General features: G+C 49.4%; 3 protein-coding genes and 1 non-coding gene across 15 annotated transcripts; 1 reads left to right on the plus strand and 3 right to left on the minus strand.

Moving 5' to 3' along the window:
* Positions 1 to 3,964: 3,964 nt before the first annotated feature.
* On the minus strand, positions 3,965 to 4,037 carry TRNAW-CCA (transfer RNA tryptophan (anticodon CCA)). Its single transcript has one exon. It is a non-coding gene; the product is annotated as a tRNA-Trp (tRNA).
* Positions 4,038 to 10,689: 6,652 nt separating this feature from the next.
* On the plus strand, positions 10,690 to 62,594 carry DGLUCY (D-glutamate cyclase). Its single transcript, XM_059915242.1, is given in 14 exon segments — positions 10,690 to 10,792; positions 15,601 to 15,754; positions 17,637 to 17,799; positions 20,319 to 20,469; positions 21,610 to 21,651; positions 21,654 to 21,731; positions 24,373 to 24,576; positions 28,193 to 28,453; positions 33,536 to 33,635; positions 36,772 to 36,920; positions 39,961 to 40,080; positions 55,663 to 55,814; positions 62,446 to 62,518; positions 62,521 to 62,594. Coding segments are annotated over 14 exon segments (1,824 nt in total).
* A 4,236-nt stretch (positions 62,595 to 66,830) lies between these two features.
* GPR68 (G protein-coupled receptor 68) lies at positions 66,831 to 95,705 on the minus strand. 6 transcript variants are annotated; one of them, XM_059914829.1, is made up of 4 exons: positions 95,337 to 95,705; positions 87,580 to 87,693; positions 72,440 to 72,463; positions 66,831 to 71,151 (listed from the first exon to the last, which is right to left on the minus strand). In XM_059914829.1, exon 4 carries the CDS (start codon positions 71,051 to 71,053, stop codon positions 69,938 to 69,940), a length of 1,116 nt encoding a protein of 371 aa, XP_059770812.1. In that variant the 5' UTR covers positions 71,054 to 71,151; positions 72,440 to 72,463; positions 87,580 to 87,693; positions 95,337 to 95,705; the 3' UTR covers positions 66,831 to 69,937. The 6 variants fall into 6 exon arrangements, 5 of the variants coding, with proteins under 5 accessions (XP_059770812.1, XP_059770811.1, XP_059770813.1 ...); XM_059914828.1 differs by lacking the exon at positions 72,440 to 72,463; XR_009500983.1 differs by lacking the exons at positions 66,831 to 71,151; positions 72,440 to 72,463 and adding an exon at positions 81,798 to 82,821.
* Positions 95,706 to 99,692: 3,987 nt separating this feature from the next.
* CCDC88C (coiled-coil domain containing 88C) lies at positions 99,693 to 224,063 on the minus strand. Of its 7 annotated transcripts, XM_059914834.1 has the most exons (30): positions 223,844 to 224,063; positions 222,998 to 223,098; positions 216,109 to 216,217; positions 172,423 to 172,492; positions 159,800 to 159,858; positions 158,936 to 159,019; positions 156,405 to 156,545; positions 155,830 to 156,014; positions 155,057 to 155,138; positions 154,543 to 154,701; positions 147,511 to 147,657; positions 146,720 to 146,864; positions 143,436 to 143,620; positions 138,764 to 138,901; positions 136,237 to 137,259; positions 133,814 to 133,941; positions 132,609 to 132,750; positions 132,009 to 132,197; positions 130,697 to 130,858; positions 128,980 to 129,257; positions 125,596 to 125,739; positions 123,593 to 123,779; positions 121,645 to 121,790; positions 119,129 to 119,218; positions 117,543 to 117,781; positions 112,434 to 112,622; positions 108,715 to 108,783; positions 106,423 to 106,491; positions 105,330 to 105,619; positions 99,693 to 101,962 (listed from the first exon to the last, which is right to left on the minus strand). In XM_059914834.1, the coding sequence occupies exons 1-30, from the start codon at positions 223,901 to 223,903 to the stop codon at positions 100,958 to 100,960; spliced, it is 6,015 nt and encodes a 2,004-aa protein (XP_059770817.1). In that variant the 5' UTR covers positions 223,904 to 224,063; the 3' UTR covers positions 99,693 to 100,957. The 7 variants fall into 7 exon arrangements, 6 of the variants coding, with proteins under 6 accessions (XP_059770817.1, XP_059770819.1, XP_059770818.1 ...); XM_059914838.1 differs by lacking the exon at positions 99,693 to 101,962 and having other exon boundaries at positions 105,461 to 105,619; positions 106,389 to 106,491; XM_059914839.1 differs by lacking the exons at positions 99,693 to 101,962; positions 105,330 to 105,619 and adding an exon at positions 106,058 to 106,293.
* Positions 224,064 to 259,314: the final 35,251 nt, after the last annotated feature.

The following is a 259,314-nucleotide window of genomic DNA, read 5'->3' on the forward strand; positions in this document are numbered from 1 at the left end:
TGGCAGGTGACTGAGTTGGAATTTGAACTCTGTTCAAGTTCTGTTTGACTCCAGAGACTGGATTAAGTGCTCTGCTGTGAAGGGTGGCCTTGAACTTAGGGAAAACCTTCAGTGAAGCTGTTTGGCCTTGTGGATCCCTCCCCAAAGAGAATGTCATGTGCTCCCAGGAGAGCATCTGATCCACTTTGTTGGAATAAACACAGATCCTTTCTTGGCTCACCTGTGTACACTGATGTCACCATCCCTCTCCCCTACTCCCCACTTCTTCCCCCCTCCCCCCAATACCTGAACAAGCCCCAGAGGAGTCACTTCCTGTGCGGGCTCCCTCCACCCCAGGAATTTTCTATCTGCAGCAAGTAGAGTGCAGACTTCCCGGAGCCTCGGGACGTATCACCCCCAAGATGATGCTGATGCTGATAGTAAGCCTTTTATTTTTTAAGGCCAACTACAACAAAAACACGGAAACTGGGAATGAGCAAGGTCCACGTGAGCAATCACAAGGTATAACAACAGCTGCGGGAGAAGGTGACTGCAGGGAAGTGGATTGCCCCCCTTTTCCTTATGTTCTGTTTTTAGCCTGTGTTTTTCAGAGCAAGTAGGTGCCATGGTGATAGGTGCCATAGAAATAGATGGAGCACACCGCCCCGCGTGGGGCTGCCGAGCCCGCCGTTCCCATGGAAATGCACCGAGCGCTGGGAGGAGCCCAGGATTCTGCTGCGTTCTGGCTGCAGTCCACGGCAGGCCCCTGAAGGGCCCGGCTCCAGTCAACCACGTGACACTGCTCTAGGATGGCCCCTTGAGGCTTCCAACTTTCTCACCAAGTTTGTCCAAGGTCCCAGATAGCGCACGCTCCCTCCGAGGGCACCCATGGGAGCTTCTCTCTGAGTCATACCAGAGACTGTCTTATGGAGCTTTGGCTTTGCCCATCCGGGCCAATAGTGGCCTCTAACACTGCCAGCGTTCCTGTCCCCACTGTTGGGAACACCCTGTCCCCATCCTGACTAGATGTGGAACTGTCACTGTTTTTATGCAATGGTAATAAAGAGCTTTTACCACTGGGATTGAGTCCCAGACATTTGGTAACCAGGAATACTCATAAAATGAAATCTCAGAGGATCTCAACCTGAAAGCAGAGCAGGGAAGGGCATAATCAATCACGTCTGAGGTTGTGCTTTCAGTTTGTGAACCCTCAGACCGTGCAGACTCAGGCCCAGTCTCACAACTGTTTCCGGATGCAGCTTTAAGGCACTGAAAGACCCTTTGAAACAACTGCTTGAGCTGTCCCATAGCATTTATATAACCATCTCAGCATCGCTGTCTGTAGATGTATGTAAATGATCCTGTTGGAACTTAGCTTGTTTTTATCTGGATTTAGACCAATTACACGTCTTCTGAAATATAACCCATGTGTACACACGCCCTTTAAACCTAACTGCCTTATATTAGGCCTGGCATAAGAGGGTTAAGTTTAAAGGACATATGTTATAATATCTGTTCCATCATATTTACTTCTGCAATGGGGCTCTATTACATATACTTGTTTCCATACATTTATACTATCAGGTGGCATACATCCTTCAGGGCAGCGCAAGTACAGTTCTGGACTAAAGTATAGTTCTGAGACCAGCAATTCTAAGCATTGACCAATTGAAGTTAATTTTACTCTCAATTAAAGAAACACATACACACATACCCTTAAAGGAATTTTTTTTTTAATTAATAATCCATACCACCATCAACTCATGAATTATTGCCCAGGTAGTTACAGATTGTGAAAATCATAGCATTGGAAGGTGCTAAAGTAATGTCTATCCTGGCATATCTGGCATTTGACATGAAGACACTGAGCCCCAAAGAGTCGAGGTGCTTTGCTGTTTAGCTCAGCATATCTTCTGTGTATGCAGGCGGTGTGTCAGGTCATTGCCACACGGCCAGCCCTTTCCCAGCAGTGGAAATGCATGGAGTCTCCCACCCCTCCAACTAGCAAGTGGTGCTCACAGTGACCTTGAAGTAGGCCTGTAGGTCACGCCATTGGTGGAGCTGCGCAGTAGAAGGGTAACCAGACATTAAAGCAACTTCCTGGTTTGTCCCTAGGACTCATCCGTGAAACCATGTCTCTCCACATTTACTGTTCGTAGCATCATACACGTAACCTGCGTCTGGGTTCTGTATATCATGTTTTGTGGTTACAGGAATTTGGTGTGACCGAGCGTTGCAGGGCCTCTGAATTAAATAAGCAAACACGTGTGCTCTAGTTTTACAGGCGAAGCAAACTATGAAACAGAAGGGCTTGCCTTTCTTGCCCATAGCGCTCTCATACCTTGGAGTTTTGCCACTTGGTTGGATTGCTTTATTTGGCCTAGTAACTAAAAGCAGATTTGCTTTGAAGAGCAAGGCTCTCAAATCTTCTATAACTCTCTAAGAATGGACATTCACAGTCATGTTTGGCAGACAGAGTTTTCCCAGATTTTCACAGAGTCATAAAGTTAATGTTTGGCCATGTGAAGCATAAACAAAGAAACCTTCCTTTCCTAGATAAGCTCCTTTCCATGGAGTTGGAACAGGAAGCCTGAGTTAGAGAATAGTTGATATTTAATTCAAGAGACACACAAACCCTTGTGTCACTTTTCCCAACAATTTGAACGTAAACATTTAATGTGAATGCACCTTAACAATCACAGTTTCCTTTTCTAATTTTAATTTAAAATTTTTATTGTGGGAAAATATGTACAACACAAAATTTACCATCTTAACCCGTTTTAAGTGTACGGTTCAGTGGCATTGAATACACACACATTGTTGTGCAACCATCACCCCCATCCACCTCCAGATCTTTTTCTTCATCCTTATCTTAAAATCTGTCCCCATTAAGCACTAACTCCCCATTCCCCCACTGCCCCCAGCCCTTGGCAACCATTGTTCTATTAATATTTTCTGTCTCTATGAGCTTGGCTATTCTAGTACCTCATATAAATAGAATCAGATGGTATTTGTCCTTTTGTGGCTGACTTATTTCACTTAGCATAATGTCCTCAAAGTTCATCCATGTTGTCACATGTGACAGAATTTCCTTCCTTTTAAAGGCTAAATAATATTCCATTGTTTGTATATACCACATTTTGTTTATCTACCATTTAACTTTTCTATAGTTTATTTCTCATCATTTTAAAATTTTGAAACAATCACAAAGTGACAGAAAAATTGCAAGGGCGGTACCAAAAAAAAAAAACACCTCTTTTTTTCTTGAACTCTTTGAGAATAAGATGCCCTGATCCTCATCATTTTGCCATACTTTCCTGTGTTTTTCTATAAACAGAGACACTTTCCTACCTCACCACAGTGCAACCACCAACACCGGGAAGCTGACACAGATTCATAGCCTCCATGGAATCCCCAGACTCTGTCCAGGGTTTGCCAATCATTGCAGTAGCGTCCTTTATCACAGAAGGACCAGCTCAGAATCACTCTCGCGTGCACGGATGTCTGTTTGTCTCCTGCAGGCTAGAAGAGCTCCTCAGTCTCTCCTGGACTTTTATGACCTTGACACTTTTGAAGATCACAGACTTTGTAGAATGTCTGCCTAAGGTTTCCTCATGGTCAGATTCAGGTGATGCATCTCTGGCAGAAACATCACAGCAGTGACACTGCGTTCTTCTTGCACCCCACCAAGGGGTTCACCATTGTGATTTGTTTCTATACTAATGATGTGCACTTTGAGCCCATGATTAAGGTGGTGTCTACCAGGTTTCACCAGTATAAAGTTAGTCTTTTCCTCCTTTGTGATTAATAGGTATTTTATGGGGAGGTACTTTATTTATTTATTTATTTATTTATTTATTTATTTATTTATTTATTTAGACTGCACTGGGTCTTAGTTGCGGCACACGGGATCTTCATTGCAGCATGCAGGATCTTTTAGTTGCGGCGTGTAGACTTTTAGTTCCAGCATGCATGAGGGATCTAGTTCCCCGGCCAGGGATCGAACCTGGGCCTCCTGCATTGGGAGCAAGGAGTCTTACCCACTGGACCACCAGGGAAGTCCCTGGGGAGGTACTTTGAAACTAGGTAAATATCCCATGCCTCATCAACTTTAATTGTTTTTTATATCCGTATAGACTTATGGATTCCTGTATTAGTGAGTTATACTCCATTCCCATCATTATTTAAAGCACACTTTGGCCCCAGTTTGACCAGTGAGAGCCCCTTCAATCTGTGTCCTTTCTGTATGGGCCCATCATTCTTTGAGAACATCCATGTGCTTTCTGGCATGACAAGATGTTCAAGGCTTATCTTCTGTTCTTGCCCCAGTTCTGGAAATCAACCTCTTCTCCAAGGAGTCTTAATTCATTTTAATGGAAAGTGGTATTTAGAATCCAAGATCTGGGCAGTGGATGTGCTCATTCCTATTGAGATGTTGCTGCTCCCAGGCAGGGCTAAGGAATATATGTTTCTCTGCAAACACACACATACACAGATACACTCCTTACCCTCTGATACCATTTGCCAGGCTGCCACTCCCCAACACTCTGAAGAATCCCCCCTTACCCTGATCAGGCTGTGACACCACAGGCCAGGCCACCCTCTGTGGGGATGTCCTCCTCATTACTTGGCTCTGACCCCCACCTTGGGCCTTCATGGCTTCCTGCCCTCCATCCCCGCCATGGACTCCTACCTCTCCGCTCCACCTAATGACTTTAGGACCAAATTGTTTAGGAAGAGGAAGCAGAAGGGACCACCACTGACTTTGGTTGAAAGTAGTTGTATTGCTAACAATCCTTTGCATATTGGGAACACTTGTATCTGACCTATTAAATAGACAATTCTAATCATGACTGCCAGCATTTCCCCGATCTTTTGTCTCTGTTATTGTAATGAAAAATCTTTTATGAAATATTTATACAGCCAGGATGCCTTCTTCCTTACAGCAACATCTACTTTGCAAATTCGCAGTTGTATTTAGGCTGCCACCAGCAACTTTCTTGGCAAACATTGAGCAACTCCCACCACAAAAATTAATGAGTGAAGGCAAGGTCTGTACACCTACTTAATTCCATGCTTCCATTATCAAGTTATAGGACTCTGGGGAGGTGATCCAGGGGACAGTACAGAAACCAGAAATGGAGTTTTGTAACACTGTGAACTGCCTTGTAGTGAATAATGAGATCTTCCTGGCTGGACTGTGTACATCAAGGAAATGGGCTGAATCTTCTACTACTTTTTGTGCCCCTCAAGGTCGGGTCCTAAGTACGATCTGTGTACATACATATGTGATGCTCCCCGGGCTTGCTGGCCGACAGAGCTGTGACGGCTTCCTCATGGAAGTGAGGGAGAAAAAGCATGAGTTACAAGATCCGACGGATGCCCTTTGGGCTTTATCCTCCTTGACCTCCGTGATCACAAATTGCTCTGTAAGACACTTGCTTCTTTGGCTGCAGAGCCACATCTCCTGCCTCCCTGGCTGCCTCGTCTTGGTTGCCTTTGTACTGATACATCCTGTCTGCTCTGCCCATCCCCCCCCTCCCCGACAGAGGACATTTATTGGGTGCCTTCCATGTGCCAGGCACTGTTACAGGTGCTGGAGATACTGCAAGGAATAAAACAGACCAAAAGGCCTGTCCTGGCAGAACTGAAGGGAAACAGAAAACCTTCTCCCTTGTGTGTGTATGATCCCATGGTCCCACTTCACAGGAGCAACTTCCGCTGAGCGCTGGCTGGTCCAGCAGGGCACACGAAGGGTTAAGGCAGCCTCTCTCCTGCCAGGTTCTTTTTTGGGAGGGAGGCTTTCTAGACGCTCATCTCTCTGGCCTGGCCTCCTATCTCATCTGCCAGCTTCCTACTTTGCCTGCCCTGCAGTCCGTCGGCTACCTGTAGCCAGAGCCATCTTCATAAAGGGCACATCTTACCAAGTCACTCTACTGCTGAAAACCTTCGTGATTTCCCATTGCTCTGGGGACAAATCCAAATTCCTTCGCGAGCTGGCCTCCGCTTACCCTCCCAGCCCCTGCTCCGGACACCTCCTCCCGTGCAGTGTATACTCCAAGAGCACCGGAAGCTGGTTCCCTGCACGTGCTTGCCTGCCTTCGCTTGTGCTGTGCCCTGGCCTAGAGCACCCTTCCGCCCCACCCTTCTGCTACTCTGACCCCTACTCTTCCTTCTAGACTCAGCCCCCTTTTCTCCTCCACCTGCAGTCCATGTGGCCCAGGAGCGCTCAGCACATGCAGTTATAGTTACCTATTTATTTTTCTGTCTCTCCCTGGGAGACGACACAATGGTAATTATGTGTTTAATGTCTGTCTCTGGGGGATGGTAAACCCTCTGTGTGCGTGGGCTGTGTCTGTCTCATTCCCACTGTTATCTGCAGCACGCTGAGCTGGGCGAGGAGGAATAAACATACACAATGCTTGCACCTTGCTACCTGTGGGCCCGGCCAGGAATTGTTCTAAGAAGCTCACAAGCGTCGCTAGAATCCTCACCGCAACTCAGTGAGGAGCAAACGGTTATTAGCCCCTGTTTACAGGTGAGAAAATAGGCACAGAGCAGTTAATGATTCCCTCTTAAGTGTAGAGGCAGGCTTAGAATCCAGACAGTTTGCCCCAAAGCTGTGCTCTGGACCACAGTGCCTGTTGCATGGATGGGTGGTGGATGGTGCCTGGACCCTGGGCATCGAGCAGGCACTTGGTGAATGACAGCTGTTGTTATTATCACTGTGGTGTTCACTCTCCCAGGCGTCCATGCCTTTCAAATGGGAATAAGATCTGTTTCACTCACCTCCGTATATTCAGCATACCCCACATGGTTGGGGCTAAATAAATACTTCCTGAATGAGTGAAAACCAAGTGACCCAGATCCTCAGAAATATAGGCAATAACTTATTTTATCATAATGACCTGATTCTACCTTCCTAGTATATGTTTAAATTAAATTCCATTTTTTTATTAGGTAATACGTACACGTTGTGCTTTTCAAAGTTGCAGAGAGTCCCTCTTCCACCAGGGCCACCCCGTGGCACAACTCCAGAGGGTGCCATTCACATAAAATAGTGTTGCAGCCCCTGCTCCTGCTCAAGCCCCCACCTGCTCAGTTTCCCTTTCTACAGCCATCACTGATACCAAGCTCTTCTCCATCCTTCCAGAGCAGGTCTCTGTGCATTTGAACTGATCAGTTGTGTGTGTGTTATCCAACACAGAATTCTTCACCTTGCCTTGTTCATTTTACAGCTTTGGGAGATTTTTCATTTGAGGCGTATAGAGTAGGCTTATTCTTTTAATGGTTACATATTATCTACGTATGGTTTAGATGGGTGGTATGGATGTACCATAGTTTAGCTACTCCTCTACTTAACCAGTCCTCCATGTATTTAAGCAGCCTCTATTAGGTTGTTTCTAAATTGTTTCTATTATAAACGGTGCTGCCTCTGTGCTGGCATTATCTCATCCACTTTTGAACACATCTGGATGTTATATTCCCAGAATTGGATTGCTTGGGTAAAGCAGAGGAATGACTTTCTAATGGTAGAATGTCAGTAATCTGTGACAGGCACAGATAAGATATTTTTACACTGAGGCTTTGGGTGTGTTAGATTCTGCTAAGGAATTGATTGTCCGTGGGTCCTCCTCTCTGGCATATTCGATGCTGGGGAATGATATTTGTGGGTTTGATAGTTTGTTATTCTCTAAAGAGAAAAGAGAGACCTCACAGCAGAAAGGTGGCTTCTTGGAGTCTGACCAAGTCTTACTGACTGGATCCCATCTTACCTTACTTCTAGAGTAAGACCTCGCAGGACAACGCAACACCTGGGCCACTCAGCAGTGAGTTCACGGAGGTCCTGAGAAGCCTGAGTTCAGGGATCAGTCCACAAAGAAACATGTTTGAACTCTGGCCCCAGAATCACCTTGTGGGGAAAGGGACAAGGTCTCTGCTGTTCCTGAGGATGTGATTCCTATTAGCACCACAGGATAGATGATGGATGGGTGGGTGGATGGATGGAAGTTTGGATGGATACATAGATACATAGAAAATATCCATAGATAAATAGGTATTGATCAAGCAAGCGTGAACTTAGACTTGCTTTTGAATTTGCTACTTTTGAATTTGTTCTGCTACTTCCTATTTATGGAACTTCTTTGACTTCCCTGAGCCCCAGTTTCCTTGTCTATAGTGGGGATGTCTTCTTTGTGGGGCAGTGGTGAGGAGCCAACGGTTGTAAACCAATGAGGGTGAAGGGCCTAGCACAGTGCCTGGCCCACAGTGGTCTCCCCTATGTGGCTGTAGTTGCTATCATTTATTTTATGACTGACTTGCTCTGGTTGGTATATTGAGGACATTTCTTTGGCAGGAGCCAATGAACATGTACTTCATGCTCTGTTTGGCCCCTGCCTTCAAGGGAACGACCCTGCTGAGTGGGGTTCTCGACCTTCTTTCCCTCCCAGCGTGCACAGCCAGTGACATTCAAATGCCTGGCACGCTCGCCGCATGCATTGCACAGGGCAGGATTTCTAGCTACACTCATCTATCTCCAGGCTAGGGAAGTAACATTATTATAGGAATTACCTAGATCCACTTACATTTATATTAAAACAATAAATAAATAAAGGAAAGAAAAGACAATTACCCTCAGATTTGGGTCTTCTGGCTACAATTTATTTGCAAAACAGCATCCAGCTTGCATCTGCTGCCTTATAGAGCAATAATGGGGAGCGAGGGCCCACAGATACCTGTGGGGTGTCTCATTTCATTGGGTTTGGAGTAAACTCCATTCTCTCCTCCAGATGTGAAGTGAGGTCAGTTATCACACGGGTCTGGCCACTGACCCACATGGTTATGGAATGGTTCTCTCTTCAAACTTAGCTGAATGCCTGGCTGAGGTGCTAAGCCCTCCACAAACCTCAAGGGAACCACAGACATCCAGGACCTTAGCTGGTACCTTGGATGCTTGGCTAAAAGGTCAGGCCTGCCAGGCCCAGCGGGGGCTTGCTCAGTCCAGCAGGCAAGCACAGGCTTGACCTGCCAAAGCAGCTGCTTTAAGCCTCAGTATCTTCAACTGGGGTGTGGAATCCAATCTCACCTGACCCTCCTGGCACCCCTACCCCAGCCCATGGGGACCGACTGTCCTCTCCTCTGTGCCTCCACGGCCCTTTGTTCCTGCAGCTATGAAAGCACCCGCAGTCAGTTTCAAATACACCTCTACCCCTTCCAGGACAGTATCGTTTATATTTTTTGTGTTAGAGATTTTATACAATCTCAAATTCTTCATGAAAATAGCCATGCGGTTTACATGATCTTCTGTCTGGGAGATGAGAGTTGAAAACACACAATGGTGATTTGGAATTCCATTGGGCTCTTCTCTGTAGATAGAAAGAAAATCTGTGGAAAATCAGGCTTGTCCAGAACCTTCACTATGGACACTGCCCTTGAATCCTGCTTTCATCCAGCCTGCAGTCATTCAACAAACATGTATGAACTCCCACTTTTTTTTTTTTTATTTTTTTTTTATTTTTTAGCGGGGGCCACTCTTCATCGCGGTGCGCGGGCCTCTCACTGTCGCGGCCTCTCTTGTTGCGGAGCACAGGCTCAGTAGTTGTGGCTCACGGGCTCAGTTGCTCCGTGGCATGTGGGATCTTCCCAGACCAGGGCTCGAACCTGTGTCCCCTGCATTGGCAGGCAGATTCTCAACCACTGCGCCACCAGGGAAGCCCTGAACTCCCACTTTTGTGTCGGGCACTATGCTAGGCACGTGGTATATTTAGATGAGGAAGACATGGGCTGTGCCTTGGAGGCCAACACAACGTGGCCATCTAGCCCTAGATTTTGCTGACATATTGATGCCTCTCTTTCTAGAGTATAAGAAGTCAATTTATAGGATTACTTTTTGAGCATATTTTCCTAGAGCTTTGAGACTATCTCTATATTTTAAAATTTACAGTTTTTATTCATTCACCAAAAATCCGTGTAAGACACTGTGCCTATAGTAGTGGTGAGAGGAGGGGATATAAAGAAGAAAACATAAAATCTCTACCTTCTAGGTCCTAAATCTAAATAACAGAAGTCATATGTAGACAGAAAATCTAGCCTATTAATTCCTTTGTGAGTTCACGTGGTATGCATTCATTTCTTCACTTACTCATAAGTAGGTTTGGTGTGTGCTATGTGCTTAGGCTGTGGTAAGTGCTCTGGGGGCTGAGGAAGAGCCCTAAGTTATGGACTTACCCTCTAGGCACTTGGGATCTCCCTGGGAGAGAGAAAGGAGGTTCAGGGTCAAGTAGAACATCAGGCTGACTGTAACTCCAGGCCAAAATCAGTGGCTCAAAGAATGCTATGGGGGCAAGGCAGCTCAGCGCCAGCCAGCACGAGCCTGTTGGGTACATCTTGGAGGTAGAAGATTCTGTACCAGTTCTGAGGAATGGAAAGGCCTTCTGGGAGGGAGGCAGGGAGGATATTCCAGGCCAGAGAAAGAGCATAAGCAAAGCTCTTGAAGTGTCAGGAATTTCTCATTAGAAACTGAGACATGAAGGGGATAGGGCTGGGGGAGAACTTGCTCCAAATAACAGCCACCCCAGGACAGGGCCAGGAGCAGCCCTGGGCAGGTTGGGAGGTGATCCTGATGCTGGATCTGCTGCCTTCCAGGGATCTGTGCTTTCTCATCTGTCCCTCTCTGTCCCATAACCCAGATCCTCTGTGGCCCATGCAGGGATGGCCTTCACATGCCACCTGAAGTCCCGCCTTCCCTCTGCTGTGAGGAGCTTGATTCTACAGAAGAAACCAAACATCAGAAACATGTCCAGCATGGCTAGGGGTGAGTGGTGCTAAGATGTTAAAAAAATATTCCCTGGAAATACCAGCCATGTAGGGCCCAGAAACTCCTGAGACTTCTAGCTTCTGCGTGGGAGACGGAAAGTAAGAGCAGAAGGAGATTCTCGCTGGTCACTAATTAACTTCCCAGAAGGAGCTGGCGCCTTGGACCAGACTCAGGTGCGAAGTCTATTACCAACCAGCTCTGCTTGGTCCCCACAGCTCCATAGGGAGAACCGCCAATGACCTCCGATGATAGAAAGGTTTTCCCTTCTGGGAAAAGTGCCCCCATATTACGCTGCATTTTAATCTGCTTTTGATTCAGACCAAGTCTCCCTCCTTGGACTGGTCTTCTTGAACTGGTGGCACCCATCTCCCTACAATGTCCCAGGAGTGACACCCAAGGCTCTAAAAGGTCCTGCAAGAGAAAACAGATATCCAAATTGTGACTGACCTGAATCCCAGCAAAATTTCACAATGAGAGAGACTTTTCTGGTTATGGTGGCGTCACCAGCAGCACAGATTAAAGTACTAAAGCAGGACAATTTTCCTTGTTTGTGGACGTGTCCGGCCTCTGTCGCTATTTGTGGGCCAACAATTATCTAGTCTTGCCTAACAAACCACCCCAAACTTAGTGGTTTAAACCATAATTCTGCCCTGAGGCTGGCCTCCACGGGTGGCTCTTCTGTTCCATGTGGTGTCCGCTGGGCTAGACCACCAAGCTGGCTTCCTCCTCACATGTCTGGAGTGTCCACTGGGATGGCTGAAACCACTGGGGCTAGCCTCTCATTTCTCTCTCTAGGAAGCCCCTCTAGCAGTGGAAGCCAAACTTCTTTACGGAGTAGCTCAGGCCTCCATGGGAGATATTCCAAGAGGACAAGCCCTAATGCACAAGCACATATCAAGCCTCTGCTTGCATCACACCTCCTAATGTCCCGTTAGCACAGCAAGTCATGTGGCCCAGGCCAGCGTCAAGGGGGAGGGGGCTCCCAATGATGTGAATACCGGGAAGTGTGCTTTACAGAGTCAGCAAGTAACAGTGGACCACAACCCTTCGTACACATGATGGACCAGCAAACCCCAGCTCAACCAGATCGACCCTGCTCACTAGAACCTTGGGGGGCCAAGGGAGCAGGTCGCTCCTTGTTGGCTGTTGCCGTGGGCAGACTGTGTGACCTCTCTGAGCCTCATCGATTACTGAAAGTAACCACGGAATCTTCCCCACAGAGCTGATGTACATAAGGTGTGGGACCCACATCAGCTGCTGTCTGTCGTGGATTCTCCACAAGGAAAGCAGCTCATTTTGTGGAACAGCTGGAGCTCTCCAGCTTGGGACTACGTCTTCCAGGGCTTTAGATCAAATTAGGAACATTAAAAGGCTCTTGCTTCTTCTTCTTTTTTTCTCTTGTTATTAAGTTTAAAAAAAAAAAAAAAAAAGGAAAACATTGCTTTTTGGGTAAAAGGACTCAGAGGACTCACTTCATTTCTCTCCACAAAGAAAAAGCTGTCGTGACCTTAGATGGAGCCCGAGAGAGCAGAGCATAAAGTAGCCCCACCTCGTGTGTCCACCGCCCCTCCAAAAAGGCACCCCGGAGCCTTCTATTCCATGTCCTGTTACTAATGGGGACAATGCAGGGACCTTCTATGACCAGCAGTAGAGATGAGCAAAACCAAAACACAGTGCCTTCTGAAGTACATTTAATTAAAAAGGAAACAGAGATGCTTTGTGCACATAATACCTCGTGATTTATGGTCTTAATCCAGTTTGCTCTTGAAACAGGCTTCGGAGGTAAGAAAGGGGTGGGTAGGGGATGGGAGGCCTCTAGGCTGGCCGAATTCCCTTCCCTCACTCCAGATTATTTTTGGAGCATGCTGGGCTTGCTTGAGCCTTGCAGCCAGCTTCCTTGGGCTTTCGGCAGGGCGGGGGGGTGTTCAGTTTGACCTCCTTTGGAAAGTCTGTAGCGTTGGCAGGCTCTGTAGGGTTTGAGGTAATGAGTTCCAGGCAGTTAGAGCAGGAGCCAGTCGCAGACTTTCCCTGCAGAGGGTCCCATCTGCTTCACTACCCCATGCCCAAGGAGGAAGATGCTGGAGGTGGTGGTGGACCCATCCCGGGGAGGCCCGTGCCCGCAGCCCAGTGGTGACCTGAGAGGGACACAGGGGTCATCTGTCTGAGGCTTGAATCCTGGCTGTGCCACATACCAGCTGTGTAACCCTGGGAAAGTCTCTCCATCTCTCTGAGCCTTACTCTCCTCTTGTATAAAATACAGATGATTGATTACACATGTAAATTACTTAGCACAGAGATCCTGGTACATAATAAGCACTCAGAAAATATTAGCTGACAGATATTATTGCAGAAAAGAAATGTCCACTTGTTGATAGAGCATACCTGGCATGTAGGAGATTTGTCACCAAGGTTATTTCTCCAAAAGAGTACATTTTTCTTTGGGACGATCTATTTATTTAAGGAAATAGTCCTTTTTTTTGAAACATAACTTTTCTTGTTTGTTTTTCCTGCAGTTACAGTTTTCCTCCAGATACCTATTTATTGCATAAATTTTAGAATATTGAGGAAAGCACAAAGAAGAAAATTAAAATCACCTACAATCTTGTCAGTGGAGATAGCCGTGATTAACATGAAGATGTGTTTCCTTCTAGTTCTTTCCCTTATCTCCTTTAAAAAGGAGAATATGCTGAACATAATGTTTTGGTACCTAGTAATGTTCCTTTAATGGTACATCCCAAATATCTTCTAATATCCTTAAATATTTCTTCTGTACCATAATTTTATTTTATTTTATTTTATTTTTTTTAAGGTTTTACTCTTTTTTTAAACAATTTTTATTTATTTATTTATTTATGGCTGTGTTGCGTCTTCGTTTCTGTGCGAGGGCTTTCTCTAGTTGCGGCGAGCGGGGGCCACTCTTCATCGCGGTGCGCGGGCCTTTCACTGTCGCGGCCTCTCGTTGAGGAGAACAGGCTCCAGACGCGCAGGCTCAGCAATTGTGGCTCACAGGCCTAGTCGCCCCGCGGCATGTGGGATCTTCCCAGAGCAGGGCTCAAACCTGTATCCCCTGCATTGGCAGGCAGATTCTCAACCACTGCGCCACCAGGGAAGCCCTGTACCATAATTTTAAATGTCTATACAAGATTCACTGAATGAATGTAACTCCAACCCCTACTTCCCAAATACCTGTGTGTTAGGTAATTTACATACAGGAAAGGACTCAAGGAGTTCTCTTTGAGGCAGGTATGATTCCTGCCATCTTATCCATGGGAAAACCAAGCCCAGGGTCACAGCACTGGTCAGAGGCAGAATCAGGATTCAAACTCAGGTTTGTTTACCTCCAAAGCCAAAGGACTTCCCATTCCAGAGGTGGGCGGGTTGCCCCCAGAGGAGATTGTGGCGTGCACGTGGCGGTCTTCCTCTCAAACTCCAGTAAGACTATCTCTTTGGAGGGTAGTCGAGGATTCTGAGCCTGCTCAGTTAAGAACCTGCCCAGACAAAAGAAGTGAACAGTCTCTTTCCCAAAAAGGATACCCAAATGGCCAATAAAGCATACAAAAAGGCACTCATCTGCATTACTCATCAGGGGGATGCAAATTAAAACCACAGTTCGATGCCACTGGAAAGGCTGGAATGAAAAAGGCAGGCAATACCAAGCGTTGAAGAGGATATGGAACAACCAAGAACTCACGCCACTGGTGGGGGTATAAATCGGTACAACCGAGGTAGGCTGGGACCTGGGACCATTTGCTGCAGTGCTGCAATGCTTACACCTGGACAAACATCTCCTTGGGCTACAAAATGCAAAGAAACTAGAAAGACTAAAAATAACTGTGTGCATGTGCAGTGCAAATTCTGGACAAAAGATACAAAAAGACCGAAAAACCCAACTGCCACTTCAGAAGAGCTGGGAGCAAAAGCAGGGTACTGTGCATGCCCCGTGCACTCAACGCCACCAAAAGGGTGGGCGAAACACCTAAGCCACCGCTCCGGCCCAGCCCCTGGACACACCCCTACCCTCAACCCACGTAAGGAACTAGCTTACCCTGCCTCGGGGAGCAAGCAAGGGAACCTGTTACTCATTTTCGTTCCCTCCTGCGGCTGCAGGGGCCCCAATAAAGGGGCCCCAGAATTTCTTGATTGGCCTCTTATCAATTTCTATTGATTGGGGAAGGCCAAGAACCCTGGTCAATATCACAACCACTTTGGAACCTGCTTGGCAGTATCTACTAAAGCTGAGCAATTATATTTCCTACAACCGTAGGTATGTGCCAAACAGAACCGTGCACATGTGTGCCCAAAATGCATGTACTAAAATGTTCACAGAGGCACCATTTGTAATAACCTGACACTGGAAGCGATTCAAATATCCGTCAGCAATAGTTTTAGGTAAATGCATTGTAGTAATGAATATACCACAGAGCAATGAGAATGAACCCACTGTTGGTGAGTGAAGGAAGGTAGACTCAAAAGACACATACTGTATGATTCCGTTCTGGGAAGAACATGTACGAAGAACAGGCAAAAGTAATCTGTGGTGTTAGAAGTCAGGGCAGTGGCTATCCCTGTGGGGGGGTGTGGCGGATGATGACCAGAGGGGGCATAGGGGGTCCTGGGATGCTGGTAACACTCTGTGTCTTGACCTGGATGCCGGTTCCATGGGTGTGTTCATTTCGTGAAAGTTATCAAGCTGTACACGTATGTGCGTTTTTCTGTGTGTATGTTACGCTTCAATAAGAAGTTAAATTAAAAAGGCTCTACAAGAAGGTACTGACTGCATTCTTCCCTTCTCTCACCAAACCCAGGGCTCCAGCCAGCCAGTGTGGTGGTCCGGCCCAGGTCCCTTGCTCCGGCCTTTGAAAAGTTCTGCCAGGTCAACAGTGGCCCTCTGCCGCTGCTGGGCCAAAGTGAGCCAGGCAAGTGGACGTTGCCTGCCCTGGATGCTGTCCCAGGTACCAGGTAAAAAACCTGAGTTTTCAGGGTTAAAGCTTGGGAGTGGCCAGATGCTGCAGCCAGGTGTGTCTGTCACCAGGGACCTCTTTGTCCAGCCTCGGGGACCCCATGGTGCCTGGCACGGAGCCTCACTCGTGACTGTTGCTTTGGAAGGGGCTGCCGTCTTCGCATGTCCACTCCTACCCCTGTCCCCTGCCCCTGCCCTGGGGAAAATCTTTGGGACCACCAAGAAAGCCCAGCCCTGGACAGATCCCACTGGCACTGCCATCCGTCCACTTCATCACCCAAGCTAGAAACCTGACTCCACAGGATTAAGAAGGAAATAAAACCACCTGCAATTACGTCCAGAGACAGACATTGTTAATACTGTCATGAATGTTCTCCCAGACTTTTAAAATACAACATATGGAATAAATGGCCCTACTGATTCTGCTTCCATAGTAGCACTTGGGGAGCCCACATTTCTCCTGCCCTCCTAGCTCAGGCTCACATCTCTCTCCTAAAATCCTGTGACGTCTTAACTGTTCTCCTTGTCCCACTCTTTCCCTCTCCTATTCTCCCACCCCATCCCCATCTTCTCTCCCACTGGAGTGACTTTTTCTACATCTGATCACGTGACTCCCTCGTTTAAAGTTCTTCGGTATAGGGACTTCACTGGTGGCGCAGTGGTTAAGATTTCACGCACCCAATGCAGGGGGCCCGGGTTCGATCCCTGGTCACGGAACTAGATCCCACATGCATGCCGCAACTAAGAAGCCCACATGCCACAACTAAGGAGCTCCTAAGACCCAGCACAACCAAATACATACATACATACATACATAAAATATTTTTTTTTAAAAAAGTTCTTTGGTGCCTTCCTGTGGCTTGTACCTTACTTGATATCAGGCCTGTAGTGACCAGGCCCTGGCTCAGTACCTACCCCCTACGACAGTCCAGTCATACCCAACCGTCTCCTCATAGAAAAAGTTCCCAGGAACATCCTTCTGTTATCATTTGTGGACTCCAGGAGTGGGAGGGTCCTTCAGAGCCCCACCTGGGTCCGAGGTCAACTCCTTTACTAGCCCCTCCCATGCTGCCATCTCAGCGGCTTTTAGGGGCTCGATGCTTCCATGCTGCTCACAGCCTGCTCCCTCTGCCTAGGATGTGCTTTCTTCCCTTTTCCAGCTGGTGAACTCCTATTCAGCCTTTAGGACCCAGCTGCAGCATCTCCCCATTTGTGGGAGAGAATGGATTTCTCCCTTCTCTGAGTCACTCCTCTATCTAGGCAGTTAGCACTCACTGTTCTGTAATGCTAGCATCTGATTTCAGTGGAGTCTCGCCTGCCACTGTAGGATTTCAAGCTTCTTAAAGGCTGGCCGTTATCCTCTCCATCACTATAGCCCATCACCTGGCCTGTGCCTGGCACGGAGGAGCGACTCAGCAAAATGGTTTTGGAGTGAATGAAGAATAGGCTTATAACTAAAGACTTTCAACCCTGTGGAGGAGTTTCTCTAAGAAAGCAGAGAAAGGCCTTTCCACTGCTAGCGCTGAGAGCTTCCTCGTCCCTTTGGTCTGCGGGCCTCGCCTCGATGGCAGAGAGGGCGCCATTGTCTTTTTCTTGCTGGTTTGGCTGGTTTCCGGTTGAGGTTACAGGAAATATAATAGGGTAGAGGCAGGGGCTACAGTATATTCATGCTGATTTGATAGTTTCCAGTCTGGAAAGGATGAAGGATGTTGAAGGATGCCAACAAGGCCCCCCGCCCAAAACTGTGTTCACCACCTTGGTGCTGGTGTCTGCAATTTCAGCCCCAGATGTCCTCTTCTCCCTCCCCAGTCCTTTTTAAAAATGCCTTGTCAGAGTCCATACCGAGTCTGGGGGCCTATGAGCTTTCCCTCGTGTCTCCAGGACAGGCTGTCCCCAGTTCTGGAAGTATGAGTTTGGCACCTGCACGGGCAGCCTGACCTCGCTGGACGAGTCCTCGGAGCAGCTGAAGGACATGGTGGCCTTCCTCCTGGGCAGCAGCTTCTCCCTGGAAGGGGCCTGGGAGAAGGGGGGGACTCCTCAGAAGGTACTCAGCAGGTCATGGGTGCATACAAGGTAGGGACGCAATCCACAGGGGCGGAATGACTTGAGAATGTGGGTCATCTTGTATTTTACTGCAGTGGGGAGAACAATGGTGCAGGAGGCAAGAGACCTAAGCTCTGGCCACTTTCTAGCTGGGCAACCCAGGACAAGCGGTTAACCTCTCTGGGCTTTTTTTCCTTATCTGGAAAATGGGGACCACCAGCCTCTCCCCTGCCCACCTCTGGGACCGCTGTGAGCTCCCAGCATGCCCTTGGGAGTGCGAGTCAAGCCCTTCCGGACAGATCATTGTGCTGTGTAAACCAAACCTGTTTGGAATTTGTCTGGCTCCTTTAACTTCGGGCACCTCAGTGAGATTTTTGAAAAAGCTCCCTGGCAGCGGGGAGAGCGCGCCTGGCTGGGTAAATGCCCAGGGATTTGTGGCAGAGCCTTGGCCAGGCTGTTAGCTGCTAGGTCATGTCTCTGTCAGGAAAGCTGGGTCATGTTCTTGGCCAGAGGCGGCCGCTGGTGGTCACTAATGCAGAGTGTCTGCCTCTCGGGGGACGTGCCCGCCATGGGGCCGCCTCCCTGCTGTGTTTTTGAGGTTTTGTTCCAGCCACTGCTTGTCACGGGGTGGGGAGATGGGGGGAGAGGAGAACCAGATCCCTCATTCCCCTGACCCCTTCTGGACACTTGTGTGAAGTCTGGGAATGTGCTCTGCTGGATGGATGGGCAGCCAGTGTCAACAGCCGGCCCCAGGTTTCTTTACGGAGGATGCAGATTGGAGATTTCGTCTTGGGCCTGAGACATTTATTAAAACCTGCCTGGTTTGGGCTCCTGCCAGAGGGGCCCAGGCTGCCTCTGATGAGAAACAAGGCTGCCCACGGTGCGTGCTGCTTTTCATGTGTGAAACATGTGTCTGAGCGGCTTTCTTGATGGTTGGGAAGGTTGGGTGGCGGGGGAGGGCAGAACCGCAGCTGCTGGCTGGGCCCCTGCAGGGCTGGCCCTGGAACACACCGCTGTTTGTGGCAGGTAGGAGGTGGGAGGGCCTCGCGGCTCATCCTGGCTAGCCTTTCATTTTAGATGCAGAAGCTGAGGCTTGAGAAAGGGACTTGCCTAAATCCCAAAGCCAGGCTGGAACCCAGGACTCCTGGCTCCCATCTGTAAAATGCCCATAGTGGAGGTGTGACAATTACAAGATGCTTTGCACAGAGGTCCCCATTGCTGCCCACAGGAAGTGCTCTGCAGAGCCATGGTCTAACCACACCTCACCATCCCAGTGGTTACCAGATAGCTTTCTGTTTCACACCGATGCCTCTGCCCGTTGGCTGCTGGGAGAAATGGCCAGGCTGCCATCATGGATTCAGTTGGCGGCCTTGAGGGGATGCAGGGAGTCCCCCAGAAGGAGGCGCCTCGGCCTTGAGGAGTGCTGCCGCTCTCTTGTGAGTGTCCCTGGCATGTGCTCCCTCCTCAGTGCTGTTCTTCAGACATCAACCTGGAAGGCACATCAGAGTTTCATCGTGCTGCTGACAGAGTGCTAACAGCACGCCCCTCCGGCAGCTGCCAAGACTGGCCCAGTGGTATAACCTCCTGGCCATGGCCTGAAGCTTTCATAAGCCCCACTACAGGGACCGGAAAACATTCAGGGGGGGAAAAAAAAACCCAACATAAGCAGGGAAAGTCACACAGGTCATCCTGGACAGCTTCTACTGAGGCAGGAGGAGTGGGCAGGGCTCAGTGGGGTCTGTGGACTCATGGGGCAGAGGAGACCCTGGGGCCTTCTTTGAGGTTCCCACTTACTGGGGACCCTCTGCCTCTGATTCTCCTAGAGGTCTTCATTTGTGTTCACGGGCCCCTTGAGGTCTGCGGAGAAAATTCAGAGGGTCCATTAAATTGGGTGGGAAAAAAATTTGCATTTTTATTTTCATAGCCTCGAACTGAAATTGAGTGTTTCCTTCCATTATGATTGTAAAGAAAAAGAAAACAGCACCACGTCAGCAGACCCTGTGATTCGGTGGCTGCCCAAAGAAATCACAGACATGTTCATGTCACACTGCAGTCCTTCCTGACATCTCAGAGATATCCCGTATGTTGATCACTACTTCAAGATTCCAAGGGTAGGTCTGCCATCTTGTTCCTTGCTTGAGTTGCACATGAAGGAGCATACCTATTGCTGTATCGTAATTTTTTCATAATCTGATAACTGCGTTTGCAGCATAATTGGTTTCCTTTGTAATCCTATGCATTTCCTTTTACACAGTTAAAAATACTACTTCTACGCAGGTCCATAGCTGCACCAGACTTCCAAAGGGGTCCAGGGTGAGTACAAAATTAAGATTCTCTGTTTTAGACCAATAATTACCAGCAACCTTCCTCATCTCTATGTCACATAAAAGTAGAAGCTATATTTTTATGATGGCTACTTGGACCTCCTCCTTCATTGAGCTGCTTTGAACTCTTGGTCCTGAGGGCTTTGATCTGTGCTAATTCTATGTTTTAACATTTTTTCACTTGATTTCTCGGCAGACAGAGGTGCCTTGTGCCACCATTGCTGGCTTTTGCTGCCCTCTGGTGGTCACAATGAGTCCCGTTCCCAAGGACAAACTGGAACGGCTGGTGCAGGCGTGTTACTCCTTAGGGGGTGAGCACGGACAGCCGGTTCACATTGACGACCCAGGTCAGTGTCCACTCTCGTTCATGATTCTGACAGCTGCACGTGGACTTCTGCCTGAGAAGACGGGAACTTGCTGTGTTCCTGAGTTCCCCTGACTTGTCCTCCTCTTTCCCAGCGGTCCTGGGGGTTAAGGCCCTGGGACAAGGCCCAGATTCCTGCAGTAGCACTAGGGCTGGGTTTGCAGGTGCCCTTCAGGTTTGAAGGTGATGCCCTTGGCAGAATAGCCAGCCTCATCCATTAGTCCCTGTGAACTTCAAGTGAACCGGGGGTGGGGGAAGCAGGTGGTGGAGGATGTCAGCAGAGCTATTTGTCTTGAAATTTGAAATCATAGTAACCGCTAATCTAGGCTATTGTTCAGTGGCATATTTGGGCAGGGGACGGCTTCCTTCCAAATGTTAACTTGAACCGAAAGCCATTGATCCCCAGTGTATTAACTCAATCTGATGGCAAGTGAGCAGATCCAAGCATGGAAGCTTCCCAGGCCTCTTGGAGGCTCTCAGAGGGCCTGATGAGGGCTTGGGATTGGGTCTTGGGTGAGAGTCAGAGTTCAGCATAATTGAACTCGCTCAGCTGCTTAACAGAATCAGACAAAGCCCAGCCTTCTGTAAAAATGCAATCAGAACTTGTCACCTCCCTCACAGAAGGATGGTCTCAGGACCACCCAAAGCAGAGTGTCGGCAGTTTTATCATTAGTGGGATGAATTGAACCCAATACATCCATCTTTGCTGTCTTCGTGAGCGCTCTGATATCTGGCCAGGGGTAGGGACGATGTTGGTCGTCAGGCAACAGAGTTTCTGTCAAGGTTATGTGACTCAGTCTGTACCAAGATAAACTCAAAATTGCAATCTGTGTGCTGACAGTGTTGGACTAAATGCCCCCTAGTCTCCTCCAGCAATCACACCAAGCATTTAAGATTCCGTGCTCTGAAACTATGCCCCTCAAAATGGATTAGAAGTCAGCAAGCATTCTGGGTTGGTAAAGTCCCGATTCCTGGTCTCCTCCCCGGACTTCTCCAATTTACAGTGGTTCTGTGACTAGAGTTGCTCTTGGAGAAAGAACCATAAACTACTCAACATGTTCCAATCAGATAGTACCAGCCAGTGCAGGACCCAGTGGAATTCACTTTCTTCTTCCATCTGCAGAACCGTTGGGTATCAAGGATCTTTCCAAACCTGACTCCGGGAGCCTGTGGTGTGTCAGCCAGGGCATGTTCCAGTGTTCTGGCCTTCTCAGCTGACCAGTCTCGAAGCTGTCAGCGCCTGCAGTACGTCTGGGCTTAAGGGGGCTGTTACTCTGACCTAGGAGGGAATCGGGTGGGTTTCCAGTTCCTGAATGCATAGGCTTATGGTGCAATGACTTAAGGAATAAAGTCATAAAACACAGGCCTATAGCCCACAGCATAGATCCCTCTGACTGCTTTCTTTTCATCCCAGTGCTGGGTCTCACCAGAGCAGCTTGTCTTTCAGCTCAAATATGTTTTGATTAAATATGTTTCTATCAGTGGAAGGCTCACAGTCCAATCTAACAGAGGCGCCAAAGTTTTGCTTGATATTTTGAGACATCTTGGAGGTCGGTGGGGCTTTGAAAGCAAAGGTGAAGGCAAGCAACTCCATTAAGCAAAGCATTTCACGTGGTATTTGCCAGGTGTTTGAAAGCAATACCATCAGTCCATTATTTTCAAAGGCCGAGGGTGATATTACACTGAAGCGACACACGAGGGCCCCCTAACTAGCACACAGTAAGGTAAGGATGTGACAGACATTAAACATAACTGTTGCAGCCCATTGTTGTAGACAGAGGAAGATTCTAGCCAGGTCAGCCCGGCTTGCACTACAAATAATAGAATTTAGTGCTACTTTCAATTTATTTTTAAAGCATTCATGGGCGCTTAGCTATTAGAATGGCCTCATGATAGGGGAAGATTATCTCTAATATGGTGATAGGGCATAAACACCAAGATCCAGGGGATTCTATTCGTTTATTCACACAAATGTATTGGGAGCCTACTCTGTGCCCAGATCTTAGGAATAAATGCTGCAGGAGACAAGATGCAGTTCTCAGGGAGCTTGTGGTCATTTACAAGTGTGTGTGTGCTCATGTGTGTACACACATCCACACACCCACAGTAAATATCCTCCCGCACGATGGTCTCAGCCCTCTCCTGTCCCCTGCCAGGGAGATGCCCTGCAGAAGAGCTGTCACTGCAGCTGGAATCCCAGCACACGATAGCCCTTCAGTTCTTTTTTTTTAAATTTATTTATTTATTTATTTATTTTTGGCTGTGTTGGGTCTTTGTTTCTGTGTGAGGGCTTTCTCTAGTTGCGGTGAGCGGGGGCCACTCTTCATCGCGGTGCGCGGGCCTCTCACTATCGTGGCCTCTCTTGTTGCGGAGCACAGGCTCCAGACGCGCAGGCTCAGTAGTTGTGGCTCACGGGCCTAGTTGCTCCGCGGCATGTGGGATCTTCCCAGACCAGGGCTCGAACCCGTGTCCCCTGCATTGGCAGGCAGATTCTCAACCACTGCGCCACCAGGGAAGCCCAGCCCTTCAGTTCTGACTTGCGATAGCATATTTGATTGTAAATGACAACAAATGACATCATTGGTCAGGGACCACCTTGAATCTTTCTAATTTATAAAAATCATGCTCAAACTTCAATATTTAAACTTCTATTAGCAATAGATTAATTGCTGCACATCTCACAACAGATGGGCCAAAACCCCATGTCACACTTCGAGCTGACTGTTCTAGTGTGTGATGGCTTCAGAGTGACCGATTTTAGGTTCTGCCCCAAACACAGAAAGACAATTGCATTCATCGAAATCCTTAGTTCTTCCACTTTTTATCACAGCTGAGAGTTAAGTTAGAATGCTTGATGCATCTGTCAGTAGGTTTTCCTTCTGAAGTGTTGGCTGACTTTGGCTTTCTGTTAGATCTGAGAAATTTTAGTTTCCTGTGAAATCCAAGACGTTGTTACTTACTCAATTCATGTCTACATTTATTGAGCACTTATTGTGTGCACTTGTGAGATGGATAAGCAATGGTCCCTCTTCTCTGGGAATATACAGCTGAGTGGGGTTAGAGTACTCAAGGATCCTAATGACACTGAAGAAAGCAGAAGGTCTAAATTAAGTTATAGTGAGGATTAAACACCTAACAGGCCAGGCACAAGGACATGAGAATGGATAAGATACAGCCCCTGGTTCAATAATGCAAACCATCACTTACACCGAGAGCTTACACTGGACCAGGCACTTTGCTAAACACTGTTATGTGCATTTTCCAGTTCACTTCTGACAACAACCAGATGAGGCATTATCATTATTTTACAGTTGAAGAAACAGGTTTAGAGAGGATAAAGTCACCTCTCCTGCTCAAGTGTGTTCACCATGCAAAGGCATGTCTTAATAACTATGCTACAGTGCATCCGTTGCCCAGAATCTAGTGGGGGAGAACAAAATTAGCATAAACCAAAGCAAAATATACGGGACATGAGAAAAATAGAAGCTATGTTCAGAGACAACTATTTGTTAGCACATCTAACAACTGCTGCAAAGTAAAGCAAGATGGCTTGATGCGTTGTAAGGGGTTAGTAAGTACTTTCTGATATCCATGGGATTGCATTGATGGAAACTCCTAGAGCCCCAACTGTAGCTGTGGGTACCTCACTGCTTTGCCCACACTCAACCCATCTTCACTTTCCTAAAAATCAGGGGCCCCCGTTAAAGTGGAACTTGATTTAGTCATAAGCCAGCTTGTTCTGACCTGGTGCCAACAAATGGTTAAGGAGTGCCGTTGGCTAAGTCAAGGCATGGGCGCCATCTTTCCCATTAACGGTGGGCTAGATGGGCATAGACAGGGTTTGATGAAGTGGTCTGGGCTCAGACCCTCCTGTTGTGTGCCTTAGAGATGCCACTGGCTTTCACCAGCGCACCGGGTTGCACAGTTATGACTGACCTGAAGGGTACAGCGGCTCTGGCCAGATGTCTCACCCCTGAGGGAATGCCAGAGGTCCATCACATTTCCCAGGATCCTTTGCACTGCAGCATGGCGTCAGCTTCAGTCGCTCAGAAGATCAGAGAACTGGAGATGATAATTGCCATCGACCCAGGTAAGAAACCGAGCAGTCACACCTCAAGGACCTGGAGAAGTTCATCACTGATGAGTGTTCAGGGGAAAAAGCAACATGCCAACTGTATCTACAGTATGATTTTTTTTTTAATGCTAATACTGTGTATGAATCCGGAAAAGAAGTAAATGCACCAAAATACTAACGGTGATGATCTCTGGATAGCGTGATTGTGGATGATTTTTGTTTCCTTCGTTTTTTCCCCCAAATTTTCAACACTAAACGTATGAGGGAGTTTGGGAGGTGGGCACGTTCCCATCCAGAACTAAATTGGGGTTGAGTAGGGAAGAAAAAGGGAGGAATGGTTCCTAGGTAGTCAACTGCCACCATTTAACCAAAGTCATCCGTCATTCCGTAATAATGTCCCTAATCGTCTTCTTTTGTGCCATTGCCCGGGGTTGGGCGTAGACCAGATTTTGTGCACCGGGCAGCAGAGATAGGAGGGGGGGGGTTGCATTGCTCCTACTTGGAGGCTCCTTGGTGGGGCAGGACCCTGCAGAGACAACCTCACAACAGTTTGCAGCCGACGTGTATATTGTATTTGGCGTCTCAGAAGATAACCCTTCTGTAGTTTGAGAGCCTCTGACTTTCTAGACGTGAGACAGGGCTGGTGGGGTCCAGTAGGGGTCTGCTGGTTCCAGATAGGAGGAGGTTTGCTGAAAGCTGCTTGTCTGTTTGTTAGGTTGTTCGTTCATTCACTCATTCATTCATTCATGCTGCAGAAAACACAGTTTCCTTTACATGCAAACACACAGTAAATTTGGGATATCTGCTCATTACAGATGCACCTTTCAGGACGCACACATACATAGAGTCGTGGCTGTGTATACACAGAGTCTCTGACATAGTTGGTCTCCTTGGTGAATATTTTTTAAAATTCTGCAATACTTTCTGTCTCACAAACATTCTTACCCAGGCTGACGGCTCTCCTGCTTAGTACAAGCGTCATGAGGGAAGATGTATTATTAGCTCTGCCATTAGCTCAGATAAAAAAGTAACTGGGAAGTAAATGTACTGCAGACACAGTGCTCCCGTTGCTTGATCAAAATGATCTGGGAGGTCATCCACAGCAACCCCCTCAGTGCTTGGGTGAACTGTGTGTCAAGGCTTGAAGCATGAGACTTGGGGGGATAGGCAGATTTATGACTGTCCAGAGGTGCCAATATTGTTTATCAAGGAATGTCTTTAACCCTCAAGAACAACAGAGGCTTCTGATTCCCACTGTATTAAATAAGCAGGTATAAGATTGATGGCCATGTATTGAACACCAGTCACTGAGCATAGTAATAGAGCCACTCAGTCATTTTTGAGAGGACGTTGGCTGGCATTTGAGGTGCCTGGAGAAGATGAAGAAATGCAGGTTTATAATGGTAATGTTTGTGCTAATAACATCATCGTAGATGGATGGACTGCTTTCAAGTTGACAAAGGTCTCTCTCCCCTCTTCTCTCTATCGATGCTCACCACATCCTATTAAATGGGTTACATTCCAATTTTTTTCTTTTAAGATGTTGTTATTCTTCTCCCCACTTATCAACAGTAATTCATGTTTATTGTAGAAACATCAGAAAACATGAAAGAGGCAATAAAAATTACCAGGATCGCATCACAGTTAACCATTATTAACAGTTTTATGTTTGCCCTTAAAGTCTTTTTCTTTTTCTTCAGTCTTGAACCTATAAGACTGAATGTGTGTGTGTGTGTATATATATATATATATATATATATATATATATATATATATACACACACACACACGTATATATGTATATTCCAGTTTATATATTGGAATCATACTGTGATACTATTTTGGGACTTGCTTCTTTCCCTTTTAAATATATTGTGAACATCCTTCTATATCATTAAATATCACCACAACATCCTTTATAGTGTTTGCATAGAATTCTATTTTATGAATGTTCTACCATTTTATTAATAGCCTATTATTTGACACCACAAACAATGCTGCAGTGAACATCCTTATGACTACATTTGTGTACATACTCATGATCACTTTATTAGGATAAATTCCTAGAAGTGGATTGCTGGCTCCAGCGGAGTGTACAAATCTAAGGTACAAATCACCCTCCAGACAAATGTTCCCGTTTCCACTCCCACGGGCAGTACATGAGGGGCCCTTGCCTCACAGCCTTCCTCCACCTGGACCACCCCCAGCTCCATGTAGGAAAACTGATGTTCAGAGCAATCAAGGGACGAGGCCAAGGTCACACAGCTGTGATGTGCCAGTGCCTGGACTTGAATGTACGTTTCCAGATGCTGAATCCGGAGCTGTTCCTCCATAACCAGAATCCACACCCTGTGTCCCTCCATATTGTCCAGGTACGTCAAATGCAAGTTGACGCCCCCTGCGTCCCTTAGGCCCCCCTCTCATTTCAGCTGCAGCTGGGGTGGGAGTTCTAAGTCACATCCCCCCCTTCCATGGCACAGATACGCCCTGAGGTGGCCTGAGCATGGACAAAGGCACAATGGTATGTGATGAGAGTCTGGAGGCTGTGCTGCCTTCTGGGACTGGCTTGGCAGCCACGGTGGCGTCTGTAAGATGCAGCTGGTGCCCGGCCCAACCCATCCCCCCCACCCCACCCCCCGGGTTCACTGCAGCTGCAGTGGGCGGTTCCCAGCACATCAGCTTTCCACCTGGGCCTCGGGTCTCTCTGCTTCTCCAGGAGGGCAGGCGCAGCCCAGAAGTGCCGGGGAGTCAACGCCCCGACGGGCAGCCTTCAGCCAGTAGGGGGCAGAGCTGGTGTGTACTGCTCAGTCTCCCTGTCCTCTGGCAGGACAGTCCCCAGGGGCTACCGCTTGGCTTCTTAGGGGATCGCAAGCAGGATTGAGCCGCCATTGCCTTCGGAGTTAACCTGCTCACTCACACATCCTTTCGTGGCTTTTCACTTCCTCCCTCTTCTGGCTTCTTTCCTGGGCTCCCTCTCCACTGAAATACCTGCCCCCAAGCCCTCGTCTTAGGGTCTGCTCTGGGGGAATCTGAGACAGCCCTGTTTCCCTTCCTCCTTCTGTATTCCCTGTGTTGGTTAGCGCTTGCTAAACTGCTCTAACAAATGACCCCCAAGAGGCTTTGCTCAAATACAGCAGAAACGTGTGCCTCTCTCACACAACAGCCCAGGGCGGGTCCTCCAGCGTGAGTGTTCTAGCTCTGCAGGAAGGGGATCTGCTCCCTCGCGGTCACCCAGGGACCCAGCAGCTCCGCATCCTATCATGAGACCCCCAGGGGGCACTGGCTGTCAACATCCCAGTCCCCAGGAAGGGAAGAGCTTGGAGTGGAGCCTGGAGGTGTATGACCAGGCCTGGGGGAGGCCACATCACCACTCCCACTCCCTTTCCACTGCTCTCCGATTGTCACATGGAGAGGACCTGGTCTCGGGGCCACACTTAACTGAAAGAGAGGCTGGTGGGCCCCTTACCCAGTGACCCTTCTTGACTGGACCGGGAGGGGTCTGCCACACCTTCAAATCCATTCCTGAAACAAAAACAAACGAACAAGAAACCAAGCTACTGTCCCCATAAGATGCTACTTGAAACACAGTTATGTGATTTTGTGATTTTACTTTGTTTTTGCATAATTTTAGGCAGCCAGGGGATCGGGCACCTGCTCCGTCCAGGTGAGCTGCTGCGGGCCTCCCTGTCTCTGTCCCACGCCCGCTCCGTGCTCCTCACCACCGGCTTCCCCACGCCTCTCAACCACTAGCCTCCAGAAGAGACGGACGGCCCGCCGGGAGCCGTGGCTCTGGCTGCCTTCCTGCAGGCCTTGAAGAAGCGGGTCTCCGTGGTCGTCGACCAGAGAGCCTTGAATTTGCACAAGAACCTTGTTGACGAGGCTGTACAGTGAGGTGAGCAGTGAGAGGAGGGGGGTCCCTTTACCCAGATGAGCCTTCGTGGGCGGAGGGTGGAGGGAATCAGCGTTTGTGGGACTTCCTCCGGGTGCCCAGGCACAGTGCTACGCACCTGACACGGGGCGTTTCCCTTAACACTCAGAACAACTTTTTGATAGAAACAGCATTATCCCCATTTTATAGATGAAGAAACTGAGGCTCTGAGAGGGCCAGGTGATTTAACCAGGTGGGGATGATGAGCTGGAATTTGAAGCCGGGTCCACCAGGCCCCAAGATCCCACCGGTGCACATGCTTCCCCCCGTGAGAGGCAGGGGTGACCTGCAGAGGACACTGAGCCACCAGGACAGCCCAGGACCCCCGAGTTGGGGGTAGGATGGTCGAGAACAGAGTGGTGGAGAGGCTGAGACAGCTGTGTCCCACAGAGCCCAAATGGGCAGGATGCCCCACGCTTCCCGGGTTCCCGGAACACCCAGATGGGCATCAGGGCCCAGAGTGCTGATCGTGCGAGCCTGGGATGCTGCCGTCAGTGTGTGAGGACCGGCCTAGGGTGCGGGGTGAGCGGCTGCTCCTCATCGCTCCTCGTTCTGCGGGCGTCACTCAGGCATCAGCCGGAAGCCTGGTGACTCTACCACGCTTCCGACTGCCTGTCTCTCTGTGTCCCTCAAAATGCATTCTTCAGAGAAGTACTTTCGTCTTCTTAGCCTCTAAAAAGGGCTTCCCCCTCAGGAAGCCATATCCTAAAGCGCCTGCTACGTTAGAAGTTGTGAAAAGGCTGTGTCTGGACATACAGAATCCATTTCACACGATGTGTATTGAGTACCTAATATGTGCCAGGCGCTATTTAAGGCTCTTGAGATCCATCGGTGAACCAGACCGACAGCCATCCTGCCCTCATGGAGTAATGGAGACGGTAAACAGCAGAGGAGAATAATACGGTGCGTATATAGTGTGTTAGAAGGTGATACGCTGTGGAATAGAGTGGCCCGGGACCAGGGGAACGGGGAGTGATGGGCCAGGGGTGAGGAGGGCGCAGGGGTGGGCTGCTCTCTTAAACAAGAGGGTCAGGGAAGACCTCCTGGACAGGGCGCCATGTGAGCAAGGCTTGAAGCCGGTGCAAGAGTGAGGCCTGGGCTGGCTGCGGGAAGAGTGTCCCTGGCTGTGACAATGGCCGTTAGGCGGAGTGGGGGCCCGGCAGGCTTAAGACAGGGCAGCAGCCAGCTGACCGGCCTGGAGTGGGTAAGGAGAAGAGGAGCCGGATGGACGACAGAAGTCACGGTTAGGTTTTAAAGGATCCCCCGGTAGCCGCAGGGACAAGCGTAGGGACAGGACATGGGCCAGGTTACCGCAGGCGGGAGACGAGGCTGGTGGCCTGTGGCGAGTCCTTCTGTTGTCCCAGTGATTTCAGCCACAGCTGGGGTGGAAGCTCTGAGTCACACAGACGGCCCAGGCCAGTGCTCTGTGGGGAATTCTCCAGAAACCCCTGCGAAACCACGCAGCCTGGAAGTATGGGGACTAATGCCTCCAGGGCCCCCTCAACCCGTGGAGGGTGGGGGCTGCTGCCCTGCCTCCCGTCTTTTGGAGACACGCAGGTCCCGGAGGAACTGAGACCCCCATTGCCTTGAAAATGCACAAACCCTCCTGTTGGCTTTTCCTCCTTCCCGTCCTCACTGCCCCTGTTCCCTCCTGGGATCATCTCCCAAATAAACCACCTGCACCCAAGTCTTTGTCTCAGACTCTGGTTTCAGGGGACCCCAAAGAGACGAATGGTAGAGACGGAGGTTGTGAGAAGCAGCCAGATCTGTCTGTGTTTCGAAGGTAGAGTCGTGACCGCACTAATGTTTGGGGCAGGGCACTGAGAGGATGGAGTTGGCGTGGATTGGGACAGGGGAGACCATGGTGGGGCAGGCCTGACCTTGAACCCTGTTGGTGAGGGTGTAAAATGGGGCGGCCGCTGTGGAAAACAGCATGGCAGTTCCTCAAAAAATTAATGATAGAAAAAACCATATGATTCAGCAACTCCACTTCTGGGCACGTACCCAAAAGAACTGAAAGCAGGGACTCAAACAGACATTTCCACACCCGTTTGCACACCCAGCACCATTGTTCACAGCAGGCAAAAGGTGGGAACAACCCAGGCGTCCATTAACGAATGACTGGATAAACACAGTGTGGTCTATACATACAGTGGAATATTACTCAGCCTTAAAAAGGAAGGACATTCTGACACGTGCTACAACACAGACGGACCCTGAGGACATTATGCTGAGTGAAATAAGCCAGTCACAGAAAGACAAACCTGTAGGACTCCACTTATTTGAGGTAGGTAGAGTAATTAAAATCATAGGGACAAAGGGTAGAATGGTGGTTGCTGGGGACTGGGGTCGGGGGAAGGGGGCGTAAGTGTGTAATGGGTACAGGGTTTCCGTTTGGGAAGATGTAAAAGTTCTGGGGATGGATGGTGGGGATACGGGATACTTGCACAATGATGTGAATGCGCTTAATGCCAGAGAACGGTACTCTTAAAGATGGATAAGATGGTAAATTTTACGTTAGGTGTGTTTTACCACAATTATAATTTGAAAAAATTTATAAGAGTGCAGGTTTGAGCCTGGGTAACTGAAAGTGTGGGTACCTATTAGACGTGCAAGTGGGGAAGACAGCAGGCAATCAGATCTATGAGTCGAGTTCAGGAGAGCCGTCTGGGCTGGAAAGAGAAACTGGAGAACAGTTGGCATATTGATGGCCTCACAGTCAAGACACTGGATGACATCATGGAGGGAATAAGTGGAGACAGAGAGAAGGACCCGGATTGCGCCCTGGGACGCTCCACGCCCAGAGGTCAAGGGGAAGAGCAGGGTCTTTCGTCCAATAAGGATCAGCACTGAGGAAGGAGGAAAACCAAGGACCGTGTTGTCACCGAGGAGAAAGGACAACCAACTGTGCCCACTGCTTCACAGGCCGGCAGTATCTTCCATCTGGCCACTGCCCTGCTGGGTGTTTTGTGCTGCCCACTTTCCCAGAAGTCGCTCTGCCCTCCTGCTCACCTGACCGCTGGCTCCATGCTGGACCTCAGCTCAGAACTGGGTCTTGCCCACACGGTGGCTTGGAATTCGCTGTATTAGATTTTGTAGAACTTTCATTACGTGTGGACGAAGCAAGTAGAAGCAATTTGGCCTTTTAATGACAATGATTTCAGTTCTTTTTATAACTGAAGCCTGGGAAATGTTTAAAGAAGAAAACTCAGTCATTGATTCCCTGTCTTGAAGATAAATTGACAAATTGGTTCTTTATAGCTTAGGTGCAGGGTCTCCTCTTGCCCCGACCTTCCTTGCCCGGGCTTCTTTCTCTCTGTGTGCCCCCACCTTGGGGATATGCTATGTTCCCCACCCTGTGTGGCTCCCTGCTGCCCCATCTTACTAGTATCCTGTATCCTCAATCCAATTTCAAAGAAATAAAGAGCCAGGCTTTACTCAGCACCTGCTTTGTGCCAGGCACCCAGCTTGGTGCTTGGCAAACATCACACCATTGTGTCCACAGCAATCCTGGGATTGCTAATTGCCTGATTAACCCCATTCTGCAGAGGGGGAAACCAAAGCTCAGAGAGGTCCCGTGGCTTGCCCAAGGTCACACAGCCAGGAATTGTTGTTTGGTTCTATTCAACCCCCTTGCGGGGCCAACAGCCTGCCCCTCACAGCACACAGAGGGGCTGGGTCTTTCGACCTGTCGTGACTGCCCCCCATTCCCTGGGGTGTCACGTCACACATAGAATGTGCCTCATGAGTGTCCCTTGATGGACCCACTGCCCTGCCCTTGTCTTTCCCCCTAGGCGGGGGGGTGGAACTGGAGAAGGGGGGTTGGGAGAGCCCCGGTGAGGGCACTTTAGGATCTCTGACAGTGATCTGGCTCCTTGCCCTTAGCTTGACCCATCGACCCACTGGGGTGGCAGCAACAGCTCCCAAAGGGCTTGGGGTGACAACATGGGGGAGCTGGGGTGGGAAGCAGCCGTCTCAAGGCCGTATGGTTTTAACATAGACAAGGTGCTTATTTGGGTTGGCTTTATGTGAGGGGGTGAGGGGCTGATGATGAAGCTTATGGGGGTAACCAAAGCTCCCCCAAGTGCCCCTTGATACTGCTGCTGGGCCACAGAGCAGTCCAGGAGCTCCTGCAGAACCAGCGGGACCGTGAGTACTGGGTCCACCATCCCTGTCCCAGGCCCTCTGTTAGCCGCTGGATGAGACTTCGTCCTGGGCCAGCGAATACGCAAAGATTCTACCTCAAACGGCTATGAGGGCGTTTAGTTCATGGAAACCAAATCAATTTTATTTTATTTTGGGATTTGTGTGTGTGTTCCACATATTCTACAATAATATGTATTATTATAATTAGAAAGTGTGCTATTTTTAAGAGTCAAATTCACTTTGGAAATCACTTGATGCCAGTAATTAACTCAAGGCCCAGACTCTGGGATTTTTCCTCTGTTTTCTTGAACTTCCCAGAAGATAGCCAAGGGGGTGGGGTTGGGGAGCAGATGAGAACTTAAGCTGGGAACTAGTCACGACACCAATCTACCTACTTGGCTTTGCCCAAGTCATTTAACATCTCTGAGCCTCAGTTTTCCTCCTCTGTAAAATGGGGAAATAATGGTTCTTATCACACATAATTGTTGTGAAAATTGAGAGTCTGCATGTCACATGCTTAGCAGAGAGCTGGCTCACTGTCACCACGGGCACTTGACTGTGTCCCCGGCACTCATGATGGCAGCGGGCCAGGATAGGCCTCTGGTCACATGGTACTGCGGGCAACTGTGTGCAGCATATTTGCTCACCCACAAGACTGGTGACACTAGCCCGATTCCACTCCCATGCCGGCCAGCTCTAGGGTTTACTCAGGACTGAAAGTAAACTTCAGTATCCTCTGTGTCTAGGTCTTGGCTTACCTAGCAAAGTATTCTACAGGTAGATGTCATTCAATAATGGTAACTAATGGATACTTTCCAAAGAAGCTTTTGAAAAGCCAAAATGAATTTCCCAAACGCAGCACTAGGGTTGATGGCTCCACCCTTTGCCTTTATTTTCAAGGTGTTCTGAAGAGGCAGATCCCAATATTAACTTACCAAGGCCGATCGGCGGAAGCTGCTCAGGCGTTTCTACGCAGAGATGGGAACACCAAGTCACCCAGGTATGTGTGTCCCATCCCAGTTTAAGTGGGTGACAGTGGAGAAGCCCATGTGCTGTTAACTTTGACAGCAGCATTTCTGCACATCTCAGTTCCCCAGAGAGGACAGAGCCAGGCGTCCAGTGTCCTGATGGGCCAGACTCACCAACGAGGCTAGGGGGTTTCAACGTGTCTGGGGCCTTTGCAGAGGATTTCTGGAAGTAGCAAGTCCCTGAGAGATGGCATGTCTTCCTGACAGAGGGAGAAGATCGGAAAATTATAAAATAAACAAAAACTAGCAGTTTCTCAAACTCGGTTACGACTCATTAAAGAGAAGTGAAATCATTTCAGTGGGGGGTGACCAACATCTTTGGAAAATGAAATAGAAATAGAATTATCATTGTATTTCTTGTATAGTAATGGTAAGTACTCTCTTGTGAAACTGTGTGTGTGTGTGTGTATTTTTCACTGTGTGCTGTGGTCAAACACTTTTGAAAAATACGTCTTAATTATATGTAGGTATGTATTTCAGATCTTGTAACTTTTAAGAGTGTTTTGCGAACTTTTTTGACAACAATCCACAGTAATACATTTTGCATTGCAAACCAGTACACACATACACATAACTAAAACAGAAATTTCAAAAAACAATATTTACTCTTGCTATGTTTAATATACCCTGATATTTTCTATTCTATTCTATCCTATTCTATTCTATTCTATTCTATTCTATCCTATCCTATCCTATCCTATCCTATCCTGTTCTGGTCCACTTTTCAGAAAATGCTGACCTGGCCTAATAAGTTTATTTCACATAAGCAGAAACTAACACACCATTGTAAAGCAATTATACTCCAATAAATATGTTTAAAAAAAATAATGTTTATTTCACAACCACTAACAAGTATCCACTTCAAATATTAAAACACTGCTTTGAGAGACCTGGAGGGCATAGCTGCCTTGCATCTCCCAGCAGAGCCTGGCGCTTACAATGAGGACCCTGAGTCACCAAGGAACAGTTTGATGGGGGATCCGACATGCTATTTAAAGCTGCCAGAACGTGTGTGGCACATATTAGAAATGTTTATTTCTCCAAAAGGTTGGCATATAAACAAAGCTCTGGCAACTCAGGGAGAAACTAGAAAATTCTCTCGGGTGGGACCCCTGATGCCAGATAACACAGGTATTGCTCTGTTCGCTGCGTGGAGGGGGGTGAGCCAGATCTGACTGTGTGGAGAGAGGATTCCGCTGTCTTTGGAGAAGATGCATTAAGTCTTCCCAAGGCGCAGGCCTCCCAGGACTGGATTACTTCCCGCTGTAGCTCAATGGACCCTTATGGCCTAAAGCAATCAATCCACCGTCACAAGGTATGTAATGAGTTCCCCTGGGGGAAAAGTCCGGAGCAGAGGATGTATTCATCTCAACTGGAGCTCTTGTTCTGAACTGCCTTTTCGTCGCCATTGATATACGTCTAGAGGAAATTCAGCGTCAAAGCTCTTTCCACTTCCTGGTTCTGCTTCTCAGAAAAAGTGATTGCCTTTTCCTGCACTGGGCGTGTAGCCTCAGGACCACATTCTAACACCTACTCTGTGGCCTGCCATCCAAGCATACGAGGTGCACCACCTTCTAGCACAACCAAAGGACATGGACAGGCACGAAGATTTTGATTTTTAAAACATGTACAGCAAAAGCATTCAGAGTGAAGGGGTTTTTTTTGATATTGTGGTAAAACATGCATAACATAAATTTTACCATTTTAACCATTTTTTAGTGTGCAGTTCAGTGGTAATAAGGTATATTCACGTAGCTGTGCAACTATCACCACCATCCATCTCTCGTAATTTTTCATCTTCCCAAATGGAACTCTGTCCCCATTAAATAATAACTCCCCATCCCACCGTCTCCCCCGCCCTTGGCAACCACTGTCCTGCTTCCTGTCTCTTAGAATTTGACTATAGTATCCCATATAAGTGAAATCATACAGTGTTTGTCCTTTTGTGACGGGCTTATTTCACTTAGCAAAATACCCTCAAAGTTCACGCATGTTATAAGGTGTCAGAATTTCCCTCCTCTCTAAGGCTGAATAATATTTCCTTGTATGTACAGACCACATTTTGCTTCCTTGTTCATCCATCAATGGACCGGTTGCTTCCACCTTCTGCCTAATATGAATAATGCCGCTATGAACATGGTAGCATAAATACCTCTTTGGAACCCAGCTTTCAATTCTTTTGGGTCTATACCCAGAAGTGGAATTGTTGGATCATATGGTAATCCTATTTTAAAATTTTTGAGTAACTACCGTACAGTTTTCCATAGCAGAGTTAAGATTTCAAAGAACTCCATCTTGGGGGGGATTTAGAGAGATATAAAAGTGCAATTTTCATGTTCTTAAATTAGATTTTCAAAACAGTATTCCTCCTAATCATGATAGCAGCCACAACAAGTAACACTTACCGAGCCCTGAGTAGGTGTGGAGGTCTGTGCTAAGTGTCTCTTGTGCATTTTCTCACTTAAGCCTTTCGACACAGTGTGAGACACGTACTGTTGTTAGGTCATCTGACAGATGCAGAAAATGACAGCTAGAGGGTTTAAGCGACTCGCCCAAGGCCAGCAGCATCAGGACCTGGAACTGTACACAATCTGATTCTGCAACCCACCTTCTTACCACCATCCTATCCATGCCTTTTCTCTATCTCCTGCTGTCTAAAGAAGTTTATCTTGTGTTAGAGTCATTTGTCTTCTATTTCAATTCCTTTTTAGTCTGTTTTGTGTCTGTAAAGCGAACAAGATCCTGGGAGAGGGCAGCAGTGGGCCGGTAGCAGCCAACACTCCACCCACTGGGTGCTGGTGCCCCTCTGGTTAACGGAGACCTGGGCGGGGCACCAGCAGCATCTACCATGGTGACCCTGACCGTTGGCCTTCCTGCTCTCACAGCCTCTGTCTCTAATATGCTGCTAAAGATTCTGATACTGTTTCTTAAAATGATCTGAGAGACCAACCCCCAGCACAGGCTCTGGCACACAGTGGATGTTCAACCAAGTTCTGTAGGAAAGAAGGAAACGAAGATGGAAGGGTCCTTCGCACAAACACAGGAAGGCATGAGCCAGCCAGGCACCTGGCTCTCCGCAAGGACCCTGTGCCCTCACTCCCCTGGCAGGTTTGACCATCTGGTGGCGATCGAGCGCGCGGGAAGGGCTGCCGATGGCAATTACTACAACGCGAGGAAGAGGAACATCAAGCACGTGGTGGACCCCATTGACGATCTTTTCCTTGCAGTGCAGAAGATTCCTGGAATCTCATCACCTGGTAAGCAAGGGGCACTGAGAATGCGACAAGAACACGTCAGCACTAAAAGCCCTTTTTATTGACTGTTGAACACATGACAAAAAGGAGTTATATGGGACCATTGTTTTCCACTTCAGAGATGGTCTTTGTTTATTCTGGTCGGTATAAACAATAACGATGCTGACATTTAGAAATCCAGTGTTCCCACGAGCAGGAAAGGGAAATGACGCTTAACTGAGCGTATTCTATTTGTCCAACTCTAAAACATCAAAACTAATAATAAAATAATGACAATAATAAGATCAGGGCATGGTATATTGTTTTGGTCATACAGGATGAATGTACCATATGTATTCTGTATCATCTTATGAAGTTTATTCAGTTTTAAATATATCTTGAATGTATGATCAGTGTGATATTTTGATTGCTAATAATGTGATCATTCATGTTTGTATAGAAATTTGTGGTATTCAAAGAGGTTTCACAATCATTGTATTGTTTAAGCCTCTCTTAAAACCTGTAGGTAAGGGGCTTCCCTGGTGGCGCAGTGGTTGAGAATCTGCCTGCCAATGCAGAGGACACGGGTTCAAGCCCTGGTCCGGGAAGATCCCACATGCCGCGGAGCAACTAAGCCCGTGCACCACAACTACTGAGCCTGCGCGTCTGGAGCCTGTGCTCCGCAACAAGAGAGGCCATGATAGTGAGAGGCCCGCGCACTGCGATGAAGAGTGGCCCCCGCTTGCCGCAACTAGAGAAAGCCCTCGCACAGAAACGAAGACCCAGCACAGCCAAAAATAATAAATAAATTAATTAAAAAAAAAATACTAAGAAATGTATTTAAAAAAAAAAAAAAAAAAAACCTGTAGGTAAGGCAGGTATAGTTTCCAAAGGTGAGACCTAGGGAGGTATCTCGAGGTTGCCTAGTTAATTAAGAGTAGAGTCCAGACTACCAGGGCCCTACCTACTATGCTTTTTGTGGGCCCGTGTTGCCTTTATGAATTTCTGAAAGGCTTGATGTGACTGGGACGCCAGCATACCTCCCCTGGGGTGGGAACCAGAGCGTGGAGAAATGAAGGCACGTTTGTCGTGTTCCATATTTACTTTTTCTGTCCATTCAAACACTTCAGAGTGTTTCCCAGGCTCATTGGTTGCCTTTGGCTTTGGGGATTGTGATGAGACAATGAAAGCCTTCCTGGCTGAGTAGAAAATTTCCGCAAATCGCCCTGGTCTTTCCCAGAAGAGGCCTTGGGTGTGGTGCCCTCAGTGCGGCTGGCTTCGTGCTTCCTGCCTCTCTGGGCTGGGGAGGCCTCCCAGGATAGAGCGGAAGGGCTTTCTGTGTCCACACGAGCCAGCAGGGTCCAAAGGAGCTGTAGAGCAAACACTCTTCCCCCACTGAATGGACCCCCGATCTGTGCTCTTCCCCCTAACGATGCCCGCAAGATCCCAGAGGAAGCAGGTGGAGCTGGCTGTGCTTTCAAGCTGCCCCCTTGGTGGACCCCTGGACCCTTCTCTTGGCCTCAGGAGCCCGAGCCCCTCCTGTGGCTGCCCAGCCCCCTGCTCAGCAGAGTTACCCCCCAAATCCTCCTTTCCCTCCTCTGCTCCCTCAACACCCCTATTCCTCAGTTCCACAGGCAGCTTGCCTTGTCAGCGAATCACACTCAATTGAGAATTAAGACACCCACGTCCCACCCACTACCCGGGTCCTGCCCCTCTCAGAGACTCTGTAAAGTGAGGTCAAGTCCACAGACGGGACACACCTGAGGAGCGAACAAGATGAACTTCATAAAATGCTAAAGGGCAGAGACAGAAATAGACAAGATACCAATGCTAGGTGTTGTTATTTTCTTTCACTCAGTGGACTGTCATGGATCTAGAAAACCGTTCTGAGAAAAATCCTCAGGGTGAGGACCTAGGGCATCTGGTCATTCACAATCATCCCATTCTTTTGGCCGAGACCAGGTCTCTGATGCCCAAGGTGAGTCAGCTCCAGGCCCCTCTCCACCATCATGCAATGAATGCTTGCCTCTGGTGGAATTCTTCCACATGTTTGTAGAAATAGACACAAAAACATTCATACAACCATTCTGTAGGCTTGAGGGGCCCCGCCCTCTGTCCTTGGGACACTGGGATAATCCCCTTGGTGAATGGTTATCTTGAGGCAGCTGCAACCATCTTCCAGAGGCAGATTCAGCTGACCTCTAGTCTACAGAATCCTCCAGAAACACCTGGACGCAGGACCAAATGGTGTTCCTAGGGCACCACCTCAAAGGGCACAGGCTGCAGGGCTTGTTAGAGTTTTCTTCATCTTGTTCCTGCAAGGGTGGAGTTACCTGGTAATTACTTCTAGCCAATTCACCTATCTTGAACACCATTTATTTCACCAATGAGTTAAATAATTTCTGACATTTGCTTATTCTAACATATTTATTCTAGCATTTATTGTGCTAGAATAATTAACAAACCTTCTGATGCCTAGCAAATTGGCCTTTATTCTGTGGTCTCTTTCAAATGCTAACAGGCCACCCCTGGGGTGTGAATTCCTAATTATGCTGCTTCACATATTAACCAGGAGCCTATCTGGTGTAGATTAAAATTAACTAAAATGACACACATACATTTCACATACTTGAAACAGAAGCCTTTAAATTACAGAATTGACTTTAACAACGTATACCGGTTCCCTTCTGCCAGTGGAATGCTGTATGGTCACAGTAATAAGACTCAGGGCCTTGGGGCCCCTCCCTGAGCAGGAGCTACTGGCAAGGAGAGGAAGTCCTGGGTGTCACCATCTCTCATGGACCTGGTGCCCCATCTGTGACTGGAGAACATGACCCAACAGTGGACAAGGCCACGCTCTGCTGAGTTCCAAACCTTGACTCATTTTTAACTGGAGAAGTTTCTAGAATACCTGAAGAAGTCCAGCATCTCCTGGTAGTGTGAAAATGTATCCAGAGCCAACCCCTTTCCCCACCCTGAGGTACATGTGAAGGGGCTGCTCTGCCCCATAACCGCCCCCCATTTTGCCTGATCCTGTGCCCTGACTCAGTTCCCTTCCCTCCAGGGGTCGGTGACGGAGGCAACGAGCTTGGGATGGGCAAAGTCAAGGAGGCCGTGAAGAGGCACATACGAAATGGGGACATCATTGCCTGTGACGTGGAGACTGACTTTGAGGTCATCGCTGGTGAGTGCTCAGACGGCCAGCCAATCAGGCAAGGCTGCCCGGGGGAGGGACCTGGCTTGGAGCCTGTCCAGCCAGAAACTCATCTCCTCCATGAGTGGAGTCCTGAGGGCACCAGGGTAAGAAGGGGACCTGGTTCTTAACCTCTGGCCTCTCATTCAGTCATTCAACAAACATTTGCTGTGGGCCAGACATTGCTCTGTGTACTGAGGCTGGAGCAGCAAGGGTCCTGCTGCATAGAGTGCCTGCTCTAGTGTTGGGAGATGGACAAGGAGCCCTCACAAAGAAATGCACCAGGTGGTGCTAAACAGTGAGAAGAGCTACAGGTAGATGAGAGAGAGTGACAGGCAGGCCACTTTAGATCAGTGCTCTGAAGAGGGGTCATCTCTGCTTTTATCTGTACCTCCTGTGGGGCGGAAAGGAAGAGAGCAATCTGGCAAACGTTTGGAGGATGCAGGAGGCTTCACGCTCTCCTTTCACTTACCTCTGCCCCAGGCTGCCCTGCCCCTCCCTGCAGCTGCCCTTCCCATCAGGACCAACCCTTCCTGTGTCTGGGTCCTTCCAGGCCCCACCCTTCCTCCCTTGACTTCGTCACAAGTTTCAGGAATTTTGACCGATGCCTGAGAAAGGCCCTCTCCCTTTGCATCTTCGAAGTCAAAAACAGCCGCGGAGATAAGCAGAAACCTCTGAGGGTACCAGTGCCTGGGTAAGAAAACCTGAACTGTAATTGACAAGTTGCTGGAAGCTTCGTGTGGACAAGTCTGAGAGTTAGAAGCTCCAGGGGGACCTAGTCATAGGGGGCTCCCACCCTTCTGTGAGCTTGACCTTCACAGAATCTACCAGGTCCACACTGAATATTAGAGAAAAATCCCCTCATGCTTTAGGTAAGGGAGGGGAAAGTGAGCCATTTTTGAAATACACCAGAGCACCTGTTCTTCTGAACAAGGCCTGCCCTCAGAAGAAACTATTTTACCAGAGCCTAGCCTGCTAGGGTTTTAACAGAGCCTGACTTACCTAGGGGAGGGAAGATACCCAAAAGTAGATAACATGCAATAACAGATGGATAATGTAAGCAGAGAAATGGGAATTCTAATAAAGAATCAAAAAGAAATGCTAGAGATAAAATACACTTGTAACAGAATGAAGAATGCCTTTGACGGGCCCATTAGTATACTAGACACAGCTGAGAAAATCATCTCTGACCTTGATGATATGACAATGGGAACTCCCTAGACTAAAAAGATAAGAGAAAAAAGACTGAAAGGAACAGAAAAGAATATCCCAAGAATTGTGGGATAACTACAGAGCTGTAACCTATTTGTAATGGGAATCCCAGAAGGATGAGAAAGAGAAAAGAAATATTTGAAGCAATATTTGAAGCAATAATGACTGAGAATTTTCTCCCAAATTTATGTCAGACACCAAACAATACATCCAGGAAACTCAGAGAATACCAAGCAGGATAAATGCCAAAAAAACTACACCTAGACATATGTTCAAATTTCAGAAAATCAACAATAAAGAAAGTATCTGGAAAGAAGATGGAGGAAAAAAACTCTTTACCAATAGAGGAGCAAAGATAAGAATTATATCCAACTTCTCCTCAGAAACCACACAAGCAAGAAGAAAGTGGAGTGAAATATTTAAAGTGTTGATAGAGAAAAATCACCAACCTAGAATTATGTATCCTGGAAACTTTTCCTTTATAAGTGAAGGAGAAATAAAGAATTTCTCAGACAAACAAAAATTAGGGGAATTTGTTGCTAGTAAACCTGTCTTATAGGAAATGTTAAAATAAATTCTAGGTCCCTGATCAGGGAGCTAAGATCCCACATGCCTCGAGGCCAAAAAACCAAAACATAAAACAGAAGCAATATTGTAAAAAACTTAATAAAGACTTTGAAAATGGTCCACATCAAAAAAAATCTTTAAAAAGAAATTCTACCCACCTGGTTCACGTCTCTCTCCCTTTTGCCCTAGAAAAGAAAAAAGAAAAAAGAAATTCTAGGGACTTCCTTGGTGGTGCAGTGGATAAGACTCCATGCTCCCAATGCAGGGGGCCTGGGTTCGATCCCTGGTCAGGTAACTAGATCCCACATGCATGCTGCAACTAAGGGTTTGAATGCCACAACTAAGGAGCCCGCCTGCTGCAACTAAGACCTGGTGCAACCAAATAAATAAATATTTATTTATTTATTTAATAAATATTTAAAACAACAAAAAAAGAGAAATTCTACAGAGAGAAGGAAAATTATATTGGTCAGAAACTCGATCTACACAAGAAAGGAAGAGCATTGGAGAATGAATAAATGAAGGCAAAATTAAAATTTTTATTTCTCTTATTCTTAATTGATCTAATGGATAACAGTTTGTTCAAAATAATAATGGCAACAATGTGTTCAATAATATGTGCTTATGTGTATATATGGGTATATATATATATATATATATATATATATATATATATATATATGAAATGAATGACAGCAATGATACAAGTGATGAGAGGGAAGAATTAGGAATATTTTGTTATTATAACATGCTTGAGCTACCTGTGAAGTGCTTATTTGAAAGTGGACCTGGATTCATTGTAAACATATATTGCAAACTCTAGGGCAACCATTAAAAAAAAATTTTTTTTTTAAAGAAGTATTATTGATGTGCTAAGAAAGGAGAGAAAATAGCATCATATAAAGTGTTCAATTAAAACCATGAAAGTCAGAAAAAATGTGAAAGACAAAATAGGAAAAAGAACAAGGGCAACAAATAGAAAATAGCAACAAGTATGGGAGATAGTAATCCAATCATATCAATAATCACCTTAAACATCAGTGGTCTAAATATTCCAATTAAAAGACAGAGATTGTCAGAGTGGATCAAAAAACAAGACACAAATATGGTTGTCTCAAGAAACCCACTTTAAATATAAAGAAATGTATAGATTAACAGTAAAGGTTTGGAGAAAGATATACCATGTTAACACTAGTCAAAAGAAAGTAGGAGTAGCTATATAAGTTTCAGACAGAGCAGACTTCAGAACAGTTCAGGAAAGTTACCAGGGTTAAAGGGGGCATTACATAATGATAAAGGGGTAAATACTCCAAGAGGACATAAAAATTCTTAATGTGCATACTCCTAAAGTATCAGGCAAAAACTGATAGAACTGCAAGGAAGAATAGATGAATCCACTATTATGATTGGAGACTTTAACACAGCTCTATCAGAAATGGACAAATCCAGCAGGCAGAAAATCAGTAAGGGCATAGTTGAACTCAGCAACACCATCAATTAACTGTATATAATGGACATCTTATGGCCTACTTCATCCAACAACAATAGCCTATGCATTCTTCTCGAGCTCACATGGAACATTCACCAAGATAGACTACATTCTGGACCATAAATACCACCTTAACAAATTTTTTTTTCTTTAATTTTTTTTTTTTTAAGTTTAATTTTATTTATTTATTTATTTATTTATTTATGGCTGTGTTGGGTCTTCGTTTCTGTGCGAGGGCTTTCTCCAGTTCTGGCGAGCGGGGGCCACTCTTCATCGCGGTGCGCGAGCCTCCCACCGTTGCAGCCTCTCCCGTTGTGGAGCACAGGCTCCAGACGCGCAGGCTCAGCAATTGTGGCTCACGGGCCTAGTTGCTCCGCGGCATGCGGGATCCTCCCAGACCAGGGCTCGAACCCGTGTCCCCTGCACTGGCAGGCAGATTCTCAACCACTGCGCCACCAGGGAAGCCCCTTTCTTTAATTTTTATTTATTTTATTTTATTTATTTATTTATGGCTGTGTTGGGTCTTCGTTGCTGTGCATGGGCTTTCTCTAGTTGCGGCAAGCGGGGGCCACTCCTCATCGCGGTGCGCGGGCCTCTCACTATCGCGGCCTCTCTTCTTGCGGAGCACAGGCTCCAGACACGCAGGCTCAGTAATTGTGGCTCACAGGCCTAGTTGCTCCGCGGCATGTGGGATCTTCCCAGACCAGGGCTCGAACCCGTGAGCCCTGCATTGGCAGGCAGATTCTCAACCACTGCGCCACCAGGGAAGCCCAACAAATTTTAAAGACTAGAAATCATAACATGTCTGCTATCAGATCACAATGGAATCAAACTAGAAATCAGTAACAGAAAGATAGCTGGAAAAATCCCAAAATACTTGGAGATTAAACAGCACTTCTAAATAACACATGAGTCAAAGAAGAAATCTGAAGAGAAATTTTAAAATATTTTGAACTTGGTGAAAATACAATTTATCAAAATTTGTGGGATGCAGTGAAAGAAAGGAAATTTATTATATCAAATGTGTATATTAAAATCAGTAATCTAAGTGTTCACCTTAGGAAACTAGGAAATGAAGAGAAAATTAAATCCAAAGAAGGAAATAAATAATATCAATTAAAGCAGAAATCAATGAAATTGAAAACAGGAGATCAATAGAGAAAATTAACAAAACCAAAAGCTGGTTCTTTGAAAAGATCAACAAAATTGATAAGCCTCCAGCCAGGCTAACTAAGAAAAAAAGAGAGAAGACACAAATTACTAAAAATAAATGAGGACACATCACTACAGATGCCATGGAAATTAAAAGAGTAATAAAAGAATGCCATGAACAACTCTGTGCCCATAAATTTGATTAAAAATGACATACTTAGGTATAAATCTAACAAAATATGTACAAAATTTAGATGAAGAAACCTGCAGAACTCTGATGAAAGATATCAAAGAAGTAAATAGAAAGATAGTCCATGTTCATGGATTGGAAGACTCAACATTGTTAAGATGTCTGTTCTTCCCAACTTGATCTATAGACACAATGTAATCCAAATCAAAACCCCAGGAAGTTATTTTGTGGATATCAACAAAATGATTCTAAAGTGTATATGGAGAGACAAAAGATCCAGAATAGCCAACACAATTTTGAAGAAGAAAAAGTTGGAGTACTAACACTACCTGGCTTCAAGGCTTACTATAAAGCTACAACAATCATGACAGTGTGGTATTGGCAAAAGAATAGACAAATAAATCAACTGAACAGAATAGAGAGCCCAGAAATAGACCCATACAGATAAAGTCAAATTATCTTTAACAAAGGAACAAAAGTAGTCTTTTCAAAATGTAGTGCTGGAACAACTGGACATACTTCACAAAAGTTCATTCAAAATGGATCACAGACCTAAATGTAAAATTCAAAACTGTAAAACTCCTAGAAGATAACATAGGAGAAAACCTAGACCTTAGGTATGGTGATGCCTTTTTAGATAAAACACCAACACATGATCCGTGAAAGAAAAAATTGATAAGCTGGACTTTATTAAAATTAAAAATTTCTGGAGAGTGGCGAAGATGGCAGAGTAGGAAGACCCTGAGCTCACCTCCTCCCACAGATACACCAAAATTACAACTATTTACAGAGCAACTATCAGTGAGAACGACCTGAAGACTAGCAGAAAAGATCTTCTACAACTACGGATATAAAGAAAGAACCACAATGAGATGGGAAGGGAGGTGAAGATGTGGTATGGTCAAGACCTATACCCAAGTAGGCAACCCACAAATGGGAGGATCATTACAATTACAGAGCTTCTCCCCAAGGATCAAGGGGTCTGAGCCCCACCTCGGGATCCCCAGCCTGGGGATCCTGCACTGGGAAGACCCTATGAATGCTTGGCTTTGAAGGACAATGGGGTTTCTTTCGGGAGAGCCAGAGGGCTGTAGGAAACAGAGACTCTGCTCTTAAAGGGAGCACACAAAATACCACACACTCTGAGACCCAGGGCGGAAGCAGCAATTTGAAAGGAGCCTGGATCAGACCCACTGGCTGATCTTGGAGAGCCCCCCAAACTATACTACAAAGCTACAGTAATCAAAACAGTATGTTACTGGCACAAAATCAGACACATAGATCAATGGAACAGAATAGAGAGCTCAGAAATGAACCCGCACTTATATGGTCCATTAACCTATGACAGAGGAGGCAAGAATATACAATAGGAAAAAGACAGCCTCTTCAATAAATGGTGTTGGGAAAGCTGGACAGCTACATGCAAAACAATCAAACTGGACTACTTTCTCATACCATATACAAAAATAAACTCAAAATGGATTAAAGACTTAAATGGAAGACTTGAAACCAAAAAATTTCTAGGAGAAAACATAGCCAGTACATTCTTTGACATTAGTTTTAGCAATATATTTTTTGCATCTCTCTCCTCAGGCAAGGGAAACAAAAGCAAAAATAAATAAATAGGACTATATCAAACTAAAAATTTTTTACACAGCAAAGAAAACTGTCAACAAAAGGGCACCTACTGAATGGGAGAAGATATTTGTAAATGATATATTTGATAAGGGGTTAATATCCAAAATATACAAAGAACTCACAAGACTCAACATCAAAAAAACAAACAAACAGCATGGTTAAAAAATGGGCAGAGGACCAGAACAGACTTTTTTTTTTTTAAAAGAAGATATACAGATGGCTAACAGGCACATGAAAAGATGCTCAACATCACTAATCATCAGGGAAATGAAAATCAAAACCACAATGAGATATCACCTCACACCTGTCAGAGTGGCTATTATCAAAAGACAACAAACAACAAGTGTTGGCGAGGATGTGGAGAAAAGGGAACCCCGTACACTGTTGGTGGGAATGTAAATTGGTGCAGCCACTATGAAAACAGTATGGAAAAAAATTAAAAATAGACCTACCATACAATCCAGCAATTCCACTCCTGGGTATTTATACAAAGAAAATTAAAACACTAATTAGAAAAGATATGTGCACCCCATCATGTTCATTGCAGCATTATTTTCAATAGTCAAGATATGGAAGCAACCTAAATGCCCATCAATAGATGAATGGATAAAGAAGATGTGGTGTATATATAATGGAATATTACTCAGCCGTAAAAAAGAATGGAATCTTCCCATTTGCAACAACACAGATGGACTTAGAGGGGATTATGCTAAGTGAAATAAGTCAAACAGAGAAGGACAAATACTGTATGATTTCACTTATTTGGGGAATCTAAAAAACAAAACAAATGAACACACATAACTGAACAGAAACAGAGTCATAGATACAGAGAACAAATAGGTGATTGCCAGGGGGTTGGGGAGGAAAGAAATAGCTGAGGGAGATTAAGAAGTACAAACTCCCAGTTACAAAATACATGAGTCATGGGTAGGAAATGTACAGTTTGAGGAATATAGTCAATAATTACGTAATATCTTTGTATGGTGACAGATATTAGCCAGACCTACAGTGGTGATCATTTTGAAACGTATAGAAGTACAGAATCACTATGTTGTATACCAGGAACTAACATAGTGTTGTAGGTCAATTACACTTCAAAAACAAACAAACTGACAGAAGAAAAGATCAGATTTGTAGTTACCAGAGAAAAAGAGTGGGGGGAGGGGGAATTGGATAAAAGTGGTCAAAAGGCACAAAGTCCCAGTTATAAGATAAATAAGCACTAGGGATGTAATGTACAACATGATAAGTATAATGAACACTGCTGTATGTTATAAGTGAAGGTTGTTAAGACAGTAAATCCTGAGTTCTCATCATGAGGAAAACTTGTTTTCTGTTTCTTTAATTTTGTATCTATATGAGATGATTTGAGTTGATGGATGCTCACGAAACTTGTGGTAATCATTTCATGATGTTTGTGAGTCAAATCGCTGTGCTTTACACCTTAAACTTATACAATGCTGTATATCAATTATATCTCAATAAAACTGAAAGAAGGAAATGTAAAACTTCTGCTCTGAAGAAGACAATGTCAAGAGAATGAGAAGACGAGGCATAGACTTGAAGAAAACATTTACAAAAGACGTTTCTGATAAAAGACTGTTACCCAAAATATACAAAGAACTCTTAAAACTCACTACTAATAAAATAAACAGCCCAGTTTAAAAATGGGCAAAAGACCTGAACAGACACCTCACCAAAGAAGACGTACAGATGGCAAGTAAGGCTATGAAAAGATGTTCAACATCTTAAGTCTCAGGTCTCCACCCTGGGTTAGCTTTTCGGCTGAGACACCCAGACAAACCCTACCCCTCAGGCGGGCCGAGCTTGCCTGCTGTCGGCAGGTCTATTATTTACTAGTCCCTTTATCCTGGGGTCTCGGATCTCAGTGGAAGGGAGCCTCTGGGGAATCTCTTTGGAAGTCCTCAGATTTCCTCAAGTTTATCTGCCACCCAGAATGTAGGTTCTCTGTATAACTGATCAAATCTCAAGGGCTTGGCCAACTGCATCACTGATGTGATTTTAGCAGCAGGTGAAGTTCCCCAAAGAGAAAAGGTGATCCCAGGTGGCAGTGGGGAGAGAGAGGCTGTTATCTGGAATGAGAGTTTCAGATGAAAATCTGTGGTTTGGGTCTGAGAGAGATGGAAAGGGGCCCATGCAATTAGGGTTGGGAGCTGCTGGGGCCTGAAAGCAGAGAAGTTTGTCTGCTCCTTCAGCTCAGCAAAGACAAGAAAGATCAAGGGCTCTGGAATCAGTAAGGAGATGGCAGCTCTTATTTCCAAGCTTCGCTGGCCTCACGCAGAAAGTGAGTCTCTCTGAGGATTAGAGGAAGCCTTTTCAAAGTCATCCAGGCTGGCCCTGGGCTGGGTAGTCACGGCAGATTGGCTGTTCTTCTTCCAGGAAGGGCAGTCAAGAGGGGGCAGTAGGCAGGTAGTGGATCTCCCAAGGAGAGTGAATTAGGAGGCACAGAAGCCCTGCTGACTCCATCCTTGGTTCTTGACACCAGGGCTGGTCAGCAACGTGTCAGGCCCAGCCATAGTCAGACAGGTATGATGGAAGTGAGAAGAGAAAAAACCCACGACAGGGTCCACAAGCAAATGGTGCCTTGGCCCTAAAGGTGTATTCTTCTGTGCTATTTGGTGCCTATAGAGATCAAAGTTTGCAGCAGGACATCACAGGGGGCCTCCCAGAACAGGCTCCTGAATATGGGCTCGAGTCTAGTCCCTTTTCCTGGTCTTGGGGACCCTCTCAGCCTCATCTCCCTGATCTCCACTATGTATCCCATGATCTAGCCACGCATGATCTAGCCATGCTTGAATACAGCATACCTTTCACTTTTTTAATTGAAAAGATGATGTAACAATACTATAGACATTCTCAAAAGGTGGTAGTGAAGGGTGACGGAGGACAAAAATACTATCATCTCATCACAGCACAATCAGCATTTTTTTGTTTTGCATGTTGGCTTCTAATTCTTATACTCAGTACAAACCCACTTTTGGCTTCTGACTGACCTAGGGGTGATCTTTAAGCACAAGAAGAAGTGATGCAACACAGCATGATGGAGCTGTTACCTAACCCCTCTGATGGTGGGCTTCCATGCAACGTGAGGGATTCAGGTTAGCCATAAGGGAGAGTTCTGGAATGGCTTCCTAGGGTTATAGCTTGAATGTTCTTCTCTTCTGGTCACTAACAGTGCATAACCCAGATGGTTTAGAGCAATGGTTCTCAGACTTTAACTTGAATCAGAATCACCTGGAGAGCTTATTAAAACTCAGTTTGCTCCCCTATTCCCTTGCTGAGTTTCGATTAAGTAGGTCTAGGCTGGGACCCAAGAATTTGTGTTTCTAACAAGTTCCCAGGTACTACAGGTGCCACTGGTCTTGGGACCATTCTTTGAGTTCTGCTGCTTAGAGGCAGGGTGATGAACCTGTTGGGGAGCAAAATTTGTGACCGCAAAATCTGTCTCCTTGGCATGAGGATTAATTTAGGATGATCTTCAAAAAATTTTGATTGGAGTATAGTTGATTTACAATGTTGTGTTAGTTTCAGGTGCACAGAGGATGATGATTTTTAAAAAACAGAAGACTCGGGAAGTTTTTTTTAGCTCCCCCTTAACTGCATAAAGAATTTAGTTAAAGGACCTGTTCCCAGAATAGAGCTATAACGAGAGGTATCTGCAGAGAATACGGGCTAGGTGTAGTGGGGGCCTTTATTGCTTTTCTAAAGTTAGATTAACAGGAGAAATATTTATGGAGCTAGTTCCTTGGACCCAGAGACTTGTTTTGAAAACTGGCAGAGTACTCTTGATTTGTTGATCCTTTTCCTCCCAAAGATGGTTATTGTTTTTCTTTATCTCTCTATTGTGTTGTTTGTCATAAGAAGGAAATTCCATAGGGTAGGACGCAGGCATAGGTCCTTTAAGCTTGTCCAGGCTGGCCCCGCAGACTGGTGAGTTTGCTAGTCTCACCAGACCACTGTCTATTTAGGCAAACTACGCGCACGGTGAGTTAATATGCATGAGATAAGAGCTACTGCTAAGGAATGTCTTGGAAGTCACAGCTGCACCACTGGTGGGCAAGGGTTGAGGATTTAAGGGCCCTCAGGGCACTCACCACCTCAAGTAGGCACTCGTGAAAGGGTAAGTCGGTCATGGAATGGGTTAGATCAATACTAGGTCACCCACCAACCTCAAGAAAATTTCGATGTCACGAGGTACACTGTAAAATACCTCACAATCCTCAGCCCCACAGTACATCCCTTTTAGGTATTAGTTTGGCTCCAAGAAACCCAAGACTTAGCTTAAAGCTGTTAATGTACATATAAGAAAAAAAAAAAACTGGATGAGTTTTTTCCTTCCATCTTATTATACATCCTGAAGAGCTTGGTTTGCTGACCAGTGAGAAAACTCTCTCTGGTCTCTGCCATCAGAAGGGTACACATACTGGTATGCATTTTGCAGTCAGATACACTGGGATTCTGAGCAGCGGTAGCCAACTGGTCAGAAGCCCAGGTAACAACCCAGGCTTCTGACTGGCGTCTCTTTGTGTGGCCACACCAGCTCTCAGGGGAGTTTGTCATAAAGGGTCCAGTCTATAAGGGGCCTTCGTTGTTCAACCTTTGTTGCTTTATTAGTGATGCAACAAAAGTCTCCGCTTTCTTAGACTATTTTGGGGAGTGAAATTTCTGGATCTTGTTAGGGCTGTGTCCTTTACATTCTTGAGGGATGCCTCTTTCATCCACGGTTAAGGCATAAAAAGACTTATTGGTTTGTGTTGCTATTAAGATACTATTCGTCAATAGCAGGTGATGGATCCTTTGAATCGGAAAAACTTCTAAATTGGTAAATTTTTTAGAGAACTCTCATTGTAAACAGCTGTTTTATTGGCACCTGTGGAAAGACCAAATTAAAAGGTGGAAACAAAAAAATATAATGGCTAACCCTAAGAACTCCCTTAATTAAAAAACAAAACAAAACAAAAAAGATTTGGGAAACCTTATCAAATTTGGTGTCTCAGCTTCCCCTCATGGGTCTTACAGATGCTAATAAAAGCATTCGGTTAATTAACAAGAGAATGGGAAGAAACCAAGGGGAAAGTCAAGGTACTCTTCCCAAAAAGGTAGAACTTGTTAAAGGGTTATTAAGAAGGTAAATAAAGCAAATATTGAAAGTTGCAGAATAAAGAGGATTCAGAAAGAGAAGTCTCACGGAACTTGTCCCAGCAGGATGGAAATCTTCAGATGGCTATTAAGAAATGGGATAAGTAAAATGGACATTGATGGGATTAAAATAAAGGTTTTTTAATACAGCACTATCTAAGATTAGGTGGGCCAAAGGGACGCCCTTTGATCCCCAAAACATTAAAGGGCCCCAAACAAGTCCACTCTACTTACTCCAGTTTGGAGAAATTTTTTAAACTGGAAGGCAAAAATTACAATGAGAAACCTAACCAACAATCACTTGGGGCAAGAATTAGGTCGATTAATTGAGTTAAAGGTTGACAAAAGGACCTGGGTCCCTTGGCTCAACCCCTCATGGCAGACCCAAAGCCTTTTACACAAGAGTGGGGAGATGGCAGGGGGATGGAGAGAAGTTTCTGGAACTCCTTGATGCCAGAACCTTACAAGCTGTGGTACCAAAACCCATTAGTGGAACCCTGACTTGGGCTACAACAAGATTGAGAAAAGTAAAAAGTACAAGAGTTGATAAGATTATAAAAGTCGGAATGTTTGAGTGGGTGTTATATGAAGAGGTTAAACAACGTTGCTGGAATGCTTTATGGGAATGGATGTTATGTCTGGCCAGGAACACTTCTCCTACCCAGTATTGTAAGACTGAGACTTATTGATGGGGTCCTAATGGAGGCTATGGTCAAAGGTATAAGAGTTGATGAAATTGAGGTGAGAGCTTGTAAGAAAATTGCAATGTTTGAATGGGCTTTTTGTAAGGTGGTTATGTCTCTTTTGCCTGATTGTATTGTCGGGGTAGACATTGCGTCTCCCTGGGGAATGTTTCCACTGCTTGGTATTGTAAGACAGGGCACATAAATCCACCCTTTGGGCAATGTTAATTAGACATGCTAATGAGAGTCAGTAGGGTTGCCTGAGCCCACACAATGTGAGATGAAAACTGGGGTGGGGACTGATACTGGGGCCTGATAGGAGCAATGGTGGAGGCTTTTTGCCCCTCGGGTGAATTGGTCTGGGGTTGACTTGAGCACTCATAAAGAGGGCCTTTATTGGATACCTTGTGCAGACTTTTTGAAGGCATGATGCATTGATCTCTGAAGTTCTAAAACATAGAAATCTTTTGATTTCCATTTTAATTGGAAATCTTCTCCCTGATATAAAGAAACAAATTAAAGAAAATACAGTTGGATGAGCAGATCAGCCTTTTGATATCATTTAGGCAGTAGCCCAGTTCTTTGTGGAATTGAAAGCACCTGTCTTTGTTTTGTAAATCTCTACAAAATCAGAAATGTAAGCACAGCCCACAGTCACCTGAGACTGAGCCTGGGGAATCAATCAGTAGAACCTGGGGGGGGAAAAAAGGGAAAAAGCCCTTTTCAAAAGTACAACTGGACTTCCCTGGTGGCACAGTGGTTAAGAATCCGCATGCCAGTGCAGGGGACACGGGTTCGAGCCCTGGTCCGGGAAGATCCCACATGCCGCAGAGCAACTAAGCCTGTGCGCCAAAACTACTGAGCCCGTGAGCCACAACTACTGAGCCCCCACGCCAGAACTACTGAAGCCCGCGCGCTCCAGGGCCCATGCTCCACAACAAGAGAAGCCACCACAATGAGAAGCCTGTGCACCACGACGAAGAGTAGCCTCTGCTTGCCTCAACTAGAGAAAGCCCGCTCACCTCAACTAGAGAAAGCCCGAGCGTAACAACGAAGACCCAACGCAGCCAAAAAAAAAAAAAATTACTAACTGCTGGAAGTGCTCCCTTACCCAAAATCTAATTCACAGCTTCTTTAATTAATATTATTTGTCAAGGACAAATACAAATCTTAAAAGTCTTTTCCACGTATAGTAAAAAGCCTTTGCCATCTGAGTGGATAAACTTAACGTACTGCAACGGATGTTTATGAACTAGTGAGTTTTATATTGTTATACCTGATTCATGACTAAAGTCTTAAAATGAAAGCTATGAGGTCTCTGGTTGTGTCTGTCTGTATATCTATGCATGTATGTTATAGATAGGGTATTTTTCTACCTTCTGATGGTATTGCCGAAAGTAACTTGTAGAAGAACTCTAATTGGCTTAAAAGTAAGCACCTTTGAATTAAATAGTTCTAAATATAACAGACTAACCCAAATATTTTTCGAGTTCACATGATCTAAGATTAACCTTCAGTAAATAAAAGCAAATTTAAAGTTACTGCTTTAATTAAAATAAGCATGTCTTTAGAGTTATCAGCATTAAATATAAAACTTTTATTCTACCTGGGTTTACTAGTCAAATAAGTTCATGTTATGTCTGTTACGAAGTTTATCAGCAAGAAGAATAGCTTGGGATGATAGTTGACTTTAATGTCTCATGAAGTTTTCATGAGTACTCTAAACATAATTGTTGGGAACAAATGATTTAGATAAATATTGATATAAATGGGATAAGACTTAAAAATAACTTTGAAAATCTTTTGGTAATTTAAAACTTTAGAGTTTTTCTAAGTTAAGTTAAATGATGGGAATTCATTGAATGTCTAGATCATTTCCAAATAAGATAAAATACTGAAATATTAATTGCTAAATAAGTCTAAGTTTACCTACTTTTGTCTTCTTATTACAAAAAAAAAAACCTAAAGATGTTTGGGTCTATTATACATTATGAAATGTATTAAAAAAAATACTGGGGGCTTCCCTGGTGGCGCAGTGGTTGAGAATCTGCCTGCCAATGCAGGGGACACGGGTTCGAGCCCTGGTCTGGGAGGATCCCACATGCCGCAGAGCAACTAGGCCCGTGAGCCACAATTACTGAGCCTGCGCGTCTGGAGCCTGTGCTCCGCAGCAAGAGAGGCCGCGATGGTGAGAGGCCCGCGCACCGCGATGAAGAGTGGTCCCCACTTGCCGCAACGAGAGAAAGCCCTCGCACAGAAACAAAGACCCAACACAGCCATAAAAATAAATAAAGAAAGAAAGAAAGAAAGAAGCTTTCATAAAAAAAAAAAAAAAAAAAAATACTGGTATAACAAACAGTTCACAATTGCTTACTTCTTAGTTTTCACTAGAAATTAAGTTTTCTAAGGGTTAAGAATTCTAATTAATATACCATAAAACTAAAACTAAAATAAATAAGGAAAACATCTTCATATGTAAGGAAAATTTTTAAAAGGTATAAGGAATGGGAATGCATTTTGTTAAAGGAAAGGAAAGTAAAAAGTTAAAAAAAAGAGGAAAAGCATAGGACAAAGTTTGAATGTGGAAAAAAAAAAAGGATTTGTAGGTTTATGGAAAAGGAACTCTGAGAAAAGAGTTTTGTGTGTGGTCAGGACTGGCAAAGATTAGAATATATTCAATTGAGTGAATGAATTTTAATATTAAAAGTAAGCTGATAGGGCTTCCCTGGTGGCGCAGTGGTTGAGAATCTGCCTGCCAATGCAGGGGACACGGGTTCGAGCCCTGGTCTGGGAGGATCCCACATGCCGCAGAGCAACTAGGCCCGTGAGCCACAACTACTGAGCCTGCGCGTCTGGAGCCTGTGCTCCGCAACAAGAGAGGCCGCGATAGTGAGAGGCCCGCGCAACGCGATGAAGAGTGGTCCCCGCTTGCCGCAACTGGAGAAAGCCCTCACACAGAAACAAAGACCCAACACAGCCATAAATAAATAAATAAATAAAATTAAAAAAAAAAAAAAAGTAAGCTGATACAAAATTAGAATCTTGTTTTCTCTCTGTATTAAGAAGACAAAAGTCTCCTCTTGATAATTTATAAAATGTTTTTCTTTACCTTTCATTAGTCTGCCTATAAAGAAGGGATTTTATGTTTTATCAAAATAATTTCCTATGTTGTTTTTATTAGGTCTTTGATTACTGGTTTGCTACCAAACCAATGCCCCTAAAATCCTTTTTTCTTTAGCTGAAGATGGTTTTTAAGGTGAGGGCTTCAGCCATTTTGGTGAGTTTCTCTGTTCTCCTGGGTTTCTCCTGTGTATACGTGTTATTAAACTTTTGTTTAACTTTCTCCTGTTAATCTGTCTCATGTCAATTTAATCGTTTGACCAGCCAGAAGAACCTAGAAGAGTAGAGGAAAATTTCTTCCTCCCAGGCAAATGACATGGCTTTTGCGATCCTATGATGGAATCATTTTTTTTTTGTTCCAGGCGTTTCTAACTGGGGAGGTTATGCCTTGGCCTGGGCGCTGTACATCCTGAACTCATGTGAGGTCCACAGACGTTATCTGAGGAAGGCAATTGGGCCCTTCAGAGCACCTGGAGAACAGAACTGGACTCAGGCCCTCCCATCCATCACTAAGGTAACATAGGCCAGCAGGCAACTCTCATGGATGCAACTTTTTCCCCGGATGAGGAGTAGATGCGATATTTCAATCCATAAGCCAGGGGCCAGCACCACTGCTGCGCATCAGAAGCCAGAGGCAGAGCCTGCCTTGAAACAAAGGTCTCCCATCAGGCAACCACTGGACTGGACTTTGACCTACTAGTGACTCTAAATCATTATGGAAGATCTCATATAAATGACCATTTTCCTTCTAATTTGATTTTAGGCAGGTTGCTTAACCTCTCTGAGCCTCATTTTCTTCCTCTGTGAAATAGGGGCAGTCGGCATTCTCAGAAGAACGGAATACCTGACCCATGGTAGGCACTACATAGCGGTAACTGTAGGTGTCCTTAGCATCTCCCTCCAAGGAGTTTACAACCTGGCAAGGGCGCTGAAACCTCCGCTGGCACCGTCAGCCATACTACACGGTGCTAAGGTGTGAGGGCCCGAGGTGGGAAGAGGACCCTGTGGGCTGAAGGCTGGGAGGGATAAACCCAGTGGAAGGGGCGGCATCTGGGCAGGAGGAACGGCAGGAACAGAAGCTGGGAGATGGGGACCAGCTTAGCGCCGGTTTGGGGAGACTGCTCTTGAGGTGGACGGCAGCAAGCCAGGGTGTGATAGGAGCAGAGGAGGGCTTCTGACCCCAGCATCCACAAAGAGGGGGTCCGCAAGTCCTCCGAAAGTTTGCAAAATTGTTTCATACATGGATTTTCCTGGGCAAGAATCCCTGGTTTCATCAGAGTCTCCAAGTAGTCTGGGGCCATTAAGAACCCCTGGCAGAGGGAGGTCACATTAGCCAGATCCAAGCAAACCACGACTCCTGACTGAGGCTTCTACCTGAGAAGTAATAGGGAGCCACGTGAGGGCTTTGAGGGAGGAACCAGGGTCCCACTGGGTGGCTTTTGAGTGAGCTCCTCTGACTGCAGAGCCAACTGTGAAGGGCTGTGTGCAGTTCCAGGCGTTCCCCATAGACCAGTGCAGAGGCAGGACACACACGCACACACACACACACACGTGCACACGCATGGCTGACGTATGTGAACTCACATATACGTGCAGGGAAAACAAAAAGAGAGAAGGCCAGCCAGCCCTCTAAATGCTTCCAGCATTCTGCTCCCGGTCCTGGACCCTGAGCAGCGAGATGGGCCCCTGGAGACTCGGCTGTTCCTACCTCAGGCCTCGGTTCCCGCGGCTCTCGTGACACCGATTCCAGGCTCAAACCCCCTCCCCAGCGGGTGCTCCTCGCAGAGCTGGGACCCGCCCACCCCGGACAGAAGCTGGTGGCGCGTCAACCTCTACCAGGCACCTTCTAGGGGAATTCTCCAGAGTAACTGGATCACGGGAAATTGGGGCCAACGCCCAGACTTTACATCTAAATCCCAGGTCACAGGTGACTTCACCTGTGAGCGGACAGCTTCGCCTGAGGGCAGGCAGGCAGGAGGGTGGGAGGCCTGGGGACACCTGGAGAACAGCAGAGGGAGCTGGGGTGTTTGGCCTGCTGGAGAGAGGATTTTGGGAGGCCTGAGATCTCAACAGCTTCCTGGGGGAGGGGCACAGATACCGTCCTCCGCCGCATGAGAGACAAAAGCAGGCCAGAAGGCAGAGGTTCTGGTTCAATGTGAGGAAGAGCTTGCTCTCCTCAGAGCTACTGCCCAAGCCTGTGAGGAGGGAGCTCTCGGACACAGGGAACGGGTCAGCGTCGGGCAGGGGTTTCTCGAGTTCCGTCAGGCTGACCACAAGGCCATTCCCGGACAGTCCAAATAGTCTCATGCAACTTAAGGCTTCCCCAGTCTTATCCCCCACCAAAGGCATAGATTGGTAAATGAGGAAAAAACAAAACAAAAAAAACCTCCTGGAAATCAGGAACCAGGTCTTTCGTATCTGCTTTCCCAGCAACTAGTGGAGGGAAACCCAGTGCTTGGTAAATCCTTGTTGAATGAATGAGTGTATGAATGAATGAATGAATGCCGTGCTTTATTAAAGCAGTGATTCTTCCAAATTTAGAGGCATCTAAAGGACATTCCAGACAGCAGGAATCACCTCAGGGGCATCTTAAAGCGCACAGTGGGGCCCACCCCAGGGTTCCTGATTCAGTAGGTCTGAGATGGGTTGGAGAATCTGCGTCTCTGACAAGTTCCCAGGCAATGTTTCTGCTGCGGGGACCACATTTGAGACCCTGGACGAGACGGTGGGTTCTCAGCGTCGTGGCAGAGGCTGGCGTGGGGAGATGGGGAGGCGATGCAGGAGACAGGAAGGTTCCTGAGCGTTGAGCCTGGAGACAGCAGCTGAGGTGGGGCCGGTGCAGTTGCAGGTCCCCCAGCCAGCCAGCAGCTGAGGTCCTGGGGCCCCTCGCTTGTGCGAAGCGTCTGCATCCAGAGCCCCTCCCTGCCTCCTTCCTGTCCTTCTTTTACATTGTCTCGCACCCTTTCTGCTCCCTTTTTCCTTCTGCCTCTGTGTCTGTCTCCCTCCTGCACCCGCCCCCATTTCTCCCCGGATTGGTTTGTTATCCCCACTTTACAGAGGAGGGGGCTGAGGCTCTGAGAGGGAAGGCGGCTTGCCCAAAGCCACACAGCGGAGAGGCAGAGCTGAGTCTAGGCTCTCTGACTCCATACTCTGAGCTCTTCCTGATGTGGCTCAGTAGTTTCCTAGTTTCTGGCCATGCCAGGGTGCAGGAGAGGAGGGGAAAGGGGGAGTCGCGCAGCTGAAGTGACATTTTCAGGGGAAATGGTCTGCCCTAAAGGGCCCCAGGGATCCTTCTATGCTTTCTTTACACTTCCTGGATCTGAATTGGAAAAAAACACTCAGAGGGCCGCCTCACACATGATTCCTGACTCATGCAGACACAAAAGACAGAACCAGCCAAACAAGTTCACGCAGCCCCACGCTTACCCTCTGGGGATGGAAATTCTCCTTCCACATTTCCACCCAGTCTTCATAAATATATTAATAATGTACCGCCCTTATAAAGAAAATGAAAGGGAACATCATTAAAACAAAATTACAAACACATTTTTGTATAGCCCCTCCTCTGGGCCAGGCCCAGGCTTGTTCTGGGAGATAGTGAGGGGTAAAGAACCCAGGGTGCACGGGGGAGGTAATTTCAGGAGCTGGGATAGAACTGTGCACACTGCTTGTAGGGACACAGAGAACAGGTGCTTGGCTCGTTCAGAGAGCTCAAGGAAGTCTGCCTGGAAGAGGTGGCACTAAACTGGGTCTTGGAGGGCGAGTAGGATATAAGGAGCCAGGTGAGAAAGGGTGGGAAGGACCTTCCAGACAGCAGGACTCCCAGAAGCGAAGGTGCAGAGACATGAAGCAGTGCGTTGTGCAGGGGATAACTAGAGTCGTCATCCTGGAGTTCAGTGGGTCACTCCATGGGGACGCCTGGGTCATCAAGAGATGCCGGACAGAGCTGTGGCCTGAGTTTTGGTGAAGTTTGGCTGGGTAGGAGCGGAGGAATGTCCCTCATCTCTCTTCTGTGTGTTGCTTATAAGAAGGGCCTCCCATATTCAGGGGATGTGATCATGACTGTAGCAGGAGTGGGCACCAGGTTGAGGAGCCCAGGGAAGGTGGCCACCACCAACCAGGGCACACCCTGCCCACTCTGGCCCTTGGCTGTGCCCCAGGGGTTTTACTTGAGGGCGAAACAAATTGTTGGAGGACATTTCCCAGAGCTTATCAGGAGCCAAGAGCTGATTGATGACACCTTACAGGAGGGACTAAGGATGGATGGATGGACGGATGGATGGACAGACTGCTGGTAGGCTGGCTAGCTGGATGGATGAATGAATAGCCTGATAGATTAATGGATTATGGTTGGATGGATGATACAGAGAGGCAGGAACATGACTTCTGGCCTCATCCTGGCCACCATTCTCTTCCAGCACTTTCACCGCACTCCACTTTCTTTATATTTTTTAAATTGAGGTATAACGAACAGAGTAAAGCACATAAGCTCCAGTGTACAGCGGGTGAGTTTTTACACACGTACACCCCATGCAGCCACCACCAAGACCACGATGCAGAACAGCTCCAACTTCCCAGGAGGCCCCTTTCTCCCACCCCACTCTGAACAGCGGCATCACCTGAAAATCAGCCCATTGTGCTCCAAGCATGAATCAATAGTGACCACCCACACACTCAGCCTCGACACCCAGAAGTCATCCTGGGGCCTCTTTCCGCATCCACAATGAGCTAGGCCCCAGGCCCTGCTGCCTCTGCCCACTTCAGTCCTCTGTCCCTCTCCTCCTGCCCCACTGTCTCAGCCTGGACTGGTGTGGCAGCCCCCAGGCCCTCTGCCTCTGCCCACTTCAGTCCTCTGTCCCTCTCCTCCTGCCCCACTGTCTCAGCCTGGACTGGTGTGGCAGCCCCCAGGCCCTCTGTCTCCAGCCACTCCCTGGTCAGTTCTCCTTCCCGCCCCACCACCTCCTCTTGGTGGGGCCTCCTTGAAGATGGTCTGGTCGTTTAGGGATTCCTGGGAATTTGCAGGCTGTCACCGTTGGCCCAGCTGGTCCCTGTGGCTCTTGGAGGCTGAGTGCCAGCCAGTTCCTAAGCTGTTGACTGATCTCGTGCACCCTGAGGACCCTCAGGGCTCTGCTTGGACCCAGAAGGATGTGAATGGTGGGGGTAGTGTGCTAGGGGGAAATGGCCATGTGGTCCCAGAAGCCTTGTCCCATAAAAAGAGGATATGTCCCAATGGAGAAGAGAAATGGGAGAATAAAGTCCAAACAATTGACGGAACATGCCATTCTGGGTTGGGTACCCTTGGGAAGGGGCTCTTGGACAAAAGGCATGCCTGGAAATGCTCTGGGCCTCCCTCCTACCTAGGGCCCCAGGGAAGAGTGGAAATGCAGCTTCTCAGGCCAGGTGCGAGTAGAGACAGGTCCTAGGTGATACTTGCCAACACTTTCTCCCTTGTTTTGGAAAGTTTTCAGTGAGTGCTCCCCGTAGCCCCCGGCTTGGCTCACTCCTGCTCTTGTCACCTGTGGTCCTAGTTGCCCCTCCTCCAGAAAGTCTTTCTTGAGCCACTTCAATAAATGGGGTTGGGGGCCCCTGCTCTGTGCTGTGATCCCCCATGGACTGTGCCTGCCTGATCAGTCATCTAGAATGTGACGCCCCCGGGAGTGTGGGGGGCAGGTACCATGTCACATTCACCACTGTATCCCTGGTTCAGGTCCTGGCACAAAGCAGGTGCTCAATAAAACTTTGATGGGTGATGGAAAGAATGAGCAAATGCCTGAGCAGGAAGATGAGAACCCTTCTCTGGTCTGTTGTGATCCTCCTGCTCTAGATCCCTTTGTCCCCTTCCTTTGTTTGTAGAGGAGAAGAAGGAGGTTGTGCTTGATTTCTGCCCCTCAGGCACCATCCTCTCTCCTGTGTCTTCAACTAAGACCCACCTTTCTCAGGGGGACCTGAACTGTTCAACAAGGGACAGACACGTTAGTGGCTTAGACAAGTAGTTCTTTGGCACCTTGTTTTTGGAGGGAGATAGAAGGAAGCAAATCAGATCACTTTTTAAAAAAAATCAGCAAGTCAAAGAAGAAAGCTCTGGGCTAAAGACCAGGGGACCCAGCCCTGCCAATAATAATCCACCTCATTTCATGAGCACCTACTGTGTGCCAAGGACCACGCTAGGTGCTTTACTTGCATTTTCTCTTTTTTAAAAAAATTAATTAATTAATTTTGGCTGCGCCATATCTTAGTTGTGGCACGTGGGATCTTTAGTTGCGTCATGCGGACTCTTAGTTGCGGTGTGCAGACTTCTTAGTTGCAACATGTGGACTTCTTAGTTGCGGCATGTGAACTCTTAGTTGCAGCATGCATGCGGGATCTAGTTCTGGGATCGAACCCAGGCCCTCTGCATTGGGAGCGCGGAGCCTTACCCACTGGACCACCAGGGAAGCCCTGCATTTTCTCATTTAATCCTCACAACAACCTTCTAAGGAGGCATTGTTATTATCATCCACCTCCCCATTATACAGATGGGGACACTGAGGCACAGAGAGGTTAACACACCTGCCAGGAAAGACCCAAGTCAGATCTGTCTGATTCTAAACCACTCTGCCTGCTGGGCCCAGGGTGGGGTTGCATTTTCTCCGTGCCTCTGCTCCCTCCAGATTCTCCCACAACCGCACTGGGTAAAGTCTAGAAGGTGACTGCAACAGGGCTAACAGAGGCTAATAGTGAGGAGGAACTCTCAGGAGGAACAGGGGCCTTCCTGGCACAAAGGCCATTGGCAGATAATGCAGAGCTGGGCAGGGCTAGGTTGGCAGAAGTAGCCAAGCTGCCCCTGCAGAAGTGAATCTTTAGTGTCTGTTAAGAAAATGCAGATTTCCATAAAAAACATACTATTTAGTTACATGAAGGAACAGCCCAAACTGTTCAAAGTAGCAGCTCCTGGGGAGTGGATTGGGGAGCCCATGAGGTGTGATGTAGGACACTGTTATTTTTCACTATGAGTCTTCCAGTGGTGTTAGTATTTTTAACCAACATTCCATTTTTTAAAAAGATACTATGTCAAGTCAAACGTTCTTTTTCCACTTATAAATGTATGTATTTCTTTCTTTTTCCTCCCCCTCCACTGCTTCTATCTCTGCCCCATTTCCTTCCAGGAAGAAAAAATGTTGGGCATCCCGGTGCAGCATGGAGTCCGGAGCGGAGTCTCGGGCACCCTAGGCATGGAGGTGGCGGGCTGCCCTTCCATGGCACTCACGCCCAGATGAGCCAGAAGCTGGTAGACATCACCATGGCGCAAGGGTGACCGTGCGCATTACAGGCATGGGGGGGTGCGTACTAGAAGGGTCTAGGGAGGAGTTCCCTGAGGGCCCCGGCTTTCTGCTACCACAGCCTTGCAAATAAACACTGGCCCTGGGTGAGCAACGTGCTCCACACTGGCCTGGGTCACGGCGTGCCCACCTCCTGGGTCGGGGTTGGGGGCGGCGGGTAACGCAGGTGATGTGGACCGAGGAAAACAGTCCTCTGGGGTCCCCAGTTTTGGCTTTTATTCCTAAGTGCCAGGAGGCATTGATTTCAACCTCCTCACCCTGGTTTCTTCAGGCCACCCACGCGGTCTGCTCTGAGAGTCTTCTGACCAATCACTAATGGGGACGCCAGTGAGCAACGAACTTCCAGGCAGACACAGAGGGTCCTGAATAATCCCCCAGGCTAATTAAGAAACAGGAAAATGTACAAATGTGTAGTGTATATTACGAAGCTCTGGGGCTTCACTAAAGGTTTACTCATCACCACCAACAACAAAATATTTATACCTTCGAAATGCTCTCTTTTTCAAACAACATTTTGTTTATTGAGGCAAAAGATTTATCTCCATCACTTCCCCTGTGCCCCTCCCCCTCCCTTACCCCCTTACATCCTGATCCCCCGCCGCAGAGCCTGACACCTCTCCCACCTCCTCCCTATCTGCTCATCCCCCACTCCAGAGCCAGACTCTGCCCTCCTTGCATAGAAGGGCAGCCACATTCCCGGAGCCCGGGGAGTGGGTCAGGACCTTCCAGGGCTTAGATCACTCACAGAGTCCTCTTGGACAGCTCATTGGTTTGCCCTTATCTCCTTCACAACCTCCCACTGTACATTCCCCGACAAAATCCAAAGTGTAATTACCACGTCCCATTACATTCACGTATTGAACCAGTGCAGTATCTTGTGCTGGATCATCTAGATGGGGTAATGTAAGCAGCTTTTGGCAGGAAAGAGCTTTTGTCTTGTCACTTTAGCAAAATTATATTGTAACTAACCTTAAACCAGGCACCCCCTTGCTCTACTCATCTCTGGCCCAAGCACACCTTTCAAATCTTTTGCTCACACAATACCATGCCTAAGCTGTTGGTTCTTTCTGTAGATCAAAGAAGTAAAAATGAAGAATAATTAACAGATGACCAGATCTCTTCTCTAGCTTCCCCTTCAGTAATCTCAAGAACAAACTATGTGAACGAGGTAGCATCTGAAGAAAGATCACAAGGAGTCAGCGAGGCTTTCACGCAGTGGGACATGCCAATGAGTTTGATCCTCTAGCTCAATGATTAACTGAGATTACTTTCCCTTTTCCCTTTAAAAACTTTCAAGGCCAAGCAGAATCTTTGGTGCTGGTTTTGGGGACAGTAGTCCAACTTCTCCCCAGGTTGCAGGCTTCTGATTAATAGCAACGGTTTCCATTTCTACCAACACTTGTCTCTCGAGTATTGATTTTTGAGCAGTGAGCAGCTGGACCTGAGTTCAGAAATAGTGGTCCTGCTTCCCAGCTATGGCCCCAAATGTTTATTGTGCCTGTTTTATTTCCTTAAGCATGTCAAGTTTGATTCTTTTAGGGGCATACGTTGTAAGGCATGGAACACATACTATAGAAATTAAATTGTTCACTCAACAGCAAAACCTAAGTGTGTAGTTCAGTGATCTGGGGTTAACGTCCAATGCTCCCTACACACGGTGCGGTGAAGTCTTTGGCCAGAAGTAGCTGGGGTGGGTGCTGTCCTGACATCCCTTTGTCATTCTGGTGGGGAGTCCCCACCTACATGTCTGTGCTCCTGCTGGTGTGGCATCAGGGCCACTGTAGTGTGCTCACCGTCCTTCTCCATTTGTGACTTCTCACAGATCGCTGAACCCACCTCAGCTCTAAGCCTCACTGACCAGGTCTCCTCCAGTTACAATTTGTGTCCCTGATTTGGGTCTGCAGAGCTCCATGTAATGGGGACCTCTGATTGAGAGTGCATCCTGGCATTGCTGAAATCTTGATGGCTAGAGAGAGCTGAAACATCATCTGCTAAGACTCTCAGGACTTTTCCTACTCATGTTTTGGGGGAATACACACTAATGGGCCTTTGGTTTTGCAGTAGTAATAGCAGAATTCTATTCGGGCGTGGAGGAGTTTGAAGCCTGACTGTGTAATAGGTTATCTTCCCTGTGGGCAGAAGTTTATGGGGAGAGATTTAAGTCATTTGGGAAAGAGGCTAAGACCCGGGTGGAGCCCAAAGAAGGCTGAGAGTACAGGTCCTAGTTCTGGAGCAAAGCATTCAAAGGTCCCCCTGCAGGGAGACACAGGCCTGTGGCCCTGTGGCAGGGGCTAAGGTACAAGAAAGGGCCAGGAGAAGATCCCTTAGCAGGATCCAGCCCAGGGACCACTGGAGCTCTGAGTTCTAGGATCCGGTTTTATGCTTTTCTCTCTACAGTATGATTCCTGCTTAGGCCTTTAGTAAAATTTTGCTCAAGTTCACTCTAGTCTTGGCTGTCCTTTGGAGGAGGCCTGTGTCCACATCTGAGGTGGCATGGTGAGCATGGCTCTGACCTCGAGAAGCTGGTTACAGGGGGACAAGAGGTGACCTACAGGAATAGTGGGGAGGCCCAGGGTGAGAGATGGGCTGGGGTATCCACCAGGATGGATTCCTGAGGCGTGTGAGCATTCCTGGGCATTTCTAGGAATATTGAGAGAGGATCCTGGTAAGCAGTACCTGGGATGCTCTGTGGGTGTTCAAGGGCAGGCTGGAGACCTTGGGCACATCAACGTGCACATGCCCCACAGACTCTGCAGGTGGGATTAGAAGTTAAGCGAGCCAGGAAGGGTGTCAGGGCTCCTTAACCCCCGGCTATCCTCTGGCCAAGTGCCCCCCTCATTGCTCAGCTGGGCAAGGCAATCCTCTGAGGTCATTTCCTTCCTCTCATTGCACAGGCCCTGCTGACTGCCAGCCCCACCTTAGTCCAGCCCACTGCATTCTACTACTTTCTGCCCATTCCATGTGGGTTCCACTGGCTCCACAGAGTCTAACTCTCAGATTCAAAAGACCACTGCTCTAGGCAGGATGGAGATGTGGCTTAACAGCAATTCACATAAACTCAGTATATGTCAGTGATGTGATGTGCTTGCCAGAAAGGCCATTACGTCAGTAGAAGCACAGTGAGGTAGGTGGTCCCTTTCTCCCCCGCTCAGGTTGGACAGACTGTCTCACTTCAGCTCCAAGCACCACAATTGAAGAAGTGGGTGTTGTTCAGATGAGGTACAAGAAGGTGAATGCTCAAACCTTAAGTGGAGGTGGCTTGAAGATCTGTATGTCAGAGGCTGGCTGGATGCTCACTAATTCTGCTTCCTCTTCCTGCATACATAGGAAAACTACATTTCCCAGTCTCCCTTGTAGTTAGGTTGGGGCCATGTGACTGGGATCTGGGCAATGGAATGTGAGTAGCAGGGATACCAACTACTTCCAGACTTGGCCATAACCCCCCTGTGAGATTCTTTTTGTGCTGCTTCCCCTGCCTATGTGGATGGAAGGGGAAGACCCCATGATGGAACCTCTTGATGGACAAATCCTGAATCACTGCCATCACTTGGGAAAAAGACTTGCCAGAAAGTAGTTGCTCGTCGGACTTTGCATGAACAGGAGATAAACTTTTATTGTTTTAAGGCAATGTGATTTGGGGGTATATTTGTTACTGCAGTATAATCCAGCCCTGTCTAATACAAGCTTGGAGATTTAACACTGAGAAGTAGGATATGAGAATTTTCTTCAAATACCAGTACCTAAAGGGTCATGTCTTTCCAGAGGCCAGAACTAAGGCCAGTGGGAAAAGTGGTTCCACTTTGGCTCATTAGGAGTTAAGATTTTCTGCCCAACCTTGGAATAACTTGTCTTGGGTAGTAGTGAATTGGTGTCATTGGTGGTATTTGCAGAGAAACTGGGCTGTCATTTTGGGCAGATATACAGGGGATAATTCATAGGGAAGGAATTGGAGATCATGACCTCTGCAGGACTTTCTAACACTGATATCTAATGTCTGATCTACCAACGTCTTTCTGATAGTTGTTGAATTAAAGCAAATGGAATTGACACACCATTTCCCCAGAGCACTGGGCACCATTGTGACCCCAGGGTTATTGCCATCAAAGACCATCATCTTGCCAGATGAATTCCTGGAGGCTGCAGAATCATGAGCTGCAAGAAGCACATTTTTCAGAAAAGCACTGAACCAAAGAGGTCCAGATTCTGGCTCTTTCTTGGTTGTACCAGCCAGAGAAAAGCAGCAGATGGGGATGTATTCTGTGCTGAAAATTTCTCCCACACTTGTCTGGCCAAACCACAGACCAGTGTGTATAAACAGGAAGATGAGCCCTCGTCTTACTAAGCAACAGTGGTGAATGAGAAAGGAATCTAATTGCTTTTGCCGCCTTCAGTCCAAAAGAGATGGACCTTTTCTTCCACCTTTTATCTTAGGAAAGAAAGGAGTCTTAATCCCCAATAACATCCTCATTTAGTCTGTTTGGAAGAAGGATTGATTCTTCCAGAGCACTCCAGGACTCCAGGAATCTGACTCCAGGGAAGGATTAAGTGACTAAAACCAAATTTACATTTTAACAGGATGCATTTAATCCTTCATGATAAACATGGAGGTGCCACTGTTGAGAAGGTGCTCCAGCTTAAAAAGGCTGATCACTAAATGTGGGGCTCCCCAAACACAACCCAAACAGTAAGAAGAGCCCCTCCAAGGGGTGGGTACAACAGGCCTTCCTGCTTTGGCAATCTTCACTAGTGATGAGGGGACTGATCAAGCCCTCCCTCACCGTGGGGAGCAGCTATTCAGGAGGTAGAAGGGGTCCTGTGTCCAAGGACAGGGACTGATATTTTCCAAACTGCAGGGCTGAGTTCTGTCTTCAGAGGGGAGGTGGCCAAGTTAAGTCCCAGAGTGGATTTGCAACAATGTGCTGCAGAGCTCAAGACACTCCATGAATCTCAAGAGGAAGAAGGCCCTACTTCATTTGAAGGCTTCATCCTTCTTGGCCACTACTGGATAATCAAAGACAAATCCCCTAATTCCTGCTCAAATTTTCTCTGAGAATGTCAATCCCTGGACCTTCCTGACTCTGTTGGGTATTTCATGGGCTCTCTAGATCCCCCTGGTGTTAGAAGACCCTCCGTCCCCATAAGAACTGCTGCACACTCCAGCTGTGGCTGGTTACTTTGCTTTATTTGCAGACTCAAGTTTGCTACATAAATCCATTGCATGGTCCAACACACGTATACTTGGCATAAAAGAGAGGACAATACAAAAATACAACTCTTGATAGTAAATGGAACTGCCCTCAGCTCATGCCAGTTTATCCCAATGGGAATGTCCATGTTTAAGATCAAAACAGGAGGACATTTGGAATGAGGAAGCATGGAGGTCTCAACCAGTGTCATTGCCCTTGTAAGATCCTGGTCTGGGGCTGGGTGGCCTTTTTTTTTGCTACCTGCAGACCTGGTCAGTTCGTCCTCCATGAAGGGGAAGAGAACCTCCCCAGGTTATGGAAGGCCATACAGAAGGAGCTGGAGCAAGCCCTGGAACCCCACTTCCTTAGGGCACACCCACCCTGGGCTATCAGTCTCTGGACACCTCTGATGGGAGGGTTAAGAAACTCAGGGTGAATCTACCTCTGGGAGAGGGGAGGGGAGACATGAAGAGAGATGATTGAAAAAAATGTTCTCCCTGGCAGCCCTTTAACAGATTCCAGAAATCTTCTACTGATGCCAGCTTCTATCTTCCCATCCCTGGTCCCTCCCCGGGCTTGAGCCCACCTAGCCTCTTAGCTGTGAGAGCTCAAATCCCAGGTCTTTGGGGGAAGTCAGAACTGGCTCCAGCCCACTGACCAGGAAATCTGAAGGGCTAGCATTTCTAAAAAGGTGGGCAGGTCCCTGGAGCAGCAAGACGCTCCTCTGGTCCTTGGTATATCCCCCAGGCAGAGGCTTAATATGATGGGGCACGAAGTTGCAGAAGCCCTGTCACCAGCCTTCCAGGACAGAACAAGAGACGGAGGTCAGTACCCTGGTCTGCATGTGGCCCGTGGGCCCACTGTCACTCTCCAGGGGGGTGGGGTGGGACATCTGGCAGAGGAGCAGTGCTGAAGGACCAAGGAGGCAAGGCGAGCCCAAGGCCCCCTCCTCTTCTTGTCACAGGAGCTATTTAAACCACAGTGGAGCTTCACCCCGGGGCTGTGGGCTGAGAGGTAACAGAGCGTGCATCTCCGTGTTGTTTGTTTTGTTCTAAGAACTTGGGGAGAATGTCATGCTCCTCTCTGAGACTGCTAGGCACTCCAGTCTGTGTGGCAGGGGACACTGCCCGCAGTCACATGACCCTAGCCTCAGTGGTTTGGGGCAGAGCTGTCATGGAGACCCTGGCATTTTAACCACGGACACACACACACACACACACACACACACACACACACAAAGTCGCAGGCTTCCGGGTCTGGTGCTTCAAGGCAGATAGAAACAGAAGATGAATTGAGGCGAATCTGTGTAGGGAACTCAGTTGGATATACTGCTTCAGGCCTCTGTCCTGACCCATGAACTTCAGTGCTGACTTTAAAGGACCACAGACATCGCCCTACGGAGCCCCAGGGAGCCCTAGGATTTGTTTTCCATCAGCCCTGGGGCTTGGGGAATCTGCTCAACTCTCCTCGCCTGTGAAACTGTGACTTGGCTGTATCTGGTGTCTTTCCTCTGCCTGTTACTCCCCCACTGTCCCCCACAAACACACACTCCCAGTGCCCCAAACCCCTCCCTACATTCCTTCTCCCCATCCAACCTCCGGGCCCACTCATCTTCCTTCCCACCCCTTCGTGGAGTGAGGCTCAAGTATGAATGATAACAATACACTTTCGTGTGTCACCTCCCCCGATTACACCAGTGCATTTGGACCGGTATCATCGGTGACAACGGCATGGAAGGCCCTGGCAGGTGTGCCCCCAGGTACCCACTCTCATCTCCCAGGCCCCTCTCTCCACGTCCTCACACTCTGCATCCCCCACCCGAGCTTCTCTTTGCAAACCTCCTGGAGGTGAGCAGGTCTTCCTCCCACCAGCCGCCCAGCTGGCGGCAGACGACCCCCATGTGCCGTCGGGGCTTATCCCCACACTCAACAAGCAGCCCCGTCGGACTCGGCAGCCACAGCGGGTTCCCTGGAGCCAGAGAGGTTGTGCTGCGGCCCAGACCCAGGGCCCCGTGGCCCAGGTCCATCGTCCCCTCCAGCAGCCAGAGGCACCTGCCTTGGCCAAGTGGGCAGCAGCCGTCGAGCAAGCTCAGGCCTGGCTTCGCCCCGCACGCGGGTGACGGGGTGACGCAGCTAGGCCAGTCCGCCCGCTGGGGACCCTCCCGCTCCGGGTGGCCGCGAGGTCTGGAAGGCCGGGTGGAGCTTCGTCAGCACGTTGGGCTCCTCGCTCTTCCCTGAGGCCTCGGGGGTGCCCAGTGGGTAGGCCTCCCGGGCCCGGCCAGTCCTGGCGCAGGTGAGGAAGGCCAGGCAGGCCCCACGGAGGCGGGCCAGGTCCCTGTGCGTGGTCTCGCTGACGAAGCAGTAGAGCACGGGGTCGGCCACGCAGTTGAAGCTGGTGAGGAGGAGGGAGAAGTGGTAGGCGTTGAAGATGCCCTTGGCGAAGTGGCAGCTGGACTCCCAGAGGCTGCGCACGAGCAGCAGCGCGTGGTAGGGCAGGAAGCAGGCCAGGAAGATGACCACGGTGCTGAGCACCAGCCGCTGGATCTGGTCCTTGCGGCTCTTCTGGGTGCCGTGGCTGCGGCGTACGGCCCGCAGGATGCCCCGGTACGAGGCCAGCAGCAGGCAGATGGGGAAGAGGAAGCCCACCAGGAAGCGGTAGTAGTTGATGCTGCGCTGCCGGGGCTGGAGCGGGTAGTGCTCGAAGCAGACGCGGTGCCGGTCCCGGTCCTCCACCACCTCTTCGTGCATGAGAAAGTAGATGCTGGTCAGCAGCTCCTTGGCCCAGATGAGCACGCTGACTCCCACGGCGGCCTTCAGGGTGCGGAACTGATGGAAGCGGAAGGGATGGGCCACGGCCAGGTAGCGGTCGATGGAGATGCAGCAGAGGAAGCCCACGCTGATGTAGATGTTCTCGTACAGGAGGATACCGCACAGCTGGCAGGACAGGTCGCCGTGGGACCAGTTGTCGTGCTGCAGCACGTACTGCAGCCAGAAGGGGAGCGAGCAAATGTAGAAGAGGTCGGCCACTGTCAGGTTGCACAGGTACACGCCCAGCTCATTCCGGGCCTTGATCTGCAGGTAGCCGAAGTAGAGGGACAGGCAGTTGGCTGGAAAGCCCACCACCAGCACCGTGACATAGACCACCGGCGCCAGCGTCTGGTGGATGGTGTGGTCGATGGCACAGCTCAGCGAGCCGTTGTCTCCAGTGATGTTCCCCATCTTTGGGCCTGGAGGGGCCTCACCCCTCATGGGCTCAGGAATGCACCAGTCTCTCTACCGCCATCTTGTTTCTAGGATGTGGTTCAGGCTGTAGCAAAGGCTGGGCCTCATTGGTGATGGGTAAGGCCCTGAAAGTCAAAGGTGGAAAGGCTTAGGATAAGAGGAGCTAACGTTTATATAGCACCTACTGTATGTCAAGCACTCTTCTAAGTGCCTCACTTAACTTAGAAGATGATCCAGCCAACCAACTCCAACTCAGCTGAAATGTGATTTATGTCTCCCCATCCCCCTTCCCTGGCGTCCTGTCCCTTGTTTACTTTCCTGGTCCCTCGGTGCAGCAAGCAAGGCCTGGAGCTGGTTCCAGGGAAGCTCCAAGGGAAGCTCAAGGTGAAGAACAATCCCAACCCACATAACAGTGAGGGCCCTAGCCACTCTCTTCTGTAGCATTCAGCACCATTCACATTTTTCCTACTTGCTCACAGGAATGTACCAGGTCAGTAAACTCTGAGGCCACAGCCCCTCCTCGGGGCCTCTCCATACAGCACGATAGAGGTCCAGCCTGGTCCACATCCTGCTGTGCTCTGGCAAGAAAAAAGGCTAAGCTTCCCGCAGGGCACTGCTTACCTCCGTGGAATTGGGAACCTAGCACAGGGGGCCAGGCACCGACAGACATGAGCACCAGGCTAGGGTCAGCTGCTCACAGGCTGTGCAAGTCGTTTACACTTTCTTAGCCTCAGTTTCCTCATCCATAAAATAGGGATATGGGAATTCCCTGGCAGTCCAGTGGTTAGGACTCGGTGCTTTCACTGCTGGGGCCTGGGTTCAATCGCTGGTTGGGGAACTAAGATCCTGCAAGCCGTACCACGAGACCAATAAATAAATAAATAAATAAAATGAGGATAAAAACACCTGCCCTCAGGGTCAGTATCAGGGCCACATAAAATATGTCAAAATGCATGTCATTGTTTTTCCAAAGGCAATGAGGCAGAATAAAAGATGGTAGTCTTACTCACATTAGTGAAAAGTTCACATTGTTGAGAATTTAACAAAGAAAATGCTGTTGCTATACATACAAATACATTTGAACAAGACAGAATAAAAATTTTTTGTTGTAGGCCTACTTTATAAATTAATATATCAAAATGAAAGGACTGAGCTGCTCTATTGATTTAACACTTCCGGCTCAGATGAAAAATCTCACTGTGTCTAAATTAACTTTTTTGCTGTTGTTGTTTGTAATCATCCTTCCAAGGAGACTTTTTAGACATTTTTTTTCCTAACCACCTGCCCCCATGAAATTTTAATATCCCAGATGTATTTCATATCTGTTTATGTATCATGGGCTTTTGGAGGATGACAAGTCACTATAATATCTAAGATTATTTTCACCCCACCTACAAACCAATCTTCACCCACCTTGAGAATGCGTCGTCTGTATGGCTGCAAATTCCAAATGAACGGGGTCTGCATTAAGTTGTTTTGTGGTATTAGCAGATCAGTCTTGCCCTTTGCTGTCTCTTCACCATAGTCAAGCTGGGGCTCACAGACCAGACGGGAAACCCCTTCCACAACCAACAGCGTCTCAGTCACCTGCTGACCAGGGTCCCTCCCTCCGCAGCCTCCCTCCTGCTGGCTCCTGACTGGCCCTGTAGGCACCAGAGCCCGGGCTCAGCCTGGAAGTTGGCAGAGCCTTCTGGGAAGGGGCCCAGAGATATTCCAGCCCAGCAGTTCCTGTCCTGGGGTTCATGGAGGATAAACTTGAGGGCTTCCCCCGAAATCACATGCTCAAACTTGTAAATATTTAAGTATGTGCATTTTTCCTGGAAAAGGGTCCTGTGGCTTTCGTAAGAGTCTCTAAAATGGGCGAGAGATGGGTCTGGCCCAAAGCTGCCCCCTCTCACCTGGACTCCCTGTGGCTCTCTCCGTGGCCAAGCCTCCCCCACCCCAGTGCTCCCACTCACGCCCCTGACCATTATCCCCCGGGCAACCACAGCAATCTTTCCAAAATACAAACTGGATCCTCCTCTTCCTTGTTTAAAACCCACTGAGACGGTTTCACAGTGAGTTATCACACCCACAGTAAAACTCCCAGACTCTTACAAGACCCAACATGATCCGGCCCCAGCTCCCCCTACCTTGTCTGCTGCCACCACACTCCAGCCTCACTGGCCAGCTTTCTGTGCCTCGTCACCTGGCCTCGCTCCAGTCTCTCCTGGAGTGCTGCCCCCTGCCCTCTCCCCACCTCCACCTCCACCTCCACCTCAAGGCTACTCCTTTGCCACCAGGTCTCAACTTAAACACCACCCCCCTTGTGAGGCTCTCCCTGACCACCCCACTAAAGCAGCCCCTCCCCCATCACCATCACACCTTCCTGTTTCATGGCTCCGCAGAGCTCCCATCAGTGTCTGAGATTTTTCTTGTATGTTTACTTGTCTGCTTGTTGATGATCTGTCTCCTCCACGAGGATGTAAATTCCAAGAGGGCCTTGTGCACCTTGAACAGTGCCTGGCACATCACAGGCACTCCTGAGTACTTCTAGAATGAATAAGTGAATGCCACTTCCCCATTTTACAGATGAGGAAACTGAGGTTCGAAAGGGGAAGTGACTTGCCCAAAGCCAGTCTAAGGAAGGAAGCATGGGCATTAGAATCCAGGTCTCCTTTCTCCAAGTCCCACCTCCCTGCCACGTCTGGTCCCCACCTGAGCCTCCCCGCAACCTCTCAGTCCCTGGAAGACGAGGACTCCTAGGAGGGATCACCTCCCCATCCTCTCTAGGATACAGGCCCGGATTTTAGTGTTGGTGGTGGAGGGAGGTGCTTCTTGTTGTTGTTTTCAATTGTGGTTTGATATACATAACATAAAATTTACCATGTCAACCATTTTTAAGCGTACAGCTCAGTGGCATTAAGTACATTCACACTGTTGTGCAGCCATCACCACCATCCACCTCCAGAACTTCTTCAGCTTCCCCTGCTGAAAATCTGTACTCATTAAACACTAACTCCCCATCCTCCCTCCCCCGAGCCCTTGGCAACCACCAGTCTACTTTGTGTCTCTATGAATTTGACTGCTCTAGGTACCTCATATAAGTGGAGTCGCACGGAATTTATCTTTTTGTGGCTGGCTTATTTCACTTAGCATAACGTCCTCAAGGTTCATCCATGTAGTAGCATATATCAGAATTCCTTCCTTTTTAAGGCTCAATAATATTCCATTATATGTATAGACTGCATTTTGTTTTTTCCATTTATTTGTCAGTGTTTCTACCTTCTGGCTATCATGAATAATGCTGCTATGAACATGGGTATACTACTTGAGTCCCTGCTTTCAGTTCTTTTGGGTATATACCCAGAAGTAGAATTACTGGATCATATGGCAGCTCTATTTTTAATTTTTTGAGGAACTGCATTCTGTTTTCCACAGCGGGCTGCACCATTTTACATTCCCACCAACAGTGCACAAGGGTGTTTTCTTGTTTTTTGCTTTTTGTGTTTTTCTTTATATGTTTTGATGGTGAGAGGAAGGAGCGAAGGGGCAGTTGAGGCCTGTGACCCCTAAACTCTGCACAGCCCCGCGAGTCAAAATTTGGTCCCATTCGTCCTCCTCTTGCCAGCCCTCCTGTGCCTGGATCCCAGGCCCACACCTGAGCGGTCCCCCAGGGACACCCACCCAGGACGTCCGTGTCTCTGAATTTACCTCGGGTTCTCCGCAGTCCACATAAAATCTACCCACAGGAAGATAAAAATTCATTCATCAGCACAGGCTCCCAGGCACCAACAAAATCAGGCAAAGGAAACCAAAGTGAAAACACGTCCTGTCAGGTCTTAGGAATTTGTTGAGAGTCACGTGGCTGAAGCCTATTGTTTGCTAGTGCTGAGTGCACGCATGTGTGAGGTGGGGCTGGTGTGACCGTTCCTCTTTCCCAGGCCAACGATAAGCGAATTCCAGCAAGCAAAGTCAGAAATACTCAAGTCTGCAGGGCAAAGAAGAAACACATACGACGTTTAGATGAAAACACCTCCTGTGTTCACACTGGAACCAAAAGAGGTTTTTGGGCTTCTAAAGAAGCAGTTCTGAAACTTAGATGCATCTGAGTCACCTGGAGGATTTCTTGAAACAGATTACGAAGCCCCACCTCCAGAGTTTCTGACTCAGTGGATCTGAAGTGGGGCTTGAGAATCTGCAACCAGCCGTCAGGTGAGGCTGGTGCCCCCGGGCCATGGACCACACTTTGAGTAGCAAAGCATTCACAGGTCTAGAGGCTCTGGGGTTTCACTCCTGATCAAGTGTCCTACGTGAGTTCCCAGGCTGGAGCACAGAGGTGCCTGGAAGGGGAACTTAAGACCCGGCAGAAGCTGCTGGGCAGAACCAGAACGCAGCCCTTGTGGGAGATCAACAACCTGACTCGGGCTCTCAAGACAAGTGACTGCGTGTGTCACGGTACTCACACCTTGTATTTGCAAGATCTTTCACAGTTTACACAGCATGTCACATCTGCCCTCTGGTCCCATCTTCACAGCAGCCCTATGATCTCCCCCATTTTAGGGATGAGGAAACTGAGGCCCAGAGGGATGGAGTGGCTTGTCCAACAGTCCCACACCTCCCGGTTTCATTCCACAAGTATCCATGGAGCGTCTGTTCACGGCACCCGGCCGGACATGGGGGACTTAGAGATAAAGAAGAAATGGCTCCCACCCTCAGGGAGCCTCCCATCTTGTAAGACAGGAACGCCACATGCACAAAGCAGTGCCACTCAAGGCCGTGTGAGGTGGGTGCTGGGGGCATCCCTCCCACTCGCATTTAAAGCTGGCTTGGGGACTTCCCTGGTGGTCCAGTGGCTAAGATTCTGCACTCCCAATGCAGGGGTCCCAGGTTCGACCCCTGGTCAGGGAACTACATCCCACATGCCGCAACTAAGAAGTTTGCATGCCACAACTAAAGGTCCCGCATGCTGCAACTAAGACCTGACGCAGCCAAATAAATTAAAAATAAATAAATAAACATTAAAAAAAATAAAATAAAGCTGGCTTGTTCTTTTCACTCCACACACACACACACACACACACACACACACAACACACGGCATCGCCTCTGTGGTTTCAATGCCGTCAACACTCTGATGACTCCCAGATGTCCTCCCCACCTCCAGGTGGAAGGCTGACAGAACCAGCTTCCTCCCGCTGCACAGGGCATGCTCTGTGAGGCCCACCCTGCTTTCATCATTTTCTCCACTAGTCTGTTCTTGGAGGTGGCATCTCCTCCTGCCCAGTCGCTCATGCTGGATGGCTGGCCTTCAGCTTCCTCCCTCTTCTTCGTCCACAGCATCCACTTGATTACTCAGTTCTACCATTTTCAACTCCTAAATATTTCCCACATCCGTCTCCTCCTCTTTAGCTCCCTCCCCAGTGCCCCAGATTGGCTTGGTCAAGACTTCCTCCCCAGAATCAGTGCACGGCCTCCTATGGGATTCCCTGTCTCTGCCTCACCACCCTCAAAGCCATCCTCTAAAACAAGAACCTAACCTAATCACTCCTGCTTCAAACCCTTCAATGGCTCTCCAATCATCCATCCATCTGTCCATCCATCCATCTACTCATTGACTTATTTGTTGTTACAACAAATACTTATTGAGTGTCTATTATTATATGGAAGGCACTGTACTAGACACTGGCCCCTGGTGTAATTCAAGTTGCTTTTAGTTTCATGGGAGAGGGGAGAAGAAAAGAGAGGATTAGCTCCCAGGGAGAGTACAGGACATTAAGGGAGTTCATAGGAGGTGAACTAACCCAGCTAGAAAAGCCTTCCTGAGCAGCACTTTACTCAAAGACCAGAAGAAGGGGGAAGGGCAGCTAGGGAAGAGGGGAGTTTCTGCCTGTGGAAACAGTGCGTGCAACAGGCCAAATGCCAGAGAGACCGAACGGGCACCTGTGTGGAACTGAAAGTAGCTTGGCACAAACAGCTAGGTGTGAGGAGGGCGTGGCCAGAGAGGGGACAACAAACAGCTATAGAAACTGCCAACTAATTAGAAGGAGATGGGGACAATCAGGGACAAATCTGAGATGTTCTTCAGTGCTTGGTCCTCATAATCTCCCCCAAATTATCTGTTGGATGGATGGATGTGTGAAGAGGTAGGTGGGTGGATGAGTGGATGGATGGATGGGTGGTAGGTGGCTAAATAAGATGAATCAATGGAAGGATGAGGGGGTAGGTGGATAGATGGATGAATGGATGGATGAATGGATGGATGGGTGGGGGGTTTTGAGGTTGGGTGCTGGGACAATGGAAATATTATTAATAGAAACAGAAAAGTGAGAGGGAGGAATCACTGTGTCCTCCTCTCCAGCCACCTGGCATCTGTTTAAGCTGCCTGAGCTGGTCGCAGAGGGCCCTGCTTTTTCACCCGGGCCTCATCACAACCAGCTCTCCCTTCTGCCACTCCCTGAGGACAGGCACCCCTCCATGGAAACCACATCTTGCCAGGAATGTCCCTTCTCTACCTGCTGTCCACAGAAAACTTGCTCCCCCAAGTCAAAGGCACAGTGGGTGCAAAGTGTTCTATAAATGGAAAAACGTAGATGGGATGGAAGGACCAAGCCATACCGAGTGAGAGCCCTCCACATGCCAGGAACGTTTTTGCACATTCATTCTCTCTCTCAACACTACTCTTACCGGTGCCCATTTTACAGATGAAGAAACTGAGGCTGCTCAAGATTCTGAAACCAAGTGAGGCCCTGCAGGGTTCCCGGGCATGGAGGCTTTTTTTGTGTGCCCTGTTTCTTGTAGACAAGACTCCAGCCTCCATGACCTTCCCTGAGTTCCAAAGGGCAGGTTGGAACAGTTGCTAATCAAGGGAGGAGCAGCCAAGAAACCACCTGAGACAAAATTAAAGGGACCAGAGAAGCTTATCAAGATTAGGAGACCAACCACCTGAGACAAGATTAAAGGAGTGTAGGCCCTACACACACCCTAATCTTGTCAGAGATCCCACCCTTGAACCATTGCTATAAAACCCTTCATCAGATCCTCTGGGATTGGAACACATAGTTTTTCGAGGTGAGACCCTCCCCCCGCCCCCCTCACCCAGGGTCCCCCTTTGCCTGGCAAAGTAATAAATCTATCCTTTTCTACTTCACCCAAAACTCTGTCTCCAAGATTCGATTCGGCTCTGGTGTATGGAGAAGCTGAGCTTTCGGCAACAATTCCACAGCTACGATGTAGGCCAGGTTTTGAACTCAGACTGGTCCATGCTTTCCTTCACACCATGCTATCTTTCTGTTCATCACAGGTGTTACAGAGCGACCACCCTCACCTCCAGGCTTTGCCAGGCTCCAGTCCATACATATGCCACCACAAGGCCACCAGGCTTGGGCCTGGGCCAGCCCGCTCCACCTGGTACCACCCATGGAGGAAAACCTACTGTGTGCCCGGTGCCGGGATCCCCAAGGTGGAGGGGATTGGGGCAAAGAATCAAAACACAGAGCTGCTGCATCTACCTCATTTTATCATCCAGCTAAGAAACCGAGAGGCTTCACAGGAAGCAGCACAACACTAAGAGCAAAACTGTTAGACAAACGCCCATCAGCATAGAGACCCCAAGGACTGGAACGTCCAAGAGCAGTTAAGCTCCCAAAGGCATGAAGGGCCTCTACCTCAAGCTGGGAGCCGCCTGCACATTCCAAACCAGAAGGTAGAGGTGTCCAATGCCGTTCAGCGGCCGCATAAACAGTGGTTCAATCTGTCGCCCATCTCTTCCCAGTGGTGGCACACTGGCACGCACACAATTAGTCACTGGCCGGGCGGCCCTGCTCAGGGGGGGCCCCCAGCACGCCGAGCTGGGGAGTTTCCTCAGCGTGTTTAACCACGCTTTAAACAGGGCTGTTTCATTTCCTAAAAGTACCCTTTTCAGAGGCTGTTGATGTTTCTTTCCCTCTGGGGTGGGAGTAGAATCAGGCTGCATTTTCCCCTTAGTCCCCAGCTTTCCCCTAAATAGCCTCAACCCAGCAACAGCAAGGAGACAATCTCATTTCTAAAGCCCTTATAACGGTCTCAGAGTTCAATCCCACCTGGGCTCACAAAGTTGCTGTGAGTCGATGGGGCTGACACTGTGAACCCATTTCACAGAATCTGAAGCCCAGAGAGGCTAACCTAGTTGCTCAAGTTCATACAGTAAGTGGGGTGGATCTGAATCCAGAACCCAGGCTTCTAGGCACCAACTCGCTGCCTTTGAGCTCTTTTGACCACAGACCACAGTGAGGAACGCACTTGTCATTGTAACCAGCACAAAGAGACACCACACACACAGACACACGTACACCCAGAGCAGTACTTACCCTACCACTTGCCGTGCACTCTGACCATTCTACTCTAGTTTGTCTTTCTTAAGGGTGTGAGCTGCTAAATCGATTTCCTGGACCGCTCACGGGTCATGATCCTGTTTGGAAACAGCTGGACTGACTCCCGCCTGCTCAGGGTCTGGACCCCAGGAAGGGGACTGTGGTTGCCGCCAGGTGAGGGAGGAGCAGACAGGGGGCAGCAGCCTCAGGGGATCTGGGTCCTCTCCGACTCTGCCCGCCCGCCGAAGCTCTGCCCTCAAACCTCAAAGAGCCGGCTTCCTCCCAGTGCTCGCTCGCTCGCAGAGGCCCAGGGAGGAGACTGAACGCCCCTGGCCCAGCCCTGGCGGACCCCCCTCAGGTGACCTGCAGCCAGGACCCAAGCTCCCCCTCCTGCGATCTCCCGCTGGCCACGCCTCCCAGCTCAGACTAGAAAATCCCAGCTGGAGGCTGCCCATTCCTGAGCTGAGGCAGAATCATGTGAACTCAGACCTGGTGTCAGGCTGGGTGGCTGTGAGAAACGCTCTCCAGCCAGAGGAGGAGGGCGGCGGGACAGCTTCCTCCAGGCACCCCGGGCCTGCCTTCCACACACCCCAGAACTTGCGGGGAGCGCTAAAGCCTGAATTAGGGGCAGGGACCCCAGGGACTTGGGGGGATGCAGGAGGAGCGGGGTGCGCTGATTCTACCCATCCAACCACCTTTGAGCACCTACAAGACACCAGGAGATACAGGATGTTGAACCCCTGAGCCAGGGATCTTGACTTGAGCCAGACAGGCTGACACTCAGATAACTAGAAAGTATCACGGACACAGGAGCGATGGCACATCAGCAAGGGCAGGGGAAGCTGTTTCCACTCCCACCCCCGGGCAGTCACCCGTCAGCCGCTAGCAGCCAACATCTGGGTCAGTGGGTCACAACTACGTTAGCAAATACCCGGGGTGCTTATAAAAAATAACACCGTTGCCCAGGCCCCACCCCAGACGAATTAAATCACACTCTCTGGAGACAAGGTGCCAGCGCCAGTGTTTTTAAAAGCTCTCTGGGCGATTCCAGAGGGCGGCCAGGAGGAGAAGCACTGATGTGGAGGCGGGTGGGTCCTGTTCTGCAGACCAACAGAGCTGTGGTATCAGAGGAATTCTCGTATCAGAGGAATTCTCTGGGTCGTGAGTAAGGCGAGCATCACTGTCTTTAAACAGCGTGGCCCAGAGCGGGGAGCAAGCGTGGGGCTGTGGCCTCACGGGGTCTTCTGGCTCTCAGGACTGTTTCCTAAACTCCCTCAGCACAGCAGGGCTGACGGGACCCCTGGAGGTTACACCTGGCCCAGCCTCCTCATTTTACAGATGGGGAAACTCAGGCCCAAAGGGGCAAAGGCTCTAGATAGGGTCTTACAGTTAAATGATAGAGCCGTGATTCTCCAAATCGGCTGCGGAGCTATTTCGGCTTAACCTCCTCCCTCCAAGGTGTCTGTCCCCTTGGAAGCTGGCTGTAGGAACGTTGCTAGAGCCAGGAAGCCAACGTCCACCATGAGTGGGGGTCACTGAGGATGTGCATTGTCCCTGTTTTGTTGGGTGATCTGTGGTTTCATCTTCTCCAGAGAGTGAATCACTACAGTCCTGACCGGGGGCTGTTTTGGTAGGGGGCCCAGGAAAAATCCCCCTCTGTGGGGCCTGGGCCTCCAAGCAAATGTTCCTCTGTCAGCTGCACCAGAAGCCTCTGCCTTGTTACAATGCAGTGGTGCCTGTAGACATAGAGGCTGCTTTGTCTTTTTTTTTTTTGGCCGTGCAGTGCGGCATGCGGGAACTTAGTTCCCCAACCAGGGATCGAACCCGTGCCCCCTGCAGTGGAAGAGCGGAGTCTTAACCACTGGACCACCAGGGAAGCCCCAGAGGCTATTTCCGAGTGTAGAAGTCTGTGGGCTCTCCCCGATGCCATATGAAAGGACAGGAGTTGTGCGGGGAGGAGTGCAGGATCGGTTCAGTGGTGAATGCCCGGCTACCCCCAGGACACACCGACCAAAGAGCACACCCCTGGTTCTCTGTACAGGGCGGCCCAGCCTAACAGGGCTCACACACACAGGCTGTCTACATCATCAGCATCGATACCTGTGGGAACCACTTGATGGCACTGTGTCCCCCCCTTTCCCCAGGGCCAGGGACCCCCTCCACCTCCCTTCCTATTGGGCCTTTGGAACTGCAGATGGAGAGATGAAGCTGACATTGAATCGGCTAGCCCAGGTCCTCTGTGAAATGCCCACTCAGGAAGAGAAAAGAGCACCCTTACTGTGCTCTACTTTGGTGCTAAGGTTTTTTTCTTTAATCTAAAACAGGAAGGAAGGACTAGAAACTAGGATGAACTAGGATGGTGGCGGCGGTGCCGGTGATGACACCACTCCCTCGGGCTAGAAGGTCCTGCCCCACCATCTGAGTCTCCCTAGAGAGGGTGAAGGATGGGCAGGCCAACTTGGTAGGACGTTTGTTATGGTGTCCTACTGTATTCCCCACGGGTACTCTACTGATTTGGGGCTAGTTGGGGTAAAGGCCTTGGGGGGTCCCAAAGGGCTCTGACAAATACAAGAAATGCCTATCATGAGCCGTCTGCTGTTTTGACCGCAGGGACCTTCACTGACTTGCGCATTGAACGCTGGCCTTGGCCTTCCCAGGCCTTACACATCAGCACGCACCTCTGTCAGAGGAGCCGATGCAAGGCGAGGATTGTTGCAAGTTCCAAAGTGGCCAGGTGTGAATTAGGATGGCTTTAAGAACCCAGAGGAGGACCAGCAGAGAACCTCCCAAAGTGCCTGGCACTGCTGCCCTCCCTCGTGGCGTCAGAGAAGAGGTGGGAGCAACTTGGGATCAGGGCGCAAAGTCATTGCCATTTTGGGAGCACGTGCTGAGTGCCTTCCAAATGTTTCCTGTTTTAACCCCCACCTCAACCCTATTTTGTAGGCAAGGCAACGGAGACTCAGAGGGCGCCAGCATCTTGCCTAGGGTCACACAGCAGGGAGACTGCAGAGCTGTTTGACTCCACAGGCAGGGCTCTTGACTAGTTTCCTGTTGCTGCTGAAACAAATCACCACAAACTTAGCAGCTTAAGACAGCACACATTTCTTATCTTACAGTCTGGCAGTCAAAAGTGGGTCTCGCTGGGCTAAAATCAGTGTCAGCAGGCTTCCATTTCTTCTGGAGGGTATGGGGGGAAATCCATTTCCCTGCCTTTTCCAGCTTCTAGACGTTTCTGTCATTCCTTGGCTTGTGGACCCCCTTCCATCTTCAAAGCCAGCAGTGGCAGACTGAGTCCATCTCACATTGTACCACTCTGACCTCTGCTTGCATCTTCCCATCTTGGCAGCCACAGCGATCAAACACACAGGCCTCACCGCTCAGAAGTCTCAAGCTGGCCAGGGAGCTGGGACCAGGGCTCTTCATACAGACTGAAGGTGGCCCGTGAGATCCGAATGACAAATGGCACTGGAAAAGGGCACGGGGGTGGGTGCTTACATGCTGTGAGCTACCGCAACGTACAAGGCACTGTGCTTCCATAAGCTGCCTTGATGAGGCCTCACAGCAATACTGCAAGGAAATTATTATTATCCCAGCTTTACCACCGAAGAGACCAAGGGTCACCCGGCTGGCAAGTGGCAGCGCTGGGATTCAAGTCAAGGTCTGAATTAACTGTATTTTAATAATTCTCAATGCAGTGCATGGAAAATTGTATGATTGTGTGCCAATGCCCATCTCCCCCTCCGGACACTAAGCTCCATGAGGAAGGAGGAGCTGGGCCTATTTTGTTCTCTGTCGGAGAGAAGGTGGTTTGGCCCAAACTGCACAACAAAAACGTGTTGAACATTTGAATGAGTAAATGAATCTAAACTCCATTGCTTTCTGCAGCCCGCCTGGAAGGCCCGCGTGGCTGAAATTGAAGTTAGCAGCTAACAAACTGGGGGAGGCTGTCAGGATATGGGATGAGGCAACAGGAAGAGGGTTGTTGACTCTGAGGGCATGTGGGTGGGTGGCCATGTGTGAAAATGCATTACAGCAGAAGCCTGACAGACTTTGGTATCTCTTTGGAGACTCTGTGGTCTGTCTGAGAAGGTCTGAGCTGTCTGGGGCATCCTTCCTGCTCTGAGGCCACGGCACGAACCACAGGCCCCAAGGTTGCCAAGGCAACCCCCCCTCCCCACCTGCCACCCCCACCAGCCTCCTGCCTCCAGCCCCAGAGTGCTCCAACCCATCAATTAATAACCGAATAATGTCTGACAGCAATCACTCCAAACACCCGGGCAGCAACCCTCTTGAGAAACAGACTTCTCCAGTGAGTAAGAGCTACAGAGACGCTCATTACGCTCAGCCTGGGCCACCTGCTAAAATCTAGTTTTCTGAATTCAAATTACTCTCTGGCTTCTCCCTCTTGTTTGAAAGGCATGGGGTTGGCAGAGCTGATGACTGAAGCCTCAGAGGTTCCAAGAAAACAGACACTAGAGGAGCTGCCATGTAGCACGCCTGCTCCCTCAGCCCAGAATCAGACCCAGAGAAACAGATCCTGACCAAACAAGCTCTGCGATAAGGCCCTAGTCATGGATATTTGTATCTCTGCTGGTCTTCTCCTAGGAGAAAACCTATGTCCTCTGCCAAGATTAATTAATTAGTTACCATGGCACCCAGAAAAAAAAAAAAAAGCAAAAGGAAAGGCTTTCGAGTTGTAGTGGATTCAAGATGGTTGGAAATTGTCTGCTAATCTTCTCATGGAGAGGTGGGGTATAAGTCCCCTCCCCTTGAATCTAGGTGGGCTCTGTGACTACCTGACCAATAAAATAAAGTGGAAACCACACTGTATCAGCTTCTGAGTCCAGGTCTAAAGAGACTGGCAGCTCCCACTTCCTGTCTCTTGAGATAGTTGCTCTTGAAACCTAGGTGCCATGCTGTGAGGAAGCCCAAGAAGCCTCAGAGAGGCCCACATTGAGAGGAACTTAGACCCTGGGCGACAGCCCCAGCTGCCAGCCAGGGTCAACTGGCTTACTACACGAGTGTGTGATTTTGGAGAAAGACCCTCCAGCCCCAGCTGGGTCATCTCAGCTAATGCTGCAAGTAGAGATAAGCTATCCCCACCAAGCCCTGACCAAATTGCAGATTCATGAGCAGAACAGCTGAGCTATTTTAAGCTACTATCTTTTGAAGTGGTTTGTGATGTAACAAAAGATAACTGGAACAAAAGTTTTTTTTTTTTCTCCAAAATCACATGAGGGCTTATCACACTGTGTGAGATGGGTGTAATAGTCTCAATTTTTCCCATGCGATACTAAGGGTCAGAGAGGTAAGGTATCTTGTTTGAGACCAGCCAGATAGGAAAGATGAAACTCTGTTTTTCACTCTTTGTTTGCTGTTAGACCAGTCTTCTTTCCCTACAGTGTGTCCTGTACCCAGAAGGGTGCAACATAATAGTAATAACAAGAATACGCAGAATTAATATTTACGGGGCACTGCAAGGCTTTTAGGGCAAGATCTTTACCTGCATGATCTCATGCTCTAGGAGGTATACTCTATTATCATGCCCATTTCACAGATGGTGATACTGAGGCTTAAAAGAGGGTATGTGACTTGCCCAAGGTAATAGCTCTAGGTGTTAGAGTCCAGATTTGAACCCAAGCCATCTGGTTCTGGAACTAGGCTCTCGAGTGCAGATACTCTAATCTATATAGTCTAAAGCATCCACATTGCTCCAGCCGTGCTTCCTCTGTTAGGCTCAGGAATTCTTTTCCCTCATTCTTTCTTTTGAAAGCTTATGTGTGTTGGTGGGCATGGGGGTTGAAGCCAAACCTAACCATATCATCTCAGCTTTGTAGAGTTTCAGACCGTTCTCACATCTCTTGTCCCACAAGCCCTCTGTGAAGTGGCGTGGCCAGTATTAATCTCCATTTAACAGAGGCCCAGCCACAGCAAGTGACCTGCCCAAAGCCACACAGCCTCTGGCTCCAAGTCAGCGCTTTCTCCTCGGCCCACCGCTAAACCCCAAAGAGCCTTCCCGCGCGGTTCTCTGTTCTCCAGCTCCAGGATTACCTGGGCCCGCTTGATTGCAGGCGGGGCGGGGGTGGGGGGGAGTGGGCTGCCAACCAGCCACCCCACCCGGCGCTCCTCTGTCCAATCACGGAAGCTTTCCCCTCCCTCGGTGGCAGGGGGTCTTATTCTGGCCCCTGTAATCCCGCCCTGTGCCTGATGAGCGGCCCTTCGTGTGAGAGGGACCGTGCAGATTTGGGGCAAGGAAAGGAAAGCCTGGCCCACACGGCATCTCTGGATCACCTGTGCCTTCGAGCTCGAGGAGAAGAGTTAGCTGTCTGACTTTTTTGGGGGGGTGGGGGGGGAAGGGAAGTAATTACCAGGTGGCCACGGAGCCAGCCAAGGGGGTGGCTGCTAAACCCGGCGGCAACCGCAGGCGGGGACATCCCGCCCGGCCGCCTCGCCGCTGCGGCGCCTGCCCGCCGCCGGCACGCACCTGCGGGGCCCGCTCCGGGCGCCCGCCCCGCGCGCACCTGGGGCCGGGTTCCCGCACCCTCGCCGCGTGCTGGCGGGGCCGCGCGGGGGAAGGCGCGGAGCTGGATGCGGGGGACCAGGGCCGGCCGCTGCCCGCACGCGCGCTGGGGACCCCACCACGGTGGCGAGAGGAAGAGGACTGGCCCTGGGGATGGGGGGGCACGTACCTGCGCGGCGAGAGGCCGGGGCGCCGGCCGCAGTCACCCCGCGCGTCGCCCGCGTCCCTCCTACGGCCGGCGCGCGGCGAGCGGGGTGGACACCGCGTCCTCGGGCTGCTGGCGGGGAGTGGGGGTCTGGGGACAATGGCGGCCCGGTTCCCGGCCAGACTCCCCTCCTCCTCTTCGGAGCACGGAGCCACAATGTGCCCCGATTCCCGCCCCCCCTCCCCCCATTCCTCCCGTACGCGTCCGGCACACCCAGCCCCGCCCGTCAGCGCCCTGCCTTTCGCTGTGACCGCAGTCCACAGGCCAGGCGCCGGCCAGGAAGAGCTGCCGAAAGCAGCGCAGACCCGGCTTGGAGGTCCAGCTCTCCCAGGTCCCGGGGACAGGCTCCGGAGCTGTCAGTGTGGGCTCACTCTGGGCCTGGCTGCAAAAGGACCAGGGTCCTTCTCCAGCCACATCCAGAACCCCTAGGTAAGGAGAGTCCATGAAGCGACCTTTCTGTACCGTTCACCTCTGTGTCCCCAGCACCAGCACATCGGTAGCCACTCAGTAGATGCAGTGTCCTGTTGTTGTCAGGGCCTCTCTCCGCCTCTCCCCGTTGCTGGACCTCAGCGCCGGGCCCGGGGGTGGGGGGAGGGGGCGACGGGCAGTGAGGTGGGTCTGCACTTAGGTTTGCTGTCTCCTGGATCCTTGCTCTGGTGCCTTCCAAGGCCTGAGTGGGCCTGCAGCAGAGGTGGCCAGGACCAGCACAGGGGACCTCCTAACGGTTTTGCTGAGAATGCAAGGAGGCTTTAGGGCCCTCTGCCCCACAAGCTCACAGACAAAAACACTAACGATAGTCACAGCTCTGAGTGTTTGAGTACTTACTGTGTGCCAAGCGCTGTTCTAAGCACTTAAATGCATGAACTCATTTGATCTTCAGCGTACTATTATTATCCCCATTTTACACATGGGGGGAGGAGGCACAGAGAAGTCAAGTAACCTGCCCAAGGTCACACAGGTAATAAGTAGAGGCAAGGAGATCCAAACCCAAGCAGGTGAGTCCAGAGCCCTCATCACCACCTGCATCCTATCCCAAGCCACCCTTTGCTCTACCCCCAGCACCTTCTGCTCTTTCACGTCTGCACACCTTACTTCCTGTGTCCCTCTCCACTCAAAAGCCCTCCTGCCCCCTTCTCCAGAACTCTTGCCGCAGTTTTAAGACGTGAAAGTCACCTCCCCTGTCAAGCCTTCTTGGTTGTCCCAGGCAATTTGTGCTGAGCCCCCTCCCCGGTCCCTGAGCTCCCTTCCCAGCATTCTCTGCACTGCCCACTGGGGTCACTGGCCCACAGCTACCCCTCTACAGGACCCTCATTCCGGGTCCAGTGCCGGGCTCAGAGCCAGGCGCCCTATTCCTGTTTGCGAAGCGAGTGTCGGACTGGGCGCTGCAGGAGTCTGCAGAAGCTTGTGTGGCTGGTTGTCAGGACAGACGGTCGGGGGTTAGGGCTGGAGGGCGGCTGGAGTGCAGGTAGGAAGGTAAAGAGGCAGATTGATGGCTCACCTTCTGCTGACTCTTCTCGGTGCCTCAAAGCTCCACACTTTGTGACGTGGCTGCTAGGTGAGTCTCTGGAAGGAAATGGACAGCAGGCAGGAGGGCAGAAGGGCAGAAGATACCCTGGAAGGAGAAGCAGAGGGAGCAGGGGGAGGCAGGGCATTTTGCTTTTCCTGTTGGGCACATGCCCAGCAACCTCCCAGCAGGCTCTTCTCAGAGGCTGCATCGGCCTCTTCTGCTGGTCCTCATTTTGAAATTCCTCCTTCTTGCAAAACCTTCACAAATGGAGTTTTCTGGATTAACTATACTCATGCCATAAAAATGCACAGATACTTTTTAAAGGTTGCCATACTGAAAGTAGTTGTTAAGAGTTTGGCTTGGACCAAATCCAGAGTGCCTGAATTCCGGAGTTTGAATTTCAGCTCTGCTACCTGCCAGTAGGGTGACCTTGGACAAATCCCTTAACTTCTCTGTGCCGGGTTCTTTGTGTGTGAAATGGGGACACGGAAATATAGCTAGTGGGAAGCAGCCGCATAGCACAGGGAGATCAGCTCGGTGCTTTGTGTCCACCTAGAGGGGTGGGATAGGGAGGGTGGGAGGGAGACGCAAGAGGGAGGGGATATGGGGATATATATATATGTATAGCTGATTCACTTTGTTATAAAGCAGAAACTAACACACCATTGTAAAGCAATTATACTCCAATAAAGATGTTAAAAAAAAGAGGTTAAGATGATTGCATGAGTTAAATCAAATAAAGCCCTTAGTTCAACACCCAGCACTTATTAGGGTTCAACAGATGTTAGCTGTTATTATTGTGCACTCCAAATACCCTTTTATACATGGCTCTTATCTTTTGAATGTTTACTGCAGTTTTATTCTCTGCATTTTGCATATCAGGAAACTGAGGTTCAGTGAATTGCCTAAGGCAACTCAGTTCTAAGTGTCTGAGCCAGGACTTGAATGGAGTCCCAGCCACGAAGCTGCTTCCTGCAGCAATTATGTTCTGCCTCAGCCTATCGCTCCCGGAAAGAAGTGGGGTGTTAAAGCCCATCATCAGTTGCTAGATCCAGGATGCGGACTCTCAGGGGTACAGTGCCTGCCGTGTAGAAAGTTTATTACCAAGTGAAACCTGCCAGGGCTGCCACATTGCAGTTCCAAGGGTGGGCCCGTACACACTGTAACCTATCAGGTGGTGGCCTCTGGAGTTGGGGCCGTATGGCAGTACTTGGTGTTCCTCTCTCCCTGCCTCTCTTTTTCTAGCCCGCAGTCTCTGTTTACCGATGTCCAAACATATCTAGAACCTTCCACAGTCTAAACAGTCTTCAATTAAAACAAACTCTATTTTGACTGACACTCCATTTTTTAGGGACGGAACAGCATGGTACCTATACCACTTCCTTAAAGATCCAGAATTGGCCTGTGGAATAGAGCGTTGGCATCTCTGGCTATGTTCTTCCTAAGAAAATGCTAGATTTGGAGAAGCAAAGAGATTCATTGCCCTGCCTGCAAAGTCACCTTTTGGCTAGACTTTGCTGTGTTTCTTGGTGTCAAGATGTCCAGTCCTTGGCAGGGCCAGCAGAATTTGTAACAAAATCTGGCATTGGCCATATAAACAACAAACAGCTTATTTAGTTAACATGAAGCACGTATTGTTTTCCAGAACCTTTCGGGACCTAGAGAATGGTAAATTATGGCCCATGCTCATGGAATGCTGATTTGAAATGCTGCACTAATAACTGTCTTTCTCGCCCACAGAAATCCTCTCCCACATTGGGCTGGGCTCCAGAGATGTGGTCAGAATTTCTCCATACCCAGCGCAAGTGACAATTATGTCCATTTCTTCTTTTCCAGTCTCTTGTGGGTTTTTGGTCTTGGCATTTGCATTTTCCCGGTGTCAAGCCTGAGGAGGCACACAGCAGGGGCTCAGAAATGGCAGCTGATGGAAAGGATGGAAGAGCTTGTTGCCTCAGGCTAGAAGTGTGTGGAGGACTTTTTATTGGCCCACCCAGATCCACCCTTCGCCCTTCTCCACCTACTCTACTGACTGTATCACAGGGTTCCCTTGCCCTCTGGCTTCTGTTGGGTTTGGCCAAGGGGAAGCACTCCCTGGGATCAGAGGATGGCTGGGGAGTGGGGCTGGGGGCGTATTTATCCCCCAGCCAGTGTTGCTTCCGGCTGGCTGCCTCTCTTTACTGGAGTTGTCTGCTCCTGTTGGAATCTCTCTCCTGCTCTTCTCTCCCTGCTTCCTCCTCCAGGCCTGGGCCAGTAATAGCTCCCCAGAGATGCTAGTCCCGAGGTGCTGCACCATCCTGCGTTGGTTCCCTTAACCCTACCCACACCCTTGAAAACCATCCCTGTGTTAACCTCTCCCCAGTCACCGCGCCTGAGCGGCCTCTGCTTCCTGCAGAGACCCTGACTGATGCAGAAGTGGATGTCGCCAGATGCATCTTCACGGCGAACTCACACTAATGGAAGGATGCGTGCATATTTCACAAGGCATACAGATTATCTACTTTAAAACACTACTGTTTTTCCGGTTCATTCTTCCAAATAGCACAGCTGGCCAGACTCACAGGAAATCTCTCCTTATCCCCCAAACCATGGAATGAGTCCCTACTTCCTCACTCGGCTCCAGCGCCAGCTCATCTCTGGCACCGCTCGCCCCAGGCCTCCTCTTGCAGATTCCCCTGTCCTGGACTTCCTGTCACTGAGTGCTTCCTAGTTCCTCATTCAGGTGGACAATTTTCTTTTTGAGAAATACTTGCCACTGCTGAGTCAAACAACTCCCACGACGGTTTCAGGCAACAAGGAGCTGGTTTTTCTGAAAATTATATTTTCTGGCATCAACCACACTCCAGCAGGCTCGGGCCTGAGCTGATTAATCAGACGACCGACCTGACTAACGCCACAATGTTTCCGCTCCCACTCAGATAATCTGTGGGCTCTCAGACAGAGTGTGACTAACGTGGACACCCAAAGGCAGGAAACTCTGAGCTCAAGTCCAGGTGAAGCATGAGCACACACACCTGGAGAGCTGGGGAACCTGTGTCATGTTCCTGGCTAGGCTGTGGACTCCTGGAGGAGGACTTCAGGCTGGGCTTCTCAGGCTGAGGCAGTTGGGAGATGCAGTAGCATCTGAATCTCTGGGTACAAATCCCATATCTGTTGTGCTCTGGTTGTTAGAGCTCTGGCAAGTTACTCAGCCTCTCGGGGGCTCAGTTTCTTCTTGAAAATGGGGTTGATAATGGAGATCAGTGTAAGAATGAAATATAAATCTGGCTGACACAGAAAGCAGGAGCCCAGCCTAGCAGGTGCAAAGACAGTAGGTTATGCTGGGAAGGCACAAAAGAGGGCTTGGCTGACTAAAGTCGGGCGCGCCAGGCCAGGCTGGGGTTGACCAGCCTCTTCCTTGGTTCTCTTGCTTATGGAGAATGGATCAAATCGTGGCTCTTCGCACTGGCTGTGTGACCTCAGAAAGTCACATGACCTCTCTGTGCCTCAGTTTCCTGATCTGTGAAATGGGGATAACAACAGTACCTCACAGAGTTGTTGTATTAAATGAGTTAATAAGAATAAATCTCTTACAACTATGCCCACCTTTAGTGGGTGCTCACTAAATGTTAGGACACCCTCTTCATCCAGTGCCTGTGAAAGCCTTATGTGTGCCCCTCCGGCTCAGGTTCCCTGAACTCTTCCAGACTTGTCTGGAGCCCCTAAAAGGAACACTTGGAAGCTCCCTTCAGCTTCCCTGGATAAGCTTAGGTGCCTCTGATGGGGTGTGGGTGGTAGGATGGTAAGAAAGGGCTGAAATGAGAGATGACTGGCAAACAATTCGTAGCCTATATGGGGTCTCACCCAGAAAATCTTGGCGAAAATTCTCCCTCTGGGTTGGGCTTCAGAACTTGCCTGGCCTGCTCCCGGGCTGTTGGCTAGTGTCCTGGGGGTATAATGGTGCCAGAGAAGCCGTGTAGCCTCAAGATTAGGAGATGTTCCTTGGAGCCAGACAGCCGGGGTTCAAACCCCAGCTCTGCCACTTGCCAAGTTGTTTAACCTCTTAGGGCCTCATCTGTGAAGTGAGTGGCACCTACCTCACAGAATGTTGTGTAATGTGCTCCCAACAGTTCCTGGCCCAGCGTAAGTGCTCGGTAAATGTCAGCTATTGTTAATATACCACCAGCCACAGTGCCCTCAGACTACCACGGGACAGCTGTTGTGGTAGCTGGAATAATGGCCTCTGTCAAGGATGCGCATGTCCTAATCCTTGGAACCTGTAAATATGTTGCCTTACATGGGAAAAGGGACTTTGCAGTTGTGATGAAGTTAAGGATCTGGAGATGGGGAGATTATCCTGGGCTATCCAGGTGGGCCCAATGTCATCACAAGGGTGAAAGATGGAGGCAGATGAAGGAGAGCGTCAGAATGATGTAGGGTGAGAGACACCAGCCATTGTTGGCTTTGAAGATGGAAGTTGGCCCTGAGCCAAGAAATGCAGGCGGCTTCTAGAAGGTGAAAGGGGCAATGAAATGGATTTTCTCCTACACCCTCCATAGAGGAACTCAGCCAGGAATCCCATTTCTGACCTCCAGAATTGTAAGATAATCAACTTGTGTTGTCTGAAGCCTCTGAGTTTGTGGTAGTTTGTTACAGCAGCAACAGGGAACTCAATACCGCTGCCGAGACCCAACACAGCCGCATCCTTGAAGGAGGCACTATGTTGAGTCACTCCACGGTAGTTATTGAGTACCTGTGGTGTCACCCATACTGCTTTCCTTCTGGACGTGTGGGGACACACTGGACCCTGGAACCGAATGTCCCCTGGGCATAGGCACAGCCAGGGAGGGACTATTCAGGGGCAAGAGAGCTCAGGGCAGGCTCAGTGGGTTGAACAAGGCCTCCTGGAGACGCTGAACCCTCAGCAGGGCCTTGAAGGATGGAGGGTGTGGGGTTTGGACAGGGAGGAGGAGGAGGAAGGTAAGGCATTACTGGAAGCAGCCCCGTGGGACCGAAGTCAAGGAGGTCAGCCTAGTTATTCATTCATTATTCATTCATCTGTTCATTCAACACCTGTGCTCCAGGCCCTGTGGGGGGTACCTGGATAGTGAAGTGAGACAGACCTGGTGGAAGCCAATATGCCATTATAATAAAACACAAAAAGTCTTACAGTGGGAGGTATGGCTTGTACAAAGGGGCGCATCAGGATGGGCTTCCTGGAGGAAGTGACCCTTCATCACAGGATGAAATGAAGGTTTGTTCTTTATTGCTCTGGGCTCTGTGTGGTGCTCTGCACTCAGCAGGTGCTGACTGATAGGAGTTTAGCCATATAAAGTTTGTTATTCCCAGTCCAGTTCTGTTCTAATCCATTTTATCACACTAAGGAGAAAATCTCAGGTGGGTGCCATTATGTCTCGAGCACCACTTTAATTCTTGCTAATCTCCCTTTGTAACCTAGAGAGCCGGCCTCAGGCATATTCTGCAGGCAACAGGTGCTAATTAAAGTTTCATACCACAGCTTGGTTTTCCTTGTTTTTATTTGTTTAATTACCTTCCTTTTGTGGCAGGGGGCACTGATTTTCCACTCCTGGGAGTAGATCACAATTTCTATTAAAAATAAGTGTATTTAAGTATACTAGAACCATGAGTTGGGGGTTCTTCCTCTTGCCCTGGAGTTGACCACTGGGGTCCAGGTGAAGGCAGCGTCCCTCAGCGATGGGTATGACCACTCCTTCAGGACCTCCCCATTCTAATCCCCACCCCCAACACACACACACACACTCACACACTCACACACACACACACACACACTCAGTACTGGGGAGGGGGGAGTGGGAATTGGGATCTGAGGTGAGCACTGATTGGCTATGAGATTCTGCAGGAGAATTCTCCTAGAGCTGGGGGCGGGGGGGTGCTGCTGCAGGGAGAGGAGCCCAGGGGACAGGGTCTGCTTAGGCAAGGGATGTGCTAATCGGCTCAGTGTGCCTTTTTGGACAGGAAGAAAAGCAACCTGGAGAGAGACAGGAGGCAGCCAGTGGACAGCGAGTGGCCTACACGCCCTCCAGCTGTCATACAGGGTTATGTGGCTGCGTGGCTGAGGAGCAAAGAGCTGACAGCTCCCAGGAGGGCTGCCCGATGGGGGCGGGAGCCGAGGAGCCATGGAGGAGACGGTGCAGGAGCCACGGCTCCCGTGTCAGGGATCTGGCCAGCAGGGAACCTCTGAGGAGCTCTGCCTTGTGCCCCTGAGGAACCACACAGGGGGAAGCAGGGCCAGCGCAGGCTGGACAGTGAGAAGAGATGAGCCAGGGCAAGAGGACCTCAGTGGCGGCGGGCTGCATCATGGGGCACAAACTCCTGTCCCTCTCCCTCCCGTCCCCAACACACTGAGGGAGCCAGGCCCTGGAGGAGTGGAGAAGAAGGAGGGGCCTTGGGCCTTGACCTCTCTTTAGAATGTGGGTTCTTAGACCCTCTTTGTCTTCAGTTGGGGACCCCAGAGGTCATTCTGAGGTATCAGGGTTTGTATCCAAGGTACCAAAACAAGTGATGGACTCTGCCCAAGAAGCGGTTGAGGAGCACAGGGGAGATCGGAAAATAGTGATGGCAAGTTTCAAGTTTCTATTCCCTGAATAGAGGTTCTGCAGTAACCCAGTCTCCAAAGTAAAATATTCATAGAAAAACATCATGCATATAATAAAATGGGACTTGAATGGCTGAGTTTTTGAAACTCTGATTTAGAAGGGAAAACTGGGATTGACACAGCAATTACAACACTCTGATAACAGCTGTGATTGGAGGATGATGTGGCAGGAGGAGCCACACTGTGGGAGTTCAACATACAAAAGCACCTGATCAAGAGCAGGGCAGTCAGGGTAGCCTTCCTGGAGGAGATGGCTTCTCAACTGAAACCTGCAAGGGGACTAGCAAGTATCCTGGGAATTCTCCTAGTGACTGGTGTGTGGATACAGAAGGGGCCCTTTGAGCACTGATGGCGGGGGTGTAGGGGTTGCTAACTAGTCCAGGGGTGTACTGCTGGGGGCAGGTGCTCCCTCAGTCGGCTTAGTCTTTTGGGGCAAGAAGGAGAAGCAAGGCGGACATCCCCCCAGTTACTTCTTGAATTACAGTCTGTCTCCTCAGCTATAGTGTGAGTGGTCTGGGCAGAGACAGCTCCCTCCACCTGAGGCGACCTCCGAGCTGAAGGCCCATTTGCTGAAGGTCTAGAATGGATGGAGGGATCATCTGAGACAGTTAAAGGAGACGAAGCCTGAGAAACGACAGGCACCAGCAGGCGTTCAGTAGATAGGAGTTCCCCCTACCCTCCTCCCCCTCAGGAAAGCCAGGAAAGCGCCCAGCCTGGGACTGGGTCTTGGGACTCCTCCCCCAGGGCTCTCCCCTGGACCTGCCTGCAGGTACCCAGGGGCAGGGCAAGTCCCCAGGGGACCTGGACGGTGTTGGACTTGGAGATCTGCCTCCAGGGGCCCTGGGCAGGGCAGGGCAGGGCAGCCTCCTCTGGCCCGCAGCGCCCCAAACGCCACCCTTGCGGCACACCCTCTGCGAGGCGGGACCCCAAAGCACTATCAATTTGGACCCTGGAATGACAGGGACCTCCCTCCCGGCCCTTCCCCCTCTCCACTCCCCCCGGAGGCCTTTATCCGAGACTGGATTTTGAATTTTCTGTCCCAGGAGGGGGCGGGCCTGGCCTTGCTGAAGGTCGGTGGTCCCCTGCGCCGCCCGCCAGCTGTCCAGGCCCCACGCGAGCCGCCCGGCGCACTCACCTCTCTCGGGTCCCGGTGCCGGAGGCCAGGCCGCGGCTCCGTCCGGCCCGACTGAGCCCGACGCCGGCGGACGGGAGGGCAGGACGGCGGAGCGGCGGCGGCGGGGACCAGGGACCGGCGGGGGCGTGGCGCGGTCGGCCTGCGCGCCGGCTCCCGCTCCAGCTCGCCCCCCCGCCGCGCCGCCACCTGGAGACGGAGGAAGGGGCGGAGGCTCGCGGCGGACCGGCCGCGGCGGGAGCAAGGCGGCCCCAGCGGCCTGGGCAGGGTGCGGCTTCCAGAAGGGCTCCTGAGGGCCATTGCTCTCCCGTGGGGAACACGGAGGGGCCCGGAGGCTTCTTCTCCACCTGCTTATTTGGGGCCTCCTGCGGGGAGGGGAGGTGGGGAAGCAGGTGGCCGGTTTGCCACGTGACTCGGTGAACTTGACCTCAGTGGGCTGGGCCCAAAAGCCAGAGCTTGGAAAGGGGAGGACATTTCTGAGTCCTGCCAGGACCTCCCTTCCCTCCCCGCCGCCCGGCCCCCGCCAGAACCTCCCCTCCCCCGCCCCTCCAGGCTCCTGCCTGACTTCATGCTGTTCACTCTGCCCTGCGGAGACCTCTGCCCCCTTTACAGATGGAGAGGTTCCCCTGGCTCTCGGGTCTGTTAGCCGCCCCAGGCCCACTCCTGCTCTACTCGGTGGAGAAGGGCCAGCAGGGAAACTGGAAGGAGCGAGAAGCCTGGGGCAGAGTTTCCAGCCTCCACACTCAGCCCAAGTGGCCCCTGTGTGCCTGTGCCGGAGAACACGGTTTGCGCACAGCGGCATCCGCTAGGCTGGTCAGCTCTGCGAACCAGCTGCTCTTCTCTCTGACGTTCCTCCTCCTTGGCCCCTTCTTCTCAGTCTTCCGTCTCTTCCTTTTCAGCGCGTCCCTGAAATGTGCTGCTCCCAGTGGCGCGCTGCAGCCGGGCTGTACGGGCTTGTGAGAGCACATTAGTGAATCTCCCGGACTTGCGCAAGTCAGTTGTTAAACACAGCCGTCATTAAAAAATGAATTTATGTAAAGGTACGAATAATTCATATTAAAAACAGTGGTAGGGCTTCCCTGGCGGCGCAGTGGTTGAGAATCTGCCTGCTAATGCGGAGGACATGGGTTCGAGCCCTGGTCTGGGAGGATCCCACATGCCGCGGAGCGACTGGGCCCGTGAGCCACAACTACTGAGCCTGCGCGTCTGGAGCCTGTGCTCCGCAACAAGAGGGGCCGTGATAGTGAGAGGCCTGCGCACCGCGATGAAGGGTGGCCCCGCTTGCCACAACTGGAGAAAGCCCTCGAATAGAAACAAAGACCCAACACAACCAAAAATAAATTAATTAAAAAAAAAGAAAAGGCAGGGGGTTTCCCTGGTGGCGCAGTGGTTGAGAATCTGCCTGCCAATTCAGGGGACACGGGTTCGAGCCCTGGTCTGGGAAGATCCCACATGCCGCGGAGCAACTAGGCCCGTGAGCCACAATTACTGAGCCTGCGCGTCTGGAGCCTGTGCTCCGCAACAAGAGAGGCCGCCACAGTGAGAGGCCCGCGCACCGCGATGAAGAGTGGCCCCCGCTTGCCGCCAACTGGAGAAAGCCCTCACACAGAAACGAAGACCCAACACAGCCATAAATAAATTAATTAATTAATTAATTTAAAAAAAAAAAAGGTAAACACTCAAAATGTGCCACTTCCTAATTATTTTACTGTTACCTGTGCTCTTGAGGTTATTTACACCTGTTGCATCTGTATGGAAGCAATATTATATAACAGGGTACACTGCACATCTCTTTCCACCTCTGTGGTTAGTAACACTATGGCGGCAGCTTGAACTCGACCATAGTGAGAGTGTTTATGCCACAGAAATTGGCAAGTGTTACCAGTTAGGGCTTGATTTATGTCTTCTGCAGTATCTAGAGTCTCTTGACTTAATTAAGAAAGTGATGGGGAAAATGTGACTAGTGCAGATTAAACTTAAAAGTGTGTCTTGGGTGAATATTCCAGCATGTAAACTATACGTCTAGTTTTTTTAAAAAAGTGTGCTGTGTCTCTAAGCCATTACAATGTGAACAGCACAAACAATTGAGGAAATTTGGCCAATAATCAGAAACTGCTACCTGACTGAGCAGTCACTCACATCATCAACAGATGAGTGAAGTTCTGATATACATCTTTGACTTGTTTCATTTTCATCTTACTTGCTAACATAAAGAAAACATCAGCCGACATTCACATTGGAACTACACTCATTCGTCAGCTGCAAGAATAGGTTGGCTATAAATACACAAGTTTGGCAAAAATCAGTGAGAGCATTCTAAGAGAATCAATCGGCTGTATGGATTTTACAATAAAAAGTATTATATATTTCATATATCGTATAGCTTATTTGTAAATTGTGTCACAATCTTTTACATCCGTAAATATGTGTGTGTGTGTGTGTATGTGTGTATTCCCTCCCCCAGGTTGGTTGATAAACATTTTGGCTGGATGTTTAATGTTGGCTGGTGCTTCATAAGATTTGTCCTATGCTTTCTAATTTTCTCACTTTAATGTTCTCTGCAGGGTGAGCCCCTCTTGTCTCACAGATGATCCAAAATCTCCCTCCAGGCAGAACTCACTGCTGAGCTGTGGGCATGAATATCCAGTGGCCAGCTGGATATTTCCCAGACACTGGGCCATGTGTCTCCCAGGCCAGTGCAGAGAAGGTGGGGCCTGGGAGCTCAGGAGGGGCATGATCTGGGCTGCCCCCCTCAGCAACAGGACCCTGGGGTACTGCCCAGGAGGACCATTGCATGGGGTTGGCTGTGTATGCGAGTGAGGTGTCAGAATTGGAGCCAGCTGATGGAGTGATGGATAGGGCATGGGGAGGAGGGTGGGGGACCTCAAACACTGTCTCGAGGGACGAGATGGGGGGAGGACGGGGAACTGCGTGTTGAGAACCTTGCGTTGGTGGTGTCTCAGGACATCCAAGCTGGAACCAGATCTGGAGGTTCTGGGGAGAGGTTGGGGTTGGAGATACATCTGGAGCCTCTGGGAACAGATTGTAATGAAAGTTGTGGATGTGTATGAGCTTGTCTGGGGCAGAGAAGGGAGTGATAAGTCTGGGTGCGCCTTGAGGTGAGCCAAAGGACCAAGCCACAAAGGGATGGGTGTGGCAGGTGTGGAGGTCACCTGGGTGAACGTCCCGAGGTGCCATGAGGGCTGAGCTGTCTGAGGCAGGCAAACTGGTTGGCAGGCTACTACCAAAACCCAGGGTCAAGGGTATGTGTGTGACCTAGGATGAGAACAGCTGGCTAAGACAAGGGGGGCCAGATTCCAGACACATTCTCAGGTCCAGGATGTGAACTATAAAACGTGGGATGTGAACTATAAAATGTGGGATGTGAAGAGAGGAGGGATGAGGCCCGCATCACAGGCATCTGTGATTGTGTGACAGCTGGTGTCGCCGGAGGAGCCAGGGAGAGGAGTTGAGGAAGGCTGCCGTCCAGGCAGGGGCTCTGAGGGGCAGTCAGTACTCCGGGAGCAGGGTGGGACCAGCCCCGGAGGGGTGCAAGGAGGGAGAGGTCTCGAAGGCGCAACCTAGGACTTGGCAAACAGGACGCTTCCAGTGACTGTCTGTGGAAGGAATGAGTGAATGAACGAGGGGCCGGCAAGTCTGAGGGCTGAATAGCCATCCCACAAGGGGGAGAATCACGAGGCAGAGACTGGGAGTTCCCAGGGGTGACTGGTCAGGGGTCAAATGCTGCAAAGGCCACAGGGAATGAAGCCTGCAAGGTGGCCGCTGTTCATTTGCTGGAGGAGCTCTGCTGAGTGGTGAGATACCCAGATTGCAGAGGCTCGGGAAAGAACGGGTGAGGAGACAAGAGGAGATCCTCTCGAAAAAGTCTGGTGAGAAAGCAAAGGAGACGCTGAGGCAGCAGCTGGACAGAAATCTACTAGAAGAAAGATTTTGACATGTGTGGATATTTATATGCCTGCCTTCCTTCCTCCTTCCCTCCCTCCATCTGACTTAAGCCTCCAATCTGAGGCCCCCAAGGTCTAAATTCCAGGTCTGGCACTTCCTAGTAGAGTAGCCTTGGGAAAATCCAAAGGACCACTTTAAGCTGAGCTCCTGCCATGACACAAATCCCATATCAAAACAGAATTCAATTTACACTAAGTTAAAATAAATTCAAGTCTGGAAAAAAGCTGCTGTAAAGAGAAAAACCTTGCCCTCCACATTCTCTGATGACCTAGGGGCCAAGGGAGCTGTGGATTCCAGTGACTGGTGCTGAGGCAGGGACCCTGAGCCCCCAGAGCCTGGTCAATGCTGCCATAATGTGCAGTGAGGAAAACCAGGACTCAATACTGTTCCATGTCCTTTTATTACAATTCTGTCCTAGTGTTCCAGAATGAATGGCTATTTAATACACAACCCGAAGCACTCCTAAAATTGATCTTAGCTTCCCATTTCTTTCTTATATTGAATCAAAGGGAAAAAAAAATCTTCAAAAAAAAAAAAATCACCAGGTTTAGTGCATCCCTGGAAGAGCACCTTTACTAAACAACAGGAAACAAAACGTGCCAGGAATCTGACCAAATACACAAAGCAGCAGGTGAGATTCCTGATAGGAAAGAATGACTCCCCATGGAACATAAATAGATCCCCTCAAAGTACATATATTTCACATGTGTGTACATACATATGTAATATATTAAAAGAGATTTGGTTTCTACCACGAGAAGTTACTCAGCAATAATAAATCAACATCTCACCTGAGACAGGGAAGTGGGGACACTGCAGCCACGTTGTAAACCGAGGCGCACCTCACTCCTGCACACGCCTCCCCTCTGTACGCTATGCACACTTGCTGGGTGGGCTTCTCTCTGCCCGGCCCCCCAGATCCAGTGTTTGTAGAAGAGTCAGGGAAGGCAGGTGGCCCTGTGGCCTTGGAGCCCACCCTGCAGAGCCCAGGAACTGGCTGCAGGGGGGAGGCAAACACCTGAGGCCACCACCGCCCGCCTGGAAGGCCACTTCGGCTCTGGGGTGAAGGGAAGCGCTTGGGACCCCAGCAACGGCACGGCAGCGCGCCTGGTTTTCAACAGCGAGCCTGCCTCTGGGGTCCACCCAAGGGCCTCCAGATCTTTGTAGTTTGGCCAGTGGGGGCTTCTCCTAGGATCAAATGGCTTTTGGGAGGGGAGTAGAGTTTCCAGAGCCACCAGGGCTCAGTCCTGTGAGTGTGTGTATGTGCGTGTGCACACGCCCATATACACACATGCTTCAGTGGAGGTCAGCAAGTTGCAAACGAGTGTTCTACAGGGGCGCGCTCAAACAGTGTCTGCTTTGGGGTCAGTTTGTCACTGCGTTCTGAGTGTCCCCATGCCAAAGTGGATTTGTTCAAAAGATACCAGTTGCTGGAGGCTACAGATACAGAAGACACGTTACACACCGGGGGGAGGGTGCAACCCTCTCAGGGCTTGGCACGGTGTTTTAGTAACAAAACAAACAGAAGAAATGCACGGGAACCCTTTCCTCATTGTAAAGCCCTTTCCTGGCACCACAGGCAGACGGGGAAAGGCCATCGTGATCAGCAGGTGCGTCAGTAGCTTTAAGGTTTAGGAGCTGCCGGTCCAGGAGCCAAGTCACACGCAGCCGTACTCATACCACACGGTCTGCTGGTCCCCAGCCGGCTCGGGGGATGCCGGCGTGCTCTTCGAGCTGCTCCCACGACTGAAGTCCTCGGAGGCCCGGCTGCCATGGGGAGCCAGGTCGGGAGACCTGCCCGGGCCCTTGGCAGGGAGGCCCTCACTGTGGCCCTGCCCCAGGACCCCGTCCCCCTCGGAGGGGCTGAACCCCGCCCGGACGGGGGCGATGGTGGCCGCCTCTCCCGAGTGCGGGGAGGCTTGGGGCTTAGTCCTGGCAGCCGGGGCTGCAGCAGGTGAGCAGTGCTGGAGCTGGGAGTTGCTGCCACTGCCACTGCCACCTCCAGCGGCGATGGCTGGGGACGTGGCAGACTGCTGCAGGGGAGCTGGCCTCTCCTCCTTCGGGGGAGCCAGAGAGAAGCGCCTTGTGTCCAGTGGCCGGCTTCGGGGGCCAGGGCCCTGACAGGAGCCACCAGCCTTTCCCACAAGTGGGGTCCGCTCCCGGGACAGGCTGTGGGAGCTGGGAGCTGTGGAGCTCTGCAGGCTGTGGCTGCCTGTGTCTCTGCCCCCCGAGGCCTCGGGACCCCCTGGCTCCTGTTTGCAGGCCTCTGGCCCGCTGGCCCGGAGGAGGTCGGCGGAGGCCAGGCTGAAGGCCCGGCTCAGGGATGCACTCCGGCCAGTGGGCGTGTGGGAAGCGGGGGGCATCGTGGCCTGCCGGAGTCTGCCCAGTGACAGGCTCTGGGGTGGCTGGGCCTGCCTCTGGGGGGCACCGGGCAGGGCCTCGGCCTCAGCGGGTCTGAAGTTCGGCTTCACGTACTGCCCGGGCTTCAGCGGCTTCCCCTCGGAGGTGGTGACGGGCATCTTGATGGTGGGGGCCACGAAGCTGGTGGGCATCTTGGCCCCTTCTTTCCTGGTAGGTGGACCTGGCTGGCCTACGATGGCCGGGAGATCGCTGGCCTTTCTGAAATAGTCACTTAGCAGGTCATCCCGGCAACTGGGAGCGTCCTACAGGAAAGAGAGGAAGAATTGAGTGAGGGCCAGAGGGGCCTTGGAGACCCCTCCTCCCACCCAGGATGTCCCCTGTGCCGCCCGCATGGCCAGGACTGAAGTTTCCCGCTCGGCCTGTTGAAGGTCCAACTTCCCCACCATACACACTGCTCTGGTCAGGGGTTGGGACAATACACGGATCATCAGGGAGAGGACCCAGATGCCACTCAGTAGCCTCCTAACTTTTTTCTTTCTTTTTTTTTTTTGGCCGCGCTTTGTGGCACGTGGGACCTTAGTTCTCCGACCAGGGATCAAACCTGTGCCCCCTGCAGTGGAAGCGCGGACTCCTAACCACTGGACCGCCTGGGAATTCCTAAGTAGCCCCTTAACTTTACAAGTAAGAAAGCAGATCCAGAGAGGAAATGACTTCCCACAAGGCTCATCCACTTTATGGAAGGGTCAGGCCAACTGTTTCAACCTGGTTCCCATTTTTTCACCAAGCAGAGCAAGTGGCAGAAAGCTGACCGGCAGGACCGGACCTTCTTTGTCAGCGCACCAGGCTCAGACACACTGCAAGGGCTTTACTGTGGGCCACAGAGAGGAAGAGAAACAAGACCAGCTCCCCAAAAGCCAGAATCAACCACACTCAGTACCCTCACTGCCTCTCAGATGTTTCTCCTAATGTGAGAAGTAAGGGGAAAAGGAGGCACAAGGGGCAGGGGAAGGGCGGTGGGAACCAGAAAGGTCGACCGTCCAGGAGAAGAGGGAGGTGGCCCAGCCCTCTAGACTGTCCCCCTCAAGCGGCTGCCCCCTGCCACGGAGCTGCCACCTAGCTGGGCTTCCCCTGGCCAGGGAACTGGCGTCCTTTGCCACCATCGTGGGGACAGGAAGAGCCGCCAGAGGCCAAGCTTGATGGCTGTGTTCAGGTTCACTTCAGCCTTCTGCCAACACCTCACAGCCTAGAGCAGCCAAGCGGAGGTTTCTCCTGAGGCTGACGCTGCAAAAAGCGGAAGGGAAGTGAGTTCACATCAGCGGTGAGAGTCAGGGGCCGAGAGCTGCTGCAATGAGACCCCAGCCCGCTGTGACCTGTCAGGGGGGCATCAGTCTGCAGGACGGGTCAGCAGCTCAGGAACCACTTGCCAACAACTCCTGGCCCCTGACAACATCTGGATGCTCAACTTGACAGAGGTGCAATCTGTTGTTTCATGCTAGTTGGAAGCCTCGCTCTTGGTGTGTGTGTGCAGTAAGACCCTGGCTCATCAATATGGACAAGAACCATTTATCAAGTGCTTCCCGCACGCCAGGTGCTGTGCCAGGAACCAGGGGTATAATCGCAAAAAACTTAGTTTAATTTTGAAAGCAACCCTTGTAAGGGTTGTTTAAGGTTGTATTAAAACAATATTTAATATGTAAGAAAACTGAGGTCATAGAGGATAGACATCTAGAGAGTGGCAGATTGGGGATTAGAACCCACGGCTGTCAGACTCTGCAGCTGTTTTCAGCACCTCCTGGTCCCTTTCTGCACACTTCTAACTTCTTTAACACCCACCTTCAGGGCCACCCAGGGAGCCCATCTTGTGACACCCCCTCCCCCCAGCATCATCAGTGCTTGGGAAAGGGGGGCATGGGTGGCTTCTCCAGGCCTGCTCAGAGGAGGGTAGGGGTGTCAGGTGGGGCTACGGGGGTGAGCACCTGGGCAGATGGGGCGAGGAGGGGGTGGCTCTCAGAGGGTGAGCGTCAGCTTCCAACAGGGACAGGTGAGCAGCAGAGAGTATCTGGATAGGTCTGAGCTGAGTGGGGAGGGGCCGTGCGCCTTGCTTAGGACCCACCCCCTGAGATCTGCCCAGAGAAAGGAAACTCACGGGGACCGGCACAGAATCGGAAAAGGACTGAGAAGAGGAGCCGTCCAGTTGCAGGCACCCCTGATTTCTGGACATTCTTGTTTATTCCATTAGATCAGTGCTTCTCAGTGTGTGATGCCTGGACCCACACTGACAGGGAGAGCGTCATCTGGGAACTTCATAGAGATGCAAAATCTCAGAAACTCTGGGATCCAGCTTGTGTTCTGCCAAGCAAGTCCGATGCACACTGGAGTTTAAGACCCACTGCATCAGACCGTAAACTTCTGGAGAGCAGGTTTTCTGTCTTTCCCACCTTGGGTTCTCCAGCTTCTAACACACAGTAAGTGCTTGATACATAGACAACCACAAGACCAAGCACCTAGCAAGTTGCGATAGAAATTTGCCCAGTAACTGGTTTGCTTTGTTCTTTTAGCGCAGGCACCATGCATACTGCCTAACACACGGTAGCTGCTCAATAAATATCTCCCAAACAAATATTTTGTATTCTGTGTCACTGTGACCCATTAACGTGGGTCACAGAGTTTACTATATGGCTAGAGAAAGTTCGACTGTATTTGTTTAAGGGAAATGAGATAGAATCACTGAAGCATTAAACCTTGAACGGTCTCAATAGCAAGACAGTATATGTGTCATCTGTCGAATAACCCAATAGCTCGTGGGACTGAATTTAGACAGAGTATGTAAAAGACAGACATGCAGCTTCAGAAAAGCTAAATGGAGACGCTGGAAAGGTGACAGCGGAGGGAATCCTAATACAGGTGATGTTTGGGGGTTAGAGCTGCAGAACAGAGGTCAGCAAACCAGAGTTACAGGCCAGGTCCAGCTTGCTGCCCATTTTTGTATGGCCTGTGAGCTAAGAATAGTTTTTACATTTTTAAATGATTGAAAAAAAAATTTTTTTATAGAACAGTCTTTTGGGACATGTGAAAATTATATGAAATTCAAATGTCAATGTCCATAAGTAAAGTTTTACTGGAACATGGCCATGCCCACTCATTGACAGATGGTCTGTGGCTGCTTTCCCGCTAAAGCGGCAGAGTCGCGTAGTTGCAGCAGAGACCGTCTGGACTGGAAAGCCTAAAATATTTACTATCTGGCCCTTTATAGAAAAAACTTGTTGCTCTCTGCTGGTGAAGGCTCAGGGGAAGTGGGCATTCTGAGCTCTGCCACAAAACCTCGCGAGACGCTAACTCCGTGAGTGGGGTGCTGGTCACTCTTCTCTCGAGAAGCTCCCAGCGGGGGGCACACAGCATCCCTGCCCTCCATGCCGGCACCACGTTCTGCCCACTCCCTTCACAGATGGAGAAACAGCCTCCGAGGTCTGGGGCTGGCTGCTGGCACCCAGGGATCTGCTGGCTCGTGGGTTTGCTCCCCACCCAAGCAGCCCTGCACCTAGGCCACGCCACCCCCACCCCATCCCTTTCTGTGACTTTGCTGCCACGGTTTCTGCCTACTGTCCCAGTTTGGGGAGATAGCAAAGGAAGAGGGATTCGCTGTGTCCCTTTGAGCCCTGGGCCACTCACGGAGGAAGGGGAGCCCCGGTTGCTCTCCTCCAGGAACTCCTCCAGGGTGACCATCTCACTGCTCGGGGAGGCTGAGCAGGGCCGTACCCCGCCATGGGGCTGGGCCGCGCCCCTCTTCCGGGCGCCCTCTTGGGGGAGAGGCCCGTTCCGGGGTGGGGGGTACTCATGGCGGCTGAGGGCAGTGCGCCCCGGGGTGCTGGCATCCCGCGGCAGAGTGGCTGTGTCCCTACTGGGGATCAGGTCTTCGCTGCTGAAGCTCTCGGACCTGCCGTGGAGCTGGTCGGAGGAACCTGGGGTCGGGGCGGGCGACACAGAGAACACACGTGAGTCCCCCTCTCTGTCTCCAGGGGGGGCTCTGTGCTGCCCCCAGCTCACTTAAGACAGAGAGGACGCTGCCTGAGAACCCAGGGCGCACTTCTCCCAGCCTGGGATTTTGGATGTTAAGAACACTCTGGAATGCTTAGAATTCAGAACAAAGTAACTTGAGATAAAAGTGGAAAGCTTCTGAAGTTTCAATTGTTAGGATCTATACGGCACCAGACTCATTAGCTCTTGTCTGTTCATATAGTTAAAGGTTTATTTAGCACCTGCTATGTGCCAGGTGCTCTTTAGAGGCTGGTCATGTGGACTCTTGAGAAGTGAAAAGATTTGCATAAGGGTTTGTGGTCTTGGGACAGCAAACACATTCTTTTCAGATGTACAGGAAACATTCATTAAGACAGACCATATTCTGCACCATAAAATAAACTTTAAAAAACTTAAAAAGAATCAAAGCCATCCACTATGTTCTCTGACCACAGTGGAATGGAACTAGCATCACTCTCTCCATTCTAAAGACGAAGTAACTCGGATTCGGAGGATGGGTGACTCTCCCAGGTGCCCGGAGCCTGTCAGAGGGGGTGAAGGGATTTGAACCCCAATCCATCCAAACTCCAGGCCTTCACTTGAAACCGCGTGATGTGGCCTAGGAATGCAAACGCAGAATGCATGGAGGATCTCGGGAACCGTATTTTTTAAATTACAAATATACTAAAAGCCCAGAGTCAAAGATCCACGTACACTGCAAAGTGCCCAGAAGGAAAGGCCAGCTCACCTTTCAGGTTAAGAGGTGAGCTGTCGCTGGATGCATTTCTACTGCTCTCCAAGCTCCCCGGCCGGGATGCTGAAAGGAAACGCCAACATATAACCTAAAGGCCAATGGTAAACCATCTCATCTGAGGAAAACTATGGAACAAAGTAACTCTGTGCCAAAGTGAAGCTGAGCGCCCCCAGGAAGGACGGGCTTCGGGATCCTCTGCTCTCCCGTGAGGACAGCTAACTTCCCTGAGTGCCAGGCGTGGCACCCAGTAGACCGTCCAGAAATGACAGCCGATGGTATTTTTTTTTTTTTTTTTTTTAGGTCTAGGGCTGTGGCTTAAAGCAATTTTGTTAACGAAGAAAATCTCATGCAGAACTGAAAAAGCAGACAAAAAAACCCGGCTGCTCTGGGTGAGCCAAGGGTTGGGGTGGGAATGCCCACCCCTATTACTGCACAGAGCTTTCTGGAACACGTGTGAAAATCTCCTGCCTAGACCATGACAGTGCAGCTCGGTGAGGGCGGGAGCCAGGAAACGGCAGTGTGTGCACACGTGTGCAAGGGAGTGTGTACCCGTGTGCAGGTGGCTTCAGCTCCCTGATCCCGGGAGTGGGAGCTGGGACCCTCAGCAGGAGAGCCAGCACTTGCTTTTCCCAGCTGTGTGCTGTCCTTCGGCTCACCCATGTCAAATTCACATCTGCCCCAAAGGGAAAACCTGACCTTTATGGTGACAAGTGCTGGAGGGAACCAGCCCTCCGGGCTGCTGTCTGTGCCTGAGCAGGTCTGTGGCGGTGGCTCTTGGATCCCAGGGTGAATAACCAGGTCCAGGGAGGGACCCCGCCCACACAGCACAGGGCAGGCTGGGTCTTCAAGGCCTGCAGGGTACCTCTCCGGGTCCCCTCCACCAGCAGCACTCAGCATCACGGCCCTCATCAGCCTGCCCTGTGTCAGTGTTTGCCCTGCTAGACCGTGAACCCCTGGGGGACGGGGACTGTGGTTCTGTCATCTCTGCATCCTCCCAGCACACAGCTGGCGTTGACCGCACTGAGAACTGGAGATGCACTATTCACAAGTCACCTCCCCTCCTGCCTGCAAGTTTGCTTTTGTTTTTCTGGGTCTTTAGGGCACCCAGTTCCCAAGTGCTGATGTGTTCTCTGCAAATAGAAGGCATCTGGAAAACACTTACTAGCAAACGGGGTTTGGGGCCGAGCCAAAAAATACATGGTTTTCGTGCATGGTATAAAAGCAGAACAAGTCCTCTCTTTGAGAAGGGAACATGTGAAATTAAAAAAAAGCACATCCCTCTTTAAAAAGGAAATAAGTTTCACTAAAAGAAAATCGTGATACAAATCAATGGGACCCCAAAGCACTTTTGTTTATCTAAGCATTGCATCAAAAACCCCTTTCCCTTCTTTTTCCCGATAAGAGAAGCTCAAGGAATCAGAATACTTAGGAAGAAAACCCTTTTGGTCAGCTGACAACCATAAATTGGGCTACTCAGGTTTACCAAACGTTGCAGGAGATCCCTGCTGTTGTGTTACCCACCACTCAATGTAAAGACATAAGGGCGCCCTGTGTCAAACTGTTTCACCACAGAGCCTGTCTTTACTCATGTCAATTGGAAACGTCTGTATTTGTATCATAATACTTTTAAGACAATGGATAGGGTAGAGATAACATTTATTGTCGATCAGAAATAAACTGAATTCAATGTAAACTTTGAGTTTTTTTTTTTAAAGAATTACCTTCCAACGCTTCTATGACTATTTTTTGCAAAAATTAAAAAAAAACCCAAAGCTGTTTATAATTTTTGAGAAGGTTGGTATAATTCCTGGTTTCCCTTCTGCCTAAATTTACAATATGCCTGAATCAAACGGCAAGTGCTTCTAACAATTTCTAAGACTAACTATAACTTGGAGCCACTCTGGGCAACTAAAATCCAAGTGAGGACAGTGACAGATCTTCCTGAAATCAACGTTCCCTGTGTGGGTCAGCAGAACTTCCTGGCAAACACGAGGGGTGCTTTAAAGCAAAAGGAATTAAAGTCTCCAGAAGTGGGATGCTTGATAAGTAGTGACTTCCCTGTCACTGGAGGTATGTAAGTAGAAGTCACATCCTCAGGCCCTGAGGAGGGCAAGGAAGGAGACTGGAGGAACTGTGGGCCCCCCATTCCCACTTCATACAACAACTTCACTTTCACCTGTTTTGTGTGTTGGACTTCCATACAGGACTTAGCTTAAAGGAAAAGCACTGTTGATAAGAACAAGACTGAGAACCCAGGCGGAAGGGGACATCGCACTGACCACTCACCGTACTGCCTGTGGGGAGCGAACTCGAGCTCCAGGGATGGTTCGCAGAGGCTGTCATCAGAATTATAGCCTGTGGTAAAAATAAGGTGATGATACAGGGGTCCCGGAACATCCACAGGGAAACACGGGGTCCTGTGCCGGACGGCCACCTCTGACTGGCACCTGAGCCACGGCAGCGTCCAGCCCTTGGAGGCGAGGGAGGGAAGCGTGGACGTGCCTCTTCCATCCCTCCCCCTACGCCTCCTGCTGGCACAGCCCTCACTCCCGACTCCTGTTAGATTTAACTTCAAATCCCATTTCCGCCTGTGCAGTGACAGGGACTTGAAGACTAAAGCAGTGATCTGGCCAAAGGATTACACAGCAAAAGGAGGTGAGTATTTAGGGCCCTGGGGAGCGCCTCCCAGCCTCCAAGGCCAGGCTGCGCCAGCAGTTCTGGTCTGGAGACCACCCTTGTCTTCAGGAGGCGGGAGGAAGGCAGAGGAAAGAATCCAGCACCTAAGGGGAGAGGCTGACTCCTTGGAAACAGCCCTGGCGCAGCAGCTCCTCACCCGAAATAGACCTGGAAGCACAGGCCACCCGGCAACTGCCCTTTCCGAGAGGGACTCAGATGCCCTCTGCCTCAAGCCTGCTCACTTCTCTCTGACAGTAGACCCTGGGTCCCACCAAATGGCAAGAGGGTATCCCCCCTGCCCCCAATTCCTATTATAAAAGTTCTGGCAGTGAGATACACCCAAAGTTAGGTATGATTTACACACTACTATATATAAAATAGGTAACTAATAAGGACCTACTGTATAGCACAGGGAACTCTTCTCAATACTCTGTAATGACCTATATGGGAAAAAAAATCTAAAAAAGAGTGGATACATGTATAACTGATTCACTTTGCTGTAGAGCAGAAAGGAATACAACATTGTAAATCAACTCTACTCCAATAAAAATTTTTTTTAAAAAAGTTAGGTATGATCTAATTGCTTCCTTTGCAGGTTTTGTCTCCTGGAGATGAGGGCAGGACAACTCCTTTTTTTAACTCATTGAAGGCAGGAGAAGCCTACATTTTGAATTCTCCCCTAATGCCCAACTCAAAGTAGTGGCTTAATGAAAACTTGCTGCCTTGATTACTACAGTATAACATGGCTAGTGATATGTAGGTTATTGGTCGTTAAACCTGGCTAATATCAGGATTTTCTGGAAAACTTTTAAAAAATATGGCATCTTACTTAGGAATAGCATATCTGTATTTGTCCTTTGACCCAGCAATTCTACTTCTAGGGATAAACTCTGGGGACTGGTTGGTTGAATGAACCACCATTTTAATTATTATGTGCCTCTTAAAAAGAACGAGGAAGGTCTCCATGACATATGGCTAAATGAAAAAAAATATCAAGGTGCATTATTTTGTTTATTTTTGCAAAAAAGAAACACTGGAAGTATAAACAAGGAACCAAAAAACAAGGTTATCCATAGGGTGATTTTGGAATGGAATGGAGGGGAAAGGGAGAGATGTGAGACTTAGAAATCTAAGCATGCCTTCCTACATAATTTAGCTTTAAATTACATAAATATTTTATGTATTAAAAAACAGGATTAATTTAAAAAGAAAAAATTCTAACACTGAAAACAGAAACAAATGAACCTTACTGCATATCAAACTGCTAACATAATCACCTAGAGAAAAAAATTCCAGTGAATTTTGAATATAAAACTCTGTGCATCCTTAGTGAGATATAATCTCAGAACTAAAAGAACTACAAGAAAACAAACATCACTTAGTAATTTTATTGTTAGTAATATAATTTTTTTACCATTACTGCGTATTTTCAGGAAAAATAAGTAGATGTTTCAAGAGACAAGACTTCTGTGTAAGAAAAGGACACACGCATATGCAATGAAAGAAAAAAATCCCTGTAATGTTAAATTGGAATTGGAAATATTGATATGAACTCATAATATCTATGTGTCCTTTCTTTACTGAAAGGGTCTAAAAGTAATGACAACTCTGTAGTGTCCAGATCTTGATTATTAAATTCTGCTCTAAAAGGAACTAGATTTACTTAAAGAAATGCTGATTCTAAGGGCGGGGGGGGGTGTCCATTTTGAAGATGGTTACATGCCCACTGGCGATGAGTACCCAGAGTGTGAGGACTGCGCTGCCAGGGAATCGCCGTGGGCAGGGCTGGGGTTGCAGCGTTGATGGACCCTCATGCATGCTCTGCAGACGTGTGACTGGCCAGTGATGTTTCCAGGCTTGGGCTCTGGTTCAGGGATGGGGTCCAGCCTGAGACAGCCCAGGGTTAGCCTGGAGGGCTGGACCTTGAGCCACACAGAGCACTGGAACACTCAGCGGAGATGGTGTTCCCAGCTCTTTTCCAAGACCAGGCAGGGCCTCTGTACCCCAGAGCCCAGGAAACCAGGGGAGACTGATGACTGTGGACAACAGACACCCTTGCCACGCCGGGCTCAGAGCATGCCTGTTCCAGACAGCACACAGCACGGTTCCACTGACATCCAACAGCAAGTGACTGCGCCTGCAGAGTCTGGCCAGCAGTGGGGAGAGACTGCCCAGGTGCCCTGTGCTCACCCAACTCACCTTCTCCCCAGGGGGGCTTCCTACTTGTAAGCAACTGGGACGAGGGCAGGGACCCTGTCTGTCTTTGCTTTGCTTGTCAAACCAAGGTTGTGCAAGTCCCTGGTTTCAAGAGCCGAGTGGGTGGTATTATAATGAAAAATAACCACCACTTCTTGTTCTCCAATTTCTAACACCCCAGAGGCAATCACTTTCCGTTCTTTCAGCTGTTTCTTTGGATAGTTTCATATCGCTACATTATCAGCAGAATGTCATTTTTGGTTTTAAGCTTTATCTTTTCCTCTCTGTTGGCATATTTTAAATTTCCCAGTGCTTGCTCCACCCACCCCTGACTGCTCTTTTGGTAGCATCCCATTCTTGTTTCATGGGTGCAACAGCTTGGCTCATCTCTGACTATATTAATGACGGGCATCGTAAAGCTTTCATCTCCGTGCTTCTGTTTACTCTGTTGCCTCTCACACTGGTTTTGGTCTCTGGTACTGGAGGCTCTCCTCAGGTGTCCGTGGGCTTCACCTGGCCAGATCTGACGGGGACATTCAACTGGGAATTTCTTAAGCTGATCAGGTGACTGGAAGAATGTTTTAATCTCACATGTAAAGATGTGAACACACATGGCTACTGGCAACCTGGGAGACCTTCAGTTTGTAAAGCCTTCCCTGCAACCTCCTTGTTTTTCATTTGGGAAACTTGCCTTCCACTTTACTAACCGACCTCCAGTTCAGAGACCCTCTTGTAGAGAATAAACCTCCAGACTTCTACCAAGTTGGGCTGAGGGAGGCTGCCTGCTTTTAGCCCAAACTTGGACCTCCCTTCTGGAGCTGCTTGGTGCCACCAAGTCCTGCACGGTGGTGGTGAGGGTGGGTCCCGGGGCTTTCCCACCAGTGGCTTGGGATCAGGCCTCTAGACGGTGAAGCTGTCTGTCCAGAGTCACCCACCCAGCTGGCAGGCAGGGCTGAGGCCTGAACCCGTGTCCGTGTGATGCCAGAGCCAGCCCGCAGCTTACCCACTCTGCTCACCACCTCTCAGCCTGAGACCCCTCCCGGCCCTGAGAGCCTGGGGTCTTTAGGAAGGAACCTGAGCCCCACATGCTCGGCCCTCTTGTTTCTGAACAAGGTGAGGGGCCCACGACTCACCTTTGGTGCGGCCTGGGTGCCGCGAGATGGGGGTAGAGCCGGAAGGGGTTGTAGTGATGGCTGAGGACGAACAGGGCCGGGGGCCCAGCTCCACGGGCCAGGTCTTCATGGCTGGGTCAGCAGAGGCATCCTTGCGGTCAAGGCTGTCTCTGTGCGGGGACCCTTGCTTTGGCTTTAGGTCCCCAGGACCTGGGGCAGAGAAGGACACTGAGAAACGGGGCTGCAGAATCCTGTGCTCAGGCTGGGCTACCACACGGAGGCCTAGAAGCAGGGGTGGCAGGGCACACGGACCACAGGTACAAAAGCTGAGCTGCCCACCTCCCGGGCTGTGGTTTAAACAGGAGGGCCCTGGCTACAGGACTGTGTCGGAGGGCCCACCTCCAATGATGGGCCAAACTGTCAGCCCTGAAATTTTGGCTGGGAGGAAATAAAGGAAAAACTCAAGAGGACAAACAAAATGTTGGTAAAAGTCCAACATATTAACTACAGAGCACACCTGCTGCATAGCACTGTATATGACTCAAATCCCTGATTTAAAAAGATCCTGGCCGATGTCTGCTCAGGATCACTCGGATCTGAGGCCGAGGCCCTGAAGGTCCAGGATGTGCAGCCTGCCAACTGGCTTCACTTATAATCTGCGAAAAAAATTCACCGTCACCTTAACAATAGGGTAAGAAGTCTTTAATCTCCGTATGGTCAGACTGACTACAAGAAGAATTTTTACCTTGTATCTTATGCTTTTCTGCAGTCTCTAAATTTTCTACCATGAAGACATACTCTTGTCAAAGTTAAATAAAATCCTATAGAAAAACATTAAAAAAAAAAACCTCCAACTATCTAGTAATAAGAAAGGGGATGGGCTCTCCAAATATGAGACAAAACTTCATGCAGTTGGAGTTCCTATTAGCATGAAGACAGGGCTGTTTTGCATAATGCCTCACTCTAGGCAGACCCAAGGCTGCAGACACAGAGCCACGACCATTGTCAGGATCTCGGCCCCTCTCCAGCCTCTTTCACGGACCTGACCCTGTCTGCCCCTTCGCCACTCCAAGTCTGGACTCACTGTGAAGTTTTAAGCGCCTAAATCTTATGACTTGAAATCAACGTAAAATTTGGATTTTGAAAGGTAACCTTGATGAGAAGCAAGACTCAAGTCTGGTGGGATGGATGGGACAGACATCCAACAGGTGAGGTTAAAATGAGGAGCAGAGGGGAGGCGGAGATGACCACACAGCACGAACAGCAGAGAAACAGTACCATTCCAGCAGCATGCTCGGAGGACAGGCCTGGAAGGCCAGGACCACAGCAGCCCAGGGTTCCCAAGGCAGGGCGCGTGAGATGAAGTCATTGCCACATCAGCCGACTTCAGCATTTTAATATGTATGTATTTATTTTTTATAGTTACTTTATTTTTATGGTACTGGTTTTCCATTTACAGTACAGGTAATAATCTTTCCTTTTAGGATAAATTTAAGTGGAAACGGTGAGTCAATTCAACTGAAAATATGTAAGTAACCACATAGGTGATGTAAAGATGTAGCCAAAATCATGAAGATGGTACAACAATGACTGCAGACAGAAAAAACAGCAGTAGCTAAAGGCCTCTATCGACCAGCCTTTCCCCCGCTCTGGGTGTGACTGGCGTGCTGATGTTCTTTCTGTCCACTGCTGCTTTCACTTCAGCATCCAAGATGTCAGAGAACGACAGTACAGTCATAAAACTTCATTCTGGACTGAACTCTGGCTGGGCAACATCGATGCAATTATTCAAAACGCTTGAATGGAGCACAATAAATCCTTCAAAACATAGAGCACCTCTAAAAAGGACCTTACTGGCAAAAGCCAACAATTCAGGGCTCTGACAAAGAAAGAGGAGAAAAGGGCAGCGGTTTTAAATTTAGATGCTTAAAGGTAAGTCTTAAAAAAACTCACTTGACAGAGGCTGTATATTTTAGGAAGCATAGCGACAACAGACCAGCTCTGCTTTACACGCGGGCGTGACAAAAGCCTGCAGGTGCGAGAGAAGGGGGGCAGCACACGGCCCCTGGACTTACTCAGCACGGACATCCTGGCCCAGGGACCTGTGCACAGATGTCCCGAGGCTCCCCTACAGCTGTGCTGTACTGGAGAAACGGTCCAGAGGGTGTGGCAACTCATCTTCTCTTTTGAAATCAGAATCCACGCTGGCTACTTTAAGTTTGGCTTGGAACTGGGGTCAGGAGGAGGGGTCCGCTATAGGTCATCTGGCCTTTAGGTACTGTTTTTTTTTGTTTGTTTGTTTTCATTTGTTTGAATTTCAGAAATGAAGGAGGATACACGATGAAGACACATGGTAAAGGAAAAGGATTAGAAATCTCCAATCTCTGAAAAAGGGAGAGGCTCATTAGGAGAGGATGGGATGTCAGAGGAAGACCAGAACCGCAGGTGTTTAGAGAGAGCCGGGTGGGCCATTGGAGACTTGTCTTTGTCCTTGCTTTTGCTTCTCAAAAAGGGACTCTTTTTGCGCTGAGTTGCTAAATTGTTATCCCCAGGATAACCCGAGAGGAAGGAAAAAAAAAAAAAACACAACAAATAAATGAAATGAATAATAACAAATGACTCTAAATTAGCTCAACGTACTTAGGAAATCAGAATCCTGTCCAGCCCAGGAAAGACGGAAACAATAGCCATGACAACACCAGAATCAGGACTCAGTGAATCACTTATGCTCTGCCTCAATTTAATTAATTTAGCGGCATCTTAGTGCCAACACTTTACTTACTCAGCACGTGAAGAGAATTACATATTGCTCAAGGAGCTGAAGGGCTTAGACAATTTTTCAATCTCAAAGGGTTAAATTATTAAATAAGAATGTTTATTAATGTAGGACCCGGCTTCTCTTACTCATCCATTTTAATGACTGACTCCCTGACAATTTGGCTCACATGCTACACAGTACATTTCTGGCCTGCTGTAATGAAATAGTCTACCTGAAGTATTCACTAATAATTCTTGTATATCTGAAATAACCTCTTTTGGCAGGATGAGTTTAAAAATAAGGAAAGTACCTCTTTTTCATACCCCAAAGCCCTCAACACCAAGAATTATTATATGCTTTTAGATCTCCTATGCATCTTCTAATTCATGACCTTTAAATCACAGAGTCTTATCAGAGCAGACAACTGGTCTAACTTTTTGAACATGTCATACAGAAACAACCAGTATATCCAATTTCTGATTTAGAATTAAATTTGGTACCAGAACCTCCATTATTTCTTTCTCTATAGCACCACCTGGTGGCCAATGCTCACACCACAGGATAAGGGACCGACTTTATGTGATGCTGGGGCCCATGGCTCTGCTGGGGCCCCTGGTTAGGCAGCATGTTGGTTCAGCTTTAACTGCAGGCAGTGCACCTGTTGGTGAAGAGTTCAGGCTCCAGAGTTGACAGACCTGTGTTCGAATCCAAGTTCTGCCACTTACTATATCAGCAAGTGTTTCACCTTGTCAAGCCTCACTTTCTAAGCTCTGAAAAGGGGATGATTAATCATGCCTACCTCACGGGGTAGTTAGGACTAAACCCAAGGCAGATAAAGTAAATTAGCTGACAAGGTACTGAGCCCAAAGAAAGCACCCAATGCATGGCTGCCGTTATTGATAATCATCACTGACTTGCTCATTCATGGATGGGAACAAGCATTTTTTTCCTCTGAAAGTCTCCCTGACTCAATTAGGCTGGTTATAGTTAATTAAGTCAACTTTAATACAAATTGAGGTGATAAATGTCAAAACATTTAAATAGTCAAAATGAAAACCTGGGGCCACAGATCCCCTCTAGATAAAAACCAATGTTAAGCTTCATTATCATTTACCTGCACAAGAGCCTTTTACCTAATCTGACCTCCTGTAAAGAACGGGAGTGCAAGCATTAGCCCCCAAACAATGTGTGCGTGAATGCATTTTCTTTTGTGCATTTGAAAGTGACACAGCAGTACCTGAAGTGGTGAATGTGGCCTCCTGAAAGGCTTGTGCACATGTCACACTCAGAAGGTGGCTTGTCACAGGCCCTTAGTGCTATGTCAGCCACCACCCCTGAGAGTGTGTGGGTCTCAGGCATAGGACTGATCTTCAGAGAGTCCTGGTGTCTTTCATAAAAATTTAAATTATTCAGGCTGCAGTTTTGGCATAAATAATCCATGAAGTGATATTTAAAAGTAAATTTGGAAATTTAACCTTGTTTGAAGTAACTGCTGTGTTTAATCGATTCTAAGATGCACATCCCCACCCCCCCATCTTAACATCACTGAAATCAGGATGCTGCTTCCACAGTGTCTTATAGTCACCACTGGGGCCAGATGGAACTGTGACAGAATTGTCACTGCTGTGACCAATATATTTTACTCATATTTTCCTTTTATGTGTGTACACAAAAATCTGTCTAATTAAGTCTTTTAGAAGAGCTCTTCAACAAGAGTATAATAAAAATTCTAAGTGGTAAAGCATTGCATCATTTGACTGCCAGTGGTATATAAAGTAATTGGGCAGTTTATAACTGATAGCCTCTTAGTTTGACGGAATAAAGCACATTCAACTAGAAATCCATTTCAGAACCCCCGGCAAACTCCAAATGACAGCCCTCATGGAAAGGTAAGCCGGGCCCCCTGGCTGGTAAGACTGAAGACCAGGTCAGGCTGGAGAAGAAAACCTGACTGCCTATTTAAGTGTTAAAAAGACTGGAGTCACACGTGGACTTGCAAAAGATCGCACATGTGCACATTGCCTGTTAAATGCGCAGGAGATCTCCCTACAGAAATAGTCTACTCTAAATCTCTGACACGTACAAGGAAACCCCCAAACATACGCTACTGAGCTTGCCTCTGGTGCCTGCGTGGTTACCAGCTTTGGTTTGAGTCGCTCCCACCATCTACAGGATTAGCGATGCTTCTCGCTCGACATGGGTTTGTATTTTCTTGGTTATTAACACACATACGGAGGCAGATGTGCGTGTACGCAGCACACCCCCGTCACGCTCTTACACACACGTGTGCACATCCACACGCCATCTCCCTCTACCCGGTCCAATGAGAGGGTCCCTTAGACCACCCCCTGCAGCCAGGTCAGCCCGCCTACCTTTTCCCAGGGTCCCGTTGTGGATGTCACGCTCTTCTGCACAGCTTGAGCCCAACGGGGTGGCCTCGGGGTTCTCCGGCTGGGATCTGAGCGGCTGAGAAGCGGGTGGCGAGGTTGGGTCCGGGGACTCCAGCTGCTGGGGAGGACTGTCTGTAGTTGACTTCAATCGTTCTCTGGAACCCTCTTTCTTTGGTTTGATGAGTTTGACTAAAGCTTTGGCTCCAATCCAGTGGTTTTTCCTAGTTAGGAGTAGATTTTTAGGACACAATCAACCCTCACTGCCCCCTCCAGCAGGTTACTGGGTGCCCTAATGTGGGCTGGGATTCCCATCACCAGCCTGGGAAGCTGGCCAGTAACCACCACCATGACCATTGTATTTGGGGCTCAGGAGGTAGAACAGAATTCTCGGTCACGCATGCGCTCGGGGATAGTTAGATGCATGTATCGGGTCAGAAATTCACACCAGTCTCTTGGGAAAACAGAACGTCAAGTACGCCCGTTAACTCTTGATTATCTCTGGGAAATAAAGGAAGTAGTGCTCTGCTAATGTGATCTATTAGATGGCAATTTTTCTGCCAAAATGCCCTTTTCAGTGACACACTCCTCCTCATCCTCTGCTAAAGTTCACAGTAAGAGTAATAAGCTGGCATTCCTTGACCACTCCCGGCACCGAGGACTCCGGGCGAGGTGGCAGAGGGCAGGGAAGAGTGTGCCGTGTGAATTAAAAACAGGGAATTCAATGAGTAAGCGATGAAGCTGTAGCTAACGGGAAATGGAGGCTCCTGGTGTTACAGAAAGAGAACCACACCCGAGTCCCAGTCCTGCTCTGAACTGAACTGCACTGTGTTTACACAAATCACGCCGCTTCCTCGTCTGGGCCTCAACTTCTCCATCTGTCAAAGAGAAGGCTGAGACTGAGGTTCTGAAATTCTGTGGTTGTGTGATTTCAACACAGAGGCCTTGAAGGATGCACAGTGATTCTGCCTTTGAGGCTGGGCCGGGACAGGACCACGTGCAGGGCTGACTCCTGGGGGAAGCGGTGCTGGACAAGGCTGGCAGTCTTGGGGGATGGAGCCAGCCCTGCAACCCACTGCCCTCTGGAGAAGGGGACATGTCTGTGAAGCCGCCCTGGGGTTCAGTGAATCCAGAGGAATCTGTATAAGGGCCAAAAGGTGCCCCTGTTTGAAGACTGTGAGTGCTGGGCCTGGTGTCCTATCCAAGGTTCCTTCCCTAAACAGAAACATGGTTTTCTACACCCCGTTAAATCCTGAGAAGAAGCCGACAAGGCAACCCTTCCATCCCGCTTTAATGGCTCCCAAACCACTGACTCTCTGCCCCCTTAGAAGGGCTGCGGCTCAATTAAGCCTGTGTCTCGTCAGGGTCAGCTGGCATTTGCCACCCCTCACAGGACAAGCACGAGGATGGGGCTGAAAGAAATTCTAAAATCTTTCTGACGTGGGAGGGATGTGCACACGGGTGATCTGTCACTGTGGAAGACACAGGCCCTACAAAAAGTTTCACCCTGAGCGTGAACAAGGAAGGTTTTCTGTTCTGTGTTCAAGTCCCTGAAGCTTAAATCAACTCACTTCTTTGGAGCAGGATCATAGAACTTGTACTGATCCATGATTTTTTCTTCCAGTTTTTCCTTATGTCTTCGTAAGGCATTTAACTTGTCTCTGTGGAGAGAGGGAAAAGACAATAAAACAAAGGAACTTACTCACCAGTGCGGCCTGGGACCTGGCCCAGTGGACATCGCAGCGCTCATGACCATCATGGTTGCTGAGTTGGGAATACGCGAATGGAAGCATCTGACATAGGTCCAGAAGCCCTAATGCCTTGAAGAGGCCTGCTGAAGCACCCAGGATCTAGCTGTGAGTGAACTCAAGGGAGCAAACCCATAACCGTCTGATGACCCAAGCTCGGAAGCAAGGATTCTCTGGCCAGGTCATTCAGGATGTGGGACACCCCAGGGTCAGACTCGAGGCCAGCTCCTGGGCGTGCACATCAACAATCCCTTGGTGGTGGGAGAGGTCTGCCCTCAGGGAGTTGGGTGGGCATCAAGGTTGAAAAAGTCATTTCAGCAAATTCAGACCTCTGACCTGGACCCATTCCAATGCTGGGTTTCTGATAAAACTTCCATGGGAACAAACTCAAAAGATTTTAGGGTCCAGAGAGAAGATAAGGAGCAAAGTGGGCCTGGAAGAACCAGAGGGGGCGGTGGGGACTGAGGCACAACTGGGCCACCCCAGCAGATCGCTGCCTGGGGTGGCACGTAGACCTTCCCATCTTTCAGAGCAGCCAGAAACTCAGACTGCGAAGCAAAATCTCCTGACTTGTAAATGCTGGAAACCAGTTTGTATTTTCAAAAACACAGAAAAGACCAAAGAGATACCTCTTGAACCCTGGGCTGCCAGAGGGCACCTCTGCTTCCCGGGAGGGAAGTTCTGGCCTCCCTGATACGAAGGGTGAGCTTCTGTTTTATCTCAGGGAGTCAGGCAGGTGAACTCCACACAACACTGCCCACAGGGCCACCAACTCCTGTCCCCTCCAGCCTCTCACCACCTGCGCTGCCTTTACAGCTCGGACCCTTGGCTTCCTCACTGGAAAATGAGGCCTCTGGGCCAGAGGCAACTTTCTGCTCAGGCTTCTTTCTGTCAAGAAGCTGCCAAGGTTCCACCCAAACTGGGGACTTTCCCAGGAGCTCCCCACGAAGCGGGCGCATCATGAAAAGTGGCAGCTTTGTGAACCACTGGGCCCCGACCCCCAAGCCCCAACCCCTCGCTGCTCCCAGCCTCCTGGACTCGACGTCTGTGGTCTGTTATTCCGTCCTCACGGCCGTGCTGCCCTGCCCTAAGCTCGGAGTGCTTGCGCGGCTGGGTTCACCCCGGAGATGCACACGAACTCAGAGAACAGGTCCCGTGCCCCTCTCGGCCCCCAGCACAGTGCCCCGCTCGGCGCGGCCTCCGGGAAGCCTGCCAACCCCTGGCCCTCTGCAGACGCTCCCTAACGCAGGACTGTCATCCAATCATCCCCCTGGGGTCCAGGCGCCTACTCCTCTACTTAGCACCTGCCCAGTGTCTGCTGGCAACTATTATCAGCTGGATGACAGAGGGCCAACTTCAGGCAACGGTCATTTCTATCCCCAAATTACAGTGCGGCTTTCAAGGTAAACCATCTCCTGGTAGGTGGCGAGCCACCTCTGGCCACGTCCCTCTGCAGCCTGTCTCCTCTTGCCTTCCCCACGCCGGCCAGCCATTCCCACCCGCGAGCAAGGACAGTTCCACCACACGGCACAGCGGTGGAAACCCCCTGGATCCACGGATGCATCCTGGGTTGTTTCACTTCCAAACCACAAGGTTCTCAGTGCCAGGCTCTTCCTCTTGACCTCACCTCCGGCAGCTTCCTAGGCCCTGCGAGACCAGCACCCTTTAAACACTTCCCAGTGGATCCCGACCCGTCGGCCAGGCACGGGAGCCTCCTCCGCTGAGGCTCCCGCATGTTCCCTGCACCCAGACCCTTGCCGTGCTCCGCCTTCACGTCCCCCCATCTGCCCTGCCTTCGCCCCATCCTGTGTCAGCAGCAGAAGCCCAACTCTTCTTTCCACTTCTCCGTGAAGCTCCTCAACCTCTGTCTGGTATGCCCACATCTCATCACCCCCACTAGTCCCCTGGTTACCAGCGCAGGGGCCACAGCAAAGCCCACATAAATGAACACCGTGGCACACAGGTAACCCACCGCTCCAGACGATCAGGGAACACAGCCACAGGCGACAGAAAGGGATTGGGTATGGCACCTGTGCTCAGCCTCCGCTGTGCATTCTCTCCCTGAGATACCTCTCTTGCTGGCACGGCTGTATTTTTAGACGTGCACCTAATTCCAAAAGCAGACTAAGAAGCTTCTGGCGGTGGGCAGTGCCTTTAAAAAGCAAATGAAAGCCAACCACCACCACTTGCAGAGACCCAGAAACACTCCAGGGAAAGAGAGAGAACGACAGGCTGTTAAGAATAGGCTCCGGCGCTATTCTCGCCCAGAACGGGGCAGGTCTTGGCCAGAGCAGCCAGGACCCCCGTGTCGCCAGGCGTCCCCCACCCGGGCCCCTTACATGTACTGTTTCTGCTCCTCGTGGTACTGTTCCTTGTTCTCCAAGTTCTGTTCTAGAAGCATTTGGTTCTGCTGGTTCAACAGCTGGATCTGGCTCAAGAGGTGATGGTTTTCTTCCTCCAAGTTCCCCTTGAGGCGGGAGAGTAGCTAAAACACAGACCAACGATGTCTTAAATACCGTGCGACCCCGTGAGTCCGCTGCTGGGAATCTAGCTTCCCAAAGAAGGAAAAGGCCACATGCGCCCAGAGGTCCATCTCAGTACTATCTGCGCTCGCCACAACTCGAAAGGCCCCAAACGGCCGCTTCCCTTGGCAGCTACGCTGTCCAATCTGACAGCCGCGGGCAACGCGTGGCCGCTGAGCATTTAAAACGCAGCTAGCCCGCGAGGAGGTGTGCCACAAGGGCGAATACAGCAGATCCTAAAGACTTCACTAAAAAAAAAAAAAAGGATGTGAAAGATCTCATTAATGAATTTTTTGTGGTTACATGTGGAAATGACATTTTAGATATACTGGCTGAACAAAATATATTACTTAGAATTAATCCCACCTGTTTCCTTTCACTTCTTTAATGTGGCTACTAGAAAATTTTAAATTATATCTGGCGGCTACATTATTATTTCTAGTGGCCAGCTCTGTCCTAGACGAGGGTCGGCACACTTCTCCTGTAAAGAGCCAGGTAGCAAATATTTTAGGCTTTCCAGGCCAGACGGTGGTCTCTGTTGCAGCCACTCAACTCTGCTGTTACAGCAGGAAAGCAGCCAGAGACGATACGTAAATGCACAGGTGTGACCGTGTTCCAATAAAACTTGACTTATGGACACTGACATTTAAGTGTTATACCATTTGCACTTGCCACAAAACATTTTTTTTCATTTTCTCAACCATTATAAAATGTAAAGGTCATTCTTAGTTCACGGCCGTATGGAACCAGGTTTGGGGGCTGGATTTTAGTTTTGGGCCGAGGATGGCCAACTCTTGCTCTAGAATACATTTATCGTGATTGGTGTAGCAGGAAAATGACAAGCTTTGGCTTCAGACAGACTGGGTGGCAATCTCCTACTGCAGGCCCTGGCCTGAGGTCCCCTGGGAAATCCTAAAGCACCGCCCTGTGAGGCACAGCCTGTGGTGACGGGGCTCCCTCAGCCACTGTCTGCCTGTGTCCTGGCCCCCGCCTCCTCCACAGGCCCCAGACGCAGCCCAGAGGGGCCTTTGGGCGTCTCAGAACCCTGGCCTCTGCTTCCTCATCTGTGACGCCCCGCAGGGCTACCGTGAGCTCAAAGGAAAAGGCTCCTCAGAGTGTTTTTCAACAAACAAAGGGCAAGAGGAGCTGTGTCTGGGGTCCTGGCTGTCCCGGAGCTGGGACAGGACCCAGCTGCTCTTCCCTGTGCCATCCACTTTGCCTGTCTTACTTGTCCCGGGGTCTGCTTACAATTTCATCTGAGAGGGGTCTGCTGCTTAAGAAGGTACTTTCCAACCTAGTGTACCAGAAGGCAGAGCTCTGCCCCTTTGGCAACCAGGGGATTTGTGTGCAAGCTCCATCCCGACTACCCCGGGATCAGGAGCCAGTCAGACAAACCCAAGCACGGAAAAAAAATCTGTGACATTTCTCTACAACAGTGCAGCTGCTACATGCAAAGAAATGGAAAAACCGTGTGGACACAGCCAAGAGGACAGAAATAAAACAGTACCCGGCTGTTCCCGTGCGCCTGCTCTGACCCTTTGCAAAAAGCAAAGGTCGGATGCAGAGGTGTTTTCTAACGCATCCCTACCAGTTGTGGTCCCCCTTTCAAATGCCTCTGGTCTCCTCTCGGCCTCTGGACCACCTTCACACAGTCTTCGAGCACAGACGCCAAAGAAGGACCCATCGCAACCCCCCTGAGCCCGAGGCCGTCCCCGCAGGGGACGCGTCCCGGCGTCCCGAGGCCCTGCCCAGCGCCAGGCCGCACCTCGCAGTGGGTGTCCAGCTTGGCCAGAGAGAGGTCCATGCCCTGGTGCTGCTCCTTCAGCTCGTCGCACCGGGCCTGCCAGCGGTTCAGCTCCAGCTGGGAGCTGTTCAGCGAGGTCTTCAGCTCCTTGGTGTGGGTGTGCAGCTCCTCGTACTCCGCCTTCAGCTGATGGTGCAGGAAGTTGACCCTGGCGGGGTGGAGAGCCACAGGGCTGAGGCCCGAGGAGCGCTCCCAGGCCCTGTCACAGCTGTGCAACCTTAGGCCAAACCACAACCTCTCTGGGCCTCACAATGAGGGAGCTGAACAAAATCAGAGGCTTTCAAACTGGATTCTCTGGGGTTCTATGAAGGTGCCCCTGGCGTCCCCAACCTTGCACTGGGGGAGACAGAACAGGCAGGCTCGGACACCCACTTCAACAGAGCGTCACTGTTATGATCTCTTATGTATTTAAAGCTTTGGCATATCTGCCTACTTGGCAAAAAAAGGTTCTGTTGTTAAAAGCTTTCTTTCTAAATACTGAACCAGAACATTTTTGCTCTAAAACTCTTTGTCTATGCCCAGCTCTTCTTCTCAGTTCCAAGCCCCTTTCTAATTTCAACTCCCGAGATAAATAAAATATGAGATGCTGGGGTATGATGTAAATCCACTAAAATTATCACCATCATAATAACTATTATCCAACTGCGCTTTCTCGGGGGAAGATTTATAACAGAAAGCTCGAAGTACCAGGGGCTCATGGACTCAGTTTAGACACAGATGTGTCTTGTTTGGCTACAGTGTTTTTTAAATGAATTAGTGGGTCAACATATAAATTGTGAAAGTTTCACACCAACATTGCAATGTCCAGCTTCTCTTAAGAGAAAAGGCATAAACAAAGGGATAATCTGGTGGCCCCGGGGCCTTCCTCCCAGCTGACAACTGTTAGTGTATATTCTCCATGTCACTCATGTCTGGTCTACCACTGGCACTCTTCACCCACGTGCCTGACCTGCCTGGCACCTGAGTCTGTAGCCCCTGGTACACGTGAACACAAGGAGGTGGGGAGGAAGCAGCACCCATGGCCATGCCAGAGACAAGACCTGCTTCAAATCCTGACTCTGCCATTGACGACAAGCATCCACTCTGAACAAGGCAATTTTAATCTCCGCCTGTTTCTTCATCTGTTTTAAAAAAAGGATAATAATTCTGTAGATTCTCGTTACTCTTGGTAGTAACATTCTATAAGATCCCTGAGACACTAAATTAGCTCTTGGGGTAAACACACAGGTGGGTTCCTGTGAGTCTGGTCACACAATTTTGTCAGCTGATCAAGACATACCTCGTTTTACGTGGCTTCTGTTTAAAGACACCTTGTGTGATGTACTCACAGCCGACAGCACTGTAACTCACGCCTGAAGGAAGCTTATCTACCTCACTCATACATATTCTCCATAATGTACATCACAGCCTTGCACTTAGGAACACGAGACAGCGTTCTGCTCGTGGGCCATTTTAAACAGCGAAATCCTCACCCCAAAGCACAAAAATACGAAAACCATGGCACTCAACAGGCCACAAAAAGGACGCTCGTTTGCAGAATGAGCTGCAGGGGTCGAACGCCTTGTTCATCCTCAGCTGGAAATGTATGCGTCAGGCGACCCCAAATGTCTCACCACCCAGATGTCCATGATAGCTCCACGAGCGCTGATTTGGGGCTTACAGATAAATGTCAGCAAGGAGGTGAATACACAAACAGGGAACCCATTAGATGACGAAGGTACCTGTGGCTGACACAACCATTGTCATCTCAGGGCAGGAGGTGAGGACCACCAGCTTAGACGACGTGCTGTCCCTGGGTACCACATTGGTCCTTGCATCCCAGCACCATCCCTTTGACCTCACTACCATCCAGCTGTTAGCATGGCAGGGGCTGTATTACCAGGTTGACCTCCGCTCAGCGGGCACAGAGTGAGTGAGATGCTGCTGCCCGCGGGCAGGTGGGCCCTCTGGGCCCCGGCGTTTACCTGTCCAGCTCCTCCTGCAGCCTCCGGTTCTCGCTCGCGGCCACGGCGCTCGTCCTCTGTTCCTGCTGCAAAGCCTCCCTCTCGGCATTCAGAACCTTCTCCAGCTCATCCAGCTCCGCCTTGTGCTTCAGCATGTTGCTGTGCCTGTGGGAGGGACACACCGCTGGCAGCCCGTCCCGGGCCTTCTTTTCCCACAGGCAACGCACACCCCGGGAGACCGCGAAGCCTCCGCAGAGAAGGCGGGGCTCGTCTGGTGGCTTCTCTCTGCAGAGCTGAGGGGGGGCGGGCAGGGGGCAAGGTTGCGTGGCAGGGAATCGGAGGGAGGTGGCTGGGAGAGGCGCCGGGGGGGTGCGAGCAGCGCCTAGGCGGGAAGGCTCGGGGTCTCCTCCAGCCCCAGGGCCAGAGGCCTCTTCCTCCCACCCGACATGCCCCCACGGCCCCCTCGATTCCCTGTCACAGCAGCCTTCCTCCCTTGGCCCCCGGGGAATGCCGAGACAACGTCCTCTGAACCCCACACCCTCCTCTCAGGGAGTGCAAAGGACTTACCAAGGGGTTCACTCAACACAAACTGATCTAAAAGAAACCACGGAATAAACAGCTGAATTCCACTGCACATGACAGCTCATCTCACAGCAAATCCCTGCTCACTGGGGACGGGGTGAGCCCTACTCTCCCTCGGGAGCCCTTCCTGCTCTTGTCAGACCTCGAGTGGGGGGCAGAGGCTTGCCTGGGGGGCCCAGGCAGCTGCCGGGGGACACGCGCGCGCGCGCGCGCGCACACACACACACACACACACACACACACACACACACACCCCTCCTTCCGGCCCTTTCATTTTCCTCTTTGTATTTTCTCCTCTGTCCCTCTGTATGGGGTACTGCACAGCTATCTCTGGAGGGCAGCAGAGCACAAGGACAGAGTCCCCGATAAGCCCAGGCTGTCCCTCCCACCTGCTGGAACCTTCCAAGCTCACGATGACTCAAGAGCCCCCAAGTCCAGGGGCTTCCAGCCTGCATCTCCAGACCTCTACCTTGACCCCACCTGTCCCCACGCAGCTGTACTCGCACCACCTGACTGGAATCCAGACTTGTGCTTGTGTGGAATCAAGCTCAGAAACCTGCTCAGGTAGCTGTTTACAGACAGACATCTGTGTGGCCTTTAGCTTCAGAGCAGAGGATCCCCGACGTGGTTCTGGGCGTGGGGCTCTGCCTGGCTTTCAGGGGTGACCTTTCTCATCCAGATTAACAATTCTGGGAAAAGTCATCCAAGGTCTGACAAATTAGGGCCACCGGCTGACCATCAAGGTCCCTGATTCCCGCTTCCCTGCTGTAACGTCTTGGAAAAGCCCACTGATCAAGCATCTCTCTGACCGTTAGTAAACTACACCAGAACCCGGGCGAGTCTGGCTCACCACCGAGTCCCAGTACGAGGCACAGTGCTCAGTATGTGTTAAGAGAACGAATGAGTGAGTGTCTGATTTAAGTGTCAAATGAAATGAATGTAGAGCCATCACCCCTGTGTTCCAGGTATCCAGACTCCTGAACGTGTAGCCCTGCTGCAGACAGACCCAAGGGGCCTCCAGCCTCTGTGCGACAAAGTACTGGGTAACACAGTGGTTCTGTGCTGTACTGAGCAAAGAATTACAGGGAAAGCAACAATGAACTCTTCCTTCAGAGCCAGTCCAAATTCCACCTGCAAAAACCTTCCCCTGCTGAGCAGACATGAGGAATATCATAAGATGTTATTATAACACATAATAGGACACCTGAGTGCCTGGTGAGTGCTGGGCGCCGTGCTAGCTTTAGAGTTGAGCGAACACTTCTCACTCCACATCATTAGTCAACTGGGTGCCTCTCCTACCACAGCTAGACACAGCACCCCGTACACAGTAGGTGTTTACCAAGTGTCGCATGGATCCAGGATGGGTGCAGGAGGAAGCAGAAGATGCTCATTTGGGCTAGCAGCCCCTGAAGGACGGCGATCCGGGTGGATCAAAGGGGTGGAGGACTCCAGACAGAGGCAGAAAGGAAGCACCGGGTGAGTGGATAAACGAACGCCATCACCCCCGTGCCCACAGCATCATCAGATGCCCTCACGAGGCTCTGCTGGCCCAACAACCCCCCTGGGTCTGTGATGAAACGCCCTGCACTTCAGCTTTACTTAGCATCTTGAGGCCGAGTCAAGGAAAACACTGGCAGCAGGGCCATCTCACAAGCACAGGACAAGGCCAATTGCTCCCCCTCACCCATCGACCCACCCGTGCCAAGTGTTTGAGAGCCTCTCTCTCCTGCATTAGAGCCATGTGCACACCACACCTGCTCCCAGACTCTGGGTCCTGCCACCCCTGCCCAGCGGCCTGGAACAATCAAGGATCTGCCGGGGCAGGAGCTCAGGTGATGCTGGTTGACTGAATGCACACAAAACCCAGGACCCCGATTTGTCAAGAGTGCAAAGTTAAGACTTGTGCATTTCAAGGTATGTAAATTTTACCTACAAAAAAAGAAGAGTGTGGGGCTGGAGAACGGGAAGTAAAGATGAAACGAGGGTGGCAAAATAGTGATAAATGCAGAAACCAGTCGTGGGTATACAGGGGTTTCACTCTACCATTCTGTTTACTTTCTATATACTTAAAATTAGGGCTTCCCTGGTGGTGCAGTGGTTAAGAATCTGCCTGCCGATGCAGGGGACACGGGTTCGAGCTCTGGTCCGGAAAGATCCCACATGCCGCGGAGCAGCTAAGCCCGTGCGCCACAACTACTGAGCCTGCGCTCTAGAGCCCGCGAGCCACAACTACTGAAGCCTGCGCGCCTAGAGCCTGTGCTCCGCAACAAGAGAGGCCACCACAATGAGAAGCCCGCGCACTGCAACGAAGAGTAGCCCCTGCTCACCGCAACTAGAGAAAGCCCGTGCTCAGCAACGAAGACCCAACGCAGCAATCAATCAATCAATCAATCAATCAATCAATAAATTTATTAAAAAAAAAAAAACGCAGCCCAGACCTTGACAGGCAAGAAAAGAACTGAGAAGCCAGGGTAAGATGCGTCATTGTAAACTGGCAACTGCGGTGAACTTCCTCCTTATTCTTAGTTTGGAGAGAAAAGGGAGGAGAGAAGAAAATCCTTAGAGGAGCAGGGACCCCACACCAACAACAGGTTTCCCTGAGCCAAGACTGGCCATGACGCCCCTTTTCCACCTGGAGATCCACCGACACTCGGTCTCCAGCTGCACGAACTCCATATTGCTAAGGGTGACTTTGATTTACCTCCCTTTTGGAAAGTTCCGGTGCCCCAGACGGTGTGAAGCTGCAGGCCAAGAGGAGACCTGAGGGGCACAGAGCAGAGGCGGGGACAGGAACCCGGGGGAGCCCGCCCCGCCGGCACACACCTCTCCCCGAGCTCCTTGTGCTCCAGCTCCAGGTTGCGATGCAGTGTTTTCAGGCAGCTGTGCTGGCGGATGAGGGCCTCGTACTCCGCGGACTGCCGCTCGTGGAGTGCGCCCAGGTGCTCGTGGTCCTGCAGCAGGGCCTGGTAGGCGGCCGTCAGCTGTTCCTGCTGCTTCTGCAGGTTTTCGATCTCGCTCTCCTTGGCTGTCTGCTGGTTCTGGAGCAGCGCGTACTGCGCGGTGAGTGAGGCGCTCTGGGAGCTCAGAGTGGAATTCTCCACCTGCCGAGAGGGAGAGGGGGCCGGAGGCTGACACCGAGATAACAGGGACCATCGGCACAGGCAAGATGCAGCTGGGACCCAGGACAGTTCTACCAGGACTTAAGGAACTGCTGGAGGAGGCCAGACGGCATCAACAGACTGTTGCGTGGCGCTTCAGTCCTGAGCCCCTCTCCGTAGACGTGACCTTTTGGGGCAAATTAGGTCCTCTCTCTGAACAAGCTCCTTGGATATCCTCTTTGAATACTTTTAAAAGCCTATTTTTAAAAGATAGAGCATCACTGAGGACACAAAATACCTGAACAACCTACCTTAACTTTAACCTGACGCTTACAGAACACCCATCCAACACCCAAAATTATTAGAAATTTAGGAGAAGGGAACACTTCCTATCTCATTCTGAGGTCAGAATTACCTTCATATCAAGACCAAAGATATGACAAGCATAACCAAAAACCCCAACAAAAACAAAACTACAAACCAACATCCTATTTGCTTGTTTTAATAGAACAAATCCCAACCTCTTTGACAGTCTCTATTTATTGTCTCTGACCCATACGTTACATATTTTCAAACACCTTTCTCAGAAACTGCAATAAATGATCATTTACTTTCCCACGATCTATTAATGGTAAATAAAAGCCAACATCCTAAAATGTGTGGTCCAGAACACTCTTTTGGCTAGATGCTCTCACCAGCCCGGGAGCTACTTGATGCCTTACTTCACTCGTAGAGATCAAAAATTCACATTTGCTTCAAAAAGGCTCTACCAGGTCCTACAGTGAAGAAATGTGCTTAACTCTGTTGAACCAAACTTATTTGATCCCAGAACCTCTTTTCCAAGTCATTCCTAACAGCCTCTCAAGAAACAGATTTTGGGAAACAGACAAGACTGCAAGGGAAAAGCAGGGAAATAAACTTTTTTTTGCCTGGGCAGCCGTGTTCAGTCACTGAAAACCAACTTCAAAGATCCTGAGGCTAGGAACCTCGGTTTACAATGAGTCTTTCAAAAACAAAACAGGGCTTCCCTGGTGGCGCAGTGGTTGAGAATCTGCCTGCTAATGCAGGGGACGTGGGTTCGAGCCCTGGTCTGGGAGGATCCCACATGCCGCGGAGAAATTAGGTCCGTGAGCCACAACTACTGAGCCTGCGCGTCTGGAGCCTGTGCTCCGCAACAAGAGAGGCCGCGATAGTGAGAGGCCCGCGCACCGCGATGAAGAGTGGCCCCCGCTTGCCGCAACTAGAGAAAGCCCTCGCACAGAAACGAAGACCCAACACAGCCAAAAATATAATAAATAAATACATAAATTTTTTAAAAAATAAAACAAAACACCGAACTCTCCCATGCTTTGTCTCACTGATAAGGAGTCGTCAGAGTGCTGGAGCCGGTCTCTAGGAGACACAGAGCATCCCCCGCAAGAGCTGCCCAGCCATGCCCTCACCTGCAGCTTCGCCGTCTGCGTCTGTAGCGTGGTGTTGTGCTCCTGCAGGAAGGCACTCTGCTTCTGCAGCGTCAGGATCTGACTGCTGAAGGCCGTGTTCTGGGTCTCCAAGTGCTGCAGCTGTTCCTTGAGCAGCTGCTTCTCAGCCTGCAGAGCCGCGTTCTGGGGAAGGGGGAAGCATGAGACCAATCAGATGCCGGCTCCGTACCTGCTAACCAGCCGCAGGGACGGCTGGTTAACAGGTACAGGGTTGTTAGGAACCCTTTGGGGGGGGCCAAAGCCAAAATCCACCGGATGAGAGAAGTAACATTCTCCCTCTTGGAAAGACAACAGAATTGGAAAAAAATTTTTTTCTACGTGCTTTCACAATAGAAGTGAATACACATGATGGAGATACTGCAAAGAACCTGAGCATGTGAGTGTGAGGCAAAGGCGAGCTGGAGTTAAAGCTGCTTCATCCTTTCTGTCTTTTGGGCTCTTCTCTGTTTTCTGTTGACCACCCTGAGAATGCATGTCTGTGAGCTTCTCGCACAGAACAGGGAGCCAGAACCTGCCCTAAAGCCTCACCCGACTCGGGTGACAGCGGGTAGAACAAGGCGGTTCATGCTCCACGAGACTGATAAAGACGGAGCAAGATACGCCACCGACTGGGCCCGGACGCCTGGGGTGTGGTCTTGCGCTGTCCCTGACCAGCATGGGGCTTAGGGTCAAGTCTCTTAAACTCCGTCTCACCTTTCTCATCTGTCAAAGGAAAATCGTTACTATCTACTTCATAAGGCTGTTGGGAAGACATCAAACAAGATCAGGGATTTAGACATGTATGGACAAACTTGCTCTGTAAAGGGCCAGACGGCAAATATTATTTTGGGGTTTGCCGGCCATAGGGTCTCTACCTCAGCCAGTGACCCCTGCCGTCGCCGTGGGTCGGCGACGATATGTAAGCAAAGGGTGTGTCTGTGGGCCAATAAAACCTTATTTATGAAAACAGGGGGCGGACCGTGGTCTGTCGACCCCCAGAAGAGCACCGAAACACAGAACACTGCGGAAACAGAGTGCTGGTGGAGATGCCCCAGATCCAGTGTAGGAGGCATAGAGCAAGTCCCCGGGGAAAAAGGGGACCTGCCCCTTCAGTCAGAAAGGTTGAAGGGACCTCAAGTGGCAAGGAGCAAACGGGACTCGCCAGGAAACTCAAGAAGAGGCCAACGAGACCTGGATAAATCTCAACAGCTTCTGACACCCTGGGTCCTTCCCGGTAATGGGAGTTCCTGCTCCGTCTGCAGGACTGTCGGCAGGACGGCCTCTCCCCACTCACGTTGCGCTCCAGCTCGATGGCCCGGTCCTTCACGCGGAGCAGCTCCATCGTGGCCTCCTTGGGGCTGGGCCCCCAGCGCTCCTTCCCCAGGTGACCCTCGACCAACGGCCCCACAGGGTGTTTGAAGGAGTTCTGCACCTGCTTCCCCTCTTCCTGGTTCTTCCTGAGGATCTCACACTCCTTCTTCAACTGCGGGTGCGGGAACGGGAAAGCAGACTTGGGGCAGGAAGAGGCCGGGCTCGGGGCCCCGCACCAAACCCGTCCCCCTCAGCATGCCCGACCCCTCGCCCGGCACTGGACCCGCCAGACTCCTGCCTTTGCTCTTGGGGGGAGGGCACACGACCTCCGTCCTGCATGTTGCCCCCTCCCTGCGGAGGCGACTGCCGGGCAGCAGCCGGGACTCAGCCCCGACTTTACAGCCACGTGACCGCGGCCAGTCTTCTCCCTCCCCTGAGCCTCAGGCGTCCACTCCATCGACACTCGCTCCAGAACACGGGCATACAGGCCGCCCCTCTGCTACTCAGGTGAGGGGCTGGGAAAGGTGAGGCAGGGACCTCACAGCCAGGACCCACGGCCTGACCCTAAGGGGGCTGCTCTTACCACCTGGAGCTCGTTCTGTAGGTGGTGATTCAGGCTGGCTTTCTCTTCCATCTGTGCTTCTAAGAACACAATCTTTTCTTCTTTCCTGGCTAGTGTTGTTTTGAATGCCGATTCATTTATGCTCTCCAAAATCTTGTATTTCCTGAAAAATACAAATATACAGTAGAATTCATCTGCCTCTTCTACCCACAAGCTCCCAGTCTCCCAGCTGCCAACACATCCCTCCTCCACTAAGCTGGTTTCCGCATCACGCTGCAAGATTTGGCCCAGAAGAACTGCAGGAGTCAAAAACCATCACCTAGAGCTGTTCCCCAGGCTGTTGGCATAGATATGTCTGGGACACCATCAATGAAACATCACTGCTATAGTTTTCCAGGCGCCGTTTTATGTATTGGTATGGGCATTTTACAGTTGGGGAAACAGAGTCTCAGAAAGGTTAAGGAATCCATCCAAGACCACAGTGCTAGGTAAGCGGTAAATCTGTGTGGCCTTTTCACCACACCTAAAGGACATCACGTTGGTTACAAGTCCAACAAAAGTCCAAGATGTTGGATTTCCTTGAAAAGCGAGATGATTTAGGAAAGCACTGCTGGCAAAGGCAGCAAGAGTTAAAACTTTAAAAAATTAAAGGGCTGGTGGAGGGAGAGGGGAACGAACAGGTGGAACACAGATGATTTTCAGGGCAGTGAAAATACTCTGTATGATGCTATAGGGGTGCATACAGGTTATCATACGTTTGTCAAAATCCACAGAACATGCAACACCGAGAATGACCCCAATGTCAACCGCGGACTCTGGGCGATGACGAGGTGCTGGTGTAGGTTCACCGAGCGTCATGCATGCACCATTCTGGGGGGGGGGGGTGTTGATGGGGGAGGGTACGCGTCGGGGGCAGGGGGTCCACGGGAAATCTCTGCACCTTCTCCTCACTCTTGTTGTGAAGTTAAAACTGCTCGACAAAAGCCTAACTAGAAAAAAGTTAAGAAGCCTTTTCATTGGACAAAAGAATCTCCTTCCACTCCTGCCTGAGAACGTCCAGGAAGGAGGCCCGGGATATAAAGCACCTGTGACAACAGGCCCTCGGGTGTAAAAAGTAAACTGAGCTCCAGGGGTGGGGGTGGGGGGGCGTGGAGCCTGCAGGGGGCGGGGCGCGGGGACGCACGTGAGCCCTGAAAGCCTGCAGCCACCCAGGGAGGGGTCCTCACGTGTCACCGTTGCTGCTGTCATCCCGCAGCAGCAGCTCCTTGTGGAGGCCGAGCTTCTCCAGTTCCTGGCTCAGTTTGTCCAGCTCACTGCTCAGCTGCTGGCTCTTCAGCTTCTCCTGCACCAGGTCCTGTGGGGACAGTGCGGACGGGCGTGGGAAAGGAGCCCAGCAGCAATGGCAGGAGGGCCGGGCGCAGGCCAGTCTCAGGGCTGAGCGACCACCTTCTCGAGCCGTGGCCAGCTCGGGTGTCTCGAGGGCCAAGCAGGCGGTTCTATGGGGACGGTGAACCTCAGGGATGTCTCCAAAGGGAACGGATGAGCACACCTTCCCAGCCCCCGGAGTTCAAGACACCAGACCACGTGGCAGCGTGTCCAGGAAGGATCGAACGTGCTCCAAACACATCCAGACAGGTGTCTGAAATACCATGTATGGTGACCTTTGAGGAGCGGGTTTGAATTCTGTGAACGCGATTGCCATTTCCGCGGAGTAATGGATCAATAACTATTTAGTTAGCTCATTGCGGAGAACTCAGAACAAAGTATAAAGAGGAGAAAGATTTTACTTTAAAACACTGGTTTTGAGTTACTTTTCAAAAGTGGACGCTGACCTCATTTAGGGGTTCACTTACTCTAGTCCACACCTCTGTAGCTCTCCAGGTAGTTATACCGTGTTTTGCCCAGTGTCACAGCTACGTGCACACACGAGGACCCCCTACCACACCCCAAGGCCTGGAACGGCAGTGTGACGGAGGGTGGTGCTCGCCAAACGTTCCGGGGTCGCTCCCTGGCTGCAGCGTGGAGGGGCCAGTGTGTCATCTTCCAGCTGCCTCTCCCCTGCCTCGGGAACTGCCCGAACCCCACGCTGAGATGGTGGAGCCGTGAGATCAAAGCCGCCTGGGACGCTGAGCCCCAGCACAGAGGACAGGCTCTCCAGAGAGCCACCTGGACTCTTGTGAAAGAGAAACCAGCCTTGGATGTGATAAGCCCTGCGATTCTGGGGTCATTCGTTACTGCAGCATAACCTAACCTGTGCTTACGGAGGCAGGGGCTATGGGTCAGGTTGGTGTCTTGCATCTCTCCCCCACAGTGTACCGATCTGCCTGCACTGACAGTCAGTGATCCTTTTTTAATGTGGAGACCTCTCCGTGGTCACCAAGTCTATTTCTTTTTCTTCCTTGGCACACAGCTGGAACACATTTCCCAGCCTCCCTGGCAGTCAGGTGCGGCGGCTATGAGACCATATTCTGCCCCATGAAGTGTGGTCCTTCTCTTCTTCATCTACCTGCTGCAGGTAGGGGAGCCAGAAGAGGGCTCCACTGTGGGACAGCCGGGCCACATTACGGAGGGCACCAGGTGTCTGCGAACAGTCACACGGAACTTCTACACGTGTGGACACTCAGCTTCTGTGATGGGCCACTCAGACGCTGGAGTCGTTTACTAGAGCAGTGACTCACCCTAAGGCACTGCAGGAAAGCCCGGATGAGCCACGCAAAAACTACCAGGGAAAAGTAAGACACGTATTTACCAAGAAACTGTAAAACAGTTGTACCCTTTCATCCTGTAATTGCACTTCTAGGCATATATCCTAAGAAAATAAATACATTTGTGAAGGTGCATGTGTGCAAGGATGTCCAGTGTTATATTTTTTAAATTAATTAATTAATTAATTTATTTTTGGCTGTGTTGGGTCTTCATTGCTGCACGCGGGCTTTCTCTAGTTGCGTTGAGCAGGGGCTACTCTTCTTTGCGGTGCGCGGGCTTCTCATTGCTGTGGCTTCCTTGTTGTGGAGCACAGGCTCCAGGTGCAGAAGCTTCAGTAGTTGTGGCTCGCAGGCTCTAGAGTGCAGGCTCAGTACCTGTGGCTCACGAGCTTAGTTGCTCTGCAGCATGTGGGATCTTCCCGGACCAGTGCTCGAACCCGTGTCCCCTGCGTTGGCAGGCGGATTCTTAACCACTGCGCCACCAGGGAAGTCCCGGTGTTATTTAAAATAGTGGGAAAAATCAGAAACAATCTAAACGTCCAGAAAGCAATCATAGTAAATCCGTAAAATTAATACCTCACTGCCATTAGAAATCATGGCTTGAAACCTATTTAATGTAATGAGAAAAAAGTATAGTAATAATGAGAAACAGAACAGGGCTAGGATGGAGAAGGTAGGGTATCAAGTGTGTGTATACACAAATGCACAAGGAAAAAGAAGAAATGAAATACGCTGGACTATTAGCCCTGGTCATCTCTGGGCAGTAAGATCCTAACAGGTGATTTCTACTTCTTCTTTATGCTTTTGGGCATCGTTCTGTTTAGAAGCAGGGGACAAATGCCAGGGGCCTCTCCCTGTCTCACCCCTATTCCAGAAGCCCCTGTCGGGCAGCACGGTGACCCTGCCGACCCCCCCACCGAAGGGGCTGCCTGCCCCCGACTCACCTCCCTCAGGGTGGTCAGCGTCCTCGTGTGCATGGTGACCTGCTTGGTGAGGTCCCTGTTGTCCTTCTCCAGCTCCTTCAGCTTGCCAGCCGCGTCCCGGCAGCGGGCCAGCTCCCTGTCCAGCGCGCGGCTCTCCCTCTCGGCGGCGGACAGCTTGGCGGAGCTGTCGTCCAGGACGGCGTCCTTGAGCTCCACCTGCTGCCACAGACGCCGGGCCTCCTTCTCCAGCAGCTTCTTGTCTTTCTCCAGCTGGGCCACCTCCTGCTCCAGCGCCTGCCGGTCCTGGCCGGCCCGCTCGAGCTGCCGGTTGGCGAGCCGGAGGGCCTCCAGGTCGCGCCGCAGGGCCTGGTTCTCGGCCTCCAGCTGCCCCAGCTCCCGCTCTAGGGCCTGCGCCTTCTGGCCGCCGCTGTCCAGGCTCTGCTGCAGCCGCAGGTTCTCGGCGCTCAGGCTCTGGTAGCCGAGCTCCAGACGCTCTGACTTCTTGCCCAGCGCCTTGAGCAGCTCCACGCTCCTCCTGAGCTCCTGGTTCTCGCGCTCCAGCTGGGCCACCTTGGCGCCCGTGAAGCGCGTGGCCTCCGCCACCCTGCGCAGCTCCAGGTTCTCCTCGTCCAGCTGCCTGTTGTCCAGCTCCAGGCCGGCCAGCCGCACCTGCACATTCTGCAGGGCGTCCAGGGACTTGCGCAGCTGCCGGTTCTCCAGCGCCAGCCCGCGGCTCTCGCGCTCCGCGGCGTCCGCCCGCTCGCCCGCCGCCTGCAGGGAGCTCACCCTCTGCGCCAGCCTCCCCTTCTCCTCCTCCAGCCGCCGCAGCTCCCGCTGCAGCTCCTCCGCCCGCCCCGCCTTCTCCTGCGCCTGCTCCAGCTCCGGCCTGCTCAGCCGGCCGCCGGCCTCTGCCACCGTCCCGTGCAGGGCTTTGCTCTCCTGCTCGGCGTCCTTCACGCGGGCCTCGCTGCTGACCTGCGACCTCTCCCGCAGCGTCCACACCGTCTGGTTGAGATGGTCCTTTTCTTGTTCGAGGTCCCTGATCTGCGGGAAAACATGACGGGAGAGACGGCGGTTGTTGCACAAACGTATTTCAGAGAGTTGGGGTTAAAGTCTGATTTAATCTGGGGGACTAAAGCATAGGCCCTAAAAGACCATCCCATCATGTACCCAAAACACATCCTAACGGTCCTACTGTATAGCACAGGGAACTATATCCAATAACTTGTAATAACCTATAATGGAAAAGAATCTGAAAAAAAGAGCGCACACACACACACACACACACACACACACACACACACACACACCTGAATCGCTTTGCTGTACACCAGAACTGAACTATACTTCAATGAAAAAAAAAAGAAGTCCTAACGTTCCCAGGGGTTAATGTGGACACAAGGTGAAGAGCACGGAGACCCCTACGGAGACGGTTCAAATTAAAATACCTTCATGGCGGCCAGGATGATTTGGAAACATAAACCCCATCTCTCTCCCTCTCACGTAAAACAATGATAGTGATTCCCTTGGTAGGTTTATCCTGGCCGCCCACCTCTGTGGGCTCCCCTTACGCCACTCCCCTCCTGCAGCCCCTGCACAGGGTCTTCCCTCTGCCCTGGACCACCCCCCCCCCACCACCGGTCTCCAGCATCACTGGCTCCCCCTCCTTCTCCAGGGCTCAGCGTGAGCAGTTCCTCAGGACAGCCTTGCACCATGACTCCTCAGCGCCTGCATCCAGCAGGATTCTCTGCGTTATTCCCTCAAGAGCACATGTCTGAAACTGCCTTGTTTGTCGCCTGTCCTTCTGCCCTCTATGTAAGCCACATCTGGGCAGAAGCCCTGCCTGTCTTTTCACCAAACGTGGCACCATCCCATTCCCCCCATTTTTGCTCTACATCAGAGGCTGAAAATCTCAAATACTGGATACCCCAGGATCCCTCGCAGGTAGGGGTGGTCATGTGTTGGGTGTGGTCAATAAGATGTGACAGAAGGTCCCGGGAGGGTTTCCCTCTGCCCCTTGCCCTCCACCTTCTTCTTCCCATTCCCTGAGGGTGTGTGGCAGCCACTGCTAAGACTGGCAGAGCAGGAGGAGAGGCCTGGCCCCTGCACGGCATCACAGAGCCTTTGCACCAGCACCGGACTGCCTCCTACCCGGGACTTCTTGTGGCGTGAGGCAAACAAACCTCAGGTGCTCGGTGTGACGTTATGGACGTTTGCAGCTGGATCATTCTTTGTCATGCGGGGCTGGTCCTGTGTGTTGCAGGACGTTTAGCCACATCCCTGGCCCCCACCCACCGCATGCCAAGAGCATCTCCTCTCTCCTCCCCAAGTCATGACAATCAAAATCGTCTTCAGGCACTGACAATGTCCCCTGGGGGGCAAACACGCCCCCCACAGCTGATTGAGAGTTGCTGGTTTGAGCTGCAGCTAGGCTAGGTACCTGGTAATGCACGTTTCCCCGATGGATTCCCAGGAAATGGCTAAATCCTGGACTCTCCCTCCTGCAGGCAGGGGTTCCAGGAGAGGGATCTGCTCGGGAGGTGCCTACCTGCCGGGCTCTGTCAGCCTTCAAGGTCTCCATGTCGCTCTGCAGCTGCTCTTTCTCTTTGATCAGCTCCTCACTCAGGGTCTCCAAATCCTGGTTACTCTGCTTCTCCCTCTCCAGCTGGGTCTGCAGCTTCTCGATCTGCAGACCCGAAAGACCCAGCCGGGCAACAGTTGGCTTCACGAAGTGAACTACGTCTTAAAACAAATTCAAAACCCACCAGCCCCACAGAAAACTTTAACGGGCCTTTTCTCAAGGGAAAGTGTCCAGGCCTTGCTCAGAAGGGACCTCCCTGCACCCTCTACCCTCAGCTCCTACCCCACGACTTGCATCTCCAGCTCACAGGCACCATCCGTCAGCCTCCTCCCAGCCCACCTCTCCTCACCCTCACTGCCATGTGCCCAAGTGCCTCCGGGCTCCTTGCTCCCATCTCAGGACTTGTCCGCTTTCCCAAGGGTCAGACCACATGCCCGGGGCCACCACCACTGGCTGTCCCACGGGCTTCACTTGGTGACACGCCTATTCGCCCAGCTGCTCAGAGTGGTCTTCTGCTATGTCCCTCCTTCCTCTTTCACCCTCCAGTAACTCTGTCCCCAAGTCCTGCCCTCTCTACCCAAGCTGCTCTACCGCCACTGACTAGCTAGGGCCGGGCCACCTTCCCTCTGGCCTGGACAACCATCCAATCACCTCCCTGACACGGAGCTCTTCCGCTGGGGTCACCCCGCCTGACCGTCCTAAAACATGAACTAGCTACTTCATCGCGTCTAACACCTGGATGAGGTGGTGAATCCTGATCCTCACTCAGTAGGTCCAGGGCAGGGTCTGAGATTGGGATCCTAGGCGATGCCCATGCTGGTGTCTGCACTGGGAGGGCTTCAAGGCTGCCGCTCCCCTTCCCGCCAACACCAAACCCCTCAGCGTGGGGGACTGGAGTTGGGAAAGAGGCATGACTCTGGTGTCACAGGGACAGAGTTCAGAGTCCAGTCCCTCCCTACTAATGACGTCACCACGAGCAAGTTTCTGTAACTGACGCAGGACCAGCAGCGAGCATCCTTGAGAGCTTCTGTCACTGTGTCGTGCTCGGCACATGCCTAGCAGGCGACGGGGTGCAGCAACGTTCGCTGCCCCTCCCCGTGAGAGCTCTGGGCCTGGCCACCTACAGAGCTCCTGACCAGCCGGTCTGCATTTTGACATGGTCCTAAACGATCCTGATGTGCTGGTTTGGGATGGCTGTTCTGAAAAAGTAGATTGCAAAGACCAGATGGTTCTCGAAGCTTTGAAAGATCTTGGACCTCGGGGCATAACCCCGAGATGCCCAACGACCCCCAGGAGCAGCAGGTCTGAGCCTGCTGCAGTTCAGCCCATCTGGGCCGGGGCCTTGCGCGGAGAGATTTCCAAAGCTCCCGGAAGGATCGCTGCTCTAAAGCAGACTCTGCGTACTTGTCCTTGGGTGAGGGGCACCCTGCCTTCCTGGCTCACAGATCTGGGAGCTCTCAAACCCTCACAGGAGGAAGCAGCAGGAAAGCTTCTTCCCCTACCAGCGGGGAGAGCTGGGCCGAGCTCATACTCCTACTGTCATATCATGTTGTCAGCACCTCAACCCCCTGCCCCAACCCGGGGACCCCAGGACTGGGGAGCCCCACCCAGCTGGGGTCGACAGGAAAACACGCAAACATCTGAGTGGTTCTCAAAAGCAAGAACGTATTTCTAATCCTTCCATATCTCTGCCCCCCTTCCCGGCACAAGGCCTGGGACTCGGCAGGGCACCAGGGATTGCCTCCGATGGCAGAGCCTACACCTGAGACAACGGCCTTGAGGAATAAAGGCAACGAGCAGTTGCTATTATTAACCAAGTACTCAGGAGGACACTGGGCCCAGAAGGGCTCAGCGACTTGCCCGAGGCCTCGCAATGAGGACGGGGCAGAGTTGGGACACACCCCCGTGGCCGACCCCCCAGTCCTCACTCACAGTCAGGGGGGCCTGCTGGCTTACCCCCAACCTTACTGTTAATAGCCTATCCCTGCCGCCCTTTCTCTCCCAGAGAAAGGAACATTATTCCAACCTTTGCATTTCTTGTTGTTGTTGCTTCTGGTCTAAAGATGTGATCTCCCCAGGTCCCACACCCAGGCCATCCCTCTCCTTTTCTGGTTCTTTTTGCCATGGAACTAGAGCCCATCCCTGAAGGACCTCGGTGCCCCTGGGGTGAACTCGCTGGGCTGAGATATGGGCTGGCTGCAGGCCTTCCAGCCCTGAGAGGTTTCCTGTCCTTCCTTCCTGAAGCACCTGGCTTGGGCTGCGGGTGCCACTCCGGGTCCCAGAGCATGTGAGTGCCAGGGGGCCTGCCTCTCAGCCCCAGGCTGCTCTTTCCTTCTAGTAACAGGCCCCCAAAGGGCTGCCCCCTTCCCCTGAAAATAAGGGTTCTTTACTTGTTGGCTTAAGGAATAAACTCTTAGGACATCAATGCAGATTCACAGTCGCAGGAAGGAGGCAGCTTCTCTAAGGTCCGTGGAAGTTTTGCGGGTTAGAGGGGAGGATATTAACTTCAGGGAACTAGGGTTTCCACAGACATTTCAGACCTAAGCAAGCTCGCAGCCTGGGCTATGCTTGGGGTGTGGAAGAGCCAGGCTGGCACCAGCGGGACCTGGGGGTTCACTGATTGACTGAGGAGTGTCAGCTGGGGCCCAGACAGGCCACATGGGGAGGAGTCGAGCAGGGTGGGATGGCTGAGGCTGGAGAAAGGAAACTGGGGTGAGCTGAGCTGGATTAGGGTCCAGCGAGCCCTCCAGCTGGGGCTGAGGTGTCCACCCATCCAATGTTAGGGGGCACCGTCAGTGCTGGGCTCTTGGGGGGAGAGAGCAAAACCACGCCTGCTGGGCCAGGACAGGTTTGGTCGGGCCGCAGGCAGGCTGAGCAGGATGGGCAGAGGGCCGCCTCCCAGGGATCCCGGCACCAGACACAGGACGGGCCTGGGAACGGCGGCCCCTCCCTCCTGCCAGGGAATCCTATGCCAAGACATGCCTCCTAAGGACCGTGGCAGGAGAGGGCTGGTGTCCCACCAGGGAGCTGACCCCAAGAGGAAGCAGGAGGGTGGGGACCGAGAGACAGGGGGCTGAGGAGTAATGCCGGGCAGGCAGCACCCACTGCCATCCTGTTTGTGCAGAGGAGGGGCCAGGGTGAACCACGAGGGCGGGGAAAAGCGTGAGCGGTCATCTCAGAGGGCTGCTGGGCGCTGGGCCAGCGCTATTACATTGCGGGCTTTCTGCAGCAGACCCGTGAGGACCCACGGAGTCAACGGTTCTCGTCTTTCTAAAGGCTGATTCTTTTTTCTCTTGGCCAAGGTCGAACTGCCACTTATAAAGACATTTCCTGTGCTAGGGCCATGTGAATCTAAAAAACCTAAACTGTCCAGCTGCCTTCTCCATGCTGTTCTACACTGAGAGACACGGCATGAGATAGGGTGGGGTTTTCTATTGTCCTACGGAGACAGGACAAAATGCCCGTCGGCTGAAATGCTGCAAGGCACACAATGCTTCAAAGGGACAAGAAGAGCGAGTTATCAAGCCTGGGAGGTCCCAAGAGGGGGCTCCAGAGACCAGTTCACAGAAGGAGGGGCCGTCCCAAGCCTCACACAGAGATAAGGGACCGGCAGAGCCAGGACCAGCGGAGCCCAGGTCTCTCCCTGCAGCCCGCGTCCCTCCCACCGCCTGTGCAGCAGTGAATGACGCTGGCAGGACTCACGGGCAGGTGGGACACCCGAAAGCACCAGGCCTGCATGGCGGTCAGCAAGCAACGGGGCTTGTGTCCTCTTCCTCAGCTGGACTCTGGCAGCTGGTGTGCTCGGAGCCCACGATGCAACTGTGCCATCGCAATGTGGCCTAGGTGTTCTGAGGCCCTCTGACCTGGAGTGACCAAGACTTGGAGGCGATCCCTAGCCTCTGAACGGCCCCTTCCTGCACCTGAGACTGAATCCCCAGGGCAAATGGGCGGGTCCTCCTAACTGTAGAAGGAAGACTGGTCTGTAAGCCTCTGCCTGTTCTCCCAGATGTCTGGGTTCTCCTGTGCTCCTGGGAAGACCCAGCAGCTGTCCTGAAAGGCAAATACAGTTCCGCCATCTCTGCTTCCCCATCTCGTAAACTGGGAGGGAGGAGGTGAGCACTGATCCTGTTTTACCACCAGCAGTGCCCTAAAATGCCCATCAATGGTCCCTACTCCCCACACACGTAGGTACGTCTTACATCATTGCCTCCTCTCCCCTATGACCCATCCTATGCTTCTTCACGGTCCACTGGTTTCTTTTCACTGAGCCCTTACCGCGTGCCAGACTCCTTACACACACTACTAGCTCACAGAGTCCACGCAACACGTATGAGGTGGGAAGCCCACTAACCCCATTTCACAGATGAAGACAAGGAGGCACACAGAGGTCAAGTACTGTCCGAGACATTCCCTCAAGGCAGTGCAGGCACGAGCCACGCTGCCTCTTGACTCCTCTCACAATTGCTCTTGTTCTTCTAGTATTGTATAATTAACTGCGGCTGCGCTGGCTTCTGCTTTTCTCCCAGCGGTGCATCCTCACCGACACCTGACTGCCCTGCCTGGTCACCGACTAGTCTCTATAGTGCAGACCGGGCTGGGGGAGGGGTGTCCACCCCCCCCCCCCCCCGGGCCGGGTTACCTTCTTGTTGAGCTGGTGATTCTCCTTCTCCAGCTCCCCACGCTTGAGGCTGCTCTCCTCCAGCGCCAGGGACGCGTCCCGCAGCCCCTGGATGGTGCTCTGGAGGCTCTGGTTCTCCTTCTCCAGCTTCAGGATGCGGCTAGAGGCGCACTCGTTCAACTCAAACACAAACGACTTCCTGGAGGCTGAAGCACAAAGTCGAGTCAGGCCCGGGATCCAGGAGCCTCTGCTTCCGGCCATGAGCTGGGGCCATCAGGCCCCCATGCCCTAGGTTTGAGGGGCCTGGGAAGCACTCCCGTAGGTTGGCTGGGTGCCCCCCATTTCACAGGCTGCCGTCGCTGTTAGTGCCTGAAAGTCCCTCAGGCAATTTCGGTCCCTCTGCTGGCTCAGCTGGGCCCAGAGCTTAAGAGGAAAGCAGATTACAGTGAAGAAGCCAATGCAAAAGTTAAAGACTGTGTTAACTGCTGGGAACTGTTTTTTACCAAGCTGCTAACCAAGTTGACTGACCGTACAACTCAAGGGTCTTAGAGCCTAATAGAGATGGCAAATAGGCGACGTTTTCTGTGCCAGCTCTGAGAGTAGTGGGAGTCTGGGTGGCTCAGCAGGAGGGGCACAATAATCGACTAGTTATGTCTGCCACTGGTGGCAGAAGGCTCTGTGGATACGTATGCCCAGTACTTGCCATCCCTGGCTAAGGTCCTTTGGACAGAGATTTCATTTTGTAATTTCACAATTACATTGACAAAAAATGAGACAGCATATGTAAATTGCTTTAAAAATTCTAAGTGTGATGAAAATATAAGCTAAAGATAGAAAAAGGGAGATTATCTACTCTGCTTTCTTTCAAAGAGCTCGAATACAAATGGAGAAGGGGGCATACACCTGCGAGTCAGGAATGGGAGTTCTTAGCTCCTTCCTGTCACCAGCAGGTGCATGACTTTAGGTAAGTCATGGGGCTTTTTCAGGAGGAGAAAGGAACGTGTATGAAAGTCCTTGAAAGAAGGGGTTGGTGTTGTTCTGTTCCCACCTGTCCCATCAGTGCCACGGACTCAGCTCTGGGAGCCTTATGACACTGCTAAGAGGGCTGTGCCCTGACCTGCTTCCTACTCATCACCCCAGGGGCAGGGGTACATACAGGACGATGGGTTCCATAGTGAGCACATCAAGCTAGAAACAAGTGTGTGTGTTCAGATCCTCTGGGTGATCGTAAGGACTAAAAGGCATGTGCCACCCTCTTTGAGTTCTCATCTTCCACTGAGGACAGAAGTTCAGACCCAACAAGCCTGAACGTCCTGAAGACCCCAAGCAACAACAGGCAGTGAAGCAGTGGAGGTGGACAGAGTGTCCGCGGCTCTGACCCAGGCCCAGCGCTGATGCACATAAGCACACGTGCTTGCAACATATGAAACTACGCTACAAATGAAACAAACCTCAGCTAAAACTCAGCTAATTCTCAGCCTGGGATCACTGGGACAGTACCCTGGCAGCATTCATGAAAAAAGAACATCTTCTAGTTAGGGTGAAATATATTTAACATAAAATTTACCATTTTAAAGTGTACAGTTCTGTGGCATTAGCTATATCCCCATTGTTGTGCAACTGTCACCACTATCCACCTCCAGACTTCTTCATCATCCCAAACTGAAACTCTGTACTCATGGCGACTAATTCCTAAGGTCCTACAAGTTAAACAACAGCATTGACCACAAGCCTCCTTTCTTCTCCCATAAAAGCCAGTGCTTCAAAGACTATTACTATGACACAACAGTTTACTACTGAGTGCTATGCTCATTAGCACCCCAAGCAACCAGAGTGATGGGATGTATTTCAATAAGACCGTGGCAATAAGAACAGCTGTCCCTTATTGTTGGCCGTGGGCCAGGCATGGCATCATGTTTCACTGTCTCCTCCTATGAGGCAGCTTCATTACCCCCATTTGGCAGATAAGGAAACTGAGATCTAAAAGAGGTCACCCAGCTAACCTCCAGTGGAGGAGCCAAGACTTTAAGCCAGGTCTTTCTGAATCAAGAAGGCAGCACACCACACATGCAAAAGTATATTCAGGCTCTGCCTGCATCACGCCTTCATTCAAGTCAATGCTCATTAGCTCCCAGCTAAGCACCAGGAGTTGGGAACACCAAGAATAAATCATGCTCACTGACCTGAAAGGGCCCACAAACTATACTGAGTAGTCATCTAAAGGGGTGAGGCTTTCTGACCCCACAGGTCACCCTGGTTTCTAACAGAAAGACTCTCATTTGGTCTGGGACTGTCCCAGGAGGCCTGCACCACTACTCTGCTCCACCAGGGGGCAGTGGTCCTCCCCGATGGACCTGTACTCCTCCCAGAGCCGGGAATCAGGGTGATCCCACTCTCAGCGCCCAGCACAGTGTGTGGGCACCGAAGCACAGATAAGACTAACTTCCCTCACAGATGAGCAGTTTAATAAGCTGATTTTTTGTTTGGAACTGATGGGACCCCTCGAAGAGAAGACGTTTCCAGCTACATTCAACGACCTTGCCATTATTTGAGGGGGTGTTTATCAGAACTGAAGAAGCAGCCCCCAAGCCAGCCAAAAGCCCTACCTCGGTCTGTCCAGCTCTAAGTAAACAATAACGCGCACTATCAGGGGCACGTGTGCTATTTCTGAACACAGGAACTGGCTCATTGTTTGCTGGGCGCCGAAGCTTCCTGCTGCAGTGCTGACTGCTGTCCCACCCACCTTCCCCTGGCCGACACCCCATCTGTCTGCGCAGGGGCAGCGGTGCAAGCACAGGAGGGAAAAGAAGAGGCCTGGGTCCTGTGAGAAGCAGCCTCTTAGCAGCTCCCACCCAGAGAGACAGAGAACAGACTGCACCCGTCTTGCCCAATTATGCAAATGAATGGAGGAAATAATGCCCAAGGTACATTTCTAGTGGGGATCAGTGACCACTGGGGACGTCTCCTGCCATCCAGAGCTTTCAACCATCCACAGACAGGCCTATGATGTCCTCCGGTGCCAGCGTGCTGTAATCTGGAAGCTCCTGGGACCGTCCATATGGGAAATGGGAAACCTGGCAACACTTGATTTGTGTTTCATGTCCTGACATCAAGGCTGCCAGACCCCTCATGTTCTCCCTGGGGAGAAGGGTAATGAAACAGTTCCAAATGGCACTTGAAGGAAATCCTACTTACTTGGGGTGAATGGATGGCCTGACATGGAAGATTCAGAGCTGAGGGCTCCGCTCCTTGGATGAGGAAGCGGCCTCAGCCAGACTGGCTCCCAGGCACCGGGCGCTACCTACCGTCGGACAGGTCTGCATTCTTGGACAGCTGCTCCAGCTCCCAGCCGAGGTGGGCGGATTCATTCATGCTCTGCTTCTGGGCAATCTCGAGGACCATGTTTTCTTCCAGCAGCTCCTCTATTCGCTTCTTATCCGTGTCCCGGTCCTAGTGCAGGAAGAAGGACGGAGTGAGATCGTGGCCGGGGGGCCCCTCTGGACAGGCCCCGGCCCCCGTGCATCCACCCTCATTCCCCGAGGATGAATGGACCCCAGGCACCTGCTCACTTCCCTGCACAGAAATGAGTCCAACACAGGGCGCAGCTCTGAGAGTTACAGCCACTGAAACATACCCTGACTGGCAACGGAGGTGATAAGAGAGCCGAGGTCTCTAACTGAATGCTGTCTGAACAAAGTGACTTAACGGCCCAGGGCTTTAGAGCAAGTACCATGGTGACAGGTGGCTTCGAGGCTCTAGGGCACCTAACATGCCTTGAGAAGCCTGTAAAGAAACTCACAAATCACAGCTCAGCCCACACCATAAAAGCCAGCAGAGACCCTTCTTGCAGAGGACACACACATTAGCTCATCTGTACAGAAAAGCAACCCAGAGGTACCGTCCTACCCGTCTGTAGGCGTTCAGTGGTGCCCACCTCAGCCCGCTGAGCTGAGCGAGCTACTCTCTGCAGTCAGCGAGTTACTGTGTCGGCAGTGGCACCAAACCCAGTGACGGAAAAGCCAGAGAGGGGCGCAGCACAAACCCGAAACCTCCCCAATCTGTTTGGACAGATCTGAGCGACAACAGCCTGCAATACCAATTCCAGGTCGTGAAGCTTTGATTTCAGCTGCAGGTTCTCTTTCTCCAGCTCGTGCACTTTATCGCCCCGGGCTCGAGCGGCAGTCAGCTGTTCCTCCAGCATGGCCTTGGTTTCAATTAAAATGATATTATCTTCTCTCAGCTCCTGGGCAGCAAAAACAGACATGAGCACCATCAGATAAAGGCACCTGGTTCAGGACGACGGGGCTCTGAGACCAGAGCTCCTCCAGGCCTCTGGACCAAAACAAACAATCCAGGGATAAGATTGCTGCTGCGAGAGTTTCGTCTCCACTCTTGAGCACCTCCACCTTTTTCACTGGGTCAGGCCAAATGGACTTTCTCGACTGAAAGAAAATATTTAAATCCGGGAAGGTAACTTTTCCTATGCCGGCCACAGTGCAAAGGCATGTGACATCTATAACCTGGTCTGGTCGGACAAGTGGACTCCACTGACAGATCCGGGACCTCGCTGAGCCTCCATTTCCTTAACAAGGAAGGGGTGGGGCTAAGAGTCTGTCCTAGGTTCAAGGACTGAGTCTAGTCCTCTCAATTCAACATTCATTCCACTGATCAGGGTCTTCGGGAAAAACAGCTATTCAGACAAGCTTTCGTTGAATGCACAGCTCTTATTTGCACATTTTACACACATACTCTTGGAAAAACAACAGTTCTCAGCGATGTCCTGGAAACAGGGAGTCTTTAAGACTGTGAACCCCATAAATAAGTCCCTAGGCCTCCTGTGTGCCGGGCACGTGCCGGGTGTAGAATATGATGGCTGTTCCCTTGCAGGGTCCCTCACAGGCAAGGGGTCCGAGGAACTCTTGGTCCCGTGCACGCAGCCCAGCACACACAAGCGATTCAGAGATTTCACCTCATCTCTGTTCCCCTCCCCCACCGGTTAAGGGGCTTCTCGGTTTCTCCTCACCCCAGAGTTCTTCCAGCACCTCCGGGGGAATGAGATTCCCTTGAATGCCTTCAGCTGGTGAACGTGCGCACAGGGGAACGTGTCCGTTTCTCCCGGTGGGCAGTGTTCTGAGGCTTGCCCCGCTTTTGGGTTCTAACAGCTGGGAGCTGGGCTGGGAGCTCTGCTTATCCACCACCCGTTTATTCGCCCTGCAAAGGCCAGAATCCAAGATACTTGGTAGAGGGAAAACTGCAAGCCTTCCGATCAGCGGACATAGTTCTGATCAAAGCCCAGCAGCCATAAAAGGTATAATCATTGAAATTCTAAATTCCCTGGCGCCCTCTCTCTGCTGGAGATGATGTCCGCTGTGTGGTTGTCCCTGCCCCACTCACTCTTCACAATGGCCCTTGGGGGAGGTAGGAACAGTGCCTTCCTACGGAGGAAGAGGCTGATTTGGGTAACTTAAGGAATAAGCCCAAAGTCACAAAGCCAGCAAGGGGTGAAGCTGGGACTTGAACCTGGGCCAGAGAGTTCCAGACCTGTGTTCTCTCCACCGCCCTCAAGCTGCCTGCAACCCATCCTCAAGGGGCTCGTGTGGATAAGAGGCCCAGAATATCAATAACAGTGTGAGCCACAGCAAACAGAGGGGTTTCAAGCAGGAAGAAGACCTGGTCCCCCCCTCTCTGGCCACCGTCCCGTCCCCACTGTTCTCACCTGGCATTCCAACAGGCCTACACACCAGCACTCCCAGCCCTGAGCTCCCACAGCACAGGCCACCCCTTCATCCTCACGACCAACTCCTATTCAACCTCCAAAGCCCAGCCTGAGTTGGCCCCTCTGAGAAGTGGTGGCAGATTCTCTCTGTCCCACCTGCTGAGTCAGGTACTTGGGCTCCCAGAGCACCCTGGGTATGCTGTGAGGCAACGGTGAGCTGGCCTGTCCTTCTCCCCCAGACTGTGAACTCCTGGGGGCAGGACTATTCCACTTCTCTTGTGGGCCTCACGGAAGTGTTCAATGAACACCTGTCAGCTGAATCATGCCATGATGGTGAAGTACAGGTGGCATGCGAGGTGGGCCTTGAAGGCCTCAGAGATTTCCAACAGGCAGGGACAGACAAAGGTGACCAGGAGCAGAATATAGCACTGGGTAGGATGACTTCTAACTATCAATACTATTCAAAAACATCTCAATTTTCTGGTGGTATCAACTTCCACCATATATTAGGCAACAGAAATAACCAGCCTTGCACACCTCACTGCCTCAGAAGTGAGAAGCCAGATCTGCAAGAAAGTGAGCCCAAGCTCCCTCGGGAAGCCCAGGGCTTGGCCCCTAGGGAGACACCCGCCTCCTTGCCTCTGGGCAGCTGCCTGAGGCCAGCCCGCCCCTGAGGACCTGACCCCAACTGAATCAGGTGCCTATTTAAAGGCCTGACCCAGCCCAGCAATCAGCTGAGGGGCCACGTTTAGGAAATCACAGGCCAGGCCTGACGGCTGGTCCCCAAATGGCTCGAGAGCTGCCCCTGCTCATCTACGTGATGACCAGGAGCAGTGACTGGGAAAGTGGGCCAATGGCTCCGGTCCCCCGCCCGCCACGTGCGCTACCAGCCGTGGGGCCTGAAGCAAACGCATGTCTCTCAACCACCGATCCCTCGTCCTCTGCTGGGCACGAAAACAGGGCTGAGGTGGGGATCAGAGGAGATAGCACACGTGAAGTAGTCTGTGCACGGGGCCCAAGGCCCAGTAAGCAGGTCGGCTGCCGTTACCACCACCTTGTCACGCCCCCGTGAGACACTGTTCAGGGCAGTACTCACTGAGCATCACCAAGCGACAGGCTAACAAAAGCACCGAACTCCAGGAGGTGGGACAGAACCAAAGAAACAACGGGCTCCTGCCCCCTGCACTTGGGACCACAGCACCCAAGCCCCTCGCTAACCTCCGTCTGGTTCCGCTGCAGCCCCTTAAGCTTCATAGAGGACCAGCCTGCTTTTAAATTTCTGATTCGAGGAGCGTGGTGGACTGAACCATAAACCAAGCATCAGGTCTGTCCTGCTCTAACTTCTTCTTCTACCGAATTTTATCAAAACTCCTTAAAAGTCATTAGGAAACACAGAGTCCCAAGTGGGAACAGAGTCTTCCTGCTCAAGGTGATCTTAGTTCTCTGCATTTCAACATTCTTGGCTTACAATGTGATGTCCAGGTGCTGACATGAACTGCCAGAGGCCGGGCGTCCCTCTACCCACCCCATGGCATCTGAGGCAGTGGCCGCCGTCACCCTCTCCCCCGGCTCCCCTCCCCTACACCCCTTTGTCTGCGTGACCCCACCCCTTTTATTTCCTCCTTCCTCGGCAAGGCTGGGGTCCCAGAGGTGGAGAGAGGCATTTCAACGCCACCTTGGTCCACCTCTTCACCGACTGCGATGCTGGGCAAGTTATAAATTTATCCTCAGTTTCGTTACCTGAAAAAATGAGAGGACCTAACGCTGGCTGCTCAACCTCACCAGGCCATCAGGAGGCTTAAATGTGGTGATACGGTTTGAGCTTAACACAGTTAGTTCCTGGTGTGTGGAAAAAGCTGCATAAACACAGTTATTGCTGCTCATTTAAAACCTCACTGCACCTACTGTGGGCCAGATCATGGGTCTGTAAAGGGCCAGAGAGTAAATATTTCTGGCTTCTCGGGTCCTAAGTCTGTCACGACTACTCGCCTCTGCAGGTACAGTTCAAAGGCAGCCACGGGCCGTGTGAATGAGCAGGCGTAGCTGTGTTCCAATAACACTTCACTTGTAAGAGCTGACGGTGGGTCGGACACCGCCCCGGGACTGATGGAAGTTTGGCCATCTCTGAGCTGGACAATGTGGGCACCAAGGACCCAGACTCAAGGTCAGGAAGGCACAGACCCCGTCTTCAAGGAGCTCCCGGTGTGGGTGGGAAACAGGGGATGCATCATTACGACACCACGCGATGAGTCTGCCGGGGGTAAGAAGGGGCCTAAAGGAATGGGGGGCGGGGCTGGGGATGCAGCCCGCAGAGCTTGGCCTGCCCACCCCTCACCGGCCCTCCCTGTGCCTGGGAGATGCGCTGTGCCGAGGGGCCTCAGGGGGCACCAGCGGACCTGAAGGGGACTCGGTTTGGCCGGAGCAGAGAGTTCCACGGGGACCAGAGTGGGTGTCAGAAGAAGGGGTGGAGTGTGGACTTTATCCCAAGAGCAACGGGGAGGTGCCTGAGGAGCTCTTAGAAAGGTCACTCTGGCAGCAGCCCAGGTGGATGTGAACGAGAAGAGGTGGGGGCAGAACGGCCAACTCAGATGCTTGTGGAGGGCATTCTGGAATAAAGATAATGTTATTCCTGCGCAGGCACTGGAATAATGTGAACAAGCAACAATGCAGAAGGCCGGCCGGGCACTGGGACTCACTCTCCAAACATCCGCCTCGGCCAGGGACAGGCTGGGAGGTGGGGAAATGGGCTCTGGAGGATGGAGAGCACCTGGGGCTGCAGGAGGAGGTGGAGGAGAAAGAAGAATCAAGGCCGAGCCGGCTCTGGCTTGAGTACCTGCCTCGGTGGATGGTGAGTCCAGTCTAGAGACAGTATGGGCGGGTTGGAAGGAGGGAGAGACACTGGATTTGGACACGCTGACCTTAAGACAGACTGAGGTCTGGAGTGCGGGAGAAGCCCAGCCCAGGGATGAAGATTTGGGACCTGTCAGTCTGTACGTGCCAGCTAAAGAAGAGGCAGAAGGCAGAGAAGACATAATGGAGAAAGGCCAGATGGTAGAAGCAGAGCAAGGTGACCACCACCCGCGTGGGCCCAAGAAGATGAAGTTCGGGACTCAGGAAAGCCAGGTGAGTGAGGGGTGGAGGGTGGTGATGTCCGAGCCCACAGAGGGGGTGGGCGAGGGAGGCTGGGAAGTGCCCACCGGACTGGCACAGGAGTCGTGGACCCTGATTCTCAAGCATGGTTTCAGGCGACCAGAGGTAGAGGCAGACCTGGAGGAGTGGGTTAGAAGGTGAGGCAATGAAGGGCACAGCTGGTGTTCTCTCCTTTCAAACAGGCTCGGAGAGGGACCGGGGTAGCTCGAGAGGGTCAGGGGAGAGTGGGAAGGGTTTGATTTTCTTTTTAATTAAAGGTGAAAAATAAAAACTAAAGGTGAGAGCACCTTGAGGATCCTAAGGATGGGACTCAAATCAACAAATGTATCTTGAGCACCTCCCCCTGCTGAAGATGACAGAGATATAGTTTCTGACTTCATGAACTGCACTCTGTGGGGAGAGCTGTTGGAACCCCAGAGCGCAGGTGAGGAACCCTGCCTCGGGTCAGAGGGGCTTGGCCAGGGTGGAAGTCGAGCTGGGGCCCCATTCCCCAGGCCCAGCCGGATGGGCAGGGCAGGGCAGACCAGACCATAGCCCATCTCCCCTACTGAACCTGGGCACTGCGGGGGAATATCGTAAGAATGTGATGTGTGTGTGCACCGCACCCCAGGACTGACCATTAACCCAGCTCCTGACTGCCTTGCCAACAACCCAGCAATCACTGCATGGATTGGTTCCAGGGGCCCCCATCTCTGTGGAGAGGGGCTTGCTAGCGTAAGCTCATTGGAAACGTGCTCCTGTGTCACGAGACGCCAGGGCACAAGGGTCTCAGAGACGCCCAGGCCACTCCTCCTTTCACAGATGGGAACAAGACTTGCCCAACACCCACCAAGTTGGTGTGGCAGCTAGGACCGTGCCCTGCTATGTCTCTGCCTCTCAGACTACTGTTTCTTTCAGAGCCAGCACAGACCAGGAAGCTATAAATCCCAGAGAGGAGCGGAAACAGGCCCACCTTATCTTTACCCAAGACGCACACGGCACCAATGCACCTGTCCTCAGTGTTGGGAATTTCAGACCATAACAAACCACGGGACAACAGGAATCTCCCAGGCAATCTTTCTGCCTTTGTCCTCCTCCCACGCGGCCCTCTGGACAGCAACCCCCGTGCCCTGAGAGCAGTGAGGTGAGACCATGCTTTGCAAAAGCAAGTCAAGGACCACCCCGTGCATCCACCCCACACAGTCCCACTGTACCTAGGGGTGCCCACGCCGCTTTCCTCTCCTTGCTGTTTTAATCCTTATGTAAACTAGACTAGGACCCACATGAAAGCCACCAGAAGTTTAAAAACAAAACATGGAAATTTGTGTTCCATATTATTCTAACCAAAATTAACCTCGCCCTCTCCCTGAATCCCTGTCCTTTAACTTTCCTCCCACGTGGCACTAATGCATTCTTCCTTCTGTGACATGCAGCTGCTTCTCAGCGGTGAGACTGGACAGGCTCCGGGGGAGGGCACCTGCGCTGCCTGTCACCCCCCCGTATGCAGAGGAGCGCCCCTGCGTGATGGCTGTCCACAGCCGTGAGCCAGCTCGAGAGCACGACCATGCTCCTCTCTCTGCCCTACTGCCTGTCACACCTAACACTGTCTTGTTCCAGAAGAGACAAAAACTCATGCTTCTTCCCCGAGTAGTCAGGTAGGACCCAGGCCCTGCCCTCAGGGCTCTAGGTCCACACAAAGCCTCTGGCTAAGCAGGGCGGATGGCACGTCTGCAGGTGGTTTGCAAGGACAATGCACCGACTCCAACGTGCCACTAACATTCCTCAGGGAACAAACGCTCCTTAAGTAGGTCTGAGGAACTAATGGGCCCTGGAGCACAGCCTGCCCCATCCCACCTCCGCCCAGCCCGGGAGCATGTCAGGGCCAAACAGCCGTCCCCAAGCACGCCTGCCAGCAGCTGGGCAGGAGGCCTTGAGCAGGGAGAGGGCAACACAGGGCCCCTGCGACCTGCGTTCAACCCCTTCAAAAGCCACCTAGGTGGCGAGAAGAGACTTGGGGATTATTTCTTACCGTCAAACAGGCTACTCAGTACGTCCTGACATCCTGATCTCACCCCGCTAGTTAGAACCATCTCCAAACCCCAAGATTGGCAACGGGGACAAAATACTTCATTTCTCAGAAAAGAGAGTCCAGGAACCTGCAGCTGATGCGAGGCAGTCAGGATTGGTGGGTAAAGCATCAGTGACCCCACCTGGATCCTGGTCTCTGGGCCCCCTTCAGCCCCGACACCCTCCCCTGCATCTACCCGGAGGCTGGGCGCGTACCTCCATGCGGGCCTTGTAGAAGTCCACGTCGTGCAGCTTCTCCCGGCAGCGCACCAGCTCCATCTCCAGCCTCTCCACACGGTTCGCCTTCTCCCTCAGGGAATCGAGCTCATCGCGATAGGCACGAGCAGACCGGGCGTCAGCCGCCAGCTGGATATTCTGGGAGACAGGCAAAGACAGGGGAGCCTAGCTTAGGGCACCCCTCTGGGGAGGGAAGAGAGGGCCAAGTCTCTGAAGCGCAGCGTTTCCAGGACATCTCGGTGGCCGAGGGGCTCCACGTGCAGGCCACCGCGTGGGGTCCCCGCTCGCTGTCACTAAGAAACAGTCACCCCCTCAGCCGTTCTCAGGACAACCGGCTCTCGGGCAGTGTTACTCTGAGCGGGAAGGAAACAGAAGCCTTTGCTGGAAGCTCCCACCGTTGCATTCCCGAACCCCTGGGCCACAGTCGCCGGGGAGTCCCAGCCACCCCGTCCCCTCGACACACACAGACACACAGACAGGCCTTCCTGCTCACCTCCTGCTTGACTTTCTGCAGCTCCAGCACCAGCTGATCTACCTCATGCCTGGTGTCCACAAGCTGCTCTGTCTTCTCCTCCCTGGGGGCGATTCGGAGCGAGTGTGGTGAAAAGGCTTACTTGGCATGCAGCGGAGCGGCCCACCACCCTGCAAGCCCCCAGCAGGAAAAGGAAAGGGAACTGCGTTTCTGGGGATGAGGAGGGGAACTGGCATGTGGGGCTTGCGGAAATGTTCCTGACTCCAAGTCTTTTCCATTTTTAACTTTTCAATGCCCACCCTCAAACTGCATCCATTGGGCAGTGGGTTTCCCTCTGGGGGCACAGAGAGGTAAGGAGACCCCGGCTGCAGCGGCACCACTTCACTGCCAGGCAGGCAGCAGGGCCCACTGGTGACGAGGTGGAGGCGGGCAGCTCCCGAGGCGATGGGCAAAGTGGCATATTCACCAGCTGCAGGCAACGGGGCCGGCTCACCAGACGGGGGCGAGCCACATCCTCCCTCCAGCCCAAAACCATACCAGTGGGTGGTCATCTACGCCCAGACGGCCTGAGCGTGGACAGGCAGGAGCCCTAGAGACCTGGCAGAACAGGCCCTGGGAGGTTCCTCGCGCAGGCCCGGGGAGGGTCGCAGATGGCGCTCAGAGCGGAGCCCAGCTGACGCTATAGGGCCCGAGTCAGAGCTCTCCTGTTCGCTGCACCACACGTGCTAGAAACGGGTGTCTGTGACACGCAGTGCAAGAGCAGAACAAACAGCCCAGCCGACCGGAGGACTCACAGCTCCTGCCTGACGCGGCGCAGCCTGGCCTTGGTGTCCGCCAGCTCCACGGCCAGGTGCTGCTTGTCCTCGCTGGAGAGGCTGCTGGTGGGGCTCGGCGTGGACTCGGCGCTGGAGGACTTGAGGGGGCTGGGCGGGTGCTGGGCCTGGAGGTAGTCCCGCTCCTGGGTGAGGTCCACGATCAGCTGCAGCGGGGCGGGCGGGGGAAGGGAAGGAGCGCTTGCACCCGAACTTGGGGCACAGTGGTCAGCGGACAGGAAGAAAGTGAGCGGCGTCGGCCGAGACTGAGAAACCAGGAGGAAGCAGGAGTAACGGGATGTAAAAAGGAGCATGTGAACGAGGAGGGTCTCTGAGCTCCACGTTCGATGAACAACTACCTTCCCACGGGGCTCTCGGAGGTGACCGTGGGCTGCAGGGAAAGTGCCCGGCTCCCGCCCCCCACCCCGAAACCAGAGAGACAGGACCAGGGGGCAGCAGGCTTGAGACAAAGAGTCAGGACGAGGAGGGTGGCCGCGTGGCCAGGGCCCAGGCGTCCCTCCCGGACCTGCCAGCCCACCACCCACACGCAGACGCACCTCCGTGCACTCGTCCCTCTCGTCGATGAGCCGCCTGAGGTGAAAGACCATGTTCCTCGACAGGGCCTCCAGCTCCTCCGGGGCCACGTCCGGGAGCTCCAACCACTGCAGGTCGAACACATTCTCCTGGTTGTGGGTCACCTGCGGGCACAGGTCAGGCGCTGCAGAGGTGGGCAGGGTACGGCCGGGGGTTCCGGGAGCTCCCCGACCCCGCAGCCAGGGGGTGGGGTCACAGCTGACTCGGTCCCTTGACATCATTGACAGATTTTCCGTGGAGAGCAGGGGGCTCCTCAAGCGAGTGCAGACGCCCCTCAGCCAAGTTCCACTAGCACAAGTCAGGCAGGGTGTTAAGTCAGTCTCAACACCGGCTCCAAGAGGACACGGATTGTTTTTAATACCAGAGAGCTCTCCTTATAATATAGTATTTCCCTAAAAATATACTGTCCTCAGATATTCTTACTGAAGCATCAATTTACAACACAAAGAAGGTAAGTCCTAGGGATGCCAGGACTTACAAAGAGGGACTGTATGTTAAAAAAAGATAGAATCTAATGCGAATATGGCAAATGTTAAAAATCTTATGTTGGAATGTTGGGTACATAACAATCTTACATTACTTTTTGGGAAATATTTCATCGTCTAACAATTTTCAGGTAAGCCTGTATCTCATCCCCACAGGCCACAGAAGACCTCCTGGATCTTCCCTTTCCATCAGATGTGAGTGGAGGCCCGTAGCTATGTCTACACTGGGCAGCCTCTTCAACGACTCTGCCGACCTGACCTTCTCAACCCGACACCCCCAGACCAGCCAGAGGAGGCAGAAGATCAATTTCGAGTCCCCATACTTCCAGTTTGGGAAGGTGAGTATTAGCACACTCGAGCCTCAACAGGGGAAAACGAAAAGAAACCAGAGAGGCACACCAACAAAAGTTCTTAAGTTTTTCAGAGCAGTAAATGGAGAGACAGAATAGTTTAAAAACAAAGAAACAAAGACAGGGCTCTTCAGTTTCTCAAAAAACACCTGCTTTCTTACCTCTCCTCCCTTACGAAGGAAAGCTGGGATTCAGTAAATCTCCGAGAATTAGGAGAAATCTCACCCCATTGTACAGGGCGCCCTAAAGGCCCGGAACTGGGATTGGGAGGCCGGGTTCCAGGCCTGCTCCATGCCAGTGTTTGGGAAAGGCCTCTGGAAAGGGGGTTCAGGGGTGCAACCACAGCTGCACACCAGTAACTCAAGGAGCTTGGAATGAAAGGCTTATGATGCTCCTCCTCCCAGTTCTGACTCAATGGGTCTCCTATGGGGCCCGGGCACCTGAATGTTTAAGAAGCACCCAACTAATTCTGAAGTCCTGTTTCCATAGCCAGTCACCAAACTTGATAATCTCGCAGGGCTTCTTTTTTGGGTGCATGCTTTTTAAAAAAAAAAATATCCTGCTGGCAGAACAGGGGAGGGGAAACAGTGAGTAGCAAAGACCTAGCTAGTCTCGAGGACCTAGTCCCCAGATACATTTTCAAAACACACAGACACACGAGGAAAGTTACAAGGCAGAATGGTTCTTAGGCTAACAGGTCACTGACACGAATGGTTGAGAATTATTTCCTACAATACTGATGGGCTTTGCTGGACCCTCTACCTGCCATAAGCTGCCTCCGTCTCCTGCTTCAAATCCTGACTGCAACCCACAGTGCCCTAGGCGGCTGTGGAAGCCCAGGAGCCTGTCCCCAGAGCCGGCGTGGGGAGCTCTGTGTTCAGCTGCCTCTGCCAGTTACACACCTGCTCCTACGTGCTCCTGCTCATGTCTTTTTCATGCATTTATCTCATCTGTCCAATTAGATGGAAGGCTGAACCATACCTCCTAAGATAATTAAAACGTACAAGGCTTCTTTTGGAGGAGGGTGGGGTGGAGGTCTGGGGACTAACTCTCAGGCGGGTGCTTGGTTTCCAGGGAAACTAGCCCTTCAGTTGATACCACCTCTGCCAAAGTCAACGGCGGAGGGAGGGGCTGCTCTTAGTGCAGAGCCCTCCTGACCCCACCCGGGGGGCCGAGTCTCCGGATACAGCCCTTCTGGGACTCGCTGGGTTTTAACTTCCCAAGGGGTGGCAGTGGTTTCTCTGCCGTGTCAGTGACAGAAGCAGTGAATCTCTCTATAAGGATCAACCATTTGAAGCAGGGTGACATTTGCCAGAATACATTTTCAGGGACTGTAAATCAAATTCTGAGCCTAAACCACTTGACAGCTCTTAAAAATAGTCTGAATCCATATTAGGCAAGAAGAAGAGGCAAAAGAAGACTTGATTGAGGTTTTTTTTAAAAAAATTTTTTTCATTTTAGCAGCCACTTTATTTTAGCTTGCTGACAGCTACCTTTCCAAATCGAATCAATTTGTCTGTAGTGTCTGAAACCTAAAATTAGCAAAATCATTAATGGGTGATGTGCTCTTTAGAATTTTCACTGGTGGAGAGGGCCTGCCTGCTGGGTGCCATGGGAGCAATGGTCCACGGCTAAGCCCCACAAAAGCTCCCCACCTACCTCCTGTATATGGGCCACGATCCCGGCCTGTGTCTCAATGTCCAGCTGTTTGATTCTTTCGATAAATTCCTCTTTCCTCTCACACTGTGGAGGGTTACAAGTGTTAATGAAACTGTTTTACAAGGGCAACCTAGGGCCGCCAGAGCCACAGAAATAGTTTCAAAAGGAGACACCTACCCCATCCCTGGCTTTTTCTTCTATAATCAAGAGTGCTCTGCCCTCCTACCAGCCAGCCCCCTCACACTGAGGATTCTCTAGAAGCGGCTCAGACTACGTATAGCACAATCACCTGGGGGGGTTGTCTTTAAAAACACGGGGGGGTGGGACACAGACAAGCTCTCCAGGGGATTCTTAAACAAGTAAAGATCAAGAACAGCTGGTTTAGGGCAGTAGTTGGTAAACTTCATCTGTAAAGGGCCAGATGGTTTAAAAAAAAAAAAAAAATCTTAGACTGGACAGGCCATGGGTCTCAGCTCTGCTGGTGTAGTGTGAAAGCAGCCACAGGTAATCTGTAAAGGAATCAGCATGGCTGTGTCCCCCTAAAACTTTGTTTACAGAAATAGGTGGCAGGTCAAATTTGGCCCACAGGTTGTGTGCTGACCCTTGCTCTAGATGTTCCTACACTGGGGACAATTTGCTAATGGCACCCGGCCCCAGGGATCCCCACCTGGCCTCTTGCCCAAGGTGCCCTGGTGCTAGAAATGGTTGCCACCTAAGACGGTGTCACGTCTCTCGCAGGAACCCTGCGACCTTCCATCCTATTGGGCTGAAAGCAGCTTCACTCCTACCTCACCGAAGGGGGTGTTTTATCCCCACAAACCCAAACCTAAGAGCCCTCCTCTCTGCCCCCTGCCCAGTCCCTACCTGGACAGCACAGCCCAGCACCAACAGCAGCACCTTCTTAATCTCCTCCATACTCTTCCCTAAATCAAAAGAGCAACACAGTTAATTAAGCTCAACTGTTTGTAAAATTTCACCAGTGATACATACAGATCTGCTGCAGGGGGAAAAAAAAATCAAATAAACTAAAAAAAAACCCTCTCTACCCAGTGATATGCACTTAAGGTGTACACACTCCATCTGTTTTCTCCATATGGGTTTGTTTTTTTCTTAAACCAAATGAGAATGCCGTCCATAACTATTTGTGGCCCTTTTCCGTTCACATGTATCATAAAATCTTTCCATGATAATTAATGAATATGAGCATCGCTTTTTAGTGTGTGTGGTAAGCAAAGTACAATGGATGAGAACAGTCCCCACAGGAAAATACTCAATCGACTCTGAAATAAGAATGGACACAAACTTGCCTTTCCATCCTGCAAAATCTCATACAGACGAAGGAGAAGAGTAAAGTGAACCCCCATGCTCGTCACCCGCTTCACATTACCAGCATTTTGCACATTTATTCCATCTCCTCCCCACCGCTGCCGCCTTTGTTTCTCAATGTCTGGCTGGAGCATCCCCCAAAGCAAGTCCCAGACACCACACACACATCATTTTTGATGGTCTCATACTTACTTTGTACAAAGGCCACAAACGAATTCAACCACTCACTTTCCAGAGATCTGATTTTTCAATATTTTAATCTAAACGATGCTACAAAGAACATCTTACAGCTAATTCTTTATGGACATCCTGACTCCCTCCTTCAGGATAAACTCATCTTTCAAGCTTTTCCTACTTCCAAACTGCCCTGCAGAAAGGCTCTGCCATTTTTCTCTCTCACAACCAATATACCGTAAGTTCCACTTCCCCACGCCCAGACCAACACTGTTTTACTACTCCTTCTCAGCTTTGCCAATCAGGCCAAAAAATCCTATTTCATCATTTTACACTGTGTCTTTTCCATTATGCTTGAGGCCAAATGTGTCTTCATCTGTTTATCAGTTTCAGTCACTTAAATAAACAGAGTCAGGATACAGGAGCTCCAGACCTGAGTTGGTCACCAGGAGGCCTGTGACGGGAACAAGCCGTACTCTGTTTCCCAGTCTCTGTTTCCACATCTGTGAAAGGGAGGCAGCTGGCCTGGGTGACGTGCAGGGTGCCTTTCGGGTGAGAAGCTCTACGGTTCTCTGCCCTTTTCATAATATCCTGTTCTCTTTGGGGGGAGAAGGGACATGCTAGAAAAAGCATTGTTTTCCTGAAAGGCTTACCAACACCCACTCACACTGTGCTAAAATGGTCCAAAGCATCATCCATGACACCTGGGATGAAGAAAACCAAACTCATGTTCAAAACTAGTGCTGTGGTTCACTTCGGGTCCTTGGGTGTCAGGCGTGTATGGAGTAACATGTGACTTCATCCTAATATCTCTCACCTGAGAAATAGCTAAAAACAGCTTTTCCTGAGATGACATTATTATGGTCGAGTCTCAGAACTGGGGGCTTGGCATCCCCCTTCCCACCGCCTAGTCTGAAGGTGGGTGGGATGGGCTGGGGGGCTGGACCAAAGGGTCCCTGCAGAGCACTCAGATTCCACACTCTTAAGAATCAATCAGGTCTGGTGTTGCAGATCAACCCATGATGATCAAACCTTCTCTTTGCTAATAAGTGTAGAACTTCATCAATGTTTGAAACGGAAAAATTCTCAAAGACTTTAATGGATTTTTTTTCCACCTGAGGCCTTTTATTTGGCCCAAGAGGCTCTAATCCATAGACATAAATACGTGTACCACCACAATGACTCACTTCTCTATGAAGGCTGAGGTGGTGATCAGTCACGGTTTTAGTTCTGATACAAAGAAAAGGACATACCCGGTTTTAGTTCTGATACAAAGAAAAGGACATGCCCGCCAGAGTATTAAAAACTCCAATCAGTCTCACCAAAATCTTCCCCTGGCGATAGTGCTCATGCCAGCCCACGTGGCCGTCCTCACCTCTCTCCCTTCACGGTCAGTCCCCAGATGACTGGCAAGGGACCCTCGTAAGCCCTTTGGTGCATATAACAACTACAGAACCCCCCCCACAGCTGTCACCAGCTCCTCGTCTGCAATGATTCACCTTTCATAGGCCGTGTACCTGGTGCTGTAGCCAGCAGAGCTGACACACAAGAAGAAAGCATTTTAAGGGCCTTGGATCAGCTCAAACAGAAGTCAGAGTTCACGAAGAAGCTTTATGTACTCTTCACAGCAAAGGCCCCAGAGGATCTAATTATATCATACTCTGGATAACTTAAACAACTCCGATGATCCCTTCTCCCAGCCTACAGCAGACAAAACCGGCAAATTAAAAGTGGAAAGGAGCGCAAGAAAGGCCCACTGTGAGTAGCGAGAGGATAAGCCAGTTATCCGATAGCAAGGAAGAGACGGGAAATCCTGCACACATACACGAGGGCTTAAAACTACAGTCTGAGGCTGTTCAGTGAAAGAATGAAGGGCTCTGCTCCCTCAGCATCCTGTAGTTACACACAATAACAACCGTGAGTCATTCATTCATTCCTTCCTTCATTCATTTACACCCATCAGACAGCAAGAAAAAACTAAATCTGATCCAGAGCACTGTTGGAAAAGTATGGAATTCCAGTTTGTTAGGTTTTGTAACAGAGGGGGAAAAAGGATTTTAAAAGCAGAGAATTAATTTTAGAAAAATGTTCAGGGAATAATTATTTAAAATACACTTTTTGGTGGTGAACAGGGCACTAGGAAATTCACCTCTGCCTTCGTTCACGTGAAGTGGTGCTGTGCTCATTCTCACCAAGCTAAGTAAATAAAAACATTTGCTATTAACAAATGTATCCTGTGGTTTTTACCCCTACACAAATTCCTAGGAAACTTAAAAAGAGAGAGAGAGAGAGAAAAGCAGAAGTTCCCTCATTTCTCACAGAAAGCTGATGCCCAATTTCTCTCAGGATTTCTGCTATTTTCAAAATCTACCAGATTGTGGGTTTTGAATAGTTCCAAAACACATCATAAGACTCTCTACCGGGTCCTTGCCGGCAAGGATGGCTCAGTGACACAGTTACACAGGCAAAGAAGAAACAACCCTACAGACAGCTCCCTCCCAAGCACCTACTAGGTGCTGGGTGCTTGCTGAGAACATACCCATAATCAACACAGTCCTCTGAGCTCAGACCAAGAAAACCAGCAACTTCTATGGGAACCCAGAGGAAGGACAACTAGTTTGTAGTAAAGATCAGTCAAGGCTTCCTAAAGGAAATGACTTCTGAGCTGAGACCCCAGGATGACGAGAGATTTGGGGGCTTTTCAGGCACAGGGAATAGCACATGAAAAGGCCTAGACACAAGAGAATATGGTGCTGCTTGTCAAATTATAAACGCTTTGTGCTTAAGCTTATTAGAGTGGGTTTTCATGAGAAATGGGAGGCAGGGTAGGAAGCAACGTGGATTTCTGTACCTAGTGAGTCACAAGCAACCAATGGGTGGGGGGAGGGCCGAACACATCAGACACCCTTTGCACCTACCCACAACCCCAGGGGGAATCCCATGACAGCCTGAGCCTAATGGTCGAGTCTAAGAAAAATCTTACTTACTTACTTTACTACCTGCTTCCTGGAGTCTTGACACAGAGAAACTCACTCCAGCCTTTCTTAGCAGAAACGGAATGCATATAGGCTGACCTAAATTATACATAAAGCTACAGATGTGTGTAGCAATCAGCTTCCAAAACAGAAGGGAAACTGATACCGCATGTGTGATAAAGGTGGACCTGGGGATAGAAATATAGTGGGGCAATTAAAGTACACCAGCCTCTAAAATGTGGAGACTGAATCAGATCAGGATTGGAAAATTCCCTGACTTTCTAATCTTGAGTCTGTGGCAGACATAACTAGTCAATCACAACACTTTCTTACCGAGCCTGGAAGGAGGCCTCAGAATCCTTCTGAACACAGCACTCTCGATGTAGCCACTGCCTGACACGCAATGAAAGCTGGCACATGAAACAAAACCCAGCTTCCATGCCTGCTACACAATCAGTGGGGTCCTTTTGGCTCTACTCTTTGATTCTCTAAGACGCAGTCATTTGAATGTTCATACATTCTCTGGATACGGAAAATCAATCTTGTGTATAAGTGATCACTGGGGTGTCAAGGTGGGGATTTAGACAAAGGAAGGCAAACAGCCCTTTCCAGGAGGACCACAACCCCAGAGGCCCTGGGTCCGTGAGTCGCCAGCCAGGGTGAGGGTTTAACCCTCTCAGCCTGGAAGGACTGACCCACTGGAGTTAATCCTGCCCTCCCCAAGTGCCCTTCACGTCTACAGTCCATTACAGCACTTTCATATAACATGCTATCATTTGACTTAATCCCCAGAGCAATCCCCAAAGGCCAGTATTAGCTCCATGTTACAAACAAGAGGAGGCTCAGACAAGCCGAGCCACAGAACTGAGATTTGGTCACCACCTGCTCTCTCCTAACTCGCTACCATCCCCCTCCCTGAAACTGCCATTATTTATTTACATTTCCTTCCAGAGCAGGGCTCCCTCTGGTTTAGCGTCTGATCCCCGTGCCACAGGGCAGGTCTCTAGCCAGCGTCTGCTGATTGAGTGACTGACGGTAACTGTTAGCATCGTGTCCCAGGGAGAAAAACAAAGAGAACGTTTTCAGTTTCCATTCTTGTTGAGATGGAGATATACGTGTCTGTGTGTGTGTGTGTATTTTTTTTTTTTTTCTTAATAATTCTACATTCTGCTCTCCTCTGACTTATGTGCTGGAGTCAACCACTCACTGTGCTTTCCCTGGTTTCTTAGTTAAAAACCAGTCATTTCATAAGGATGATTATGGGGCTGTCTCACTGATTTGAAGATAGCACTGCACTGAACGTGACCCTGTTTCTCCTCAATGCATAATGACATCTGAAGACTCACCCGCACGGGCACAGTTCTATGGGCCCTCCTGGGGGGCTCTGCTTACACTGAGAAGAGCTGTTATTATTTTGACACGGTTACCTTGTGTTCCATGAGGAACAGTGTGGACGGTAATTCCTCGCGGGTGGGCACTTAGGGACCCTCCATAATAATACCCGTCCCAGGTCATGGGATGGGAGGCAAGCACCTCACAGCCTGGAGAGCGACTCCTAGGAAACCCTCACTTAAGACTGCTTACACCTAGAACGTTACACGTGTGACCCCCACCAGGCGCTCCCCCATTTATTAGTCATTCAACAAACGTTTATCACATGTGGACTTCGCAGGCACGAAGCCACACGTCTGTTGGAAATGGTGTGGGTGGCTCCAGAGCGTACCCGGACCCCCGGCCCCGTTATCCCACCGTCTCTCCCTCACCCCCCCACGCCTGCCCCCCCCCCCCCCGCGGGGATCCCTCACACCACCCCGTGTGGGTAACGAGAACCTCTGCCCAGACGCCGCAAGGCAGCCCCTCCCAGACAGCGACTTCAACAGCTACGTCAAGCCCCTCAGACAGCGCCATCATCAGACAGGACTCCTTAGCCCAGCCTGCCTAGGCCGCAGAAGCTGAGAACTAATTCATTCCCTAGCACCAAACGACTGAGGATCAGAAAAGGAGCAGCAAACCACAAGAACGCAGCTTGCGACCCAGAGTCTGCACTGGCTGCAGGTGAGACGGTGGCAGAGGCTGGAGGTGATCTGAGAAAGGGTCCCTCCCACGCACCAGGCAGAAAACGCGAAGCCCCAATATTATCGGTGAACACAGAGACCTTTGACAAGTAAGAGCTCGTCCCTCCTCCTCGGACAGCCACGGCCACAGAGAGCAGTCCCGCTGGACGCCATGCACGGTCACGCAGCCGGGGCGCCCCCTCTCTGTGTACAGCCCATCACCAGGAGGTGACCAAACAGAGTCTGGTTTCCAGGCAGGTCCCGCGGCTGCTCCGAGGGCTGGCATCTGGCCACGCGCTAACGATTGCTGTGCTTGCTGCTAACCAAGCTTTTCACGTTCCTAGAAAAGCTAAGTGCTGGCACTCAGCTCAAGGGCCCAGCAACCCCCTGCGCGCTACATGGACCGGAGAATTCATTTCTCAATCCAGCAGGCCGCACAGAAGCAAAGAAGCAGGCCGCAAGCCATGCCATGTGAAATCGCGTGTGGGTGCTTTTCTGAACCTGCTCCCTCCAGGAGAAAACAGGAAGCATGAAGAGGATCGAATGCCTGCAAGATTAGCTTTTCTTTATTTACTTACTTCTTCCCTCCTCATTTAAAGGACCTAAGGTTTCTGCAAACACGAAAGTTTTATATATATATACAAACATGATCAGAATTCAGGAGAAATGAAAAAATAGCTTAAGGTTGGGAAAAAGAACTCAAGAATCGCTCATTAACACCTAATGGCAGACCCTCGACCCACCACGTCACTTGGCAAGCAGGGCACTGGGGCGGGCAGAGCCACAGGAAGGTGGCAGGGGAGGGAAGGCAGCCCGCCCGCTTTCTAAAAGAACAATCTCAGCGGCAGGAAGACTGTTTGTAATAAACCAGACTTGGAGGCCTCTCTCCGGTCACTGGGGTTGGAGGTGAGCCAGCCCCTGGGTGCACTGGCCCTCAGGGGTTCCAGCTCGTCATCAAAAGGCAGAGCGGTGCAGTGAGGGAAGGTTTCCATGGGATCCGAGAAGCACATCAAGGACGCCCTTGATAGGAGAGCAAGTAAATCCTAGAGGGTTAAATATTAAATTCCAAGGAGTTTCAGGAGTTCCGTTTCCCGCTGGCCTTTGAAACCTAAACTTCAGCTGTGACAGAGACTTCCTCCCTGTGCCCTGAGCTTGCCGCTCCTCATGGGACTGCCAGCACACTTCCACTCCTCTGAACTTGTCACACCTGGACACCTCCCTCTGCTGCTCTGTCGAGGGTTCTTCGAGGCTCTGCCACATACCGCCTCCTCCAGGAAGTCTTCCTGACCTGCCCAGGCAGAACTGATTGCCCGCCTTGCACTCTGTGGGACGCATGCTCGCACCACTTCTCGCCCTGCAACAGGCTAGTCATGGACACTTTCCTCCCCTCCTGCCCCAATGCAGACTGGGGGCTCCTTGAACAGAGACAGCCTATTCGTCTCCATGGCCACTGGACCCATGGCGGGCATCTGACAGAGAAAGCTGGAGAGGGGCTTGGGCTGAGCTCCTCTGTGAGGAGGAGGGATGCAAGCGCGTTCCCGTCTTCTATTTGGGAGGGTCAGAAATTGGCCTTCTGGTTTCTTTGGCCAGAGCAGCAGGAGAATGGAGGTCTGCAAGAGCTGTGAAGCAAGGATGTTTACAGAATCTGGGGGCACAGGATCTCAGACTCCTCAAGGTGCTCTCTCTGTCCCTGGAAGCCCCTTCTGTAACCGTCACGAGAGAAAAAACTGAGGACGAGGACCAGATCACCGAACAGCAATTAATGGGAGGCTATCCTCAAAGGTTCCAGCTGTGTTCACAGACATGACCCTGTAGGGTGCAAATACGGGATCAGCCCCTCCTTGGACCCGGGAATCTTGCCTGGCATTTAGAACTCAAGAGACACCAGGCAGAATAATGACAGTGGCTGGTCCTCCTGCTTGGAACCAGTGGCTGACCGTCCACATACCTAACCATCTGCGTAACTTACGGTAACAAATACATCTTTTACCTATGGGACCACCATGCTGTGTGCCTCTGAATGAGTTCCCTCCCCTCTCTGGGCTGGGTTTCTGCACCTACATGGCTCCACCCTTTCCATTCTAAACAGCTTAGGAGTGATCAGCAATTCACAAGTCTGAAAACCACTACTGCACTTGGATACAAACCTTGGAAGAAAACACAGTGCTCTCTTCCAGCATGATTGCTCTATGATTCATTGCAGAAATTAATTTGCTAACACCCTGGCTTCCTGTCAGACAAATCTAGTCTTTTTCGTGTGTGTGGCACAGTGACAGGCCTGGCTGCTGAGAAACCAGAGCCTGAAGTTCTGGCCAACGCCTTCCCTCATTTTAGAGATGCCGCGGACATTGTGATCTCTTGGTTCTCATGTAGAATACGCTCTTCGATAAGCCATGTAAATATGTTTAATGGATGCACAGCTGGCAAGACGGGGGTGCAGGCAGTTTTCAGTGCATCATTACCGGCCTAGGGCAGCCACACACATGGTGTTGGGCAGAGGTCGACTCTCACTTGACCCTGACCACGGACACTTGACCGCTGTATCTGTGAGAGCATGTGGTTAACATCTGTAAGGATCACTAGCTTGATGGAAGAGGGAAGTGGGGACAGGAGAGAGAAACGACAAAGTGGGTCTCCAGCACTTATGCTCTGTTTATTCAGCACCTACTATGTGCCAGGCACTGCTCTAGACACTTAGAAGACATTGGCAACAACAACAAAAACCCCCAAGATTCCTGCTCTCATGACAGATGACATCCTAGAGGGGGAAAATTAAGCAGTGCAACAGACATGGAAAAATAAGTAAATGAGAGAGTATACTGGAGGGCGTTAAGTGTTATGAAGAAAGGGAAGGCAGAGCAGGATAAGAGGGCTGGGAGTCCTGAGGAGGAGGGAGGGATGCAGCTGCAAACAGGGAGGTCATCAGGATGGGCTGCACTGAGAAGGTGATATTCAAGCAAAGACTGGAAGGATCTGTTCCTGTGAGAATCTGGGAAAAGCATTCCAGGCAGAGGGAACAGCCGGTGCACAGCACAGGGAGAAAAGTGACATAATCTAACTTTCTAACAGGAGCGGCCGCTGTGTTGAGAACAGACAGCAACAGACAGCACGGGGCAAAGGTAGAGAGGCAGGCAGACAGAAGGCCACTCCGGTGCTAGCCAGGAGGATGGTGGTGGCTGGAACCGGTGGGCAGCGGGGCAGGAGGAGAGAAGAGCTCAGCTGTTTGGAAATTAAAGCCAGGGCACTGCCTGAGGAATGGGTGTGGGGTAGGAGAGAAGGATACGTTTTGGCCAACTGGAAACAAGACAAAGGACACCCTACAACATCCAGTCCTTGGGGTCCACACACGGCCCAGCCACCGGGGAAGGCTTTTCTGCTACACGCCACTGTATGGACGTGAGGGAGGGTTAGAGCAGGGTCCTGCAGGACCCCAGGCCAGGCTCCAAGAAGCGGCGTCTACAGTAACGAGGCGCTGGACAGACACTTCCCCGCGGACGGGTATCCAGGGAGATGATTATAAAATCACACACAATCAGAGAGGAAATCCAGAGGTCATTCGAGGTACAAACAGGAAATAAGAGAATGGGGATTGGGGGCCAGGAGGGCAGACATTGAGGACAGATTTTTAAAGTACATGAAGTGTTTTCTCACATTCATTAAACCATCCTTGAATCCCACCCAGGGTAGGAAAAAAGAGAACATCCTTTTGTCTGATGGGTGCAGGATGATAGACATATAGAAAAATCGTCTAATAGTATTTAGTCATGACAGCTTCCTTTTTTAGGTCAGAGGAAGGGGGATAAATGCTTGGTGTCTTGGGATCATTTAGAGTGAGTGTGTGTGTGTGTGTGTGTGTGTGTGTGTGTGTCTGTGTGTGTGTCTGTGTTGTGTGTGTGTGTGTGTTGTGTGTGTGTGTGTGTTTTGACTAGATGTTCTGCTGGGATCTGTCCTGCCCCTGCCCTGGCTCCACTGAGATGCATTTACCAAAAACAAAAAATAACAGAAAACTGAAACGTTATAAATAACAGTACAGTGTCAACATCAGCCAAAAAGAGCACAGGCATGCTCCTGAGCCATGTGGCAGAATTCGTAAAAAAAAGCCGCCCCACAAGAAAGAAACCAACTTTGTTCTTTATTTTAAAAGAAACCCCAAATGCTTCACGCATCTATTTTTAAAATTTAAAACAGAAAACACTATTCCACAAATATGTCTCTGGCACTCATGTTTGTGTCTTCTCGCTGGTGCACCTCTCCTGCCAACCTCCTCTGCTCTCAGAGCCCCCCCGACACTCCTGTCAAAACCTACCCATGCGTGCGCCCAGCTCTCACCCCTCCAGCCCTGACTTCAGGGGAGGCAGCCCCTCCCCTCTCAGCAGAGCCCGCAGAAGCTGCTGTCAGTCAGGCCCTGCCTGCCAGGGGCCTTCTGAGCTTGCTGCAGCGGTTGGGATTCTCGTCCTTAACTTTCCCAGGGCTCCCGATCTCATCTCTCCAACTTCTCCATCAGAACTGGGGCCAGAACCTCTTCAATTGATGTGCACTGATTCTATACAGTGCTGGGGACCAGAGGGCAGGCAATTCACCTGTCACCTTAAAAGCGGCTTCCCCACAGTGTTCTAAAACTGGATTGTTGGGGAAGGTTGCACAACTCTGTCCATTTATGAAAAAAAAATCACTAAATTGTATACTTAAAATAAGTGAATTTCATGGTATGCAAATTATACATTAATAAAGCTATTAAAAAAAAAATCAGCGTCCACATCTCTGCAGGTGTTTCTGTCCAGCGCCAGACCCGAGGTGCGACCTGGGTTCCTTGCATGTGGACAGTCTCTTGGCCCCATGTGGTTCAAAGGGGCCAGAACAGAGACTCAGCTAGGGGGAGGGCTGGAGCCAGGGTTCTGGCGAGTGGAGGTGCCTGCCGGAGAAGGGGCGCCCAGAGGGCAGGCTTCCAAATGGCAGCAGGTGGTGGGGGGCACTGACAACGGGAAGGTGGCAAGCCATGCAGTATGATGGGGTGATGGGGTGACAGGCTGCCTGGGTGGGGGAGGAGGACGTGGTTAGTGTTAGATTGAATCATATGCCGCCGTCATTTTTGTAGGTCAAATGGTTGAACACTGGCAATCGCCTACAGCTCAAGCTAACACCTGTCTGTGTGTGATACGGACAGGAGCTCGGGCTCGTGGGTTGGATGGAGCAAATTCCCAATCGGCCCCTCTGCTCACGGGCTAAGTGACTGAGGGCTTGCCACTTCAACTCTGTGAGCTGCCGTTCTCTCATCTATAAATGGGATGGCACGGTCACACCCCAGAAGCGCATTTTCCTTTCCATCTTTAAACACGTGTCCAATGCCCAGCACACAGTAGGCTCACCAAAGGCTCAAGCAGGGAGTATCCTTCTCTCCTGCTCCGCTGCTTTCCTCTCCTCATCTTACGATGCTGTCTCTAGAGCAGATGGAATAGTAGAACTAAGCCTGAACCACCAACCTCTCCGGGCATCTCTCTTCTAACATCAGCCCCTCAGATAAGTCAGGACAAGCAGCACAGTTCTGCTCAGCAAAGCAGACCCTCACTTCCCTGATGTTCCTGCAGAAACACAAGAGTCCCAACTGTCCCTGGAGCCCAGGGCGGCATCTGGCGTCCTCTACCTGGGGGAACCATGAAATAAAGCCAGTAAACAAATGGCCCTAAGGCAGAGCTGGGGGTGGCGTGAACCAAGGGCTCCCTGTTATTAAAGTACCAAGTGGGGCAGGGTGTTCACTGCCAGGGGCCACCAGGTGGGCCTGGGTGCGCTCTGCAGAGCCAATGTGTGAGGCTGGGGGTGCTCACGGGTCAGCGGCGCCGAAGACGAACAGGAGGTCAAGGAACTCCCTTCCTTTGGCTCCCGTAGAGAAAAAGGGAAGTGGGGCCCAGGAGGACCCAGGAGGCCCGCCTCCACGAACAAAGTGATTAAATGCTCAGCTGCCCTCAGCCCGGTGGCCCCAGAAGCTGCTGCTTCTCTCAGGGCCAGGGCTCCTCTATGAGAAACGTCCTCGACGGGTCACTTGGTACACTTCTGCTTTGCTCTCCAGCCAACTGAGCTCACGTGGACAGGAGCAAGGACAGCCAGACTCCAGGGAGAGCAGGGCGAGGAGGTACCGACAGAGGGAAGCTTCAGTTCCTTCTGCAAAGCCTCTAATGTGGGGGATCCTTCCTGCGTTCCTTGACTCCACACCTAGTCCAGGAGGCTAACAAGGTCTCCACGGGAACCAGGGAAGTTCCAGTCAGCAAGCACATCTGTCCCTGGGGCCTGCAAGCTTTCATCCATGAGCCATGGGTACAGGTGTACGCACACAAATGTGGAGGGGAGGAAATCTATCACCCTGTTTAACCAACCCAGTGTCTTAACTGTCAGGTATGAACTAAGCTCTGGCTCTCTGGAAGGTGTCCAGGAGGACATTTCAGTCTTTCAAAGTCACACCGAGTGTCCAAGACTAGGACTTAGAACCTTGCCCACTCGGGCCTCAGAGACCAGAGGGAGACGTGAAAACAGACACACGACAGGATGTCCCGGTGAGATCTACCATGAGGGGAATAAAGCAGCACAGGATCCCAGCGGAAGGGACATTAGCTCCCTCCAAAGATTCTTTCCTGCCAATAGAGACCACACCCCATGATGGTGTGAGGAGAGACCCCTGGGGGTCCACCATACAACTCGGGCCCCTAAGCCCGAGGCCTCGCCTGCCTCTGTGCTCGAATCCCAGGGGTCAGAGGATATATTCTTAAGGAAGAAATGTGCTCTTGGCGTGATGCCTCAGGGTAATAAACCCACCCTTTACAATCACACCCGAATGATCACGTGCTTTCACTGTGCTGGCTCCAAGCTGGCAGCCAGAGCTCTGCCTCTGACAGCTGCCCAGGGCCGATGGCACTGCCCAGGCTCTACAGGGGGTGGGGTGGTGTGTCGGGCGGTGGCTTTCACTCACCAGACAGCGGGTCTTTGCCAATCATCAAGACATTGGGCAAATTCATTACGATCAGCTGCTGGAGAACTTCCTACAGAAACAAAGGGGAAAGGATACCATTAAGAACAGAAAACAAAATAAAGACTGATTAAGACAATTACAGTTTACCAAGTTGCTGGATGAGTGTGCCAACCATTAAACAGTAACTATGAAAACTCTATATAACAGGAAAGAATAGTTAAGATACCAATAAATGAAAAGTCAAAAAAGCTAATTGTGCTTCCGCCTTGATTATTACCAAATAAAAATTAGGTCTGCGTGTGTACAGAGACTTTGGGGAAAAGAAGATATATCAGATGCTAGATTAGCAGGATTAGGAGTTTCTTTTTAAAAGATGTCTTTATTTTTACGGTATGGTTTGCTTGTGCAATTAAAAAATACAGAATAAAGTTTAAAGGGATGCTACTGCGTCTTTACAAGCTGACGATTCGGGATCCTAGCATTCAGCAGGTCTTTGGTACAGGCTGTAAGTGAGACTTCTCTCTTTTCAGCAGTGACTTCCCTGGGGGAGGGATAAATCACAGCTACTCTGTGCCCGTCAGAGAGGGGGCACACAGGAAGTGAGATGCCTTCTGCCCTCACACCAAGGGCCTCTGAAAGAAGGCCCAGGCACCAGCCATCGGCCATGTCCCCTTGGGGTAGGGATGGCTAACAAAGTTCTCCTTGGAGGGTGCCGACTCACCACTCATGCTTCCCAGAGCAATTCTCAGGGCACGTTGGTCTTCCCTGCCCAGATGTGCCTTGCTTTTCACAAATCGGAAGATAAAAAAATCTGATTTTACAGAAGACAAGCAAGGTAGTAGGATTCGTAAGTATTCTTGGTCTTACAAAAGTGGTCACTATAGAAACTCGTGACCAACAAAGCTCCTCTTATGCCTTTAAAAAAAAATGTCTCCATTGAGACACGACTTTTTTTCCAGCAGTCGCTCTACTGATGACGTGATGAATCTCTGTACTCAGTACACTGCCAACCAGCACTGATGAAGAAAAAGGGGACAATTAACACAGTCGGCTAATCCCACAGGGCCCAGCTGGACACCTCAGAGCTCTCTGAATCCTGAGAACGGTGGCCTAGGCAAGCACGCCTGGAGAGGCCAACACCTTCACAGAATGTACAAAATGATTTGAGCCACCCTCCTTATTATCTTTCCATGGCTCCTGCCACACCAGAAATTGAGGGGAGGGGATGCTAAACCAGGAGTAGTATCCCACTCCCAAACACACTGGGCCCCTCTGCACTCAGTGTTGGAGGATGTCTTTCTTTACTATCTGAGGTCACGTGTCACCACATCAGAGGTGGCCAATGTTTTCTCAAACAAGTCTCAGTGCTGGACAGAGTCTGAGTTGTCTTACAGCTCCAGCTCTCCTTCAGGGCTTGGAAAAGTGGACTCGGAAAAAACTGTTTCTCAATTGAATGAGCTCACCAAAGGATTCCACAGTCCCTGCCTGGGGGCAAAACACACACTGTGAGTAAAATCAGGTAAATCCACTTCCAGCACAAGGAAGGACTCCCAACCAGATGGGTCCATTCTGTCATGGAGTCCCTATTCAGCCTCAACACTAAACTCAAGTGCTCGGCCCAACTTCTAGATGATTTCCTTCTTATCAGTGTCCAACCAGCTACAGCCCCCTTTGAAGTCTTGGCTGGTTTCCTCTGCCATGGTCCAACTGCCTGGAGCACCAGCCCTATTTATCAGGGTGCCTGAAGAAGGGTGCACACGTTTATGAAGGAGATACAGAATGTGAAATCAACTTGAAGGTCTCTGCAATAATGCAAAGTGGTATTTTTATGCTAATGATTACCTAAGCAAAAGACTGCTGGAAACACTGCTAGAAAACATTGCTGGAAAATCCATGTATTCTCCTTCCAAAACTGGATGGTTAATTTCGTCTAATCAGTATTTTCCAATTTTCCCACAAGAAATATGTAACACTTGCACAATTAAGAAGTAATGTTTTATTAAACATAAAAATATGCTTTTATGTTTAATAAAAACAAAAAAAATATGTTTTTTAAATTTTTTTTTCATTGATGTGTTCCTCTCAAAACATCATGGGCCTCCCAAAAGTTAATCCAAAATTTGGGGGCCAAAGATACCCCCAAGACCTTAACTGCTCCCCCCAAAGGACCATCAATCACATTTCCAGCAAAAACAGGCTCAGAGGTTTGAGTGCCAAGGTCAGAGCTGGCCGGCAGAACTACAACATGAAACACATTAATTTCAAATGTTCTAGCAGTCACCTTAAAAAAGTAAAAAGAAACAAGTGACAACATACAAATAATATACTTTAATTAAACCAACATTTCCAAAATATTGTTTCACCACATAATCAGCATAAAACCATGAATGAGATACTTCACATCCTTTTTTCACACTAAGTCTTTGAAATCCAGTGTGTAGTTTACACTCACAGCACATCGCAATTCAGATGCTAAACTGTCATTGGAAACATGATCTGAATAAGCAGAGTCGCATACCAAAGTTGTTCCAAACACACTTAAAAATTTTCCAGTAACTGAATCCAGTATCAGCTTTTAAATCTAAATAAATTAGAAATTCACTTCCTCAGTCACACCAGCCACATCTGGAGGCCCCGCCAGACACATGTGACATGCTAGTGGCTGCCGTGCTCTGCAACACTGGTGACAAGGGGACTCCCTGAGGAAAGCTGAGCAAATGCGTCCCCTCAGGGCAGCGGGGCCTCCAGGGCGACAGGCCAGGCCCTCCGGCTAGTGGGGACGTGAGGAGGCTGCTGACGAGTGGACCCTCCTGCCTGGTACGCAGAACAGAAAGCCACTGTGGAGACCGCAGCTGACACACCGGCCGGCTCGGCGGGCACTGGTCACACCCCGGCTGGCTGCGGGAGTGAGGACGGAGCGAGGATGGAGAGCACAGGCCCCAAGGTGTGCTCTGAGTAGCCCCCAAATTTGCCAACAAGCCTTCCTGGTGCCACCCGGGCCTTTGCAAAGGCAGAAACGAAGGACACTGTCACATCCCGAGGCCAGGATGAGGGATGAGAGCACACACGAGCCTTGCGGCCTCTTGTCTCATCCCATCCTTGCGGCCTGATGGCAGGAGGGAAGAGTCAGGCTTGGGGTGCAGCCTTCCCAGAGACCCCTGCCCTCCACAGAGAACTGGGCTGCGGAGGAGGAAGAGCAGGGCAGGGGATGGGTTTAAGCACCGAGATCCAGAGCAGATTTTGTACCCCCATCCCCTCTCCTCCGTGCACCTGCTTTAGGTTTGTTCTGAGATCCTAGTATAAGATGCCGGGGAAACCCCAGATTTTCCTTTTCATAAACGAAACTGCACTAACTGCATCCTGGAGGGACCTCGTTGCTAACCACTTTAAACAAACTAAAAGAAAAGTCACAAAAGTAGGTCAGAGCAGGGTGGTGGTACTTGGATTCTCATGTAGCAAGGGGGCCGGGGCTAGAAAGCGCTTTGTAAGTACAAGGGGAAAGAACCCACCCGACCCCACCCAGGCTGCAAATCTAAAATTTAGGATCTTATCAACTCTGAAGTTCCTCCCAGGGCTGTCCTGACACAAAGAAGGCCCTTACACCTGGGGAAGGGATGGGACGGGCAGGACACTCTCCAGGAAGCGTCTGGCACCCCAGCTGGGGGTCCCAGGGGCTGCATCTGGTTTCGCACACAGTATCAATAAGCCCAGAGATTGCCCTCGGATTGACAGCTTGCCCTGATTGACAGCTTCCTGATCTGGACCCTCCAGAGGCAACCTGGGGGGGAAACAGGGAGTGCCGAGGGGCCGTCTCGAGGCCATGGCACTGGCTCCCAGGGGTCACGGGTGGAGAGAAGCTCTCAGAACAGAACCAGGAAGCCGAGTGGAAGGAAGACGCTCCCTTCCTATTAGAATCCTCTCATGACAAGTACAAATGTACCCAGTGGGGAAAATCCGGGACACGGGAGGGGGTGCCCCAGTCCAGGCTTCACAGGTGACAGAGCTCTGCTAGTGGCAGGAAGGATGATGCAGGAGGGGGAGAGCAGATTCCAGAGGCACCAGGCCATGCGCAGAACTCACACGTGATTACAACTAAGCAAGTGGCCTTGGTGGTGGTGGGACCTCCCATCCCCCCCAGAGTAAACGAGACCAGCACCCAGGCGCGTGGCTTCACTGAACCCACGACACCAAACGCTCGTCCCTGCCGGTGAGCACGGCTCCCCACGTGTCAGAACCCAATATGGGGCCCAGGCTGCGATTCCCAGCTGGCTCTGGGCGTCACCTGGGCCCTCGTCATCCCTCCTGTCACCAGCCTTCACACAGGCCAGCGCTCCAGCCTAAATGTTCCTTCCCTCCCAAACTCCCTCAAAGCTCACTCCTCCCAAGGAAGCTTCGAGGTTTCCCGAGTGCCTGCACGTTATGGGTGTCAGTGGTGCTAAGTCCTGAGATAACAAGATCTGGGGGCTCCGTCACTGCCCTCTGGAGGTGGGGCTCTGGGAGAGGCAGGGGGACAGGGGGAGGGAAGGCAGAGGCTGGGGGCCGCACAGCGGGAGCTGGGAGGGACCCCAGGACAAGCCTGGACGCCTCACTCCACCTGGTCTGTCCCTCGGGCCGGAGGTGACCTGTGGTTCCCGGGGCTTGCAGGTGAAGCTCATTTTCTGCGTGTCGCCCAGCTGCCTCCATCAAATTTTTCAGTTCCTGTGGGAGATGGGCCTCCAAATTCCTTTCTAGCCAGTCTCTATCCAGAACTTATAAATAGAGCACCCACTGAGCCATGGCAGTAAACGTCCTGGAAGCCCTCAGATAAGCCGTGCTTTCTCCAGGACCTCCTCCCTTGGTTGGAACGGGAGGACTCAGCTCCGGCCCCCCCCAAAACTGACCCCCTCAACTTACCTCTGAGAATAAGTGTGTGTACCCCAAACTCTTAGCAAGCTGTCTACTTCGCCACAAAACTGTCAACAGCAGAATATTAAATGGAGGCTCTAAAACACCCACCTTCAAAATACAAATCCAAGTATAACGGGGTGTGCGGTAAGGAAGCAGCACTTTAGTACTTGTGCCACAAACTGACACTGGGAAATGGTTAGGTAATGGAAGATACGGCCGCTATCTCAGTTAGGAAGAGGGCAAAAAATGCTTAAGTGAATAAAAGGATACCTAATTGAATGTAGAAAATTAAAGATATGCTAAAAAAGAAGAAACCCTCAAAGGAAATATACTAAAATGACAGAACTCTCTCTATTAGAGTGATCAGGACAAGAGCAAGCTTTCCCAACATTTAAAGAAGATTCTGTAATGTGGTTCTAACACCTTAAATTATTTTAACCCTGTGGCATGGCTTCCCACAAAGAATGTCAGCAGCATCTATTTACCAGATATTGAACCGTGAACATGACAGATCCACTAAAAAAAAAAAAAAAAAAAAAAAAGCCCTTCTCCTGAGACAATTCACAACGTATCCAACATGAAAAATGCTGTGGATTATTGGTTCTTTTAATCACCGCCCCCTAACCCCCCAATCAAACTGTATTCCAGCATCCTCCATCAGAAATTGCAAAGCCTCCATCGGCCGGGAAGAAGAGATGCCAGCCAGGAGAACTGAGGGATGAGGGCAGAGGCTGGCTTACAGCCCTGGGCCCTGCGCTGGGACCTGAGGCAGGAGGCCCTGCAGGAAGGGGTGGGCTCCCAGAGCACCAGTCCCTGGAAAACGGAGGCTCAGGGATCCCGGAGAAGTTCACCCACCGCCTGAGGCAACGTAGGGGCCTCACTGAAAAGGCTTAAAATCGTGCCAAGGCTCATGTCAACCTTTGTGCATGCTCAAACAGAAAGGTCACTTTCTCCGCTGGTGGAAGAAATGAAAGGTCCCGGAAAGTTGCAGGGTGGAAACACTCTGCGTGTCTATGGCAAAGGTTATCTTCAGTTTCCATTGGTAACACTGGGATTGTTGGATTAAGCACAATGATTTCACGACGAAATGGGAAGAAATCCTTTTCTCTTGCCAAATGAATTTTATGGCTCGACATTTTGCCAGGAAGGAAGAATAAACGCTGCTAAATGCCTTGAGTTTAGGTGCACGGAATGACCCTCCATGAGAGTTTGAAAAGGAGTTGTTAATACAGAGGAAATGAGAGGGAGATCCCAGAGACGTTAAGACAAACACCCACACGAGGCATCCAGGAAGAAGATGATGCTCACGGTTGCCAAGGAGATCAGGATGGTCCAGACAGCAAAATTGTGCAGTCCACACAGCCCAAGCAACACAGAGACCTATCCAATACTGAGAATCAGTAACACAAGTAATAACAGCTTTGAGTGCGCACCCAGCACACCTTTAAATCTGGGGTTCAGATACTCAGAAACACATACTGAGCGGCCTAGCTGTGAGCTGAGAACTCTCAGCTGGCGGAAAAGGCAGGGAGGTAGACCGTCACAGCACAAAACGACAGGTGTCAGGGCAGCACAGCACGGGGAGCACTGCCAAACTCTGGCAAGTCTGGGAAAACGTCTCAGAGGCAGCAGCTTCTAAGCTGGGCTGCGGAGAATGCTTAGAGTCCCGCAGGTGAAGGAGAGAGCCAGGAAATGTATTAGCTGCTAAGTGCGGCCAGCAAGTCAAACCTTTGGTTACAGTGTACTGTACATACTCTGCAATTCCCACTGGGGCGCTCTTTCGTCCTCACACATCACTGGCCCCGATCACCACGTCAGAATCCTATCCATCCTCTGAAGTTCAGCAAAAATGTCACCTCCTCCATGAAGCCATCCTTGATGCCCTTAATCACATATGATTTTCTTTCCCCTCAACTCCTAATGCTTCACCCGCCCACTTCTGTTGCACTTTCACATTTTGCCTCGCCAGTGACTCCCCACGCACAGGCAGCAAAAAGCAGCTAAGTGACAGCTGACAAAATGAGACTGATCAGAAAACATTCCTCAAAATTTATACTGAGTGCGGTTTTATTCTTTTTTAAGTCTCTTTTTTGGAAGTGGTGTCTTCTCTTTCTCACATGAACAAGGGGACCAAGTCCTAAAAACTAACTACTCTGCTCCACTACTACAAGTTACTTTACTCCCCTGTTAAGTTACTTCCTATTTTACCTAGCCAAATCGGCCACCACGTGCCTGAAGATCTCACGGCTTGTAGATGTTAACCAAAGTTCAAAACATCTCAAAGTGAATTTGTAATGCTGGTTTGAATATGCCAGGCTTTCCAACTGTAAAATCCCAAATGTGATAGTTTTATGAGCAAACAAAGCAAAGCAAGGGGAATTTAAAATTCCTAAACAGCAGACGTGACTCAGATGGGAAAGGCACCACACGTATTCCAATGTCCCCAGCGTCTATTACAGTGCCCCGAGAGAGGAGGAGAGACTGCAAACCCCACAGCCGTAACTCTTCCAGAAACCGCACAGCTAAGGTTCACACAGGTGAGGTGCCTCTGGGATTCTGAAAGGCCGAGACGCTCACACGGACAGACCTAGAAAGTCAGGAGTAGTATTCCTGGCAGTCTCTGCACACATCACGGGGCTTATACTCCTGCCATCGATTAGCACTCCTCCGGACTCCCACCTCGATTTGTCCAAGAGGGGCTCCTGAACTCCCTTCCACAACATCCTGGCCCAAACAAAAACACACACCCAAACACAGGGAGGGTCCCCTCTCTTTCCTCCTCCCAACATCATGTGAAGTGGTCAGGACGAGAATCACTAGCATTTCCACTCGGAGGGAACCACAGCACAACGCTGGTAACGGGGTTTAACGGCGGGATGCAGAGCGAGGGCCAGGTTGGGTGCTCTGGGCTGGTGAGCTTTCCCCGAGACCACAGACCGGGGCACTTTCTAGAGTTACGCTTGTCTCATACCTAGTGACAGCCTGCTGCCTCCACCCCCAACCAATCATGCCTCCCACAATGCTATCCCATCTGAGAGCAACAGGGACTTGACCCCCAAACGCAGCGACACAGCCCACGTTCTGCGATGTTACAGCCAGGAGAACGATTTTTTTTAATTTAGCTGCTGAGTGGAGACGTAAGCCTGATGGTTTATCCTCGGCCGCCTGTTCAGAGACGGGCCCACGGGCCACGTGCTTGTGATTCCATCTGGACGAGGGGCTCTCGTTTCCGCCACGTTCCCTCCGACTGGGGCAGGAAGCCCTGGCGAAATGAGTGGGTAATGAAGTGCTTTTATGTTAAGAGACTGTCACGTAAAGCTGCTGATAGACTCAACCCATCTGTTCCACCTAGTTTCAATTAATCCTGGGGTCCCCAGGGCTTGAAACTAGCTCAGGTCCGCACAAGCCCAGGAGCACCGGCTCCCCTAATGAGGCCACACCGAGTCTCAGAACCCAGCGATTTAAGGCCACCAACCCGGGCCATCTGTGGTTCCCAGATCGTCAGAAAACCCCCTACCCCTGAACACTTGGTGACTGCCTGTCCTCGTGGCTGCATTCACAGAAACAAACCAAGCCCAGCCTTTGTTCCCAGAGAGGAAAACAAATATTTCCTTTGAGCTGACCCAGGAGGAAGAGACGTGTGGGAAGGAACACCTGGAAACTCAAACACCAAGTGAGGGCAAAGCTACTCGCTGTGTGACCTCAGGCAAGTCACGGTCCCTCTGTGAGCCACACCCTCATCCGTAACAGGAGGGGGACCATCTCTAAGGGATGTCTGGCTCCTTTAGAGGGAGGGTGGGGTGAGGGTGCTGGCACATCTTTACAGTTACTAACTCAGGGCTGCCAACTCTGAAAACAGCCAAGTGCCCACACGTCCCAGAAGAGCCAGGGGAAACCCACAGGGACGGAACAGGAGGACAATTCAAATGTCCCCGAGAATGCCTGCCACCCTCCCTTTGGGTTGCTCTGATGCCAGGAAGCATCTGTGCTGAGCCCCTGGACCAAGGAAGGTGGTGGGGGCAGCTCCAGAAGCACGGGCAGGGTACCACATTCATCTCCTCTGAGAAGAACTTCTGCCCATAAATGGTGTCTCAGGAACCACTTTCCATGGTAAATACAAGCCTCGTCACCAGCGGCTAAAGCTGGGCTCTAGGGAAGAACGTCTGCGGTGAGGCCACCAGCAAGCAGAAGGCCAGCGGGGGCGATGGCAAGCTGGACCCATACCACCCCAGCCAACAGCGGAGGGTGGTGAGAATCAGCACTCAAAACCAGCAGAGGGGGTTTCCCTGGTGGTCCAGTGGTTAAGAATCTGCCTTCCCATGCAGGGGACGCAGGTTCGATCCCTGGTCGGGGAACTAAGATCCCATATGCCGCGGGGCAACTAAGCCCACACGCCACAACTACAGAGCCCACGTGCTCTGGAGCCTGTGCGCCGCAACTACTGAGCCCGCACGTCACAACGAAAGATCCCACATGCTGCAACTAAGACCCGACACAGCCAAAAATAAATAAATAAATAAATATTTAAAAAAAGAAAAAATAAAACCGGTAGAGCCTTATAGATTATCTACGGAACACAGAAACCGAGGCCTGGAGAGGAACGTCACAGGGGTGTAGCATCCCCATTTGGGTCTATAAAGCCAGGATTTCTCAGCTCTGCCCTAGGGCTCCTTTCCTCTGCCCCAAGGAGCTCACTTCTATTCAACAGTGTCTACTGAGGGCCCACTACACGCCACGACCAGGCTGCAGTGGGGATCTGGGGGAGGGAGAAGAAGGACTTAGAGGTTTAGGCAGGATGGGGAGGGAGGGGGGGTCCTATCCTCACACTTCAATGCCTAGAGTGGCTCAGGGCTGCCCTGTCCTCTCTTCCCAGCAAAACAGCAGCGTCCGTGCTTGGGGTTGACGCAAAGAACCCTATCTTATGGTGGTGAGGGATCCTGAAGCTACAAATCAGCAGCTATAGCGTTCCTTTCCTTGGGCTTCTTGCAAAATTTAACATTTTTTGATGCGCAGGCAAGGGAGGGCACGGGGCTCACAGCCGGCACCACCTTTAGGCCAGAGCGCAGCGTGCGGGGTCACAGCAGGGTGGGGACGCCCGTCATGCGGGGCTGGTGGAGCCACCAACACCACCAGGTCCACGTGACCCATCCGGCTCCCCTGCACCCTAGCCAGGTGGCGGCTCTAGGCTGGTTTCCTGGCACCTTCTGCCCTGGGCACGCCCAAAGAGCTCAGCGGGAGAGGGGCGGCCGTCCCCTGTCCCAGCAAGCAGCTGCGCTGGGGATCATGCGTCTCTGCAGCCACTGTGCCCCACTCTGCTCCACCCACCACTCAGGGCAGGCAGGGCAGGCAGGGCCGGGCCGGGGCGGGCGGCACACGCCGGCAGCCCTTACCCACTACCCGACGGTGCTGCACCAGTCCCTCACTCCCGGGGGACACGGGGGAGCAGGAGGGGCAGAGTGTGCGTGGGCGCATCAGCGGCAGGTGGCAGCCTGCCAGGACCTGTGAGGGCAGAGAGAGGCAGGCAGGGAAGCCAGGCCACCGCTGCCACCACAGAGCGTGGGCATCGCAGGCCTCGGGGCATCACTGCGCCCGAGTCAGCCAGGCCTAACGCCCATCGCCCCAGGGCAGGGGGCTGGCGGGCAGGGAGAGCAGAAGGGTAGCCGTTCACTCTGTTAATTACACCACGGTATTTCCTGGGCACCTACTGGGGGTCAGGCGGTGTGCTGGTCAGGTGGTGGTGGCAGAATACACAGACAAGACCTCTGTCCTCAAATCTAGGAAATGCAGACAGACAGACAAGCTCAACAAAACCGAGAGGGGGCAGTGAGTGTGTGCATGGGGCGGGGCCCTGCCCTGGGGGAGCCCACAGCCTGGCAGGGGACGGGCCTGCTGGCAAGCCTGGTGCCCTAACAGAGCAGATGTGAGGCATCTGAGCTGGGGGACGATGGGAGCACACAGGAGGACTAATCCAGGAAGGCTTCCGGGAGGGAGCATTCAGCTAAAATGGAAACAAAGAGCAGGTGCCGTCCAGGTGGCAACAAGGGCAAAGGAAGTAACAGAAGACCCTCTCCCACCCTGTGTCTCCCCCCACCCCACCCCCACCCACTGCAGCCCCAGAATGGAGAAAGAGAAGCCCTGCACAGGGAGCTGGGGCCTGGCACCCGCTCTGTGCTTATCTCCACAGTGGCAGCAGTGGCTCTGGAGTCCCCTAGCCAGGTCCACCGCCAGCCTATCACTGCTTTAACCCCCGCCAGGTGGCTGGGCAGGGGGGTATCACACCCAAGCCACAGGAGCGCCTGGCATGTAATTAGGCCCCCAATGGGCGCTGTCCCAGACACGCTCAGGGAGAACAAGCACGCCTGCCTCCTGCCCCAAGGGTCCCAACTTAGAACAGTCCTGCGGTGCACACATGCAGGAGGCCTGCAGCGACTGGAAAGTGAAACCCATAAAGAGACGGCCACAGCTACTGGGGTGCAGGGGCTTGTCCTGGAGATCCCCAGGCCCAGGGAAATCCTCCCTACCCCTGGGCTCAACCACACCCCTTTCCTGCTCTATCCCTCGGGGCTTAGGGCCAGGCAGGAGGAGGGGTTGAGCAGGAGCCTCTCAATGTCCCTTCTTTGCTCTTGCTTTCTCTCTTTTCCCTCTGGTCTCAAGAGGAAAAGCACACACATGACACTTTCTACTGCGAAGGGTGGCAGAGGTTTCAACTCTGAAGGGCTGGCGGGGTGCTAGGCTGAGAGTTCTAAGCGCAGGTCTTGGCTCCAGGGGCAAAGTGTGCATGGTTGATTAGTGATCCCTGCCTTGGGCACAGCAACAGAACTTGAGCCTCAGAGAATGGTCAAGGCTGGAGAAGTGGGTCAAGTTCTGTGGGAGCACTGAGGGAGCAGTGAAGTCTCCGTGGCGGATAAGGGAGCGAGGTGAGACCATATTACTGCTCCCCTCGCCCCCGCGTGCCCCTCTGAAAAAGCTGCCACTGAAACAGGTGGTACAAGCAAACAAATCCTGCAAACCAGTCACTTCTCGTCATCATGGGAGTTTGCAACAAATGGTCAGACTTCACCCAGAGAGCAAGAAACTCTGGAAGGTTCTTTCATTCTGTCACCAAGAACTTATTCTATAGCAGGAAACGGGGGGAGGGCAATTCAGGACACAGCTGAAAAACTGGGGAGGAGAAAGGTTAAGAAACGAGTTTGTAATAACTACCATCTCAGCAGGAAGTGAAAATCTCAACAGATGGTATCGACTTCAAGGCAGCTGTCCATGCTGGGGGGGTGGGCACCTGATGCAATCCCCTCCACCCCTACACCCACCTCCAGTGCCTCCTTCCCTGCCCAAACCCCTTGGCTGGAAATAATCACTTCATCTGTGCCCCCTGAGCCCCAGCGCAGTGTACCCCATACTCGAGGTGACTGGGAACCTTGGGTTTCGGGGGAAGGCACCGTAGCGTGCTCACTTCTGAATTCTCCCCCACCCCTGGCCTCTGCATGTGCTGCCCGCAGCAGACACGCTCGCCAGCTGCTGGCTAAACTGAACCAACTGACCACAGGGAGGAAGGGTCTCAACTGAACACGCCCTCTCCCTGCTAGAGTGCAAAGAACACTTTCTTCTGAACGATGCTAAAGCAGAGCCTGGGCTCCACACTTTGTATTACCTCATTTAATCCTAACTGGCAGGGGGTGTGCCTGGCCCACTAGGATTTGCCAACACAAGATGCACTTGATCAAATGTTTCTGATTGCTGGGGATGCCACAGTAAATGAGGGAGATAAAGAGGTAAATGAAAAGGTCATACGATGTGCCAGGAAGTAAGAAGTGCTAAGAATAAAATTAAGGGTAGGACGACCCAAGAGTGAATGAAAATAAAGCTATTACAGACAGGTGGTCAAAGAGGGTCCTCTGATTAATCAACAGTTGAACAAACACAAGTGGAGAGAGAGAGCATGTCAGGTGGACATGTGGAATAAGAGACTTCCAGGAAGAGGGGAGAGCAAATGGGAAGGTGGCTAGAACAGGCTGTGCAGTCCCACTAAGCCCGATACTGGTGGTGGCCCAGCCTAACCAGAGCCAGCAGTGCAGTGGTCCTCACGGTCTGACAGCCCATTCTGAAGCCTTGGGAGGCACAAGGAGTGCTCACACGAGTAACTCACCATGATACCAGGGGTTATAAAGAGGGTTTAAGCCTGGGTGTCAGGCACAGGTTATTGGTAGCAGTATCTGGAGTGCTGTGTTAAGAAGGATTCTGAGGCCAGGTCTGGGCTTAGAGGCAGAGAGTGTGATGATTGATTAGTGATGTCTGCCTGAGCCAGGACTTAAGCGGGTGGCACACCCTTGTGTAACCCAGCGTGATAAGCACTGTAACACCGTATAAAATTGTGAAGGGATGTGAGGGAGGGACCAGTAATCCTCTGCCACTAGTTATAAACCCGCGACCTGAACTTCCTCTGCTAAACCAGCTTCACTTTCCAACTCTTCTTACCAGGCTGCAGGCTCCCCAGGGTGGTCACTTGGACTATCTCCCTCCCCACTGCCCCCCAGGGCCTGGCACAAGGAGGGGCTCACTCGGCATTTGTCAGATGAGCTAATGAAGGGCCACGAGGCCCAGGCCGGTGTGTGTGTTCACAAGGTGAAGACCTTGAATGTGGACCCTGTAGGACAGGGGCAGAAACAGTGCCCCACAGTTAGATCACTGAGCCCTACTGCATGAGGCTCTGATCTGAGGACCAAAAAAAAAAAAAAGCCCCCCTTTCTTTCTTTCATTTTTTAAAAAATTTTATCCTCTTTATTTAAAAAAAAAATTTTATTGTAGTTGATTTACAATGTTGTGCTCATCTCTGCTGTACAGCAAAGTGACTCAGTTATACACATATAAACGTTCTTTTTTTTCATATTCTTTTCCATTATGGTTTATCCCAGGATAACTGAATATAGTTCCCTGTGCTATACAGTAGGATCTTGTTGTTTATCCATCCTATACATTGATATACTAGTTTACATCTGCTAACTTTCATTCTCTAAAAAAAAGAAAAGGGACGCTTTTCTTCAGATGTGAGCAAGGTGGGTGTAAGGACCACCAGATTTAAAGAACATTTCAGAAGAGGCAGGAGAACTAAGGCACACAGACCTGCCCCAGCACCTGGTCACAAGGCAGGCCAGCTGCCCGGCCTCCCGCAGGGCCAGCTGAGAGCCCACACTTCAAGCAAATACAGGCACCCTCACCAGCTGTTCCCGAGCCCGAATTGAGCAGGATGACAGTCTGTGCCCACCTTGCCACTGCAGCAAGTGGACTCTTCCAGGCTAAGCCAAAGAAAGTTAAAGGCTCACCTCTGCACATTAAGTGAGCACACAGTAACGTGGAGGCTCTGTTAGGCATGGGGTGGGGGGCATGTGTGAGGAACATCTCACTCTGGTCCAACCCTTTCCAGTGTGTCCACACCATCTTGTGTCCAGTGGGGCAGGTGCTTGAACTGTGACACAGGAATAAACTTACTTGTGAAAACAAGCCCGGGTCTACTCCGGGCAGTGCACTAGGAGCTGGGGGTGTGATGGCGAGTGAAAGCAGATGGGATCTCTGCCCGCCTGGAACTCAGACTCGTGGTGGAGACGGGCATTTGTCAACCACCCTCACTATCAAGCGCAGAGTCGGGAACGGGGCTCTCATCGGGCATGGGACAAGCTCTAAATACACGTTCCCTGAATGAATGCAAAGGAGAGAAGGAACGCTGGAAAGCCAGCAACCAGTCATCATAAATCCCCAGGAGCAGAGAGGAAAGATGCAGAAAAGCGGGATGTGCTGTGCCTCCCAGCTGGGGCCACGAGCCCGGGGTAAGATGGTGGCAGCAGGATAAGCCACGGCGCTGCCTCGGGCCACGGCTGATGGCCCACAGACACGCCAGGCCTGCCGAGGTAGGAAAGGCCTCTTCTGCCAACGGTCACGCTGCCACTACCCTGGCCACTCAGACCCAGGAAAGCAAGGCCAAACGTGGCTGGACACGGTCCAGAACTGCTCCGGGCAGGCCTGGCTCTGGCTGCAGCTCCACGCACGCATAAGCTGCCCCCTCTGTCGCTCGCCACACACCAGCGTGGCCGCCAGCCCCCCTGCACAGAGTGGCCCTCACCCTGTGTCCACCGAGACAGTTTGCTAAAGAAAAAAAAATAAACAGAAGCTATAATAAAGGTCCCCCATCTGAAAAAGCAAGCTCATCTCATCTCGCATGTCCGCAGAGCCGAGGAGTCGCAGTGAGCAGGGAGGGACAGACGCATCAGGCCGGGAGGGGCATCTTCAACATGGGCAGATGGGTCCTGGAAGCCACAAGGCCATTCCCGGAAAGTGAGGCCGCCGCAGGGGGCGGGCCTCGAGGGCGTTCACGACTCTGCAGTGGAGACGGCCGTGAAAATTACACTCCGAGCAAGTGAGCGTCTGGGGCACGCGGCACTGGACGGCCACTGTCGCAGGCACGCTTCCCAACTTCCAGATCTAGGGGCGCTCACAGGAGTTAGGTGACCTGCCCAGGTCACCTGCAGGGGAGTGGAGCCCGGGACCCAATGCCAGCTCCTCAGAGTCCAGGTGCCAAGTGAAGGTGCTGCTGACCTTTTTAATCCACAGGACTCAGGGTGCAATCATTACGCACTCATGGTGCTCAGAGCCACGGGGGCGGGGTGGTTACATGCTAGATCCCTGAGAATTACACTCATCTGTGAGCCACAAAGACATGGAAATAGGGACTTAACGCAGGGTTCAAGCTATCAGAAGACCAGCAGACCACGAGACCCTTCCCCCCACCCCAGGGTGTCAGGGACCTGGGCGCGGCACTGCAGTCCGGGCAGCAGGAAGGGGGAAGAAAGAAAGGCACGCTGCCCCCTCCTCTTAGGAAGGCTTCTCAGAAGCAGCGCTCAATACTGCCACTTACGTGTCCCTCGGCGGCATGGCCATGCCCAGCTGGAGGGGAGGCTGGGGGCTCCTTTATTAAGGAAGAAGGGGCGCGTGAACAGGAGCAGGGGAGTGACCTGCCACATAAGAGGAGATAAAACGTGACCTCTGGCCTTGTGGAAATAACCATCGCGTTAGAAAGATACACACATGTGGAACCGATTAGTGGGTGAGGCCATATATAACAAGGCACCGATTGTGTGACACAGATAGGAAGCAAGTGGTTAAGGGAGAGCAAAGCCACAAGCCGGCCGAGGTCACTCCAGCCAGCAGGCACCGTGGAGGCCGGAGGCCTGAGCCGGACAAAAGCAGGGAGTGGGGGGTAGGGCAGGGCAGCAACGGGAACGTAGGCTCCGCCCCAGCCCAGCGAATACTGGGCCATCACAGCCTTTGCTAAAACGAGTTGGGGTGGGAGTGGGGGAGTGCTGGACCTGACACGCACAGAACTGGGTTAATTATTCATCATAATCCTTGGCTCCTGACATTCATCTGTAGTCACACATGACTCACTTTCATTTAGTATTTTTCACAACGTAATAACCACCTGCAAACCCACCAACCCCAGCAAAGGCTGGGACCTCGACAAGAACCTACATCTAACCAGACGGTGCCCCATTCCACACCCCGACCCCTCCCATCCCAGATACCACCAACCTCAATCAGAAGTGCACATTCCCCTGCCTTTTTTTTTTTGTTTTTTTACAGTTTTACTGCATCTGTAACATGTTCCTAAAAAGCACATTTATTTTAGTTACTTTTGACTTTATCAGAAAAGGATTAGTGCTGTATGTAATCTTTGGGAGCACATCCCCTTTTTACCTAATATTTATGACACTGCTAAAATTCGTCTACATCATTGCGTGCTGCTGCAGTTAATTTGTCTGGACAGCTGTATAATATTCCATTGTATGGTCACGTCTCAGCGTATTCATCCATTCCCCCACTGATGGGCATCTGGGCTGCTTCCAGCCTTTTGCTGTTGTGCACAGACACGCTGTGAACCCTCTTGTACAAGTCTCCCAGAGTCCACACACAGGAGTTTCTCTCCAGTATACACCTAGGCGTGAAATCAGCTGGGCCGGAGGGCATGTGGATGTTGAGCTTTAGGCTTTAATGCCAGACTGTTTTCCAAAGTGCCTGCACCGACTCGCACTCCCTCCGCAGTGGATGAGAAGGAAACACTGCAGTGATCACTGGCGACACACTAGCCATCAAGACCTTTGATCCCTCCCCAACTCCCTGGGTCAGCGCCTCCTTCGCAGGGAGCAAATGATGACCCAGCATCTCAAACTACTCTGTGCGAGAGCTGGCTTTTGGCCCCCAGCCAACGTGACTCTAAAACCTGGTGTCCCTCCCACCAAGGCCTCCCACTCAACAGGCCAATTCTTGCCGGAGGGAGGGGGCTGGAAGGGCAAGGATGATACTGCAGTCAGAGGATTACATCAAGAAGTACATCCCAGTAGGGTCAAGCCTGGGGTCAAGGGCTGAAACACAGACACCCCAGGACAGTCTGTGTACAGAATCTGGCCTTTGTCTCTGGGGGCCCACGGGACGAGCCACTGCGAAGTCTGACCCGGTCTCCCATGGCCAGCATTTTCTCAGTCCGTCATTCACTGCCCCTGACTCCTCACCTCCTCGCGTTAAGCCCACATGAGCAGGATGTGGGCAGTGCCCCAGAGAGGACTCCGTGAGCTCACCTCCTTCCACTCCATTCCAGCACCTACTCTCCTTGGAGCCAGGTGCCAGCGATGGCCTTCCACGGCCAGGTCTGTACCTACACCGGCACCTGGGCTTCCCACTGGAGTGCCTGACTCCTTCCCCATTTCCAGTGGGCCTGCCTGAAACCAACATAAAAAAAAATCAACTTTCTCTGCCTGTAAGAAGTTTAATTAGTGGAGAAAGAGTTTACCCGGAGAGCAGGATGAGAAAACTTAAGTAAAGGCAAAGGTGCTTGGGGTTGAATATAGGTGTTACAGTCTCTTAAAAGGGAGTGAGATATTGGGGCCTGAACAAACCCACTGTGAGAAAGCACCTCCGTGCTATGGGGTGGGATCCTAAAAGGACCCGCACCTCCCAGCTTCTAGTTGATCTTGAGAGTGGCAGGGCCCCTGTCCCAGAGCATTCATTCCCTCATATGTGTTTTGTCTCCATACACAGATGCTCAATAAATGTTTATCCAATAAAAACAAAACTCACATTACCATTTATGCAAGAGTACCCGAAACCTTTGTAAAATGTTATTGATAGAATTCTCGTCACGTTGGGGTGGTTGAATGTACTACAACTTTTCAGAAAACACTACACAAAGGAGCACACCAGTTTCAACAAGCAGGAGGAAGAAGCAAGGACACAGAGCAAAGTGCTGGCATGTCAGCCAGACATGCATCTCTAAGCAGGTTAAAGCAGTTTTATGGAAGAGCACCAAAAATTATACACACAAAGTTTTCAGTAGAATCTTATACACTTTTAAACACTGTTAATGTGAAAAATTTCAGATGTAAATAAAAGGAGAGACAACAATAAACCCCCATGTACCCAACATGCCAATTCAACAATGTGTAAGATTTGCTTCATCCACCTTTCCTCCCTTTGTTATAAAACAAAAAAATTTAAAGCAAACTCTAGCACCTTGTCATCTCACCCCTCCATCAGAAGGCATCTCTAAAGAATACTGGTGTTTTCTTACATAACCACAATTACATGCTTTGAAATTTTTTTCCCTATGTGCTTATTAAAATGAAGCACTCTGAATGTTTTTGGAGGACAGCCCAGAAGTGGGAGAGAGAGATGGGTAGCGGGGAAGAGGAAGAAGGGGCGGGCAGAGCGTGCATACAGGATTCCTGCTGGTGAACCTGCAGAGGCTCCAGGCAGCGTTTCTGACCTGCACCCCCCCTGCCCCGAGCAGGTCTCTGTGACTCCAACCACTGGCCAAGGAGACTGTGAAATGGGGGGAATGACGACACACAAGGGTGGAGTAACGTGGTTGGTGGAAAAATCAAGCAACTCCTGTAAGGGCCAAACTGACTCCTCATCCTGCAAGAAAAATGAGCTAAAAACTGGGACGTGAAGCAGTGTAGGCCTTGATCCACCCTTTGTTTAACCCGCTGACAGCAGCTGCTCCCATCACGGAATATGCCACACCTGCATCACACAATGGCTCCCAAAGAGGCACTGGCTGGGTGGAAGTTAAAGGTGCAGAGGCTACTCCGTGGGGAGCCTGTCCTATGAAGGGGGCTGTGACCCATCAGACGCATCACACGCTACCAAAGGGACCACAAGGGCTACAAACCCCAAGTCTCAACACCACCAGAGCACAGGTGCTGGGCAAAGGGCAGGTGGGACAAACCAGCTGGCAAACGTGGAAAGAATCTTTGGGGTCTAGGATTTTGTCTTCTCTGCATTCTCAATGCCCAGAAAGTCATCCATTCTTCCTGCTCCTGAAAAAGAGTACTTTCAAACCTGACACACTGAGAGAGTTGAGGGTGGCACCTTTTGCACTTTCTGCCCACAGCCTTGGTGAGAGTCCTCATGGAGGGATGACAGAACTGTCTTCCATCCAAATCAGGCCTTTCCTGCAAGACCCAGCTCACTCCTCTCTCCTGTCAAAGCCCATCTCCCTGCCTTCAACCTGATTTCTTCTATGGTGTATTTTCTGAATGGCCCAGTCTGGTACTTTCTCCTCACTGCTTCACACTTGTACGTCCGGCCTCTTGCGAGGATGGGCTCTTCAGTGTCAGGGCAGCGGGAAGAGCGTTGGGTTGGGAGCGGCAGCCTTAGGCTCCAGTTCCAGACCCAACACGGAGACAAGTCACAACTTCTCTGGGCCTCAGTTTCTTCATCTGTAAAATCAGAGATAACACACACTGTGCAGCAAACACTACTCGCCTCCTCCTCCCACTTGCATGGCAGACATCACTAATCGATTAAAGCACTCTTGCCCACAGATCCAGGGCAAGGCCTCCTAGCTCTTCTCAACACAGCACTCTGAGCAGCCACAACTAATCCATCTTCACCCAAAAGATGCCATCTAAACCAACCTGCCATTCCCTGGACTAGACGGTTTCTAAGGACACCATAAACATGGTGGTCCCACAACACAGCACCTAGGAGAAGATCATACAGAGAGTGGGAACAGTTAATCCTTCCCCAGAGTATCTGGACTCTGAATTGGTTGTTAGGAATGAAGACCCTTACAAAGCTGTGTCATCTCCAGCTCAGCCTCCACTATATCCTGCAGTGTCTTAACCCTGAGCTCCTCCAGAGCCGGGAGGACGTCTGCTCATCTCTCCATCCCTCCTGGGGGCCAAGGGCTGAGCTGATCCATGCTGGGCCCCAAGGAAGCCAACCAGCAGGTGAGAGAGAGAAGAGGGGAAAAGACACAGCCCCCAAGGTTGGGGAATAAAACCAAGTCTAACTTCAGTCTGAGAAGTGGGTGCAAGCATGAGCGGGTGGTCCCCGGGTCCCAGACTGTCTGGTGTTCTACAGAAAACTCAAGGGGAGACCACAGCCTTCCTGGACATGAGGCACAGACTCAACCACACCCTCCAAACCTGGCCCTGCCACCAGGTTTAGATCCTAAACTGTACCCACTCAGGACATGCGGCATCATGCTGACTGTGCCTCTGTGACACCCTGTGGCACAGGCCTACGGTCACCCCCGACTGCTCCAGGAGAGAAGGAGGCCCTCACTCCTGAAGTCGCCTCCCTGTCCCCCGCAAGGCTGGGGCTGTCCTCCCTCCTCGCAGCTCCTCCAGGTACTGACCACAGCCTCGGAGGTAAGGTGAGAGTCTGGCTGAAGACCCCAGGGGATCTGGCTCCCATGCTCCACTGCATATCCCCTCCTCAGCACCTGTCAGGCTCCCAAGCCCCAGGGCCTTCCTGCCAAACCACGTAAAAAGCTTACAAGCCCACAGCTGCCTGAAGGAGCCCCTTCTCCTCACCATCAGCTGCAGAGCTGGAGATGGGGTGAAAGATTCACCCCTGTGCACTGGCTCTGCCAGGCCCCTGCGCCTGGAGCAGTCAGCTGGACAGAGAGACCCATCTCCCAGGGAGTCTATTTAAGGGCCAAGCCTGCCCTGCCCCAGTGGGGGTCCAGCCAGGAACTTCAGGGGGCCACCGTGGGCCCCAGGCAAGACTGGCTTTGTCTGATCGAGCGAGCCCTCCTCCCCACTTGGAGGAAAGGGGAGGCCCTCCCTCCTTCTGCTTGCCCACTCAAGTGTTAAGGAACAGGAGAGGTGAGGAGCCAGGGCCATTCGGCCTCCTCAAAGGTCCGCCAGTAACTTATTAAGCCGCCCCATCCTTATTCGCCCAGGATACCCGTGGAGGTATCGGTTTACCTGGTAAAACCAGTTCTTGCTGCTTAAGGACGGTGTGGGGCTTGGTGAATGGCAGTGGGAAACCGGACACCCCTGGGAACAGCGCTGTTCTCGGGGGAAACGAAGCGCTGGGAAAAGACACAAGCATTCCCGCAGATTGTAAACCATTTTATTGTCCGCTGCGTGCTGGGGCAGGGAGCAGGAGTCGCCAATAGAGAGGACTGTACCATCGGAACGCAGTCGCATCAAACTTCATGAGGCCCATTTTCCCGACAGTGAGGCAAACAAATTTCTCTGTGTGTGTAAACTTTTCCAGTGACAGGTGATGCTGTGAAACCTGCAGAAAGGCAGCATCCCTCTATCTCCACTAGGAAGGCCAATTCTGCATCCGTGTGAGGGAAAGGCCTTCTGGAGAGCCACACCTGGGGACCAGGCGCCCTGTGCATCCTGGGAAGGCATTCCGAGGGCACCACACCCCGGGACCAGGCGCCCTGTGCATCCTGGGAAGACATCCTGAGGGCACCACACCTGGGGGACCGTGGCACCCTATGCATCCTGGGAAGACATTCAGAGGGCATCACACCTGGGGACCACGTGCACTGGTGCGCCCAGTAAGACTGAAGTGAGAGAATCAATGCATCAAAATCCACGCCATGAGGATCATCCAAATATTCTCAGGAGAAAAGACCCTGACTTTCACTGTTGTGCTGTGAACCGTGCACTAGCACAGGGAAGAAGGCAGCTTGCTATCCCCCCACCATCAGCCACTCTCTCCTGCACTGCTGGACTCTGGGCCCTGAGGTCCTCACTTCCCTGGTCACAGACAGCCCCCAGGTGGACCCAGGCCCACTGGCACACCCTTGGTCACCAGAGGAGGACATGTGGCTGCATCTGATGCTCTGAATCCTGCCCCTCAAATCCACAGCATGAGGGTGGCTCTTAGGTCACCATCCACCCAGCATCCAAGGACAATACAGTCCCTACTCTCTAAAGACAAATTTTTTTCTTTGTTTTCTTTCAAAGTAACATCTCCCCGTAAAGCAACGCAATGTGATCACTTAGACCCCCAAGAGCCTTTTCCAACAAGCCACCTGGTGAGACCTACACCGCCAAATCCTCCCTTTCTGACACAGGAAAGGTCCACCAGGAGCACAGTGCCCCAGGCTGGGTCTGCTCTGAGGTTTAGGTTCGCACGTCTGCAGGACCCCAAACCTCAGAACCCCAGGTGAAAAGTGCAGGCTGTTGGCCAAGGATTTATTTGATCTATAGGACTCTGGATATTTCTAACAATCTAGGGAGAAAAGAGGTCTACCAACAAATGTCATCCAACCACTGTCACGGTCCAACACGCCTTTCCATCTCTCCCCTACCCAGGGTTCTGCTGTCCAACCGAAGCAAGTAACTTTAATAGGGGAAAAGACGCCAGGGCCGCACTCCCTGTCACCCCCGCCCCCTGGGGCCCACGGCCCACATCACCTCCAGTTCGGACAGACAGTGGTACCCAGGCACGCATTACGAAGGTGGGAGCCTCCCGTAGCCTCAGTAAGAAAGTGAGCCAACAGGCAGGAATGAAACCTGTGCTTGGAGACAGACAGGTTTCAGGTCACCAGGTGGCAGGTAGCTTTGAAGGCAGGAGCTGGTGCCCTTCCTGGGTAGTCCAGGGTGTGCCAAACAGGTGTCTGGATATTCTGGGGTTTTAAAACCCCAACTATTTTTGTCCTGGATGGGGAACATGGCTCGCTGCTTATGGCACATCTCCACCCACTTCCTCATCTCTGAAAAACTATCCACGTGTGTTATTTCAGAGGCCATACGGCACAGAAGAAAACACTGCACCAGGAGCACAAAGGCCTGGGTGCCAATTTCAGGCCTGACACCCACTAGCTGCACGTGACCCTGAGCAAGTCAGTTAACATCCCAGGGCCTTACTTCCTCATCTGACAAATGGGGCTAATAATACCTGAAGCATCTACCTCATACTTTTTAATAGTCCTTTAATGACTGAGTGTTCTCTCTCCTATGACGAACCTATAATTAAAAAAGTAAATGCAGCAGCAGACTCGTGTTAGAACAGGGCTTGTGTCTATTTGCACACGTGGGCACACACACAATCCTCGTCACGGTCACATCTGGATTCCTCCCTGCCCTGGTAGCTGGCAGTTTCCATTCTAGAGGGTAATCTGTGTGTTCTGCCCACACAGCCTGTGTGGCATGTTGTAGGCGTCCCACGACACCCACATCATAGTGTGTGACATGACTGTTCAACCAGGAGGGAGTCCTCGCTGATTCCCTAGGCCCTTCCTCCTCACGCCAGCGCGGGGATGACCTGCGGGATCCAGGGCCCTGCTGTCGTGGGTTATGAACCAGTCTAGTCCCCTAGACCAGCTCAGGGGCCTCAGAACCTACTATGGCACCGGAGAGGGCAACCAGAGCCCACTGCAACGGGCCAGTTCCGGGCACCCTCTGCTTTCAGCTGCGACCATAGCAGTGATTGCAAATCACTAAGTGCCAGGCCCTCCTCTTTTATTTTAACTACATTGACTTATCCTCAGCGCAACCTTGTTGTGACTCCCATATTATAAATGAGGAAACTGAGGCATAGGGAAGTAGAGAGATCAGGCCCAAGGTGGTATCAGCTTTTGGTGTAGCCATTCACATAAAAGCAGCACAGCTGCTAATGCAAGGACTTGTGTTGGAAAAGAAAATGAACCTCAGGGTTGGAAACACAAAATGTTTACACAAGTATTGTTTCATCTGTTTGTGGAATTTGCCGTCAGATAGTTTGGGCTCTGAACCTGGTAAAGGTGTTTTCGTGGCCGAGTGACGTGGCTGAACCTCTCGGTGGCCCCTCCGTTCCTGCATCCGCAGCACCTCCCAGGGTGGCCCTGGAGACGGAGGGCACACAGCAGGTGCTCAGGGGGAGGAGGGCCTTCTCAGAGGCTGCCAGCCTGGAGCGGGATGGGGGTGAGGGGCACCCAGGGCTTTCTGCAAAGGACTCTCAACGGAGAAGGGGCTCACGGGACCAGAAGCACCTGACATTCCTGAACCAGCTCTCCGGATGGCTGAAATTTAAAACAAGATAACTACATCACATGGCAACCAGAGCAGGAGCGATAAGCTCACCTAAGAACCGTCGCCCAGGCCTTCAGCAACAGTGTGTGTTTTCCAGCCTTACCGCTGGGGGCTTGAAGACAAGCCGGTCAGGTTCAAAGGCCCGTGGTGAGAAGGTGAGCCCCTGGGGGCGCCTGCGGAGCTCCGTGCTCTCCTGACCGCGGTGCTGGGACCCCCAGGTAGAGGCAGCGAGGCCTCAGCCCGGGGAGGCCTGGCCCGCGGGCTGCCCCGCGTCTCCTCCCTGCGACCCGCTCAGGCCCAGCCTCTAGGGCAGCATGTGCCACAGAAGCCACACTCAGATGGCACCAAGCCTGTGAGCGCTCCTCCTCAAAGTTCAAAGCCAGGTGCAAACAGAAAAACCCGAGCTCTCTTGCCCCGTCCTGTCACGCTGGAAAAGTCACCAGGAAGCAGACTCAGGTGTTCTCCGATCCATCTGCCCACACCAGGTACACGAGCCAGAGCCCCTCCAGCGACTTCCACGAGGCTTTCCGCAGCCTCGTGAGGATCCCTGGCTGATGCCTGGATGCCTGCCGGGAAGGCAAGGCCAGGAGGGGATGAGGTGACCTCAGGGGACAGGAGCCCAGACCTCACAGGTCCTGGACTCAAACTGCCTGTGACTTCGAGTCACTGAAAGGACCAAAGAAAACCACTCGATGGCCCGTGTTTCTCTTTTCCCATTTGCTGAACGAGGAGCAGGGGGAAGAGGATTAGTGGTTCCCGGCCTGGTTGCACATCAGAATCATCTAATCAGAAGCACCTAAGGGCTTCCCTGGTGGCGCAGTGGTTGAGAATCTGCCTGCTAATGCAGGGCACACGGGTTCGAGCCCTGGTTTGGGAAGATCCCACACACCGCGGAGCAACTAGGCCCGTGAGCCACAACTACTGAGCCTGCGCGTCTGGAGCCTGTGCTCCGCAACAAGAGAGGCCACGAGAGTGAGAGGCCCGCGCACCGCGATGAAGAGTGGCCCCCGCCTGCCACAACTGGAGAAAGCCCTCGCACAGAAACGAAGACCCAACACAGCCATAAATAAATTAATTAATTAATTAATTAATTAAAAAAAAAAAAAAGAAGCACCTAAGAGAGCTTTTAAACGATATTGATACCCAAGCCCACCGACCAGTTACATCAGAATCTCTCATTCTCCGGGGAGGGGCTTCCACACTGTGTGGAGGGAGCTCTCCGGCATCCCGCTATGCGGCCGGCGGGGCCAGAAACACCCATGGCCACTTCCGGCTTTAACATTCCACCAGCCACACGCCATCGGGACTCGTTCAAAACCCTCCATTAGAGTCACCTGAGCCTTAATAACGCAGAGGAACATTTATGAAGCCCAGGGATGTCCCGACTGTGCCCCCGGCCAGCAAGAAAGAGAGAGGATGGGTGGTAATGAGCCCCAGCCAACTATGACCAGATTTCTGTCATGTCACGTGGGAACTGGCTTCCAGCTCTGCTGATAACTCGCCATGTGGCCACAGCCCATCTCCCCACCCCGACCCGGTCCCCCTCCTTGCAGCTCTGGGCCGCCTCAGCCCAGCTTTCCACAGCTCCTGATGCCACCTCTAACCCCCAGGCCTCCTGCCCTCTGAAGTCCGGGCAGGTACCAGGCGGCACTTGCTCTGGAAATGCCCCAGGCTAGGGTGTCTGTCATCTCTGCCACGGGGACTCTAGATCCTGGCTGAGGGCCTCAGCCCTTCCTGTGTGACACAAGCTACAGCAACCTCGAAGAACAGACCGAGACTGCGTCTGTGCTCAGGCTCAGCTCAGATGCTCACAGTAAGCTCTCAAACAGATCCGTAAACAAAAGATGCACATGGCAAAGCCGACAGCCACTTGTGGAACACAGAAGATGACTAAAAAAAGGAGCGCAACACGTGACATTTCAACCAAAGAAAGACAGAGATGTGTTCTCACAGTGGGCCGTGGCCCAGAAGCATGCTTGGGGAGGAAGACGTTAACCCCTCCCCTTTGCGGCTGGCACAGAGGACTTCCTCAGGGTATTAATAGCCATCAGCTGTCCCCATGAGAGCCACAGATTCCCTTCCCAGGGAACGGCCACAGGCTCCAAAGGATAGTGAACTATGAACCACTTTAATGTGCTGAGTTGGCAGGATAGTGGGGAACATCTGCCTTCTCTCTTCTTAGGCAAAGTTTTATTCTGATTACTATCATTTATGTGATAAAAATACAAGGCGGACAAGAAAGCATCCAGGTTCCTGATTATGCACAGTGGGCCAAGGTCTCCCTCACAGGGGCAGGGAAAGCTCATTCCCAGATGGAATATGACCCCTCCCCCAGTAACTGTTCACCAGCCCAAGGCAGGATATTAGTCTGGATGCCAGACCAGCACCAAATCCAAGGAAAACCAAGCGTGCAGGGAACACTCCTGTCCTCTGCCTGGAAGAGGGTCAAATTAGTTCATTTTAAAGCCTCAGCAGCTAACGGCTAATGGAGTGGGGCCTTTACAGGTCAGGCAGGGGTAAGTAAGGAGAAAGAAGAAGTGGTTCCATCAGCCCTCCCTCCAAGTCCAGACACTAAAATGGGAAGAGCGGGCACTGTGTACCCTGGCCTCTTCCACCACCTTCCTCCTCATCCTCCCCGGCTTCGTCAGGGGCAAGTCACCAACTGCTCTTCTAGACACATGTGATTCCAAGTCTAAAGCTGATATCAGTGACCTAGACCCAAAAGACCTCAAGAAGAAAGGGATGCTTCCGTATAGCCAGACAAAACTCTAATCCAGAAAGATACATGCGCCCCTATGTTCATAGCAGCACTATTCACGATAGCCAAGAAGCAACCTAAATGTCCACTGACAGAGGAATGCATAAAGAAGATGTGGTACATATATACAATGGAACACTACTCAGCCATGAAAAAGAATGAAATAATGCCATTTTCAGCAACATGGATGTGACTAGAGATTATCATACTAAGTGAAGTAAGTCAGAAAGAGAAAGACAAGTACCATATGATATCACTTATATGTGGAATCTAATATGGCACAAATGAACCTATCTGTGAAACAGAAACAGACTCACGGACAGAGAACAGACTTGTGGTTGCCAAGGGGGGGAGGTGGAGTGGGAGGTCGGGGTCAGCAGATGTAAGCTATTATATATGGAATGGATAAACAACAAGGTTCTACTGTATAGCACCAGGAACCATACTCAGTATCCTGTGATAAACCATAATGGAATAGAATAGAAAAAACGAGTGTATATACGTGCGTGTGTGTGTGTGTACAACTGAATCACTTTGCTATACAGCAGTAATTAACACAACATTGTAAATCAACTATACTTCAGTAAAAAAAAAAATAAATGAAGTTCACTGAGCATCAAAAAAAAAGAAAGGGATGCTTCTGTTTCTGACAGTTTAATCACGGTTTGATTTAGGCATGAACTGCTAAGAAGTCCTCATACCCTAGGACTACCCATCACCAACAGGAGTATCTTGGCTGTTCAGACTTAAGATTAAGTGCTTCAATGTAGAAAAACCCCCATGCTGACTCCAAGTGAAAATGTTTTTTCTTTATAACAAACAAAAAAGAAGGCGTTTAAAAAAAAAAATGGAAAGGAAAGAAATGCTGAGTGATTCTGCTCAGCTAGCCATGTATGGTCATTTAGCCACTAAGTGGGAAAGACCCACCACTTTTAAAGCTGGGGCTGAGGTTCCACACCCTGTATGATTAACATCACGGACATTCTTATTGGATGCCCTCTTCATTCCTTCAGAAAATACTTGAGACCAGCATCTGGCACACGGCCATACGTTCCACAAAAACCTTCTATCCTCCTCTCAATTTATGCTCCTAGCATCTCCACCTCATTACCATATTAGAGAGGGTGGGGACCCATCTAATTCAGTGCAATGCCCAAATCCCGCCTCATGCTCTATGCTAAATGCAGAGATGACACAGCTGGCACCTCAGCTGTATCAGCGTTAACTTAAGCCCCAACTGTACAACCTTGGGCTGGAGTACCCACCAGTCCAACTTCTTGGTTTTCTAACTGGCTGTTCCAAATCCACACTGTTGGACCCTAGGAGGTAACGGCCCACAGTCACACCCACCGCATCCTCCTAAAGGTGTCCCCGAAGCCACCTTCCAGGTTCCACGCGCAAAGAGCCAACAGCTGGTCTCATTCTATTCCCAGAGCCTGAACAAGTTAGAAACAAACACAAAACCCCAAAAAAACACAGAAAATCCCCAAGTCCATAGAATGGAGTGGAAACATCCTATTATACTTCCTTTGCCTGCATCACAGGTGTACCTATCTGAATGAGAGAATGGAGAGAACAAGGGCCTCCAGAAGGAAAAAGTGTGGGTTCAGTCCCTTTTTGGGTAAAATTATGGTAGAATACACATAGCAGAAAGACCACATAAAATACACGTTAACATTTACCATCTTAACCAATTTTAAGTGTACAATTCAGTAGTGTTAAGTGCATTCACACTGTTGTACCAATCTTCAGAATTCCTTTCCTCTGGCAAAACTCAACTCCATCCCTTAAACACTTAATTCCCCATTCCCAGCATCCTTCCCCCCAGCCCCTGGCAACCACCATTGTACTTTCTGTCTCTCTCAATTTGACTACTCTGTAAGTACCTCATATAAGTGGAGCCTTACAGTATTTGTCTTTATGTGACTGGCTTATGTAACTCAACATAATGTTCTCATGGTTCATCTATGTCAGAGCATGTGGCAGAATCTCCTTTTTTAAGGCTGAATAATATTCCATTGTATGCATGTACCACATTTTCTTTTTTTTTTTTTTTTTTTTAAATTTTTATTTATTTATTTATTTATTTATGGCTGTGTTGGGTCTTCGTTTCTGTGCGAGGGCTTTCTCTAGTTGTGGCAAGCGGGGGCCGCTCTGCATCGCGGTGCACGGGCCTCTCACTATCGCGGCCTCTCTTGTTGCGGAGCACAGGCTCCAGACGCGCAGGCTCAGTAATTGTGGCTCACGGGCCTAGTTGCTCTGCGGCACGTGGGATCTTCCCAGACCAGGGCTCGAACCCGTGTCCCCTGCATTGGCAGGCAGATTCTCAACCACTGCGCCAGCAGGGAAGCCCCACATTTTCTTAATCCATTCATTCACAGATGGACACTTGTGCTGCTTCCACCTTTGGCTTCTGTGAATAACACTATGAAAGTGGGTGTAGTTCCTTGATTTTTTTTTTTTTAAGAGTATTAGTCATTTTATTTTTATTTATTTATTTATTTACGGCTGTGTTGGGTCTTCTTTTCTGTGCGAGGGCTTTCTCTAGTTGTGGCAAGCGGGGGCCGCTCTGCATCGCGGTGCACGGGCCTCTCACTATCGCGGCCTCTCTTGTTGCGGAGCACAGGCTCCAGACGCGCAGGCTCAGTAATTGTGGCTCACGGGCCCAGTTGCTCCGCGGCATGTGGGATCTTCCCAGACCAGGGCTCGAACCTGTGTCCCCTGCATCGGCAGGCAGATTCTCAACCACTGCGCCACCAGGGAAGCCCAGTTCCTTGATTTTTAAGTCAAAGATGATTTCCAAATCAAGCAGCTTCCTAAAAGACCAAAAGTCAAGTTCTCCTGAGCATACCATATTCTTCCTTTCTTATTTATTTCTGGTCTACTCTAGAATAAAGTCTAGTTACCGCTTCTCACACATTCTAAACTGTTTCCAGCCACAGCAGAACGTACGCTTGGATTTCAAAGCCACATGATGAATTCACCTCCCAACTCCATCTGTCTGCTCCCAAACCTCTGGGATCTCTCAGGGTGGCGGCCACTGAGCCACCACCACAGCTGCTCCAGCTCGCCCTGTTCCCACCAAGCTGGCCATCTCCAGGGGCTCAAGCTCTCCCTTCCTGAGACGGTACCTAGGAGGAGTTCAAACACACCCTGGAATTTAAATGACCTATGAACTTAGGCACTGGATCACCCCTTCCCAAATGTGCCCCCCCATGCCCCCCCAAAACCAAACCCAGTAACTTTGGAGCTGGGGATGGTATGGACACGGAGCTCTGAGGTACTGACTTTGACCTTCCAGAGCAAGGGGGAAACCTCGGTCAGAACCAGAGGAGAATACTTCCAAAGGGAAAAAACAGAGGAAGGCTTCACTGGTCCCACTTCCAATTACTTTCTGTTTAAAAAGCATGAGATCAAAGGCTTATCAAAGTGGCTTTGCCTTTAGAAATCAATTTATCCCACCTTTTGAACCCCAGGGTCAATAAAGACCCAGGGTTTCAGTACAGGCCACGCATTAAAGTAGGAACATTTGAGAGTCCAGCCCATCCCATAAACGTGCCCCAGGGAGGACCCTCGGCCCAGGCGGGCACGGTTGGGCCAGTCACGTCTGCTTCTTTTGGACCCAGTTCACGGGATGGAAGCAGGTATTAGGGCATTTACTGTGCTCCTAGACCCTGGGAGAGCAAAGGTCGCCAAAGTCCCTGCCCTGAGGGAGCCTGCAAACTCGTGCAGGACCCAGACAAAGCAGATGAGAGCTGAAAAGTGTGATGAGGGTGATCATGAAAATAATTAAACTCAGGTTCAGAGCATCTGCGTGGGCTTCACCGAGGCAGACAAAGGGAAGGTGCTCTGGCGGGAGAAGTGCCCAGGCACGATGCCTGAGTGCAGAGGACGGGGCAGCACAAACGGCACTGCAGCCCAGGAACCAGCACGGTCCACCCTCACCAGCTCCAGCTCTACAGCAGCGCCAAGCCAAGGCATCTCACACGCAGGCGCCCTCTCTGAACGGTCACGACCCAGGGCTTCGAGTTTGGCTGTTATCCCCACTGGACAAAGGAGGAAACGACTTGGAGGGGTCGGGCTGCTTGTCCCATGTCACAGCGCTGTGTGTGGTGTCTGGTGGGGGAGGGGATTCCCACCTGTGCAGGAGAATGAGGAGCCCCTGGAGAGGCTGCAGGGGGGGCAGGGGTGACAGACTCAGCTGCCGGCTGTTTCCAGAATGATGGGGAGGACACTGGCCTGAGGCTCCCCTGGGACGCAGGTGAGGGGCTGACAAGGTAAAGGCAGCCTGAGAGGAGTTTCCCTCCCAAAGGAAGAAAGCAGGGTAATGGTAGGTGAGAAGAGAAGCTGGACAGACCCGAGCACGGCCATCCTCCCAGGTGACCCACACCTCAGTCCTCCTCTGCTTTCCTCTAAAAGTCTGGACAAGCTTCAGTCTCAGGTGGCTCAAGGAGAGCTTGGAGTTATCAGAAACCACCATTTCTTCTTTTGGCATCTCAAGCTTGGGACATCCACAGCTGAGACTCAGTCCATTCACCTTGCAAAAATCCAATTTTGTAAGCTCTACTCTGTCACATTTAAATGTCACAAATTCTCATCTGAACAATGGGGGTGGGGAATGTGTTTAGAAGACCAACTTAGCACAGAAACGCCAAAACTGCTTTAGAGTTTCTGATATCTTAAGCAACATGATTCCACAATGTAAAGGGAAATCAACTATTCTGACTGGTTCCAAGAACAGGAGGACCGCCCGTTTGGTTACTGTGGTTTGGAAAAGGAGGCATTTATTTTTAAAGTTTCAAAGTCATTAAGCCTAAACACCGGCAAGCTCAAGGGAGCCAAGCTGGCTAGACAAAGTTGAAAACAATCAATTTAACTTCCACCCCCCAGGGGCTGGGCCTCCCGGGTACCTGACATATGGCATCTCCATCAACAAAGCAAACACCACGTGAAAAGCCTGCAGGTTGGCGTGAAAGCCGCGGGGGACCCCTGTAAGAGTGGGATTCAAAGGCTCCGGTCTCCCCCTCACCCCACTGCACTGCATCTCCATCCTGGTTTGCCCCCCTTGACCCCCTTAACAGTCAGGGCCTGAGTCCCTGACATGTGTCAGGCACTCAAGGGACAGAGAATGAATGAAGGAGGGCCCTGTGCTCCAATTATTCAACTGTCTAGCAATGGGGAAGGAGTCGAGGATCTTTATAGGGTTAATTTAGCCTGGAGAGAGATCCTGGGCCCAGGCCAGTAATATGTTCCCTGAAAGCAATGACGTTATTCTCTGAATTACTTACTCCACTGAGTCATGGCTTCTGTTGCCCTGTATCTTGTCACTAGCACACGCTGACTGACGGCGGGCAAGTTTCCATGCTGGTGCGGTAAGAGGCAAACAGAGACAGAGATGCGGTACCTACTTTTAAGGCGTGTCATTGCTGGTGGGAGAGACATTCATGAGGCTGCCAAGAGATAATGTGCCTCAGACAGTCAGTTCACTGGAAGCAAACAGTATGCTTTAAATTAAAAAATCGTATAGGAGAAAAATGTGTAGGGCAAGAGTCAAGCACGTATGCGCACGCGTATTGGACTAATCCAAGTAAATCAGAGTGTAACCTCTGGAAGGGCCCCTCCATAATCCGATCACTAACAAACGGGGAAAGCACAGCCCAGAGTGGCGGGTCTCTGTAACGAACCCCCACCTCTGCTAGACTGGTGGGCATCTTAGCACTGCCAGCATGAACCTGTCCAAGGCCCTTCCTTAACCCTCGCTGCAATGCTTGAGGCAGGCACTATTAATATCCCCACTTTTCAGACAAGAAATTACCCAAGGCCACAACTCTGAGAGCTGAGCTCAACGGAGCCCACGACTCCACCTTCTGCCTCTGCAGACAAAGGAGGCTGCAGCTGCTTTTCCTCCTCTCTTCTTATTTGTACCTGGTGTGCATCTCCTGTGTCCCCGGTCCTCCACCTACACAGGTGACGTGGCCCCTGCATCTGCAGAGCGTGAACGCACGGGAGCAGCCCCGCAAAGGCAGCCTGGGAGGACGAGCTACCGCTATTACTGTTCTTCACTGACTCAGAAACTAGGCACCATTTCACCTGAGCCCCACATGATCTGTAATATGGTGTTACCCATATTTTAGAGGTGAAATCAAATGATGCACCCCAAGTCATATGGCTAGGAACAGTGACACACAAGTTTCTAGACCCTTGAAAAAGTTAAATGACTCGCCCTTACTTCTGCCCTCTCCCCTTCCATCCTGCTCCTACTCCTCTGGCTTCACCTTCCTGACCTTCTAGGGCACTGGAGAAGCGACCCCACAGAGATAGCTCGTCCTCTGCCACTGCGCGACAGCTAAGCGCCTACCCCCAGCTGAGAAAGCAAACCTGACTTCTCCCTGCAGAGCTGGAGCCGATGCCAGGGCCAGCCCAGGGGGGTGGGCAGCTATGGGGGGCAATGCAAGGCTCCTCCCCAAAGTTACACTGCACCCCCCTTTTCCCACGGAGAGTGGCCCCATATTTAGAGCACCATCCCTCTTCCCTTAACCTGCTGAAACCCAATCCCAAACCAATGGAACCCTCACAGCATTCAGCTGACAGCCTCTTTACCCTCCTGAAACCTCCACCTCCTCTCAAAACTTCAAACTCAGAATTGGGGGTACAAGCTGTAGCCTCTCCAACAATCCCAGCTGAGCCCACTGACTTAAGACAAGCGCTTCCTCATCCTCATTACTTTGTCATTCTCATTACTAGAAAAATAAGACTGAAGTTACTATCGTAAAGGACCAAGGCCCTGAATGCCACGGCAAAGCAGCAGAGAAACTGCCTTTCCACAAAGAACAGTTGAGTAAGAGAAACTGTTATTAGCCCTGGACGCGAGCCACGCAGCCAGCTTTATGGAGGGCAAAGCCTGCCCAGGCAAGTTCTCCCATGAGTCCCTCTCACAAACCAGTTATAATATCAAACATGCTGATCTTGGCATTTACCACCAAAACGCAAGGCGAGGGAGAGACTCTTTCTCTTTAAAAACTTGAGAAATCCATTTCCCTCCTTTTTGTTACAAAAGGAATTGGGTGCACGGACCTTCCATGAAGGGCTCGAAAACTTAACACTTTAAACGAATGGCCATGGATTAAGAGAACAGTTGAGCAAAAGATAAAAAAGTAAACACATGGCGAGAGAACATGTATCAGAAACACTGAGGAAGTCCAGATCTGTAAACGTGAGGAGGTCTTAGGGCCAACTGTGTACTGCGCATTTGGGCTCAGCTCCGTGTAGAACAGATCAAAGCGAGGCGGCAGCCCACGGGGGCCTCAGGGGCCATCCCGGGTGCAAAGGGAAGACTCCAAGAGAAAGCTGCTTCCTTTCCTTCAAGGCAAAGGAGAGCCTGGCTGCCCAGAGAGAGCAGGGAAACCCCCAGCAATTCAAGGTCTGGACTCAAGGCCAGGAGGAGGAGCCCAGAGAGACCAGAAAGATTCTGTCAACAGCTGTGCCCGCGCACGCGCGCACACGCGCATGCGCGCACACACACCCCACCTCCCACGCCCCGGTCTCCGGGCCTTAAGCCTCCAGGGCCTGGTCAAATTCTGGCTCCGCTAATTACATCAGACCCACCTTTCACCCCTCCCCACCCTCTGCAATTAGCCCTGATTCTCTGCTTCCTGCTGCTCTGGGGGGTGCAGCAGGGTGAAGTCTGAGGCCAGCTGCTCCCTCTGTACCACCCACTGCCCAACCCCGGAAGTGCTGGTTTCAGGAGGCGCCTGAAGCAATCTAGCCCCTTCCTCTGCAGCTCCCGGCTGGTGTGAAATCTGGTTAATAAGGGGGAGCCCAAGCAGGAGACCCTGGGGAAGCAGCACTCCCAGCCTGGCCCACCGGACGAGGCTTCGGGCTCAGGACCCATCCCACACTGGTGCAGATATCCTGAATGGCCTTGCCTACCTTCAAAGAACAGCTGGTCTGCCCACAGCAAGCCATCTCCCTACATGACTGCAGAGAGCTTCATTTTTAGACGTTTCCCCAAGCAGCCGATGACCAAGAAAACTTGCAGCTCCCAGGGGCTTCCGCACCTTACTCCACGAGCCTCACTTTCCTAATCTGTAAAATGGGGACAGCAGTTTCTTCCTCACCGTGACAGGGCTGAAAGCTCCTAGCATAGTGCGTGGCTTACAGCAGGCACCCAGTTATATTCTCTCAGCCTTTTGACTGGGGCACAGAGCTGGGTCCCAAAGTTCCTGCTTACTATTCAGTACGCCTCCATAGCATTTCTTCTAAAAACAGAGAAGAGAAAAAAAGGAACCAAGTCCAACTGGCACTTGGTCTCACATCTTGCAGAAACAAACCTGCCTCTGGAAAGGTGTGGGACTGAGCGGCCCATGACCAGGTGTCCGAAGCCCTGCCCGCTCCATCCTTGGCCAGCAAGACAGGGAGGGTCACAGGCCAGGACTAAACGCCTTCTGCTTAGTGGGGAGAAAGAGAATTCAGGTGACCCTGAAAGCTGCCACCCTGCTGCAGCCCCCCCTCCAGCCCCTGTCGGGCTGACCTGGAGCCACTGCCACTCAACCCCATCGGGCCCTGCCCTGAAGCCCGGGGGGCAAGCACCCTGCTGCAGGGCTCAGCTCTCCCGGACCTGAGAAAGCACTTTATGCCCCCCGAGATGTTCGCTCCGGGTGGGGCACCTAGCAAGCTGCCGTCCGCGGCCCCACGTGACCAATACCCCTCTCTCCTCTGCGCCTGCTTTGGTCCAGGCCGCCACGACCTGCCCTGACTCCCCACTCTCGCCTGACACCAATCCATTCTCAATACGGGTGTCAAGAGTTTTCTGTTCTAAACTTTCTTCTTTAAACATGCTATAAAGACTCCCAAGTCCTTCAGGATGAAGTTCAAATTCATTAGCATGGCATCCGCCCTCTGGAACCTACGTATCTTTCGAGCCTCACCATCACCACTCCTCACAGAAGCCCCAAGCTCTAGCCACTCAGAGGTGACAGCCTGCAGGCTGCTTTATGTCTCTACGTTTTGCAGGTTTTGCTCTCCCAGGACACCCCCCATGCACTCCATTTTCTGCCAGTCTAACTCCCTGCCCATCCTTCAGGACTCAGGCCAAGCGTCACTCCCTTCAGAAAGCTCTCTGTGAGCTTCGCCCCTTCCCAGGCTGGGAAACCCCCTCCCATGTCCTGTGACATCATGTCCTGTGCACACACAGGTGTTCTAGCAGCTGCTTTACCTGGTCCATCACCCACCCCACAAGACACAGCATCTCAGGCATGGAGACTGGCCTTAAGAACAAGGAGGAGGAACAGAGAAGAGAACTGGGTGACCCCCGGCAGGGCCACCAGAGCTTCCTCATCCCACACTTCATGACCCTACACTAGAGAGAATGGGGGACGGGAAGCAAGAAGAAGGAAAGAGGAAAGGTGGGGTCCACACAGACCACCGCCCTCCTCGGCCTCACCGCCCAACTCAGTCTGGAAGGCTTTCTCTTGAACTTTAGACTGAGAGCATTCACAGGGAAGTCGGTAATCTCCTGGGTCAAGTCTGCGGCAGACAAAGGCTCCCACTGCTGATATGGGGATGGGGCACGGGACCCCCTCTGATGAAGGCCTCTCGGTCCTAAGGCTGAACCACCTCGCCTCACTGCTGTGTTCGGTCACCAGGCCACAACCCCGCTGGAGATTCCAAACCAGGATCCAGTGATCCACCAACTCAAGGCAGTTCGCCCAGATGTACGGTAAAAATAATCTCAGACCTTCATCCACATGGCAGAGACACAGAAAACTTCAGTGTTCAGTGGCAACATAGAACACATCATTTTAACAGGTACCATCACAATGGGTGAAGGGCACAAAGGTGCAATTCAGTAAAGAAAAACAAAAGGCCTGTAAAGAAGGTAATTTTGGCCATAAGTAGCAAAAGTCCTCCAAGTGTTCATGCCCTTTGACGCAGGAATTCCATGCTAGGAATTTATCCTAAGAACATAAAAACAGTTGTTGAAAGATTTATGGACCAAGTATGTTCATGGGGTATTGTTTATAATTCTAAGACAGAAATAACTCAGTATCAATGATAGTGGTACAGCCACATAATGAAGTGCCATGTAGACACTAAAACTCATATTATGAAAGAATATTTAATGACATGGGAAAATGCTCACTACACAGTAAATGAAAATAAAGGTTACATACAATCCACATCTTGAAGCACATGTAGTAACAGACACAAAATCAGGAAGCATAAATACCAAAATGTTAACAATGGTATGCCTAGGTGATGAGATAGTGGGCAGATTTAATTTTCTTTATATTTCCCAATCTGCAATCAGAAATTATAATCATTGCAAGAGGGAAGAGATATGGGGATATATGTATAACTAATTCACTTTATTATAAAGCAGAAACTAACACACCATTGTAAAGCAATTATACTCCAATAAAGATGTTAAAAAAAAAGTTAAAAAGAAATTATAATCAAAAACATTACTTTTAATTTCCTCAAAACACAGATATAAGCTACAACAAGAATACCCGTCTCACAGCCTTACTCTTTAACCTTTAAAGAGTGGACAAAGTAATTTCTCCCCTACAAATTCAATACACTGTATTACTCATAAAGCAAAAGCCACTGGTACCTGTAGACAGGGACTGAGCAGACTCTAAGTTCCCTTGAACACGGTCTCTAGCCACCAAAGCAAAGCACATCACACCCACCTAAGGAGACATCACTTCACCTAAAAACCCTGAGACTACACGAATGAGACAGTTTACTTTGTTCCCACCAACAATGTCAAATACACATTTCCTTCTATTCTTACTTTTGACAAGTCTTCCGTTTTTTCAAACTGAGTGCGCACATTCCTAAAGATAATTCTAACTTTTAGTAGTCAGCCCATGCTTATCTAATACAAATGCCACAGAAAGCTGACAGATCTCAAAAGCAAAAGCAAGGCTGAGTGGACAAGGGGTACAGGCAGTATATGGAGGTTTTATCTGAAGAGATGACATAAAACAATACGTATACGCACACAAGTTGACGACAGCAGTACCTCCAGGGAGGGAGGGAAGGATACCTGGATGCAGTAGAGGCACACCGGGGACTTCAATCAGAAAAAAATTCTTGAAAGAGAGGTCTGAAGCAAATATGAAAAATATTCATATGAATATTTCATTTTTGAATGAAAAACATTCAAAAAATGTTCATATTTATTTCGAGCAGATACACAGGTGTTCATTATAACCATTTGTACTGTTTTATTTTTAATTTTTCAAAGCAATGAAGGAAAAAAGAGATTATAGAAGATAGGGCAACCCTGGACTGTTTCTTCTGCTGAGAAGAAACTATTCTGAGATAAAGAACAATATTCTGGGTCCATTCTAGCCTTCCAGCCATGTGAGAAACCAGAAGAGCCGAGTTCCAGGAACTCATAATACAGAACTACAGAGCTTCCTTGAGGTCACCTGAAACTCTAAATCTTGGTGGTCTCTGGCCATTATGCGACTGCAGAATTTCAGAACCACAAGGGCCCACCCTCTTTCGGACAGATGGGAACTCAGGAGGCCCACAGAAGGAAAGCTGCCTGTCCCAGTGCTTGGCCAGCGAGGGGAGATGCTCAGAGAAACTCAGCCAATTTCCCATTTCAGAGTCAGCCCTGCAGGTGGGTCCCTACATGCACCTGAGGGTCCCGATTTCAGGATCGATATCCACATGTGAGTCAACAATGAAGACTTACATCTCCACCAACACACACTGCACTTGTCCAGGCCGCTGTGTGAAGTGCTTCCCACCAGCAGAAAGCCAAAGAAACCTCAGAAACTTCACAGGACAATTAGGCTCTAAGTGTCGTGAGAAGGAGCTAGATCACAGGTGTCCAGGGCAGGGGACGGCAGCTGACACCATGAGCAATCCCCCAAGGATAAACATATATCAGCCACCTGCCACGCCGGGGATTTCTGTGTATACTACTAGCCTTATTTTCCTACTGATTCCACGATCAAATGAACATGCATTCAATGTCCATACTCAAGGCCCTGAATGTAAACAATGAACCATTCTATAAATCCAAATTTTAACTGAAAAGGACTCACATGAAAAAGAGTTTGGCTGTTGAGTGAATAAAACAAGCCTCATGTGGACTTCCCTGGTGGTCCACTGGGTAAGGCTCCACGCTCCCAATTCAGGGGGCCCGGGTTCGATCCCTGATTGGGGAACTAGATCCCTGCATGCCACAACAAAGAGCCCACGTGCCCCAACGAAGACCCGGCGCAGCCAAAATAAATAAATAAATAAAAATAAATCTTAAAAAAAAAAAGAAGTGAATTGAAGGACCAATTTAAAAAAAAAAAAACAAAAAAAAAACAAGCCTTATGTGATGCTGGGCTCAACACTAACCAGCCAGGCGGCTCAAAGCAGCGTGCAGTTCTGGTCCAGGCCCGCCTTTCCTCCAGGCCTCTCCGCAAATGTCCCATTTGTGGATGCTCATCCTGACCAGCCTTTCCTTCCTTAAAATTCACAGACTGAATTGGGAGCTCTCCCCAAGGTCCTGTCCAACTCTGGCTTCCTCTGCCCCTTCCCAGCAACTCCCTCAGTGACACCTATTCCCTCTGGTCACCTTCTCATCTTTGCAGCCTCTCCTCAGAGCCTCTGCTCTTCCCATCCTGGGGCAGATGAGATGCGTGTCCACTGTATGTGATGGAGAGGAGTTACCTGGTGAGAACTGAGCCCTCTCCGCCCCAGGAGACCTGGCTGAAGGTGTCTCTCCTAGGCATCACTAGAAATGCTCTAACCCACTAGTTCCCACGAATGTGCATCAGAATCACCTGGAGGGCTTGGTAAGCTGCAGACTACTGGACCTCCACAGCAGGTCTGGGGGAGGGGCCTGACCACCTGCATCTCTAACAAGTTCCCAGGTGATGTTGATGCTGCTGGTCTGGGGACCACACTTTGAGAACCACCTCTCTCTCTCTCTCTAGCCTGCTGATTCCCCCTCCTGTCGGAAGGATGTTAAGACTCAAACAGCTGGGGAACTTCTGAAAATGCCGATTCCAGGCGCCAATCCCAGAAGAGTCCAAGCAGCAGGTCAGAGGGAGGCCTGAGACACTGGTGGTCAGACTGAACCTGGCCGTGCTGGTTCTCACCCACTGCCTGTCCTCTGCCCCAGAAAAATGTCAAGGACCTTTTTGGTCTCCAGAGGTTTTCAGGGGCAAAACTTGAGCTTCCTTGTGAAAGAAGCCCGTGCTATTCACGAGAGGCCCCTGTCCCTGCTGACTGTTCCCGCCCCACGTGCCTCAGAAAAGAAGGGGACAGCCTGGGGGCGGCCAGACCACTGCTTTGCAGACAAGACCCGGGGCTGGACTCCATGACTTTGGCGTGTCTACTGAAAAGCCATGGCAAGAGGAAGTCCCCCTCCCGAAGGGGTGACCTCCCGCCCTCCCCAGCCACCCCAGCCAGAGGAAGAACCACGTTTGTCTCACTTCACCCCAAGCCCTTACAACCTGCAGGGTCTCTCTCACAAGGAGATGCTGGGCAGTACTGCTTTTGGGAAACTTCCTTGAATATCCCTTTACAATAATAACCAATTATTGTTATTGTATGTTTATGCTACAATTGTCAGGTGCTAAGGAAACAGGCAGGGTAAGCAATTGTATATATGGCCCGACCACAATGGTGTAAAACAAAAACTATTCAGGCGTCTGTCATACAGAGTGAAGTCAGTCAGAAAGAGAAAAACAAATCAAATACCGCAGGCTAACACATAGATATGGAATCTAAAAAAAAAAAAAAAAAAAAAAGGTCATGAAGAACCTAGGGGCAGGACAGGAATAAAGATTCAGATGTAGAGAATGGACCTAAGGACACAGGGAGGGGGAAGGGTAAGCTGGGACAAAGTGAGAGAGTGACATGGACATATATACACTACCAAATGTAAAATAGATAGCTAGTGGGAAGCAGCCGCATAGCACAGGGAGATCAGCTCGGTGCTTTGTGACCACCTAGAGGGGTGGGATAGGGAGGGTAGGAGGCAGACACAAGAGGGAGGGGATATGGGGATATATGTATATGTATAACTGATTCACTTTGTTATAAAGCAGAAACTAACACCACTGTAAAGCAATTATACTCCAATAAAGACGCTAAAAACAAAAAACAAAACAACAACAAAAAACTATTCATGCAAAAACTGGAAGGAAGCTCTAAAAATGTTAATAGTGATTGTCTCTGGGTGGTGGGGTTATGAGTGGTTCTTTTCTTCTTGCTATTTGTTTGTTTTCTAAGCTGTTTATTAAGAGCACATATTACTTATACAACCAGAACTAAACTTTATTTTATCATAAGTTGGAAGGAAAAAATACACAACAGAACACTGCCCACACCTAAGCTGTGTCAGCCCAAATGGCAGTGTCCTGCCAGCTTCCTCCAAGTGAGCAAGGCTGGCTGAGGGTCAGGGACGGCTCATGGCCTTTAGCAAGTGCTTTCAGCAAACATTTGCTCCGGGTTGGAGCTGAGGCTGCCAACACACACCAGACCTGCCCTCAAAGAGCTAACAGCGCAGAAACAGAACAAGGATGCAGGGGCCTCTTTCCTACCCGTAAGTCTTTCTGGGCCCTGAGAATGGACTAGAGATCGTTTCCTTCCTGTGACTGTTTCCCATCTTCTGGAACTCGGCACGGTGCCCTAAGAGGGGCACGTTACCTCCAAGTAGAGGGTCTCAAGCCCTTTGGCCGGCCCAGACTGGACTGTCAGAGCTGCTGAGTGCCACCAGCATGTGTCCTACTGGGCCGCCAAGCCCAGAGGGCAGCATCTGCCAGGCCAAACAGCTTGCAGCAAGCACCTGACTGTTCCATGCTGCGCACAGAGCCAGAAACCTCACCTCCACCCCAGTGCTTCCAGGGAGGGTTACCGCCTCCCAGCCACACCTGGGGCAGGAGACTCACCTGTCCAGAGTCAGGGGTCTTGTCTCCAGCTGTTAGCACCATCTGCTTCCCCTGGCACTTAGCACACAGCATCGAAAGCACTGCTTACCATGAATGGTGCCTGCAGCCAGAGATCAAGCCCCGAGTAGCTGCTAAACCGCCACCATGGCCACCAGGCAGCCCCCTCCATGCCCAGGCCCAAGTTCACTGGCAGCACCTGTTTCCCCTGACTATGGCTGTCATGAGGGAAGCATTAGCTGAGACCCACCTGCTGACAGCATGCCCAGCCCTGACAGTGGCCCTCCTCAGCAAGGAAACAAACCCCCGTCACCCCTATAGATCCAGTTCTCACAGGGCTCTCGCTCACCCCCGGACCCCTCCTCAGCACAGCTGGCATCTGTTACTAAAGCAGGGGCCTGGTGCTAAGCCTCCCAAAGGCTGCTCGGAGTGTCCACAGTGCTGTGCCACCAATGGGCCATGGAATGAGCACAAGGGGCTTGCTGAATTGGCCACACAAGCAAAACATCCCAGCACCCCAAGCCCCCTCTCATGTACCCCAACCCCAGTGGGAGGAAAATGGAAATAATCATCTCAGAAAACCCAAGACACTGTCCACTCCCTCCTTTTCCCTCCTTTCTTCAAATCCAGCAGCAACCACAGCCCTCTGCAGGAACTGGACCCAGCACCCAGCCCAACGCCACAGTGCAAACTCCACCTGGCTGCCTGGCCAGCGACCTCAGTGACCTCAGAAGCAGCACCACTGCACGAGGGCAGAGAGGGAAGCCACAGCTGGGCGGAGGGCTTCCTCATGGTGACAGGGACCTCATGACTCTGAAGATGCTCCCCAGCCCCAGAACCAAGACTAAGTTACAGCCCAGGAAGCTGAGTGCTGGGGGAGGTCTCAGAGGCAGAGGGCTCAGTGAAACCCCAGTATGAATCTGGAAGGGACTGGTTCTCGAGCAGCGATTCTCAAACTGTGTTCCCTGGGGTCCTGGGAACCCACAGAGATGCCCTGGAGAAAGAGGGGCTGAGCTGAGGGCGCTAGAGTCCCCCAGCCCTCAAGTCAACCAGAGTTGCTAGGGCTTCACCTGGGGACTCAAGACAATCATATGGGGGAAAACGTTTCACTGCTGAGTTTGACAATCAGGGCTCTGAGGTGCAAAGTTTAAATCTGTTTCCCATCGACGCCGGCCATCTAAAGATCACGAACATCGTCAAAGATTCTCACCCAACCTTCCCGAGGCTGGGATGGGGATTTTCACAGCCCTTCCCCCTTTGGGCCCTGTCGTCTGACCCACCGACTACCTGCTAATGAGATATGGGGAGCATTTCACAAGCAGACACCCCATACTGTGAACCCGGCGCTCCCGTCTGCCAGCTGGGCACTCACTGATTATATATTTGGCCTGAACATAACCCTTCTGTGGTCCCTTCTCTCCCTCAACCCTTTGAATCACTCCTGCACAGACTCACGGAGCTGTGGGTGATAACCGTGTCGGGCTGCCCCTCCCAGAGCCCGTGCCAGCCAGGCCCCACTCGACTGTGTGCTTGGGCCGCGGCTGCGAACCAAGGCTCGTCTCTGGGGCCCTCACAGCACCAGGCACGATGCTTTGCACACGGCTCAAAGAACATTCCCTGGACAAAGTAAAGCAATCCCACCTCTGACCCTTCTCACAATGCCAAAAAAAGGGATGCATGTGCAAACACACCAAGTTTCAACAAGCAGATGCCCGACCACCGTTTCCTCTCGGCTTCCTGTGGGGAAACCGTTCAAATGACGGTATTGCCGGACGCACAGAACCCGGGGAGGGCGGCGCGGAGGGGCCCGCCTCACCTGGTAGTAGGTCTTAATGTTTCTCACCAAGATGGTCAAGTTCTGAATGCGAAGGTTCACATCATTGTTGACGTGTTTGTTGATGCGTTGATTTGTTGGCCTGGGATCTCTAGGGGAAGAAAAATGAGAATGGAAAATTGCATCTCCCAGCATCTGTCACACCCCATCCTACCCCAGCTGCTACTGAGCATTCGGTCCTCTCCAAGCCTAGGTTACTATGCAGCTGTGACAGTGTGGCTCAAGTCAAGTCCTAATTCTGCCACTGCCAAGCCGTGGACCTCCGCGGAGCCACAGCACCTCCTGTCCCCCCCAAGCACCTAGCCCCCCACCAGCCCTTAAGCAATGTTATTTCTGGCCCCAGAGTACCCATAAACAACCAAGTGTCAGTGCAGACCCAAAAGTTGCACTGTGTAAACATCAATAACCTACCCCCAAATATATTTCAAGATTAAAAAGGATTCAAAGCTGACCAAAGCAAAATACATGAAATATCAAGAAAGATGGAAAAGGGGAAAACAGTACACTTTCTGACTTCATAAACCAGTAAAATCATTAATGTTCCATTTCAAACTTGTCTCCTGCCTATGTCACAAAATTGCTCTTGCCTGTGATTTACATTCCAGGGGCACAATTCTATCTCAAAAAACCGCCACCATGAGTCTTCGATACTATGTGGTGTACAACACACCCTACGAGAAATGCGAAGAGACACAAATAATTCATGTGGGAAACCCCCAAAGTGTCATTTATTTTCCAATCTCAGGCAAAAGTCAGGTCTGCTTGTGATGAAACTAGAAATCTGAATCAAGTGATTTATAATTTCACTCATCTCCATACAGGACATTTCTCAAAAATTCTCAGTGTCAAAAATATTTCCTATTTGAAGAGAACAGATTCAACGGAACGGATTTCTCTTCCCTCTCCCCATGTACCCCACACTGCTTTTCCTAACATAGCCCTCTCTGCCATTCGACTGTCCCAAGGCACCACAAAGGATGTTTCATTCAAATGAGGGCTGTCTTCACAGTTTCTTCTGTCATCCGAGTCCTGTGCTAAGGGTGCTAAGCCTCCCAGGGGCTGGTGTGATGGAGGAGAGACAGGCCTCTTCCTCCTTCCTCGGTACTCGGGCCCCTCGATGATGATGATGGTGATGATGATGATGAGAGCACAAGAAGGGGAATTTGGGGAGTTAAGCAAATCAATTTCAATGCCATTCAGCTCATTCAAAGCCAATAATGTATACAAAGTTGACAAACAGGAAAAAAAATCTAAAAATAGAAATTATTTCAAATGCCACTATAAGCACAATTTCTTAATAACACAAGCTGTTTAAAATTCAACCATTAAGGAAATATTTGATATAAACACTATGAGTCCCTACACTGTATTGTGTATATGCAAACCCCTTTATGAATCACATGCAATACAATCAGCCATGGACTTTATTCAATAATCCTGTATCTCCTAAAACAGTCATACGGGCTCCTTGGGACAACCAGAGGACCTCTTTTCAACTGTCCTGGGACAACGTTTCTTATTGTCCCCACACAGTACTAGAATCTGGCCAACCCATTTACATGTTACAGGTTTCTCCTGGAGCCATTCATTACCGAGAAAATAAAGGTTAACAGTTCAGTGGAAATTAATTTAGCAGCAGAGGAGGCATTCAGAATTTAAACCACAAAGGCATTTTAGCTACAGAAGTGCACCTAGCACGACAAAGTAATTTATCTTAAGGGTGCAGTTCTCTTCCCTTTGCCATAGAAACCTTAAGAGATGAGAAGCAATTTCATAAAGTAATGAACGTGCTTCCTAAAATAGCAGAACTTCGAGAACATGCAGGGCTTTTTCTGTTTTGTCGTTATTGTAGTCCCAGCTTACATTAAGTCAGACGGGACCCCCTGAGGAGTGCCAGAAGCTGGACGACCTTGGCAAACATGTGGACATTCACTGCACGGGCAATGGCACAACACACACCCAGGATCCAGGGTCGGGGCCTGGGAGGCTGTCAGGTGACGTGGGTCGGGGAGGGGGTTCTATATGAATAATTAGACTAATTATCATGATCATTAGCACTCCCTCCTTTAACTCAGGCTCTCAGGGTAAAGAGAGATTAGGAAACAAATTGAAACAAAAGTCAATTATGGTGAAGGAAGGCCTGTCCCCACTCTGCCCAGCACTGTGTAACCCCGACCTGTCCCTCAGCAGGAAGTGGGTTAGGAGCTACTGATTCTGGTTTGGAAATGGGGCCAGGACTGGCCAAAGTTCTCTGGGCCCCATTGTGCTCATCTGCAAGATGACCACAGGATCCTTCCAGCACTAAAATGTTATTCTAGGGAGGCCAGGTCCGCACTGGCACACGTGGTACCTGGTTCTTGATCCCAAGAAGAGGACATCATAGAACCACTGCAAGACTGTTTCCCTGAAAGCCATCCTTAAGAATAAGGATCTTCTTTGTATGACAGCCCTAGAAAGCAAAGCCACACAGCCCCACATCAGGATGTCAGAGGACAGGACAGAGACAAGGGTGCAACAAAGCATCTGGTACATTGTCCGAACTTGGAGAGATACAAGTCCAAAGTGTGGGCCCCTGGGGCTTCCTTCTCATAAAAACTTCTAACTTGAAAAAAAGAAATCAACTCTCCCTAAAATTTTAAAGAGAACTATAATTTAGATTTATAGCAACCTTGCCTCCCTCCTTTGTGAAAAGGCCAGCCCCCAAATTTTCATCATATTCCAAAGACTTCCTACATTTAAAACTGAATCCAAAAAAAAAAAAAACCCTGAATCGAGAAACTATGTTTGATACAGATGATGGAGATATTGATAATCTATCATAGGTTAATAAAAAAGGTGTTAAGCAGTAGCCTGAGCCCAAATTTGTATAAAAGTACATTAGGAACATATATTATACGTATATACCATAGACAACATCTGGGAAACACCAAAATATTAATTCTGCTACCTCGACATGGTAAAATTACAGGCAATGTTTGTTTTGCTCATCTGTATGTTCCAACCTCCCTCCAACAAATGTGAATTTTGTGTAATTTTTTACAGACTCAAAGGCCGCATGAAGAGTGTCATATGCTGCAGCCATGAAAGAATATCACTCAAGTTCATGAGTAAAAATCTTTTTTGCTCCAACTCTCTAGCACCAACACAAACTCATTCAACTAATCAGTATCTGCCCCTGTATCCTCAGCTTTTACATCTGCAAAATGGGAACGTAACTCCTCTTCCAGCACACTAAGGCAAAAAATTATCCTTCAAATGCTTTTGAGAAGCCTAAGAAACTCTCACATTGGTCTGAGGCTATTACCAACTTCTGAATAACTAATATATTATCCGTAATTTTGCAGCTAGTACAAGGGGTTAGAAAGGAGTCTGAACAAAGTAAACAGTGTTGGATTTAACGCAGGCCTTGCCCAAGCACAAGCTCTCAGCCCCAGCCAGTCCTAAGTTCTCAGCTGAACTCAACAGCCATTACGTCAATTCAGGTGTCCACTCTCACGTGTACAGATGTGCACCATCACACGCACGTGGGCACACACACACAAACTCATCTCTGGGCTTCACGCTAACAATAATGATGACTGACATTTGTTGGGCATTTCCTATACATGCATAATCTTATTTAATCCTCCCCAAATCCATAAAATACCATCCCCCTTATTACAAATCAGGAGATTGAGGCTTAGAGAGTAAAAGTAACTTGCCCAAGAGCACCAGTAAGCGGCAGAGGGAGGATGTGAACTTGTCTGCCTGATGCTAGAGTCAAAGCTCTTAATTTTCCTATGAGACCACGAAAAATGTGTCCAAAGTGAAGCAGACACCTAGTTTTTCCCTTGACTACCAGTAGGCACCCAGAGAAACTGCATTTACAGAGGAGCTATTCAGCAAGTTTTCCCAAGCATCTCCATCCACGCCACTCAATGCCTCACTTTCATTCAGGAATTCTCCTAGACCTGGGCCTCCCCTGAAAGCTGAGCCCACAGGGCTTTCCAGCTTCCAGGCACTGATGTCACCAGGAGGCCAGGGCCCAGAGACTACTACCGCAGCCTTCTTCAGTTGCCAGAGACAATGCCCAGGTGCAGTCACGTGACCCCCAGCCAGCCTCCATATGGCTCTGAAGTGTTAGGTAACACGCCTCTTATCTGAACTCCAGCAACAGGTTAGCACAATGCTCTCTGCAATTTCCTCAGGTTCTACCAACTTGGAGAGAATTTATTAAGATAGGCGAACTGAACACAGTTGGGGCTACTAGCGTGGGAGATAAGGCAGAACAGCCTTATCGCTCACCTGCTAGTTAGCCCAACGTGTCTCCACTTGGCAGAAGTGAAAACAGGCTTGGCTTAAGTAGTGTTAGATGTGGGGCTAGGATATGGGTCCCAGAGTCCAGTTTTGCCCTAGATCTTGTTGGGAGAGAGCTAAGGCTAAGAAGTATGCAGTAATCTAGGAGACTAGGAATGTAGGAGAAAGGGAGACAGAAAAAAAAAAAAAAAAGAACTCTTAGAGGGTGCCCCAAATCCTTTCTGGATTAAGAAGGTGGATACAACCAACGCCAATACCTATTAAGTGGCAGGCACTATGCTAACTACTAACATCATTTAATCCTCACAACCATCTCTTAAGGAAGGTACTTTCCTTCCCACTTTACAGGTGAGGAAACTGAGAGATTGAGTGATGTGCCCAGCGTCACAAAGCATGCATGAGAGAGACCTAGGGTTTGAACCCAAGCTGGCTACCTAGGCTTTCAACACTAGGGTTGAAATTCGTTTGTTTTTTTTTTTTTTTTTGAGGTAATTTTTTATGTGGGATCTTAGTTCCCCGACCAGGGGTCGAATCCGCACCCCCTGCATTAGAAGCACAGAGTCTTAACCACTGGACCACCCAGGAGGTCCCCTTGAGGTAACTTTTACACTTAGGGTGAAATGCATATATCTTAAGTTACACCTTGATGAGTTTTGAAAGATGAAATATACTCCAGTCAATATATTTCTACCACCCTTTGAAGTTCCCTTGTGCCCCCTTTCCAGTCAATCCCTGCCCACTTTCAAGAGCAAACAATGCTCTGATTTCTATCACCTGGAGCAGGGTCATTCCGATCACCCAGTCAGTAAACTGCGTGCTGCTTGCGCCTCTGCCTCCTTGATTTCCTCCTTCTGGAAAGCCACCCATCTTCCCCACTGTCCCCTCCTCAGTGTCCAACCCTGGCCAGAGGACCCAGAAGCACTGCTTGAGGCCTGAAGAGCCGCAAACATATCAGTTCCCACTTCCAGCACGATTACCTTGGCGAAGCACAGAGGAGAAAATAACGTTTAAAACTGTCAAGGGGAAGGGAGAAGCCCTTCAAACTGAATTTAGCCGCGAGCCGAGTGTGAACCAGTGATGAGATGGCATTTCGCAAAGGAATGGTCCAACAGGCTTTCCTGATTTACAAGCAAGTGGTAAACGCTTCAGGAATTCCAAAGGTCAGGGAAGAAAGAGAAACAGTCCCAGGGCTTTTGTTCTCCCCTTGCCTGGGTGTAAAAGCTGAATGAAAAGGCCGGGGGATACTGCTGCTTTTTTTTAATTAAACAGGACAGCTCTAAGTTTCACTGGTTGCTGTACCCACGGAATCCAGCAATTTTCGGGGTCTAACAGGATGAGGGGGGAAGAGTTGCCAGAACTTGAATATGCCACAAGACAACCCGAGGAAAACTCCTTCTCATCAATGTTCTCGGAGATGTGCTGCCAAAGTTGACAACAGATTTGTCTCTTTAGAATCTAATCAAACTCAAGACTGGTAACAGTGGTAGTGCCTTAAAAAAAAAAAAAAAATTAAGACTCAGATGTCTCTCCCAGAGCACGACATCAAGTAACTTCTTAAACCAAAGAAGCAATGTTCTCGGGAAATTTTTTAAAATAGGTCTTTGTAGGTAGATGTATTTAAACCACTTTCTGAATATACCAAAGCTGACTGTTCCTCCTCCCACGCGGGCCAAAAACGAAGCTGATTCTCATCAGCTAACGGGTTCATGCTCCAGTATGACAACTTGCTTAGTTGCAGGTGAGTAGGTGAGCATAAGGGCCTGATCCACAGAGAACATCAGGATGTTTTATTTTGCTTCAAGTGCCTGTGAATCACACTGACACTCGGTGCCAATACGTTCCCTGCAGTTCCTGAGTTAAAAACAGAATGCAGCGGCAGGAGCCAACATCTACATGTGGCAGGCTGTCAATCAGACAGGCTCTGCAGAATTCAGCAACAGGAAAGGATGTGGTCAGACCAACATGCTAGCAAGTGTAACTTCCACCAGGACCCTGTTTAAGCCTCAAGCTTCAAGACAAACAGTACCACAGTATTCTGGCTCCCTGCGCCTCTCCCAACATAGTGACTTTAAATCCAGTTCCTGAGAAGGGACTTAACCAACTGTACTTGCTCTGGGGCAACTGAAAATGGAAGATGAAGGGGAGCTCAGAAACACAGGCGTCCTGACCTCGAATGAAACTTTAGAGTCACTCACGGATGCTCTGGTCCCACCCGACACTTCCTGTAACCAGACACTCTCCGTTACAGTTCCTTGCCCCCAAAAAGAAAGGGTTTTTTTGGTGTCATTACTCAAACAACAATCAGGTCCCTGAGTTCGAAGTCAATTGCACTATCTACACCATGTGGATGACAGTCACTCAATTTCAAATTCCTTTCATCAAACAAGCTGCCAACCCACTGTCCTGGAGTTCTCCATACCCCACAAACGAGGAAAAGACACGTTAATGCTGAGATACCAGTGGCCTGACGTGCAAAGAACCCTCCACTGCAACTTCACATTCCATTTCTACAACCTTAAATTTCGACTTTCTGAGGCATCATTCCCTCCTTCCTTCCTCCCCGAATATAACTTACATTTGCAACATGATTTGGTTCAAAAAGATGCCGTCCGCTAAATCCATGTACACTGTCAGGTTGTCCTGGTTGCCGCTTCCGAAGGGGCCAAAAGTTTTCACCTGCGGGGAGGAGACGCGGAGAGAAAGGCAGGAAAAGTCACCTCCACGCGCACAGTCTAAAGCTCTCCAGGAGGGCAGAGCCCCTGTGGGCAGAAGGGGGTCACCCAAGACCACCCACCCTTCAACAGCACCCTTCTCCAGGGCCTCGCTCCCCTCCCCGCGCCAGGCAACAGACGCGAGACAGCAGAAAGAAAACTTCCTCGCCACTTTTCTCCGGCGTGTCAGAGCGGAAAAAAAAAAATAAAAGGGACTTTTCAATAAATTTCTCACGTCTCAAATCCATTGGAAATCAGTGCGCCCAGCGCAGCCTGTACACGTTCTCACTGGGAACCCCCTAATCCCCACCGCCATTCACCCGCTGGTCTCAGGGGTTCAGAAACTACACGAGGATATTTTGGGGAATGGGTCCTTTTCTCGAATGGTCAAAGCCATGGGGAGCCAGGGTGACCACCGGAAGCCTGTCGCTCCAGGGCCTCCAGCCCAACGCCCCGGTGGGAACAGGTGTACCCGCTCAGCCCCCAGCCGGGCCGAGAGCGCGGCGGGGTCCTGCGCCGGGTGCGCCGGCTCCAGAGTTGGAAATACCCCCGGACTCCGGGACACTTGATGACCGGCCGGGGGCACCTGATGAATCCTCTGCGTCCAGGGGCTTTCCGGGGCCCCGGCCGGGTCGGGTCTGTTGCGACTGCAGGCGGGCGGGAGAGGAGCCAGTGCCCCAACAATGGGGCGAGGGGCCGGGCACACTCACCCAGGTCACCAGCGGGCTCTGCAGGAAGAGCTCCATGAGCTCCGAGACGGTCACGTCCATGCTGAGGCTGCGCCCGCCGGCTCCGCGCCCCGCGTCCCCGTCCCCCGCGCCGCGGCACAAAGCGGCTGTGGCAGCGAGCGGCGGGCGCGGGGCTGCGGCGGCTCGCGCCCGGGAGACAAAGGCGGGGCGCGAGTCCACGTTCCGCGGCTTCGGCGGCCCCGCGCCCCGCCCGGGACTGGGGGAAGGGGAGGGCCCGCCGCTCGGGGAGGAACAATGCGGGCAGCGGCCCCGCCCCTCGGCGGCCCTGGGCGGTCGGCGCGCCGCCTCGCGGTGCCGGGGCCAGGCGCCCGGGCTCGGGCGCGGGCGCGGGCGCGGCTGCGCGGGTTGCCCGGAGGGGGCGGCGGCCCGCACGTGCGTAGGGGGATGGGGCGTCCCGGCTGCCGGCACCTGGGGCGGCCGCCGCGCACCTACGCTGAGCGCACCCTCCGCGCGCTTGGGGCCGCAGCACTTGGCTCCTCTCTGCGCGTGTGCGTCGGCCACAGGGCCCCAGCGCCAAGTGCGGGCCGGAGCGCTGGAGCGTGGGTCCAAGCCTGTGCTTCCCCCGGGAGGCGGGCGACCGGGGCGCCCTGCCCGCCGAAGTCGACCCGGGTATGCCGCACGCTGGGGGCCCAGCGGAGCCCACCAGCCCGAGACTGGCGGCCCCAGGCAAGTGCAGCCTCCCAGGTGCAGCCGAGGCCCCGCCCGGCTCCGTGGCGGGAGGGCCAAGACCGCGTGCCTCAGGTGCCGGGGTCTGTCTCGCGGGCGGGTAGAGCGCAGGCCCGGAAGTCAAAGGAGGAAAGTTTGTGTTGAGTTTAGACCTTAGGAGCGCGACCTCTTGCGCCCCACCGTGCCACCTCCCAGGCTGCCCGCCTTTTAGAAGTGCCCGCAGGAAAGCGGTGATGGGGCCGCCCTGACCTGGACCCGCCCTAACTGTGACACCCCTTCCTCCACCCACCAGCACACCGCTACTTTGCCGGAGAGGAGCCAAATTCCGGATCCCAACTTGGAGGACGTACCAGCAGCTTGGTGGTAGGCGACAGGAAAAAGGACAAGTGCCCCAACTGGATGGAAAGCAAGCCCTGGGCCCAGACGCAGACCTCGCTGCTGAGACAGCTGCGGTGGACCCCGGGTGGTCTCTGCCACCGCACCTTGGGCCGGTAATAATTTCACACTACGATTCAGTCATTGTTCAAAACACTTTATACGATTTAACTAATCGAATCTTCACGCGTTTCCCAGATGAGCCCACCGGTGCGGTATTGACCTGAAAGCGCCTAAAATAATTGTCGGCAAGTATACAGTAGGCGCTAAATGGCTGCTGGTTTGCTTGTCAGTGATGTGAACGTTGACTCTGTCAAGTGTTGGGGCTGCGACATCTACCGGTGAAGTGTGGCATTGCAGCCGAGTTCTGCAGTACCTTGTTGAGCTGGTGAGAGGGGGTGAGATTGTGGCCCCAGTAGCCAAGTCGGCTAGGGGGTCCCTAAAGAGAAGTGTGGAAGTCAGGGTGACAGAAAAGAAAGCGGGAGACTGCAGAAGAACTAAAGTTTCGAGCTTATGTGGTTTTCTTGTGCACCAGAAATTCATTAATTCCTTGATTACTTAATTGCCTATATTGTAAAATCAGTTGGAAAATAGGTAAAATGTGTATCTATGCCCATCTCCGTTTAGAAGCCCCGTTCTGTGCACGCAAAATTTTTTTCACATTGACCCCAACTCTTCTGGAAAGACAGGGAGGTGATCTTTAAAGTTATTTGATAAGCATAATCTTTCACACTGAGAAATACATTGGACAAATGCTTTCTGACATTTGTGGTAAGACATTTCCCTTCCTGGGGAGAGAATTTGTCACCAGGGGCTATTGACAGTCCCTGCGCCACAAACACGTCAGGAATTTGTGTTTTGGGGTCAGTTAGCTGCTGTGTTGATTCCTTATCATTGATGCATCAGCAGTTCATTGGCTCAACCCCATCTCACCCCATTCAGAAGGAGCTGGCTCAGCAATATTGTTCCTACATGAGGCAGGGTGTCAGGTAAACTGGATGGTGCCCAGGTTGCAGGGGTGGAAGGCTTCAAAGGGCTGGATGACATGGACAAGGCACTTCCTAGAAATCCTCTTACTCCATAAAATCAGAATAAGAACATTTTCCCTGTATGACGTTACAGAGTAATTTTGAGGTTCAGGTGATGCATGTAAAAGGGTCTATAAAGGTATCTTCCTCACTGTCGTCTCATCTTTTGCCCCCTTCTACCACTACTTTAATAGGAGTTGTTTCCCCTAAGTCTCCATCGGGTTGGGGCATAAGCTTCAGGAAGCAAACACACAGACCATCTACTAAACACTAAGCAGTAGCCCTCTATCCCCTGCCTGTCCCTCCAGACCTTGGCTTTCACTCCATGTGTCTGAGACTTAAATTTTTTTCTTGTTCATTTCTGCATGAAAAATAATTTCTTTGCTTTATGCATTGCTTCTTAGACAGAAGTAGTATTTTAATTATGTTCTTCATTCTGATAAAGGAATTTTTTCCCCTTCTCAGAAAATGCTGGCTCAGCAATGTAAGCTAAGGGCATCTCTGTAATTTGATAGGAGCTTAAATAATTTGTACAACTTTGAGGAGGGGGGGAGACTGGGTATTTGTTAATGTCTAATTACTTTTTGCTATAATGAGCATATGTTAATTTCATAATTAATTTTTTGTGTTAAAATACACATAAAATTTACCATCTTAACCATTTTTAAGTATACAGTTCAGTACAATTTAATTAATTTTATTAAATACATTCACTTTGTTGTGCAATCCTCACCTCCATCCATCCCCGTAACTCTCTTCATCTTGTATATCTAACTCTATACCTATAATTTTCCATTCTCCCTCCCTCTAGCCCCTGGCAAACCTAATTCTATTTTCTGTCTTTATTATTTTGACTACTCTAAGTGGAATCATACAGTATTTGTCTTTTTGTGACTGACTTATTTCACTTAGCATAATGTCCTCAAGATTCAACCATGTTGTAGCATATTGCAGAATTTCCTTCCTTTTTAAAGCGGAATAATATTCCATTGTATGTATATATTGAATTTTGCTTATCCATTCATCAGTGGATGGACACTTGGGTTGCTTCCATGTTTTAGCTATTGTGAATAATGCTCCTGTGAACGTGGGTGTACAAGTATCACTTCAAGACCCTGCTTTCAGTTCTTTTGGGTATATACCCCGAGGTGGGATTGCTGGATCGTATGGTAAATCTATATTTAATTTTTTTAGGAACCTCCGTACTGTTTTCCATAGCAGCTGTACCAGTTTACAGTCCCACTAACCGTCCACAGGGGTCCTTTTCTTCACATCTTTGCCAGCATTTGTCATCTCTTGTTTTTCTGAATCTAGCCATTCTAACAGGTGTGAGGTACTCTCTCGGGTTTTTGATTTGCATTTCCTTAATGATTATAATGATGCTGACCATCTTTTCACGTACCTGTTGGCCATTCATATATCTTCTTTGGAAAAATGTCTGTTCAGGTCCTTTGCCCATTTTTAAAATTGGATTATTTGGTTTTTTTCAGTTGAGTTGTATGAGTTTTTTAAAAATATATTTTGGATTTTAACCCCATTATCAGATATATGATTTGCAAATATTTTCTTCCATTCCATAGGTTGCCTTTCATTTTGTTGATGATTTTCTTTGCTGTGCAGAACCTTTTTAGTCTGAGTTTATTTTTGCTTTTGTTGCCTTTGCTTTTGGTGTCAGATCTAGAAAGTCATTGCCAAGATTGATGTTAAGAAGCTTACTGCCTATGTTTTCTTCTAAGAATTTTGTTGTTTTCCGGTGTTACATTCAGCAATCTATTTTGAGTTAGTTTTTGTGTATGGTATAAGATAGGGGTCTAGTTTCATTATTTTGCAGGTAGCTGTCCAGTTTTCCCAACACTGTTTATTGAAAAGAACGTCCTTTCCCCATTGCATATTTTTGGCTCCTTTGTCATAAAATAATTGACCACATATGGGTGGGTTTATTTCTGGACTCTATTCTGTTCCATTGACATATGTGATGTTTTTATTCAATACCATTCTATTTTGATTGCTACAGCATTGTAATATAGTTTGAAATCAGGAAGCATAATGCCTCCAGCTTTGTTCTTCTTTCTCAACGTTCCTTTGGCTATTCATGGTCTTCATAGTTTCATATAAATGTTAGGATTATTTTTTCCTATTTTTGTGGAAAGTGCCATTGGAATTTTGATAGGGATTGCATTGAATCTGTATATTGTTTTGGGTAGCTTGGACATTTTAACAGTATTAATTCTTCCAATCCGTGAACATGGAATATCTTTCCATTTTATTTGTGTCTTTGATTTCTTTCATCAATGTCTTAATAGTTTTCGGTATATAGGCCTTTCACCTACGTGGTTAAATTTAGTCCTAAGTATTTTATTTTATTTATTTATTTATTTTTAAAATTTTACTTATTTATTTATTTTTTGGCTATGTTGGATCTTCGTTTCTGTGCGAGGGCTCTCTCTAGTTGTGGCGAGCGGGGGCCTCTCTTCATCGTGGTGCACGGGCCTCTCATTATCGTGGCCTCTCTCGTTGCGGAGCACAGGCTCCAGACGCGCAGGCTCAGTAGTTGTGGCTCACGGGCCTAGTTGCTCCGTGGCATGTGGGATCTTCCCAGACCAGGGCTCGAACCCGTGTCCCCTGCATTAGCAGACAAATTCTCAACCACTGCGCCACCAGGTTAGCCCAGTATTTTATTTTTTTTAATGCAATATTTTTTCTTTTGGTTGCGTTGGGTCTTCGTTGCTGCGCGCGGGCTTTCTCTAGTTGCGGTGAGTGGGGGCTACTCTTCATCACGGTGCATGGGCTTCTCATTTTGGTGGCTTCTCTTGTTGCAGAGCACGGGCTCTAGGCACACGGACTTCAGTAGTTGTGGCACGCGGGTTCAGTAGTTGTGGCTTGCGGGCTCTAGAGCGCAGGCTCAGTAGTTATGGCTCACGGGCTTAGTTGCTCCGCGGCATGTGAGCTCTTCCTGGACCAGGGCTCAAACCAGTGTCCCCTGCATTGGCAGGTGGATTCTTAACCACTGCACCACCAGGGAAGTCCCTTTTTTGATGCAATTTTAAATGGGATTATTTCCTTAATTTGTCTTTCTGATATTTATTAGTGTGTAGAAATGCAACAGATTTTGTATATTGATATTTTATCCTGCAACTTTACTGAATTCGTTTATTAGTTTAGTAGTTTTTTTGGTGGAGTCTTTTGGATTTTCTATATATAATATGTCATCTGCCAACAGTAACAGTTTTACTTCTTCCTTTCTGATTTGGATACCTTTTATTTTTTTTTCTTGCCTAATTGTTCTGGCTAGGACTTCTAATACCATGTTGAAAAAAAAGTGGTGAGAGTAGGCATCTTTATCTTGTTTCTCATCTTAGAGAAAAAGCTTTCAGCTTTTCACAATTGAGTATGATGTTAGCTGTGGCCTTGTCATAGATGGCCTTTATTATGTTGAGGTATGTTTCCTCTCTACCCACTTTGTTGAGAGTTTTTACCATAAACAGATGTTGAATTTTGTCAAATGCTTTTTCTGCATATATGCTTTTTATCCTTCATTTTGTTAATCTGGTGTATCACATTGATTGATTTGAAGACTTTGAACCATGATTGCATCCCTGGAATGATCCCATTTGATAATAGATATGATCATTTTAATGTATAGTTGAATTTGGCTTGCTCATATTTTATTGAGGATTTTTGCATCTGTGTTCATCAGTGATATTGGTCTGTAATTTTCTTGTGGCATCCTTATCTGGTTTTGCATTATCAGGGTAATGTTGGTCTCATAAAATGAGTTTGGAAGTGTTTCTTCCTCTTATTTTTGGAAGAGTTTGAGTAGGAATGATATTTATTCCTTGAATGTTTTGGTAGAATTCACCAGTGAAGTTGTCTTGCCCTAGACTTTTGTTTGTTGGGAAGTGTTTGATTATTGATTCAGTCTCCTTATTAATGGTTGGTCTATTCAGATTTTATATTTCTTCATAATTCAGTTTTGGAAGGTTGTATGTTTCTAGGAATTTACTCATTTTTTCTAGGTTGTCCAGTTTGTTCTATAGTTGTTCATAGTAGTCTCTTACCATGCTTTGGATCAGTTGTGATGTCTCCTTTTTAATTTCTGATCTTATTTTTTGATTCCTCTCTTTTTTTTTGGTCAGTCTGGTTGAAGGTTGACCAATTTTGTTTATCTTTTCAAAGAACCAACTTCTAGCTCTTAGTTTTATTGATCTTTCTATTGTCTTTTTAGTCTGTATTCCATTTATTTCCACTCTGATCTTTGTTATTTCTTTCCTTCTACTAACTTTAGGCTTTGTTTTTCTTTTTCCAGTTTTTTGAGGTATAAAGTTATTTGTTTGAGATTGTTGTTGTTTCTTGAGGCAAACATTTATCACTATGTATTTTCCTCTTAGACTTGCTTTTACTGCATCCCATAAATTTTGGTATGTTGTGTTTCAGTTTTCATTTGTCTCAGGTATTTTTAATTTCACTTTTGATTTCTTCATTAACCCATTGGTTCATCAGCATGTTGTTAATCTTCATATGTTTGTGAATTTTCCAGCTTTCTTCTTATAATTGATTTCGTTTCATACCATTGTGGTCAAAAAAGATGCTTGATATGATTTCAGTGTTCTGAAATTTACTAAGACTTGTTTTGTGGCCTAGCATATGATTTATCCTGGAAAACGTTGCATGTGCTCTCAAGAAGAATTTATGTTCAGCTGCTTTTGGATGGAATGTTTTGTATATATCTGTTAATGCCGTATGGTCTAAAGTTTCCTTTAAAGCTGATGTTTCCTTACTGATTTTCTCTCTGGATGATCATTGATGTAATTGGGGTATCAAAATCCCCTATTATTATTGTATTGCTGGCTATTTTTCCCTTTAGATCTGTTAATATTTGCTTTATAAATTTAAGTGCCCCTATGTTGGGTGCATAAATATTTACAAATGTTATATTCTCTTGTCAGATTGACTCCTTTATCATTATGTAATGCTATTCTTCTTTACAGTCTTTGTTTTAAAGTTTATTTTGTCTAATGTAAGTATAGTTACCCCAGCTTTCTTTTGGTTTCCTCATTTGCATGGAATATCTTTTTCCATCTCTTCACTTTCAGTTTATACGTGTCCTTACATCCAAAGTGAGTCTCTTATAGGAAGCATATACTGGGGTGTTTTTCTTGTTTTTTTATCCAGCTGCTCTGTCTTTTGATTGGAGAATTTAGTCCATTTGCATTTAAAGTAATTATTGATAGGTATATACTTATTGCCATTTTGTTAATTGTTTTCTGGATGTTTTGTAGTTCCTCTCTCTTCCTTTCTTCATCTCTTGCTCTATTCCTTTGTTCTTCGATGACTTTTTTTAGTAGTATGCTTAGATTTCTTTCTCACTGTCTTTTGTGTATCTACTACAGGTTTTTGCTTTGTGGTTACCATGAGACTTACATATAATAGCTTATATTTGTTACAATCTATTATAAGTTGATGACTTAAGTTTGAACATGCTCTAAAGCTCTACATTTTTACTCCCTCCCAAAGTTTTTTGTTTTTGATGTCATATTTAACATCTTTTATCTTCTGTATCCCTTGACTAATTACTGTAGTTATAGTTGTTTTTTACTACTTTTATCTTTTAACCTTCATATTAGCTTTATAAGTGATTAGTCTGCTATCTTTACTATATATTTACCTTTACCAGTCGGATTTATACTTTCATATGTTTTCTTGTTACTAATTAGCACCCTTTCTTTTCAGTGTAAAGCAGTCCCTTATTTCTTGTAAGGCTGGTTTAGTGGTGATGAATTCCTTTAGTTTTTTGCTTGTCTGCAAAACTCTATCTCTCCTTCAATTCTGAATAATAACTTTGCCAGGAAGTTTTTTTCTTTTATCACCTTGAATATATTGTGCCACTCCCTTCTAGCCTGCAAAGGTTCTGCTGAAATATCTGATAGTCTTATGGGGGTTTCCTTATATAGAAGAAGTTGTTGTTCTCTTTCTCCTTTTAAGACTCTCTTGTCTTTAACGTCTGACATTTTAAGTATAATGTGTCTTTGTGTGGGTCTCTTTATGTTTATCTTATTTGGAACTGTCCGTGCTTCCTGGACCTGGGCGTCTGTTTCCTTCCCCAAGCTAGGGAAGTTTTCTGCCATTCTATCTTCAAATAACTTTTCTGCACCTTTCTTTCTCTCTCTCTTCTCCTTTTGAGACCCCTATAATGAGAATGTTAGTGTGTTTGATGTTGTCCTATAATTTCCTTAAGCTGTCTTCACTATTTTTTTTTTTGGCCATGCTACGTGGCTTGCGGGATCTTAGTTCCCCGACCAGGGATTGAACCCAGGCTATGGCAGTGACAGCACCGAGTCCTAAGCAGTGGGTTGCCAGGGAATTCCCTGTCTTCACTTTTTAAATTCTTTTTTCTTTTTGCTGATAAGATTGCATGAGTTCCACTGCCCTGTTTTCAAGTTCACAGATCTTTTCTTCTGTTTCATCTAGTCTACTGTTGAACCCCCCTAGTGTCAGTACAGTTAGTGTATGTTTTAGCTCTGTGACTTCAATTTGCTAATTTCTATATTTTCTCTGGGTTGAAGTTCTCACTATGTTCATCTATTCTTCTCCCAAGTTTGGTGAGCATTTTTATGACCATTACTCTTTATCAGGTAAATTATTTATCTCTTTCATTAAGGTTTTTTTTTGAGGTTTATTCCTGTTCTTTCATTTGGAACATATTCTGTTTCCTCACTTTGCTTGACTATGTGTTGGTTTCTGTGCATTAGATAAAACAGCCACCTCTCTTTGTCTTGAAGGAGTGGCCTCATGTAGAAGATGAACTTTGTCATTCACACTTGCCCTAGCTCTTGGTTGTCTTTCAAACCTTTATGATTGTGCAAGCAAGCTTATTTTACTTTTAATGGCTCCCAGTAGTTGAGGGTGTGCCAAGACCTGTTCACGTCTCAAAGGGGAGGATCTCAGCACCTAGATTCAGGCTGATTGGAAGCCAGACCCTCAGGCAGCAGCTTTTAAGTATGCAATTATAAAGTATCCAACTGTGCAGAGTTCTGTAGACCTGCAAGCATAAGCCCTGTTGGCCACCAGAGTCCGTCAGTTTGGAGGTGTCCCCTTGGTGAAAGTTGCGAAAATTGGGGCTGTAAATGAGTGTAAAGCTTTTCTCTGGGAGATACAGGCAAGCTGGAACAAGGCAGAGGGAGAACGCAAAGACGGAGTCCCCTGCCCTACATCCCCTGAGAGGATCTCTGTAGGCACGTGGATGTGTGCCAGACTTGAAGCCTAACCCCTCAGGCAGAAGCTCCAGGACAAGCAAGTGGGCCTCTTTCACAGAAGGACTGGGGGTGTGTTTCAGTTTGCTGTCTGCACAGTGCCCTGGGGGTGGTGTCTGCCAAGAACTGTCTCTCTAATTGTTATTGTGCTGTGGGGCTCAGGGACACAAGCCCCCCAGGCCACCAGAGCCGGGTGATCAAAAAGCATTCCCTGGGGGAAAACCACAAAATCCAGGGCACCAGACATGTGTAAGAGCTCTACTGGTGCTCTGGGGATGCAGAAGAGGAAGAGCGTGAAGATGGCACCCACCTTTCGAGGTCTCTGGAAAGGCTTACAGTCAACTCCCCTCAGGCTGCAGCTATGATGATAAACTACTAGGCTGCTTTCAGAGAAAGACTGAGCTCCTGGGGTCTGTTGCTTCTTGCTGTGCCCTGAAGGTCATAACTGTTTAAGAACTCTTTCTTTATTGGTTACGTCCTTTGGGACCTGTGAGTGTAAGCCCCACTGACCACCAGAGCTAAATGATCAAGGGGTGTCCCCTGGACAGCAGCCACAAAAACCTGGGAACCAGACATAAAAACGGGGGCACCTGACATGTAAAAGCTCCCCTCCAGGAGCTGCCAGTGCTCTGGATTACAGCAGAGACTGAGTGTGAAGATGGTGCCCACTGAGGATGGGAATAAAGATGATGCCCCCTGCCTTTAGCACGGCAGAGGGAGAGCATAAAATGGCACCCAACAACCTCCATCCCCAGAGTATCCTAGAAGACTCCTGCCCCTCTGGCTGATGCTTTAAGGTTATCAAATGAATCTCTTTCGTATAAAGTTTGGGTACTTTTCAAATAGCTGCTTCTGCACTGGGCCCTGGGGTGAGCAAGTTCACACTTGAGCCCTTTAAGAGTCATTTTTCAGTTTGCTACAGCCCTTAGGGTCTCATGAATGTGAGCCCTGTTGGTTTTCAAAGCCAGATGTTTTGGGGGCTTCTCTCTCAGGTGCAGATCCTAAAAGTTGTGGTGTCCAGGGACCTCCCTGGTGGTGCAGTGGTTAAGAATCCGCCTGCCAGTGCAGGGGACATGGGTTTGAGCCCTGGTCTGGGAAGATCCCACATGCCGTGGAGCAACTAAGCCTGTGCGCCACAACTACTGAGCCTGCGCTCTACAGCCCATGAGCCATAACTACTGAGCCCAGGTGCCACAGCTGCTGAAGCCTGCGCACCTAGAGCCCGTGCTCCACAACAAGAGAAGCCACTGCAATGAGAAGCCTGCGCACCACAACAAAGAATAGCCCCCACTCGCCGCAACTAGAGAAAGCCCGTGCGCAGCAACTAAGACCCAACACAGCCAAAAAAAAAAAAAGTTGTGGTGTCCAGTGTAAGGTAGGAACCCTTTGCTCCTCAGGGAGAAGCTCCAGGTTTGTGAGTTCCCTCCCAACTGTGGGTCACTGCCCTAGGGGTGGGGTTTCTGGCAAGATTGTGTCTCAGCTTTGCCTACCTGCTTCTGTGTTTCCTTTTTCTCATTTGCCTAATGTGAAGAGTTGCTCAGCTGGTTTGTAGGTCTTTTTCAAAGAAAATTGCCCCAAATGTAGTTGTAGATTCGGTGTGTCTGAAGGAGGAGGTGATTTCAGGGTCTTCCTATGTTGTCATCTTGAACCACCTTCAAGTTAACTCTTGTAAGGTGTATGAGATAGAGATCTAGTTTCATTTTTTTACATGTGAATATCCAGCTTTTCCAACACTTGTTGAAGAGACTCCAGTGAGTATTCTTGGCCACCTTGTCAAATATTGGTTGACTGTTAGTGCATGGATTTATTTCTGGAGCCTCTATTCTGTTCCATTGGTCTGTTTCCATTGTGTCTTTTTTTATGCTAATACCATACTGTTGTGATTACTGTAGCTTTAAAATATAGTTGGAAATCAGGATGTGTGATGCCTCCCGCTTTGTTCTTTTTTTTCAGAATTGCTTTGACTATTGAGGCTCTTTTTTGGTTCCATATAAATGTTAGGATTGTTTTTTCCACTTCTATAAAGAAAAATGCCATTAGAATCTTGATAGAGATTGCATTGATTCTATAGATGGCTTTTGTGGTAGAGACATTTTAACAGTATTCTTCCAATCCATGAACACAAGATACCTTTCCATTCATATGTGTCTTCTTCAGTTTCTTTCATCAGTGTCTTATAGTTTTCAGTGATTAGTATTTCACCTCCTTGGTTAAGTGTATTCCTAGGTGTTTTGTTGTTTTGGTGCTATTGTAAATGAGATCATTTTATTTCTTTTTCAGATAATTCATTGTCAGTGTATAGAAATGCTACTGATTTGTGTATGTTGATTTTATATTCTACAACTTTACTGAATTCATTTATTCTAGCAGTTTTGGGGGACAACTTTACTGAATTCATTTATTCTAGCAGTTTTGGTGGGGGAGTCTTTAGGATTTTCTATATATAAAATCATGTCATATGCATATATAGACAATTTTTTCTTCCTTTCTAATTCTGATGCCTTTTATTTCTTTTTCTTGCCTGATTGCTCTAGCTAGGACTTCCAGTACTATGTTGAGTAGGAGTGGTGAGAGTGAGCACCCTTGTCTTGTTCCTGATTTTAGAGGAAGTGTTTCACCATTGATGTGATGTTAGTTGTGGGCTTATTATGTATGACCTTTATTATGTTTAGGTACATTCTTTCTATACCTAATTTTTTAAGAGTTTTTTTAAACCGTAAATGGATGTTCCGTTTTGTCAAATGCTTTTTCTGCATCTATTGAAATGATCATATGGTTTTTTTTCATTCATTCTATTAATGTGATATATTACATTGATTTTGTATATGTTGAACCATCCTTGCATCGCAGGGATAAATCCCACTTTATCATGGTGAATGATATTTTTGATGTGCTTCTGAATTTGGTTTGGGAGTATTTTGTTGAGAGTTTTTGCATCCATATTCTTCAGGGATGTTGTCCTGTAGTTTTCTTTTCTGGTAGTGTTCTTTGTGGCTTTGGTATAAGGCCTCATAAAATGAGTTTTAGAGTATTCTCTTCTCTTATATTTTTTGGAAGAGTTTGAGAAGGATTGGTGTTAATTCTTCTTCTTTTTTTTTTTTGTTTTAATATTTATTTATTTGGCTGTGCCAGGTCTTAGTTGCAGCATGCAGGATCTTCGTTGTGGCATGTGGGATCTTTAGTTGCAGCATGTGGGATCTAGGGATGGAATCTGGGCCCCCTGCATTGGGAGTGCAGAGTCTTAGCCACTGGACCACCAGGGAAGTCCCTAATTCTTCTTTAAATGTTTGTTAAAGTTCACCTGTGAAGCCATCTGGTCCTGGGCTTTTCTTAGTTGGGAGATTTTGATTACTGATTCAATATCCTACTGGCGTTTGGTCTATTCAGATTTTCTGTTTTTTCCTAATTCAGTCCTGGTTGGTTGCATGTTTCTAAGATTTTTTCCCATTTTTTTAGGTTTTCTAGTTTGTTTGCTTATAGTTGTTCATAGTAGCCTCTTATGATCCTTTTTGTTTCTGTGGTATTAGCTGTAATGTCTCCTTTTTCATTTATAATTTTGTTGATTTGGTTCTCGTCTCTTTTTTCCGTGGTTAGTCTAGCTAAAGGTTTGTCAATTTTGTTTATCTTTTCAAAGAACCAACTCTTATTTTTGTTATATAGTAGGTTTTGAAATCAGGAAGTGTGAGTTCTTCAGGTTTATTCTTTTTCGAGATTGCTTTGACTATTTGGGGTCCCTTGAGCTTCCATATGAATTTTAGGGTGGGCTTTATATTTCTGCAAAAAAAATCATTGGGATTTTGGTAGGGATTGCACTGCATCTATAGATTGCTTTCGATAATACAGTTGACCCTTGAACAACAGGGGGGTTAAGGATGCCACCCCTGCAACGTAGTCGAAAATTCACATATAACTTTATAGTCAGCCCTCTGTAATCAAGGTTCCACATTTACAGTTTCAACCAACTTCATATCATGTACTACTGTAATACATATTTATTGGAAAAAAAATATGCATGTAAGTGGACCCATGCAATTCAAACCCAAGTTGCTCAAGGGTCAATTCTATTGACATTTTCCAAGCCTTGCAAATGCATGAACATGGGATGTGTTTCCATTTATTTATGTCTCCTTTAACTTTTTTCAGCAGTGTTTTGTAGTTTCCATTATACAAGTCTTTCACTTCCTTGGTTAATTCCTAAGTATTTATTCTTTTTGAAGCTACTGAAAATGGAATTGTCTTCCTGATTTCCTTTTCTGATTATTCATTGTTAGTGCATAGAAACACAACAGATTCTTGAGTTTTAATTTTATATTGTTACTTTGTTGAATTCATCATTCTTTTTTTTTTTGCAGAATCTTTATGGTTTTCTACATTTAAGATCATATCGTCTGCAAACATAAATAATTTTATTTTATTCTTCTCAATTTGAATGTATTTTATTTCTTTTTATTGCTTAATTGCTCTTGTTAGAACTTCCAGTACTATGTTGAATAGAAGTGGTGAAAGCAGACATCCTTGCCTTGTTACTGATCTTAGAGGAAAAGCTTAAAAATATTTTTAAAAAGTCAAACCTACATAAGAAAACTTGACCTTAAAAAATAAGTTGAATGGATATTGATGCCTGCAGAGTTTGTCACAACTGTCCATTAAATGGTCAGTTCTCAGTTGAATTCATTTAACTTTGATATTTCATTTTTCATTTTAAAGGTTTGATTTAAATACAACTTTTTCAGAATAATTTCTGCATAAACCAGTGTAAAATAAATGAAATACAAGCATATAGAATAAAAAGTCATCTTCTATAATAGTTTTATATTCTGTCACAGATCTGACATTTTGGAAATTCTTGAAGTATTGAAATAAGTGGAATTATAGAGGAGAGCAGCCAAGATGGTGGAGTAGAGAGACCCTGAGCTCACCTCCTCTCATGAGCACACCAAAATCTGCAGAACAACCATTGATTTAAAAGAACCAAAACCTACCAGGAAAGATCTACAACTAAAGATATAAAGAAGGAACCCCAACAAGATGGATAGGAGGAGCAGACTCACAATATAATCAAATCCCATACTCCCCATGTGGGCAAATGACAAACTGGAGGATAATTATATTTCAGAGGTTCTCCCACAGGAGTGAGAGTTCTGAGCCCCACATCAGGCTCCCCATTCCAGGGATCCAGCACTGGGAAGACAAGTCTCCAGAGCATTTGACTTTAAAGGCCAGCAGGGCTTAACTGCGGGAGCCCTACACGACTGGGGGAAATAGAGACTTCAGTCTTGAAGTGCACACACAGAATTTCACATGTGCTGGTACCCAGGGCAAAAGCAGTGATTTGATATTAGCCTCGGCCAGGCGTACCTACTGGTCTCAGAGAGTCTCCTGGAGAGGAGGGGGGCAGCTGTGACTCATGCTGGGAACATAGACACTTGTGAATATTGGGGAAAATTTAGCTGTGTGAACACTCCTGGTAGCTGACATATTGGATTTTTAGGTTGCCTAAAGACTAAAGAGCCCATAGCCACCTCTAGACATGGCCTAGCCCACCAGAGGGCCAAGGCCCAACTCCACCCACCAGTGAACAGGCACAGGCCCCTCCTGCCAGGAGGCATGCACAAGCCTCTAGACCAGCCTCATCCACCAAGGGGGCAGACACCAGAAGCAAGAAAACTGTGATCCCACAAAGCAGGCCCAACCTTACCCTGAGCCCATCTGGGCCTTGGCCCTGCTGACTAGCAGGCCAGTGCAACCTTCAGGACACCCCAGACCCCACACCCAGTTGTGTCAGGAACCGGCCCCAGTCCACCAGTGATTTGAAACGAGCTCTGGAATCCCTGAGCCCTGCAGCCAGATTCCAGGAACCAGCTCTGCCTGCCAGTAGTCTGGCACTAACCCCAGGATCTGACTTCACCTGCCAGGGAGTGGGCAGCAGCCCAGAGTCTTCAGGACCCTGACTCCACCCACCAGTGAGCCAACCCTAGCCCTGGGGCCCCCTAGGATTCTGCAACCAGCCACCTTGTGACCAGGCCCCACTGAACAGCAGCCAGTTGCATCTATACAAGGCAGGGCCTGGCAACCTATTCAGACTAGGGGCCAACCAAGCCTACCAGACCACCCTCATAGTTAGCCTGCCACAACAGAAGGACCCATGCAGCTCTCTTAGGGGGAACCCCTAGAGCATATAGCTTGGGTGATGCAAGGGGAGTGCTCTGCTGGGATGCATAGGATGCCTCCTACGAGGGCCAAGAAGAAGAACTAAGTGAAGTGGAGATAGGCAGCCTACCCAAGAAAGAGTTCAGAGTAATGGTCGTAAAGATGATCAAAGAATTCGGGAGGAGAATGGAGATACAGAATGAGAAGTTAGAAGTTCTTAACAAAGAGTTAGAAAATATAAAGAATGAAACAGAGATGAAGAATGCAATAACTGAAATGAAAAATACACTAGAAGGAATCAATAATAGACTAAATGAGGCAGAAGAATGGATCAGTGAGCTGGAAGACAGAGTGGTGGAAATCACTGCTGCTAAACAGAAAAAAGAATGGAAAGAAATGAGGAGTGTTTGAGACCTCTGGGACAACATCAGATACACTGATACTCGCATTAAAGGGGTACCAGAAGGAGAAGAGAGAGAGAAAGGGCCCAAGAAAATACTTGAAGAGACAATAGCTGAAAACCTTCCTAACCTGGGAAAGGAAATAGTTACCCAAGTCCAGTGAAGCACAGAGAGTCCTATACAGGATTAACCCAAAGAGGAACATGCCAAGACACTGTAATTAAAATGACAAAACTTAAAGAGAGAATATTAAAAGCAGCAAAGGAAAAGCAACAAATAATATACAAGGGAACTCTTGTAAGGCTATCAGCTGATTTTTCAGCAGAAACTCTGCAGACCAGAAGGGAATGGCATGATATATTTAAAGTGATGAAAGGGAAAAACCTACAACCAAGAATACTCTACCCAGCAAGGCTCTCATTCAGATTTGATGGAGATATCAAAAGCTTTACAGACAAGCAAAAGCAAAATGAATTCAGCACCACCAAATCATCTTTATGTCAACTGTTAAAGGAACTTCTCTAGGTGAAAAAGAAAAGGCCACAACAGGAAACAAGAAACAAAAAAATTATGGAATGAAAAAGCTCACCAGTAAAGGCAAACATATAGTAAAGGTAGGAAATCATCCACACACAAAGTTAGTAGGGAGGTTAAAAGACAAAAGTAGTAAAATCATCTGTATCCATAATAAGCAGTTAAGGGATACACAAAACAATTAGATGTAAAATGTGATGTGAAAAACAGTAATCATGAGGGGAGGAGAGTACAAATGCAGGGTATTTAAAATGCATTTGAAATAAAGAGATCAGCAACTTAAAACAATCATACATATACATAGACTGCTATACAAAAACCTCATGGTAACCACAAGCCAAAAATCTATAATAGGTATATACAAAAAAAGATAAAGGAATCCAAATATACCACTAAAGATGGTCATCAAATCACAAGAGAAGAGAACAAAACTAGAAAGGGAAAAAAAAGACCTACAAAAACAAATCCAGGGACTTCCCTGGCGGTCCAATGGCTAAGATTCCACACTCCCAATGCAGGGGGCCTGGGTTCGATCCCTGGTCAGGGAACTAGATCCCACATGCCACAACTAGGAGTTTGCATGCTGCAACTAAAAGATCCTGCACGCCACAACTAAAAGATCCCACGTGCCACAGCTAAAAAAATTCCTCTTGCCACAATGAGGATCCTGCACGTGGCAACAAAGATCCTGCATGCCACAACTAAGACCTGGCACAGCCAAATAAATAAACAAATATTTTTTTAAAATCCAAAACAATTAACAAAATGGCATATATATTGATAATTACCTTAAATGTAAATGGACTAAATTCTCCAGCTGAAAGACACAGAATGGATGAATGGATACAAAACAAGATCAGTATATATGCCTCCTACAAGAGACTCACTTCAGATCTAGAGACACATATGTACTGAAAGTGAGGGGATGGAAACAGGTATCTACGCAAATGGAAATCAAAAGAAAGCTAGAGTAGTAATACTTATATCAGACAAAATAGACTTTAAAATAAAGATTGTGGGCTTCTCTGGTGGTGCAGTGGTTAAGAATCTGCCTGCCAATGCAGGGGACACGGGTTCAAGCCCTGGTCTGGGAAGATCCCACATGCCACAGAGCAACTAAGCCCATGCGCCACAACTACAGAGCCTGCACTCTAGAGCCTGTGAGCCACAACTACTGAGACCATGTGCCACAACTACTGAAGCCCGTGTACCTAGAGCCCATGTTCTGCAACAAGAGAAGCCACCACAATGAGAAGCCTGCCTACCGCAATGAAGAGTAGCTCCTGCTTGCCTCAACTAGAGAAAAACCTGCATGCAGCAACAAAGACCCAGTGCAGCCATAAATAAATAAATAAATAAATTTTTTTTAAAAAGTAAAATAAAGATTGTTACAAGAGACAAAGGACACTACATAATGATCAAGGGATCAATACAAGAAGAAAATATAACAATTGTAAATATATATACACCCAACATAGGAGCACCTCAATATATAAGGTAGATATTAACAGACATAAAAGGAGAAATCAATGGTAACAGAACAATAGTAGGAAACTTTAACACCCCACTTACATCAATGAACAGATCATCCAGACAGAAAATCAATAAGGAAACACAGGCCTTAAATAACACATTAGATCACAAGGACTCAATTTATATTTATAGAGCATTCCATCCAAAAGCAAAATACACAGTCTTTTCAAGTACACAAGGAACATTCTCCAGGATAGATCACATGCTGGGCCACAAAGCAAGCCTCTGTAAATTTAAGTAAATTGAAATCATATCAAACATCTTTTCCAACCACAATGCTATAACACTAGAAATCAACTATACGAAAAAAACCCACAAAAAACACAAAACACGTGGAGGCTTAAAAAATGCTACTAAACAATCAGTGGATCACTGAAGAAATCAAAGCAGAAATAGAAAATACCCAGAGACAAATTAAAATGTAAACACAATGATCCAAAACCTATGGGAGGCAGCAAAAGCAGGTGTAAGAGGGAGGTTTATAGCAATACAGGCTTACCTCAGGAAACAAGAAAATCTCATATAAACAACCTAACATCACACCGAAAGCGACTAGAGAGAGAAGAACAAGCAAAACCCAAAGAATGTAGAAGGAAAGAAATCATAAAGATCAGAGCAGAAATAAATGAAATAGAATGAAGAAAACAATAACAAAGATCAAGGAAACTTAAAGCTGGTTCTTTGAAAAGATAAACAAAACTGATAAACCTTTAGCCAGACTAATCAAGAAAAAAAGGGAGAGGGCCCAAATCAATAAAATCAGAAATGAAAAAGGAGAAGCTACAACCAACACCACAGAAATACAAAGGATCATAAGAGACTACTGTGAGCAATGGTATGTCAATAAAATGGACAACCTAGAAGAAATGGACAAATTCTTAGAAAGATACAATCTCCCGAGACTGAACCAGGAAGACATAGAAAATATGAACAGACTGATTACCAGTACTGAAATTGAATTGGTAATTTAAAAACTCCCAACAAGCAAAAGTCCAGGACCAGATGGCTTCACAAATGAGTTCTACAAAACATTTAGAGACGAGTTAACACCTATCCTTCTGAAAGTATTCCAAAAAACTGCAGAGGAAAGAATGCTTCCAAACCCATTCTGTGAGGCCACCATCACCCTGATACCAAAGCCAGGCAAAGATATCACAAAAAAAGAAAATTACAGGCGGATATCACTGATGAACATAGATACAAAAATCCTCAACAAAATACTAACAGACTGAAACCAACAATACATTAAAAGGATCATACACCATGATCAAGTGGGATTTATCCCAGGGATGCAAGGATTTTTCAATATTCGCAAATCAATCAGTGTGATACACCACATTAACACACTGAAGAATAAAAACCATAAGATCATCTCAATAGATGCAGAAAAAGCTTTTGAAATGATTCAACATCCATTTATGATAAGAACTCTCCAGAAAGTGAGCATAGAGGGAACCTACCTCAACGTAATAAAGGCCATATATGACAAATCCATAGCTAACGTCATAGTCAACAGTGAAAACCTGAAAACATTCCCTTTAAGATCAGGAACAAGACAAGGGTACCCACTCTCCCCACTTTTATTTCATATAGTTTGGGAAGTCCTAGCCACAACAATCAGAGGAGAGAAACAAATAAAAGGAATCCAAATTGGAAAGGAAGAAGTAAAACTGTCACCGTTTGCAGATGACATGATACCATACATAGAAAATCCTAAAGATGCTACCAGAAAACTCCTGGAGCTCATCAATGAATTCAGTAAAGTTGCAGAATACAGAATTAATGTACAGAGATCTGTTGTATTTCTATACATTAACAAAGAACTATCAGGGACTTCCCTGGTGGCGCAGTGGATAAGACTCCATGCTCCCAATGCAGGGGGCCTGGGTTTGATCCCTGGTCAGGGAACTAGATCCCACATGCATGCCTCAACTAAGAGTTCGCATGCCACAACTAAGGAGCCAGTGAGCCACAACTATGGAGCCTGTGAGCCATAACTAAGGAGCCCGCCTGCCACAACTAAGGAACCCATGTGCTGCAGTTAAGGAGCCAGGGAGCCGCAACTATGGAGCCCACAAGCCACAACTAAGGAGCCCGTGAGCCGACAACTAAGGAGACTGCCTGCCACAACTAAGACCCAGTGCAACCAAATAAATAAATAAATATTTTTTTAAAAAATGAACTATCAGAAAAAGAAAAAGGAAACAATCCCACTTACCATAGGATCAAAAAGAATAAAATACCTAGAAATAAACCTACCTAAGGAGGAAAAAGACCTGTACTCTGAAAACTATAAGATACTGATGAAAGAAATTGAAGATGACACAAACAGATGGAAAGATATACCATGTCCTTGGGTTGGAAGAATCAATATTGTTAAAATTACCATACTACCCAAGGCAATCTATAGATTCAGTGCAATCCTTGTCAAATTACCAATGGAATTTTTCACGGAACTAGAACAAAAAAAATTTTAATTTATATGGAAACACAAAAGACCCCAAATAGCCACAACAATTCTGAGAAAGAAGAATGGAGCTGGAGGTATCATGCTCCCTGGCTTCAGACTATACTATTGAATATAAAGCTACAGTAATCAAAACAATATGGTACAGGCACAAAAACAGACACGTACATCAGTGGAACAAGATAGAAAGCCCAGAAATAAATGTACACACTTATGGTCAATTAATCTATGACAAAGGAGGCAAGAATATACAATGGAGAAAAGACAGTCCCTTCAATAAGTGGTGCTGGGAAAACTGAACAGCTACATGTAAAGAATAAAATTAGAACATTCTCTAACACCATACACAAAAATAAACTCAAAATGGATTAAGACCTAAATGTAAGACTGGACGCTATAAAACTCCTAGAGGAAAGCAAAAAACAAAAGCAAAAGTAAACAAATGGTACCTAATTAAACTTAAAGGCTTTTGCACAGCAAAGGAAACCGTGAACGAAATGAAAAGGCAACCTACAGAATGGGAAAAATATTTGCAAACAATGTAACTGATGAGTGGTTAACATCCAAAATATATGAACAACTCATACAACTCAATATCTTAAAGAAACAAACAACCCAATCAAAAAATGGGCAGAAGGCCTAAATAGACACTTCTCCAAAGAAGACATACAGATGGCCAAAAAGCACATGAAAAGATGTCCAGCATCGATAATTATTAGAGAAATGCAAATCAAAACTACCATGAGGTATCACTTCACACTAGTCATGTGTGAAGCTATCATCAAGATGTCTACAAATAATAAATGCTGGAGAGGGGGTGGAGAAAAGGCAACCCTCCTACACTGTTGGTGGGAATGTAAATTGGTACAGCCACTATGGAAAACAGTATGGGGGTTCCTTAAAAAACTAAAAATAGAGTTATCATGTAATCCAGCAATCCCACTCTTGGGCATATATCTGGAAAAGACGAAAACTCTAATTCAAAAAGCTACATGCACCTCAGTGTTCATAGCAGCACTATTTACAATAGCCAAGATATGGAAGCAACCTAAATGTCCATTGACAGATGAATGAATAAAGAATATGTGGTATATATTGATATAGATATAGATACAGACATACACACAGACACAGTGGAATATTAGCCATAAAAAAGAATGAGATAATGCTATTTGCAGCAACATGTAGGTCCTAGCAACATCTAGGTCCATCCTAGAGATTGTCATACTAAGTGAAGTAAGAAAGAGAAAGACAAATATATCATTCATGTGGAATCTAAAATATGACACAAATTAACTTATTTACAAAGCAGAAATCGACTCACAGACATAGAAAACAAACTTATGGTTACCAAAGGGGGAAGCGGGGGCAGGGATTAATTAGGAGTTTGGAATTAACCGAAACACACTACTGTGTACGTAATAGATAAACAACAAAGACCTACTGTATAGCACAGAGAACTATATTCAGTATCTTATAATAACCTATAAAGGAAAAGAATCTGAAAAGTGTATGAATATATTGGGTGGGTCAAAAAGTGCCTTCGGTTTTTTAAGTAAAAATACAAGACATTTTTCATCTTCACCAAGAACTTTATTGAACAATGTATTCACCCTTTTGTTCCACTACCTTCTGCCATTTTTCAGGCAACTTCATAATTCCATCTTCCCAAAACTTTTTATCTTTTTGAGCAAAGAACTGTTCCAGGTGCCTTCTACAGTCTTCCAGGGAATTGAAATTTTTTCCATTAAGAGAATTTTGTAAAGACTGAAATAAATGGAAATCCGAAGGTGCAATGTCTGGTGAATATGGCGGATGAATCAGAACTTTGCAGCCAAGGTGTAACAGTTTTTGCCTGGTCATCAAAGAAACTTGCGGTCTTGCGTTATCCTGATGGCAGATTATGCGTTTTCTGTTGACTAACTCTGGACGCTTTTTGTCGAGTGCCACTTTCAGTTGGTCTAACTGGGAGCAGTACTTGTTGGAATTAATCGTTTGGTTTTCTGGAAGGAGCTCATAATAGAGGACTCCCTTCCAATCCCACCATATACACAACATCACCTTCTTTGGATGAAGACCGGCCTTTGGTGTGGTTGGTGGTGGTTCATTTCGCTTGCCCCACGATCTCTTCCATTCCACATTATTGTACAGTATCCACTTTTCATCACCCATCACAATTTGTTTTAAAAACGGAACGTTTTCATTACACTTCAGTAGAGAATCGTATGAGGAAATATGGTCAAGAAGGTTTTTTTCGCTTAACTTATGTGGAACCCAATCATCAAAATGATTCACATAACCAGGCTGATGCAAATGATTTTCAGTGCTTGATTTGGGTATATTGAGTATGTCCGCTATTTCCCACATGGTATCACATTATCACATTGCTTGTTCTCAATTATTGTTTCGATTTGATTGCTATCAACTTCAACTGGTTTACCCAACCGTGGAGCATTGTCCAGCAAGAAATCTCCAGCATGAAACTTTGCAAACCACTTTGACACGTTCGATCAGTCACCTTCTCCATGCACTGCACAAATCTTTTTGTGCGTTTCAGTTGCGTTTTTACCTTTCTTGAAACAATAAAGCATAATACGCCGAAAATGTTGCTTTTTTTCTTCCATATTCAATATTAAAATGGCTACACAAAAATTCACCAATTTTGATGTCTTTTTTTAAATTCACCCTGATATGACAGCTGTAACATACAATCTAGCAAAATTGTTTCGAATGAATGGCTCTGAGTGCTACTAGAGACATCTTATGGAAAAAACTGAACGAACCTTTTGGCCCACCCAATATATATATAAATAACTTATAATAGGGACTTCCCTGGTGGCTCAGTGGTTAAGAATCCGCCTGCCAATGCAGGGGACACGGGTTCGAGCCCTGGTCCGGGAAGATCCCACATGATGCGGAGGAACTAAGCCCGTGCACCACAACTACTGAGCCTGCACTCTAGAGCCTGCGAGCCACAACTACTGAGCCCGTGTGCCACAACTGAAGCCCGTGTGCCTAGAGCCTGTGCTCCCAACAAGAGAAGCCACTGTGATGAGAAGCCTGTGCGTCGCAACAAAGAGTAGCCCCCGCTCACCGCGACTAGAGAAAGCCCGCGTGCAGCAACGAAGACCCAACACAGCCAAAAATAAATAAATAAATAAATTTATTTTTTTAAAAAAGACATGAACCTTTTCTCAACATGGAGTAAGAAATGAACACAGGTCAAGTTAAATCTTTAGTGTTTTTATTTTTTATTTATTTATTTTTTAACAAATTCAATAAAGACTGCTTTATTGCTGCACAACAGTCATGAAACTCAGCTGCACAGGGACCTTACCACACCACGCAGAGGCTGGTTCACGGGACCTTGTGATCCTATTAATGGGCCTCTCTGTTGTAATTAACACAGGCCGCAGGGACCAAAAGTTCCCCTCGGCCCTTCTGAAAATGTTCGGGAATGGTAGTGCAGGAAGGTAACACACACTTTCCGCATTTCTGCCCTGCAGGGCAGCAGTTGTTGCTGTTGGGAGCCACTGTGCTAATTCTCTGAGGTCATTTTTCCCTTTAGTTGTTCTGACTACCTCCAAGCGCTCCATGGCTGCACGCTTGTCTCACTGGAAAATGCACAGCCCCAATTCTGTGCAGGGACGACGCGAAGCAGAGTGTGATGCATCTCTCTGGAGCATCAAGTTTATTAACTAGAATTGGAAGAACCAAGGAGTCCTTGGAACAAGAACTATCCCCCTCCCCCACCAACACGGAAGACAGAAGAGTAGGGGAGGGGAGACGTGCCCCAGGAATGACAGTCCAGTCTCTCAAGTTTCACCCAGGTGGGGGTTGAGGGGCAGACCTGCAGCCACGGTGGCCTCACTTTCGGTCGCCCGGGCTGCTCCGGACCATCCTCTGAGCTGGCCAGGGTCTTGGATACGATGCTTCTGAAGGCCGTGCAGAGAACACACTCCTCTTCCCCTGCACCGGGCCCCAGGGAGCGCGGCGGCCTGACCTTTCTGCCTCGGTCATCCATGGGGTTCACATGGGCTCACTTTATTATGACGCCTCATGCTGGGCAGCTTTCAACAAAGATGTTTCAAAATAAAGTTCCAGATTCTCCCAGCCACCCCTTGCTTTTTCTGGCTCTGGCCAGAGACAGTGGATGAGGACACACTCTCAGGCTGCCCAGCGTGGGAGGACCTTCCAGTGTTGGACACACCCGGGGGCAGCTGCTTCCCTCTGGGGCTCCAATCCTGCTGCTGCTGCTGGAGGTGGATGTCCCAGTGCCACACTGGGGGGCTGGGCTGGGGGTGGCAGTCCTCGCCTCCAGGCTGGGTGGGGGACAGGCAGACTCACTGGTCTTCTGCCCCGCCTGCTGGTCTTCCTGCAGCTGCACATTTTCTCTGTGGTAGAGCCACCTGGTTTGCAGGGAGGACACCACAGGGCTTGGAGAAGGCTCAAGTTCACTGCCACAGAGGTCCCCGCAAGAGAAGGGCTTCAGAGTTATGATGGAGACCTCCACCTTGGGTTTCTTGGAGCTCACACTGCCTGTCCCAGTGTCCTGGATCTGGTCGCAAGTCAAGCCCGGAGTCCTCACCATTGTCACCTCCAGGTCCTTTTCACAGGGTGGCTGGAGTGGCTCCTTCTGGCCCATGTTGACCCATGGATGCCTCATGAGGTCAGGTAAGGTGCCTCTGTCACTGGGGTTGAGGGCAATCATTTTTTGTAACAGATCCCTTATCTTCAAAGACAGATAAGGTGGGATGGGGTATTGCCCTTGTAGGATTTCCTTCCGCAGCTCCTGGAAGTCTTTTCCCGCAAAGGGCCGGGACCCAGTTACCATGGTGTACAGCACTACTCCCAAGCTCCACACGTCCACCGCAGGGCCGCTGGAGCTCTGCCCCAGGAGGAGTTCCGGGGCAGCATAAGGGTGTGTGCCGCAGATCGTGTCCAGTTGGCCAGTGTCATCACACTTGTTGCTGAGGCCAAAGTCTGTAAGTTTGATATTCATCTTGGAATCAAAGAGGAGGCTCGGTGGCTTCAGGTCCCGGTGCACGATGCCCCTCCGGTGGCAGTGCTGCAGGGCGGAGAGCAGCTGCCGGAACGGGCCGCGGGCCTCCGCCTCTGTCATACGGCCATGGATCTTCAAATAGCGGGACATGTCCCCCCCACTGAGGTACTCCATCACCACGAAAAATGTCTCCTCTGTGTCAATCACCCCCAGCAGTTTTACAATATTGGGGTGATTCAGAGCCTTCAGACTGCACACTTCCCAGAAAAGTGCCTGGACACTTGAGAAGCTCTGACGCCTTTTCTTTATGACCTTCACAGCCACCTGTGTCCCGGTCAGAATGTGCCGGGCCAACTTCACTTTACCGAAGGTGCCTTCACCAATGGTGTGGAGCATCTCGAAGTCATCAATATGAGCCTCCTTGCCAGCAGATTTGGCTGTGAGGCCCTGCATCCTGGTGATCTGCTAACTACACTGACTGACAGCACTACCTAGCAACGCTAACTACGCTAACTAACAATGCTAACTGTACTAACAGGGCTAAGTATGCTGTCTCTACTAACAACGCTAACTACGCTAACTGTACCAACAGCGCTAACTAGTACTAACTACACTAACTATGCTAATCAAGTATTAACTATACCAACAATACTCACTATGCTAACTGTAGAAAGAACAATGACACAAAAAAGAGTAGAGAAAAGAGAAACGAAAATCAACAAAATGGCAGAAACAAGGAAAACACAAGCTAACTGTAGGTCCAAGGCCGTCAGGTCACCAAAAGCAGCTTCCTGGGCTCTAAGGACCAAAAACCTGGGCCCACCTTTCTCTTTCATAGGGCTTTGTGAAGTACATCACAATGGTGCACTCTGAGGTCAGAGCAAGAAATGGACCCATCACCGCTGGGGATACACCACAGTGGTTTTCTCACTTTTTGAGTTCAAGGCCCCTTTACACTTAGGAAAAAGGATCCCAAAGAAATTTTTCTTTACGTGTGTTATTAGATATTGGTATTCACTTTGTTATAAATAAAAATCTGCAGGATACTGCAGTGGCCTTTTTATTTCTAGTTTGAAAATGTGTAATAATTTTAAAGACCTCATAATGTCTACACTTGAAATGTTCAATTCCTTTTCCTTAAATTCTGGTCTCAAAATAAGGTTACAACTTAACTGACTTCACGATACTATACAAAATGTTCTGTTGCATAAGACATGATACGGTACATTATGAAAGTCTATGAAGCTGAGAGAAGATTTGCCAGGAAGGTCATTGAGCAGATTTCTCATCAGGAGCCTCGGAGGCCAGATGGCATGACTCAATGTACTTGAAGTGTTGAAGGAAAGAAACCGTCAACCAAGAATCCTATATCTAGCTAAATCTTTAGTGTTTTTAAAAGCTGCATCTAGGCCAATAAAAATAAAAGCTGTCATTTGTTATGAAGCTGGATTATTAAATGAGGCAATATACCTTTATGTATTGAGAAAACCTTACATGAAACCTGACTGGAAAATGTGTGCATTTGGGGCCAACAAAAATCTGGGTGTGAGTCCTGGCTCTTCCACATCCTAGTGGTGTCGGTTTAAATGAGATTCTTAACTTTTCTTAACTGTGGTTTGCCTGTCTGCACAGTGGGCTCCTACTACCTTCCTCACACAGATGTTGTGAGGGTTGGGAGCATCGCTGTGAAGTGCTTGGCATACCCAAGGTGACCAATGAAAAGTGACTTTTAATTGGTAAAATCATTACAGCACTCGATATCTTTCAAAGCATTCTCACTTACGTCGTCATTTATCATCGCATCTCAGTGGAGGAGTTAGGTTAAGTGATCTGCCTAAACATGCTGGGCGTTGGCAGATTCGCGACTGAGAGCCAGGCATCCAGAATGAGTCCCTTGCTCTCTCATCCTGATTACATGGAAGACATGTGCCAGATCGCAAAGCTGTGTGTCCGCTCAGAACTCTGTGTTCAATGAAAACACAGTGAAGACTAAAACGTGGTTCTCGACTTTGGGAGCGTTATGGTGCATAGGAGGGAGGAGCAGCGTGTGAATAAAGTACTTTAAAAGAACATCTTGGGGCTTCCCTGGTGGCGCAGTGGTTGAGAGTCTGCCTGCCAATGCAGGGGACACGGGTTCGAGCCCTGGTCTGGGAGGATCCCACATGCCGCAGAGCAACTGGGCCCATGAGCCAAAACTACTGAGCCTACATGTCTGGAGCTTGTGCTCCGCAACAGGAGAGGCCGCGGTAGTGAGAGGCCCGCGCACCGCAGTGAGGAGTGGCCCCTGCTCGCCGCAACGGGAGAAGGCCCTCGCACAGAAACGAGGACCCAACACAGCCTAAAATAAACAAGTAAATTTATAAAAGAACATCTTGGAAAGCCTGTATAAGGTATAGAAATAGTACAGTGGAGAACGTGGGTAACCCTTGGCTTTGTTGAGAATGTGATCTCTGACCAGAGTTTTCAAGGGTGAACAAGAGTTCGTCTTGCAGAAAGGTGGGCACTCCTTGTGCAGGGCATGTGGAGGGAACTGCAGGTAACCCCACATGGCAGAGACGTATAGGGAGGTGATGCTGGCGGGGCTGGCAGGGAGCAGCTTGTGAGCGGCCTGAGGGGCCCAGTTAAAGAGTTTAGACATTATCTTAAGGAAGAGAAGGAGTCATCAAAAGGGCTGAAGCAGGATGGGACTTGGTTAGGCTGGCGTTTTAGAAAGATCATCTCTGTGCAATCTCAAAGAATGGATCAGAGAGGGGAAAAGGCAGGTAAATTGGGGGATTTTTTCAGTCATCCACCTGAAGGATGATTAGGATCCAAACTAGAGCAGAAGAGGTGGAGAGAAGAGTTGGTGATTCCCTGAATGTTGGGGTAGGGAGAAAGACTGCGTGATGCCGCCATCCCTGGGAGCCTTACCCAAACGTCTTGCACAGCCTGTTGCTTCACAAGGCCTGGTCTGTGAATCAGTGTCACCGGGGAGCTTAGTAGGAGTGCAAAACCTTAGACCCCTCTCAAGATCAACTTGAATCAGAATCTGCATTTTTAACAAGATCTCTGATTGATTCTTGTGCACTTGAAAGTTGGAGAAGCAAGGCTCTAGAGCGCACTGCTTCCATTCACCCTTTCATTGCCGCTGGCCTCTAGCATGAGCCTCCATTTTGGCAAAGGTAGATTTACTGTAAAGATGCAGGATTAAACGACACATCACAGTGTAAACATGTTCAGTTGTGTCTGGCATCAGAAGTATGTGGGTAGTGGAGGAGAAACAAGGTTTGAAATGTACAGGCCTACCCAAGTGTGACAGAGTGAGGAGAGAGATGGCAGGAAGAAGCAAAGAGGGCAATTCTCAGTCCCAGACCGGGCTGGTTCACTTCAAAACTCCAGACTTGTAGTATGTTTTCATTTGGAACAGTCTATAGGTGAGACTGGTGTCTGTTGTTCAACACTTGAGAGTGAGCATATCTTCAACAAAGGCTTACTTGTTTAAGGGGATTTTTAAAAAATCAACAGGAAATCGACTTCTCCTGGCCGTTGGAAAAGTTACCTGAAAATCTCTGCTCGTACGGCCAAGGCAGAACAGGACAAAGCATTTTTAGAGCCTGTTGCAGGCTCTGACTGGTGTCCTGACTCTCGGGGTCTGAAGACACCGTTTTATGATTAGATGTTCAGACCTAGGTACCTGTTTGCACCACCACGCCACCAGCAAAGGGTGTTGTCAAGCTTTTGAGCCTTTGCAGTCCCATCAGAGAGAAATGGAATCTCAGTGTAGTTTGCATTTGCATTTCTCTAATTGTGAGTGAACTTGAACATCATATTCATAGGCTACCTTTGAATCTCTATTTGTGAATTACCTGTTTAAAAATCTTTTGTCCATTTTTTCTGTAAGATTATTGGATGTCTAAAAAGTTTTTTAAAGGTTCTTCATATAAGATTTTTTTGCCCCGTTATCTGTGATATATGTTGCACTATTTTCTGCCAGTTTATCATTTATCTTTTGACTTTGCTTGTGGTGTTTGTTTTTGCCATGAAAAAATTATGCATTGTTACATAGTCACATTTATCAATATGGTAGATTATATTAATTGATTTTCAAATGCTTCACCAACCCTGCATTCCTGGGATAAACCTTAGTTGGCCATGATGATTGGTTATTTTTATGTGTTCTTAGATTCAATTTGCTAGTAGTTTGTTGAGAATTTTCACATCTGTATTCATGAGGGATATTGACCTGGAGTTTTCTTTTTCTGTAATGTCTTTGTCTGATTTTGGTGTCAAGTAATGCTGACCTCATAAAATGAATTAGAACATGTTCTCTCCTCTGTGTATCCTCCAAGAGGTGTACAGTTGGCATTATTCTTGCTAAATATTTGGTAGAATTTGCCAGTGAAGGCATCTTGGCCTGGAGTTCTAATCGCTGGAAGGTTTTAAACTACAAATTTAATTTATATAATAGATATAAACTATTCAAGTTATCTATTTCTTCTTGATTAAATTTTGGTAATTTGTGTCTTTTAAGGAATTTCTCTGTTTCATCTAAATTGTCAAGTTTAGGGCAAAAAGCTGTTCATACTATTCTCTTATTATCCTTTTAATGTCTAGAGTGTCTGTATTGATGTTCCTTTCAGCTTTCAGTTTTGCTGTTTGTTATTTGTATCTTCTCTTTTTTCTCCCTTGATAATTCTAGGTAGATGTTTATCAACTTTGATTTTTTTTCGAAAGGAAAAAAGTTTGTCTATTTTTCTATTCTTAATTTAATTGATTTCTATTCTTTATTTTCTTCTTGATTTGGGTCTGATTTCCTCTTTTTTTCCCTAGCTTCTTAGAGTGGAAACTAGATCGTTGTTTTGAGACCTTTTTTTCTTTTTAAAAATAGCTTTGTTGAGATAATTCACATACTGTACAATTTACCCATTCGAAGTGTACAACTCAATGTATTCCTAGATATTGCAATAATCACCACAGTCAATTTTAGAACATTTTCATCACCTCAAAAAGAAACCCTGTATCCTTTAGCTGTCACATTCTTTTTCCCCCCTTCCTCTGCCGTAAGTAACCACTAATCTACTTTCTGTCTCTATAGATTTGCCTATTCTGGACATTTCATATAAATGGATTCATATAGTATGTAGTCTTTTGTTACTGGCTTCTTTCACTTTGCAAACATTTTCAAAGTTCCTTCATGTGCTAATATGTATTAGTAATTCATTCCTTGTTTTGGTTGAATTTTCCATTGTATGGACATACCACATTTTTTTAATCCATTCATCAGTTGATGGACATTTGTGTTGTTTTCCACCTTTTGACTCTTAACGAATAATGTTCCTATAAACATTTATGTATGTTTTTGTTCTCTAAGGTATATCCCTAGGAGTGGAATTGCTAGTTCATGTCTTTCATTAATTTTAGAAGCTGCCAGACTGTCTTCCAAAGTGCATCATTCTACATTCCCACCAGTTATGTATGAGGGTCTGATTTCTCTACATCCTTGCCAACACTTGATATTATCTGACTTTTTCATTCTAGCCATCCTAGTGTGTGTGAAGTATCATCTCATTTTGGTTTTGATTTGCATTTCCCTGATGGCTAATACTGTATAGCATCTTTTCATGGCATTGGCCATTTGTATATCTCTCTTGGAGAAATGTCTATTCAGATCCTTTGCCATTTTTTTAGTTGGGTCATTTGTCTTCATTTTTGAGTTGCAGGAGTTCTTAATATATTCTAGATACAAGTCTCTTATCAGGTATATGACTTGAATATTTTTTTCCCATTCTGTGTGTGGTCTTTTCATCCTCTTGAGTATCCTTTGACGTACAAAAGTTTTAAACATAGATTAAATTTCAAGTCTAATTTATCTGTTTTGTCTTTTGTTACTCATGTTTTTGGTGTCATATCTAAGAATCCATTGCCACATCCAAGATCAAAAAGTTCTACCCCTATGTTTTCTTGTGAGAATTCCATGGTTTTAGCTCTTACACTTAAAGCTTTGATCCATTATGAGTTAATTTTTGTATGAGGTAAGGCACAGTTTCATTCTTTTGCATGTGGCTATCATTTCAGCACCATTTGTTGAAAAGACTATCCTTTCCCCATTGAGTGATCTAGGTATCTGTATTAATCAAGGTTCTTCAGAGAAGAAAACCAATAAGATGTGTGTGTATCTGTACTTATGTCTATCTATAATATATAGAGAGAGACGATGGGGAGAGAGAGAGGGAAAGAGTTATTTATTTTAAGGAATTGGCTCATGCAGTTTGGGAGCTGGCAAGTCCAAATGTTCAGGGCAGGCTAGCAGGCTTGAGACCCAAAGAAGAGTTGATGTTGCAGCTCAGGTCCAAAGACAGTCTGGAGACAGAACTCCCTCTTCCTGGGGGGACCTCAGTCTGTGTTCTCTTAAGGGCTTCAACTAATTGGATGAGGCCCACCCACATTGTAGAGGGTAATCTGCTTTACTCAAAGTCCACTGATTTAAATATTAATCTCATCTAAAAAATATTTTTACAGCAACATTCAGATGTTTAATGAAATCTCAGCATATCATGGCCTAGCTAAGTTGACACATACAATTAACCATCTCAAGTGTAACCCTTATCAACTTGGTACCCAAACACATCTCCTTAAACCATACTTGATCTCTGAATAAAGACAATAACAAGGTTATGCTTCCATCTAACATGGTAACAGATACTCTGCATACAACCAAGAATGTACTAATTCTTTCCCCAGAAAAGAATGCAAAGTCCTTGGGTGATACTCACTTTTCTCCTTGAAATCCTGTAACTTAAATACTATGATGCAGTTAACAACACTTAAATATATAAAGTCAGAACATTTTATGTTATGTGATAAGGGAATGAGGAAGGGGAAAAAACAGAGATAGTTGTGACATATATATACACACAAACATACACACGGACACACACGTAACAAAATAAGGAAGAAGTAAATATTCATGACCATTACAGGCCTCATTTTTGTAACTGGTCACATGGTCAGAGCTGGTATTTATAACTTTCTTCCTCCACTATCCATTTCATATACCCTTTGCCCTCAGCAAGTACCTCAGATGGCCATGGCTCTTTACCTTCATTAGTTGGGTGAGATGACTCAAACCTTCATTCCTGAAGGATCCGGGCCATTAGAAGTCCTGCCTGAATTGTGTGGTAGTAGTTTTACATTGACTTTAATCACAGGGCATGGTAATACTAAGAGATGCCCTAAGGGCTCTCCTTTATTCCAGATACACTCTTCCTTACTTCCATTGTGGAGAAATAGTCCAATTTCTCCTAGGTAATCAGGATCAATCACCCCAGCCAGCACAGAACTCCCTTCTTTGCCTGTTGATTCAGAGGCATGAGGAGCCCAAAGTGGCCAAGTGGCAGTCTTAACTTACAGTTTAATGGAATCGTCCTCCCTTCGGAACTAAGAGCTCTAGGCCAGCAGAGCATGAGGTTTTAGGGACAAGAAGCAAAATTTTGCTGGTGGGTCACTAGGGGTAATAGTGGTGCCATGCCCATTTCCAGCCCTTGATTGCTGGAGCCTTGAATCCTGGCTATTGGAAAAACAGCAAGCATTCAGATTCAGAGGATATGTAGCTTGCTAGAGAACCTTGCCCCATCCCTACATGGTACTGCTACCTAACTGATGCTATAACTGAGTCTTCCAAAGGCCACTCCAACATCTTCTATCAAGCCAGCTGCTTCAGGATGGTGGGGAACATGGTCAGGCCACTGAGTTCCATGACCACGAGCCCATGCATTTACTTCATTTGCTGTGAAGTGAGTTCCTTGATCAGAAGCAATGCTGTGTAAAGTCCCATGGTAGTTGACAAGGCATTCTACAAGACCACAGTTGGCAATTTTGGCAGACGCATTATGTGCAGGAAGGCAAATCTGTATCCAGAGTAAACGTCCATTCCAGCAGGAACAAAACCTTGCCCCTTCCATGGTGGAAGCTGTGCAGTATAATTAACCTACTACCAGGTAGGGAGCTGGCTGGTCATTCCAGAGAATGGTGCCATATCGGGGACTCCGTATTGGTGTCTGATGCTGTCAGACTGGACACTCAGCAGTGGCTGTAGCCAGGTTGACCTTGGTGTGTAGAAGTCCATGGTGCTGAGCCTGTGCATAACCTCCATCCCTGCCACCATAGCCGCTCCACTGGGTGATGACAGGGTTGACTGGGGAAAGAAGCTGACCGGTATCCACAGAATGGGTCACCCTGTTCCCTTGATTAAAATCTCCCTCTGCCAAGGTCACTCTTGGTGAGCGTTCATGGGGGAAACAAATATCTTTGTGGCTATTGCCCATTCATAGAGGTCTGCCCACGTACCTCCTCCCAGACTTCCTTGTTACCAGTGCTCCAGTCACGTTCCTTTTGAGTCCCTGACCATCCAGCCACACCGCTGGTTACAGCTCATGAACTGGTATATAATCACACACCTGGCCATTTCTCCTCCCAAGCAAAATGGACAGCTAGGTGCCCTGCTCGAAGGTCTGTCCACTGTGGGCATTTCCCTTCACGTGCTGTGTGTTGGCCCCTGCCCCCCAGATCCAGTGACCCCTGTTGCACCTAGATTGCCCGATCTAATTGCAGCAGCTCCCACCGAAATTCCTGACCTACAGAAAAGAATGATGGATCACGCAGCTCTTCCAGGTGGCTGGGACTCGGCTCACAGATTTCTTGGGTGTAGTGAAAGGTGTATCGTATCCACCCAGGATGAGTTAGCAGATCTCAAATGACAGATGTCCCTAACATTCCTGTCTCCCTAAGCCTTCGGATCCTTCCCTCTGTAGTATCCCAAGGCAGGTCTGGCATTTCAGCTTTGTTTACTGTAGTTGCCTTTTGGTTCGGGTTTCAGCCAGCCAAACTGTTCGAACCCTGTTTAACCCCCTAAAGTACAACATTAAATACAGAATCTCTGCCTAGTGGAGCCCTATAAATAAATTCGGCTTGACCCACCTTCTTGTTCCTTCCACCATTTTCCCATACTCTAATATCCATTCCCACACACATTCCCCGGATTTCTGTATTAACTGGAAATTTTATGTGGTCCTTTTTGGAATAGTGCACCTCCTCATAGGTCACACTTTTTACCCCACCTTGAGGAGACTGAAGGGACTTGAGTCTAGTTATAGATGTAGAAGCAAAGGGGAGGTGGGGTGTGGGCACTGAGGTGAGGCCACAGGGTCTGGCAAGGCAGCTGCCGCAAGGGGGACCATTACAGCTTTCTCAGGCAAAGCAGGGTAATCTCCTTGGATAGGCTGGCAAAGAAGACTCATCGGAACTAAGGGGTTCTCCGCTCCCAGATTCGTCAGGATCTCTGCATATATCCCCATTCCAACTGTTGATGAAAATAATCAATAAACAGTCTATAATAGGAAGGGAAACGAGTTTTATCTGAGCCAAACTGAGGACTATAGCGTGGAAGGCAGCCTCTCAGATAACTGTGAGGAACTGCTGCAGAGAAGCATGGTTTTCAGCACAGTTTTATGTCTTGTCAGAATAAAGAACATCAGACGAGTCAGGGATACATTCCTTCAGGGTTTCAGAGAAAAGCGGATCAGCGCGTACCCAGCGAGTCAATATGGCCTTGGCACCTGGGAAGGGAGTCTTATCCTGGATGGGGGACCAGCAGGGGCATCCCAGGAAGGGAGGCATTTAATCTTTATTTTTAACATGGACATTCTTTACTTCTGGTCAGTGTGCCCTTTTCTTTAATAATTAAAGCAGATGTACAGTGTATGCTTGACAGGCCACAAACAGGCTGTTTTAGTTAGCATAAAATTCAAGTTAACTCATGTATAAGCCAGAATGACTTCCCCATACCTCAATATGTGAAAATATCTTTTATCACAACTTTCAGGATCACGTTGCTTCCCAATTGTATTAGTCTGCTTGGGCCCACATAACAAAATACCACAGACTGGGTAGCTTAAATAGCAGAAATGTATTTTCTCACAGTTCTGGAGACTAGAAGTTCAAGATCAGGATGCCAGCAAATTTGACTTCTGGTGAGGGCTGTCTTCCTGG

This window comes from Balaenoptera ricei, chromosome 2, assembly GCF_028023285.1.
Source record: "Balaenoptera ricei isolate mBalRic1 chromosome 2, mBalRic1.hap2, whole genome shotgun sequence".
Taxonomy (NCBI): Eukaryota; Metazoa; Chordata; class Mammalia; order Artiodactyla; family Balaenopteridae; genus Balaenoptera; species Balaenoptera ricei.

Bases quoted from the DNA above. Each gene is read 5' to 3' on its own strand.
- GPR68 (XM_059914830.1), bottom strand. From the start codon at position 71,053: ATGAGGGGTGAGGCCCCTCCAGGCCCAAAGATGGGGAACATCACTGGA.
- CCDC88C (XM_059914834.1), bottom strand. From the start codon at position 223,903: ATGGACGTGACCGTCTCGGAGCTCATGGAGCTCTTCCTGCAGAGCCCG. The intron at 159,859-172,422 runs GTGAGTGAAAGC...CTTTTGATTTAG, and splicing joins TGGCAAAGACCCGCTGTCTG to GGAAGAGTATGGAGGAGATT. The intron at 132,198-132,608 runs GTAAGAGCAGCC...CCGCACCCGCAG, and splicing joins TACAGAACGAGCTCCAGGTG to TTGAAGAAGGAGTGTGAGAT.